Genomic DNA, 288,358 nt, shown 5'->3' with positions numbered 1-288,358 from the left:
CCAAGGGCTGGTGCAGACTCGACGGGCCGAATGGCCTCCTTCTGCACTGTAAATTCTATGTCTTTCGGGACTTGTGGGAGGAAACGAGAGCACCCGGAGGAAAGCCACACAGACATGGGGAGAACGTGCAGACTTCGCACAGACAGTGACCCAAGCCGGGAATCGAACCTGGGACCCTGGAGCCGTGAAGCAACAATGCTAACCACTGTGCTACCGTGCATCAAAACAGCTTTGCCGAGGTGGAATAGCTTTGCTCTATCCTGGGCGGGTCGGGTTCAGCCTTTTCAAATGAGTGCTCCCGAGGTTTTCATTCTTATTCCAGTACTCCCCAATTCCTTTATTACTGAGGTCAATAAATTGATATCCTCTTTTATTTGGGCGGGTAAGAATCTTAGACTCCACTGTGTTCTGCTACACTGGGACAGACAGTCAGAGGTCCTGGCCCTCCCCAATTGTTCTATTACTGGGCTGCTGATGTTCAAAAAAAATACTGTTATGGATCAGTAACCACAAATCTATTTGGCGACAGATGGAGGCTCGTTCCTGCTCTACTTCTACTCTTCTTGCCATCGTCACTGCCTTTTATTTCCTCCAGATTTTCCTCAAACCCAGTGGTTCTGCCTGTCTCTGGATTTGGATCTGGATCAGGCAGCATTTGAAGTCCCTTCCCCTTTCTTCACTCGGCCCGATTTGCAACAATCACCTTTTCCTGCCGTCTGGGTTGGACCCAACATTTAAATCTTGGGAAGTGAAGGGCTTGGAGTGGTTTGGGGACTTGTCCGCGGAGGGGCGGTTCATCAGTTTCAGCGAGTTAGCCAATAAATTCCAGTTGCCCAACTCCAGCCTGTTCCGATACTTATCAAGTTTGCAATTTTTCACCCAAGGGCTCTTCCTTCCAACCCTCTGGCGCCACCTTGTTTTCAAAAAATGTTATGACTTTTTTCAGTTCACAAAATAGAAAAATAGACACAACACAAGCTGAGAACAAGCCATATAACAAGAAAAAAGAAACCCTCAGCCAATCAACAAGCCCCTACCCACTGTAGGAGATGACCCCCCCTTTACCCCCCTACCACCCTCCCCTCCCCCACCCAGCAGCTAACAGTGACCAACTTCTTGAAATAGACCATAAATGGTCGTCACCTCCAGTGGAAACCTTCAATTGTCCCCCTCACGGGTGTAGAAACTCCATTCAGTCACCTAGTCAAGCCGAGGCACTGAGCGGAGTTGCCAACCTCCACCCCAGCAGGACTCGCCTCCGAGCGATCAGCGAGGCGAAGGCAAGAACGACCTCACCCGTCCGCAGGTCCGGCAAGCCCGATACCCTGAATATGGCAATGAAAATCGCTTATTGTCACGAGTAGGCTTCAATGAAGTTACTGTGAAAAAGCCCCTAGTCGCCACATTCCGGCGCCTGTCCGGGGAGGCTGGTACGGGAATCAAACCGTGCTGCTGGCCTGCTTGGTCTGCTTTAAAAGCCAGCGATTTAGCCAAGTGAGCTAAACCAGCCCCAAACCCTGAATATGGCAATGGAGGGACTGTGTTCAATCTCGATGTTCAGAATCACCGACATGGTGCTGAAAAAGGAGACCCAAAAGCGTAGCAGTTTGGGGCATGTACGTATGGTTAGCCATTGAACAGCACTCGCACCTGTTGGCGCCACCTTCTTCCTCGATGAGGAAGATTCTGTCCCGAGCTTGGCCTGGCGAGGGTGTATTTTGGACCATGTGGCCATATCCTTTGATCGGATTCTGCTCCATTAGGCGGTGTGAGAGCAAAATGGGAAAGTGAATTAAGCCCCATTCTTACCGATGAGGTTTGGAGCGAGGCCCTTCACAAGATCAAATCTACGTCATCACGTGCCCCGCTAAGCCTGATTCAGTTTAAGGTCCGACCTAGCGTGCATTTGACTAGGGCAAAGATGAGAGGATTTTGTCCAAATGTAGAGGATAGGTGTAATCGTGGTTCTCTGGCCAGTCAAATGCATGTGTTCTGGTCCTACTCCAGACTTGTAAGCTCCTTGGTTTCATTCTTTAACATCATGTCGGAGACATTCTATGTGGATTTAGACCCATGTCTGTTGGTGGCCATATTATTTACTGGCCATAAGGGGCTGGTTTGGCACAGTGGGCTAAACAGCTGGCTTGTAAAGCAGAACAATTCCAGCAGCGCAGGTTCAATTCCCAAACAGGCACCGGAATGTGGTGACTAGGGGCTTTTCACAGTAACTTCATTGAAACCTACTTGTGACAATAAGTGATTATTATTATTGTTGTGCCAGAATTGCCAGTGATTCAGTCTGGGGTAGAGGCGGATGTTGTCGCCTTTACCTTGCTGAGAGAACCCAGAGACGAATATTGCTTGGTTGGAGGTCTCCCACTCCGCCCAATGCCTCTGCTTGGTTGGGTGACTGGATGTCATTCCTGCATTTGGAGAAGATCAAATTCACCATCAGGAGAGGTTCTATCTTACATGACAGCCATTCATTTCCTTTTTTTAAGGAGTTAGTCACCGTCAGCCGTTCAGGGGTATATCTTAGGTTCAGTACTTAAGTTAATTATGGGTTGTGTATTTTTGTGTTAACTTTATATTTGATTGTGATTTTTTTTCTTTTGTTCTAGTTTGTAACGATTATTATGAAATAAATTAATAGACATATTTTAAGAAAAAATAAAGGTGACATCAAACTTTAACAGCCATGTTGTGGGCCAACAGTCAGGATTATCCAGAGGATTGGGATAAAGGAATTCCATTTGCACTATTTGCAATTAGAAATGCACTTAATGAATCAACTAAATTCAATCCATTCAAATTACTTTTTGGTCATGGGGAAGGAGGACCACTTAAATTGATCAAAGAGAAGTTGGTGATCAGTGTTCGGAGACTATATTGTTGGACTATGTGTCAAACTTTACGAAGAGATTACCTAGGGCTGATGAGTTGGCTAGAAAACATTTAAAATTGTCACAGCATGTGATGAAAAAAAGAGGCTGGTACGAAATTAAAAATTTGTAGTTTTGATAGCGGTGAGAAAATATTAGTATTGTTACCAGTGGTGGGGAACTATTAAAAGCAAGATTTAATCGGTCTGATCAAATTGAAAGAAAATTGAGTGAGGTGAATTATTTGATAAGAACGCCAGATAGAGGGAAAACTCACACAGTGTGTTATAATTGTGGGCGCCACCGTACCACCCACAATGGTAACATTCTTTTTTTAAATAAATCTAGAGTGCCCAATTATTTTTTCCTATTAAGGGGCAATTTAGAGTGGCCAATCTACCTACCCTGCACATCTTTGGGTTGTGGGGGTGAAACCCACGCAGACACGGGGAGAATGTGCAAACTCCACATGGACAGTGACCCAGGGCCGGGATTTGAACCCGGGTCCTCAGCGCCATAGGCAGCAATGCTAACCACTGTGCCACCGTGCTGCCCTAATGATAACATTCTTAAGCATGCTTTCAATCTCCTTTTGTACCTGTGCCAACTTTAATGGATTGAGTATATAGGGATGTTGCTTAATTGGAGTAGCATTTCCTACATCTGCATCGTGTATAATTACTTTTGTACTTCCTAATTTGTTCACACATATGGCTTTATATGACTGTAATAACTCAGGTCACTTCAATTTCTCCCCGGAAGGTAACTTGGTCATTTATCCCAATTTCACTCATTGTCCAATCTAACTTGAGGAATGTCAAATTCTTGATCATCTGGATTTATCTTTTGTCCCTGAGCTACAATGACGAATGCCTCCTCCTTCTTTCCTTCTCGATCAAAATACCTTTTGAGCATGTTACTGCCCTCCATTGTATAATGGCAGTATTATCTGCACTGTCTTGTTCCAGACAAGCAATGCCTTGATTTTAAAATTCTCATTCTTGTTTTCAAATCTCTTCATGGCCTCGCCCCTCCCAACTCTTTAATTCCCTCCAGTCCCAAAACCATCTGCGATACCTGTGCTTATCTCATTATTGCCTCTCATGTGCCCATGATATTAATTGCTCCACCATTAGGGTCCCGGACTTGAAATTTGAAAATTTGAAAATCGCTTATTGTCACAAGTAGGCTTCAAATGAAGTTACTGTGAAAAGCCCCTAGTCGCCACATTCCGGCTCCTGTTCGGGAAGGCTGGTACGGGAATTGAACCCGCGCTGCTGGTCTGCTTTAAAAGCCAGCTCTTTAGCCCTGTGCTAAACTTCAGCTGCTCAGGCCCTGAGTTATGTCATTCCCTCCCTACATCCCTCCTAGTCTCTTTTCTCCTTTAAGAAGCTCCTTCAAACCGAGCTCTTTGACAAAGCTTTATGTCGCTTACCCAACGTCTCCTTGTGTGGCTTGGTGTGACATTTTGATCTTTATGTGTTTAATGGCCAGGAAGCCAGCAGTAGGAAACACAAAGGATCTATTTAACGTAACATAAAGTCTGCCCATGACAGTAACTATTTACACTGTACACTCCCTGTTGAGACAACCCACATGTCAGTCCCTGCTCAGGCCGGCTTTTAAGCTCAATCTTACGAGCCCCAGCCCACTACTGGCGGAGCACGTATTCCACCAGCCCCACAGGGAGATCAATTACGGTTTCCCCCTGGGCCTCGTGGGGGTTATTACAATGTGCTCCTGTGAATTAGCTTGAATGTAATTGTATTGCAGTCAAGGTGCTATATAAATGCAAATGTTGTCAATCTGCAGAAGTAATTTGAAAGAAGGAACACTCTTAAATTAAGCTCCGATTTGAACAACCCCCCGCAGATTAACACAGGCAATGGGTTAGGTGTGATGGTGAAACTGAATCCACTTTTTCATTCTCTCCCCGTAACGATCGACCAGGAAGTTTCCGATCAATAGCTCCAGCACGCTGTTCAAGCCCAAGTGTTTTACCGAGGTTCACGCAGTCCAACATGGACAGAGCAAGAAGAGAGTGCTTGGTTCCTGTCAGCGACACAGAGAAAAGAAGGTCTATCTTTCACAAAGCAAGAACAACCAGCCTTCCTGCGATGGACAAAGCAACAAGAGAGGTAAAAGCTGCCACAGCTCGATCAGGAGAATGGTACAGTTGGGCCCCTCGGGGTTTTTTGTGCGTTCTAATTTTTGCTAATAATCACGTTAGGGTGAACTCAGCAGGTTATTTTATTTTTAACAGGTTAGTTATGAATTTTTACTTTTGTGTCTCTGACATTTTCTCATGTCCCAAACCGTAGGTTCCTCCCAGGTTGGAGTTAAACCCATCCCTGGCTGCCAAGAGGTTTGGAAATGCTGCCTTGGGACAAAATTCTCTCGCATTATCCGAGTGCGGCAGATACTGTTAGACTCATACTGTGCGACAGCAGGCCATTAGGCCCATTCTGTCTGTGCTAGCTCTTTGAAAAAGAAACTCAATTAGTCCCATTCCACTACCCAAACTCTGCAAAAGTTTATTTTTCAAGTATAGGGAGAGGGGGTCAGTTCAAACACCACTGTTCTCCTCTTGCCCTCTGTCTGTGAACAGAAGGTATGATGAACTAGCTGTTTTCTTTAAGAATAAAGGGATCATATTCTTTTTAAAAAAATATAATTTTAGAGTACCCAATTATTTTTTTCTAATTAAGGGGCAATTTAGTGTGGCCAATCCACCTAGACTGCACACCTTTGGGTTGTGGGGGTGAAACCCACGCAAACACGCGGGAGCATACTCTTTCCCAACCCCTCGGGTTTTTTTGTGCGATCTAATTTTTACTAATAACCACGCGGAAATCTCAAGTTAGGATGAACTCAGCAGGTTAGTTTATTTTTACAAATTCAAAACCCATGAAAAGGAGTATTCATAACTCCCCACCCCACATTCACACAGCAAAATAGGGATAGAGGAAAGAAGGTTTACACTACAAGGGCCACAGAAAAACGGAATATTTGTTCATGTGGGTTCCAGAGTCCCAAAATTAGACTCTAACGAGGAATTATTTCACGTAGGCATTTCACGTTCGTCTGATTTGTTGAATAAAGGAAATGGTTATATATCATATTTTAAATTTTGTTATCGTATTGTTATTAAAATAACGTGGCGCGGTGGCGCAGTGGTTAGCACTGCTGCCTCACAGCGCTGAGTATCCGGATTCGATCCTGGCCCTGGGTCACTGTCCATGTAGAGTTTGCACAGTCTTCCCATGTCTGCGTGGGTCTCACCCCCACAACCCAAAAGATGTGCAGGGTAGGTGGGTTGGCCACGCTAAGTTGCCCCATTAATTGGGAAAAAAATAATTGGATACTCTAAATAATTTTTTTTTAGAAGTTATGTTATTAAAAAGCCTGGGTTCAAATAAATACAGACAGTAGTCTGATTAAGCTGTAATTAAGGGGTAGTAAAAGGTGAGGTAATCATTGATTTTAACCATTTACTTCTTTACAGAGTGATAGCTAATTAAAGATTGTTTTGATTGCTGGAAGTTCCCTGGTTGGAGATAATTTGAGGGATTGTGTTTAGTCCTAGCTAAGCAAGTCATGGGACATCTTAGTGGGATGCAGATGATGCAATTAATGGGAGGAGCCAAGTCTGACTGTCGCTGTTGGCAGTTTGCTATAAGTTTTGAGTCTGACAAGACAGAAGGATTTTCAGATTGTTCCTGAAAGGGTGCCCCGTGCCGGTCCGCCGGTTCACCGGAGAGCAGAATTGGTGCCAGTACGGCACCGGTCGGGGGCCACTCTATGCGGCCACCCCTCGGCAATTTTCCACCTGGGATGGGCCAAGCGGCCACGCAAAAAATCCAGTGCAGCTGAGACTAATTCCTTAACTCCCATAAGATGCCATTCACACCTGGTCTTACCCGGCGGGACCTTGGCGTGCATGCATCTGGGGGCGGCCTGGTGGGGGGGGGTCCTCCGACCCCAGTGGGGGGCTACGCTGTGGCCTGGCCCTCGATCGGGGCTTACCGATCGGCGGGCTGGCCTCTCGGGCTGGGGGCTGCTTTTGTTCCGCGCCGGCCCCTGTAGCCCGACGCCATGTTGCGTCGGGGCAGGCACGGAGAAGGGAGCCACTGCGCGTGCGCGGACCTGCGCCGCCCATCTGACGCCGGGATCGGCAGCTGGAGCGGCGTCAACATTTAGCCTCAGGATCAGAGAATCCCGCCCGTGGCGACTAAGGGCTTTTCACAGTAACTTCATTGCAGTGTTAAGCCTACTTGTGACAATAATTAAGATTATTATTATTAGAAGGTCCCCTCTCATTCTTGTAAACTCCAATGAGTACAGGCTCAACCTCCCCTCGTAAGAAACCCGGGATGAACCTCGTTAATTAAACTCCAATATTCTTTCACAGCTTGGAGCAGAGAAAGGAAGAACCTCCTTGGGGAACATTTTAAGAGAGGCGCATCTTCCCTCCTTCACCTTCGGTGGGATTCTTGCTGCTAGGAGACTGACAAAGAATTTGAAGGTGACACGAAGATGCACATTTGATGTTAAAGAATTCCAAATTCGCTGCCAAAGCCCGAAACTAACCTTTATTGGTGTTTTTACATTGACAGGAAAGAACAGCTTTGAAGCTAGCTGCGAAGGCCCCAACAGCCACCAAAATTATAAATGAACAGGTCTGTAATATTCTCTCTCTCGATAATGTCACAACAATCTGCTTCGGTGTGCAGTCAATTCCAGACCCACTTGACCCAGAGTCACAACACAAGTTTTAAAAAAAAATGTTTTTATTCATTCATGGGATGTGGGCGCTGACAGGGTCATCATTTATTGCCCACCCCGAGGCAATTTAAGCGTCAACCACATCGCTGTGGATCTGGAGTCGCATGTAGGCCAGACCAGGTTAAGGACGGCAGATTTCCTTCCCTAAAGGGCATTGGAGATAGAGAAATACAGCACAGAACAGGCCCTTCGGCCCACGATGTTGTGCCGAAATTTTGTCCTAGGTTAATCATAGAATTTTGGACACTAAGGGCAATTTTTCATGGCCAATCCACCCAACCTGCACATCTTTGGACTGTGGGAGGAAACCGGAGTACCCGGAGGAAACCCACGCACACACGGGGAGGATGCATTATAATCTTTATTGTCACAAGTAGGCTTACATTAACCAGATGGGTTTTTACATCAATGGACAATGGTTTCATGGTCACCGTTAGACTTTAAATTCCAGATTTTAATTTGATTTTACTTAAAATACCTGCGGTCCGTGGTTGAACCCTATAAATTACAGTCACTAGGTTTGTAATTTTAACACAAGGAGCCTTTTATTATGTACAGTATTATAATTAAACTGACAGAAAATGCAACTGACTATCTAACACCTCTTTCCCAATACTGTCTTTCCAACTACCTCTGTTCTCTATACACACACACACACACACACACACACAGCCAAACAATACAGAAGGGGAAAAGGTGGTTGAAAGGTAAGGAAAATATTAATAAAATGAAAGGATGCACTGGGGTGACTTCCAGCCAGTGTCTGAAATCTGCCATGCTTACACCTACATGTGACTCCAGATCCACAACAATTGTGTTGACTTTTTAAAAAAAACAATTTTAATGAGGTATTTTTGGCATTGCAAACACCACCAGATAAAATCAATGTACACAGAGCAACAAACATAGTGCAATCACCGACTCCCATCCCTCCAAGACCCGCCTATTTGACCCCCTATTCTATGGTACCCTAACCCCCCCACCCCGCTGACGATTAATTCTCCGCGAAGAAGTCAATGAATGGTTGCTACCTCCGGGCGAACCCTAACAACGACCCTCTCAAGGCAAACTTAATCTTCCCTAGGCCAAGAAAGCTCGCCATGTCCGATAGCCAGGTCTCCGACTTTGGGGGCTTCGAGTCCCTCCAAGCTAGCAATATCCGTCTCCGGGCTACCAGGGAAGCAAAGGCCAGAACATCTGCCTCCTCCTGGATTCCCAGGTCTTCCGACACCCCAAAAATTGCCACCTCTGGACTCAGCGCCACCCCTGGTTTTCAATACTCTGGTAATGGGGTTGACTCTTAACTGTTCTCGCAAACCACTCAGTTCAAAGGGCATTTGGGGTTCTTCTGGGGCACTTAGCAACAAATGCTGGTCTTGTCAGTGATGCCAACAGAAAGACGCAGGCCCTGGGTGGTGATGGCGGACCCTTGATCACCTTCCCGTCTCTGGGAGAGGTTGAAATGAAATGAAATGAAAATCGCTTATTGTCAGACTCGAATGGCAGAATGGCCTCCTTCTGCTCCGAAGTCTTATGGGAGTTAAGGAATCAGTATCAGCTGCACAGGACCTGAGATTAAAGGAGGAATGATTCAGGCTAACGGTGACATTTCTGACTACACCCTTTCAAGAGTAGAGTGGGGGTGTAGTGTGACAGTCTCTCATTAGTCCCTTCTCAATGGATGTGTTTGAATCTTTCGAGAGACCTATTGTAAAGTCAAACAGTTCCCATGATGAAAGGTTATGGTAGACTAAACAAGGCAAAATCCTTTCCAGTGGAGAGAGATTTAAGTTCATTGGCAAAAGGCGATTCAATTGTAACTTTCAATATATTGTTGGGTTCGTCTAGCATGGAGCATAAACCCAACTCTGTCCATATTTCTTATTTTTAAAATGGACTTTTCTGCTGAAATGAAATGAAAATTACTTATTGTCACGAGTAGGCTTCAATTAAGTTACTGTGAAAAGCCCCTAGTCGGCACATTCCGGCGCCTGTTCGGGGAGGCTGGTACGGGAATTGAACCGTGCTGCTGGCCTGCCTTGGTCTGCTTTCAAAGCCAGCGATTTAGCCCAGTGTGCTAAACCAGCCCCAGTGAGGGAGGGAGGTTCCCCCAGGGAGGTTCCAAGCCTCCATATGACAACAGCAAAGCAGGCACCACATTCGATTCTCATGCTGAGCAGCATGGGTGTGAATTCATTCCTGTTGCTCTTTGAAAAGAGAGAAAGCAGGGGATTTACACAGCGCCTTTCATGACCCCAAACAAACATATGAATCAGGAACAGGAGTCGGCCATTCAGCCCCTTGAGTCTGCTCCACCATTCAATCTGATCTGATCTGATTGTGGCCTTAACCCCACATTCCCCCGATGACCTTTGACTCCCCTGTTAGGAATAAAATATTTGTATTGTCAACTGGTGTTTTAAATATTCATTGGCCACCTCCACCGCTCTCTGGGGACGAATTTCAAAGGTACACAGCCCTCGGAGAGAAAAATAATTCTCTTCAGCCCCATTTTAAATATAGACCCCTGAATTTAAAAATGTGTCCTTTAGTTCTAGTCTCTCCCACAAGGCGAAACATCCTCTAAGCACCCACCCTGTCAAGCCCTCTCAGGCTCTTATATGTTTCAATGAGATCACGTCTCAATCTTCTCAACTCCAATGGATGTAGGCCCAGCCTGTTCTCGGAAGATAGCGTCACCCCCACCCCCACCCAGGTATCAGTCAAATGAACCTTCTCTGTCCTGTTCTACTGCATTTATTTCTTGTCTTAAATAAGGACACCAAACAGTACACAATACTCCACGTATGGTCTCACCAACACCCTATACAACTACAGCAAAACATCCTTATCTTTATATTCCATTCCCCATGCATTACACAACAACATCTCATTTGCCTTCCGAATCACTTGCTGCATCTGCGTACTAACTTTTCCTGATTCATGTACCAAGACACCCAGACCCCTCTGCACCTCAGAGTTCCACAGTCTCTCTCTCTTTATTTCAGTAATTTTCTGCTTTTCTATTATTCATGCCAAAGAAGACATGTTGACATTTTCCCACATTATCCTCCATCTGTCGCATCTTTGACCCCTTCCCTAAACCTATCTATATCCCTTTGAAGAACCCTTATGGTATTTTCAAAACTTACTTTCCCACTACTAAATTTAGCAACCATACATTTGGCCCCTTAAAATCCCATAGAATTCCTACAGTGCAGAAGGAGGCCATTCGGCCCATCGGGTCTGCACCGACACTCCGAAAGGACACCCTACACTCCCTTGCCCTATCCCCGTAACCCCACCACACCTGCACATCTTTGGACACTACGGGAAAATTTAGCGCGGCCAAACCACCTAACCTGCAAATCTTTGGACCATGGGAGAAAACCGGAGCACCCGGAGGAAACTCATGCACACAACAGGGAGAATGTGCAAACTCCACACAGTCACCCAAGGCCAGAATCGAGCCTGAGACCCTGGCACTGTGAGGCAGTATTGCTAACCACCGTGCCAACATGCTGCCCTTACAACGATGGTGTCATGGTCATCATTAGACTTTTAATTCCAGATTTTTATTGAATTCAAATTTCACCATCTGCAATGGTTGGATTTGAGCCTGCGTTCTCAAAGCATTGTTCTCCAGATTACTAAAGTAAAGTAAAGTCGCCATAGTCCCAGATGATCATAGACTGCTTTCCCCTTTGAGTGGGAGAGCTGACTGGTGGTGATTTAAAAACAATAAGTTTGGCGTACCCAATTCTTTTTTTTCCAATTAAGGGGCAATTTAGCGTGGCCAATTAATCTACCCTGCACATCTTTGGGGTGACACCCACGGGGGCACGGGAAGAATGTGCAAAATCCACACGGACAGTGACCAGGGGCCGGGATCGAAGCCGGGTCCTCGGCACCGTGAGGCAGCAGTGCTAACCACTGCGCCACTGTGCTGCCCTTGACAGGTGGTGATTTAACCTAACGATCACCACACCTCAGGCCAGGGGCGAGGTTGAGAAGGCAGGGCCTTCATGAATATCCTCAGCCAGTACGGGAATTGAACCCACGCTGTTGGCCTCGCTCTGCATCGCGCACCAGTTGTCCAGCCAACTGAGCTAAACCGGCCCCTTACCTACTCGGGAGTACTAGTCCAGTAACAGTACCACGATGCCACCACCTCCCCTGCATTCAAATCATTGATGTAATTGTAAATAATTCAGGCCAAAGCACCAATCGCTGTGGAAATCCACAGGGTAAAGACTTCTTCATGGACAGAGCAAAGATCAAGGATAAAGCAGGATCGGCGAGCATTCTTCAGGATTTCTCAAGGATTCCAACAATCGAAGCACAATATACCATTACTGCCACCATTCCATCTCACCAGAGCCCAGGCAGTCCCCAACCTGGGATCCAACATGGAGAGATGGCTCGACCAATTCGGCCAACCCTAACCCCTCATGATTAGCATCAGGAACAGGACCAGAAGGTCAAACCCTCACGGATCTCGAAGACAGAATTAGATGTGCTCCTTCGAATCCAAACGCCCAGCCCCCATATCAAGGTTCCCCGAAACATGTCACCCAATTCTCGAACGCAATCAGGAACTCCTCCACCATCTCACCTTGAGGACCAGGCTCAATGGTAGGCCTATCGCGGATCCCCCCCTCTCTCCCGAATCTGTCAGGATGAATGACAAGCCATGCAGCAGGATCTCAACATTAGAGAGGAGGGTTCCGCCAAGGGGCACAAACTAATGCACAAACCTCCTCACGGGCCTCCATAAAAACATCCCGCGACCCTTAGAATTGAGCCTTGACATCCTGCATCGTAAAGCCGAGATTTTCAGCCGGAACAACATCTTCGTTGGCCGCCATCGTCTTTTGATGCCCCCAGCACTGTCAGGGTGGGGGCCCGCTCAATGGCATCTGTGCCACTGAAAGCGGGTACCCCTCCCAATCCACTCCTGCCACCAGAAATAAACAAGGATTTAAACATTCCACCTCAACTCATTCACGCAGATACACCAGTCAAACACTTCTCGAACATAGCACAAGCCAAGCAAACCAGGAAAAGAAATGTGCACCGGGATGAAAAGATGGGTAAAAGATGAGGAGAGCCAGAGGTCGCGAAAACGCAGCCGCTCCCCGTGTTGTTACTAATGATGTGGCAGATTGTCAATTACGCTCCGGAAATCTACGATTTCCCTTTAAGGTTGCTTGTTAATTCTTCAAAGAACTACACTGAATTAGTCCAACGTGATTTCCTTTCCAAAAAACCGTGTTGACTCTGCTCGATCGCATCAAGATTTTCCAAGTGCCCCGCTATGACCTCCTTAATAATAGATTCCAGCAATTTCCCTACGGCAGATGTTAAGCCTGTAGTTTCCTGTTTCCGGTATCCTTCCTTCCTTGAATTGGGGAGTGGCTTTCGCTATTTTCCAATATGATACGACCTTTCCGGAATCTAGGGATTTTTGGAAATTTAAACCAATGCAAGTTCTATTTCAACAGCCACTTTGTTTAAGCTCCCAGGATGAAGCCCATCAGGACCTGGTACTTGTCAGCTTTCAGTTCTAATAGTTTTCTCAGTATTCTTTCATCCTACAGCGTGGTTACTATTCGGGGGCCAATAAACCACTCCCACAACTGATTTCTTACCTGTATTATTTCTTATCTCCGCCCAGACTGATCCAACATCTTGATTCTCCAGAACTAAGGTCATCTTTCCATTGTGCCAAAGCGATCCTTAATTAACGGAGCAACCACCCCCCCACCCACCCACCCACCTTTTCTGAGCTTCCTGTCCATCTACATGTCTTGTGCCCTTGAATGTTCAGGTCCCAGTCTTTGTCAACCTGTAGCTATGTATGTGTAATGTCTATCAGATCATACATACCTATTTCTAATGTGTTGTCAGTTCATCTATTTTGTTGTGAATGTATTCAGATATGGAACCTTCAGTTCCACTGTTTTGTGCAACTTCCAGCCGTATCTGCTGCCCCACTCTTGGGTTTGTGTACTCTGCCCCTCCCTCTGATTGCAATTTAACGTGGCCAATCCACCTACCCTGCACATCTTCGGGTTGTGGGGGCGAAATCCACGCAGACACGGGGAGAATGTGCAAACTCCACACGGACAGTGTCCCAGAGCCGGGATTCGAACCCGGGTCCTCAGCGCCGCAGTCTCAGTGCTAACCACTGCGCCGCATGCCGCCCTAAATTCAAATTAAAATTGAATCCAATTCATGGGCCCCACAGGAGAGACGGCCTGGATCCAAGCTGCCAGGGTCAGGCATTACACCTGATCTCGAGCTCAATCTTAGCCAAAAGGATGATGTTGTAGTCCAAGGTGCTTTAACATAACCCGCTCTTCTAAGTAGTAGTCACTTCCTCTGGCTCCTCTTTTCACCCACCTTTTTCCTCAATACCCGATTTTCAGCTTTAGCTCAATGGGTGGCACACCTACCTCTGATTTACTAGATTTTGGGTTCAAATCCCACACATGAACGTGAGCGCAAAATTCAAGGCTGATGCTCCCCTGCAGGACTGAAGGAGTGCGACACTTCTGGATTCATAGAATTTACAATGCAAAAGGAGGCTATTCGGCCCTTCAAATCTGCACCGGCCCTTGGAAAGGGCACCCTACTTAAGCCCATGCCTCCACCCTAACCCAGTAACCCTATCTAACCTTTTGGACAATTTATCACGGCCAGTCCAGCTAACCTGCACATCTTTGGACTGTGGTAGGAAACCGTTCGCCCAGAGGAAATCCACGCAGACGCGGGGAGAACGTGCGAACTCCAGACAGTCACCCAAGGGCAGAATTGAACTCGGGTCCCTGGAGGCTGTGCGGCAGCAGCGCTAACCACTGTGCCACTGCGGCGCCCGCTAAAGATGCCGTCTGTCAGATGACATGTTAAACCATTACATTCACCCCCCCCCCCCCCCCCCCCCCCCCACCATCTGGCCTGGGCTTGCAGAATCCTACCAACTGTCCTGGCTTGAGACAATTCACACCTCTTTAACCTGGGGTTAAGGCTCTGTAAAGATTTAATTACCTACAAATGCTCGCATTCAAAGTATCATCTTACATCTTTGACCTTGTCTATATAAATGTTTCTGGAATCTACCTCTTCATTCACCTGAGGAAGGAGCTGCGCTCCGAAAGCTAGCGATTTGAAACAAACCTGTTGGACTTTAACCTGGTGCTGTAAGACTTCTTACTGTGCTCACCCCAGTCCAATGCCAGCATCTCCACATCATGCTACCTCATATTAAGTTTTTTTTTAAAATTTAGATTACCCAATTATTTTTTCCAATTAAGGGGCAATTTAGCGTGTCCAATCCACCTACTCTGCACATTTCTGGGTTGTGGGGGCGAAACCCACGCAAACACGGGGAGAATGTGCAAACTCCACACGGACAGTGACCCAGAGCCGGGATCGAACCTGGGACCTCAGCGCCGTGAGGCGGTTGTGCTAACCACTAGGCCACCGTGCTGCCCTTACCTCATATTAAGTTGATCTTTTCTCTACACCCTAGCTATGACTGTAACATTACATTCTGCAGTCTCTCCTTCCTTCCCTATGTACGGTAGGCATTGTCTGTACAGCATGCAAGAAACAATACTTTTCACTGTATACTAATACATGTGACAATAATAAATCAAATCAAAATCAAATATTAATGTGACAGATTGTGGAATTGTCTCCGTGCGACAGGATGTAATCAGTTGGCCTTGCTTCCCCACTTCCAGGTCCCAGCATTTTCCTCGAAGCCCCCTCAGAAGTTCCTCACCCTGCACGCCCAGGGATTCCTGGAGAAATATTTGCCTGACAAACTGCGAGCTCTCAGTTACAACCCGGCCTTCGCCAGCCGGCTCTCGAAAGAGATGAGCGACGAAATTAAGGAGTTTGTGAAGGGGACGCTGCCGGCCAGGTACAAGCTGGTGTGCATTGTGACAGTGGGCCAGGCGAACAACGCGAATGCTCTGCTGGCCAGCCGCGCCCTCTGGGACTCCCACGCAGACACCTTTGTTTCACACTCTTACGAGAGCGGTGCCATGTTCTGTGTGGCCAGCATCTTTGCTGTGTACTGCGAATGAGCAGCTCTCGGGCTTATAGGGTTAAATCACCAGAGGACCATAGACTTCCAACAGTGCAGAAGGAAGCCATTCAGCCCATCGACTCTGCACCAAACCCTCTGAAAGAGCCTACCCTTCCCCACCCTATCCCCATAACCCCATGACCCCACCTAACCTACACATCTTTGGACTGTGAGGGGAAACCGGAGCACCCGGAGGAAACCCACGCAGACACGGGGAGAACGTGCAAACTCACAACTCGACTAGTAATCCAGGGAAATGCTCAGGGACCAGGATTTCCAATCCCATCACGGCAGATGGCAAAATTTGAATTCAATAAAATGAAACCATTGTCAATCGTTGTCGAACTATCCACCTTTCGGGAAGAATAAAATCTGCCATCTTCGCCTAAATGTGACTCCAGAGCCACAGGAACGTGGTTGACTCTTCAATGCCGAGAAACTGAAGGAGAATAAACGCTGGCCCAGCCAGAGATGCCCACATCCCGTGAATGGATTGAGGAAAAGCAGGGGGAGGCCATTTAGGCCCAGACCACCACAACCACCACACTCCCACCCTCCCTGAGCCTATTCCGCCGATCAATGAGATTGTGGCTCATCTGTGATCGACCTCTAAACTTTACCCAGTATCCCTGAATAAAATCCTCTCAAACTCAGTTTTAAGAGTAACCATGGGGACAGCAGGGTGGCACAGTGGTTAGCATTGCTGCCTACGGCGCTGAGGACCCGGGTTCGAATCCCGGCCCCGGGTCACTGTCCGTGTGGAGTTTGCACATTCTCCCCTGTGTGTCTGCGTGGGTTTCACCCCCACAACCCAAAGATGTGCAGGGTAGGTAGATTGGCCACGCTAAATTGCCCCTTAATTGGAAAAAATAATTGGGTACTCTAAAATTTAAAAAGAAAACCATGGCTTGAGTTTCAAATTTCTACCACTCTGTGAAAAAATATTTCCTAATTTCACTCCTGGCTCTAACTTTTATACAGTGCCCCTGAATCCTAGACTCCCAATGGAAAGAGTTCCTCTGTCGACCCTCCCTGTTCCCTATAAGACCGTGAGAACCTCAAACAAATCGCCCCTCAACCAACCAAATGGCAGGGAACGTAACCCTATTTTGTGTCATCTCTCCTTATAATTCAGCGTTCAGGCATCATTCTCGTAAATCCACACAGTATGTCCTCAACGGTCAACATATCCTTTCTGAGGTAGGGTGCCCAGAACTGCTCTCAGGATTCCAGGTATGGTTTAACCAGGGCATTGTGTAGCTGAAGCTGCATCTCCGTTCCCCCTTGTATTCTCTTCCTCAAGAAATAAAGACCAGCATTCCATTAGCCTTGTCAAATTGTTTTCTGTTACCTGTTCATGGCATTTTAATGATCTGCGATGCTGGACCCCCAGGTGTCTTTGGATCTCCATTGACTTTCACCATTTTACCCTGTTCGTTCATACTTAGGTCCAAAGTGGATGTCCTCGTGTTTGCTTGCATTGCAATTCCATTTCATAGAATTTACAGTGCAGAAGGCCATTCGGCCCATCGAATCTGTACTGGTCCCTGGAAAGAGAACCCTACTTAGGCCCATACCTCCACCCTATCCCCAGTAACCCCACACAGCCTTTTTGGACACTAAGGGCAATTTACCATGGCCAATCCACCCAACTTGACCATCTGTGGACTGTGGGAGGAAACCGGAGCTCCCGGAGGAAACCCACGCAGACATGGGGAGGAAGTTCAAACTCCACACAGACAGTGACCCAACCCAGCATCGAACCCAGGTCCCTGGCGCTGTGAAGCAACAGTGCTAATCACTGTGCTGGCGTGCCGCCCTGAGTTAATTTATTGTCTTGGGACCCCCAGGAATGAGAATTAACCTGAGCAACCTGGGGAGTAAAATCAGAGGGAGCGCACTCAAAACGAAGAAACTGTATTTGTTTCATTTTCTTTGAACACGTTCATTAACCATCGGAGATGGGGAAATAATATCCTATTGGACTGGGCCAACAGGTTGGAGGTAGATGGTCAAGGGTGAAATGTCCAGGGAGATGTCCAACAGGAAGTGGCAACGCTAACGGAGGCCGATCACATTGACTAATGGATGATGTAACACAGACAGACGGAAGGCAGGACGCGAGGTTCCTGTGGCAAACTGTAGGTCGTCTAGACAAAATATACTTGATGAATTTGATGTCATTTTCTTCCTGCACACTTTGCCCAGTTGTTGCTGCCTTGAGTTTGCTCCCCAATTTATTTTTCGATGGGTAAATGGTTTGAAAATAGAATCAGTTTTGGCTATTCCAGATTCATTCTTTATCCTCGGGTTGGAATTCTCTCATTTTGAGACCGTGCCGTGGCGGGAGGCTGTGGTGGAACCTTTGCCGCTGGCTACAGCGGCAGGGTCCTGCGCCAGATTCTGTGCTTGGAAGCTCATTCATCAAGCACAGGCGCATTCCCCTCCCAGTCACTTGGTGGGTCAGCAGCTGATTCATCCACCCACTGCCAACTGGCGGGTTCGAAGGTCTCGATGCCAAAATGGAATACCAGCCCTGCACCCTCTCCAGGCCGGCAGCAGCATGCCAGCAGCCCAGAGGGAAAAGGCGATCAGCCTCGTGAAGAAATCTGATCGTTGATTCAACAACCCCCCCCCCCCCCCCCCCCCCCTCTCGAGCCCATCACCTGCGAGGTGCCCATGCCCCATTTGGACCTCAATCCAACGCCTCTGGCGCCTTCACCCATCCCGTTCCATCCGTGGCTTCCATTTGACCCCCTTGTCTGTGAGCTTTTCATGCGCCTGATCAAGGTCCAGCTTCCCTGCCCTCAGTCTTCCCCCTCCTTCCATTGTTCATCTTCTTCATCCTTCACCCTTGCCATTCTGTGCGCCATCGTGAGCACCCACCCTACCCCTCCCCCTCCTTGTACAGCCCTCCTTCCATATTGTCCTCCCCCTTGTCTTTGTCAGGCCACCACCAGAATCGCCCCACTCCCCCCACCCCCATCCCCACCCTGCCCCCCCCCCTCCCCTCCCATCTCCCTCCTCACCTTGTACTCCACCTCCGGTCGAAATTGAGACGTTGTTGCGGTGCTGGCCTGTGTCCCGCCCGCGACACAATGCTGTCCCCGTCAACACTGGTGCGTGGCACCAGGGAACCCCAGGTGCAGTACTGCATGGAGACAGTGACACAGGAGGGTGCTTGAGTCCAGCAGCCCGGTGCTGACTATCAAGACCGGCTGGGCACGGAGACGGAGAGCAGGAACCGGCATGGTGAACAGTCGGGAGCAGCGCAGCATTCTGGCAGAAAGATTTTGTTACACTCCACCTCAAAGCCTCTGGTGAACTGAGGACCGCCTGGTGCACGGCCCTCTTCAGCAATTGGGTTTGACGCTGACACGATTCCCTGTTGGCGTGACGCAAAATTGGAAGGCTGCCGGGACACTGGCACGTTTAGTCAGCATTCATAAGGTGTAAATGAAGGCAAATGGCTTTTGTGCCATGCGCCAGCGGGGTGACCAACCCACCATTGGGAGAATTGCAACATAATTTTACGTAGGTGAGTTTCCCACCATTTAGTTCCCACTGGATTCTCCGCTCCCGCCCACCATCAAGCCCACCACAGGCGGGTTGCAGAATTCCGCCCGGGTGTTTGTGAAATTACAGGATGTGTTGCGTGACTGTCTGACCAAGCAAACTCTGCCCTGAGCCCAGCCACATACAGGTGGGTGGGATTCTCCAATCCCCCCGCCCGCGTGTTTCTCTGCAGCGCGCCATTCGCTGGCGGCGGGGCTCTCTACTCCCGCCGCTTGTCAATGGGATTTCGTATTGAAGTGGCTCCAGGCCGCCGGGAAACCCACGGGCCGGGATGCAAAGAATCCCAATGTCCAGGGAATTCCGGACATGACGCAGTTAGCAAAACACTGAGTCAGACAGAGCAGGAAATTCCTCCGTTCAATCAGGTGTTTGCGATGTTCCTGGGAGTTGTCCTTGGATTCGGATGGGGTAAAGTCATCCTGGGGGGGGGTTCTGCTCCCGGGCTCCAGGGCTCCAGGGCGTTAATACCCCCCCCCCCCCCCCCCCCCCTCACCACCCGAGTGAGAAGCACAAGTCTAACTGTTAAATGAGAACAGAATTGAGTTTGATGCATTGTGGAAGAACTGTCCGCCTTAGATAGGGAATTGAAGGGAAGTGGGATAACGAGGAGTCAGGGTGGACATTAGGACAATTGCTTGCATGGAGGTAAAACCCATAGGATTGCAACAGTGCAGAAGGTGGCCGTTCGCCCCCATCAAGTCTGCACCGGCCCTCTGAAAGGATACCCCAACCGAGGCCCACTCCCTCTGCCCTATCCCTGTAGCCCCACCTAACCTGTCCATTTTTGGACACTCAGGGGGAATCCACCTAAACTGCAATCTTTGAAATATCTGTGGGAGAAAACTGGAGCACCAGGAGGAAGCCCACACAGACAAGGAGAGAAAGTGCAAACTCCACACAGACAGTCACCCAATGTTGGAATCGAACCCAGGTCCCTGGCACTGTGAGGCAGCAGTGCTAACTACAGTGCCTCCATGCTGCCCCTAAACACCTGCACGAACCACCTGTTTTTGTGCTTTCTTGATTCTCATTTTACGACCATCGTATTAAATTTGATTTTTAAAGAAACACCAATTAAGGGGTAACTTAGAGTGGCCAATACACAGACGCACACAGACACAGGAAGAATGTGCAAACTCCACACAGACAAGTGACTCGGAGCCGGGATCGAACCCGGGACCTCGGCGCCGTAAGGGAGCAGTGCCAACCACTGTGCCGCCCCATATTACAATTGATAATGATCTGGGGATGAGAGACTTGAAAAATGAATGAAGGAGTTAGTGCCTTCAGGAAATGAGGGGAGGAAATATGGTTGTTTGATGGGAAGAAAAATGACAGTACGTGGCTGTGAGATGCATTGAGACAATCGGCACCGGGTTGATGGCGCCGTTATCTGCCCATTCACTACAACACCTATTCGAACCAACTCGCTCTGGACAGAGGCCCACGTAAGATACCACAAGCACTTAATTCCAACTTCTCACACCACTCCGAGACACGGCTTTGAACACAGTTGCTATATGCATGGGATGGTTTGTTGTGAGTGGCTCTCAGGTCCCGTATGACTTCAGTACAGTACGCGGTTCCCAAACACTAGCCTCAATGAATAGGCTGCATGGCTACAAGCCCAGACATGCTGGGAAGTGTTGTATGCAGCCGTGTCTCTCCATTGGCTAAGGCAGAACAGTGTCAGGCCACATTATGTAGACTGTTCTCACGGCAACAGGTCGCACTGTGGTTATTTGCAACCAATCAAATACGCCTGAAAGCAAACAGCTTTTAGTTAAGGTGCCAACAACCATTGAACACTATAGTTCCTCGTCGAGGAAATTAAGCCCTTCACATCATAATGAGACCATCAATTCACTAGACACGTGCTTTGAGATATGAACAGTGGTTGCAAGAGCTACCTCTGAGGCGTCGCTCTCAACCTGAAAGGGGGTGGATTCATCCACCGCCCGCATGGCTGCTTTGGCGATGTCCTCCTTGATGCAGTTGAAGGCCTGGCGTGCCTCGGCTGACAGGGGAAATAGTGTGGCCTTAAAGAGTGGGCGGGCTTTGTCCGCATATTGAGTGACCCACTGGGTGTAATACAAAAAGAATCTTAAGCACCGTTTGAGGGCCTTGGGACAATGAGGGAGAGGGAGTTCTCCCGCATACGGTCCGGGTCGGGACCCAGGACTCCGTTTTCCACGACATAGCCGAGGATGGCTAGTCTGGTCGTGCGGAAAACGCATTTCTCCTTGTTATATGTGAGGTTTAGTTTCTGAGCCGTCTGGAGAAAACGGTAGAGGTTGGCGTCGTGGTCCTGCTGATCATAGCCGCAGATGGTGACGTTATCCAAGTACGGAAACGTGGCCCGCAGCCTGTACTGGTCCACCATTCGGTCCATTGCTCGTTGGAACACCGAAACCCCGTTAGTGACGCTGAAGGGAACCCGGAGGAAATGGAAGAGGCGGCCATCGGCCTCGAATGCCGTGTAGTGGCGGTCCTCCAGGCGGATTGGGAGCTGGTGGTATGCAGACTTCAGATCCACCATGGAAAAGAGCCGATACTGGGCGATCTGATTCACCATGTCTGCAATCCTGGGGAGGGGGTACGCATCGAGGAGCTTAAAACTTTTAATGGTCTGACTATAGTCTACGACCATGCAGAATTTCCCCCCGGTCTTGACGACCACCACCTGAGCTCTCCAGGGGCTGTTGCTGGCCTCTATGATCCCCTCACTGAGAAGCCTTCGGACCTCTGATCTGATGAACACCCTATCCTGCAGGCTGTACCGCCTGCTGCGAGTGGCTATGGGTTTACAGTCCTGGGTGAGATTGGCAAAGAGAGGGGGGGGGGGGGGGGGGGGGGATTCGCAGCGTAGCGAGGCTGCAGATAGTGAGTGGGGGTAGGGGCCCTAATGACTGTTTCTTAAGTAGATTGTTGTAATGAAGGAAACACAGTAGCCAATTTACATACAACAAACACCCACAAGGCCAGCTAATCCATTTTGAATGATAAATATTAGCCTGGGTTTAGCTCAGTTGGCTGGGCAGTTGGTTTGTGAGCAAGGCCCAACAGCGCAGGTTCAATCCCTATACCAGGTGCTCCTCCCACAGTTGAACGATATGAAGATGCCGACGTTGGACTGGGGTTGAACTTTTTGTTAAAGTCCAACAGGTTTGTTTGGAATCACTTTCAGGTGAGTGAAGAGGTGGGTTCCATAAACACACATATAGACAATGTCAATAATGAAGATGATACTTTGAATGCGAGATATGAAGGTTAGATGAGGCTATGGGGTTACAGGGGTAGGAGGAGTGGGACCCAGGGCAGTGCCGACTCAGTAGGCCGAATGGCCTCCTTCAGTACTGTAGGGATTCTCTGAAGGTCCTGGCTTTTCAACCTTGTCCCTCTCCTGAGGTGTGGTGATCCTCAGGTTAAATAAACCAGTCAGTTCTTCCCCTCAAAGAGTCATCAGGGCCTATGGTGACTTCACTTTAGTAGCCTGGACAACAGGGATAGGCTCTTCTGCTTTCCTTCCAATTGTGCTGTGGGATCCTTTTACTTAATTCCATTTGAGAGGGGCTGCAGGTACCTCAGAAAGCTCATTATTCCCTCAGTGCAGACTTTGTGCTCAAGCCCCTGGGAGCGTGGACATGAGTCTGTAACCTTCCGACGCAGAGGTGCGAGTGTGATCAACCGGGCCACTGCTGCCTGCTGTTGAGAATAAGCAGTCATTTTCAGTGGAACGGAAGGGCTGCTGTCATTATCAATGGGAAGGGGCTATCACTGAAATTAGATCAACTAGAAGCAAATCAGTTAGGACAGCAGGTCCGTGCATCGAACCTGGAATAGAAGGAGAAATCATCGACAGTCCAGCCAGACTGAATCTGAAAATGCCAACAAAAGAACAGGAGCCTACCTGGGAACAAACAGCCAAGACTTGAATTACCAGTTTATTTAATCACTGACAAATATTGACTGTACAGTTGTGAAGGATGCAAATGGATGGTTTGAATAAAAGCTTAATTTCCCTATGCCAGGTGTTCCTGTCTTTCTCTCCTGCTATCCCAGAACAGGACAGGACAGCAACAGGTGGACAAGAGGTCCACTTCTCACCACGCTCAGGCTGAAATGGTCACCCCATATTAAAGGTACCCGGATCTGCATCTTGCTGCAACCTGCAAGGTATGGGCCAGGTGGTGGAAAATGGGATTAGGTTCATCGAATACCTACAGTGCAGAAGGAGGTCATTCGGCCCTTCGAGCCTGCACTGACCCTCCGAAGGAGCACCTTACCCACCGTGCCCCCGCCCTATCCCTGTAACCCCACTGAACGTTTTGGACACTAAGAGGCAATTATCGAAGCGCATCTTTGGGACTGCGGGAGGAAACCGGAGCACCCGGAGGAAACACACGCAGACACGGGGAGAACGTGCAGACTCCACACAGTTCAGGGATTCCTTATTCTCCTTTTGGCCGGTGCAGACACGATGGGCTGATCGGCCTCTTTCTGCACCTATGGTTCTATCTGTCGGTGCTGGTTTGATTGGCCCCCGGGGCCCTCCCTTGCGCTCAGGGACCGGGACTGGGAACAGTGGAAGCAGGGTTGCGAATCCGTCCGGCTATTCGTAGCTTTGAGCCTTGATGCCCCAATGTGTTGTGACAATGGGTGAATTCCATCCAATGAGGGTGAATGCATAGCGATAAGGCACATCTGCGATTGCCATGCAAGCTCTGTATGAGTGATAAGGCCGTAGAAAGGGATATAATCCATTTTACCACCCACCAGCTGGACCCTGGTGGACAGTGGTGGAGCGAAGAATGTGAGCGGAGCTGTTGAGTCTCAAGATACGGATGATGAGCCTTTTGTTCAACTTTCTTTGGCGATCTGCAAAATAATTTAAATAGAAGGGAGTTCAGAATGAGCGTGGCTCATGGCTTTCATCCAACAGGATGGCCTTGACCATCTCTCTGGGCCCCAATGCCCCTTCGTGGACCAATATATCCATCATCTGTCCCAACCCCACATCCATCTCTTCCCTGCTTAATTCCACCCATTCCTGTCACAGAATTCCCTGTTTATACTGATGGTCTCGCACCTGCTTACTTCATTTTTAGCTTCAAGCACCATTCTTCATCCCTGGTTCCACAGAAACGCCCTCCCACCCACCGCCTCCCCTCTTTGTTATTTTAATCTCACTGGTATCTCCTCCATTAATCTGTATGTTGCTGGGAATGGGTTTAACCAGACTGGTTCCTGGAATGGCTGGATTGACGTATGAGGTAAGGTTGAATCGGTTAGGATCGTATTCGCTGGAGATCAAACGAGTGAGGGGAATCGCATAGAAACCTGTAAAATTCTAACAGGGTAGATGCAGGAAGGATGTTCCCGATGGTGGGTGTGTCCAGAACCAGGGGTCACAGTCTGAGGATACGCGGTAGACCATTTCGGACAGACGTGAGGAGACATTTCTTCACCCAGGGGGTGGTGACCCTGTGGAATTTGTTACCACAGGAAGTAATTGAGGCCAAAACATCGTGGGCGGGATTCTCCAACCCCCCCCCCCCCCGGGCTGAGTCGGAGAATCGTCGGGGGGGGTGGCGTGAATCCCGCCCCGACGCCGGCTGTCGAATTCTCCGGCGCCGGGGTTTTGGCGGGGGCAGGAAGCACGCCTCTCCGGCGATTCTCCGGCTCGTGATGGGCCGAGCGGCCGCCCGTTTTCGGCTGGTCCTGCCGGCGTAAATCAAGCCAGGTCCTTACCAGCGGGACCTGGCTCTATGGGCAGCCTGCAGAGTCCTTGGGGGAGAGGAGGGGGGATCTGTCCCCGGGGGGTGCCCCCACGGTGGCCTGGCCCGCGATCGGGGCCCACCGATCCGCGGGCGGGCCTGTGCCGTGGGGGCACTCTTTCCCTCCGCATTGGCTGCTGTCAACCTCCGTCATGGCCGCTGCAGAGAAGAACCCCAATGCGTGAGCGCTGGCATGACCCCAGCACACGCTGGTGCTCCCGCGCATGCACCAACTCGCGCCGGCCGGCGGAGGCCGTTCGGCGCCGCGCCAAGCCCTTCCGCGCTGGTTGGGCGGCGCCAACCCCGCTGGTGCCAGCCTAGCCCCTGAAGGTGCGGAGGATTCCACACCTTCCGGGCTGCCCGACGCCGGAGTGGTTGACGCCACTCCTCGGTACCGGTACGCCCCGCCCCGCCAGGTAGGGGAGAATCCCGACCCGCATGTTTTTAAGAAGCAGTTAGATACAGCACTTAGGGCGAAGGGGATCAAGGATTCCTTGAGAATGTGATGAGACACATTGATGAAGGTCGGGCAGTGGATGTGGTGTATATGGATTTCAGTAAGGCATTTGATAAGGTTCCCCATGATAGGCTCATTCAGGAAGTTAAGGGGGATGGGATACAGGGAAATCTGGCTGTCTGGATACAGAATTGGCTGGCCGAAAGAAGACAGCTAGTGGTAGTGGATGGAAAGTATTCCGCCTGGAGGTCGGTAACCGGTGGTGTCCCGCAGGAATTTGTTCTGGGACCTCTGCTCTTTGTGATTTTTAGAAATGACTTGGATGAGGAAGTGGAAGGGTGGGTTAGTAAGTTTGCCAATGTCACAAAGGTTGGTGGAGTTGTAGAGGGCGCGTTTAGCTCAGGAGGGCTAGTTTAGCTCAGTGGGCTAGACAGCTGGTTTGTAATGCAGAACGAGGCCAGCAGCGCGGGTTCAATTCCCGTACCAGCTTACCCGAGCAGGCACCAGAATGTGGTGGCTAGGGGCTTTTCACAGTAACTTCATACTTGTGACAATAAAAGATTATTATTGTTATTAGATAGTATCGAGGGCTGCTGCAGGTTACAATAGGACATTGACAGGATGCAGAGCTGGGCTGAGAAGTGGCAGATGGAGTTCAACCTTGATAAATGTGAAGTGATTCATTTTGGAAGGTCAAATTTGAATGCTGAATACAGGGTTAAAGGCAGGATTCTTGGAAGTGTTGAGGAATAGAGGGATCGTGGGGTCCACATACATAGATCCCTCAAAGTTGCCACTCAGGTTGATAGGGTTGTTAAGAAAGCGTATGGTGTGTTGGCTTTCATTAACGGGGGGATTGAGTTTAAGAGCCGTGAGGTTTTGCTGCAGCTTTATAAAACTTTAGTTAGACCACACTTGGAATATTGTATCCAGTTCTGGTCGCCTCATTATAGGAAGGATGTGGATGCTTTGGAGAGGGTGCAGAGGAGATTTACCAGGATGCTGCCTGGACTGGAGGGCATGTCTTATGAAGAAAGGTTGAGGGAGCTAGGGCTTTTCTCACTAGAGCTAAGAAGGCAGAGAGGTGACTTGATAGAGGTGTACAAGGTGATGAGAGGCATGGATAGAGTGGATAGCCAGAGACTTTTCCCCAGGGCGGAAATGGCTGTCACGAGGAGACGTAATTTTAAGGTGATTGGAGCACGGTATAGGGGAGATGTCAGAGGTAGGTTCTTTACACAGAGAGTGGTGGGTGTGTGGAATGCGTTGCCAGCAGAGGTGGTGGAGTCAGATTCATTAGGGACATTTAAGCGACTCTTGGACAGGCACATGGACAACAGTAAATTGAAGGGGTGTAGGTTAGGTTGATCTTAGATGAGGATAAATGATCGGCACAACATTGTGGGTCGAAGGGCCTGTACTGTGCTGGATTATTCTATGTTCTATGATATGGGGGGAAAGCAGGATTAGGCTATTGAGCTGGATGATCAGCCATGATCTTTTTTTTAATTAAGGGGCAATTTAGCGTGGCCAATCCACCTACCCTACACATCTTTGGGTTGTGGGGGTGAGACCCACACAGACACGGGGGGAGAATGTGCAAACTCCACAGGGACAGTGACCCGGCTCCTCGGCGCCACGAGTCAGCCATGATCATAGTGGATGGCGGAGCAGGCTTGAAGGCCGAATGGCTTCCTCCTGCTCCTATTTTCTATGTTTTTATTAGCCTTTTCCCAGCTATCCATCATACAGGATCCTTCGTGGCCCTCACAAAAGCGGTAAAATCCGACTTGGCAGGGAGGCATTGTCATAACTTCTGACCATTATCGGCAGGTCCAATATTCGGGAGGATTGTTTTTTTTTGACAGAGCTGAACAGCCTCACCCCCTTATCTATAAGACCAGATAAATTCCTCATGTTGGGCGAAATTTACCTCAGAGCGTGAGGAGAGAGAAGCTTGCGACTTGAGTCATTGACATCCGTTTATGAGGGAGTGGAACACTGGAATAGTATGAGAGGATTGGAAGAAAAAAAAGCAGTGTCTATATTCGGCACCAGTTCAGAGTGGTGATAATGTACCTTGTCACGTTTTCCCCATCCCTCATACTGAAAAACATTTACTGCACTGAAGGAGGCCATTCAGCCCATTCTGCTTGTCAAAAAAAGAGCTATACAGCCAACTCCACTATTAAACATTTGGTCCATAACCTTGCAAGTTAGGCACATCCAAGTATTTTTTTACATGTGATGAAGATTTCTGCCCCTACTACCCTTTCCTCCCACAGGTGAAAAATAAATCTCCTCAACCCACCTAACATTCTTCTGCCAGTCACTTAAAATCTATGCCTCCCCCACCCCACCCCCATTAGTAGGGGGGGGGAGGTGAATAACCAAGGGGTATCGATCTGAGGTAAGGGGGCAGGAGATTTCGAGGGGATTTGAGGAAAAGCCTTTCCATCCAGAGGGTGATGGGAATCTGGAACTCGCTGCCTGAAAGGGTGGAAGAGGTGGGAAACCTCACAGCGTTTAAGAAGCATTCAGATGAGCAATTGAAACACCAGCGCGTACATGGCTACGGACTGAGTGCTGGAAAATGGGATAGGTGCTTGATGGCCGGCGCAAACACGATGGGCTGAAGGGCCTCTGTCTGTGCTGTAAAACTCTATGCTACATCTCTATTCCACAGCGGGAAGGTCTGTCTGTTTTTTTAATTAAGCAACTGGCTGCTCATATTAAAGACTTCAAGGTCGAGAGGTGGTTCTTCAACAACATGTTGCTTTTATCTCCTGCTGTGCATCTTCCCTTGGCTTACCTTGGTAATGCCTCCCCTTGGCTTACCTTGGTAATGCCTCCCCTTGGCTTACCTTGGTAATGCCTCCTCTTGGCTTACCTTGGTAATGCCTCCCATGGCTTACCTTGGTAATGCCTCCCCTTGGCTTACCTTGGTAATGCCACCCCTTGGCTTACCTTGGTAATTCCTCCCATGGCTTACCTTGGTAATGCCTCCCTTGGCTTACCTTGGTAATGCCTCCCATGGCTTACCTTGGTAATGCCTCCCCTTGGCTTACCTTGGTAATGCCTCCCATGGCTTACCTTGGTAATGCCTCCCCTTGGCTTACCTTGGTAATGCCTCCCCTTGGCTTACCTTGGTAATGCCTCCCCTTGGCTTACCTTGGTAATGCCTCCCATGGCTTACCTTGGTAATGCCTCCCGTGGCTTACCTTGGTAATGCCTCCCCTTGGCTTACCTTGGTAATGCCTCCCCTTGGCTTACCTTGGTAATACCTCCCCATGGCTTACCTTGGTAATGCCTCTCTTGGCTTACCTTGGTAATACCTCCCCTTGGCTTACCTTGGTAATACCTCCCCATGGCTTACCTTGGTAATGCCTCCCCATGGCTTACCTTGGTAATGCCTCCCCTTGGCTTACCTTCGTAATACCTCCCCATGGCTTACCTTGGTAATGCCTCCCCATGGCTTACCTTGGTAATGCCTCTCTTGGCTTACCTTGGTAATACCTCCCCTTGGCTTACCTTGGTAATGCCTCCCCTTGGCTTACCTTGGTAATGCCTCCCGTGGCTTACCTTGGTAATGCCACCCCTTGGCTTACCTTGGTAATGCCTCCCCTTGGCTTACCTTGGTAATGCCTCCCATGGCTTACCTTGGTAATGCCTCCCCTTGGCTTACCTTGGTAATGCCTCCCATGGCTTACCTTGGTAATGCCTCCCCTTGGCTTACCTTGGTAATGCCTCCCCTTGGCTTACCTTGGTAATGCCTCCCCATGGCTTACCTTGGTAATACCTCCCCATGGCTTACCTTGGTAATGCCTCCCCATGGCTTACCTTGGTAATGCCTCCCCTTGGCTTACCTTGGTAATGCCTCCCCATGGCTTACCTTGGTAATGCCTCCCCATGGCTTACCTTGGTAATACCTCCCCATGGCTTACCTTGGTAATGCCTCCCCATGGCTTACCTTGGTAATGCCTCTCTTGGCTTACCTTGGTAATGCCTCCCCTTGGCTTACCTTGGTAATGCCTCCCCTTGGCTTACCTTGGTAATGCCTCCCGTGGCTTACCTTGGTAATGCCACCCCTTGGCTTACCTTGGTAATGCCTCCCCTTGGCTTACCTTGGTAATGCCACCCCTTGGCTTACCTTGGTAATGCCTCCCCATGACTTACCTTGGTAATGCCTCCCCTTGGCTTACCTTGGTAATGCCTCCTCTTGGCTTACCTTGGTAATGCCTCCCGTGGCACTACATTAAAGCTTCCCGATTTGCTCAGTGTTTGCATAAATGGCATCATGCACCTTAAAACAAAATAAAAAGCAGAGGTCACTGAGATGATCGTGCCCACAGTCTTGCCAGTTCAGTGTTTCACAATCCCCTTTTAGTCTCTGGATCAGATGGAAGATGAGGAGCTTCCCCAAGCAGCAAGATTCCAGGAAAATGTACTGTGCAGAATCCAACCCTCCCTACCTCATCATCGTTCAGACATCCATCTGCAAAAACTGTACCCAATCCAGCCCCGCGCGCTGAATAATAATAATCTTTATTATTGGCACACATAGGCTTACATTTGTTGGGTTATGTACTCTGAGATAACACAGGCTGCAACTGGATGCAGCTTTGACCAAAAGATGCTCCAGATCTTGAAGTTAGTTCAATCTGATTTATTGAACCAGTAGCGCAGTTAGCACAGTTCTCTGTGAGTTCGACTCTCTGCTGACCTAAGTGTGGTTACTCTGTCTGACTGAACCAGACTAGCTCTTAGCCACGTGCTGGAGGTGTGATACTGTACATACACCCTGACTCACTCTGTAGATGTTCATCAGTGGAAAGAGGCGGAGTGTGAGTGCCTCGTGCCTTTTATAGTGAGATACCACCCCTGAGTGTCCTGCCTGCTCATTGGCCATGTCCTGTTCTCTGCGTTCATTAGCTGCCTGTCTGTATATCATTATCTGCATATCATATGCAGATTAACACTGCAATGAAATTACTGTGAAAAGCCCCTAGTCGCCACACTCCGGCGCCTGTTCGGGTACACAGAGGGAGAATTCAGAATGTCCAATGCACATAACAAGCACGAATTTCGGGACTTGTGGGAGGAAACTGGAGCGCCCGGAGGAAACCCAGGCAGACACAGGGAGAACATGCAGACTCCGTACAGACAGTGACCCAAACCGGGAATCGATCCTGGGACCCTGGCACTGTGCTTGTTAAGTAATGGGTTAAGAGACATTCCAATGAGTTGTCTCATTTATGTTAAGTATCCAATAATTGACACTGATTATGTAAAGGGGCTTCAGGTGGCCTTTGTGCCAGGTGATGTGATGTTTTGTGCAGAGTCTGTTGAAGTAAATTAAAGGTGTTTCTGGAAAAGGAGCAGAACCTTTGACTCTTTATACAACAGCAGCTAAATGTATAACAGTGCTAACCACCGTGCCGCCCCGTACCGTTAGAACCAACACTTTGAAACATGATCCACTTTCTCCCCCACCCCCAACCAGAATAATGCACCCAAACTATGCCCTGTTAAATACCTTTCCACCCCAATGTCCTCGTACTTTGCTCTCCCATGACAGGTGAGCGGCTCTGCTCAAAGCTGTCTCAAACTGCTCAGAGGACGGAATAGCCTGGACTCACACCCTGGCACCCACCAGCAACACCTCCCCGTGCCCGCACCCATCAGCTCCTGTCCGCTCTTAGTTACCTTTTGGGTGCTGGGCTTCTGGGAATCAGCCACATTCAGAGTCTCGTAGACGTCAGCAGTTGGTTGTGACGGCGCCTTAAAGGAAGAAAGACATAACCATTTGGAATTATGGCCTTGTCATAGCTACGTCGGACGGAAGTGTTAACCCCATCTCGTTTCCCCTTGTCCCCCTATCATGTCCCCTTCAAAATATGCACCACTTCCTGTTCAGTGGCAGGAAGGCTTATCGGTAATGGGCTTAATCCCATAGTGTCTCATTTATGTTAAGTATCCAATAATTGACACTGATTATGTAAAGTCTCCCCTGACGATGCATGGCCAACAGATCTGAGACTCAGCTCTCATCCAAAAACAGGAAGGAAACTTGTACCAAGGCAATAACCTCAAGGCCACCTGAGGGGGTAAAAGGTCATCCCTAATATTAACAACGGAAAACCGTATTGGGCATGGAACCAGATTTATCCAGACACTGGCTGGACATTGCCTGATTCCAAGATCAGATTTGATGGTGAACCCCTCCCTCCTCTCAACTCCCCCACCCGACCTGGCATTTAAAAAACAACTGGGCAAGTGAGTGTGCAACCTGGGCCAGTGAGTGTGCAAGCTGGGCCAGTGAGTGTGCAACTTGGGCCAGTGAGTGTGCAACCTGGGCCAGTGAGTGTGCAACCTGGGCCAGTGAGTGTGCGAGCTGGGCCAGTGAGTGTGCAACTTGGGCCAGTGAGTGTGCAACCTGGGCCAGTGAGTGGGCCGCAGGAGTGACCCTCCTCCATCTCAGTGGGCCGCAAGGTTGAAATCGGGGCTCGTTCACTAACCGTGACCCCATGGATAAGATTAAATACATTTAATACAGGGTAAATATTTCCTAACGAGTTATAGAAAAAGCTTAATCATTTATATATTAACAGAACTGTCATCAACTTCAAATGGCAAAAATATAATAAATATTGACGTTTTGATTGGCGCTCACGGCTCTCACAGTCGATGTTGTGAGCAAACAGCACACACCTCACTTCATTCACCTTCGTTTTACGTGTGAACTGCTTCAGTCAGAGTGGTAGGAAAAATCTACATAGATGGGAATCAGCAGAATGTGGCGACCCTGCGCCTGGGCAACGGTCAACAAAATGTCCTGTGGGCCGCATTCAGAATCAAGATGGGAACCATATGGCTTCCACAGACATAACACCTTTGACCTAGTGAACCATCCCAAGGTGTGTCACGTTATCATAGAACATTTGACACTTAAAGCACTCAGACAGATATTCGAGGCGATTAAAAACTTGGTCAAAGTGGTGGATTTGAAAGAATGTCCTCGAATGGGAGAGATAGAGAGAGGTTAAGTCAGAAGTTCCGGCGCTTGGGGCTCGTGACAGCTAATGGCCACCAGCGGTATGTTTAAAATCTGAGGATACGCAAGATGCAAGAATTGGGGGAACACCGAGATCTCAGAGGGTTGCGGGAGCTACAGGAGATTACACAGATAGCGAGGAGGGCCAAGGCCATGGAGGGGTTTGAAAACATTATGGGAATTTTAAAAAATTGACGCACTTCCAGACTAAGGTCAAACAACCCGTTTTTTTTACCAGGATGTTGCCTGGTATGGAGGGAAGATCTTATGAGGAAAGGCTGAGGGACTTGAGGCTGTTTTCGTTCGAGAGAAGATGGTTAAGAGGTGACTTAATTGAGGCATACAAGATGATCAGAGGATTAGATAGGGTGGACAGTGAGAGCCTTATTCCTCGGATGGTGGTGTCCAGCACGAGGGGACATAGCTTTAAATTGATGGAAGATAGATATAGGACAGATGTCAGAGGTAGGTTCTTTACTCAGAGAGTAGTAAGGGCGTGGAATGCCCTGCCTGCAATAGTAGTGGACTCGCCAACACTAAACGCATTCAAATGGTCATTGGATAGACATATGGACGATAAGGGACTAGTGTAGATGGGCTTGAGAGGGGTTTCACAGGACGGCACAACATTGAGGGCCGAAGGGCCTGTACTGCGCTGTAATGTTCTATGTTCTATGTTCTAACATGCACTCTCTTGGTTATCACATGAAGTGCGGCCAATTGGTTGAGGTACCAGGGCAACCAGCTGTGCAACTGCACCTCAGCAACCATCGACGGGTTTGAGAGGGAGTAAACGGAGGATAAAACCCAGCAAAATTGGGAATGCGTGAGAGGCCAGAATTAGAGGTGCACAATTGTCTTGGAGGGTTATGGGGCTGGAGGAGATCAAGGAGGGGGGGGGGGGGGGGAAGGGCGAGAGTAGGAAGGGATTTGAAAACCAAAATGCAAATCTTTAAACCAGGAGTCAGAATAGAATCATCGAATCCCTACAATGGAGAAGGAGGTAATTTGGCCCATCGAGTCTGCACCGCCTCTTCGAAAGATCACCCTACGTTGGCCAAATCCCCCGCCCTATTCCTGCAACACAACTTAAGGGGCAATTCAGCGTGGCCAATCCACCTAACCCGCATATCCTTGGACTGTGGGAGGAAACTGGAGCACTCAGAGGAAAGCCCCACGCAGACACGGGGAGAACGTGCAGGCTCCACACTGACATTCGCCCGAGGCCAGAATCGAACCCGGGTCTCCGCGCCGTGATGCAGCAGTGCTAACCACTGTGCCACCCCATGGTTCTGCGAGCTCAGGGGTGACAGGGGAACGGGATTTGCAGCGTGGTAAGACACCGGCAGCAGAGGTTTGGGTGATCTCCAGTTTACAGAGGTTAGAATGTGGGAGACCAGCCAAGAGTGGGTTGGAATAATCGAGCCCAACAGAGGCAGCAGCCGAGCAGGCGATGAGGCTAGGCGTCCATCATGGGGTTGAACGCGACACCAAGGTTGCAAACGGATTGGCTGAATCCGGGGAGAAGGACAGGGTCTGGAAAACAAACCAACAAGGACTCAGTGAAGTCTTTCACTTGGAGCGGGTCATCGCCATGTTGGTCCCAGGATTACAGCACGGACAGTCAAAGGGGCGATTAACAGAATGTCTCTGATTGCAAGTCATGTCTGGAGGTCCCAGATGAGCTTTGCGTTCCCTCATTCACACTCACCACGTATACTGGTTCTTCCGCCTGCCGCCCTGCCAGTCTACGCTTTCTTACGAACTGAAAAAAAATGAAATAGGGTCAACCGCGATTGACAGATCTGGCCGACCTCATTGTAAACAGATGCTCAGGAGTCAGGCCTGCAGAGCAACAAGATGTCAGCCGGCCAAGGTTTCAGGCCGCGGGACAATAGTCTGAGGGCCTTAAGCGTCAAGCGCCTGATTCTGTTCCTGCGCAGCTGCTGCCTGACCTGCTTAAGGCCCAGTCGGAAACAGTTCAAACCCAATATTCTTATGACCCAGTTTTTACTGACGTTCCTTTTTAAGGAATACGGAACCAGTTGAGACTCGCATTCTAAGACCAGTGTTCCACTTTGAGGTGCATGCGGCCAGTTCAGACCAGTATTCTAACCTCCTGCTCTTTACTGGTGTTCCATCTTGTGAGGTATACAAGACCAGTTCAGACCAGTATTCTTCCCCCCCCTCCCCCATTTTTACCGTTTTCTCCGCAGCGCCTGCCCGAATATTGTTGCCGTCCGCTGCTTGTGGGACTTGCCGAGAAAGGTGAAGTCACTTCAGAAGCAAGTTGACGCCACACACCGGGCGGGGGCTGATGGTGGTCAGAAAGGTACTTACAGCGTACGCGGCAACGGATGTCACAATGATTAGGAGGAGCACCACACCGATGCTGATACCAGCGGCGAGCCACGTTTGTTCATCAGTCGCACCTGCAGCACAAACAGGAATTCAGGAGGAACCTCTGCACTTGGAGAGTGGTTAGAATGTGGAACTTGCTACCAGGGGAAGTGGGTGAGACGTGAAGCACCAACGCGCTTAAGGGGGAACTGGATAAACTCACGAGGAAGAAGGGATCAGGATATTTTGATAGCGGTGGGGTGAAGTGGGGTGGAACGAGACTCATTAAACACTAGCATTGGCCATGTAACAACTGCAGTGCAGGCCTTTCCATGAATAAAGCCACAGCTTACAACCGTGGAACCATAGAATCCCTACAGTATAGAAGGAGGCCATTCAGCCCTTCGAGTCTGCTCACCCTCTGAAAGAGCACCCTACCTAGACCTTTGCCCACTCCCCCACTCTACCCCCGTAACCCCACCTAACCTACAGATCAATTTTATTGTGACCAATCCACCTAACCTGCGCATCTTTGGACTGTGGGAGGAAACCGGAGCACCCGGAGCAAACCCACGCAGACACGGGGAGAATGTATAAACTCCACGTAGACAGTCACCCAAGGCCGGAATCGAACCCGGGTCCCTGGCGCAGTGAGGCAGCGATGCTAAGCACTGTGCCACCGTGTTGTCCTGGGACAATGCTCTTGCCCCAGCCCCGGACCATTGGGAACTGCCAGTCCGAGTCTGGGTCACAGTGCTTAATTTCCCGCTAGTGAGCCCCTGTTGGACCGGCTTGCTCCTGCTCAATCTGAGCACTCGTCCTGCACGAGCCCCATCAGGAGATCAATCGACGGATCCCCTGTGGGCTTTGTGAGGGTTATCACAGACCAGCTGGGCCGAATGGCCTGCTTCTTCACTGCATAGTTTGAAATGAAATGAAAAGAAAATCACTTACTGCCACAAGTAGGCTTCAGTGAAGTTACTGTGAAAAGCCCCTAGTCGCCACATTCCGGCGCCTGTTCGGGGAGGCTGGTACCGGGGTGTAGCGCAATCAAGAATGAAAAAATCTTGCGGTGGAGAATCGAGCTCTCCGCCTATAATTACGAGATCTTGTATCGCCCCGGCAAGCTCAACGAGCCCCCAGACGCCCTCTCCCGAGGTACATGTGCCAGTGCACAAGTGAACCAGCTCCGTGCCTTGCACGAGAGCCTTTGCCATCCGGGGGTCACTCGCTTGTACCATCTGGTCAAAGCCCGCAATCTGCCCTACTCCGTCGAGGAAGTAATGACAGTCACCAGAGACTGCCAGGTCTGTGCGGAGTGCAAGCCGCACTTCTACCGGCCAGATCGCGCGCGCCTGGTGAAAGCATCCCGCCCCTACCACAGGGGGTTTGTCATTCAACCCTGTCAGCGAAAGCTCCGTTTCACTTCTGGGTCACAAGGTTGAAGGTTCAAGACTCACTCCAGGATCTTGAGCAGCAAAAGGAAACGATGTGGACACCCCCGTGCGGGGCAGGCGGAAACGCTGCACTGTGGGAGATGTCGTCTGATTGAATGACATGTTAAACCGAGGCTCCGTTTGCTCCCTCAGGGAGGACATAAAAGATCTCACGGCAAGACTTTGAGGAAGAGCTGGGGATGATTCCCTGACGTCTTGGCCTTTGCATCCCTGCTAAGCCGGAGACGGATCTTATTAATGTGGAGGGACTCGAAGCCCCGAGTGTGGAGACCTGGGTTAGTGACATGGCTGGGTTCCTCAGCCTCGAGAAAATAAAGTTTGCCTCAAGAGGGTCAATGGTCGGGTTCTCCCGGAGGTGACAGCCGTTCGTCAGCTTCCTCGGGAAAAATTAAAATGTCAGCAGATCCAGTATTCCGGGGGTGGGAGGGGGGATTGTTGTTGTACGGTTGAGGTGCGTGAAGATTGGGCTGGGGGGGGGAATATTTATTTTACCATGTTGATGTTATTGTTTATGTTACTGTTATAAAACATTTCAAATACCTTAATAAAATATTATTATTAAACACATTCCACACCTATGACAGGGATATGAGTGGGATAGCTCGATCTTGGTTTCGGACAAAGCTCGGCACAACATCGAGGGCTGAAGGGCCTGTTCTGTGCTGTACTGTTCTATGTTCTATGTTCTATGTCCTCGCAAATGTTTACCCCTCAGTCAACATCACCAAAACAGGGCATCTGGGTCATTTATCACATTGCTGTCAGTGAGAACTGCTGTGCGCAAATTGGCTCCTGCGTTCTCCACTTTACAACACTATTGTTCGACCTTGAAGTGCTTTAGGTAGTGAGAGATCCGACATGAAAGCAACTCCTTTGTCCTTTCTTTTCTATTCCACGTATTACAAATTAATTACAGGCGTTTACGTGTCGCACAAGCCTCGCTCCAGCTCCCTTCGTCTAACGCTTTCAACATGCAGACTTATCAAGTCACTTCTGAAACCAATTTGTTTCTCTTTTCTCCTGGAAGCACTGATAAGACCTGAATTCCATTATTCTAATAATTTATATTATTGGCACAAGTAGGCCTACATTAACACAGCAATGAAGTAACTGTGAAAATCCCCGAGTTGCCACACTCCAGCGCCTGTTCGGGTACGTTGAGGGAGAATACAGAATGTCCAATTCACCTAACAGCACGTCTATCGGGACTTGTGGGAGGAAGCCGGAGCACCCGTTTTTTTGTTTTTTTTCGAGGAGGTCACAAAGATGATTGATGCAGGTAGGGCAGTGGATGTTGTCTATATGGACTTCAGTAAGGCCTTTAACAAGGTCCCTCATGGCAGACTGATACAAAGGGTGAAGTCAAACAGGATCAGGGGTGAGTTGGCAAGATGGATACAGAACTGGCTAGGTCATAGAAGGCAGAGAGTAGCAATGGAAGGTGCTTTTCTAATTGGAGGGCTGTGACTAGTGGTGTTCCGCAGGGATCAGTGCTGGGACCTTTGCTGTTCGTAGTATATATAAATGATTTGGAGGAGCATGTAACTGGTCTGATTAGTAAGTTTGCAGATGACACAAAGGTTGGTGGAATTGTGGATAGCGATGAGGACTGTCAGAGGATACAGCAGGAATTAGATTGTTTGGAGTCTTGGGCAGAGAGATGGCAGATGAAGTTTAATCCGGACAAATGTGAGGTAATACATTTTGGAAGGTCTAATGCAGGTAGGGAATATACAGTAAATGGTAGAACCCTCAAGAGTATTGACAGTCAGAGAGATCTAGGTGTACAGGTCCACAGGTCACTGAAAGGGGCAACACAGGTGGAGAAGGAGATGTACGAGGCAAGTTTTTTACACAGAGGGTAGTGGGTGCCTGGAACTCGCTGCCGGAGGAGGTAGTGGAAGCAGGGACAATAGTGACATTTAAGGGGCATCTTGACAAATACATGAATAGGACGGGAATAGAGGGATACAGACACCGGAAGTGTAGAAGATTGTAGCTTAGTCGGGTAGCATGGTTGGCACAGGCTTGGAGGGCCGTTGGGCCTGTTCCTGTGCTGTACTTTTCTTTGTTCTTTGTTCACCCGGAGGAAACCCACGGGGGGGGGGGGGGGGGGGGGGGGGGGGGACGTGCAGGGTCCGCACAGTCAGTGACCCAAGCCGGAATCAAACTCAGGTACCTGGTGCTGTGAAGCAACAATGCTAACCACTGTGCTACCACTACCGCCCGACTGAGGTGCCAGAGGGTGTCCAGCACTGTTACCTGTTAAATAAATCTCGCTTCTGGGAGGAGGCAATCGAAAAGAAATATAAATGGGAAAAAATAAAATTGTGTCCGATTCTGGGCGTTGGGAGAAGTGAATGGGAGGAAACTAATTGGTAGCTCTTTCAGGGAGGCAGTGCAACGACATGAGGCCAAATAGCCTCTTTCCGTATTGTAGGGTTATATGATAAACCTGAGATGTCTTCGGTGCAAAGCCAATAGATACAAACCGGGTTGCAGGCCAATCACGTTGACCGCCACCGATGAAGTTCTTGTTCCCAGACTGTTCTCCGCAGAACAGCTGTAATTCCCTTGGTCACTGAGTGAAACGTTCACCACTCTGATCCTCAAATGAGTTGTTGTCTTGGCCAGCAAAACTTTTCCATTGAGGATCCAAGACATTTTAGCAACAGGGTTGCTTTTGGATATACATCGCAGCTCGAGCAGGTCACCTTCCATCTTCGCAAAGTCCTCCTGCGGTTGCACCGTGAGAGGTAGAGGAGCGTCTGTCAGGAAACAGCATTGGAAGAAAAGGTTGAGGAAATGAAATGAAAATGAAATGAAAATCGCTTATTGTCACGAGTAGGCTTCAATGAAGTTGCTGTGAAAAGCCCCTAGTCGCCACATTCCGGCGCCTGTCCAGGGAGACTGGAAGGGCCCACCTCCTGATTAAAGCAGTGGCTATCAGTAACTTTTCTCTAGTCTGGTGGCAGAATCATTCCTCAGCCTGGTAACGAGCCAAACGGACCAAAAGGACCTTGTCCGCCTGATGTCAACTCGGTGCTGAGTGAGGCAATCCTAGCGAGGGCAGCATGAATGGTGCTGGAGTTGGCCTCAGTGCCGCTTAGCTAGGAAAGGGAAGAATCAGCCGAGGTCCTAGGTCATTATCCAGGAATCCCAGCTTCCAAAGTAGGATTGGACTTGGCGATGTTATTCCCCCCTCCCCACTGTTGGATAGCTCACTGTCCTCAGGTAAAGATTGGCCACTCGGGGAAGGTCACGGATCAGTACAAGAGGCTATTCGGGCCATCACGCATAGGATGGCTCTTTGGCAGAGCCATCCAATCGGTTTCACTCCCCCTTCACCTTCTCTTCCCCCAGAAAATTCTTTTCAAAATATTTTTTTAATGGGAAGTGGGCATCACTGCCAAAGCCAAAGTTTATCGCCCATCCTTAATTGCCCTTAGAAAAGTGGCAATGAGAGATGGAGATGCAATCCAGGTGCTTGTTGGTTCTCCCACAGGGCTGGTAGTTTTCAAGTCCATAACTTTTTTTTAAATTTAGAGTACCCAATTAATTTTTTCCAATTAAGGGACAATTTAGCTTGGCCAATCCACCCAGCCTGCACATCTTTGGGTTGTGGGGGCGAAACCCACGCAGGCACGGGGAGAATGTGCAAACTCCACACGGACAGTGACCCAGAGCCGGGATCGAACCTGGGACCTCGGCGCCGTGAGGCAGCAGTGCTAACCCACTGCGCCACCGTGCTGCCCTTTCAAGTCCATAACTAACTCCCTCCTGAAAGATAGGATTGAATCTGCTTCCATCGCCCCTTCAGGTGACGCATTCCAGATCGCAAGAACTCACGACATGATAAAGACTCAAGAAAATATTTGGTGCGTGCCAGGGCTAATTGGTGGCATGATGGCACAGTGGTTAGCACTGCTGCCTCACAGCACCAGGGACCCAGGTTCAATTCCGGCTTTGGGTCACTGTGCGGAGTTTGCACTTTCTCCCCATGTCTGCGTGGGTTTCTTCCGGGTGCTCCGGTTTCCTCCCACCGTCCAAAGATGTGAGGGTTTGGCGGATTGGCCGTGATAAATTTGCCTTAGTGTGCAGGGATGTGCAGGTTAGGTTCCGGGATAGGAATTTGAGTTGCCCGCTGGGAATGGGTTCCGGTATTTACAGGTGAGGGATTTTGTAAGTAAGCAGGTGCCGTCCTTGCCCCACCTGCCACCCCAGAGGCTACAGGACAAGATGGTGTCAATAACCGGAGAAGCTGAGGGTAAAATGTCGGAAATATATAAGGAATTGATGGACTGGGAGGGAGCCCCGATAGAGGTAGTGAGGCGTACGTGGGAGGAAGAGTTGGGGAGGGAGGTGGAGGCTGGGCTGTGGGAGGAGGTTTTTAAAAAATTTTTTAGAGCACCCAATTAATTTTTCCAATGAAGGGGCAATTTAGCGTGGCCAATCCACCTAGCCTGCACAACTTTGGGTTGTGGGGGTGAAACCCACGCAGACACGGGGAGAATGTGCAAACTCCACACGGACAGTGACCCAGAGCCGGGATCGAACCTGGGACCTCGGCGCCGTGAGGCAGCAGTGCTAACCACTGCGCCACCGTGCTGCCCATTGGAAGAGGTTTTGACGAGGGTGAAGGCATCCTCATTGTGTGCTAGGCTCAGCCGTATTCAGTTAAAGGCGGTGCACGTGACTGTGGGCCGGGTGAGCAGGTTTTTTGAAGGGGTGGAGGATAGGTGTCGTCGGTGCTCTGGTGGGCCCGCGAATCATGTCCATATGTTTTGGGCGTGTCCAAAGGTTGGGGCATTCTGGCAGGGCTTTGCCGACGTTATGTCGGAGGTCTTGAAGGTGAAGGTGGTCCCGAGTCCCGAAATGGCGATCTTTGGAGCGTCAGAAGACCCGGGAGTCCAGGGGTCGAGGGAGGCCGGTGGTCTTGGCCTTTGCCTCCCCGGTAGCCCGGAGACGGATCTTATTGGAATGGCGGGACTCGGGGCCTCCAAAACCAGGAGTTTGGGTGAGCGACCGGGCAGAGTTCCTCAGGCTGGAAAAGATAAAGTTTGCCTTGAGAGGGTCTGTGAAGGGGTTTGACCGGAGATGGCGGCCGCTCATCGACTTCTTTGAAAACTTTTAAGATGTCCGCAGTGGGTAGGGGGATTAAAAATGAGGTAGAGGAGCTGCAGTGTGGGAGACAGGATAGTGGGGTGTTAGGTATTTTAGTGGTTTTGATTATTTGCAGCCCTGTTTGTCTTGTTTTATGGTTGTGTTTGATGTGTATACATATAAATGACTCAATAAAATAGTTTTTTAAAAAAAGGTTCGGTTATGGGATAGGGCGGAGTGGAAGCCGGAGCGGACCTAGGTAGGGTGCTCTTTCAGAGACTCGATGGGCCGAATGGCCTCCTTCGGCACTCTAGGGATTCTATGATCCTATGTATCGAGCAAAGAGTCAGCTCCAAGAAGGGAGAATTGGTTGTTCTATCTGTGCAGCACTTACATAAAACCTGGAGCCTTAGAGTCATCGATACCTTTGCAGATTCATGAGTGATGTGGCAAGTAACTGTTTTATCGTGATCGTCTGCTTGTGGTACAAATGCAATCATAGACGTAGCGTTGAAGGTTCCATCACAATGAGGGTTAGCCAATAACACAGGGTTGCCTTGCAGCTGTTTCTTAGCCAGCTGCCAATCCACCTCAATCTTATTTGGATAAAATCCGATCACATTCAAGAGCAGAATCGTCGGCTTGTTCGCCTCCATCGGGGATGTTAGGAACCAAGTCTCAGAAATTGAGACAGCTTAAACAACAGAAGAGAAAAGTATTAAAATACTTTGATGGACTTGTGCAGTAGAGTCATTGAGTCATAAATTCATACAGCACAAAAGAGGTCCTTCAGCCCATCAAGTCTTCACCGACGAACACTTCCTAGCAAATAGTCTTAAAGGTTAGAACATTTCAAGTCATCCATGTACTTTTTAACGGGTGTGAGGTTTCCTGCCTCTACTCCCCTCCCAGACAGGGGGCAGTACGTCCCAGACTCCCGCACCCCTCTGGGTGGAAACATCTTTCCTCAAATCCCCTCGAACCTCCTGACCCTCACTTTAAAATTATGCCCCCTTGTTATTGACCCTTCAACTAGCATGGTGGTTAGCATAAATGCTTCACAGCTCCAGGGTCCCAGGTTCGATTCCCGGCTGGGTCACTGTCTGTGTGGAGTCTGCACGTCCTCCCCCTGTGTGCGTGGGTTTCCTCCGGGTGCTCCGGTTTCCTCCCACAGTCCAAAGATGTGAGGGTTAGGTGGATTGGCCAGGCTAAATTGCCCGTAGTGTCCTAATAAAAGTAAGGTTAAGGGGGGGGTTGTTGGGTTACGGGTATAGGGTGGATACGTGGGTTTGAGTAGGGTGATCATTGCTCGGCACAACATCGAGGGCCGAAGGGCCTGTTCTGTGCTGTACTGTTCTATGTTCTATGTAAGAGGATCAGCTGCTTTCTATCCCACGCTATCCATACCCCTCATAATCTTACACAACTCAATAAATTCCCCCATCGGTCTTCTCTGCTCTAAAGAAAACAGCCCCAGCTTAACCAGTCTCTCTTCATCGCTCAAATGTTCCATCCCAGGCAACATCCTGATAAATCCCCTCTGCACCCCCTCCAGTGCAATCACATCCTTCCTAAAGCGAGGTGACCAGAACTGAACAATACTCCAGCTGTGGTCTAACCAAGATCCTGTACAGCTCCAACATAACGTCCCTGCTCTATGCCATGACTGATAAAGGCAAGTGTCCCGTCTGCTTTCTTAACTACGCTATTAATCTGTCCTGCCGCCTTCAGGGATCTGTGGACAAGCACCCCAAGATCCCGCTGTTCCTCTGAACTTCCTAGTGTCCTGCCATTCATCGAGTACTCCCTTGTCAGGGTGGCACACTGGCGCAGTGGTTAGCACCGCTGCCTCACGGCGCTGAGGACCCAAGTTCGATCCCGGCCCTGGGTCACTGCCTGTGTGGAATTTGCACATTCTCCCCGTGTCTCCCTGGGTTCCCTCCGGGTGCTCCGGTTTCTTCCCAAAGTCCAAAGGTGTGCGGGTTAGATGGAATGGCTGCCCCTTAGTGTCCAAAAGGTTAACTGGGGGTGGTGGGTTACGCGGATAGGGTGGACGCGTGGGCTTAAACAGAGTGCTCTTTCCAAGGCTGGTGCAGACTCAATGGGCCGAATGGCCTACTTGTGCACTGTAGGGATTCTATGGACCTATAATATACATACCATTAAATTAGAGGCCATCCAGCTTCACTTTACTCCCTTGGAACTCAACAGGGCTGAACTCCCTCTGTCTTGGTTCCTTTACTGTAGTGTACTGTGTCCTTTTTGGGCAGCACAGTAGTATTGTGGATAGTACAATTGCTTCACAGCTCCAGGGTCCCAGGTTCGATTCCGGCTTGGGTCACTGTCTGTGCGGCGTCTGCACGTTCTCCCCGTGTGTGTGTGGGTTTCCTCCGGGTGCTCTGGTTTCCTCCCGCAGCCCAAAGATGTGCAGGTTAGGTGGATTGGCCATGATAAATTGCCCTTAGTGTCCAAAATTGCCCTTGGGTAGGGTTACTGGGTTATGGGGATAGGGTGGAGGTGTTGACTTTGGGTAGGGTGCTCTTTTCAAGAGCCGGTGCAGACTCGATGGGCCGAATGGCCACCTTCTGCACTGTAAATTCTATGATAATCTATGATAATGCCCGTGTCTCCTCCCCTGCCAAACTAGTTTGAACTCCACCAAACAGCACCAGCAAACCCAAGGATGTTGGTCCCATTCTGGGTCAGGTGCAGACCGTCCCGCTTGTACATCTCCCATCTTCCCCAGAAACAATCGCAGTAATCGGGCAGCACGGTAGCATGGTGGTTAGCATCAATGCTTCACAGCTCCAGGGTCCCAGGTTCGGTTCCCGGCTGGGTCACTGTCTGTGCGGAGTCTGCACGTCCTCCCCGTGTGTGCGTGGGTTTCCTCCGGGTGCTCCGGTTTCCTCCCACAGTCCAAAGATGTGCGGGTTAGGTGGATTGGCCATGCTAAATTGCCCGTAGTGTCCTAAAAGTAAGGTTAAGGGTGGGGGGGGGATTGTTGGGTTACGGGTATAGGGTGGATACGTGGGTTTGAGTAGGGTGATCATTGCTCGGCACAATATCGAGGGCCGAAGGGCCTGTTCTGTGCTGTACTGTTCTATTTCTATTTAATCGCAGCTCCAGGGTCCCAGGTTCGATTCCGGCTTGGGTCACTGTCTGTGTGGAGTCTGCACATCCTCCCCGTGTGTGCGTGGGTTTCCTCCGGGTGCTCCGGTTTCCTCCCACAGTCCAAAGATGTGCGGGTTAGGTGGATTGGCCATGCTAAATTGCCCGTAGTGTCCTAAAATGTAAGGTTAAGGGGGGGTTGTTGGGTTACGGGTATAGGGTGGATACGTGGGTTTGAGTAGGGTGATCATGGCTCGGCACAACATTGAGGGCCGGAGGGCCTGTTCTGTGCTGTACTGTTCTATGTTCTATGATCCAGGAATCGATAAATCTTCCTCCTGCACCAACTCTTGAGCAATGCATTTATCTGCCCCTCTTCCGCTATTTCTGTGCTCGCCAGCATGTGGCACTGGGAGTAATCCAGAGAGAACAAACTTTGAGGTCCTGCTTTTTAATCAGCTGCCTTGCGTTCTGAGTCCATTCTACCTATCGCGTTGGCACCAACGTGTACCACGACCTCTGACCTATCGCCCTCCACCTTTTTTCCATGAGCTATGAGGAGGGATTGGTTCGGCTTGAGGCTGTTTCTCTTGGAGCAGCGAAGATTGAGAGGGGGCCTGATACTGACATCCGATCAGCGACATCCCTGACCCTGGCCCCAGGGAGGAAACACACCATCCTGTAGCCGCAGAAACGCTTGTCTGTTCCCCTCACTAATGAATCCTCTCTCACTATCACTCTTCCTTCCCTCTTCCACCCATCCTGTACAATTAGGGGACTTGTGGAGCCGGAAGCTTGGCTCCGACTGTGGCCCCGGCTATAAGCTCATATATTAGTAACTAATTAGGCGGCACGGTGGCACAGTGGTTAGCACTACTGTCTCACGCCGCTGAGCACCCGGGTTCGATCCCGGCCCTGGATTATTGCCCGTGTGGAGTTTGCACATTCTCCCCGTGTCTGCGTGGGTCTCACCCCCACAACCCAAAGATGTGCAGGGTAGGTGGATTGGCCACGCTAAATTGCCCCTTAATTGGAAAAAAAAAGAGGAATTGGTTACTCTAAAATATATTTTTTAAAAACATTCGTAACTAATTAGGTACATGATTTGCATTTAACAACATTCATACCATACAAAAGTTGAGAACGGTTATTTGCTCTTGTGTCGCATCAGTTCTCGTCTCTCATAGATTAATAAATGCAGAGAAGGAGACTATTTGGCCCATTGTGTCCATGCTGGTCAACAAATACCTGACTACATTCATCCCATTTTCCAGCACTGTAGACCTGGAGGTTACGGCAGCACAAGTGAAGATCTTTTAAAAAAAATTTAGAGTACCCAATTCATTTTTTCCAATTAAGGGGCAATTTAGCATATTCAATCCACCTAGCCTGCACATCTTTGGGTTGTGGGGGTGAAACCCACGCAGACACGGGGAGAATGTGCAAACTCCACACGGACAGTGACCCAGAGCCGGGATCGAACCTGGGACCTCGGCGCCGTGAGGCAGCAGTGCTAACCCACTGCACCACCGTGCTGCCCACAAGTGAAGATCTAAGTACTTTTAAAATTTTACCAGTTTTCTGACTCAATCATCCTTTCAGGCAGCGAGTTCCAAACTCTCACCACCCTCTGGATGAAAACATTTCTCCTCAACTACCCTCTTAGCCTTCTATCTCTTACCTTAATTCTATGCCCCCTGGTTATTGACCCTTCCAATGCCACTCACAAGCTTATACATTCTATCAGACCCCCCCCCCTCTCAATCTTCACTGCTCCAAGAAAACAGCCTCAAGCATAACCAATCTCTCCTCATAGCTCAGAGCCTCCAGTCCAGGCAACATCCTGGCGAATCTCCTCTACACCCTCCCCAGTGCAGTCAATTCCTTCCTCTAATGTGGTGACCAGAACTGCACGCAGTATTCCAGTGATGGCCTAACCAGCTCTAATCCCAGCCTGCGCTAAAGGTACTGGGTCACGCCAGGCGATTGTACCCATCTGCACCCTCACCCAAACAGCCTGATGGATGCTTGCAGACATTGAGTTGCTCCATGCCTTCGACGACAACCACGTTGAATGTGTCCTCACACGGACGGACCTGCACAGATTGATGGGCAGCTACTGACAACAGCAACCTACATTTATAAAATGCACTTTTTATATCGTTAAGCATCCCAAGGTGTATCATGGGTGCGTCGGGCTGGTTTAGCACACTGGGCTAAATCGCTGGCTTTTAAAGCAGACCAAGGCAGGTCAGCAGCACGGTTCAATTCCCGTACCAGCCTCCCTGAACAGGCGTCGGAATGTGGCGACTAGGGGCTTTTCACAGTCACTTCATTTGAAGCCTACTCGTGACAAAAAGCGATTTTCATTTTAATTTAATTTCCAACTTTGATACAGGCCCACAATGAGATATAGGGAGGGGTGGCCAAAAGATTGGTTGAAGAAAGAGGTTTTAAGGAGTGCCTTTAAAGAAAAAAATGGTATAAGATGGCGGTTAGGTTAAGGGAGAGATCTCCAAATCGTAGGCCCGAGGCAGCTGAGGGCACGGCCACAACAATGGGACATGGAAGCACAGGAGGTCAGAATTGGAGGAGCATTGAAGTTGAGGGGGATGGAGGCGATTACAGAGATAGGGAGGATAACCAGGAACCATCCACCATTTTCCCCTTCCAAGTCAGGGATTCCAAGGTCCCATTTTCCAACAGTTGACAGCTAACTCAGTACAGGCTAGGGATCAAATAGGAGGACTTTCCTCGTCTCTATCTGTCAGCTGGCTACTCTGTAAGTAAGCTGAGCTACCCCCACCCTGCATCCGTCCTACATTGTTCCCCGAGCTGAAAGAGGAGCAAGCTGATTTCCCGCTCGTACAACGTCCCAAAAAAGAAAAACACGAGAGAGGCAATCTTGCCCACTTTTTTGAAATGGCAACAAATCATTCCCAATTCCTGTATGTTAAGCGCCTCATTCAGCGAGCAACTGAGAACAAAGAACAATACAGCCCAGGCCCTCCAAACCTGTACCGGGTTTGACACCAACCTTTGCCGAAACCCCCAACCCTTCCTTGTGCTGTATCCCTCAGGAAATTCCTGAGAAATGCAGGTGAAGAAGGCGTTTGGGTTTATTACCTGGTCTGCCCACAGGGTTAATGCATCTTGGCTGCATCTTGTCCAGGGAGTGTCGCAATCGGCGATGGGAGGACAATGAATTGGATTAAACTGGATCAGGAAGGGGCAAGACAATATCGCCACTTGTGACTGCCTTTGGCTGAGGCTTGCTAGAAAAAATGTGTGGACTTTGGGTGGAAAATGGATTGAGCTCAACTGTTCACTGTCAAACAGGCCTTCTTGGGCTGACATGGGTCTCTTCAAGGATTCAGTACAGCAACAGATGATCCATTTTCTTACTGACAGATTGGATGGGAGGCCCAGGCTGTTTCCACTCGCGTGCTGAGGACTGAAAGCTCAGTTCCTGGGACTAATGGACATCAGACAACACCTGAGGCTGTCCGCCAATATCCAATCATCCCTGGGCATGCCAAGCGCTGGGGGAGTTTTGGAAGAAGGGGGTAGCAAGGACGGTGTCGAGGGTGGTGGGATCCAGGGTCAAGCCAGGCTGGGGACTCGCAATTTTTGGAGTTGCAGTGGAGCCGGGAGTGCAGGAGGCGATAGAGGCCGGTGTTCTGGCCTTTGCGTCCCTAGTAGCCCGGCGGAGGATCTTGCTTCAATGGAAGGATGCGAGGCCCCCAAGCGTGGAGGCCTGGATCAATGATATGGCGGGGTTCATCAAATTGGAGGTGAAATTTGCCCTGAGGGGATCAGTACAGTAGGCGGTGGCAGCCTTTCCTGTTCTTCCTGGTGGAACGGTAGGGAAATAGGCCGGCAGCAGCAGCAACCTGGGGGGGAGGAGTGGGGGATTTGGTTGGGTGGGAGGGAGAATTGTGTACATGGGTTTGTTGGATGTGGCGGGTGTTATCTCTTTCCTTTTTGTTGTTTGCTTTTTTTTTGTTTTAGTAGTTGCTTATGTAGTTGGGTGGTTGTTGTTCTTGGGTTTTTACCATGGTTGTTTTGTTAATATTGTTTTGTTGTTTATATTTTGTGAAAACCTTAATAAAAATTTTTTTTTTTAAATCCAATCATCCCGGGATACGTTATTTCCAAAAAAATAAAAGAAACGCACTGCAGACTTTGGAAATCTGAAATAATACAGAAAGATGCCGGGAACACCCTGCAAGTCAGTGGGGACTTGCATCGTGGGGAGAGAAACAGAGTTACCGTTTGGAGACCGTGTGACTCTTAAAGTTTTCCCTCTCCACAGATACTGCCGGACCAGTCGTGGCGTTCCAGGCATCTTTCTGTTTTCGGCGGAGTTAGTCCCGACTTTGCAAGTCCCTCTTCAATCCAAATTGGGAACGTGATGCTCGCACACTCGCCATGGGGGACCGGACTTCAACGGACCTGCACTCACCTTTGATAACCAGCTGCGATGCATCAGGCTCTCTTTGAAGCTTGCTGTTAACTGTGACGCAGAAATAGAATCCAGCATCTGACACGAGTAATCCTCTGATGTGGAGTTGGGCAGTGTGAAGGGAGCCCATCGAATTTGAATAACGTGAAGGGGTAGGACATCGGTGTACGATACTGGTGTCGATTATGACCTGGGCATCTTTATGGTCATGTTTATAATGTAACCATTGCAGATTATGTTGCTCAGCCAACCTCACAATGGAGATTTCTCTGGTCGCTTTGGGTGGCAATGTCGTTGCCTGGATGGACTCTGCATACTTACAGGTGATTGTCACATCTCCCTTCAGCACACCAGAAACTTTCTTTGTAAGTTGAGCATTGCAACCAATTTTCCCTGGAATATAAATGCAAATTAATAAGGGCATGGGATGGGTATTTCTAAATCATAATCACAGCGTACGACACCTCACTACAAAAGCAAAATAATATCGAGAGACTTGACAAAATTCTGAAAATCTACAACATAATTTTTTTTTTAAATTTAGAGTGGCCAATTCTTTTTTTTCCAATTAAGGGGCAATTTAGCATGGCCAATCCACCTGCCCCGCAGATCTTTTGGGTTGTGGGGGTGAGACCCACGCAGACATGGGGAGAATGTGCAAACTCCACACGGACAGTAAGCCAGAGCCGGGATCGAACCCGGGTCCTCAGCGCCGTGAGGCAGCAATGCTAACCACTGTGCCACCGTGCCGCCCTAAATCTACAACATCAATGGCAAATGCTGGAAATTCTCAGCAGGTCTGACAGCATCTGTGGAGAGAGAAGCAAGGGCGGGATTTTCCACTAACCAGCGGGGCGGGCTGTATCGGCGCGAAGGAGTGGCGTCAACGACTCCGGCGTGGGGCCGCCCGGAAGGTGCGGAATCCTCTGCCCCTCCGGGGGCTAGGCCACACTGGAGGGGTTGGCGCCACGCCAACCGGCGGCGAAGGGCCTCCGCCAGCCGGTGCGATTTGGCGCATGCGCAGGGGGTTTCCTCTCCGCGACGGCCATCGCGGAGCTTCACAGTGGCCGGTGCAGAAGAAAGGAGTGCCCCCACAGCCCAGGCTGGCCCGCAGATCGGTGGGCCCCGATCGCGGGCCAGGCCAACATGGGGCCTCCCCGGGGCCTGATCCCCCTGCCCTCCCCAGAGGACTCCGCAGGCCGCCCGGAGAGCCAGGTACCGCCGGTAAGGACTTGGTCTAATCCACGCCGGCGGGACTGGCCGAAAACGGGTGGCCGCTCGGCCCATCGCGGGGTGGAGTATTGCCGGGGGGGGGGGGGGCGCTGCCAACGGCCCCCAACTGGCGCGGCGCAATCCCCGACCCCGCAAAAAAACCGGCGCCAGAGAATTCGGCCGCCGGCGGTGGGGCTGCGGGACGGGATTCACACCGGTCCCGGCGATTCTCCGACCCGGCCGGTGGAGGGGGGGGGGGGGGGGGGGTCGGAGAATCTCACCCCAGGTCTCTGACGTTTCACCAGAATCTTTCATTGGCCAATTTGCTAAGATAAGGGATGGCTTTAGTCAGCACCTTCAGGACAACATATATTCATTTTTTTTTCTTTTTATAAATTTAGAGTACCCAATTATTTTTTCCAATTAAGGGGCAATTTAGCGTGGCCAATTCACCTAACCTGCACATCTTTTGGGTTGTGGGGGCGAAACCCACGCAGACACGGGGAGAATGTGCAAACTCCACACGAACAGTGACCCAGGGCCGGGATTTGAACCCGGGTCCTCAGCGCCGTAGGCAGCAATGCTAACCACTGTGCCACCGTGCTGCCCGACAACATGTATTCATGAAAATCGAACTAAATCAATCTCAGGTGATCCTCAATAGCACAGAGGACACACAACAATCTCTCTGTGTAGGGTGCTGCCTCAGGGGTGTGTTCCCTGATGACTGCACAGTTTCCCGAACCGTTCACAACCCCATATCTACTAAATTGTAGCGTGGGTAACATTGATGACACACAGATGCCAAGCAGTCCCCATCCACAACAGGAAGAAATGTAATAATCTCTCATTGACATTCAATGGCATTACCATCACCCACCAGAAATTAACTGGAGCAGTCACATATAAAAGTATGTAATATATATACTTTATATGTACATATAGATAAAGGGCAGGAGATATAAAAGTCTGAGAACACGCATGAACAGATTCAAAAACAGCTTCTTCCCCGCTGTTACCAGACTCCTAAATGACCTGATTAACACTACACCCCTGTATGTTTCACCCAATGCCGGTGTCTATGTATTTACATTGTGTACATTACGTTGCCCTATTATGTATTTTATTTTCTTTTTTTTAAATTAAAAAAAAAAAATAATAAATTTAGGTTACCCAATTATTTTTTCTAATTAAGGGGCAATTTAGCGTGGCCAATCCACCTACCCTGCACATCTTTGGGTTGTGGGGGCGAAACCCACGCAGACACAGGGAGAATGTGCAAACTCCACACGGACAGTGACCCAGAGCCAGGATCGAACCTGGGACCTCAGCGATGTATTTTATTTTCATGTACTAAATGATCTGTTTGAGCTGATCGCAGAAAAATACTTTTCGCTGTGCTTCGGCACACGTGACAATAAACAAATCCAATCCACTAAATACTGAGGCTACCGGAGCAATTCAGAGTGTGGGAATTCTGCAGCAAGTAACTCACCTCCTGGCTTGCTCTAACCTGTCCACCGTTCACCCCCAGGGGTGCGATGGAACGCCCTCAGCTCTCCACTCGCCTGGTTGAGTGTGGCTCCAGCAACTTCTCAAGAAACTTGACAAAACCCAGGGCAAAGCAGCCTGTTCCATCGGCACATCCATCCACCACATTAAACATGCGCTTCCTCCACCACCGGCGCACAGTGGCGGCAGTGTGCGTACCGTTAACAAGATGCACGGCAGCATCTCACCAAGGAACCTGAGACAGCAACTTCCAAACCCGCAACCTTGACCACCAAGCAGGGCCAGGGCGAAGGATACAAGGGAACACCACCAGTTGGAGGTTTGGCTCCAAGTCATTCACTATCCTGACATGGTAATATATCGCCATTCCCGCACACACTGCAGTACGACGTCTTGTCAGCTTTCGCACAAATTATGTCAATACATAGAAATATAAAGTACTGAAGTGAAACGAAGAGAATACCATTTAAAACAGGTGCAATCAAACCTGAGAGACTAAATGGAACCTAGTGTGACAGCTGAATAAACCCACCACCTTCAGGTCTTATTCCCAGAGTATCCCACTCCGCAAAACACAATAAAACGATCACTCCTCCAACTAGACACAATTCATTTAAGAACACGTCAACATCCACTCAATCCCGGGCGTAAATCCAAAAGCCGTGCTTTCCCATTCCCAAACTCAACTGAGTCGTTGATGTAGAGTTAAAGAGACAAATGAAAGTCAGAATGTCAAACTCGTACCTGTAGAATAAAGGCTGGTGACGGACATGTGCCAAAACAACAGGGAGCGGGCTAGACTATTCATGCTGCTCTCCTTCCTTCTGCAAAGCAACTGTGATGCACCTCAGCGGGAAGAGGAACCCCAGCGATGGTGCAATTATTTGTTTTCCAGTTCTTGTTCCCTTGTGCAATGGAGTATGATTCAATTATAACCATAAGATCCTGTTTTGACTAGCCTTTGAGATGTAATTAGTGAGAAGCACCAAGCCCTGAGCTCTCACGTCTTCCTTAAGACCATATGACAGAGGAGCAGAATTAGGCCACTCGGCCCATCGAGTCTGCTCTGCCATTCAATCATGGCTGATATTTTTCTTATCCCCATTTTCCTGCCTTCTCCCCATAACCCCTGACCCCCTTATTAATCAAGAACCTATCTATCTCTGTCTTAAAGACACTCAGTGATTTGGCCTCCGCAGCCTTCTGCAGCAAAGAGTTCCACAGATTCACCACCCTCTGGCTGAAGAAATTCCTCCTCATCTCTGTTTTAAAGGATCGTCCCTTTAGTCTGAGATTGTGTCCTCTGCTTCTAGTTTTTCCTACAAGTGGAAACATCCTCTCCACGCCCACTCTATCCAGGCCTCACAGTATCCTGTAAGTTTCAATAAGACCCCCCCTCATCCTTCTAAACTCTGAGTACAGACTCAGAGTCCTCAACCGCTCCTCATATGACAAGCTCTTCATTCCAGGGATCATTCTTGTGAACCTCTTCTGGACCCTTTCCAAGGCCAGCACGTCCTTCCTTAGATACGGGGCCCAGTTAACGATGGTGGAGCAATGGAGGCCCGGGGTACCTTCGCAAACAGCAACACTGTCATGACAGGTGGATCTGACCATTGTGGTCACAGTAGACATTGAACAATTGGGTTAGATTCCAGCTCGAACCATTGACAGATGCCATATTTCCCATTCATCGCTAAATAACAACTGCAACGTTTATTTACCCACAACTACAATGCAGAGATTTGGAGCATTAAACACACGCAATCAGTCCATCATGAATTGAGTCTTTTAGGTAGTTTGCGATTACTAGTGGGTGGTGTAACTCCTCTATCGGCGGTGCCTCCACTGGGGAGCTTCATACAGAAACCAACCCGGCATCTCCTCAGGTACAGGTAACCCAGCTTCATCCGTTTCCATGGGGACGATGGACTTGCCTGTCATGGGCTGGCTCGGTACTTCACCAGCTGGATAGTCAACACCGTTTCCTGCTGGCAACATGGTTTCAGGTGGCCATACTGGCTGCTGGGACATTTCTCTTCCCCGTAAATGGTCCACATGCTTCCGGATGATTCTTCCTTAGACATTCGCTTCATAAAGCAAAGGTCTTGTTTTTGATGCAACAATTCCTGGGGCCCAACTCGAGCTGCTTCCAAAGTTTCTCCCACACACACACGGTTTCCTCCACTGACAACCACCTTGTTAATTTGCCTCAATCATGATTGTTCTTCCGGCTGCACCATCTGATCACTACCCTCCCCGGCACATTCGGAAACACCAGACGTCGCCTGTCCAAAGACACCGGCCAATCAACACCTCCTGTTGTAAAGTGCGGAGTGGTTCTATAGCCCAGAGGAACTGTGAGAGTCTGGTCTCCAGGGTCACCCCTGACTGCTTCTTAATGCCGGCCTTGAAGGTTTGGACTGCTCGTGCAGCCAAACCATTGGATGCTGAGTGGGAAGGTGCAGCCCTGATACCATTTAAGGAGGTGGAATTTTGAAATTCAGCATTCCTTTTTTAAAAATAAATTTAGAGTGCCCGATTCATTTTGTTCCAATGAAGGGGCAATTTAGCGTGGCCAATCCGCCTAACCAGCACATCTTTGGGTTCTGGGGGTGAAACCCACACAGACACGGGGAGAATGTGCAAATTCAGGCGGACAGTGACCCAAGGGTGGGAGCCGAACCCGGGTCCTCAGCGCCATAGACAGCAGTGCTAACCACTGTGCCGCGTGCCGCCCGATCAATGTGAGACCTCCGTGGTTTGAAGAGTAACATTTTCCCTCCTCCAGCCTCATGAAATATCTTTGGCACCTCCTCTAAGTTAGCTAGGTGCTCAACCTCTAATGATCCAGTTATCAAAAAATCATCCGGGGACGGCACGGTGGCACAGTGGTTAGCACTGTTGCATCACAGTGGTGATGGACCCGGATTTGGACCCGGCCCCGGGTCACTGTCCGTGTGGAGTTTATGTATTCCCCCCATGTCTGCGTGGGTCTCACCAGGTAGGTGGATTGGCCACATTAAATTGCCGCTTAATTGGAAAAAGAAGAATTGGGCACTTAAAATTTTAAAAAATCAAAACATCATCCAGGTACACTATGACTCATGGCAGAGAGTGACTTTCCATTGTTCTCTGTAAAATAGCACATGCCGACAACACACCAAAGGGTAGGCGCGTATACTGAAACAAACTGTTGTGCGTGTTTATCATAACGTAACCTCGGGAAGCCTTGTCTAACTCAGGTTGCTAATATGCACGGCTCATATCTAGCTTTGTATAGAAGACTGATTTCCAGCCAGCTATGTTTACAAGTCTTCAATCTTGGGGATTGAATACTTATCTAACTTGGAAGCCTGATTAACTGTGAATTTGCAGTCTTCATAGGTGCAGACGGTATTGTCAGGCTTTATCACGGGTACTATGGGTGCTGCCCACCCGGCAAATTGAACTGGCTGGATGATACCCAGTTTTTCCAATTTCTTCAATTCCATGTCCCATCTTTCTCACGAGGTGTATGGCACTGGTGTCGTTCTAAAAAAATGAGGGATTGCCTCTGGATCGACAAAGATCTTTACCTGGAGGCCCTTTATTTTACCTAACTTATCACAAAAAACATTCTCAAACTTGTTCACTAACTCAGGCCTCAAACCCAAATTCTTCCCTTACTTGGAGGATCTTCATCCAGTTTAACTTGATTTCTGTGAGACAATCATGGCCCAGAAGACTTGGCCCTTGGCCTGACAATATTATTATTGGGTGGTGGAGTGGTCTCCTGCTGAGAGCTTGCAGCTACTGTGCTGGTACCCTTCATCCTGATGGCTTCTCCTGTGTAAGTTGTTGGTTTTACCCCTCAAGCGTGAATGGCTGGCCTCCTTGTAAATATCGAAACGTATGTTCTCCTATCACCATGGCAGAGGCTCCTGTGCCAACATCTATCAATAAGGGCCAACCAATGACCAAAAGAATCACAGTGATTAGGGCTACTTTGGCCCCTTTCATATTGAACAATGACTGAAACCGGAGTACTGGACTCTTCTATATTATACACTTGCGATGTATTATTAACTCTGTTACTGGGTAGACTTGACTTACATTTACATCGATGCCTTAAGTGACCTTTTCTGTGGCAGAAGAAACATTCAGCCTCTTTCTACCGGCAGGCTTTAGGGAAATGATTACCCCCGCATCGGTAACACTCCACCTACGTGTCCACCTAACACTCCAGCACGGTAGCATGGTGGTTAGCTTCAATGCGTCACAGCTCCAGGGTCCCAGGTTCAGTTCCCGGCTGGGTCACTGTCTGTGCGGAGTCTGCACGTCCTCCCCGCGTGTGCGTAGGTTTCCACCGGGTGCTCCGGTTTCCTCCCACAGTCCAAAGATGTGCGGGTTAGGTGGATTGACCGTGCTGAATTGCCCTTAGTGTCCTAAATAATAAGGTTAATGGGGGGGGGGTTACTGGTATAGGGTGGATACGTTGGCTTGAGTAGGGTGATCATTGCTCGGCACAACATTAAGGGCCGAAGGGCCTGTTCTGTGCTGTACTGTTCTATGTTCTAAATCTTCTCGCTCTACTGTATTTGCTTCCCATTTTAAAATTACATCTTCATTTTTGACGCCACTACTGACTGCAGCTTCCCGAGCTAACAGGTGGACTGTGCTATTTTGTGGGCTCTGAAGCTCCTGTGTGCCCTTCCCGCAGCTCTCCATTATCATTATCTCCAGATAACCTCTCAAAATTTATATCTGCCTGTTAATAGCTTCCTTTGGATGGCCTCATTATTAACCCCACAGACTAAGTGGTCCCGCAGCATGTCATCGAGAGTGGCTCCGAAGTCGCGGTGCTCTGCGATCTGTGTTAACTTGCTAAAGAAAATTGCCCCAGGGGGCTCTCCCGGTTGAGTTAAACTTAAATCGCTCCAATATTACCGATGGCTTCGGGTGGCCATGTCTATTCACTAATTCAACTATCTCAGCAAATGGCTTGGAGTAGGACACACTTGGGGATGTGAGGCTGCGTATTCAAATGTAAGCCTGGGTCCCACACGCACTCAGAAGGATTGCCTTTCTCTTGCCTTCCTCCTCTGTTCCATTGGCCGGAAAAATGTAGCCCAAACGTTCAGGGTATTGTGCCCGATCCTCCACAGAGGCATCAAATGGATCTATCTGTCCGAATAAGGGCCGATCTGCAAACATTGTTTCTCAACTCAAACTGAACTTCATTGTGACTTAATACTCTCGATTTTGGGACCACTTTTTTGTCTTTTATCCTCATCGCCAATATAATATTTCCCATTCACCAGTTGGGTAAATAACAGCGGCAACGTTTATTTCCCAATAACTACAATGCAGAGGCTTGCAGCCTCGTGGCTACGAGTCAGATTCTAGGATCGAACCGATACAGAAACCCACTCTTCTACTGTGATCCCCCAGTCGGGTCCCTGATTGTTTATCCAGGTTACATGACCCTCTCGGAAGATCGTCCCATAAAAAGGTCAAACACCTCATCAGGCAAGTGCCAAATCAACCGGAGGGAGCTCGGAGATTCATACTCGTTCTCCTCCCAGCTCCAAAGTGACTGTGTGAGTTATATCTCAGTGATGGTGCAATTATTTGTTTTACAGTTCTCGATCCCCTGCGCAACGGGGCGTGATTCAATTATACCATAAGATCCTGTTTAGATTGTGTTTTTGTTTTGAATACTCGAGTTACAGTGTATTCTGCGAGGAATTTAAAACCCAAAACTCTTCAAAAACATTTCAATCACGTTTCCTAGACTTCATCCCACAATATTGGCTCCCAGTCCATTTGGAACTGTCTGTAGAAAACAAGTCACGTCCAATACTGATCTGATTACAGTCCTCGTTCTATAAAGGGTATATTGTACCTCATTCTTTATCCTCGAGGGGGGTCTGGTTACAGACACACACTAAATCCAAATCATTGCAGTGTCTTGTGGCAGACTTTGGGAATGACCTCATCTGGATCTGAAGCGTGCACATTGAACAGGAACTCGTAAGGATTCCAATTGCAGCCGCTGCCACAGAGGTATGAGGAATGACTAATCTGAGGCTGTGTAAGAATGTGGTGTTCGCTTCAGGAAGTGCTGGAAGATCTGATGCAAGCATTTACCATCAATTTCTCGAAAAGGGGACGAAGGTGTTCCAAGCTGGTAGTGAGCTATTCATTGGCAGGACAGGTCCTGTAATTCCTGCTCACTCAGGCACAGTTCAACTGAGGAATTGACTGAAAAACCATATCCCAGCAGTCACTGCACTGTTAATGAAGCAACACTTGTAGCCCACTTTAAATTTCTGCACCCAAGTGCAAGATTAATATTGATGCACGCCAAAAATGTCAGCGACGCATCGCCCCAATGGAACCTATTATCTGGACGTTGACCTCATCTCCTCAGAGCCCTGGGATAACTCATTGCTAACCTCCATGGAGAATTAAGCTATGATAGATCAGCCATAATCTCATTGAATGGCAGAGCAGACTTGATGGGTCGAATGGCCTATTTCTGCTCCTACGTCTTATGGAATATTTATATACAGGGCACGATATCAAACGGCCTCGACTCGGTGACGTGACAAGGCTGTTAAATGTTGCGAGAGGCCTCTTGCGAGATTAGCGACGTTCAGAACGCCATGCGAGTTCTAACGAGATCTCACGAGACGTTGCGATCTGGATCTCGCCCGACGAGTAGAGACCTTTACATGGCGCCGTTTAGCACTGGTCCAGACAAATGTGGACCAGGGCACCTTGTGGGGTGGGGGCAGCGGGGGTGGGGGTGTCTCCCGGGCCATCAGAGGCCCCCGGGTGGTCAGTTTGTGGGTAGGCTGGCACCTAGGCATTCCCATGGCCCTTAGGCACCTTGGCACTGCTAGCCTGGAACCCTGGCACTGTTAGGGTGCCCGGTTGGTACTGCAGGGGTGCCAAGCTGGCAGTGCGAAGGTGCCAGGTTGTCCATGCCAGGGATCAGGCCCTGCGTGCGCTGCCTTTAAGAGGTAGGGTGAGGGAGGGGGGGGGGGTGTTGGTACCCGAGGATGTCCTAAGAGATGAGTCTGCTTTCAAAGCCAGCGATTTAGCCCTGTGCTAAACCAGCCCCTTTATCTCGAGGGAGCTGGATCCTGGAGGTCCATGCTGCTCCTTGTGCGTTTCCTGGATTTGTCACGTGCTAAAGATCATGTCCATTGAGCCTCTTTTTTTTTTTATAAATTTAGATTACCCAATTATTTTTTCCAATTAAGGGGCAATTTAGCATGGCCAATCCACCTACTCTGCACATTTTTGGGTTGTGGGGGCGGAACCCACGCAGACACGGGGAGAATGGGCAAACTCCACGCGGACAGTGACCCAGAGCCGGGATCGAACCTGGGACCTCAGCGCCGTGAGGCGGTTGTGCTAACCACTAGGCCACCGTGCTGCCCTACCATTGAGCCTCTTGATAGGCGGAAGCTGCACTGAGGCTCAGGAAGGAGCTCTTCAGCCGTTAAGAGGAGGAAGTTGAGGAGGATTCTCATCATGACCGTTCCTGTGGCAGAGTCGGGAAATCCCTCTGTAATGTCTGCAGTTGGGCCTGTGTCCTTTCTCCTTTTGGGAACTGGTTTAGCTCAGTCGACTGGACGGCTGGTTCGCGACGCAGAGCGAGGCCAACAGCGCGGGTTCAATTCCCGTACAGGCTGAGGTTATTCATGAAGGCCCCGCTCTCTCAATCTCACCCCTAGCCTGAGGTGTGGTGACCCTCAGGTTAAATCACCACCAGTCAGCTCTAGGGGAAAAGCAGCTTATGGCCACCTGGGACTTGACTCTCATTACACATTCCAACAGAAGCCACCATGGAGTTACAGGTGGAACTTCAGCTGATTCCTCTTTCCTATTCCACCCTATCACTTCCCTCGCTGGAGCACATGTTAAAGGGCTTCTCTCAGGAGCATGGCCAACAGACAGACCTCCAATCAGATCTGGGGCCTTCTTACTTTATTTGACTTACTGCTGCTCTGGACAAGAGTCACAGTCCTATTGGATACACTCATCCCAGGTGTCCTTGAGCCAGGACATTTCAGGGCAATTTTAGGCCTTAAATGGAGCTCAGAACTCACCCAACGAGGACTGGTTCCAATCAAATGTAATTTCTTAAAATGTGAAAGAAAATAGAGAGCAGACATGGCTGAATTCGATTGGGTTGCATGTTTCAGCATCTCAGGGGCTGGTTTAGCCCACTGGGCTAAATCGCTGGCTTTGAAAGCAGACCAAGGCAGGCCAGCAGCACGGTTCGATTCCCGTACCAGCCTCCCCGAATGTGGTGACTAGGGGCTTTTCACAGTAACTTCATTTGAAGCCTACTTGTGACAATCAGCGATTTTCATTTCATTTCATCTCAAACTGCTCCATTTACAAATTGCTCGAGCTAATTTTACCATCTATCTTTACGTATTCTTCCCCAATGTATTTTCCTCATGAAAGAGCCTTTCTGAATATTTTAGTTTACCTTCACTAAGTCACTCAAGTGTCAACCTTCATACCGTCGGTAACCTAGACAACCAGCAAAGGCCAGGACGTCTGCCCCCTTCCGGAGTTCCGACACATCCGTAACCCCCCAAATCCCCACCCGGGGGCAAGGCTCCAAGCTATTGCCCAGTATCCAAAATGGACCTCCAGAAGTCCGCCAGCTATGTGTACGACAGGAACATGTGCCCCCCTCGAACACCGATCACATCGATCATCCACCCTATCAAAAAAATGGCTCATTCTAGCCTTCGTGAGCTGTGCTCGAAACACATACTTTTAGCCGAATGAGACTGAGCCTCGCACAGGACCAGGTCGCGTCCACCCTCACTGCATCAAGAGAATTGTGATCTGCGGAACCCGGTCCTCCCCCAGCACGGTAGCACAGTGGTTAGCACAGTTGCTTCACAGCTCCAGGGTCTCAGGTTCAATTCCCGGCTGGGTCAGTGTCTGCGCGGAGTCTGTCCATTCTCCCCGTGTCTGCGTGGGTTCCCTCCGGGTGTTCCGGTTTCCTCCCACAAGTCCAAAGCTGTGCAGGCGAGGTGGATTGGTAAAGCTAAATTGCTTTTAGTGTTCAAAAAAGGTTAGGTGGGGTGACAGGGATAGGGTGGAGGTGTGGGGATAGGGTGGAGGTGTGGAGATAGGGTGGAGGTGTGGGGATAGGGTGGAGGTGTGGGCTTAGGTAGGGTGCTCTTTACAAGGGCCAGTGCAGATTCGATGGGCCGAATGCAGTGTAAATTCTAAGATTCTATGGTTCTATAAGCACCAAGTTCAACAGCTGTCTCATGTCTGCTGTCAACACCCGTCCCTTTACAAACCCTATTTGGTCTTTCCCCACCACAAGCCGGGGGGGACAAGGCTCCAGTCATAACGCCAACAACTTAGCTCGAAGCTTCGCATCCACATTTAACAGGGAGATCGGACGATATAACCCGCACTCTGCGGGGTCTTTGTCCTTCTTGAGGAGCAGGGAAATCGATGCTTGCCCAGCGACTGTGGTAGACCATCTCTCTCCAAGGAGTCCCTCAACATCCCCGACAATACTCAGGTTCCGGTGCCAACTCCAAGGGAGTGTCTAGTTCAGGGGTGGGCAAACTATGGCCCACGGGCCGCATGCGGCCCGCCAAAGGTCTTTATGCGGCCCACCAAGATCAAGTAATTAAAAAAAAAAAAAAATTTTTTATTTTTTTTTATTTTTATTTTTATTTTTTAAATTTTAAGGTTAATGGAGGGGGGGGGGGCTGTTGGGTTACTGGTATAGGGTGGATACATTGACTTGAGTAGGGTGATCATTGCTCGGCACAACATGTGTTTCATGTGAAGTTTCTACTTTAAAATATTAATTAATAAAAATTAATTGCTTTTTTTCTTTAAAAACCTTTTATTTTGGCTATTTTAAATATTAATTCTTTTACTCAATATACTATGCGGCCCTTTAAAATTGTGAATTTCTGAATGTGGCCCTTGCACGGAAAAGTCTGCCCACCCCTGGTGTAGTTCCTCCTATAACTCCTCCCCCACCTTGGGTAACTCCTTGGGAAACTGCTTCATGAACATTGCATCGTCCCAATTCGGGGCATGTACGTTCACCAACAACACCGTTTTCCCTTCTAATATCCCCGTGACTATAACATACAGCTTGCCCGTGTCTACCATCACCCCTGAACAAAACCGGACCCTTTTATTTACGAGAATCGCTATCTCTCGGCCCTGCTGTCAAGTGTGTACGTTGTAAACATCAGGAATATTGCAATTGTAACGAGGCATCAGAGTGGATCATACTGACTGAAGAAAAGTCACGTTCTATCGCAGGTTGTGTTTCAGAGCTGTCGGGATGTTTTTGCAATAATATACTTTATTCATGAAATATCTGAAAGAAACATTGCAAAACGTTTCAATTTGTCATAACCGGGAAGTGCAACGAAATTCACATTTTCCACAGAGATCAAGATGTACTCTGAGATGCTTCAACGCAGTGATGATAACATTAGAAACATTTCTATATTTTAATTACAGAGAGCACAATTCTGTCCAAAACATCATGTTGCACTCTGCAGTGCTTCAATACAGTTACATACGGGTTAGGATTAAGCACACAGTTTGAGGGGTTTTACACGGTTACTGGCCCCTCGGTGTGCATTGGCTGAAAGGCCTTGCACAGTGGCCTTTCCCGATTGCACTTTGGCGGCAGGTTTGAGTTCCCTCAGCACGTAATCGTGGACCTCGGAATGTGCCAGTCTGCAACACTCGGTCATGGACAACTCTTTGCGCTGGAAGATCAACAGGTTTTGGGCAGACAAAAGAGCGTCTTTCACCGAGTTGATGATCCTCCAGCAACAGCCAATATTTGTCTTGGTGTGCGTCCCTGGGAACAGCCCGTAGAGCAGAGTCCTGCGTCACAGAACTGCTTGGGATGAACCTCGACATAAACCACCTCATCTCTCTCCAGACCTTCTTTGCAAAGGGACGTCCCACAAGGGGATGGACAACGGTCTCTTCCCCATCACAGTCACCTCGAGGGGAACGTGTTAATGGGGTTGTGGTGGTATGATTTGCATAGCTGTCTGCCATTGGTGCAGAACACCGGCTTACCATTGGCCCTGGTCGGTCATGTGCCTCTCAACCGATTGGTTGAGACCAGTCATGTAACGGCTCTCCGATTGGTCGAGAGGCTTAGTTAACCCCGCCTCCAGGGCGGGGTATAAATAGTCAGAACGCCTGGCGGTCGTCCATTTATTATAGTCGACCGCAGGGCTAAGTTCTAGCTTATTAAAGCCTAACTTTTGTACAGCAACTCGTCTCACGTGCAATTGATGGCCCATCAGGGGTGAGACTCCAGGGGCGGGATTCTCCGTGAACCGGCAAGGCGGGCAACACCGGCGCTGAGGAGTGGCGTGAACATCTCCGGCGTCGGGCCACCCCGAAGGTGCGGAATCCTCCGCACCTTCAGGAGCTAGGCCGGCGCCAGTGTGTGCTGACGTCATCCCAGCGCATGCACAGGGGGGTTCATCTCTGCGTCGGCCATCGTGAAGGCTGACAGCAGCCGACGCAAAAGAATTGAGTGCCCCCACGGCTCAGGCCCGCCCGCGGATCGGTGGGACCCGATCGCGGGCCAGGCCACCGTGGGGGCATCCCCCGGGGCCAGATCGCCCTGCGCTCCCCCCCCCCCCGAGGACCCGGAGGCTGCCTGCGGAGCCAGGTCCCCCCAGTAAGTACCTACTCTAATTTACGCTGGCAGGACTGGCCGTAAAGGGGCGGCCACCCGGCCCATCGCGGGCCGGAGAATCGCCAGGGGGAGGCCGCTGCCAGTGGCCACCGACCGGCGCGGCGTGATTCCCGCCCCCGCCAAATCCCCGGCGGCGGAGAATTCGGCAGCCAGCAGGGACGGGATTCACGGCGCCCCCCCGGCGATTCTCCAACCCGGCGGGGGTGTCGGAGAATCCCGCCCCTGGTGTATATGAAGGATTTGACAGGGTAGGGCCTTTCTCACCACCAGCCAAGCTCGGTCTCGGTGCTTGTTTGAAAGTTCTGGTGATGAGGCGTTCTGCCAAATGGCCTTGACAGTCTGCTCAGGGAACCATCCGACAGGATCCACCATCTCCTTTTCCCAAAGGGCCTCTGGGACGTTACGGGCAGACCACTGACTGATGGACTTGTGGCTGAAGGTGTTTCTCTGCATTAGTGTTTCCACGAGGGACAGGCGGTACGGCATGGTCCAACTACTTGGAGCGCTGTGCGGCCTTGTGGCCAGACCCATCCTTCACAACACTGGGGAGTGGTATAACCTCAGCGCATAGTGACACTTGGTGTGGGTGTGTCCGGGGATCTATACACAGCTTGATGCAGACACACACAAAGATGGCCGTCAGGATGAGGGTGATGTTGGATACCTTTCTCCCTCCCCAGCGACCATTACTAATCCAAGGCAGCGGACATGGACATACTAATTCAGTTCTTGTGTGCTGTTCGACTGCCACTCAGATGCAGTTTTAACCACTCCAGCAGGAACAGCACAATAAAGTAAACCATATCAAAGTTCACTAACCTTCTTTAACAGCAGTGGATTAGCATTGCTGCCTCACGGCGCTGAGGTCCCAGGTTCGATCCCGGCTCTGGGTCACTGTCCGTGTGGAGTTTGCACATTCTCCCCGTGTTTGCGTGGGTTTCGCCCCCACAACCCAAAGATTTGCAGGGTAGGTGGATTGGCCACGCTAAATTGCCCCTTAATTGGAAAAAATGAATTGGGTAATCTAAATTTATTATAAAAAGAAATAAAAAAGAAAAACTAAAGGGGGATTTAATTCTCCTCACCCCCTCCTCCGCTCCTGAAGGCTTTGACCCTTTGCGGGATGATAGATTACATACAAAAGGGTCCTTAGAGAAATGAAGCTGTTAATATTTATATTTTGACTGCGAAAGGCAAGGAGACAAGTTACTGCTTCTGTAGGCCTGCAGAGGGCGCTCGAGTCGTCATTGACCATCTAATCCTTTTGAGAACTAACAAATCAGGGTTTGCTGGTGAGAGCCTATGAGATCATTGAGATAGTGAAACAGGATCTGTGAAAGTGGATAATGAACACGTGAGCCGAGCCAGGACTCTGACATACCGAACTGTAATCAAGAGGACAATAAACAGAGCCAGCCACAAAACACACCCATGAACACAGTACACTTGCAGTTAAACCGATGACAACTCTCTCCGCAGTGTTTCCCTTTCTACCAGAGCTTATTTGGAATATTGTGGATAGGAGGGTTCCGAGGTTGAGGAGGCTACAAAGGCAGAGGCAGGGAGGAGGGGGGTTGGCGTTCCTGAATCTGATGCACTACTATTGGGCAGCGAATGTGGAGGTGAGGCATGTTGGCGGGTTGGAGGGGGGGGGGGGGGGGGGGGGGGAATGGGTCAGATTGGAGGAGGTTGATATGTTGGGTATGCTGGGTCTGTGAGGACTGCGTTTACCAGAGCAGTGAGAGAGACAGGCTACCAACACTTGTAGAAGTACAACTCTATTTTATTGAACTATGAGCTGTTAAACATGCTTGCACTGTGGGTTGACACTATGTTGAGTTGACTGGAGACCTGAGGCTAGCCTGACCAGACTATCCTGCCGGCCCATGGTAGATGTTCGTGTTGCTGATCACGGGCTCTGGCTGTCTCAGAGGCTGCATCCCGAGAGAGCGGGAAAACTAGTGCCCTCTGGCTTTATAGTGGCCGTGTCCTGTCTGGTGATTGGCTGCTGTGTTCTGTGTGTTGATTGGTCATTCAATGTGTCAGTCAGTGTCTGTCTATGCACCATCTTGTGTGTATATTATGACAGAGGTGTCCTGTAGGGGCTTGAGTTTGAGGGCTCTGGTGATGGCCCCATTGCCGCTGGGACTTTGCGCGTAAGGGGCGACTGACGTTCCCCCAACTACCGGAGCGCACACTGCTGGAGAGGCTGCTGCTCCCAGATGAGGTGGGGGGAGGGCAGGATCGGGGACACATACGGATGGTTGGGGAGGGGGGGGGGGGGCAGGGTCTGGCACTGGTGGAAAGGATTAAGCGGAAGTAGGATGGGGAGTTGGAGAGGGGGATAGGATGGGGCTCTGGTGTGAGGTGATGCGGCGAGTGACCTCAACTTCCTCCTGTGCTGGGACGAGCTTGATTCAGTTTAAAGTGGTGCACAGGGTACACACGACTCAGGGTCGGATGAGGGGTTCTTCCCTGGGGTGACGGATGGCTGTGAGACGTGTGGGCGGGCGGGCGGTCGGTGAATCATGTTCACATGTTTTGGGGTTGCAGGAAGTTGGAAAGGTTCGGGGAGGCGGTGTTTGGAACCTTACGTGGTGAATGTATAAGTACTATTAATTCACCAGTATACTGTGTTGCGTTATACCATGCTATTAACCCTGTGGGCTCCATCTATGGGCCACTGTGTGGCTTCACCCACAGGGGTGATGTGGAGCATGTACGGGCTCCGCCCATGGCTCCGCCCTTTAGAGGAAGTATAAGAGCAGCTGACCTGCGGGACCGCCTTCAGTATTGTACTGGTCGCAGGCAGGCAAAGTTGTAAGCTGATTAAAACCACTGTTTACTTCGACTCGAGTCTTCGAGTGAATTGATGGTCGCATCACCTTATTGAGGATAGTGGGAGCTGAGGTGAAGCTGGACCCCATGGTGCCAATCTTTGGGTAGTAGGAGGTGCCGGAGATACAGATATTGCGGCTTTGCCTCTCTGATCGTCCAGCGATGGATTCTTTTGAACTGGAGGTTGGATACGCCGCTTTGCTGGGAGACCTGTATGGGTTTCTCCAGTTGGAAAAGGTTACGTTTGCCTTGAGGGGGTTGGAAGAGGACTTTGAGGTACGATGGAGGCCGTTCTTGACAATATTTGAGGAGCTGTTCATCATGGGGGGGAGCGGATTCAAAGGGAAAAAATGTACAAACTGTTAACTCTGTTTTGTTGGAATGTGTTGTTATTGCTTACGTTTGGAATAAAATATATATTTTTAAAAAAGCATCTAACCTGCACATCTTTGGGCATTAAGGGGCAATTTACCATGAAGAATCTACCTAAACTATATATCTTTGGACTGTGGGAGAAAACTGGAGCACTGGGAGGAAACCCAGGGAGACACAGGGAGAAAGTGCAGATTCCGCACAGACAGTCACTGTCTGAGTCACCAAGGCTGGAATCGAACCCAGGTCCCAGGTGCTGTGAAGCAGTAGTGCTAACCACTGTCCACTGTGTCACCTTCCTTGATCAAATCAACCTTCAATCCAGCAAACGTAAGCTATGTTTATGCCCTCCTAAATTGATCCCTGATCCCTTGTAACGTTCCAGTGAATCTGATGGGGTCTGAGTGACACTCGATGCAATTGAAGCACATGCCTCCCATGCTTTGTAAACCAGCTCCCTCGAGATAAAGGGGCTGGTTTAGCACAGGGCTAAATAGCTGGCTTTGAAAGCAGACCAGCAGCACGGTTCAATTCCCGTAACAGCCTCCCCGAACAGGCACCGGAATGTGGCGACTAGGGGCTTTTCACAGTAACTTCATTTGAAGCCTACTTGTGACAATAAGCGACTTTCATTTCATTAAAGGCCCACATTCCATTACTGGTTTGATTGTTTGTTTTCGTACCTGTCAACTGGCTTTCAATGATTTTGAAATAAAACAAATGAGGATGTGCTGGGACATCAGCAAATTAGTCATTGACACTGCACAAGTTCGTTGTGGCGGTTTTGAGTTTTCAGTCTCCATCCTTGGCCATTTTGCTTCATGGGGGGCAGAGTGAAAACAGGGAATTATGGGCCAGTCAACATGACATCGGCAACAGGGACATTGCAAAATAATTAGTACCCGAGCACTTGGAAAACAGTGGCAGGATCGGGCAGAGTTAACATGGATTTATGAAGGGGGAAATCATGCTTGACAAACCTACTGGAATTCTTTGGGGCCTCACGGTAGCATGGTGGTTAGCATCAATGCTTCACAGCTCCAGGTTCCCAGGTTCGATTCCCGGCTGGGTCACTGTCTGTGTGGAGTCTGCACGTCCTCCCCGTGTGCGCGTGGGTTTCCTCCGGGTGCTCCGGTTTCCTCCCACAGTCAAAAGATGTGCGGGTTAGGTGGATTGGCCATGCTAAATTGCCCGTAGTGTAAGGTTAATGGGGGGATTGTTGGGTTACGGGTATACGGGTTATGTGGGGTTATGTGGGTTTAAGTGGGGTGATCATTGTTCGGCACAACATTGAGGGCCGAAGGGCCTGTTCTGTGCTGTACTGTTCTATGTTCTATGTTCTATGTTCTTTGAGGATGTAACCAGTAGGGTTCATGAAGGAGAGCCAGTTGATATGGTTTTTTTGGGGACTTTCAGAAGGATAAACGAAGATAGCAAGAGCTTTTTTCAATAGAAAAGGGTAAGAGGGAGGCAAGAGTAGACATTGGACCACTGGAAAATGAGGCTTGAGAAGTAGTATAGGAAACAAAGAAATGGCAGAGGAACTGAACAGTTACTTTGCATCAGTCTTCATGGTGGAAGACAGCAGTGGGATGCCAGAGCTCCAGGAGAATCAGGGGGACAGGGGTGAGTGTCATGGCCAACACTAAAGAGAGTGTTCTGGGGAAACTGAAAGTTCTGAAGGTGGATAAATCACCTGGACCGGATGGACTACACCCCAGGGATCTAAAGGAGATAGCTGAGGAAATTGTGGAGGCATTCATTGACGGTGATCTTTCAGGAATCACTGGAGTCTGGAAGGGTCCCAGAGGACTGGCAAGTGGCTAATGTAACACCACTGTTTAAGAAGGGAGGGAGGCAGAAGGCAGGAAATTATAGGCCGGTTAGCCTGACTTCGGTCATTGGTAAGATTTTCGAGGCCATTATTAAAGATGAGATCGCGGAGTACTTAGAACAGTACAGCACAGAACAGGCCCTTCGGCCCTCGATGTTGTGCCGAGCCATGATCACCCTACTCAAACCCACGTATTCACCCTATACCCGTAACCCAACAATCCCCACCCCCTTAACCTTACTTTTTAGGACACTACGGGCAATTTAGCATAGCCAATCCACCTAACCCGCACATCTTTGGACTGTGGGAGGAAACCGGAGCACCCGGAGGAAACCCACGCACACACGGGGAGGACGTGCAGACTCCGCACAGACAGTGACCCAGCCGGGAATCGAACCTGGGACCCTGGAGCTGCGAAGCATTTATGCTAACCACCATGCTACCATGCTGCCCACTTGGAAGTGCATGGTAAAATAGGACTGAGTCAGCAAGGCTTTGTCAAAGGGAGGTCGTGTCTGATAAATCTGTTAGAGTTCTTTAAGGAGGTAACAAGGAGGTTAGACAAAGGAGAACCAGTGAACGCAATTTATTTAGATTGGACATGGAGAGGATGTTTCCACTTGTAGCAAAAACTATACAAATATAAAACTAGAACCCGAGAGCACAGCCTCAGACTGAAAGGATAATCCTTTAAAACAGAGATGAGGAGGAATTCCTTCAGCCAGAGGGTGATGAATCTGTGGAACTCTTTGCCGCAGAAGGCTGTGCAGGCCAAATCACTGAGTGTCTTTAAGACAGAGATAGAAAGGTTCTTGATTAATAAGTTTTGGTCTCCTTATCCGAGGAAGTATGTTCTTGCTCTAGAGGGAGTGCAGCGAAGGTTTACCAACAGATTTCTGAGATGGCGGGACTGACGTATGAGGAGAGGTTGAATTGGTTAGGATTGTATTTTATGGAGTTTAAAAGAATGAGGGGGTTCTCATAAAAATCTATAACACTTTAACAGTAGACAGGGTTGATGCAGGAAGGATGTTCCCGATGGCAGGGGAGTCCAGAATCAGGTCACAGTCTCAGGATATGGGGCAAACCATTTAGGAGAGAGATGAGGAGAAATTTCTTCACCCAGAGAGTGGTGAGCCTGTGGAATTCGCTACCACTGAAAGCAGTTGACGGCAAAATATCATCTACGGAATTCTCCATCATCGGGATTCTCCGCCCCACCGGCAGCGCATCCACACCCATGGATTTCCCAATGGTGTGGGGTGGCCAACAATAAGAACTAGGAGCAGGAGTAGGCCATCTGGCCCTTCGAGCCTGCTCCGCCATTCAACGAGATCATGGCTGATCTTTTGTGGACTCAGCTCCACTTTCCCGCCCGAACACCCTTAATCCCTTTATTCTTCAAAAAACTATCTATCTTTACCTTAAAAACATTTAATGAAGGAGCCTCAACTGCTTCACTGGGCAAGGAATTCCATAGATGCACAACCCTTTGGGTGAAGAAGTTCCTCCTGAACTCAGTTTCCTCCTAAACCCCATTGGCTGGCTGTGGGAGTGGAGAATCTCACCCGCCAGCTGGCGGGACAGAAAATCCTACTCCATATGCATTCAAGAACAAGCAAGATATGACTCTTGTAGGGCGGCAAGGTGGCGGAGTGGTTAGCACTGCTGCCTCACGTTGCCGAGGTCCCAGGTTCAATCCCGGCTCTGGGTCACTCTCCCTGTGGAGTTTGCACATTCTCCCCGTGTCTGCGTGGGTTTCGCCCCCACAACCCAAAGATGTGCAGGTTAGGTGGATTGGCCACGCTAAATTGCCCCTTAATTGAAAAAATAAATAATTGGGTACTCTAAATTATTTTTTAAAAAGATTTAAGGAATTAAAGGATTGGGGAGGGCGAGAAGCGGGGACTGGGTATTGAGTTGGGTGATCATCCATGATCAGAATGGATAAAGCGGGGTTTAGAGGGGAATAAAGCTGGTGTGTGGGATCAAAATTGGGACATCTCTTGCGAAAGAGGGGCCAATGGCCTCATTCCCAGCTGAAAAGAAAACTTGCATTTATCATAGAAATCACTGCAGTGCAGAAGGAGGCCACTTATCTGAGCGCCAGTCACATCGGACCGCCCCAAAACAGCCAATTAAATGCTTTGTTATCAGAGACCTGGGAGCCAACATTTACAGATGCACCATAGAAAGCATCCTATCTGGCTGCATCACAGCCTGGTATGGCAACTGCTCTGCCCAGGACCACAAGAAACTTCAGGGAGTCGTGAACACAGCCCAGTCCATCACACAAACCTGCCTCCCATCCATTGATTCCATCTACACCTCCCGCTGCCTTGGGGAAAGCGGGCAGCATAATCAAAGACCCCTCCCACCCGACCTACTCACTCTTCCAACTTCTTCCATCGGGCAGGAAATACAGAAGTCTGAGAACACGCACGGACAGACTCAAAAACAGCTTCTTCCCCGCTGTCACCAGACTCCTAAACGACCCTCTTATGGACTGACCTCATTAACACTACACCCATGTCTGCTTCATCCGATGCTGGTGTTATGTAGTTACATTGTGTACCTTGTGTTGTCCAATTATGTATTTTCTTTTATTTCCTAAATAATCTGTTGAGCTGCTGGTAGAAAAATATTTTTCACTGTATCTCAGTACACGTGACAAGAAACAAAATCCAATTTGCGCACAGCAAGATCCCACAAACAGCCACGTGATGATGACTGGATCCTGTGGGGCTGGTTACATTCTAGGCATTGTGAGTTAACATTGCAGATTCCACGTCGATGGGCTCACTCTTGATGTATTGTTGCCTCGGGAGGGAAAGTGGGTCAATTCATTGAAAGGATTACAAAGGGGGTGGGGTGGGAGGGACAATGACAGCACACTCCTGACTCTGAATCAGGGAGGCAGAATGCAAAGAGAGAGAGAGAGGGAAAATAAAGAGAGAAAGGCTAAAGGGGGCTAGTCAATGGGATGGTTCCCTCTAGGTGGTGCTGTGTGTGAAGGCAACCCTTTCACCTGGAGAGCAATGACGAAGCGGCCAGAGTCCAACCTCCAGCTCCCAGTGTGAGTCAGCGCAGTTTACCTGGGATACTAGGAGGAAGGCAGCAGCAAAGGGAGGAGGAGGGGTAAAAGAAGAAGGGATTTGCAATGAGAGCTCTTTAACCCAGGCATGGTCCGCAACGCCAGCTCTCAGCCCAGACAAGCCAGTCTCGCCCTGGATCACCCCAACACAGCGGATGGCCGCGCTCCTCTCCTGCTATGGTAGATGTGGGTGAAATGAGCAAGACTTTCCTCGTCCCGGAGATAAAGCCTTTGGACCAGTACGATTTTTCCCGAGCCAAGATTGCAGGGAGCCTCTGCTGGCTGGTGGCCAAATCCTATGGATCAGGTACAGATGTGGGGATGTCCTCTTGGTGTGTGTGTGTGTGTGTGGGGGTGTGGGTGGGGGGTTAGAGAGATGTATCTCCTTTTTCTCCCTGCTATGAGAGGTTGTTATAATGCGCAACCGGAAGATGGTCTGGTTGTAACAAAAAAAAACCCCAGCGACATTGAACCTGCCCCGCAATCCCTGAACTCCCAGCTGGGAATACAATAATAATGTATTATTGTCACAAGTAGGCTTACATTAACACTGCTACAAAATAAGGAGGGGGGGTAGTATTCCCCCACCCCCCCTCTCTTTCCCCCAAAAACATTGCTGTGTTTCATTATAAGGCCACTTTTTAATCAGTCATTTCTGTTTTGGATTCAAAATGAATTAAACATTGGGAGCTTAAATCCCCCCCCTTCTGCTGGAGTCGAACTGCCCGTTGATTTATGGGCCATTGTGCGCTGTGAATCTTTATTCCAGATCGTTTATTTGGGCGAATTGAAAGCAAAAACAACTCATTGTGAGATTGTGCTTCAAACCGTGCGTTGCCATTGAGCTAATGGGTCGGGGTGGGGGCTGAACGATTAATTAAACTGGTTTTAAAAGGATTAAGAAGCAAATGTTGAACTGGGATTGTGTACATGTCTCTTTCTCTATCCCTTCCCTTTCCTCGGGCTGGCTGCCCAGGTTGTGTTAAATGAAATGGCCGTGTTGTGTGTTTTTGAGCGAAGGAGGAAAAAAAAAAGGGATTTATTTCAATTCCCTGCCAACAGCGCCATTGAAGGGCAATTTGCCTGCCTGGTTTAAAGGGACAGGTTGAAATTGTCATGTGTCGTTTTTCATCAGTGGCGAAATTGACCAGCAGCCGGTCAGAGGCGAGCGGGGTGGGAGTAGCCACCCCCACTCTCACTCCCCACTCCCCCTCCACACTCCCCCTCCACAATCCTGTAACAATGGCATTTCAGATCCTCCTGCATTTACTGTATTTAATCCCTTTTTTTTTTGACGGTTCCGGGTCCAACCCTTGGCTCTATCCCTTGATAGCGTGTTATGCAAAAAAAAAATATATATACTTAAATCTAAAGGAGACATTTGCAAAACATTTCAAATTGTCACCACAGAAGTGCAATGGATATTCACATTTTTTGCACAGGCCAAGATGCACTCGATTCAATAATGCAGACATTACAAACACTTGAATGTTTTGATTAGAGTACAGTTGTGTTCAAACGCTGCACATTGGTCATGTTGCCCTCTGCCCTTACGGTTAGATTACGCACACAGTCCGAGGGGGGGGGGGGGGGGGTTTACACGGTTACCGGCCCCTTGGTGTACATTGGCTGCAAGGCCGTACACAGTGGCCTTTCCCCATCTTGGCGAGAGCTGCCCCAGGTTTGAGTGCATCCCTCAGCACGCTGTCCTGGATCTTGGAATGTGCCAGTCTGCAACACTCGGACGAGGACAGTCCTTCGCGCTGGAAGATCAACAGGCAGACCAATGCGAGCCTTTAACCGAATTGGTCATCCTCCAGCAACAGCTAATGTTGGTCCCGGTGTGCATCCCTGGGAACAGCCCATAGAGCACAGAGTCCTGCGTCACGGAGCTGCTCGGGATGAACCTCGACTTTGAGGGCCGAGATTTCGGGCGTGTGGAGGGTAGCCCTTCTCGCCACCAGCCAAGCGAGGTCTTGGTGCTTGTTTGAAGGTTCTGGTGATGCGGCCTTCTGCCAAATGACAATCTGCTCATGGAACCATCTGCCAGGATCTACCATCTCCTTTCCCCGTAAGGCCTCTAGGATGTTGCTTGCAGAATACTGCCCGATGGACTTCTGGTCAAAGGTACTTCTCTAAACTTTTTGGTGAGTGACGGGTGGTACAGCACTGTCCAGCTACTTGGAATATTCTGTGGCAGTGAAGCCAGACCCATCCTTCACAACACTGGAGACAGGAGAACCTCAGCACCTAGTAACATTTGGTGTTTGCGTAATGGGGGTCCACACACCTGGATGCAGCTGCACACTCCTCTTGTGCCTGAATTCATCCTGATAGACTCTGCAAGAGGTTCTATACAACACACAAACGGAACCGAGGGGAGAAAGAAAGAAAGAGAGAGAGAGAGGGCAGCCCTGCCTGACTCAAGATTTGATCAGAAAGCTTTCTGATTCCTGTCCATTGATCACCCGTAAAGTTGTACTTTGATCATGACTCAAGCCAATTGTATAACCGGTTTGGGAGGTCAGTATGCCCTAATGTTGCTTGTTGAAAAGGCCTGGGCGGCTCTAACAATTCTTCATGTTCAGGTCTCCCTGATTGTGGCATAAAAACATGCTGATGGCAGCACGGCGGTGCAGTGGTTAGCATTGCTGCCTCACGGCGCTGAGGTCCCAGGTTCGATCCCGGCTCTGGGTCACTGTCCGTGTGGAGTTTGCACATTCTCCCCGTGTCTGCGTGGGTTTCACCCCCATGACCCAAAGATGTGCCGAGTATGTGGATTGGCCACGCTAAATTGCCCCTTAATTAGAAAAGAATGAATTGGGTACGCTAAATTTATTTTTTAAAACATGCTGAGGAGAGGGGCGTGTTTAGATGACCTGTACAGCTAGTGAGATTGGGGTAAAGTTTTATAATTGACCGTGGGCCATCTGAACCAGATAGTGACGATCATCCCCTGCTTTCAGTCTTCAATCTAAAATATCTCTTGCTGTTTAAATTGGAGAGGGTCCACCTTTAGCTGACACTGAATGGGCAGCACCCGGGGGGGGGGGGGGGGGGGGGGGGGGAATATATGACGATATTTGCACTGTTACAGCAGGTTTGTGGACAGAATTGCTGATCATTCATGTTCAAAATTGCAGAACAGCAAGCTAGATACTCGCTCCTTTTCCTCACAGACTGTGTGTGTTTGTCTCTCTCTCTCTCTCTCTCTCTTTCTCTCTCCTGAACATAGAACATAGAACAGTACAGCACAGAACAGGCCCTTCGGCCCTCGATGTTGTGCCGAGCAATGATCACCCTACTACCTAAACCCACGTAACCCGTATACCCGTAACCCAGCAATCCCTCCATTAACCTTACACTACGGGCAATTTATCATGGCCAATCCACCTAACCTGCACATCTTTGGACTGTGGGAGGAAACCGGAGCACCCGGAGGAAACCCACGCACACACTGGGAGGACGTGCAGACTCCGCACAGACAGTGACCCAGCCGGGAATCGAACCTGGGACCCTGGAGCTGTGAAGCATTGATGCTAACCACCATGCTACCCTGCTACAATGGCTATAGTCAACAAATGATGGCTTGTTTGTATGATCCAAGATATTTGCATTTCTCTTGCACATTACAAGAGCCATCTTCTGTGTAAAAGGAGACCGGTGAGAGATGGATCTTGTCAAATGTTGTGTCCTCTCCGAAGGTTCATGAGGTCTTCTTGAGGTGACGAGCCGTATATGGCATGTCCTGGTCAAGATTCTGCAGGATCTCTCATTTAACAAAATGTCAGGCCTTCAGGAAAAATGGATCTCAAAGAAAGAAATAACTCTGACCGTTCCTCTGTGAGCTGGCACTCTTGACAATTTAATCCATGCTCCACTGCAGCTATATATATATTTTTTATGTATACCTCCCCGAGTATAGACTTGTATTGAGGAGGAAATGGGACTTGCCGTGGGCTTGCTTAGATCTCTCAATTGCGCACAAGCAGGACCATTGAGGTGATTATCAATATTTTACGGTTTTAGTTTTGCCCAATCTTGTGCCATATTTTTTAAAAAAAAATTTCCAGTACCCAATTTAGCCCGGCCAATCCACTTACCCTGCACATCTTTGGGCTGTGGGGGTGAAACCCACGCAGACACGGGGAGAATGCGTAAACTCCACACGGACAGTGACCCAGGGCCGGGATTCGAACCCGGGTCCTCAGCGCCGTAGGCAGCAATGCTAACCACTGTGCTGCCCAGCTTGTGCCATGTTGAAATGTTGAGGGAGGATTTTATTTTCTGAGCCCAGCCTTGCCTTGCGATCGATTTTGATTTTCAGGCGATCCGAGTGTCCCGAGAGCATTTTATGCTTGAAAGTTCCTTGAGGCTTTTAGCAGTCCGTGTAATCTCCAAGCTGATGTGATGTTCAACCTAATCGGCTGCAACTGCTTACCAGGAAGTGTGACAGGCCAAGGAACTGGGCCCATGGTTAGAACCACTCAGTGGAGCGGTAGGAAGCATGTGGTTAAATGGACTGACTGGTTTACAAACAGATGACCCTGTGCTTGGGTTCAGGACCGTGACCTGATTTTATTTTTCATGCTTAATTTCATAGTTTTGAATTTGGCCATAATATATGTGTGTAGTAACCATTTGGTCTGTCTAGCCTTCAATCTATTGAAATTTAAGTTGCATACTCTCACTGATATTTACTTATTTAATTTTTTATTAAATTTAGAGTACCCAATTATTATTTTTTTCTGAGCCGCCTTCTGCAGCTAGTGACATTTTTTTGAGGGTTATAAATTTAAAGTAACCAACTCAATTTTTTCCAATTAAGGGGCAATTTAGCGTGGCCAATCCACCAAACTGCACATCTTTGGGTTGTGGGGGTGAAAACCACGCAGACACGGGGAGAATGTGCAAACTCCACACGGACGGTGACCCAGGGCCGGGATTCGAACCCGGGTCCTCAGCACCCTAGTCCCAGTGCTAGCCACTGCACCACATGCCGCCTCCGTGGCAGACTCTGATAAACATGTATTCCCTTTGTCTGCATTGACTTGTAGTTGGATACAAAGTGCAAAGAAATTGGTGCCACAAAAACTGTTTGGAATTCCTCTCCATGGACAATAGGTCTCAAACGTTCACAATGTGGCCCCACCCTTGAGCATCCCCGGTGTTTTCTGATCGCCTCTGTACCCTCTGCTCTCAAAATGAAAAGTGTGACTTTATGCTTTGCCCTTGTCACGCTGACCTCCCTTCGTTCCTGCCTCGCTTCGGTATTCCTTTCTAATCTTGGCCAGAGGTGGTTCCTATTGTCCTGGGAGAGCTGGGTCAGGTTCCACACCTCCAATGTTGGGAGAACGTCTCCTGTGATGAGATTACAATGAGGTCTTAGTGTCTTTTGTCTCTCTCTCTTGCCTGCTGAGTAAACAGGATCAGGCGAGAACAAGTGATATTGTTGTAGTATCTGAGAAGGCAGTTGATCTGTTTGTACACACTTTATTTCCAGAGAGCCAAGTGGAAGCTTTGTACAAGTGGTCTTGACAGCCCGTACAAGATGTTTTGTCTCTGCTTTTTCCCAACTGTTTTGGGAAGGAAGGATGCGTGTATTTAATTAGGCTTTGGGTAGACATGGATATTTGTGGATGCATTTAAATGAGGTCTTGTTCACCGAGGGCAGCATGGTAGCATAGTGGTTCGCACAGTTGCTTCACAACTCCAGGGTCCCAGGTTCGATTCCCGGCTTGGGTCACAGTCTGTGTGGAGTCTGCACGTTCTCTCCGTGTCTGTGTGGGTTCCCTCTGGGTGCTCCGGTTTCCTCCCACAGTCCAAAGATGTGCAGATTAGGTGGAATGGCCATGATAAATTGCCCTTGGTGTCCAAAAAGGTTAAGTTGGAGTTACTGGGTTAGGGGTTAAGGTAGTTACGTGGGCTTGAGTAGGGTGCTCTTTGTAAGGGTCAGTGCAGACTTGATGGGCTGAATGGCCTCCTTCCACATTAAATTCTAGGATCTATGACCTCAAGTCCAAGTTGAACTCTGGGACCGACTATTCGTAAATCAAGTTACAATTTGTCGATGTTGGTCCCCAATTGTTCTACAGATCATGTGCGCAATAAGTAGTAGAAGAGGGAGGGATTGAGGAGTCTTGTGATAAAACTTGGGGTTGATGCATCAAAGAATGCACCTGACCACTTTCTGGTGTTTGGGTAGTGCTGGCAAAGGCCACATTTATTGTCTAACCCTTGTTGTCCTGTGAAGGTGGTGCTGTGCTTTCTTAATACGTTCTGGTTGCATAGAGTCTCCTAAATCATGCCCAAGTCTCATCACTTTTTATGTTTGTTCCGGGTCAAGGAATGTCTTGATTTAAAAATTCCCATCCTTGTTTTCAAATCCTGCCTTGGCCTCCGCCCTCCCTATCTCGAAACACCAGACCCACAACCCTCCCCAAGATTCCTGGACTCTTTCAACCCTATCCTGTCGTGCATCCCTGATTTTAATCGATCCACCTATGCAGGCAGTGCAGAATTAATTTGTCTAATTCTCTCGTATACCTCCTACCTGGCTTTCCTGTTCATTTTACTGAACTGCTTAACCCTAGCCCCCTCAGTTAATATATCCTATGTAGCTGTGTCAATTTTAGTGCTTTATAATACTCGTCTTGCTGTATAACTGAATGAATCGTTAAACTTCAAATTACATTGCGAATCAACTTGGTACATGAGGCTTGGGAGAGGAGGGGTCCTGTAGCTGAACCAGAGTTTTGACAACAATGCCGTAACCTACGTGGTAATTTTTCTCGGCCTGCCCACATATATTACTGAATTCATGGGGCAGCACGGTGGCGCAGTGGGTTAGCCCTGCTGCCTCACGGCGCCGAGGTCCCAGGTTCGATCCTGGCTCTGGGTCACTGTCCGTGTGGAGTTTGCACATTCTCCCCGTGTTTGCGTGGGTTTCGCCCCCACAACACGGTCGGTGGATTGGCCACGCTAAATTGATCCTTAATTTTACAAAAAATGAATTGGGTACTCTAAATTTTTTTTTTTTTTAATTACTGAATTCATTTTCTTCAGTTCGTCAACCTCTTGTGCTCATTCAGTACCATATTCGCTATACCTATGAACACTGTGGGAATAATGGTCTTTTAATTCGCCCTCATTTTTAGTTCGGCCAGTATAGCTCAGTGGGCACTACAGCTGAATCGTGAAGCAGAGTGAGGCCAATTGTGCGGGTTCAATCCGCACACCGGCTGAGGTTGCTCATGAAGGTTCCACCTTCTCAACCTGAGGTGTGGTGACCCTCAGTTAAACAACCACCACCACCAATCGGCTCTCTCCACAACCCCCCCCCCCCCCCCCACACCACCTCGTCCTCAAAGGGGAAAGCAGCCTATGGTCATCTGGGACTATGGCGACTTCACTTGTGGTTTGTAAGAAATTGTTGCCTTGCTAATAAACTTTCCTCAGATCATGTTTTCAGTTGCTGCTTTTGACTTGTCGCTGGCGGTTTTAGAGACTGGTTTAGCACACTGGGCTAAATCGCTGACTTTGAAAGCAGTCCGAGGCAGGCCAGCAGCACGGTTCAATTCCCGTACCAGCCTCCCCGAACAGGTGCCGGAATGTGGCGACTAGGGGCTTTTCACAGGAACTTCATTGAAGCCTACTTGTGACAGTAAGCGATTTTCATAATTGATGGACCATCAGTGATAGACAAAGCGAGTTATGGAATTAAATTGTGCCTTCAATACACTGAGATGTGTGCCTGACTGCTGCTGATCCCTCACTGGGGGGGCAGGGCCACAGATCAGCCAACTATATACAAAGCCTGAGGGGCGGAGCCAACAGAAGCAGCAACAACAACAGTAAGTAACAATGGAACAAACAATAACAGTGAATATATATATGCAGCAGTGAGTAACAGTGCAGCGTGGTTCACCACAGTAGTAGTATTGTGCAGGATGGTGGATAGCATCGAATGATTGTCGATAAGCACTGCCTTTTAGGTGAATACATGTTGTGCCAGAATGATTGTTCTTGGAGCAGGGAAGGTAATACCACTGTGTGTGTGTGTGTGTGTGTGTGTGTGTGTGTATATATATATATATATGTGTGTGCCTCTATTAGGGGATGTACAATAGTACCTGCTATTACAGATTTGTCGGTAAGCCCCTGCCGGCTAGCTCCGCCCACAGGGAGCAGTGTAAATATCCATGAGGTCTCCTGAGCTGCCATTTTTACAGCTCCACTTGAGGGAATAACATCTCACAGTAATAAAGCCTCTTTTGTACCGTTTCGTGTTTCTGTGTGCAATTGTTAACGCATCAGGCAAATTTAAAATGGTGCTCAAAGTCATGAATGTGTTTTTGAGAGATTAACTGAAGAGAAATGCTTTGTGGTCCAGGAAGGTTAGTCACCAGAAGTCACTGCTAAATTGGCATAAGCGCTGGGGGAGATTAGATTTTCTGTGCGATGGGTTAAGATCTGGCATACGCTACCTGAAAGGCCGACAGGAGCAGGTTCAGTAGTAACTATTCATGGAGGAAGGGAAACATTTGCAGGTCTGTCTGGACTGGAGCTAAATAAACATCTTCATAAGAGCTTGGGAAAGGCATGGCGACCTGAATGGCCTATCTCCCTCTGATTCTATGATAATTCTATGGTTGGAGACATGGTGTTACCGCCAATCGCTACATGTGCTGTACCCGATCATTTTGTGTTAATTCTTGACTGGTGGCTTCAGAATCTGATTGTGAGAATGAATTATGATTTGGTCAGGTTCACTTCCATCATCACATTTCCCAAGGACGTTCTCCTCTTGGTGGAGAAAAATGCATCTTTTTGACGTCTTTAGTGTGGTTAGCCAGTGGATTTGTTCTTCCCTATAGCTTAAGGAACTCAAAACTATCCCAAGAGGTGAAGTGTGTGTGAAAATTGCTTTTATGGATTGGATACGTGTACCAAGGTACAGTGAAAAGTATTTTTCTGCGAGCAGCTCAACAGATCATTGGACATTAAAAGAAAATACATAATAGGGCAACACAAGGTACACAATGTAATTTACATAAGCATTGGCATCGGGTGAAGCATACAGGGGTGTAGTCATAATTAGGTCAGTCCATAAGAGGGTCGTTTAGGAGTCTGGTGACAGTGGGGAAGAAGCTGTTTTTGAGTCTGTCCATGCATGTTCTCAGATTTCTGTATCTCCTGCCTGGTGGAAGAAGTTGGAAGAGTGAGTAAGCCGGGTGGGAGGGGTCTTTGATTATGCTGCCTGCTTTCCGCCAGGCAGCGGGAGGTGTAGATGGAGTCAATGGATGGGAGGCAGGTTCGTGTGATGGACTGGGCTGTGTTCACGACTCTCTGAAGTTTCTTGCGGTCTTGGGCCGAGCAGTTGCCATCCCAGGCTGTGATGCAATATGTGGGCTGGCAGAGAAAAATATTTTGTGATGAGCAATGAGGGCCAGGTGTAGTGAGGACACAATCGTGACCTTCCTTCGGTTGTCTTTCACACTCCAGTCTGTTCTCGTTAGCTACTACAACAACCCATTGTATCTCTATAGCATCCTAAATGTAGTAAAATGACCTGCGGAGGTTCATGTGATTATCAAAAAGAAATTTGACCCTGAGCCATCTTGTTTTCCCCAGAGCTCATTTCAACACTGAAATAGACTCTCTTCTGTTTATAAGAGTGTGTACTACATCCATTATAGGTCCAGCCTGTGCTCTTAGTAGATTTCTGACCATTTCTGAATAGTCCTGCTTGCTTCTACTTGCATCAGCTGGTTTATTGAGCCCTGCCCTCTGCGGACCATTGTAATACAGAATGAAGCCAATTTGTTCTAACTGGCTCTCTGAAGAGCTGTTCACTTTCACCGTTCAAATTTTAATTTTTCATGTAGCTTTTGAAAAGGAAGAGGGGTAGCACAAGAGGTTAACACTGCTGCCTCACGGGCAACACGGTGGCCTAGTGGTTAGCACAACCGCCTCACGGCGCTGAGGTCCCAGGTTCGATCCTGGCTCTGGGTCACTGTCCGTGTGGAGTTTGCACATTCTCCCCGTGTCTGCGTGGGTTTCGCCCCCACAACCCAAAGATGTGCAGGGTAGGTGGATTGGCCATGCTAAATTGCCCCTTAATTGGAAAAAATAATTGGGTAATCTAAAATTAAAAAAAAAACACTGCTGCCTCACATCGCCAGGGACCCAGGTTCGCTTCCGGCCTTGGGTGACTGTGTAGCGTTTGCATGTTCTCCCCGTGTCTGCGTGGGATGTGCAGGTTAGGTGGATTGGCTGTTGTGGGGTTACGGGGATAGGGTGGGGTGTGGACATTGGTGCTCCTTCAAAGGGTCGGTAGAGACTCGATGGGCCGAATTGCCTCCTCCTACACTGTGGGGATACAAAGACCTCCACTTCCGCCATTACTCCTGAAACCTACTTCAAAACTTACCTCGTCAAATCCTTCATAATACCAAATTTTTTTTATTCTCCCAGTTTCAAACAGTTTTTGAATTCCAATTCCTCCATCAGGACGTTGTGTGATTGATATGTACGGCCATTTGAAACATCATTGCAACACTCTGTGAAAACCGCTTCCACCTCTGTGCTTTCTCCAGCACTCCACCATTCTACCCTAGTTCAGATGTGTTTCTATGTAAATGCTTTGCTCCTTTAGGTTGATTTTTCACTCTAGTCACACGCCTGAGTCTAATTACTGCCTGTGGGTAAAGGAGCTGATGAATTGTGGGAAGGGATTAACCAGCAAAAGAAAGTCATCGGTTTGGTTAATCAAATTAAGCCAATAATCGTGACCTGGTAAATTGAACGAACCAGAACACACTCTGGAGATGATTGAACCGGACTTGCTGCTTGATTTCACAAGCAGTGTGTATTTGTTACAAATTCCAATGTTCAGAACTCTTCATGTTTCTCAAATTGGGATCTGAATGCTGGAGGTCAGTGAAGACACAAGAGGCCAACGGCTTTCATAACTGTAGCCCATGTGCGATCTTAAGACATCTACTGGCCAACTGTGAGGTCCTGGACAGGAAGACTGGCTGCTACAGGTCGGATCACCCTGAAGAAATGCTAAATAAGATGGGTCGGATCCATGCAATCGATGTTGCAAGAGTGAATACTGACGGTCACTCTTGGGTGAGGAAGTTTAATTTGTATCGTTCGAGGCAGACCGTAACTAAAACAGAAATTGAACTGAATGCCAGGGGTGGCACTGCTGCCTCTCAGCTCCAGGGTCCCAGGTTCGATTCCCGGGCTTGGGTCACTATCTGTGTGGAGTTTGCATGTTCTCCCCGTGTCTGCGTGGGTTTCCTCCGGGTGCTCCAGTTTCCTCCCACAGTCAAAAGATGTGCAGGTTATAGGACGGGGGAGTAGGCCCTCTTTTTCAAAGGGGAAGGCAGACCTGATGGACTCCTGCACAGGGGTTCTATGAAAAAGGGAAACGGAACAAAACTAACCCTCCCAGTTTCTAAGGGAATAATAAGGTTTGGTCCTAGAACCACCAAAACCTCTGTCAAACTGAGCATAAGAAATAAAAGCGTCAGTCCACAGTCAATACTGTGGCTACAAGGCTGATAATTCTTCAGCGAATAACTCTCCTCCTGACTCGAGCCTGTCCGCATCCACAAAGCACAGGACCAAGGTCATCCACTTGCCTGATTTGAGTGCAGCTCCAACAGCGCAAACTCCATCCCTTCCGCTGGATTGGCACCCCATCCACCACTGACTAACGCTATGCACCATCTGCAGGATGCAAGGCTGCAACTCGCCCAGGCTCCTTTGACAGCACCTACCCCCTGGAAGGGAAAGGGCGGTAGGTGCATGGGTGTCATAGAATCCCTCCAGTGCAGGAGGAGGCCACTTGGACCATCAAGCCTGCACATTTTTGGACTGTGGGAGGAAACTGGAGCACCCGGAGGAAACGCACATGGACACAGGGAGAACGTGCAAACTCCACACAGGCACCCAAGGCTGGAATTGAACCAGTATCCCTGGTAGCAGTGCTAAGTGGGTTACCTGCATGCCATCTTCCTAACTCCGGTCATAGAATTTACAGTGCAGAAGGAGGCCATCGAAAGAGCACCCTACCCAAGGTCCATCGAAAGAGCACCCTACCCAAGGTCCACACCTCCACCCTATCCCCATAACCCAGTAACCCCACCCAACACTAAGGGCAATTTTGGACACTAAGGGCAATATATTACGGCCAATCCACCTAACCTGCACATCTTTGGACTGTGGGAGGAAACCGGAGCACCCGGAGGAAACCCACGCACACACGGGGAGAACGTGCAGACTCCGCACAGACAGTGACCCAAGCCGGGAATTGAACCTGTGACCCTGGAGCTGTGAAGCAATTGTGCTATCCACAATGCTACCGTGCTGCCCAGTCTAACCATGGCAAGCAGGTGATAAACTAAAAGTTTCCTAATCTGAACTAAAATTTAAAGAATGACACAAAAACTGCTTAATTTGTGTAAACAAATTTGAATATTCAGCTTTGGCTCGAGCTGTTAATACTGATCTGCGAAGAACATTTTAATAAGGCCTCTCGATGTCCCGAAGCTTTGTCAACTAAGCACTTTTTTTGTCTATTCCTACACGGTGAGCTTGGCCAGAATTTATCGTCCAGCCCTAATCGAGCCCTAATGGATTTACTTGCCCATGTTGGAGGGCAGTCGATCAACAACACTATCTGAGGACCCAGGTTAGATCCCGGCCCCGGGTCACTGTCTGTGTGGAGTTTGCACATTCTCCCCATGTCTGTGTGGGTCTCGCCCCCCACAACCCAAAAAGATGTTCGGGGTAGGTGGATTGACCACGCTAAATTACCCTTAATTGGGGGAGGGGGAGAAAAGAATGGATAAATTTTATTTCAAAAAAATAGGGGAACAAAATCAACCACATTATGACTGGTTATGGAGCCGTATGGGCCAGATCAAGTAAAGATGGTAGATTTCTCCCCCCATCCCCCTCTTAAACACAGTAGTGAATCAGATGGGGGTTTGGGGGCAATCTGATCATTTTGCAGAGTTGTGATCCCTGTCACACTCGGGGCCGTTTAGCACACTGGGCTAAATCGCTGGCTTTGAAAGCAGACCAAGCAGGCGAGCAGCACGGTTCGATTCCCGTAACAGCCTCCCCGAACAGGCGCCGGAATGTGGCGACTAGGGGCTTTTCACAGTAACTTCATTGAAGCCTACTTGTGACAATAAGCGATTTTCATTTTCAATGGTAGCCAATTTACGCATGCAAGCTTGTGATGACTGACCAGACCATCTCTTTTAGCTGAGGGATACATTTTGGTCTTGATCTGAAGTGAGCCATCCCGGTCACATTGACTGACGTCGCTGCAATGATTGAAATCAGCGAGGAATGTGTTACAAGACAAACTTGTCACGGACCAAGCAACATTGTTCTGTATGAAGTTGACGTCTTCCTCTTTTTTTAAAAAAGAAAAAAGTGTTGGATATCGCCATCAAGGATACCAGGTTAGATCAGTTACAGTCTCAATCTTCCCCTCTGCCCGTCAGTACTGAACCAAGTTTAGCAATAGGGGAATTAAATGGTTAAAAGGCCTCCAGTGTTGGAGGGAAAATAAGACCTCCTCCTCTACCCCCGAGCAATGTAATCTGATTCCATGAATTTGAAAATGATTTTGCAAGCAACTCTGCAGTTCTGCTGCTTAAACTATCGATACCTCAGTTGCTAGCTGTTGTGTATACCAAGACCACACTCCCATCAGACAGTGCATCGAAGGGAGTGGACTAAACTTGTGAACAGGGGAGAATTTTTCTTCTATATCATAAGTCCTACAGTCTTTGAGGGCGGCATGTGGCGCAGTGGTTAGCACTGGGACTGCGGCACTGAGGACCCGGGTTCGAATCCCGGCTCTGGGTTTGTACATTTCTCCCCGTGTCTGCGTGGGTCTCACCCCCACGACCCAAAGATGTGCAGGTTAGGTGGCTTGGCCACGCTAAATTGCCCCTTGATTGGAAAACAAAAAAATAATTGGGTACTCTAAATTTATCCCAAAAAAATAAGTCCTACGGTCTTCGAACAACCGGAACTTTCTAGAAAGTCCACTGATTCTCACGTGTGTTCGTGACAAACCTGGAACTGGGTTTACAACTGTCCTATTGTGCGTTCAATTTGAATACAAGATTATACAATATACAAAATATTTCTCCCTCTTTCACATTGGCTTTCCTGTTGCAAAGTGCTTTACTTCCAATGAATTACTTCAACAATGTTTTTTTTTAAAAACGTGGGAGATATAGCAACCAGTATGTGCACAGCAAGCATTGTGGTAATGACCTGAATCATAGCCTCCCTACTGTGCAGATGGAGGTCATTCGGCCCATCAAGTCTGCACTGACCCTCTGAACAGCGCCACCTAACCTGCACATCTTCGGACTATGGGGCAGAAACCCGCACAGACACTGTGAGAATGTGCAAACTCAGTCACCAAAGGCCGGAATTGAACCTGGGTCCCTGGTGCAGTGAGGCAGCAGTGCTAACCCGCTGTGCTGCCTCATGCTGCTTTAGGGACTTTGGGAAGAAGTTGTCTGCTTTCATTTGCAATATGTGTGGGGGGGGTTCTTGGCATCCACCAGAGGATGAAAATGGCGCCTTGGTTTATCGTTTCGCCTCTTCCTGTCCAAGACTGTCTCCGTACTACACTGTTAGTGTCAGCCTAGACGAAGGGTTTGAAGTCTCGAATGGGAACGCTCAGGTTCTTGTCAATCAGGTGATAATGCCGCCAGCTAAAAGATCTTGTGACTCTTTCTTTTATTTATATTTTGCAAAAGAGCCGGGGACTTCTTTCTGCTGTCCCTCAGCCAGATGCACTTGATGCATTATCTGACCATTGCTTGTGGGATCTTGCTTTGCCTCAAAATCAACTTCCTCGTTTCCTACATTACACACTTCACAAAGAGTTACGTCATTAGCCTTCAGGGCAGCACGGTAGCATTGTGGATAGCACAATGGCTTCACAGCTCCAGGGTCCCAGGTTCGATTCCGGCTTGGGTCACTGCCTGTGCGGAGTCTGCACATCCTCCCCGTGTCTGCGTGGGTTTCCTCCGGGTGCTCCGGTTTCCTCCCACAGTCCAAAGATGTGCAGGTTAGGTGGATTGGCCATGATAAATTGCCCTTATTGTCCAAAATTGCCCTTAGTGTTGGGTGGGGTTACTGGGATAGGGGGAGGTGTTGACCTTGGGTAGGGATGCTCTTTCCAAGAGCCGGTGCAGACTCGATGGGCCGAATGGCCTCCTTCTTCACTGTAAATTCTATAATAATTCTATGAGGCACCCTGAGGTTGCGCGGAGCACTAGATAAACACATGTCCTTTTTTTTAGTATATGGAGGGAACCACTTTGTTAACTATGGCCTTGATTGGGATTGTTGGGAGAGGGTATATAGTAGCTCAGTGAGGAATGTCTTTGTTTGTAATCACTTCAATGCTGTCTACAGAACAAAGTGGTCTTGCATCTCCTAACTGTGCGGTACATGATATACATTTGGAGCACATTCCTGGTCCTACTGTTGAACTGCTCTTTTATAGTCATCCTTCAGATCGAGAGCTGCTTCAGAGTTTGTCCATTTACGGCTGCCCATTTCTATCTACTCGGTGTTTTGGTGCTGGAATGGGGATTTCGATGAGTCGTACATGCAGCCTTCCTGCATCCCCATTCTCATGCCTCCTCTCTTCCTACAACCCTGCCAGAACTCGGGCAGTCCAGCAACTGTGGCCTGTTGGCCAGCTCGTTGCTGGATAGAACCTTCAATCTCGAATAGGTGTCTGGAGCCACGTGCAGCTCTTTCACCTCTTCATTTGCCGCCTTGCTGGTCCTAACTTTTTTCCACATGGATCACGTTAGCATGGAACAGGTTGTATTTTTTTTGTTATTGCGCAGCACTTCAAACAATTGTAACGAAAGAGTCGGGTGGAATTTTCCCGTATCTTTCTTTTTTTGCATCAGGCTCTGACTGAGAACTGGCTGTGTAGCTCTCCAGCTGGTCTTCACAGCCCCTTCTGGTAAAACAAAATCGGGCGTGGTTTAGACAGTCACTGCTGCGGGGCCTGATGGTGCCAGCAATGTTGGCTCCGCAGAGATTATGGTGCCCTGGTCTAGGAATTGCAGGCCCAGTTAGAAAAGTGATGGCGGGGCCCCTACTCTTTTACAAAAGTAAAAATTTATGTATGTTTATATTTCGTGTAGTATGCTCGTCTTTAACCAAAAAAAAACATTAAATGCTTGATATACTAAAATTTTGAAAGTTTTATTTTTTTAACCAGTTTTAGTTTTGAAAAACACCTGATGCGACTGTTAGAATACAGAAAAGGCTTCAAACGGTAACTCTGGCGCGGGGCCCCTTAAGGTGCGGGGCCCAATTTGATAAAATTGGTCAAATAGGCTTAAAACCGGCCCTGCCCTGGTCGTAGAAAGCACTCCCACCACAGCATTGGGACCCGGGGGGAATCCCCTCGACTGATTCGCAATTTTTAAAAAATGGCTTTCGTAAACCTCGCCGGTGTGACGTCACGTTGGCAAGATTTGGCTATTCCATGATGGGGCCACCACTTGGCAGGAGCCTCACGAATTAAATTGAAATTAACGTAAAAGCGTTGCAATGAGGTGCACGCCCTTGTTTGGGTGTGAACCTCACTAGACCTGCGGCGAGGCGTGCGGGATAATCAGGAAACCAAATCTTGCTGCTTCCCCGATTTCTCTCGATTGTAAACCTCCCCGCCCCCGCCTTCTTGTGCTCAAATAAGCTTGTATCGATATGATAGCTACATTGTGATAAGGAGCCTCATGACTGTAACCATTGTTGCTTCTGATAGAACAGCGATGATTAATTATTCTGTGCTATTCAAAGCTATATTTACCTCACAAAAACCATAGGAAAAGATATTCTCATTCTATGCATCTTAAATTAAAAGGTGATTTTACTAACACCTGTATAAAAGTAAAAATGTCAGATTTTGATCCATTTATTAATGTTTGTTCTGCACTCTGGGCACTCAGTAATTTGTTTTCGAAGCCCCATTATCGTCTTGCGGTTGTTTTTATTGTCGGCATCTTCTTGAGGCTCTTCAAGAAAAAAATGTTGTTGATCCCTAACCTAGGCCTCGTGCTCTGGGGTGCCCCTGCACCTCTTAAAACTGACCACTCTTATCGCTTTTCGGCCTTTTGGCTAAGGTCGAGCGTGAGGTCAGCTGTAATGCCTGAATCTGGTATGTCTGTCTTGTGGGGACCTTTTAATTGGAGTTGTGTTTTGGAGCAGGCAAGGAGCTGGATTAGAGGTTTGCCCCTGACCCACCCTCTTGAGCTCTGGCTTTGTAACTCTGATAAAGTAATAAATAAAAAAATGATCAGTTTTCTTTAATAGAATACACGTTGTGGACATATTGGATTGTTTGGAAACGGTATACCAAACAGGAATAGGTGAATAATGGCTACAATTGCTTGCTGCAGTGAGGAATCTGAGGGCTGTGAAATAGGTTTGCTCCAATTCTTCAATCTAATTGGAGCCACGTTCAATTTGCTGCCCTTGTTTCTTTTGCAAGAAAATCTTACAAAGTAATTTTGAAAAATATTTTGCATTTGACAGCGTTCGCCAAAAGAGAAATGATTATTTCTTTAATCTGTTTCTTTGTTGCCATTTTAAAATCTGAAAACAGCAGCACTGTGGCGCAGTGGTTAGCACTGCTGCCTCACGGCGCCGAGGTCCCAGGTTCGATCCCGGCTCTGGGTCACTGTCCGTGTGGAGTTTGCACATTCTCCCCGTGTCTGCGTGGGTCTCACCCCCACGACCCAAAGATGTGCAGGGTAGGTGGGTTGACCATGCTAAATTGCCCCTTAATTCGAAAAAAATGAATTGGGTACTCTAAATTTATTTTTAAAAAAAGAAAAAAAATCTGAAAATATTGTTCTTCTGCCTAAAGGATTAGGCTTATTCCTCTCTAGTTCCTTCTTCCTCTTGCTCACTCCCCGCCCCCTCCTCTTGTACTCTACTAAATTTTGAAATCATATTAAACATGAAGTGACCAGGGCAGCACGGTGGCCTAGTGGTTAGCACAACCGCCTCACGGCGCTGAGGTCCCAGGTTCGATCCCGGCTCTGGGTCACTGTCCGTGTGGAGTTTGCACATTCTCCCCGTGTCTGCGTGGGTTTCGCCCCCACAACCCAAAAATGTGCAGAGTAGGTGGATTGGCCACGCTAAAAAGCCCCTTCATTGGAAAAAATAATTGGGTAATCTAAATTTATTTAAAAAAAAACATGAAGTGACCTTTTGGCAGGGTTTAGGAACAATAGGTAGGATCATCTCCAGTTTCCTTGCACAAGACCCGAAAGACGTGCTTGTTAGGTGAATTGGACATTCTGAAAATGAAATGAAAATCGCTTATTGTCACAAGTAGGCTTCAAATGAAGTTACTGTGAAAATCCCCAAGTCGCCACATTCCGGCGCCTGTCCGGGGAGGCTGGTACGGGATTTGAACCGTGCTGCTGGCCTGCCCTGGTCTGCTTTCAAAGCCAGCGATTTAGCCCAGTGTGCTAAACCAGCCCCGAAAACCCACGCAGACACGGGGAGAATGTGCAAACTCCACACAGACAGTGACCCAGAGCCGGGATCGAACTTGGGACCTCGGCGCCGTGAGGCAGCAGTGCTAACCCACTGCGCCACCGCGCTGCCCTCAGTGTAACCGAACAGGCGCCGGAGTGTGGCGACCAGGGGCTTTTCACAGTAACTTCGTTGCAGTGTTAACGTAAGCCTACTTGTGACACGAAAAAAGATTCATTTTTTGTGGTGAATGTATTCACCTCAGTATGAACTGTCTGTATAGTGCTGTGACCTATGACCTTGTACTGGAACCCCGGTGGGCTCTGGCTCCGCCCTCCCTGGGGCGATATATAGACCGGCCACCTGTGGGTGGTATTCATTTGTACAGTAGACACTGGCAGGCGAGATCCTGGATAATAAAGCCTTATATTCACTCGTTCTCACAGTGAATTGACGGGAGAACATTACTATTCAAGCAGGAATCTCTAGTTCAGTTACAATTGGGCAACATTTGAGCCTGTACTTCACCTTTCAGATTGGTGCAGTCATTCTGACAGTATCAATGGCTGTGGTTTAGGTGGCTGTTACTGTTGTCAATTTTCTGATGCTCTGACGATGGTGTGCGTTTGGCACGCTAAGGTTTTCCCAGCAATGTTGGGCTCCGAGTAGCTGTTCAGGCTTGGCTCGGCCAGCATTTAATGCCCATCCCTAGCTGCCCTTGAGAAGGTGGTGGTGAGTTGCCACCTTGAACCGCTGCAGTTCATGTGGTGTAGGTACACCCACAGTGCTGTTAGGGATGGGGTTCCAGGATTTTGACCCAGTCACCGTGAAGTAACGGCCGATTATATTTCCAAGTCAGGACACCGAGTGTCTTGGAGGGGTGGTGGGGCTCCCAGGGATCTGCTGCCTTTGTCCTTCTAGATGGTGATGGTCGTGGGTTTGGAAGGTGCTGCCTAAGGAGCCTTGGTGAGTTCCTTCTGTGCATCTTGTAGATGGGACATACGGCCGCTACTGTGTATCGGTTGTGGAGGGATGAATGTTTGTTGGCGGGGATGCCAATCAAGCGGGGCTGCTTTGCCCTGGAGGGTGGCTTGGGAGTGTTGTTGAAGCTGAACTCACCCAGGCAAGTGGAGAGTATTCCATCACATTCCTGCCTTGTGCCTTTTGTAGGTCGTGGGCAGGCTTTGGGGAGGCAGCGATTGAGTTACTCACCGTAGGATTCCTCGCCTCTGTGACCTGTAGCCAGTGTTTAGATGGCTCGCCCAGTTCAGTTTCTGACCAATGGTAACCCCTCCTGATGCTAGTGGGGGATTCGGTGATGGCAATGCCATTGAATATCAAGCGGCAATGGGCATCTGCAGACCTTGTGACACTTTTGGGTCTGGCTGCTTGGTGTAGGAAAGGGGGTGTCAAGAAAGCTGGCATGATGGAAAGCCAGTGGGAGTAGGAGGGCAGGGTGCATGGAAGCAGGAGGGCACATGATGCATCCCGCAATATGTTCAACCCAAGTTGGCAACCCATCAACCCGAGATTGTGAAACCCAACTTGTGGAATAGGGGGCCTTGGATTTAAGTGATGGTGTGTGTAGGAACTTTGTATTCTCTTCAGATGCCTACTTCTCTCACAGCTTCCAGCTCGTCCTACAGTTTGGTTATTTTCCTCTGAATCTTCACCCAGGCTTAACCAATCGAACACAGTGAGCGTCAAAAATAAATAGATTCTCCGTAATCAAGCACCGAACAATTTAACTTGCTGAATCACGACCGTGCCGAAGGAGGCCATTCAGCCCATCCTACTTGGGCCCACTCCCTGAAACCGAGTGGAGGTGTTGACCTTGGGTAGGGTGCGCTTTCCAAGAGCCGGTGCAGACTCGATGGGCCGAATGGCCTCCTGCAACGACAGTGCAGAAGGAGGCCATTCAGCCCATCCTACTTGGGCCCACTCCCTGAAACCGAGTGGAGGTGTTGACCTTGGGTAGGGTGCTCTTTCCAAGAGCCGGTGCAGACTCGATGGGCCGAATGGCCTCCTGCACTGTAAATTCTATGATAATCTATAATCTAGGAGAAAGGTTCAGCACAACATCGTGGGCCGAAGGGCCTGTTCTGTGCTGTATTTTCCTATGCTTTCCATGTTCTAAGTAACCCCATGTAAATTTAAAAAAAATAAATTTAGAGGACCCAATTATTTTATTTTCCAAATAAGGGACCATTTAACGTGGCCAATCCACCCACCCACCTTGCACGTCTTTGGGTTGTGGGGGCGAAACCACGCAGTCATGGGGGAGGATGTGCAAACTCCACACGGACAGTGACCCGGGGCCGGGATCGAACCCGGGTAACCCCATCGAACTAAGGAAATCTAACCCAGCTACCTGGCTCCATGCGATACAGGGGGGGGGGGGTGGGGGGAGGGTGCTGTGAATTTAACCAATAATATTTGGAATTTGAATTGATCTTGCATCCTTACTCCCTCACTTCCAGTCCCTGACAGATGCTGGAACTTTGGGCGGATGTACATCGTGTGTTTTAACACAACAGAACCTGCAGGTGCACTTGTGTGTAAAACTTATAAATTATTGATGTTGAAAGCTTCAGCTTGTTTGTTGTCATTTTTAAAGAGGGAACAGAGCGGATTCCATAATGACCCAAACGTCCAGGATGCCCAGTGATGCAGCGTGTGACGAAGTGTTCTGGGACCCCTGCCTCTTATCTCCATTTTGGCTACAAATCTGTCCGGCCCCCTCCTAACTTCACAATTGGAATGATTCTGAATGTGTCACCAAGACACTGTGTGACCTCCCAAGGGTTACTGCAACTTTGATTCATTTGCAGTGTCATACCCTATACTTTTTATCTCTGCGTTTTCTCTCTTTCTATCTGGCAATCCAGTAGCTGGCCTTGGAAAGGTGATGTAGCCATGGTAACGTCAACATTGATATGATTTGGTCTTGCAAGCTTTGCAACTAAATCTATTTTTCGTTCCTCCCTCCACTCTCCCCACTTGGGATTCATTTGAGCAAATCCAGCTGCTAAGTGGCCCTGATTGGCAGCTCCAGGAGGAGGTACATCACTCGCCCATGCACGTGCCTACTTTTCCACCTTGGAGATCGGGGAACCTGCCTGAAGTTGCAACTTCCCTTCGTCTGGAGGTGCAATGGACAGTTGGCGACCCCAGAGTTGCTCTGGTTTGGTGGTGACCAGCTCCATCTGGATCTGAGATCAATTGGGAGCTGGCCGCTCTGCGTATATCGTGGCTGAGGGTTTGCCGGCATTCATTTATTGACCCTCCCCCCTCCCCTAGTATAGCAGAACCTGTTGCACAAGGAGTAGCACAGAGGTTAGCACTGCTGCCTCACCGCGCCAGGGTCTCTGGTTTAATTCCGGCCTTGGGTGACTGTGTGGAGTTTACGCGTTCTTCCCAAGTCTGCGTGGGTTTCCTCCCACAGTCCAAAGGTATGCAGGTTATGTTTTTGAGGGGAAGGTGAGGGTCAGTGCAAGCTTGATGGGCCGAATGGCTTCTTGCACTGTCTATGCTTCTAAGGGGTGCAAGGTTCCAAAAATTAAATTGGCTCTAGTTCAGCCCCTCTGAACTAACCCCCGATGAACGAACTCCTGTAATTTCTGAATGGGACTGCCAATTGCTGACCTAACTTCCTTTTCTACTTGACCTGGTTCAAAGGGACTTGACTTTTGTGGCATGCTTTGACAGCCGTGCCGTGTAGATTTGTGTTAATCTGCTCAGTGTTAACTTTGCACATTGTTTTCCTTGACTAATATCTCTTGGGAGAAGTTTCCTATGACTGGGATTCCTCGTGACAGTGGGATGTACATGTACACTGGCGATCGTGCTGTACTTGAGCACTCCATCTTTTTAACAATGATCTTTGCTGTACAGAGGAGGCAGTTGTTCAAGTCCCTTGTTGGGTGGATGTAAAAGATTTTGGCACCATTTGGAAGAAGAGCAGGGGTTTCTCGCCAGTATTCTGGTTGGGATTTATTCCTGGGCTAACATTTTTTTAAATAATAATAATTTGGTCGTTGCCTCATTGCTGTTGTGAGAGTTTTCACTGTGCAGATTGGCTGCCATGTTTCCTACTTTATAACGATCGTCCATACATCATTCTACGACATCCTGAGGTGACGAAAGGTGTTTTATAAATGGAAGCTGTTGTTTACATTTTGGGAGAGGAGAAAATTCATGAATAGAATTCCTACGGTGCAGAAGGAGGCCGTTCTGTCCAAGAACACCCCAGCTAGGCCCACTCACCTACCCTATCCCTGTAACCCCTCCTAACCTTTGGACAGGACCCAAGTTATCATGGCCAAGCCACCCAACCTGCACATCTTTGGACTGTGGGAGGAAACCGGAGCACCCGGAGGAAACCCGCACAGACATGGGGAGAAGGTGCAAACCCCACACACAGTCACCCGAGGACGGAATCGAACCCGGGTCCCTGGCGCTGAGAGGCAGCGATGCTAACCACTGTACCACCGTGCTGCCCCTGTATGATTTCCTCTGAGAGTGGCTGCTGGGATACAGGCCAAAGATTGAGGGCAAAATTGAAGCAGATCCCAGTTTGAGCTCCCGTCAGTCCATAAATACTTTGATTGCCTCACTTTTTTCCTTTTTTTTGTTGGCGGTTTTGCACGTCTTGATTGTAACATTCTGTCCTTGTTTTTTAAAAAATTTAGAGTAGCCAATTAATATTTGTTTGTCCCAATTAAGGGGCAATTTAGCGTGGCCAATCCACCTACTCTGCACATCTTTGGGTTGTGGGGGTGAGACCCACGCAGACACGGGGAGAATGTGCAAACTCCACACGGACAGTGACCTGTAGTGATATGCATCACTGTAAATACACAAGGGGTTAATGTAAGTACACGTAGACTAGATAGACACTAGAGGGAGCACCAGAGACATGACACACAGACATTCAACCAATAGGTCAGTAAGATAGGACACGACCAATTGGCATTCACGATACATTCAGAGGGGCATTACACCAACCCATATATATTTTTTAAACTTTTCTTTTTTTAAATATAAATTTGGATTACCCAATTATTTTTTTCCAATTAAGGGACAATTTAGTGTGGCCAATCCACCTACTCTGCACATTTTTGGGTTGTGGGGGCGAAACCCACGCAGACACGGGGAGCACCAACCCATATATAAAGGACACAGCACACATGATCTTCATCTTTCCAGTGGAGACACTCAATGAGTACAGACACGGGGTTGATTTAACACCACACCCACCACGTGGATTGTAGCAGGCTGGTTTGTCAGCCTGAGTAGCTATAGAAGGATTAACAGAAGAGTCGAATCCGAGTAGCAGAATTGTTAATAGTTTAATAAACGTGTTGAAGTTATCTCCACGTCTGAACCTACCTTTGTCAGAGTCCACATCAAGGAAGCAGCTTGTGCTATGTCGAGAGCATAACAAGAAACCACGCAAACATGAATGTGCAAACTCCACATGGACAGTGACCCAGAGCCGGGATCGAACCTGGGACCTCGGTGCTGTGAAGCAGCAATGCTAACCACTGCGCCACCATGCTGCCCACATTGTGTCCTTGTTGACTGCACAGTTATCACAACTGTTAATCTGAGTGACACCTTTACTTCTGCCTGTTGGAGTTTTGCAACTTTGATTTATTCTTAAAAGTGAACCACTCCCGGAAGGATCAAGAAACGGATCAAATTCAAGCTCAACTGAAGACGAGATTAAATCCAACGACTGGTCTGGTTTCCATCCACTTTCTTCCTTCGCCTCCTAACAAATGTGACACGAATTCAGGAGAAACTTGTTACACAGCAGCAGCTGGTGGAATATGATTTAAAAAATCTGGAATTGCAAGGTGGTCTCTGTAATGGACCCTGTGAATGATAGTTACAGTATTTGGTTGTTGTGTTAACCCATCTGGTTCACGAGGGACAGAAGTCTGCCGTCCTCCTCCAGTCTGGCCTGCAGTCCCACAGCAATGTGGTTGACTCTTAATTACCCTCTGAAATGGCCAATGTTCAAGGGAGTTTGGGAGTGGGCGAGGAAGACTGGCCTTGCCAGCGACGCCCACATCCCATTAAAGAAATAAAACAATGGTAGAACATAGAACAGCACAGAACAGGCCCTTCGGCCCTCGATGTTGTGCTGAGCATTGTCTGAAACCAAGATCAAGCTATCCTACTCCCGGTCATTCTGGTGTGCTCCATGTGCCTATCCAATAACCGCTTGAAAGTTCCTAAAGTGTCCGACTCCACTATCACAGCAGGCAGTCCATTCCACACCCTAACCACTCTCTGACTAAAGAACCTACCTCGGACATACCTCCTATATCTCCCACCCTGAACCTTATAGTTATGTTCATGTTTTTAGTATTTAATGAACTTGCTCTATCTTAACTCAGGAAAGCCTTGGTTCAAGCAAAGCCACGATGGGCTAAATGGCCTCCCTGTGTTGTAACATTCTATAAGAAGTATAAGTAATTGACCTGAATTTGAGATTGGGCAACTCGTGGCGGCTGCAATTGAAGGGTGCGCAATTAAATCATTAACCGGGTCATTATGCAAGCGACCTGGAGGCTTGTTCCAGTCCAAGGTTGCTTCTGTACAGTGGAGAGAAAATAGCTGATGGTAGTTGCAGCCAATATTTATGTTGCAATATTTATTCAATGCACTAAAGGGGTAATGTAGCGGCTAAATGGAGCCTCCAGGATCTGGGCCCAATGCCAAGCCGGGGTCAGAGGGCTTCTTTACTCGTAAAGGTCATGAATTGAGTGGAAGGTGCAAGTGGGATATTGAAACAAATGTTGGAAAAAATCAAGTTACACGTCTACAATTGTGTGTTCATTGTTCAGTGTGCAGGTCTTATTTAAAAGCAAAGGTTTTGAAGAAAATCGCAGTGGTTTTAAAACATTTTCCACTGCCTTATCATTGACATCACCTTGACCCAAGAGCCTGTCGGGAAGAGATTATGGGATGTAAACGCCAGGCTTTGGGCTCAAGCTACTGAAGGGGCAGACATCCATTGTAGAACTCGATGCACGTTGGAATCTCGGCAGGAGAGACGACCTTCTCATTACTGCAAAAGAAGTCTTGTCCTGGTTGTCTGTACCTTGTTGAAGAGATGGGGAGCAGATGTTACCCAACTGCTTTAGACTGACGGGAAAGAAATAGAACATAGAACAGTACAGCACAGAACAGGCCCTTCGGCCCTCAATGTTGTGCCGAGCAATGATCACCCTACTCAAACCCACGTATCCACCCTATACCCGTATACCCTATACCCGTATACCAACAAACCCCCCCCCCAACCTTACTTTTTACACTACGGGCAATTTAGCATGGCCAATCCACCTAACCCGCACATCTTTGGACTGTGGCAGGAAACCGGAGCACCCGGAGGAAACCCACGCACACACGGGGAGGACGTGCAGACTCCACACAGACAGTGACCCAGCCGGGAATCGAACCTGGGACCCTGGAGCTGTGAAGCATTTATGCTAACTACCGTGCTGCCAAGACTCCAACTGTGTGAAACACCCTTTTATTAAATCAAACTGGGAAGCCTTGGATGAATTCTCTGGGAATTAATTTCCCTAATCATTCTGCCAATGAAACGCCATCCCATTTTAATGCTCCTCGTGAATCTGTGGCTTATCACCAGGGGGTAAATGTTTATGGTGACTGACGATAGATTTTTGTATGGTCTTGTGTAAGATTCTTGCAATTGTCCGTATAATGTTTGGACACATTAACAGAATGACACTTTTTTTTTTGTGAATTGCAAGTTGAGGCAAGGATCTGTTCTCCATCTCTGGCCGGCAGGAGATTTAAATTCTGCTGTGTTTTTGGTCGCGTTCCCGACGATGGTGACTCCTTGTCTTAAATTCTGAAGGACGCGCCAACTCTACGCCTAACCACAGGCCAATCAAGTCATACTGGGGTCGTGACTGAAATTTCTGTTGGTACCTCCTCCTGCATCTCTGCACCCTGACCTGTTCCCGGGCTGTGGGCAAGGCTGGGGTGGGGTGAGATGGTTGCATGTTTGATTGATCCTTGGTGCTGTAGACCGTTTTAAAAACAAGGAGTGACCAGGCCTCCTTGTGAATTTAAATGTTCGTTTCCCCAAATCTCAACAAACACCCACTTCACATTCCTCGCAGGATGCACACGAGGACAGGTGATTTCTAAAGATGTATTTGTTCAATCCTTGGATTTATTCGGGTTCCTGAAAATCGTTCTTACTCCAGTGCTTCAAAATGATTTCAGAAAATGGTCTGACTAAAGGGAAAAATTGAGGCTGGCGATGGAATCAGAATGGCTGAATCCTGGCAGGTTTCTGGATTTTTCCTGCCAAAGTTTGTTGAGGTTCTTTTGGTGAGAAATATGATCAGCAGGGAAAATGGATTGACCCTGCTTGCTTGTGCGGGATTTTCCAGGCAGTGTCTGTCGTTTAGCTGGGTGTGTTGGCTTTCCTCTGATTTTCATAACCCGAAAATGACTCTGGGCTGCTGTTGTGGACATAAATGAGTCCGTTTCAGTCATGTCACAACCATACCAATGTTTACATTCACCACGCAATGGGGTGATGGCTAAATAATTTTTTTTGAGGGAGGGGTGAATAGCCTCTGAAATGTCCTCTGTTGTAATAACGTTGTCATGGGCTGGCAAGTCAAATAAGCAATCTCAGTTGAAAGGTGAGGGTGTCATCAACCCCTGGGTAAGTGGTTTCCCCAGAGATATGCTCTGAGGAGGTGGCACAGTGGTTAGCACTGCTGCCTCGCGGCACCAAGGTCCCAGGTTCGATCCCGGCTCTGGGTCACTGTCCACGTGGAGTTTGCACATTCTCCCCATGTCTGCGTGGGTCTCGCCCCGACAGCCCAAAGTTGTGCAGGGTAGGTGGATTAAGGCACAGCACCGTGGTTAGCACTGTTGCTTCACAGCTCCAGGGTCCCGGGTTCGATTTCCGGCCTTGGGTCACTGTCTGTGTGGAGTCTGCACGTTCTCCCCGTGGGGTTCCTCCGGGTCCTCCGGTTTCCTCCCACAAGTCCAAAGATGTGCAGGTGAGGTGGATTGGCCATTCTAAATTGCCCTTAGTGTCCCAAAAAAAACGTTGGGTGGGGTTACTAGGTTACGGGGATAGCATGGTGTGCTCTTTCCAAGGGCTGATGCAGACTCGATGGGCCGAATGGCCTCCTTCTGCAAAATCTATGATAAATGGCCCCTTGGTTGGAAAGAAAAATAATTGGGTATTCCTAAATTTATTTTAAAAAGAGATATATGCTCAGAAATGCCCGTCACCCCAGACTCCACCTTGGATCAGGGCATTGTCTATAATTCATACCGCCCGAATGTCCCATCTTCCACATCCACTCACAAGGGCCCAGTTCAGCCGGAGTTCCTGTCACCGGTTGCTCGCTGAGCCTCTGCTGGGCGATGTGGTAAAACGAGGTGGTGTGATGAGGGTGCAGGTGTTGTCTTGACTTGTGTTCGCCCAGGAGCTTGGCAGCCAACACTGATTCCTCGTATCCCATGTGGGGTTGGGGGTCGGCGGGGCGGTGATGTGGATCATTACATCCAATCCCAGTTGGCGACCCCACCATTCTGTCCTTTTCAGCCTAGATCCTGACCATGCACACTAATTCTGAAGGAGGCTATTTATTATTAATGAAACAAATCTAGTGTCCCTGATCCCTCCCTCCCTCCCCCTCCCTCAACTCTCCACACCTGCTGCAGCATGGCAATGAATAAAGCTTCTGGTGCTTTTTGTGCATCCTGGTTAAGACAGCAGAGCCTGCAGGCGCAGTGTATAATGTCATAAATTATTACTGCCAATAATTTAAAAGCGGGAATGAAGTATAATGTTCTGCAAAGCATGAGAACGCCAGGAAGAGGAACAACCAGAGTTGGGAATTGGCGTGTCATTTGATTGCAGTAATGTGGGAACGCCAGTGAATCCCATGACTTTGCCAATTTTCTTTTGCTGTCGCTTTTTGCCTGCCATTGCGTTTTGGTTTATAGTCCAGGAAGAAGCCCTTAAACCAAATGGGAACCCTGGTCTCTGAATTCATCTAAATTTTCTATTACTTTTAGATCGATCTGGGTCCAATAATTCCCTCCCATTGTTGAAGAAACTCTATGTTGCTCTTGGATTGTAAATGTAAATCGCTTATTGTCACAAGTTGGCTTCAAATGAAGTTACTGGGGAAAGCCCCTAGTCGCCACATTCCGGCGCCTGTTCGGGGAGGCTGTTACGGGAATTGAACTGTGCTTCTGGCCTGCCTTGGTCTGCTTTGAAAGCCAGCGATTTAGCCCAGTGTGCTAAACCAGTCTTGTGGCATGATGGCCTTGTGCCATATGTGTGGGTCAGTGGTCACAAAGCTATTCATCCATGGAAAGCATCACAGCAGAGACTGTTCCTGTCCTTCCCTCTGGAGGACGATGGTGGTGTAGTGGTAGTGTTGCCGGACTAGGAATCCAGAGGCCCAGGCTAATGCTCTGGAGACACCGGTTCAAATCCCATCACTGCAGCGTGGTGGAAATTTTAAATCCTGGAATTGAAAGCTCATCTCCCTAATAATGACCATCGTTGCTGAAACTTCTCTGGTTCGCTTATGTCCTCGTTAGGGAAGGAAATCTGCCGTCCTTACCCAGTCTGGCCCACAGCAATGAGGGTGGCTCTTAACTGCCCTCTTAAATGGCATCGCAAGCCACTCCGTTAAGGGGCATTTGGGGATGGGCAAAAATGGTGGGCCTTGCAAGTGATGCCCACATCTCTGGCACTTGTCATATCATGTTTGGCTTCTTGGGAACACATGGACTACGATGGATAGCGGGATACCCTCTGGTCCTCCGGCCTACATAAACCTGTGGAGCCCAATATCGGAATGTTTTACGGAATCGCTCCCATGGGCATCGTGACTAAACGGATTAAGCTCCACCTCTCTCAGTGCAGCAATTCAATTGGTCCAACTCCACCCCCAGAAGCGCACGCACATTTATTTCCCTCAAGTGCCCATCCAATTTTGTTTTGAAGTAATTCACAAGTGCTGCCTCCATCAGAAACCAATCTATTTGCCGTACCACCGTGCCAGCTCCTTAAATCAGCAACATTGCCTCTTTAAGGCTGGTCCAACTACATGGTGGGGCCCACTATTCTGATTCCTGTGCGGGGAATGTGCTGACTCCATTGTAACTGGAAACCACTCTACAATGACTCCCCAGTTTGGATCTTCTCTGCCAGCGATTACAGGACTGTTAACCCCACTCTGTCGTCACCTGCCCCCTTTTTTTTAACCCTTCCTTTTGGAGCTTGCTGCTTTCCAATTGTTCTTTGTTCTCGTGTTGTTCTTTGCCAAAACACTCAGAAAAATAAGTTGGTATCATGACTGGTACAGGCTTGGAGGGCCGAAGGGCCTGTTCCAGTGCTGTATTGTTCTTTGACCCTCATAGGAAGGATGAGGTGGGAGTCACCAGTTCCTTAGGCTCTTGGGAGCCAGAGTCACTTGGGGGGTCACTGAATTTCCCGGTCAAATATCTTACCGAGACCTCTTCAAGGGCCAGCGCCTTTTAGATGAGCATGTGAGCAAGCACTTGATGGGTGGATTTTGCACGTTCTCCCCGTGTCTGCGGGGGTTTCCACTTGGATGCTCTGGTTTCCTCCCATGGTCCAAAGATGTGCAGGTTAGGTGGGATTGATAGGGGGCTGGAGTGGGCCTAGGTAGGGTTCTCTCACAGTGGGTTGGTGCGGACTCGATGGGGCGAATGGCCTCCTTGTATGGCGAGCTGAGTTTTTTGAAAAACTGGGTGATCGAAGCCTAGTTCCTTCGTAGAATCTTGTGGTTTTGTTTTGAAACCACTGGCTTCTTAATCACTTCCCTGTTTGACTTAACTGCATGCTCCTGCATGTTGAATCTTCTCCTTGGTTTATCGTGTGAGGTAAGTTTGAAAGTCAGCTGTGGGTTAGTGGGTAAAGCTCTATCTTCAGAGTCAGCAGGTTGTGGGTTCAAGCGGCACTCCAGCTAACCGAGCTGTGGTGAACTTTAACAAGTTGGCCATAAAAACATAAGGGGAGGTCTAGGGCCGAGATGCTGATTTTGTTTTGTTTGGATTTATGTGAGATACGTGCTGGGATCAGGAGTCTCGCTCCAGAGACTTGACCACGTAACCAAGGCTGACATTCTATTCTAGTACTGGGGGAATGCTGCACTGTCTGAGGCGCCTACGTTGGGGTGAGATCTTCAATCCAGGCTGCAATGAGGGCAGCACGGTGGCGCAATGGTTAGTGTTTTGTTATGCTCTTGACGTAGCATAAGCTGCTTCCTTGATGTGGACTCTGACAAAGGAAGGTTCAGACTTGGAGATAGCTTTAACACGTTTATTAAGCTATTAACAATTCTCCTACTTGGATTCGACTCAACTGTTAATCCTGCTATAGCTACTCAGACTGACGAACCAGTCTGCTACAATCCACGTGGTGGGTGTGATGTTCAATCAACCCTGTGTCTGTACTCACTAAGTGTCTCCACTGGAAAGAAGATCGTGTCTGCTGTGTCCTTATAAATGGGTTGGTGTAATGCCCCTCTGTGGTATTCGTGTGCGCGTCGTGAATGCCCATTGGTCCTGTCCTATCTCACTGTGAGAGATCGCCTCCTTACTGCCTTGACCCAAATTTCATCAGGAAATATCCTTGGAGATTATCTAATCCTTATATTGCTGTATGAGGGAGCATCCTGTGCGCAAATTGGCTGCTGCGTTTCCTGCAACAGTGATTCCACTTCAGTGGGCACCCTGAGACAGCACTCTGTGGGCACCCTGAGGCCGCGCTCTGTGGGCACCCTGAGACCGCACTCTGTGGGCACCCTGAGACCCCACTCTGTGGGCACCCTGAGACCCCACTCTGTGGGCACCCTGAGACCCCACTCTGTGGGCACCCTGAGACCCCACTCTGTGGGCACCCTGAGACCCCACTCTGTGGGCACCCTGAGACCCCACTCTGTGGGCACCCTGAGACCCCACTCTGTGGGCACCCTGAGACCCCACTCTGTGGGCACCCTGAGACCCCACTCTGTGGGCACCCTGAGACCCCACTCTGTGGGCACCCTGAGACCCCACTCTGTGGGCACCCTGAGACCCCACTCTGTGGGCACCCTGAGACCCCACTCTGTGGGCACCCTGAGACCCCACTCTGTGGGCACCCTGAGACCCCGCTCTGTGGGCACCCTGAGACCCCGCTCTGTGGGCACCCTGAGACCCCGCTCTGTGGGCACCCTGAGACCCCGCTCTGTGGGCACCCTGAGACCGCGCTCTGTGGGCACCCTGAGACCGCGCTCTGTGGGCACCCTGAGACCCCACTCTGTGGGCACCCTGAGACCCCACTGTGGGCACCCTGAGACCCCGCTCTGTGGGCACCCTGAGACCCCGCTCTGTGGGCACCCTGAGAACCCGCTCTGTGGGCACCCTGAGACCCCGCTCTGTGGGCACCCTGAGACCCCGCTCTGTGGGCACCCTGAGACCCCGCTCTGTGGGCACCCTGAGACCCCGCTCTGTGGGCACCCTGAGACCCCGCTCTGTGGGCACCCTGAGACCCCGCTCTGTGGGCACCCTGAGACCCCGCTCTGTGGGCACCCTGAGACCCCGCTCTGTGGGCACCCTGAGACCCCGCTCTGTGTTGGACTTCCGCCGAGTTCCCTGTTCGGCTGTTGGTGGCCATCGACAGTGGATGTTTGATCATCAAGGCCATTCCGAGACTTGGGTGTTTCTGTGTGGATTTCTGTTTTTCCCCCACCCCAAGCCCACATTTTCCCGCTGCCGTTGTGATTCTCCTGGTGCCAGGTTTTTTCCCTGCTCGGGTGACCCGATTTTCATGTGAATGAGCTGCTCGACTGCAGTGGGAATCTCTGGCTGGGGCAAAATTCATTCTTGACCGGGAAGGAGAGGCCAGAGGTGAGTAGTTGACTGGAGTTCTTAGTCCCTTGTCCATGTCTCCATGTCCCCATCTCTGGCGTCCCGAGTGGGGTAGTGACGAGGAGAGAAATCTGCACAGCCCCCACAACTACATTTTTAACAATAAGCCTGCCCGTGGCACCTGCCTCGTGGTGGTTTATCCTGTCCATGCTCCCTGACCAAGCTTGGGAATGAAGTAGTGTTTACAGAGGTGGCTTGCCGCTGTGACCTTGGATGGCTTCCTCGTGAACAGGATCTCCTCGACCAAGGTCGGGTGTTACCCAGTGGCCTGGCCTGTCACTAAAAACGTAAGCCGAGTAGTTGATAAAACTCCCAGCAGCTTTCTCCTCCTCTCGAGCCTTCAACTTAACATCTGAGAGTTATGTTTGTTTGTAAAGGGAGGCATAAACCTGTCATGTCGTAACTGAACATGATATCGGCACCGAGGGACTATTTGTGTCTGGGCTGTGGCAGTAGCTTAGCTTTCTGGCTGTGTGGTTGTTGAAATGAGAAGGCCTAAATGTGTCGCTAGGCTTCAATAAGGTCTAGGCCCGAAAGACACTATTGATTGTTGCAGCCTTAGCGAAGTGCCTTGGGATGCTTTTCTGAAGGAAGACTTTCATTTATATCGCGTCTTTCACAACCTCTGGAGGTCCCGGAGCACTTTACAGCCAGTGGAGTGACCTGGCAGACTATTTGTGCACAGCAAGATCCCACTAATGGGAATACAATAATCAGATCAGTTTTTTTTGTTGCAATTACTTGTTGAGGGGGGGGGAAAGCCTTCCCGGGCAATGGGACGAGTTGTATAGCGACACTGTGCGTATTTGTAGTGGCTGAAATATCATAACATAAGAAATGGTGGGACTAGGCCATTTAGTCCTATGAACCACTCCTCCATTCAATGAGATCAGTCATAGACGATCTTCTACGTCAACACCATTCTCATGCACTATCCCCTGTTGAAATTTATCGATCTCTGTCTTAAACATACTCAACGACTGGGCCTCCAGACTCCCTTCCGGGGTACAGAATTTGGAAGATTCACCCAGCACTGAGTGAAGAAATTCCTCCCCGTCTCAGTCCGAGATTCCCTGCCGCTAGACTCTTGTCTTGATGATAGACCCCCCTCAGCCAGGGAACTATCCTTCCTGATCTACCCTGTTGAGTCCTGTAAGAAGTGTATATGTTTGAATGAGATATCTTCTCTATTCTTCTAAACTGCAGAGAATAAAAGCTCAGTCTATTTGATCTTTCCTTAGCTGACAATCCCTCTATCCCAGGAACCAACCTGGTTAACCTTTGCACTCCCTCTGTGGCAAATACCTAACTTTAGGAATGGAGACCAAAGCCCTAAACCACTGTTCTTCAATTTTTTTTTCCGGGGACCCATTTTTACCTACCGGCCAACCTTCGGGACCCAACCCGGCCGACCTGTGCGACCCGCCATTTTCTCTTGCCTTGTTTGCTGCTGACAAAGAATGGAGGAAATGGTTTTGGGTCCCTTTGGCCCTCGTACACGCTCCTCCAATGGAACCTGTTGGATGAAGGTGAAGCCTTCCGGTGTCGGAAAGTATGGAGTCTCCATCTGTCCAAAGTTCTGCATTTTTTTTCTGTAAACTTTTATCAAATAAACCCCCCCCCCCCCGGACTTGGATTGGATTTGTTTATTGTCACGTGTACCGAGGTACAGTGAAAAGTATTTTTCTGCGAGCATGGGAACATGGGAAGAAAAGGGAATAAAAGAAAATACATAATAGGGCAACACAAGGTACACAATGTAACTACATAAGCATTGGCATCGGATGAAGCATACAGGGTGTAGTGTTAATGAGATCTGTCAATAAGAGGGTCATTTTAGGAGTCTGATGACAGTGGGGAAGAAGCTGTTTTTGAGTCTGTTTGTTTGTGTTCTCAGACTTCTGCATCTCTTGGAAGAAGTTGGAAGAGTGAATAAGCCGGGTGGGAGGGATCTTTGATTATGCTGCCCGCTTTCCCCAGGCAGCGGGAGGTGTAGATGGAGTCAATGGATGGGAGGCAGGTTCGTGTGATGGACTGGGCGGTATTCACGACTCTCTGAAGTTCCTTGCGGTCCTGGGCCGAGCAGTTGCCATACCAGGCTGTGATGCAGCCCGATAGGATGCTTTCTATGGTGCATCTGTAAAAGTTGGTAAGGGTTAATGTAGACATGCTGAATTTCCTTAGTTTCCTGAGGAAGTATAGGCGCTGTTGTGCTTTCTTGGTGGTAGCGTCGACGTGGGTGGATCAGGACAGATTTTTGGAGATATGTGCCCCTAGGAATTTGAAACTGCTAACCATCTCCACCTCGGCCCCGTTGATGCTGACAGGGGTGTGTCCAGTACTTTGCTTCCTTGAAGTCAATGACCAGCAGAAAAAATAAAAAATAAAAATAAAATGAATAAAACACCCCCAAACTTGTAAAACAAAAAGCTGCGACCATTTAAAAAAAAAAGGAAAAGCGGCCGCACTGCGCATGCGTGCCCGATCATCGGCGCATGTGCATAGTTTTGCGCATGCACGGCGATGATCTGGCACGCATGCGCAGTGCGGTCACATTTTTAAAATACATGTTCGTGGCCATTTTGAAGGCCGCTTGCAGCCGGCGTAATTAACAGCCGGTTGCTGCGGCTGTTGCGCAATCGGGAGCGCACGACGGATGGCTCCGTGACCTTCCCGACACCCACCTGCGACCCACCGGCGGGTCTCGCCCCCGAGTTTGACAAGGTCTGCTCTACACTGTACTGTAGGTGTACCCTCACCAAGACTCTATATAATTGCACCATTACTCTTGTAATGAAGGCCAACACACCGTTGCTGCCGTAATTGCTTTCTGTACCTGCACATTACCTTTCACTGACTCATGAACAAGGTCACACCAGTTCCCTCTCAAATACTCCTGTAGCAGGTAATAAGGACGACAAATAGAATTGTGGCCGTTTATAGCTAAAGGACTCTATATAACAGTAAGAAAGTGTTGCTGCAACTGTACAAGACATTAGTGAGACCACACCTGGAGTATTGTACACAGTTTTGGTCCCCTTAATTGTGAAGGGATGTAGTTGCACAGTGGAAAAGGCCCAAGTGACTGAATTGCCCAGTTCTGTTTTTTTTAACGTAGTCTGGGTTTTTTTTTCCTAGTGGGTCTCCTCATTTTTCCACGTTGTATTCCATCTGCCCAAGTTAAATCCCTTGGAAACATCTCCTCCTCCTCACAATCTCATTCCTTCTAGTTTTATGTTGTCTGCAAACTTGGAAATATTCCATTTGGTCCCCATATCCAAATCGTTGATGTAGATTGTGAACAACTGGGACCCAAGCACTGATTCTTGCCCCACTCGCCAACCTGACTCTCTCTCATTTTATTCCTACTCCATTTTCTGTCCATCAACCCGTTCTCCATCCACGTCAGTGCGTTAACTCTAATCCCATGTGCTCTAACCCCTGTTGTGTGTGACCTTATCGAAAGCTTGCTTAAAAAATCCAAGCATGCCACACCCACTGGTTTCCCCCCTTCTCTATAATGCTAGTTACACCCTCAAAAAAACCTCCCCAAAAGGTTTGTTAAATACTATACCTCCCTTTCAAAAATCTAATTTTTTTTTCTCTCTTTTTTTTTCTCTCTCCTTTAATAGTGGGATTACCTTTTCCACCTTCCAACTTGCACCGTCACAAAATCTGTACTATTTTGAAAGATTGGCACTATTGTGTCTACTTTCTGCAGTTGTCTCTTCAACACTCTGGAATGGATATCATCAGGTCCGGGGGATGTATCTACTTTTAAGTCCCAATAATACTATTTTGTTTGCTAATATCTTGCAGTTCCTCGTTTACACTGGTCCCTCTAGATTTTAACCTGTGTGGGGGGTGGGGGTAAGTGGTGTGACTCTTGAAATGAAAATCGCTTATTGTCACGAGTAGGCTTCAAATGAAGTTACTGTGAAAAGCCCCTAGTCGCCACATTCCGGCGCCTGTCCGGGGAGGCTGGTACGGGAATCGAACCGTGCTGCTGGCCTGCTTTGTCTTGAGCTCCAGCCAAAGGGAGGATTTGATCAGTGCTCTGTTACGCATTAGCGATGACCAAAGAATGTCCTGCATTACTGGCTGCGTGGTGGGAATGGCCAGGGCCCTGCCCCAGATTGCTTGCCAGTAGTATTGGAAGAATGAACTTGTGCTGTTCCCTGGGGTGGGTGCAGAAGCTGGCTTGGCAGTGAAGCCACTTGTGGTTGACCAGCCATCTAGGCTGGCAACGTGACGGAAAACCATTCCAATTCCATATTTATCAAAAGGGCAGAGGCACTGGAGAATGTGCAAAAAAAAAAAAGATTCCGGAGGATAATACCAGTTGAGACGACATTCTGGGATTTGTCCTTTCCCGAGAAGTGATTTTGAAAATGAAGAGGTATGCAGCTCGCTGGTGCAGTGGTTAGCACTGCTGCCTCATGGCACCGAGGTCCCAGGTTCGATCCCGGCTCTGGGTCACTGTCCGTGTGGAGTTTGCACATTCCCCCCGTGTTTACGTGGGTTTCACCGCCACAACCCACAGATGTGCAGGCTAGGTGGATTGGCCGTGCTAAATTGCCCCTTAATTGGTAAAATGAATTGGGTACTCTAAATTTTTATTTTATTTTAAATGAAGAGATATGGATGTAGATGAGAGATTTCCAGCTGTGGGAGACACCAAATCGGGGTGGGGGACTGCCTGCCGTTGAAGCAGTCAACCCAAAATAGGAGGCCATTCGGCCCTTCAAGCCTGCTCCACCATTCATAGACTGTGATCCTGGTTCTGGACCCCCCCCCCCCCCCCCCCCCCCCCCCGGCCATCAGAAACATCCTTCCTACATCTCCTCTGCCTGGCCCTGTTAGAAACGACTAAATTCCGCGATTTTTCTCTCCCAGCTAATAGAATCCTAACTGGCGCCATCTCCCCTCCTGCGTCAGTGGCTCCATCCCAGGAACCTGCCCGGTAGTCTGGTTGAGCAGGCGTTCGTCTTGGTGGGACATACTTTAATGGTCGCCAATAAATTCAACCGGGAATTTGGGGGGAGAGGTTTTTAAGGGGTTAATGCCCCAAATGTAGGTTGGTGTTTTTATTTCATTCATTCCTTAGGACAAAAGGGATGGTGACGGGGTGAGTTGGCAAGGGGCGGGAGGATGTTCATCTGGAGCATGAACGCCAACATGACCAAATACATTGAAGGAGCTGTCTCGGGAGTGAAAATCCGGTGTATTCGAGAGGATTGCTGATTGTTTTATCACAAAGTTCCTTACCATCAGCACTAGGCAGAGAGATGTTGCCTGGAATGGAGAGTAGGTCTTACGAGGAAAGGTTGAGGGTGCTAGGCCTTTTCTCATTAGAACGGAGAAGGATGAGGGGCGACTTGATAGAGGTTTATAAGATGATCAGGGGAATAGATAAGAGTAGACAGTCAGAGACTTTTCCCCGGGTGGAACAAACCATTAGAAGGGGACATAAATTTAAGGTGAATGGTGGAAGATGTAGGGGGGATGTCAGAGGTAGGTTCTTTACCCAGAGAGTAGTGGGGGCATGGAATGCACTGCCTGTGGAAGTGGTTGAGTCGGAAACGTTAGGGACCTTCAAGCGGCTACTGGATAGGTACATGGATTAGGGTAGAATAATGGAGTGCAGATTAATTTGCTCTTAAGGGCAGCACGGTAGCATTGTGGATAGCACAATGGCTTCACAGCTCCAGGGTCCCAGGTTCGATTCCGGGCTTGGGTCACTGTCTGTGTGGAGTCTGCACGTCCTCCCCGTGTGTGCGTGGGTTTCCTCCGGGTGCTCCGGTTTCCTCCCACAGTCCAAAGATGTGCAGGTTGGGTGGATTGGCCATGATAAATTGTCCAAAATTGCCCTAGAAATTGTCTGAAATTCTATGATAATCTATGATCAACCTGGGACAAAAGTTCAGCACAACACCGTGGGCCGAAGGGCCTGTTCTGTGCTGTATTTCTCTATGCTCTATGTTTTATGCGGAGGAAAAGATGTCCTGTGACTGATCAGATTTTCTTTCAAACTCACTTTGAAATAAATTGGCTGTGGGTGACAACTGTACTGCAAATGGCATGGGGGATTTTAAACTATTCCAGTCACCGAGGCGTCCTATAAATGCGAGTTTTTAACTTTGGGGGGTGGGGGGGACTCATTTCTTTTGAATATCCATGAGAAACATTTAGGTGACTTTTCTGCCATTGCAAGGTGCAAGGTTTGGCCTCCTGTCGTAAGGAGGAGGTGAAAAGGAATATGATGCACGTTTACATTCTGAGTTGAATGCCGAGAAGTGGCAAGTGATGAAATCTAATCTAAAGGACGTTGTGCGAGGGGTATGGGGGTGAAGGCAGGAGAATGGCATTAAAACATCTCGAGAGCCGTTGCAGCTTTGGGCCAAATGGCCTTCTCCTGCACCGTAATTGTTCTTGTGCAGGACGAGGGGGGCACGGGATATATGTAAACATACCATAGCATCCCTACAGCGCAGAACGATGCCATTCAACCCATCGAGTCTGCACCGACCCTCTGAAAGAGCACCCTACCTAAGCCCACTCCCCCGCCCTATCCCCGTAACCCCACCGAACCGGCACATCTTTGGAAACAAAAGGGCAATTTTAGCTTGGCCAATAGCCCTACACCTGACCAATATAGGTCAAGAGGTCAAAGGAAGGGGCTGTTTGGCCCGTCATGTCTGTGATGACTCTCTGCAAGGCCCATTCAACTCCTTTTGCCCAGAGCCCTATGATTTTCCTCACTTCCCTTTTGAAAGCCACAATTGAATCTGCCTCCGTCACACACTCAGGCAGTGCAATCCCGATCCCAACACTCGCTGCAGGAAAATATTATTATCAATGTTTGTTTTTTTGTTCCTTTTGCCAAACACCTTAAATGATTGACCTCTGCTTCCATCAGTAGGTTTGGTTGCTCTGTTTTGTCCAGAGTCCTTTGTGATCCTGAACACCTTTCATCAAACCATCTCCATCGCCAAGGGGAACAGCCCCAGCTTCTCAGATCTTCCGACATGGTACAGTGGTTAGCACTGCTGCTTCACAGCGCCAGGGACCCGGGTTCAATTCCGGCCTTGGGTCATAAGACCATAAGACATGGGAGCAGAATTAGGCCACTCGGCCCATCGAGTCTGCTCCGCCATTCAATCATGGCTGATATTTTTCTTATCCCTATTTTCCTGCCTTCTCCCCATAACCCCTGACCCCCTTATTAATCAAGAACCTATCTATCTCTGTCTTAAAGACACTCAGTGATTTGGCCTTCTGTGGCAATGAGTTCCACAGATTCACCAGCTTCTGGCTGAAGAAATTCCTCCTCATCCCAGTTTTAAATGATCGTCCCTTCAGTCTGAGATTGTGTCCTCTGGTTCTAGTTTTTCTTACGAGTGGAAACATCCTCTCCACGTCCACTCTATCCAGGCCTCGCAGTATCCTGGAAGTTTCAATAAGATCCCCCCCCCCCCCCCCCTCTCATCCTTCTAAACTCCCGAGTACAGACCCAGAGTCCTCAACCACTCCTCGTATGACGAGCTCTTCATTCCAGGGATCATTCTTGTGAACCTCCTCTGGACCCTTTCTGAGGCCCAGCACATCCTTCCTTTGAAGGGTCGCAGTGTGTGGAGTTTGTATGTCCTCGCCCTGTCTGTATGGGTTTCCTCCGGGGTTCTATGGATATGAAGTTATTGGAGGGGAGAACTGCTTCCTGCTCTTTATCTGGGGGGGGGGGGGGGGGTGCTGTGGAGGAGGGGGGGGGGTGCTGTGGAGGAGGGGGGGGGGTGCTGTGGAGGAGTAGGGGGGGGGTGCTGTGGAGGAGTAGGGGGGGGTGCTGTGGAGGAGTAGGGGGGGGGGTGCTGTGGAGGAGTAGGGGGGGGTGCTGTGGAGGAGTAGGGGGGGTGCTGTGGAGAGTGGGGGGGTGCTGTGGAGGAGTGGGGGGGGTGCTGTGGAGGAGTAGGGGGGGGTGCTGTGGAGGAGTAGGGGGGTGCTGTGGAGGAGTAGGGGGGGTGCTGTGGAGTAGGGGGGGGGTGTGGAGTGGGGGGGGTGCTGTGGAGTAGGGGGGGGGGTGCTGTGGAGTAGGGGGGGGGGTGCTGTGAGAGGGGGGGGGGTGCTGTGGAGTAGGGGGGGTGCTGTGGAGTAGGGGGGGTGCTGTGAGGAGTGGGGGGGGGTGCTGTGGAGGGTGGGGGGGGTGCTGTGGAGGAGTAGGGGGGGGTGCTGTGGAGGAGTAGGGGGGGGTGCTGTGGAGGAGTAGGGGGGGGTGCTGTGGAGGAGGGGGGGGTGCTGTGGAGGAGTGGGGGGGGGGGGGTGCTGTGGAGTAGGGGGGGTGCTGTGGAGGGTAGGGGGGGGGTGCTGTGGAGGAGTGGGGGGGGTGCTGTGGAGGAGGGGGGGGGTGCTGTGGAGGGGGGGGGGGGTGCTGTGGAGGAGTAGGGGGGGTGCTGTGGAGGAGTAGGGGGGGTGCTGTGGAGTAGGGGGGTGCTGTGGAGTAGGGGGGGGTGCTGTGGAGGGGGGGGGTGCTGTGGAGTAGGGGGGGGTGCTGTGGAGTAGGGGGGGGGCTGTGGAGTAGGGGGGGTGCTGTGGAGTAGGGGGGGTGTGTGGTAGGGGGGGTGCTGTGGAGTAGGGGGGGGGTGCTGTGGAGTAGGGGGGGGGTGCTGTGGAGTGAGGGGGGGGTGCTGTGGAGAGGGGGGGGTGCTGTGGAGTGAGGGGGGGGTGCTGTGGAGTAGGGGGGGGGGGGTGGGAGTAGGGGGGGTGCTGTGGAGTGGGGGGGTGCTGTGGAGTAGGGGGGGGTGCTGTGGAGGGGGGGGGGTGCTGTGGGTGGGGGGGGGGTGCTGTGGGTGGAGTGGGGGGGGGGGGTGCTGTGGAGGGGGGGGGTGTGGGTAGGGGGGGTGTGTGGAGTAGGGGGGGTGCTGTGGAGTAGGGGGGGGTGCTGTGGAGGGGGGGGGGTGCTGTGGAGTGGGGGGGGGGTGTGTGGAGTGGAGGGGGGGGGGGGGGGGGGGTGCTGTGGAGTCCCGGGCAGACAAGACAAAGTTTTAGTTTAATCCGCATTCCCGTTGTGAGCTCAGCCTTTTCTCAATCCCAGGCTGGGATTGACGCCTGGATTGTGTTTGGAATTTGGGAACATTTGCGTGGAAGGTGAGAGGGTGCTACCCGCCAGCCAAGCAGAGGCTGACGAATAAAGACGATATAAATTAGCTGTAACCGAGCCGGAGGAAGGCAAGAATTGGACTGAATTGCTTTTATTAAACTAAAAAAAAATTATTAAGGCACTTACACAAACAACAAATAAGAGCAGAAACAAAATTGTCCAAATAATAAATAACTACCCCCACACACCCCTTCCCCTGTTGCTTTTTTTAAAAAACAAGTGAATATATTTTTGGCTGTTTCTACCTCGTGCTGCTGAAGATGAAGAAAACAGCTGGGATTGCAATGGGCCTTTAGCGCAGAGGGTGCAGAATGAACGTGATGTCTAGCTCGAATCTTTAAACTAAATCTCTTGGTGCTTCCCGTGGCTCCTGTTCTGCCTTCTGTCCTCTGAAGGGGGGGAGGGGGCGGATTTTCTCATTTTTGAGGGGTGCGTGGGATTTGTTCGCCCATGGCAGTTTGCCAGTCTGTTAAAGGACCTCGGCAAGCTGCATGCGAGGAAATAAGTGTAAACACATGAGGCTGGAGGAGAGGAACCACTTAAAGACATCTGGATTAAAGATGGAATGTCTGATTTTTTTTTCCCATTGTGGAGTTGAACTTTGCTCTTTTAAAGAGACATGGATTTGATGACTCCTTCTAACTGTAGACCTTGTTTGCCACCCGTTCTCTCTCTAGATATGATATGGAGATGCCGGCGTTGGACTGGGGTGAGCACAGTAAGAGTCTTACAACACCAGGTTAAAGTCCAACAGGTTTGTTTCAAACACTAGCTTTCGGAGCACTGCTCCTTCACCTGAGGATTCACCTGAGGAAGGAGCAGTGCTCCGAAAGCTAGTGTTTGAAACGAACATGTTGGACTTTAACCTGGTGTTGTAAGACTTCTTACTGTGCTCTCTAGATGTGTTACTGGAAAGCGAATGAGCTACTTGCTGAAGGAGTCAATCGACTTTTCAATCTGACAGACATGCTGGAAAGATTGGTGACTACTTCTGGGAAATAGCTTTGGATAGAATGGCTGACTACCTTTTTTTCCACGAGTTCATAGATGTTTACAGCACGGCAGGCGGCCATTTGGCCCATTGCGTCCTTGCTGGTCAACAAAAGATCTTGCCGCACTAATCCCATTTTCCAGCATTTGGCCCGTAGCCCTGGCAGCGCAAGTGAAGATCTAAATACTCCTGAAATGTTCCATGAGTTCCTAACCCCATCACCCTTTCAGGCACTGAGTGCCAACTCCCATCGCCCCTCCCGGTTGTTGCACTAACAATTGCACACACAAACACGAAACGGTACAAAAGAGGCTTTATTACCATCAGATATTATTACTTCAATTGGAGCTGTAAAATGGCAGCTCAGGAGACCTCATGGATATTTATACTGCTCCTGTGGGCGGAGCTAGCCGGCAGGGGCTTACCAACAAACTATGCAGGGGCTTACCGACAAACCTGTAATAGCCGGTACTATTGTACATCCCCTAATAGAGGCGCACACATATATATACAGTGGTATTACCACACCGGTGAAAATGTTTTTCCTCGACTCTCCCTGATTGAGAGGCAGCAGGGTGGCGCAGTGGTTAGCACTGCAGTCTCAGGGCACCGAGGTCCCAGGTTTGATCCCGGCGCCGAGTCACTGTCCGTGTGGAGTTTGCACATTCTCCCCGTGTTTGTGTGGATTTCGCCCCCACAACCCAAAGATGTGTAGGTTAGGTGGATTGGCCATGCTAAATTGCCCCTTAATTGGCAAAAATTAATTCAACTTCTATAAAAACAAAAACACCTCTCTCTGTTTGGCCTTCTACCTCTTGCCCCCCTGGTTATTGACCCTTCCACTAATGGGGGAAAAGTGCCTTTCTGTCTACTCTATCCGTGCCCCTCTTAATCTTATACATTCTATCAGGACCCTCCTCCGAACTTCACTGCTCCAAGGAAAACCGCCTCAAGCCTATCTAATCTCTCCTCATAGTTCAGAGCCTCCAGCCCAGGCAGCATCCTGGTAAATCTCCTCTGCAACCCCCTCCAGTTCAGTCACATTGTTCCTCTAATGCGGTGACCCGAACTGCAGACAGCATTCCAATTGTGGCCTAATCCTGAGGTAGCCCATTACTGTGGGAGCCCTGCATATTAGCATGTCCAGCTTTTATATCGTGGCGTGCTTTTGTTTAAATTGATAAAACACCTAGAATTCGGCTGTGAATTAGATGTCCCTGTGATGTGTTCATTTTGCTAGCTCGTCCCTTTTTTTTTTTAAGGGGCAAAGATATAAACAGGTTTTTTTTTTTTATCGACAGCATTTAGTCCCACAGTAATCTGTCTCTGCCTCTCTCAAAATCCCAAGGACAAAAAAAGGTACATTCTCCCGATGCATTGTTCCGATGTGTGCTATTATTCCTCTGCTTGCAGTGCCTGGAATCAGCTAGCAGCAGAAAGGCGAGGGCAGTTCTCGGAGATGGCCGTCGAGCAGAATTTGCATTTTTAAAAATGTTTTTTCTTAAGGTGTGACTTTCCCGTCACCTCAAATCGATTTAATGCTGATTTTAATCCCTGGATTTAGGCGCAAGTGATAGATCTGGTCTTGCAGCTGCGCTGGGAGCTGTCTAGGGATTTCCAAATCCATCCTCCCTTCTCATCTTCCCCTGCAGCCTGCCTCTGTTGCCATGGCAGCAGCATGTGGTACGAAGAAAGGTGCGAGCCAGCTCATAATCACTTTCTGTCACGCTCACACGTCTGTGTGTGTGTGTGTACATACATGTGGTGTAGCTTGAGAGATGCATGCAAAATTAAAAATAAATGGCCTTCATGTGAGTCGATATGTACTGCGATCAAAATAAGAGGTCGCTGCATTTGTACACGTGTGTGTGCTCTTTTACTGATTAAGCTCTTTTCCCCATTCTCGCACCCCACTACTCAATCCTGATGGCCCAAGGCTATCTCCTCTCTCTCCCTCTCTCTCTCTCGGCTATTTAATTCCATACTGTTGTGTTAATGCCAGATGGGACATGCTGTAGTGTAGTTACTATTGCGAACTGCCAGCAGAGGAGGGCTTGCTGGTGGGCGTTTTGAGGCGGGGAGGGGAAATACTCGAGGGGGGGGATTGGGACTATCCCTCGAGGAAAAACTCTTTGTTCTTCGTGGCTTATATTTGTAGCATCTTCATGGATTTTATTGAGGGTGTTTTAGTCGCGGCACAAATTACGGGTTCGTTGTCCACTCGTGTGACTGGGAGATGGAAAGGGAGGCTCGTCCCCCGTTCGTGAGCGATGCCATTTTCTCCACCATTGGGGCACGTTCTGCAGCCTGTGTGGCAACTTGCCACGGTCACTGTGCCAGCACCCTGCCGTCCACCCTCAAAAACGCAGATGGGCACGGCAATGCCATCAGAAAGTTGTGGCCTCCTGGTCTTGGACGTTTATCATCCTTCCTCCATGTGGTAGTCGGTATTAGAGGTATTACAGTACCTCTGAATAATGCTGTAAGACCATTGGTGTGGGAGGTACCCTGAGACTGTTGTTTCATTGGTGAAGCCTGCCTGCTGGTTCCGCCCAGTAAGGCGGAGTATAAGAGCCCGTGTCTCCCCAGCAGCTGCATTCTGTAACTGTGCTGCTGGGGGAAACATCGAGTGCTATAAAGCCTTCAATTGTCATCCAATCTCGCTTCTGGAGTTATTGATCGTGCATCACTCCATTGTTGGGCCAATATTCTGGAAATCCCGACCCAGTGGCCAGCTTCACAGAATCAGAATTATTACAGGCACCGAAGGAGGCCATTTGGCCCATTTGTGTCTGCACTGGCTCTCAAATGAGCATGAGTTGGTGCGATTTCCCTGCGCATTGTTTCTATTCAAATAATCATCCAATATATCTCTTTCCCCCCCCACCCCACTTTGGCCGAACGCCTCAATTGAACCTGCCTCCACCAAACTTCCAGACAGTACATTCTGGATTCCAACCACTCGTTGGTGCGTATCGGGCAGACCAGGAAATGTCCATTCTTCCACCTGCCATAAGATATATTTTAAAGATTTATGGGCTGTTTGGTGGTGGCACGGTAGCACAGTGGTTAGCTTCACCGCTCCAGGGTCCCAGGTTCGATTCCCGGCTTGGGTCACTGTCTGTGCGGAGTGTGCGTGTTTTTCCCGTTTCTATGTGGGTTTCCTCCGGGTGCTCTGGTTCCCTCCCACAGTCCAAAGATGTGCAGGCTGGGTGGATTGGCCATGCTAAATTGCCCCTTGGTGTCCAAAAAGGTTAGGTGGGGTTACTGGGTGGATAGGGTGGAGGTGTGGGCTTAAGTCGGGTGCTCTTTCCAAGGGCCGGTGCAGACACGATGGGCTGAATGGCCTCCTTCTGCACTGTAGATTCTGAGTGATCTATGGTCATGTATGCAACCTCCGTGGCCATCCAGGTCCTAGAGTGGGACTTAACCCTGGAGCGCCTGGCATAGAGGTAGGAACACTATCCACTGCACCACAGGACCACCTTGAGAGCACCCTATTGCTCAAGGTAAAGACCCATCACCTTTTTCACAGAAACCAGGCAGTAAGTGAGGCATTGCCCACATGCCAAGAGCAACCCATCTTAGATTTGAGAGAAGCGACTGATTTGAACTGGTGGAAGTTGAAGACTAGAGGATTCCAAAAGGGACTGTCTGTTGGAACACCTCAGGGGGACGGAATCCGTTAGATGTTCCCAGCTTGTGTGGAAGCTCTAAAGGCAAGGGAAATTTGGAAATGGTCTCCGATTCCCTCTGGGTGTATGCTGCTGCGTAGGGTGGACGGTTCTGTCCTCTGGTGGGATGCAGCTCCCTCGGCCTCTCTCTGAGTCAGATGGGCTCCTTGCTCCTCTGGATAGAATTCCACAGGGTGGCAAGGCCTTCTCTGTATCCCTTCGCCGGCGCCTGCTCCTCCCGCCAAACTGGTGATCTCATCCCCTGTGATGTGGGGCCCTGCTGGGTAGAAAGGACATCATTGTGCCTGGAGACTTGCTCCCTGAAGTATTGAGAGCTACAGGAATGCTCACCTCTTGGGCACAGCCTCGTGGCTCTCTTTTTCTACTCTCTCTCCCTCTCTCTTTCCCTCGCTCCTTCTCCCCCCTCTTGCGTGGAAGGCTGCACAGATGATATTCCAACAAGAGCAAGTGCATTGCTTGTCCGCCAATGCAATGCCACTCTTGTGCATCTGTGGGCCGATAATTCCTGCACTGGCTGAAGTCCTTCAGACAGAAGGTGGGAGTTACATACACCATCCTGAGCTGACCGTCTCTGACTTGTGCCCTTGTCTAGTGGGGCTACAATTAGCCAAAAGGTATTTGGGGGGGGTGTCATAATATACATCCAGGTATATGATGGAGGGCAGACCGGCAGTGATTGACACACAGGATGACCAGTGAGCACATAGAACACAGCAGCCAGACAGGACACGACCACTATCAAGCCAGAGGGCACCAGTTTTCCCTCTCTCTCGGGATCCAGCCTCTGAGACAGTCAGAGCCCGTGAGCAGCAGCCAGGGCAAACACCATGTGGTAGTCAGTTAGTCTGGTCAGGTTAGCCTCAAGTCTCCAGTCAAGTCAGCATAGTGTCAACCCACAGTTAAGCATGTACTATAGTTAGATGTTAAACAAAATCGTGTTGCATCTCATCAAGTGTTGGAAGTCTGTCTCTCGCTACACTGCATCAAACGCAGTCCACATAGACCCAGCTTACCCAACACATCAGAGGGGGAGGGGGGTGGGGGGAATCGGTCAGGTTTGCTGTTCCTAGCTCAAAAGAGGTCTGTGATGGTCCATGTGTATGGGACAGGGGGAAGGTTCATGTGCGCTCAATGGTCCCGTGGCCCACTGAAGGGTCACCATCTTTTTTTCGGTTGCGTGTTCCTAGCTCAAAAGAGGTCTGTGATGGTCCATGTGTATGGGACAGGGGGAAGGTTCGATGTGCGCTCAATGGTCCCGGTGCCCACTGAAGGGTCACCATCTTTTTTTTTAAAAACTAAATTTAGAGTGCCCAATTCATTTTATCCAACAAAGGGGCAATTTAGCGTGGCCAATCCACCTAGCCTGCACATCTTTGGGCAAAACCTATGCAAACACTGGGGAGAATGTGCAAACTCCACATGGTCAGTGGCCCAGAGCTGGGATCGAACCTGGGACCTCGGCGCTGTGAGGCCACAGTGCTAACCCACTGCACCACCGTGCCGCCCAAGGTTCACCATCCTGGTAATGCATGAGCTAAATGGCCTGGTTATTAGTGAGGGGGAAGGCCTGTGGAATGGTACTGCAGTGCACATCGCCACCACTGTTTGGGGCTAGTGAGGCGGAGCATGGAGGAACCCTGTCTTTTGGTTGAACGATGTTGTGGCGTGGGTGTGATGGCAGCCATGGATGAGTTGGACACCGATGGATGGGGCGTGAGGCTATTTTATTATTGGCACCGGATGTGACGATTACTCTGTCCAATTCTGGGCACTGGAAGCATGAGTACACTTTTTAGAGAGGGCTCAGAAAAGATTTGAGACTGGCTCCAGAGATGAGGAACTTCAGTTTGAGGATCGACTGGAGAAGCTGGTGTTGTTCTCCTTGCTGAAGAGAAGGGCAGCACAGTGGTTAGCACTGTGGCTTTACAGCTCCAGGGTCCCAGGTTCGATTCCCGGCTTGGGTCACTGTCTGTGCGGAGTCTGCACGTTCTCCCCGTGTCTGCGTGGGTTTCCTCCGGGTGCTCCGGTTTCCTCCCACAGTCCAAAAGATGTGCGGGTTAGGTGGATTGGCCATGCTAAATTGCCCTTAGTGTCCAAAAAATGTGAAGTGGGGGTTACGGGAATAAAGTAGATACGTGGGTTTCAGTAGGGTGCTCTTTGTAAGGGCCGGTGCAGACTCGATGGGCTGAATAGCCTCCTTCTGCACTGTAAATTCTACGATTCTATAAGGTGGGGAGGACACTTGATAGCGCTGCTCAAAAATCATGAGGGATCTGCAGAGTGGATGGAGAGGAACTGTCCCAATTGTCAGAAGAATCGAGAAGCTCAAGAACACTGATTTAAGGTGATTCGCAAAAGCAGTGGTGACGTGAGGCACACAACGCATGCTTGGCATCTTCCTCTTCTGTAATCACACCATGACGAATAACAAATTGTCAGCCGATACCTAATCTGTGGATTGGGGTCTCCGTGGATAGATCTATGTTAATCCTTTTTCTACTCTCTAATATGTCTAGTTTTCTTTCTCATTATTTTTTTACCCCCCCCCCCCCCCCCCCCCCCCCCCCCCACTCGCTCCCTCCCTTTCTGTTCCTGATTGGTTCAAGGCCGTCAGTACAGGTCTTTCAGTGAGTGTGTGTCAGGTGCCTCGTTCAAATGGCATATCGGACCTGTATTTCTCTAGACTGTTACATCTTTAGTTCAAAATTTTAAATAATTCAACACCTTGGATGATGTATTAACCCATGCCTTTGTTTAGGCACAGACACGATGTGCAGAATGGCCTCTTTCTGTGCTCTACGGGTCTGTGGTAACTTGTTAACATGGGGTCATTGCCCCTTCCTTAACCCCTGACCCCATGTTAACATCTGAACTCGTGGTCCTTTGATCTGTCTAGAGTTTGTGGTAATGGATCTTTCATTTAAACTCCGGAGACATGTATGTTTTGAATAATTAATTAAGGTTTTTAAAAAAATTATTTTTGGTATATAAATTCAAGGGCTTTAGCTCCAAACAAAAAGCCAGGGAACCTCGGGGAACGCTAGCTTTTAATCAAGATGTGGTTTCTCTTGCCCTCGCCCTTCTATTCCCCCTTGCCCCTCTATCACCCCTTGCCCCTGTGGTAGTATGACTAGAGGTACTACGGTAGCTGGGAGTGCTGAGCCACCATTGGTGGAGAAGGCTCGCTGCTCATTGGCCCAATGGCTTGAATTTCATTGGTCAGAGTGTAAGGTAGCTCCGCCCAGTGAGGCAGAGTACAAGAGCCCGTGTTTCCCAGCAGCCTGCCTTTTCTGTCCTCGAGCTGCTGGGGAAACATCTTGTCGATTTTAAAGCCTTCAATTCGGACTACATCCTCGTTTCAGTAGTTATTGATCGCGCATCAGCCCCATTCATGCAAACAGTGGTGCAGATGCTAACTGTGGTGTGCTTGCTGTTTTCCAAGTTGACATCTGATCACTTCGTCGAGGCCAGTGCGCAGACATAAAATTTCCAAGTCGACAACCGGAATTTTCAGGATCCATTTTTAAAAAAAATTAATCTTTTCCAATTAAGGGCCAATCCACCTAACCAGCACATCTGTGTGGGGGTGCGACCCAGGCAAACACGGGGAGAATGTTCCAACTCCACAAGGACAGTGACCCAGGGCCGGGAAGGAACCCGGGTCCTCGGCGCCGTGGGCAGCAGTGCTAACCACTGCATCACCTTGCCACCCTCGGCAGACATTTTAAAAGCAATTGTTCACATGTTGGTGTAAGGTGCTAATGGCTTTGGATTGTTTTGATTTGATCTTTTGATTTGATGGTTGCAGCCAAAGCCCGCATTGATTACCACAACCTTAATTGGGGTTTTATTTGAAAACACGGCAGTGTTGTGGTGTAGGCGTGTGCACGGTGATTTTTGGATACGACTGAGGCGCTTGCTGGGCCACTTCAGAGGGACAGCTGTGGGTCTGGAGTCGCGAGTAGGCCAGACCAGACCAGGTGAGGATGGATTTTCATTCCCGAAAGATCGTTCGTGAACCAGCTGAGTTTTTAATGATCTGATACACTCATTATTAACGAGCCTTGTTCTTTATTTCTGATTTATTGATTAATTGAATTTAAACGACTCTAGCTGCCGTGGCACTCGGGTCTTCGAAGCATTGGGCGTTTGAAATGCCAGTCTGGTGACTTTACCACACAGCAGCCATCCCAGTTGAGAGAGAAGTACGTGAATTGCAAGTGTCGGAACAGATTATTTCAAACATCGAAACGTAGATGGAAAATCATAGAATTTACAGTGCGGAAGGAGGCCATTCGGCCCATCGAGTCTGCACCGTCTCATGGAAAGAGCACCCTACCCAAGGTCAACACCTCCACCGTATCCCCATAACCCAGTAACCCCACCCAACACGAAGGGCATTTTTGTTGGACTGTGGGAGGAAAACGGAGCACCCGGAGGAAACCCACGCAGACACGGGGCGAACGTGCAGACTCCGCGCAGACAGTGACCCAAGCCGGAATCGAACCTGGGACCCTGCAGCTGTGAAGCAATTGTGCTATCCACAATGCTACCATGCTGCCCGGTAAAATAGAGGCAGGAGGAGGCCATTCAGCCCCTCGGGCCTGCTGCACCCTTCATTATGATCATGGCTGAGCATCAAGTTCAATACCCTGATCTCGTCTCTTTTCCCCCGCCCCAAATATCTCTTGATCCTTTTTAGCCCCAGGAGCTCTCTCTAATTCCTTCCTGAAATCGCACGTTTCCACAACTTCACCACTCTCTGGGTGAAGAAATCTCTCCTCCCCTCACTCTTAAAAGGTTTTCCCCTTGTGACCGCTGGTTCTGGATTACCCCCCCCCCCCCCCCCCCCCCCCCCCACCAGCGGATCTTCCCTGCACAATCCTGTTGGGATTTTATAATTTAAAAAAAAATTTGGGGTACCTAATTATTATTTTTGTTCCCAATTAAGGGGCAATTTAGCATGTTCAATCCACCTAACCTGCACATCTTTTGGGTTGTGGGGGTGAGACCCACGCAGGCACTGGGAGAATGTGCAAACACCACACAGACAGCGACCCGGGGCTGAGATGGAACCTGGGACCTGAAGCACTGAGGCAGCAGTGCTAACCACTGCGTCACCGTGCTCCCATTGTGGGTTTTAGAAGTTGCTCAGGAACACCCCCCCCCCCCCCCCCCCCCCTCTTCTAAGCTCCAGTGAATATAATACTAACCAACAGTCTCTCCTCACATGACAGTCCCTTGTCTGGATATCTGTACTTGTGTACTCTCATCACCAATATGCTTCAATCTGCGGATTGAGTAGTTCAAGTGTCCGCAACATAAGTAACTCTTGTATCCTTTGGCAGCTGAATCAGCTCCTTTCAGCATTTTCTTCTTGATCATCTTCTAGTTTCTATTTTCCAGATGTCAGGCAGTGGGTGATTCATGTAGGCCCCTGTCGTTTGCTTTGGCCTTGATCTGTGTACTTTGGGCCAACAAACAGAGTTATTGTACTTTGGCTGCGGCTGCAGTATCTGGGAAGGGATGTGTTGAATGGGAGGTTTGTTTCCCAGCGAGCCACGTCAATGTTTAGATCCAGTCCTCGCGTACGCGGGGCAGCATTTCTCAGGAATGCTTTCGCAAGGGTTGAATCTCCGACTATCTGGAACAAGTGGAGTTCCTAATGCGTCATGTGCAATGGAAAATGTGGGGGGGGGGGGGAAATGTGCCTCGAGTTGACAGACTGGTTACCGGGTGGTAGGCATTAGAGTTTCGAAAGGAAGATGGTGCCCAAGAAACTGATGTCACCGCAGTTTATAACTGGGCAGCACGGTGGCATTGTGGATAGCACAATCGCTTCACAGCTCAAGGGTCCCAGGTTCGATTCCGGCTTGGGTTACTGTCTGTGCGGAGTCTGCACATCCTCCCCGTGTCTGCGTGGGTTTCCTCCGGGTGCTCCGGTTTCCTCCCACCGTCCAAAGATGTGCAGGTTAGGTGGATTGGCCATGATAAATTGCCCTTGGTGTCCAAAATTGCCCTTAGTGTTGGGTGGGGTTACTGGGTTATTGGGATAGGGGGAGGTGTTGACCTTGGGTAGGGTGCTCTTTCCAAGAGCCGGTGCAGACTCGATGGGCCAAATGGCCTCCTTCTGCACTGTAAATTCTATGATGATAACTCCGCAGGATGCTGCCTGTGGTTTGGTGGATAAATACACAGCCCAATGTCCTCGTGGCTCAACAAGTGCAGTTTAGTTTACACGTCAAGATTATGGGTTCAAGGCCCATGAGCTACATCTAGATGCTTCATTGCAGTATTGTTGGACATACCGGGTGGGGATCCTCCGAAATGTAGGCAGAGTGGCTGCGCCGTTGCGAACGCCATTGCGTTTCATGACGGCGCGAAACAGGCGTGGGCAGTACCGATTCTGGCCCCCACAAGGGCTCCAGCCTACATTCCCGGCGGCAAATGGGTGCTGTGCCACCCCGCGCATGCGCAGTGGCGCTGTGCCATCCCGCGCTTGCCGGCGTCGGGGCTTGGAGAATCTCGCCCACCATCTTTCATATGAGGCATTAAACCTGGGTCCTGCCCACCCCCTGGGTTGCATGGGATGTTCTATTTGGAAGATGAGGAGGGGATGTTTCCTCTGTTTCCTGGCCAATAGTTATCCCTTTAGCATCACTAAAAAGCAGATAATCCCGTCATCATTTCATTGCTATTGAGGGAGCTTGCTGTGCACCAGTTAGTTTTCATGTTTCCTACATTAGAAAGTACCTCATTGGTTGGGAAGTGGCACGTAACACCGCAAGGCACTATAGCAATGCAAATGTTGTCTCTTTTTTTCAATGTGTTGTCCCCCGGCGTGGGTTAGCGGGGTTTTTGGTGTGTTGTCCCCCGGCGTGGGTTAGCGGGGTTTTTGGTGTGTTGTCCCCCGGCGTGGGTTAGCGGGGTTTTTGGTGTGTTGTCCCCCGGCGTGGGTTAGCGGGGTTTTGGTGTGTTGTCCCCCTGCGTGGGTTAGCGGGGTTTTTGGTGTGTTGCCCCCCTGCGTGGGTTAGCGGGGTTTTTGGTGTGTTGTCCCCCTGCGTGGGTTAGTGGGGTTTTTGGTGTGTTGTCCCCCGGCGTGGGTTAGCGGGGTTTTTGGTGTGTTGTCCCCTGCGTGGGTTAGCGGGGTTTTTGGTGTGTTGTCCAGCTGCGTGGGTTGGCAAGGTTTACTGTTTTGTTCCCTCTTTGTGGTTGGGTCAGCTGCTTTCAGCCAGGGAACAACCATCACCCATGGGTGGGGGCTTGGGGACGCTGCAGGATACTGGAACATGAGAACTGTGCGTGCGTCAGCCTCTGTTGATTTGGAGAGTTGGGAGGGGAGGAGGAGAGGTTATTTGGTTTGGGTGAGGGGGTGTGATGCATCCTGTTGCAGTAGGCCTCATTCTTAATTGAGTGGGTGGGGGTTGGTGACCTATCTTCAACAGCCCCTCTCGAACACATGACTCTCCGGCTATAACAGGGGACCGTACCTGGAAGCTCTCCTCTGTCACCTGCCCCCCTGATGTGGATACATATCGCTGCTATTCCTTCACTCTTGCTCAGAATCCTGGAGCTCCCTCCCTAACTGCGTCCTGAGGGCAACTAGGGGACGGCCAATAAGTGCAGGCCTCTCTGATGGCAATACCCACATCTCCCAAGAGAGAGAATTAAAAAGAAAGGCTTTACAATCATATTTATTGTGAGCAGCACTTTATGCATCAAACTTTAATGCAAGATTTCGTGCTCCGATTTGGTTGTGGGCAGGTTCCTTGCTGATTTAAACGTATTTGGCCTCCAGGGGTAGGCAGGGGCCTGCTCCCTGTGCTCAAGACTTGAGCCGCCTCAATAACCCCGATGCTTGGAGAGTGGCTTGGCCGAGGTGTTGCCATGGAGAGAAAAAAAAATTAGCAATCAACAGCCTTTCCTCCTTTAGCATAAATTGTCGTGATTGTTTTGTGTTTGTCCTTCACATTGAGTGCAAGACTTTGGCGGCGTCTCTCTCTCTCTCTCTCTTTCTCTCTCTCTCTCTCTCTCTCTCTCTCTCTCTCTCTTCAGCAACATTCGTGTGGTGCCTGCCTTTTGATCATTTTATAAATTCCCCAATTATCCTGTTGGCTTGTGTTCCTGCACCCCTTCTGAAATTTGTTCGTACGGGCGTCATGTCATGACTCCGATTATCCGGGATGTTTTGCCCAGACTGAAACATTGGGCGGTAAGAAAACCACGGCCAAGAAAGTCTCATCGCTAAATGAAAGCTGGAGATGTTCCCGATCGCCCCAGTGATGGGCACCTGTGCTCCCCTCTCCTTCGCTCCGGCCTTCACTCCTTGGGATCGCCGGCCCTCGCCAGTCACCATTAATGGGCAGGCGAAGATCTTCAAGCCCATCGCTTTGTGTCGGCTGGAAGCTCGATTTAATCTCGCTCCGAACGATTCCTTTTCTCCAGGGATCCCAGATGAACATAAATTATACTATTTTCCTCACTCTGAACTCTGGGCAATTCATTTGCCAAGCTTCCCGCATGGATCTGAATGATTTAAACTGAGTGAACTGTGCCTTTCCCGTGTTTCATCTCGGAGAGAGCAGTTGGGGCCATGTGGAAACTTTTTTCAAAAACATGAAGGAAATGCCAGACAGTCCTGGTAGTAAAAGAGGTGTTATTCTTGAAGAATTGGATGGTTCAAAGTGCCTTAGTTGCTTCGCTATTGTAACCCATGGTCCACTGAGGGTTAGCATTGATCTCCATTCTGTCCTCTCTCTCAGGTTAGCATTGGCCTATCACCAATGCTTTGGAGAGCAAGGAATTTTTTAGTAGCCTTGACTAGGGTTGGTTTCTACCCCACTCTAATACATATCCGAGCTCTCTCTGTTTCTGTTTTCCCTCAAAGTACTGCCCCTCATCTGAGGTGTGGTGATCCTCAGGGTTAAATCACCACCAGTCATCTCTCGCTCTCGCTCTCTCTCTCTCTCCCCTCTCTTCTCCCCCCCCCCGCTCTCTCTCTCTCTCTCCCCCCCCCCGCTCTCTCTCTCTCTCCCCCCCCGCTCTCTCTCTCTCTCCCCCCCGCTCTCTCTCTCTCTCCCCCCCCCGCTCTCTCTCTCCCCCCCCCGCTCTCTCTCTCTCCCCCCCCGCTCTCTCTCTCTCTCTCCCCCCCGCTCTCTCTCTTCTCCCCCCCCGCTCTCTCTCTTCTCCCCCCCCGCTCTCTCTCTCTCTCCCCCCCCGCTCTCCTCTCTTCTCCCCCCCCGCTCTCTCTCTTCTCCCCCCCCGCTCTCTCTCTTCTCCCCCCCGCTCTCTCGCTTCTCCCCCCCCCCGCTCTCTCTCTTCTCCCCCCCGCTCTCTCTCTCTCCCCCCCCGCTCTCTCTCTTCTCCCCCCCCGCTCTCTCTCTTCTCCCCCCCCGCTCTCTCTCTTCTCCCCCCCCGCTCTCTCTCTTCTCCCCCCCGCTCTCTCTCTTCTCCCCCCCCGCTCTCTCTTCTCTTCTCCCCACCCCCCCCGCTCTCTCTCTTCATCTTCTTCCCCCCGCTCTCCTCTCTCCTTCTCCGTCTCCCCCCCCCCGCTCTCTCTTCGCCTTCTCCCCCCCTGCTCTCCCTCTTCCTCTCCCCCCCCCCCGCTCTCTCTCTTCTCTCCCCCCCTCCCGCTCTCTCTTTTCTCTTCCCCCACCCCTCCCGCTCTCCCTCTTCTCTCCCCCCCCCGCTCTCTCTCTTCTCTCTCCCCCCCTCGCTCTCTCTCTTCTCTCTCCCCCCCTCGCTCTCTCTCTCTCTCTCTCCCCCCCCCCCTCTCCCCCCATCTCCCCCCCCCATCGATCTCTCTTTTCTCTCCCCCCCCCCTTCGATCTCTCTCTTCTCTCTTCCCCCCCCCCCCCCCCTCGCTCTCTCTTCTCTCCCCCCCCCCTCGCTCTCCTCTCTTCTCTCCCCCCCCTCCGCTCTCTCTCTTCTCTCATTCTCTCCCCCCCCCTCGCTCTCTTCTCCCCCCCCCTCGCTCTCTCTCTTCTCTCCCCCCCTCGCTCTCTCTCTTCTCTCTCCTCCCCGCTCTCTCTCTTCTCTCTCCCCCCCCCCCTCACTCTCTTCTCTCCCCCCCCCCGCTCTCTCTCTTCTCTCTCCCCCCCTCGCTCTCTCTCTTCTCTCTCCCCCCCCTCGCCTCTCTTCTCTTCTCTCTCCCCCCCCTCGCTCTCTCTCTCTCTCCCCCCCCTCTGCTCTCTCTCTTCTCTCTCCCCCCCCTCGCTCTCTCTCTTCTCCCCCCCGCTCTCTCTCTTCTCCCCCCCCGCTCTCTCTCTTCTCTCCCCCCCCCCTCTCTCTCTTCTTCCCCCCCCTCCTCTCTTCTCTCTTCCCCCCCCCGCTCTCTCCTCCTCTTCCCCCCCCCGCTCTCTCTTCTCTTCCCCCCCGCTCTCTCTCTTCTCTTTCCCCCCCCCGCTCTCTCTCTTCTCTTCCCCCCCCCCCCCCCGCTCTCTCTCCTTCTCTTCCCCCCCCGCTCTCTCTCTTCTCTTCTCCCCCCCCCTCGCTCTCTCTTCTCTCTCTCTCCCCCCCGTCGCTCTCCTCTCTCCTCTCTCCCCCCCCCTCGCTCTCTCTCTTCTCTCTCCCCCCCCCTCGCTCTCTCTCTTCTCTCTCTCCCCCCCCCCTCGCTCTCTCTCTTCTCTCTCCCCCCCCCTCGCTCTCTCTCTTCTCTCTCCCCCCCTCGCTCTCTCTCTCTCTCCCCCCCCTCGCTCTCTCTCTTCTCTCTCCTCCCCCCCCCTCACTCTCTCTCTTCTCTCTTCCCCCCCCCCCCCTCGCTCTCTCTCTTCTCTCTCCCCCCTCGCGCTCTCTCTTCCCCTCCCCTCCCCCCCCTTCCTCCCCTTTGCCAGTTGTTACAAGAATCTTGCCATGGAGGGCCTTTGCAGCAGATTATTTTTGTTTGTCTTTTCTGTACTGAGTGGTTCACCAAGGCCGCCCTTTTGTCTGCTCCCTCGCGAGGTTCTTCTTGTAAGAGGTCGCTTGTCTGTCGCCATGGGCTTCTAGTTTGAGGGCACCACACGCGTCAAGCATGGCTGGCCAGGACTCTCTCCTGCTCTTACCACCACCCATGGGTGCATGGGAAGGATTTACAGGTTGACCCGCTCGACCTGTTTGGCTGGAAGCACTTTCCTTGCCCATCGAGTCCTGGGGTCAGACCCAAACCCAGATCTTCTGGCTCGGAGACAGGATTCTAACCGCTGTAGGCCACAAGATCTTGGGTTCTGAGTGATGACCACTGTAATGATGTATACAACGCCTAGTTGTTTATCTAGCAAGATGATTTATGAACAAACACGTGGGAAGATAACCAGCGAACTAAGATGCAGACGATGGCTACGAAATGTCGGTCAATTTCCGACTATCTTGTACGACTTACTACCAACTGGCGGGTGTCTGGAATCACGTGACAGATCTCTATCGCCACCAGCTGGTTGGAGGTCGCACTGCTAACTATATACAGAACTGTGCATAGGTATATCACCACAGATCTCCCACATTTTGGTGATGTGGTACAATTACTGGCTACAACACCGAGCAATCACGCCCATTCTGTTCTTCGCAATGTGTCCTGGGATAATTGTATGTTGAAAACTGAGACTCCGTTTTCAGTCGAGAAATGAAAAGACATCTCTGTTTAACGGATGTCCTTTCTGGATTCTGGCTAAATTTGAGGTAACGTGCATGCAGGAGAGTAGTGGGGGCCTCTTTACTACTTGTAGCCTTGTGTTTAACCTTCTGCCCTTTGTTGAGTTCTCCCTATTGCAGGGGATGGAAGTCTTTGCAAGTGCTGAAGTAAATGAGCAAAATTCTCTTGTCACAACCCTGAATCTGTCCTTTTTTTTTCTTCTTGAAGGTTAGGGTTGTGTGTGTTTGATTTTGGAAACAATAGTGAGGTTGAATGCTGGCACCTGCAGAAATGTGATGGGTTTGTGTTTTGTAATCAGACTATGTGCCACCACCCCGAGCTGTGCAAATTGTCCTTGTTTTAACCCCATCTTCTCCCGGGTTATGCTGCAGGTTGTGAAATAGGTTTTGGTGGGAGCTCGGGGCTGGTTAGAGTTCAGAGCTAAGAGTATTGTTCATTTGAGCACCAGCTTCTTTCACTTAACCCAGAAAACCATTGGATTCATTTAGGTTGTCCGTTTCACAGAGTTTCTCCAGCTTGAACAAGCATGGGGGGGGGCCTCTGGGTACCTGATGATAATCTTTATCTGTGTCAGAAGTGGGCTTACATTAACACTGCAATGAAGTTACTGTGAAAAGCCCCCAGTCGCCACATTCCGGCGCCTGTTCGGGTACACCGAGGGAGAATTCCGAATAACAAGCACGTCTTTAGATTGTGGGAGGAAACCGGAACGCCCGGAGGAAACCCACGCAGACACGGGCAGAACGTGCAGACTCCGCACAGACAGTGACCCAAGCTGGGAATCGAACCTGGGACCCTGGAGCTGTGAAGCAATTGTGCTAACCACAATGCTACTGTGCTTCCCAAAGTGGAGGGAGTGAATGTTTGGGGAAAGGGTCCCAATAAAGCGGGGCTGTTTGTCATGGATGGTATTGAGTTCCTTGAGTGTTGGTGGAGCTGCACCCATCCAGGAAAGTGGAGAGTATTCCGTGACACTCCTGACTTGTGCCTTGTAGACGGTGGACAGGCTTTGGGGAGCCAGGAGGTGAATTACTCGCTGCAGGATTCCTTGCTTCTGCTCTTGTAGCCTCAGTATTTACATGCCTGGGTCCAGTTCAGTTTCTGATCAATTGTAACCCCCAGGATGTTGATAGTGGGGGATTCAGTGATGGTAATGTCATTGAATGTCAAGGGATGATGGTTAGATTCTCTTGTTGGAGATGGTCATTGCTTGGCACCTATGTGGTGTAGACCAAAGATGTGCAAGTTAGGTGGATTGGATATGCTAAATTATCCCTCGGCCTGGTTACGGGGATAGGAAGGAGGATTGGGACTAGGTAGGGTGCTCTTTCAGAGGATCGGTGCAGACTCGATGGGCCGAATGGCCTCCTTCTGCACTGTCGGGTTTCCATGATTCTGTGATGAATGTTACTTGCCACTTGTCAGACCACAGCCTGAATATTATCCAGATCTTGCTGCATTTGAACCTGGACCGTTTCAGTGTCTGAGGAGTTGCGCATGGTGCTGAACATTGTGCAAAATCCCCACTTCTGACTTTCGAAGTCATTGATGAAGCTGAAGATGGCTGGGCCGAGGACATGGATACGGGTTAACACACAGGCAGCAGAATTTTGGATGACCTCCAGTTTTGTGGAGGGTAGAAAGTGGGGGACCAGTTAGGAGTGCATTTGTTTGGTCTAGTCTAGATGTAATGAAGCCATCAATTGGCCCTGGGTGGTCAAGGTTGTTCTAAGGTTGTGCACCCTTGTTATGGACTCATCTGTGTTCTCTCTGGGCTGCCCCAGGGGTGCATGTAGATCATTAACCCGGCAAAAGTGACACTTTGCCCAACCTGTTGGTCTTCCAATGCAAAGTGTTGCCTACAACTGGAGTGTTGCAGATTGGCACGTTCCAAAGGCCAAGACTATGTACGTAGAACATAAAGTGCCGAAGGAGGCCATTCGGCCCATCGAGTCTGCACCGACCCACTTAAGCCCTCACTTCCACCCTATCCCCGTAACCCAATAACCCCTCCTTACCTTTTTGGTCGCTAAGGGCAATTTATCATGGCCAATCCACCTAACTTGCACGCCGTTGGACTGTGGGAAGAAACCGGAGTGCCCGGAGGAAACCCACGCAGACACGGGGAGAACGTGCAGACTCCCCACAGTGAGCCAGCAGGGAATCAAACCTGTGACCCTGGCGCTGTGAAGCCACAGTGCTAACCACTGTGCTACCATGCTGCCCCAAGGGAAGGAATAAAGATTGAGGGCACAATGGGGGAAATGTTTGAAGAACATTTAAAAAAGCTTTCATGGTTGTCACTGGCAAAGGGGAGCATTTGTTCCCATCCCTAATTGGTCATATTGGCCATTTCAGGGCAGCACGGTGGCCAAGTGGTTAGCATAACCGCCTCACGGCGCTGAGGTCCCAGGTTCGATCCCGGCTCTGGGTCACTGTCCGTGTGGAGTTTGCACATTCTCCCCGTGTTTGCGTGGGTTTCGCCCCCACAACCCAAAAATGTGCAGAGTAGGTGGATTGGCCACGCTAAATTGCCCCTTAATTGGAAAAAATAATTGGGTAATCTAAATTTATAAAGAAGAAAAAAAAAAAAAAAAAAAAAATATTGGCCATTTCAGAGGGCACATTGCTGGGTCTGGAGTCACGTGTAAGCCCAAGAGATTTCCTGCCCTATAGGACGTAGGTGAACCAGAGGTAGGACAATTGATGATCGTTGTCATGGTCACCATTATGGAGACTAGCTGTTAATTCCAGATTTAATTGGATTTAAATTCCACCAGCTGCCGTAGTGGGATTTGAACCCGTGTCCCCCAGAGCAATTAGCCTGGGCCTCTGGGTTGCTAGTCCTGTGACACTACCACTGCGCCGCCACCTTCCCTTGCAGCCATGGTCCATTTGAGGGGCTGGAAACTTGGCCTGTGCGCTTGCCACGTAAGGCTGCAAATTGACTAATTGTAAATGTAATGAGCAACACAGTATTGGGAGAAACTTGAATTCATTCACGGGATGTGGGCGTCGCTGGCTCGGCCGGCATTTGTTCTCTATCCCCAATTGCCCTTGAGAAGGTGGTGGTGAGCGGCCTTCTTGAACCGCTGCAGTCCCCGTGATGTAGGTACACCTGCCGTGCGGATCGAGTTCGTCCCTTTTGTAATGTCAACCTTTTATAAAGCCCTTTAGTAAATTTTCTGAGTGAAGTAATATTTTTGAGGGAAAAAATGGACAGTGGGTTTTGACAACAACGATGCCAAGTGTTGGCATCTAGAATTAAGGAAAATTGTACAGGACCTCCTTTCCGTGTCCCCCCCCCCCCCCCCCCCCCCCCCCCCCCCTTCAAATTGACAAATTAAGCTGGCGGAAGCACATTGAACGTGTAAAACATTGAACCTGTTGGATTTGCTGTGTTTTGTATTCGGGGAGGGTTTGATGAGCCTAGTGCGGAAAGACCTGTTTGGGAGGTCTGTGAAAACCTGTCACCCCAGAAATCAGCACCAAGCCTGTGTTTACTTATTAACAGAGGTGAAACATGTTTCCATTAAGTAACACCGACTCCTCAAATAATGGCCTGACTGCTAATCTCTCTTTTATGATATCTGTGAAACCTGTTTCCGTTTTACCTTCTCTTCAAAGAGAGTAATCATTAACTCCTTTTGAGAACGCAGCCTCCATTTCAGTGTGGCGGCCGTGGCCCTTATTGTGTTGACTGACTGTAAGCGAGGTCAGGGATCTCCAGTTTCTGCCTCAAACTGATCTGGCTTCAGGTTGGATCAAATGGACGTTCCACGTTGTACGTCTGATTTTCAGCACAGAAGGAGGATAGTCAAAGCTGAATATTGAGGTTACGTCCCACCCGAGCCTTTTCTCTCTCCCTTTGCACCGAAACATGTTCTATTTACGGCACCGATGGAGACCATTCGGCCAGTGGTGTCTGTGCTAGCCCCTTTGGTCTGTAGCCCTATTGGCTGCGGCACTTCATGTGCGTACCCAGGTGTTTTAAGCACTTTGAGGGTTTCTGCCTCCACCACCCTTTTTGAGACCGAGTTCGAGACCCCCCATAGCCCTCTGGGTGAAAATATTTATCTTTATAAAATTAATTCATGGCATGGTGGGTATCACTTGTGTGATGAATGTACGAATTTCATATATATGTTTCTCCTGCAATAGTGTTTTTTTTTAAAGCCCTGAAAGACAGACACTGACTCCAGAAAGTGCAATTAAGATGTTGTAAAAGTAAGAACACAGTTATTTCAAACCAAGCTTATTATTGGGGAGTAGAGACAATGGGCTAGATTCTAGGGGCTGGTTTAGCTCACTCGGCTAAATTGCTGGCTTTTAAAGCAGACCAAGCAAGCCAGCAGCACGGTTCGATTCCCGTACCAGCCTCCCCGGAAAGGCGCCGGAATGTGGCGACTAGGGGCTTTTCACAGTAACTTCATTGAAGCCTACTCGTGACAATAAGCGATTTTCATTTTCATTCATACAGTCGCCCGGCCATGTATTTCTTGGCAGTGTGTTGTTTCCAGGCAGCAGGGTTCTGTGTTCCTCCCCCCCCCCCCCCCCCCCCCCACCCCCCCACCCACTGGTCATTGGGATTTCCCATTGAGACACCCCCACGCTGCCAGGAAACCCTCGGGTGGGGTGCGCTGCCAGTGGGAAGAGAGAATCCCAACGGCTGCACAACTTTGACCTCTGTGTTTAAACCTTCGTAATTAGGTCAAAGGTTTTGAGTGCGATGTTGATGGTGTTTGTATTGGAGGGGCCAGGTCTGTGGCAGTCAGTTTGGAGTCAACATCTCTGGATGTTGAGCTGAACAACAGTTTTTGCAGAAGGCTGTCCGATTCAGCATTTAACTGTCAGGATCTCTCTCTATCCTTATTTCCAAAGATAGGCAAGTAATACTGTGTTTGCATGCTTTACTTAAAAGTGGGTTTTGACCAGTAATGGGCTTGCTTGATTGGAGATAAAGACGGTAACAGTTAGAAGTTGGTGTTCCATTTCATTGAGCATTGTTTAACTGGTCATTTATGAGCGATATAAAAATGAAATGAAAACCGCTTATTGCCACAAGTAGGCTTCAAATGAAGTTACTGTGAAAAACCCCGAGTCGCCACATTCCGGCGCCTGTTCGGGGAGGCTGGTACGGGAATTGAACCGTGCTGCTGGCCTGCCTTGGTCTGTTTTCAAAGCTAGCGATTTAGCCCAGTGTGCTAAACCAGCCCCTATATCTCTGCTGTTAAAGGTAGTTTAGTTTGTTTTAATATATCGTGGGAGTGTGCGTGTGGAGTCACTCCTAGAGCAAAGTATCCTTTCCTACCAAAGAGAAAATGCTGGAAAATCTCAGCAGGTCTGGCAGCATCTGTAGGGAGAGAAAAGAACTAACATTTCGAGTCCAGATGACCCTTTGTCAAAGATGTCAAAGACCCTTGTATCCTTTACTACGTTTTAGAAATGTAAAAAAAAATTGGGGTTCCTGACCAGTATCTTAGAAAATGTTGGACGTTCCCAATTCAATTAAAGGTGAATTTAGTGTGGCCAATTCACATACCCAGCACATCTTTTTGGGTTGTGGGGGTGAGACACTCACAGACACGGGAAGAATTTGCCAACTCCACACCGGCAGTGATCGAACCCAGATCCTCGGCGCTGTCAGGCAGGAGTGCTAACCACTGCGCCACAGTGCCGCCTCAAAATGCAGTAAACCTGCTTTGGTCTACCTGGGTTCGATCCCAGCCCCGGGTCACTGTCTGTGTGGAGTTTGCACATTCGCCCCGTGACTGCGTGGGTCTCGACCCCCCACAGCCCAAAAAAGATGTGCGGGGTAGGTGAATTGGCCACGCTAAATTGCCCCTTAATTGGGGAAAAAAAATAATTGGTTACTCTAAATTTATTAAAAATAAATAAATGTTGCTTTGTTCTACTGTCGGTGCCTTCAGTTTCTGACTCATTTGAAATATTTCTGTAGTTCACGTCCTGAAGCCTTGTGCAGCGGGGGTGAAATTAGGAAACACTTCTCAAAAAACAGAAGTTTGAAACTCTCTTCCACAAAAGGCAATTAATGCCAGATCAGTTGTTAATTTTGAAGAGGAGGTGGGTGGGGGGTGTATAAACGAATGTGGTCACGTGGCCCCTTCAGGGGCAAGCCGTTGCGGTGTCTCGGTCTCGAGGTCTCTTAAACGGTGGCGTGCAAATCAGGGGCTGGTTTAGCTCACTGGGCTAAATCGCTGGCTTTTCAAGCAGGCCAGCAGCACGGTTCGATTCCCATACCAGCCTCCCCGGACAGGCGCCGGAATGTGGCGACTAGGGGCTTTTCACAGTAACGTCATTGAAGCCTACTCGTGACAATAAGCGATTTTCATTTTCATTTTCAAATCCCTGCCAGCGGGAGGGTGGGGGAGGGAACATGGTGCCCTGGGAGCAGGACCTTGGGTAGAATAGATCCTCAAGACGGATGGTGAACACCTGTTTAGTGACTCTGTGCCCGTGTACTTCTTATTAATAAGCTATTGTTCAATTATACTGGAAATCTCTCTCCTATCGCCTCGAGCCACCACAGAATCCATCAAAGTTATTGAAGTATATGAGGCCATGTTGGCTGCATGGTGTTGGGTTTCAGATCAGCCAATGGCGGAACAGGCTCGGGCAAGTGGCTCCTTTTTCTGCTTCTGTATTCCTGACTTGGCTTCTTTATCCCAACAATTTTCGGAGTCAGAAGGAGAAACGGAGTTTGCATTTATATGGCCCCTTTCCTCACAGCCAGTGCAGTCAGTTTGAAGAGTAAGACGCCCATGTAAAGTTCCCTATATTGCGCACAGCAAACTTGCACAGACCAAGAGGACACCGGCCACATTTTTCATGTGTTTTTTTTTTGAGGGATAAATAAGTGGCCACAACACTCTGGCAATCCCCTGTGATATAAACTGGGACTTTTCTGGTGCGCTCCTCACTACTTGGTGAACCTTTGTGTTCCCCTCCCCCCCTCCCCCTTTTACCTGTTTGCCTATTGGACACCATTGTTTAAGTCTGGAATGCTAAATGATCTGTAATGGGAGGGAACCCACTTCTTGGAGTCTTTTTTTTGTTTATTTGCATTGCATCAATATATATTTATGTAAATGGTAATATAATATATACGCGCACACACACCTGGGTGTTGTTTTCAGATGTATAAAATGCTTTTGCATTGGTTCTTGGGATTGTTGAAGCTCACCTTTAAGAGGTGCAATGCTCGCTGGTAAGTGCCTCTTAGAGCAGCAGCTGATCAAGCGGCTTCACTTTGCCTTTTGCTGGATTGCGTTAACTCACTATCGTCCTGGAATGTCTCGTGGCAGCTAACAGCCGATAGTGGACTCCCCATGTTGCACCCCGCTCAGATAAACTCTGAAATAATGGCTCATTGATGATGAAAGGGGCTTGGGAATCCCTACAGTGCAGAAGGAGGCCGCCCTATCCCTGTGACCCCACCTAACCTTTGGACACCATAAGGGACAATTCATCACGGCCAGCCCACCTAACCTCCCCGCCTTTTGGGCCGCGGGAGGAAACCAGAGCTCCTGGAAGAAACTGGGAGAGCGGGCAAACTCCACGCAGTCACCCGAGGTCAGAATCGGACCCGGGTCCCTGGCGCTGTGAGGCAGCGGTGCTAAACTGTGCTGCCCGTTGTGGCACATCTCACAGCTGGAAACCACAACCTCCTGTCTGGCTGGCTCTGTGTTTTATCAACAAGAGTCGTTCAGGCGCTCACTGGTTTAAACATAAAATGATGCAGGATGGACAGAGGCTCCCATTATGACTATGCCAACTTGACTCTTCCGAATTCAGCCCGCTCAGATTTTTAGCCTCGCTATGGTTGCTCTGTCCATATTTTGCTTCCCAAGTTTCTTTTTAAGCAATTCCCTTTCTGAAAGTTACTATCGAATTGGCTTCCCTTTCCGGCAGCGCATTCCAGAATGTAACAACTCACTATTTTTTGTCATGCTCTCTCTTGGTGCCTCCCAGTGTTGCTGAGTAACCAACTGAAAGAATAATGTCAAACATAGCTCACCGCCCTTCCTTTACTCCCCTTCCCTTTTCCGTGGCCTGCCTGCCTTTTGCTTGAGGAATTCCAGCATGATACTTCAGCTGAGCTGTTGTCGTTTTGACCAGCCTTCCTTCTCTCGCTCTCTCACAATCTGCGCTGCGCTAACCGAATGGCAACTCTTTTTTTTTTTTTTGCTCGCAGCGGGAACATTCATTGCCATAGCGCCTGTCTTGGGCAGGCACGGGAGCACAGTGGTTAGCACTGTGGCTTCACAACGCCAGACTCCCAGGTTCGATTCCCGGCTTGGGTCGCTGTCTGTGCGGAATCTGCACGTTCTCCCAGTATCTGCGTAGGTTTCCTCCGGGTGCTCCGGTTTCCTCCCACAAGTCCCGGAAGACGTGCTTGTTAGGTGAATTGGGCATTCTGGATTCCCCCTCTGTGTACCCGAACAGGTGCCGGAATGGGGCGCTTGGGGGATTGTCACAGTAACTTTATTGCAGTGTTAATATAAGCCCACTTGTGACAATAAACATTATTATTATTATTATTATTATTGTTGTTCTCCTTACGTTCCAAAGTGTTTCGCCGTCGCCCTCTTTCACTTGGGGAAACGAGAGCGGCCGGTTTGACCACAGCAAGCCCCCATGTGCATAGAGGGGGAAAGTAGAGCATTTGAGGCCAAGGGTCAGCTGTGATTTTATGAAGTGGTTGGACAGCCATAAGATGTAGGAGCAGAAGTAGGCCATTTGGCCCATCGAGTCTGCTCTGCCATTCAATGAGATTATGACTGATCTGATGTGATGATCCTCAACTCTACTTTCCCGCCTTTATCCCCATAACCGTTGATTCTCTTACTGATTAAAAATCTGTCTTGGCCTTGAACATACTTAACGACCCGGCCTCTACAGCTCTCTGCGGTAAAGAATTCCACAGATTCACTCCCCTCTGAGAGGAGAAATTCCTCCTCATCTGTTTTAAATGGGCGACGCCCTTACTTTGAGATTCTGCCCTCTGGTCCCAGACTCTCCCACAAGGGGAAACAACCTCTCAGCGTCGACCCTGTCAAACCCCCTGACAATCCGATACGTCTCAATAAGGTCACCTCTCATTCTTCTAAACTCCTTGAGGAGCTGAATGGCCTACCTCCCACTCCAGTTTTTGATGTGAATGACCAGATAGTCAATTGTGAACTGTTGGTTATGGGATAAATATTGGCCAGGATTAATTCTCTCTCTTAAGGTGTGCAATTGCACAACAATTTGAAAATTATTGCGCACACCCACCAATCTCTTGGAGACCTGAGTGGCCACATTGAAAGGATTGTGTCGTACGACAAATAAGCCATGCACAAAATAGGGGGGAACGTTGGCCAGGATACAGGGAAGGGCTTCCCAGCTGCTCTTCAAATTAGTGGCAAGAAATTGATCCCACCATGTGAATGACCTCTGCTTTTTGACCTCTCAACTGAAAAGGCGGCACCTCCCCGCCGTGCAGCTCTCCCTCGCTACTGCATGGGAGTGGTGGCCTAGATTCTGTGACCAAGTTACTAGTGGGACTTGAACCCACAACCTTCTGATTTCGAGGAGTGTGCGCTACCCACTAACCGCAGCTGATGCAACGTTTACCACAAAATAAATTGTCATGGGGGGGGGGGGGGAATGTTTCTATCTTCAAATCAAACGTGTTTGTGGACAGGAAGAAAATTGGCAATTGCAGTACTGTGCTTATTTATGTTTTTGTCTTGCTTTTTCCAGAGAATGTGCCGGATGAGCTGAAGGAGCCGTTTTACACCGACCAATATGACCAGGAACACATTAAGCCGCCAGTCATCCGTCTGCTGCTTTCCTCGGACATCTACTGCCGGGTCTGTGGCCAGACCCTGCCGCACGATGAGTTCGGCCTGCCTCAGGATAACATGGCCGTCCTCCAGGCTCTGTCGCGGAAAGGACTCCAGGTGAAGGACCAGGAGGCAGTGGTAACCGACACCGACCTCCGGAAGAAGCCCATCAACATGGTAAGGTTTGAAATGTGTGAATATAAGAACATAAGAACTAGGAGTAGGCCCTCTGGCCCCTCGAGCCTGCTCCGCCATTCAATGAGATCATGGCTGATCTTTTGTGGACTCCGCTCCACTTTCCGGCCCGAACACCATAACCCTTAATCCCTTTATTCTTCAAAAAACTATCTATCTTTACCTTAAATCATTTAATGAAGGAGCCTCAACTGCTTCACTGGGCAAGGAACTCAATAGATTCACAACCCTTTGGGTGAAGAAGTTCCTCCTAAACTCAGTCCTAAATCTACTTCCCCTTATTTTGAGGCTATGCCTGCTAGTTCTGCTTTCACCCACCAGTGGAAACAACCCGCCCGCACCTATCCTATCTATTCCCTTTGTAATTTTATATATTTCTATAAGATCCCCCCCCCCCCTCATCCTTCTAAATTCCTACGAGTACAGTCCCAGTCTACTCAACCTCTCCTCGTAATCCAACCCCTTCAGCTCTGGGATTAACCTAGTGAATCTCCTCTGCACACCCTCCAGCGCCAGTACGTCCTTTCTCAGGTAAGGAGACCAAAACTGAACACAATACTCCAGGTGTGGCCGTACTAACACCTTATACAATTGCAGTATAACCTCCCTGGTCTTAAACTACATCCCAACATTGATATGAGCTGCCAGGTCCATTGGGTTGGAACAGGGAGCTGGGTTTGTCTTCCTGTGACACTTTTGTTGTCCCTGGTTGTATTTTATTTGAGGTTCTTCAGCCTGCTGTATAGAAGTGCCATATCTGTTGTTCACTGACCCCTTTATATTTCATGGAGCTTTGTAAACATAGGAAAAGGAGTATGCCATTCGGCCCATCGGGCATGCTGTACAATGCATTACGGTCATGGCTGATCGAACACTATGCGGGGCAGCACGGTAGCGTAGTGGTTAGCACAGTTGCTTCACCGCGCCGGGGTCCCAGGTTGGATTCCCGGCTTGGGTCACTGTCTGTGCAGAGTCTGCACGTCCTCCCCGTGTCTGTGTGAGTTCCGGGTGCTCCGGTTTCCTCCCCCAGTCCAAAGATGTGCAGGTTAGGTGGATTGGCCATGCCAAATGTCCCTGCTTAGTGTCCAAAAAAAAGGTTTGGTGGGGTTACTGGGATGGGGTGGAGGCGGGGGCTTAGGTAGGGTGCTCTTTCCAAGGGCCGGTGCAGACTCAGTGGGCTGAATGGCCTCCTTCTGCACTGTAAATTCTGTGATTCACTTCAATGCTTTTTACACTCACTAACCAGTTACATTATTGTTCAGAACGCAATCCAGCGGGCGTCAAGGTGATGCAGTGGTTAGCGCGGGGGGGGGGGGGGATTATGCTAATTGAGATGGACAGCATACACACTCCCTCCAAGCCGCGTTCTCCCTGTGCCCCCTGAACTGTGCCAATAATCAGAGCAAAACGCCATCACTGTGCAGCGTCTTGTGACTTCCCCCGTCTGATCCTTTTCACAAGGCACACAACTTCCAGTTCCTCTTGGGGGGGACGGTAGAACGTGTGACAGTGAGTAGCAGCTGTGTGCTCCATGGTTGGCGGCAGGTGCCTGATGGGATGGTTAATTGTCTGGGGTGATGTGTGTATTATTTATTTATTTGTCTGGAATGCTTTTTTTCATAACATTTTTAGATCCTGTCGAGCTCTGGGCTTTGCAGAAGGCCGCAGATGCACTCCCCGTTTTAGAGCTTTTAATTTATGTTAACGAATTTTGTTTCTCGGGGGAGCGGCATGTTGTCTTTGTGTGTGTGTGTGTGTGCTTTATCAGGGGGAAGGGAGGGGGCAGCTGCTGTGGTGTGGGCAGGCTAACGGGATCCATGTGGAGGACCAGGCCAATGGAGAGGATAAAGATGCCAGATATATCTCCCCATGTTTACCCTGGTTGGATCATCAGGCTTTGATCTGGTCGCAGATTCCTGTTGCTTAGCTTGCAATGCCATACACTGAAAAATGAAATGAAAATCGCTTATTGTCACGAGTAGGCTTCAAATGAAGTTACTGTGAAAAGCCCCTAGTCGCCACATTCCGGCGTCTGTTCGGGGAGGCTGTTCCGGGAATCGAACCGTGCTGCTGGCCTGCTTTCAAAGCCAGCGATTTAGCCCTGTGCTAAACAGCCCTATCTGTAATGGGGGCAGCCTCAAAGCCACAGTGTACAGTGCAGTTGGAGTGTAAACATTCCTATTAACAGATTCAACCATTGATCCTGTACAGGGAGAGCTGTAAGAATGTTCGAATGGGCAAAAAAAGGTTTGATTTAAATCTTAACGTTTCTTGACAGTTTGTGTTGATTTGCGAGGATTGGTGACGTTACCATGGTACTAGGGCAGCATGGTAGCATAGTGGTTAGCATCAATGCTTCACAGCTCCAGGGTCCCAGGTTCGATTCCCGGCTGGGTCACTGTCTGTGCGGAGTCTGCACGTCCTCCCCGTGTGTGCGTGGGTTTCCTCCGGGTGCTCCGGTTTCGTCCCACAGTCCAAAGATGTGCGGGGTTAGGTGGATTGGCCATGCTAAATTGCCCGTAGTGTCCTAAAAAGTAAGGTTAAGGGGGAGTTGTTGAGTTACGGGTATAGGGTGGATACGTGAGTTTGAGTAGGGTGATCATTGCTCGGCACAACATAGAGGGCTGAAGGGCCTGTTCTGTGCTGTACTGTTCTAAATTATAAATTCTAAAGTGTTATTAATTGTGCGACTTTTGATACTAGGCTGTAATGTTTTTTGATTGGGTTGATGTGAACAAAGAACATTAGACTTTGTTTGGTAAACCAAGCTATTTATTACTAACGCTACATTCACGAATAACTAAGATGAAAAATGAAATGAAAATCGCTTATTGCCACAAGTAGGCTTCAAATGAAATTACTGTGAGAAGCCCCTAGTCGCCACATTCCGGTGCCTGTTTGAAGGTAGGAAATGCAGGAATGAATTTGCACACAGCAAGCCCTCACAGTTATCTGGTGACGACCAGATTATCTGTGAATGTGGGATAAATACCGGCCAGAATATCCGTGAGTGCTGCGTTTTCTGCAAAGTGCCGATGGAGCTTTGGGTGCAGCTGAGGGGCCAGACGGGGTCGGGATTAATGTCTCCTCTGGAAGATGGCATCTCCCAACAGTGAAGCAGCCCCTCAGTACTGCATTGGCCATGAGTGGCACAGTGGTTGGCACTGCTGCCTCACAGCACCAGGGACCCGGGTTCAATTCTGGCCTTGGATGACTGGATTTTGTACAGTCTCCCCGTGTCCGCGTGGGTTTCCTCCGGGTTCCCCCCGCAGTCCAAATATGTGTAGGTTGTGTGGGGTTATGGGATAAGGTGGGGGAAGAGGTAAGTTTGCTCTTTCAGATGGTCGGTGCAGACTCGATGGGCCGAATGACCACCTCTGTGCTGTAGGAATTCTATGGTTCTGTCGACATTCTGTAGTGCCCAGGATGAGCCAGGTATAATCATCACTCCCATTATCGGGAAGCTGTCTTTCAGTTAAGACAGCAAACCAGGGTTCTGTCTACCTTCCAATATGGGGCAGCACGGTGGCGCAGTGGCTAGCACTGCCGCCTCACGGCGCCGAGGTCCCAGGTTCGATCCCGGGTCACTGTCCGTGTGGGAGTTTGCACATTCTCCCCGTGCCTGCGTGGGTCTCGCCCCCACAACCCAGAAAAAATGTGCAGGGTGGGTGGATTGGCCACGCTAAATTGCCACCCAAAGAATTGAGCTTTAAACTCTGAAATTCAGAGCTGTTTTTCTCTTGGGAGCATTTACGGCCAAGAGGTGCTCCACCAAATGGCGAGATCCCTCGCCAAACAAATGTACAGTAAACGTTTGTGTTACATGGCTGTCGACGGGCTGGAATTTCTGACGTTCCCTAAGACTAATCTTAACCGGAAGCTATTATGAAGTTATCTGGATCTTATATCTGTACATTGTATTATTTTTTTTACTTTTTCGAAAGATATATGAAGAGAATACTGTTCTTTTATCATCCTGAGTATATCATTTCATGCTGCAGGTATTTGGCTGTGCTCCATCGTAAGTGGAGCTCCCCTTTCACCGGCATTTTTTTTTTGATTAAACCGACTCCACCCATTCCCCGCTCCCGCCGGATAATAAAGATTTTGCTGGAGATTTATTTTGGTTTCCAATGGAGAAACTCGGTCTTGAGGGGAAACGGGTTATTTGAATGTCAGGAAGTGGGAGGTTGTGTTATTCTTGGCGTTGGGCTACCGGGGGCGCAGCTAGGAACTGTTCTGCTGGGATCGGCCGTAAAGGCAGCGGTGGGGACCTGTAGTGATGTGGCACATGGTGGGCAGTGTTTGCTCAACTGACCTCCCCTAACCCCCCCCCACAAACAAAATCAGTAAAGTCAGAATCAATGTAACCCCTTTCTCACTCCTTAATGTGGCTAGGTTTAAAAAAAGGAAGAGGTGGACAGCAGAAGAAATATTTGCATTTGTATGGCGCCTTTCTGTGATCTCCACCGTGCCCCAAGTTTGTCACTGTATGATGCAGGAAATGTGACCGCCATATTTGTGCACAGTAAGATGTCGATTGAAGATGTTGGCCTCCTCCCAGAACTCTGTTATTTTTTCTCTTCAAAATGGTGTTGTGGGCTCTTGTGCACTTCCGCAGGTCGATGGGGCCTCGGATTGATGTCTCTGCTGAAATGGAGGTCCAGTACTCTTTCCCTCCCCCACGGCACTGGGAGCGCCGGCCTAGATTTTGTGCCGCAGCCTGGTTTATTGCAGTTGGGCAGCTTGAGATTCCAAACTCATTCCCCCCTCCTGTAGTTAGCCTCCCCTTTTGTCCTCCCCTTCTCCGACGTGGCCACTATTCGAGAGCTGTGAAAACTCGATTTGCTATCACATCCCCGGTAGAGTCCGGTCGAGGGACTGACTCTTTCTGTTTCTTACCTGGTTGTTAGGGGCTGACAGGCTTCACTATTGAGGTGGGTCCAGTGGCCTCTGTGAAAATGTCCAGTGTGGTTTAATAATTGTGAGGTGAATTGGACATTCTGAATTCTCCCTCAGTGTAATGTGGCGACTAGGGGATTTTCACAGTAACTTAATTGCAGTGTTAGTAAGCCTACTTGTGACAAAGATTATTATTATTATTATTATTATTATTGTAAATAAAGTTCCATATACTTGCAGACCTCTCTCTCTCTCTCTCTCTCTCTCTCTCCCCCCTCCTACCTCCTCCCCTCTCTCCCTCTCCATTTCTCCCTTTCCCCTCCTCTCTGCAAGAAGGGGGAATCCACACCAAAGAATGAAATAGAAATGGTTTATTTCAAGAACCCTGAATACTTGGTGCTACCCACCCGAGTGAGTGGTTGGCTGACTTTATATCGGACGTACTTAACTCGTCCCATCCCCTTGACAGGGAAGCAGGTGTTCCCCCCAAGGATTCTGGGAATGGGTACAGGTATATGACACTCCTCTTCCTTCCCCCTGTCCCCTTCCTCGCCCTTCAGGGAGACACTTTGAAATTAAATCCTCAGAAGGGTTGTGGTGTTGATGAGCTCCTGCTCCCCCCCCTCCCCCCCCCCTGATGTGTTGGGTACTCTGGATCTGTGGAGACTGCGTTTACCTTAGCAGTAACATAGACAGGCTACCAACACTTGTAATAGTACAACACTATTCTATTAAGCTAGGAACTGTTGAACATACTTGCACTGTGGGTCGACACTATGTTAGATTAACTAAAGACCTATGCCTATCCTGACCAGTCTAAACTGTTAGCACATGGTGGATGTTTGTGCTACTGACTGCGGGCTCTGTCCTTCTCCGAGGCTGCATCCCGAATGAGCGGGAAACCTAGTGCCCTCTGGCTTTATTGTGAGTGTGCGCTCTAACTGGTGATTGGCTGCTGTGTTGTGTGTGCTGATTGGTCTTGCAGTGTGTCAGTCAGTGTGTGTGTCTCTGCACCATTATATACTGATGTGTATATTATGACACTCCAGATTCCTCCTTGGGAGATGTTCCGTCAAGCTCAGATACAGCTGTTTCTCTTTCCACCCCCCCCCCCCCCCCCCACCCCCCCCCGCCCTTGGTGGCCCCTTGTAGAATTGAGCGGGACTGGAGGTTGATGTGTGAGGCCATGTTTCCTGCCTGCTGTGTGGACAGGGGAGGTATGAGGGCTGACCTCAGATTCTACACTCCTTCACTGCTGGTCTTTTTTTTTATAAATTTAGATTAGCCAATTATTTTTTCTAATTACGGGGCAATTTAGTGTGGCCAATCCACCTACTCTGCACATTTTTGGGTTGTGGGGGTGAAACCCACGCAGACACGGGGAGAATGTGCAAACTCCACACGGACAGTGACCCAGAGCCGGGATCGAACCTGGGACCTCAGCGCCGTGAGGCGGTTGTGCTAACCACTAGGCCACCGTGCTGCCCTCACTGCTGGTCTTTTAAACATCCCCACCAATGGTATGCCTTCAGCTGGCCCCATGTCCCGGGAAGGGAGTTTCTGTATGAAAAATATGTGCTCAAGATTATGGCTAAAATCTAGCTGCTCCCTGCTCCTGAAATAAATTCTGCCTGTGTCAGCCATTGTCCTTCTTCCCAGAATGTATGAGAGAAGTATATTCTTCGGTAATCTAAATTGATGAGATGGTTACAGGCACTGTGTTGATGTCATCTGGTCTCTCTGGAGTTCACTCATAGAATGTCCATAGAATCATTGCAGTGCAGAGAGAGAGAGAAAGGCCATTCAGCCCATTGAACCTCCTGAAAGAGCATCCTACCTCGGCCCAGTCGGCAGCCCTACCTGTAACCTCACGGAACCTGCACATTCGGCTGCGGGAGGAAACCCACGCAGACACTGGGAGAACGTGTAGACTCCACGCAGACAGTGAACCAAAGCTGGAATTGAACCCGGGTCACTGGCGCTGTGAAGCAGCAGCAGCGCCGGCCCTAGGGTTGCTGGCGCCCCGGGCAAGCTGAACTTCGGCGCCCTTGTGGGGGGGGGGGGCCGAGGGGGGGAGCGGACCGAGCGGGGGGGCGGACCGGGGGGCCGCCCTGGGGGAGGGCGGCCACCGCGCATGCACTGGTTGGCACCGGCCCAACTGCGCATGCGCGGGACCCGAGTCTCTGGCGCCCCCTAGCACATGGCGCCCCGGGCGACTGCCCGAGTTGCCGGTGCCTTGAGCTGGCCCTGAGCAGCAGTGCTAAACACTGCCGCCTTATAGTGACTAATGTTCCTCTTCTGGAATGTTGATGATCTGAAACACTGGACATAAATGATCTAAATAAAACAAACAATGGCCTGCGTTTGTATTGCTCATTCGTGACCCTCGCCTTTTAGCCAATGAAGTACTTGTAATAGCATTTTTATTAGTGTCAAGGCTTGGGTTTGCATTGCAATGAAGTTACTGTGAAAACTTCCTAGTCGTCGCACTGTGGTGCCCGTTCGTGTACACTGAGGGAGAATTCAGAATGTCCAATTCACATAACGAGCACGTCTTTTCGGGACTTGTGGGGGGAAACCGGAGCACCCGGAGGAAACCCACGCAGACACGGGGAGAACGTGCAGATCCGCACAGACAGTCACCCAAGCCGGGAATCGAACCCGGGTCCTTGGCGCTGTGAAGCAACAGTGCTAACCACTGTGCTGCCGTCTCGAGTGTAGTCACTGTTACAATGTGGGGAGCGCGGCAGCCAAATTGACCCACCGATGTGGTCTTGACCTGACCAGATCTGTCCGTGTGATGCTGATAAATATTGGCCAGGACACATGGGAAAGAATCCCATGTTCTTCATTAATATAGCGCCATGGGATTTGTGACATCCACCTGACAGGGCCCCGGGTTTGATAACTCCTCGGGAAGATAATACCAGAGTGTGGCACTGCTGATAGTGCGGCACTCCCAAGTGTCGGCCTTGATTCGAGAGTGACTCGAGTCAACAACCTAAGGTCTGTATTGATTAACATTAGTTGCAGCAGCCCATTGGGATTGGTGACTAATGCCTTGTCTTACACGATTGAAAATGTTTGTTGGTGGGGAGGGGTGGAGGAGTGTTTGGGTTGCATCAGGCACCAGGAATGTACCCTTTTATGATTCAAATGATTTATTCATCGGTGTGTTGACACGTGCAGTCCAGGACAGATGAGCTTGTCTGACAGCTGTTCAAAAGCCTGTCTGATGACAGGACTGCCCGCTCCTGTTTGGAGTGTCACAGACGAAAGGCTGGTTTTTGTACAGCATCTTCCCATGTGGCTTAGCAGCCGGTGAATAATTGTACTCGCTTGCGATGGGTCAGTAAGATTCTGCGAGCAGCAATGCGATGATGTACAGTTAATCTGTTGCACGAATCGAAGGCTAAATATACGGGCATTGGGCGAACTCCCCTGTCGATGTCAGATTCTTGCCTTTTGGAATCCTACACTTCTGACCAGGAAAATGGGCTTTAATCTGAAAAGATGGCACGTTTATTTTTTAAATTTAAGAGTACCCAATTCTCTTTTCTTTCCCAAGGGGCAATTTAGCGTGGCCAATCCACCAGCCTTTGCGTTGTGGGGGTGAAACCCACGCAGACACGGGGAGAATGTGCGAACTCCATACGGACCCGGGGTCGGGATTGAGCCTGGGCCCTCAGCAGTGCTAGCCACTGCGCCACCGCGAGGTGGCACGTTTTTGAGGTGGCGTCGTGGTATTGTCACGGGGTTCGGGAATCCAGCCACCCAGGGTAATCCTCTGGGAACCGGCTTCGAATCCCACCAGGGTGGATGGTGAAATTTGAATTCAACAAATAAATCTGGAATTAAAAGCCTCTCGTGAGGCCATGAAACCATCGTCATAAGACAATAAGATATAGGAGCAGAACCCGGCCGATCGGCCCATGAAATGAAATGAAAATCGCTTATTGTCACGAGTAGGCTTCAAATGAAGTTACTGTGAAAAGCCCCTAGTCGCCACCTTCCGGCACCTGTTCGGGGAGGCTGTAACGGGAATCGAACCGTGCTGCTGGCCTGCTTTCAAAGCCAGCTATTTAGCCCTGTGCTAAACAGCCCCATTGAGTCTGCTCCGCCATTTGATCATGGCTGATGTGCTCCTCAGCCCCATTCTCTTGCCTTTTTCCCGTAACCCATGATCCCCTTTATTAATCGAGGACACCAGATTTGTGCTCGAGATGCTGTTACCTACAGGGCTACAGACCGAGAGCTGGAAGGCGGAATTGGACAGAACAGTGCTTTCCTGGAACACAAGAACCAAAAGCAGGCCCCTCGAGCCTGCTCCACTGTGCAGTACCATCATGGCTGATCTCACCATGGCTTCAACTCCACCGCCCTGCCCGTTCTCCATAAACCCTTCAACGCATTACTAATTAAAAATGTCTAACCCCTCAAATTTACTCGCCGTCCGAGCGTCCACCGCTGGGGTAGCGAATTCACGACCATTTGGGAGGAGTAGTTTCTCCTCGGATCTATTTTAAATTATGCTGCCCCTAATCCTGAGACTGTGACCTCTCATCTAAAACCTCATCTGGTTCACTTTTTTTTAGGGAAGGAAATCTGCCGTCCTTACCCGGTCGGGCCTACATGCGACTCCAGATCCATAGCCTGCAGTGTGCTCTGAAAGAGGGGTGGGCAATAAACGCTGGCACGGCCGGTCCGACCCATGTCCTATGAATGAAGTCTAGAATAACCTTCCAATAATGGGGCATTCTCTCAGTGCTACACCGAAAGGTTGAGCTCTGGGTTAGGCATGACTGAAGATTTGAGGCCTCAGCGTGCCGAATCCCGAATCTGAAAGCTTTGAGCTGTGTGGCTGTTGAGAGCTGATGAGAATTTCAAGAGGCCAGACCCTCCCAAAATAAACTGAATTATCCACGTGACGTCCCACCAACATTTCCCCCTGCAGAAGGCCATTGTGACTTGTTTTTTGTGTGTATTTTTGCTCCTGGCTAGTTCCAGCTCGAAGTGGAACAAAGGAGGATGTTCAAACAGGAGTGTTTGAAGTGAGGGCCATTCCCTCGTAGCGACGTACAAGCTACTTGGCAAAAATCCCTCTTCCCTGGCTCTCTAGTTGTCACGGGGCCAGGTAGCATTCCTTCAGTGATTCAGAGCCACAGGGAATGTTGTGCATGCAGAGAGGAGCAATTGGAATACTTCCCACCGCTGCCTATTGGGTTTGAGCCTTTGTCCTGATTGGCAGCTGACTCGAGAGGGGGCGGGAATCGGGAGGTCACGGCAGCGACCCGAGAGACAGAGTAACTTTGCCAAGGAATGTTGGCGATTTGTTGAATTGTATTTAAGTTGGGATTTATAGGATGTGGAAGTTGGGATAGCTCAGTTGGCGATATTGACCCCCTGGCCCACCTAAATCAACAGCTTGTTCTTCACCAGAAGCGAATCATGCATTTTGTGGACAAATAGAACATAGAACATAGAACAGTACAGCACAGAACAGGCCCTTCGGCCCTCAATGTTGTGCCGAGCCATGATCACCCTACTCAAACCCACGTATCCACCCTATACCCGTAACCCAACAACCCCCCCCTAACCTTACTTTTTATTAGGACACTACGGGCAATTTAGCATGGCCAATCCACCTAACCCGCACATCTTTGGACTGTGGGAGGAAACCGGAGCACCCGGAGGAAACCCACGCACACAGGGGGAGGACGTGCAGACTCCGCACAGACAGTGACCCAGCCGGGAATCGAACCTGGGACCCTGGAGCTGTGAAGCATTTATGCTAACCACCATGCTACCCTGCTGCCCGCAATGATGAGGCATTGGAACAGATGATCGCGGAACATGATGGTAGCCAATTACTTGTGGATTGAGCATTGCGGCTGATTTGAGAGGATGAGCTGAGACTGAAGTATTGAGGAAAGACTTGCGTTTATGTGGCGCCTTTCGCGACCACTGGAACTCCCAAGACACCTTGCAGTCAAAAGGGCCCTTGCTGCTGCAACATGGAAAATGCGGCAGCCGGTTTGTGCACAGCAAGCTCCCATAAACAGCAATACGATGACCACCAGATGATCTCTTTGGTGCTGATGGAGATATAAATATTGGGCCAGGCCACTGGGAGACCACACACACCCCCTCCCCACCCAACACACACTTCTTTCCAATAGCGCTCTAGGATCTTCTGCGTTCACCAGGGCAGACAGAATGGGGCCTTTTAGTTTCATGTCTTCTTCGAAAGATGCCACCTCCAACAGGACGGCACTCCCCCGAGGACTGCGTTGGAATATCTGTGGAGCCCTGGAGTGGAAATTGAATCCGTAAACTTCCCTCCTCACACACTACTTTACCGATTTCAGCTGCAGCAACATCATGTGAGGTCGGCCTCGGCCACCTTGGGAGACGAGGGAGGGGCTTTCCTCTGCCTTCTCCAGACGCCGCAGTGCCAAATTAGTCATTGCCAACAACTTGAGGTGTATAAAATTGAGGGGAAGAAATAGAGTGGACACAAAATTGTTTTCCTTATATAAATGACTTAAAATACTCTTTTATTTAAAAAAAACCGATGCAATTGTTTCCTTTGGCAGAGAATTCTGGAACAAGGGGATATATATTCAAGATAGGTGGTAGAAGTCCGCAGAACGTTAAGATGAAGATTTTGCTACAGTTCCTATTTTTTTTTCCAGTACCTGCCGGTCGTTTTGCCGTGTTTTTTCTTAGGGGGGTGGCCAGGTTGGTTTTGTACTTTGACTGTACTGATATTGGGTGACGAATGCAGAAGAGGTGTGGGGCTGGAGTAGGGAGGCGGAGGCTGAGGATGGAGGCGGGTTCTTGGAGGGGGTCGGGGTTGCGAACGCTGGTGATGGCAGCTGTTCCGTTTGCCCTCGGGGAAATATTCAGCAAGTCCTGTGGTGGTCGCCACGTTGAGGATTTGGGTTGGGAGGGGGAGTCGAGGCTGATGCTGATCCGGGGGCATCATGGATTTGAGCCGAGGAGGGTGGATGCGCGATTTCAGGAATGGGAAGCGAGAGGAATGAAGGCGATAAAGGATTTGCTTTTGGAGGGATGGTTCGCAAGCTTGGAAGAGTTGAGGGGGAAGTTTGGATTTCCGCATGAGGAAAGTTTTCAATAATGCAGGTGCAAAACTTGCTAGTCCTGAAAGACGTGCTGTTAGGTGAATAGGACATTCTGAATTCTCCCTCTGTGTACCCGAACAGGCACCGGAGTGAAGCAACTAGGGGATTTTCACAGTAACTTCATTGCAGTGTTAATGTAAGCCTATTTGTCACAATAATAAAGATCATTGTTATGCTAAGATTTTCCGACCTTTCCAATAGGGCCCGCTTCCTTGTTGTTGGAGGAAGTTCTGTCGATAATGAATTGTTGTTGGAGGAAGTTCTGTCGATAATGGAATTGGAGGGTGGGGTCGTCTCAGCGATTCATGGGAGGATTTTGGTGTCTATGGAGGGGGTTAAGGCCAAGTGGGTGGAGGGGTTGGCGATGGAGGAAGGGCTGTGTTGCGAGGTGGTGCGGAGGGTGAATGACTCCACCTCCTGCGCGAGGTTGGGGTTGATACAGTTGAAGGTGGTGCACAGGGTGCATTTGACAAAGTCGAGAATGAGCAGGCTGCTTCAGGGGGTGGAGGACACTGGCGAAAGGTCTGGGCGGGGTCCCGGCTAATCCGGTGCACATGTTCCCGTCCTGCTCAAAGTTGGAGAATATTTGGGGGTTGGTTTTCAGCAACAGGTCGGCGATCCTCCATGTGGTTTTGGAGCCCAGTCGCCTGGGGACAATATTCGGGGTGTCGGACCTGCCGAAGTTACAGATGGGTGTGGGGCCAGATGTTATAGCCTTCGCCTCATTAATCGCCCGCAGATGGGTTCCGTTGGGGTGGAGGTCAGCTTTGCCACCCTGTGCCTTGGCGTGGCTGGGGGATCTAATGGAGTTCTTACATCTTGAAGGTGATATTTGCCCTAAGGTTTGGGGGGGGGGAAAGGAGGGCTTCCACAAGAGCTGTGGTTTGTTTATTTTGCGTTTCGGCGAGCTAGTTACCATCAACGGTTGGTGGTGCAGGGTTTATTGTATTGGGGGGTGTTTTCTTCTGTAAAATGTTGAATGCTTTTTGTATAAAAGTGGCAGACGGTGTGGTGTGGACATGAAGAACATTATTACGCCAAGGGCAGTGGGTGTCTGGAATTGGTTGCCCAGTTGGCTCATATGAGTAACACGTTCTCATCTCCTTGAGGCAGGGGTTTGTGGGTTCAAATCTCATTCCAGACACGAGCAGGTAACGTAGGAAGCCGCTCTCTGTGCAGTATTGTCCGAGGTACCAATTTTCAGGTAACTTGTTAAATCAATGCTTTGTAGGCCCCTGTGGATTTGAATGATTCCCTGGCACTGCGTCAAGGTGATTCTCTGTATCCTGGCCAATGTGTATTTCACAGCCGACATCACCAGGGCAAATTACCTGGTCGTGTTCCTGATTGTGGGAGCCAGGGCAGCACGGTGGCCTAGTGGTTAGCACAACTGCCTCACGGCGCTGAGGTCCCAGGTTCGATCCCGGCTCTGGGTCACTGTCTGTGTGGAGTTTGCACATTCTCCCCGTGTCTGCGTGGGTTTCGCCCCCACAACCCAAAAATGTGCAGAGTAGGTGGATTGGCCACGCTAAATTGCCTGTTAATTGGAAAAAATAATTGGGTAATCTAAATTTAAAAAAAAAAAAAAAAAAAATTTTACACAGCAGGGACCCTGCTGTGTAAAAATCGGCCACTCTTCTGTCCCACGTTATAATAACAACTACATTTCACAAGGGCTTCATTGGCTTCAAAGTGCTTCCAAACCCACGACCACTGCCATCTAGAAGGACAAGGGCAGCAGACACCTGGGAACTCCACCACTGGGAGGTTCCCGTCTGAGCCACTCGCCACCCTGACTTGGCAATATGTTGGCCGTTCCTTCACTGTCGCTGGGCCAAAATCGGAAACTCCCTCCCTAACAGCACATGGTGTACCTACACTACATGGACTGCAGCGGTTCAAGAAGGCAGCTCACCACCACCTTCCCAAGGGCAACTCGGGATGGACAATCAATGCCAGTAAAGCCCACATCCTGTAAAAATGGATTTTAAAAAGAGAGAGATAGGAATGTAGGAAAGAGGAGCAGGCCATTCGGCCCCTCGAGCCTGCTGTGCTAATCACTCATCTCGCAGCTGATCATCCGCCTCCACACACTTCTCCCACACTGAGAGTTTTACCCACTATTTTCCCCCATATCCCTTGATGATGTCTTTAATATCTAGAAATCTGTTTTGAACGTAGCTCAATGATTGACCTTCCAAAGATTCGCCACCCTCTGTGGGGGGGAAAAAATTCCTTCCCGTCTCAGCCCTAAATGGCTTGCCGACCAGCCCAGATTGTAAAAGATGCTAGAGGAACACACCATCTTATTTCTTCCTTATCAAAGTTGTGTAGTTATATCGTGCCTCATCGTGTCTGAATGTTTCCATGGCGCTTCGCAAAGTTCATTCCATTTTAGTAGGCCGAGAATGCAACATGGCTGCTGTACAATGCTGCTCCTGCCGTCGGTCACGTGATGGATGACCGATTTACAATCGAAGGCGAGGAGTAGAATTCCAGATTGATATTTTGAACTGCTCATGGCTTTGATCTAAAAAGGGGAGCCAGCGAAACTCGAAATAAAGTGATTCCTTTTTTTTTAGATTGAAGGTTCTCCTGCCTGGTCTGCTAGCTTCGGCTTATTGTCAACTCACCATCTGCTCCCACCATCTGCGCCGTTCCCTAAAGCAGCAGCTCACCAGCAGCGTTTAACAAAACCAGCTGGTGAGCAGAAGAAGCGGGGCAAAACCACTGCCCATCTTCAAATGGCAACGTTGTGGGTATCGGGGCTTCCTCCTGATGGGTGGATTGACTTGACTTTGACCAGCGCAGCCTGTTTAGCCTGGCGTGGGTGTGGCAACAGCAGGTCTGGCACAGAAGGACCTCTTGGAAGTGGGGGTCCAGGGAGAGTTGATGTGGATTTCTGCTGATGAGGGGGGGAATGAATGAAGCCAGCTGCCTGTCAGTGAAGTTATAACTCGAATTCCAGTATTCGGTCCTGTTTATAAAAACTCTTTGGAAAAACCTAAATAATATACTCTTAACACAAAGCTAAAAAGGAATTGAGCACTTCTTGTCCGCTTGGCCTGTCAGAAACCACAAGGGTTGCAGCTCCAGTCACCAGTTTGAGCTGATGCCTATTTTGCACTAAACAGCTACAGATTACATTTATATAGTGCCTTTTAAGGTATTAAAGTCCCAGCTTCCTTCACAGGAGCATTGATGAAACAGAATTTGGTGCCGACACATGGAGATAGGTGACGGAATGGTTGGAGAGGGAGGGAGAGATGGTGGTTGGGGAGGGAGGGAGAGATGGTGGTTGGCGAGGGAGGGAGAGATGGTGGTTGGGGAGGGAGGGAGAGATGGTGGTTGGGGAGGGAGGGAGAGATGGTGGTTGGGGAGGGAGGGAGAGATGGTGGTTGGGGAGGGAGGGAGAGATGGTGGTTGGCGAGGGAGGGAGAGATGGTGGTTGGCGAGGGAGGGAGAGATGGTGGTTGGCGAGGGAGGGAGAGATGGTGGTTGGCGAGGGAGGGAGAGATGGTGGTTGGCGAGGGAGGGAGAGATGGTGGTTGGCGAGGGAGGGAGAGATGGTGGTTGGCGAGGGAGGGAGGGAGAGATGGTGGTTGGCGAGGGAGGGAGGGAGAGATGGTGGTTGGCGAGGGAGGGAGGGAGAGATGGTGGTTGGGGAGGGGGGGGAGAGATGGTGGTTGGGGAGGGAGGGAGGGAGAGATGGTGGTTGGGGAGGGGGGGAGGGAGAGATGGTGGTTGGGGAGGGGGGGAGGGAGAGATGGTGGTTGGGGAGGGGGGGAGGGAGAGATGGTGGTTGGGGAGGGGGGGAGGGAGAGATGGTGGTTGGGGAGGGGGGGGAGGGAGAGATGGTGGTGGGGAGGGAGGGAGGGAGAGATGGTGGTTGGGGAGGGAGGGAGGGAGAGATGGTGGTTGGGGAGGGAGGGAGGGAGAGATGGTGGTTGGGGAGGGGGGGAGAGATGGTGGTTGGGGAGGGGGGGAGAGATGGTGGTTGGGGAGGGGGGGAGAGATGGTGGTTGGGGAGGGGGGGAGAGATGGTGGTTGGGGAGGGGGGGAGAGATGGTGGTTGGGGAGGGGGGGAGAGATGGTGGTTGGGGAGGGGGGGGAGAGATGGTGGTTGGGGAGGGGGGGAGAGATGGTGGTTGGGGAGGGGGGGGGAGAGATGGTGGTTGGGGAGGGGGGGAGGGAGAGATGGTGGTTGGGGAGGGGGGGGAGGGAGAGATGGTGGTTGGGGAGGGGGGGGGAGAGATGGTGGTTGGGGAGGGAGGGAGAGATGGTGGTTGGGGAGGGAGGGAGAGATGGTGGTTGGGGAGGGAGGGAGAGATGGTGGTTGGGGAGGGAGAGAGATGGTGGTTGGGGAGGGAGGGAGAGATGGTGGTGAGGGAGGGAGGGAGGGAGAGATGGTGGTTGGGGAGGGAGGGAGGGAGAGATGGTGGTTGGGGAGGGAGGGAGGGAGAGATGGTGGTTGGGGAGGGAGGGAGGGAGAGAGAGATGGTGGTTGGGGAGGGAGGGAGGGAGAGATGGTGGTGAGGGAGGGAGGGAGGGAGAGATGGTGGTTGGGGAGGGAGGGAGGGAGAGATGGTGGTTGGGGAGGGAGGGAGGGAGAGATGGTGGTTGGGGAGGGAGGGAGGGAGAGATGGTGGTTGGGGAGGGAGGGAGGGAGAGATGGTGGTTGGGGAGGGAGGGAGGGAGAGATGGTGGTTGGGGAGGGAGGGAGGGAGAGATGGTGGTTGGGGAGGGAGGGAGAAATGGAGCTTTATACTATGGCTATTCGAGCAGGTCAGAGGCTGGGAATCTGGCGGCGAGAAACTCACCTCCTGACTCCCCAAAGCTTGTACACCATCTACAGAGCACAAATCAGGAGTGTGATGGAATATTCCCCACTTGGCCTGGATGAGTGCAGCTCCAACAACACAAGGTTGAGACTATCCAGGATGAAGCAGTCTGCTCCTTTTGTACCCCACCCACAAATAATCATTCCCTCCACCGCAGTAGCAGCCGTGTGTACCATCCCCAAGATGCACTGCAGCAACTCACCAAGACTCCTTGGGCAGTAACTTCCAAACCCACGACCGCTACCATCTAGAAGGACAAGGGCAGAAGATACCTGGGAACCCCACCCCCTGGAGGTTCTCCTCCAAGTCGCTCACCACCCTGACTTGGAAATATATCGGTCGTCTCTTCACTGTCACTGGGTCCAAATCCTTGAACTCCATCCCTAGCAGCACGATGGGTGTACTTACACCCACATGGACTGCAGTTCAAGAAGGCGGCTCACGGCCACCTTCTCATGGGCCGAAATGCTGGCCCTTGCCAGCGATACCCACATCCCATGAACGAATAACAAAAGAAGCTGGGACCAGCGCTTAGGGCCCAGGCAGTTGAAGACACTGCCGTTAATGGAGTTGTGAAGGGAGTGGCAACAGGAGATTCGAAATACAATCGAGGAGTAGGCCATTCGGCCCCTAGAGCCTGTGCTTGTCATTTAATAAGATCGTGGCTGATTTGCTAGTAACCTGAAATCTGCATCCTGCTTACCTCAGCCAAGAACGTATCCACTTTTACTTTAATTTTAAAAATAAATTTACAGTACCCCAATTCATTTTCTCCAATTAAGGGGCAATTTAGCGTGGCCAATCCACCTCGCCTGCACGTATTTGGGTTGTGAGGGCGAAACCCACGCAGTCACGGGGGAGAATGTGCAAACTCCACACGGACAGTGACCCAGGGCCGGGATCGAACCTGGGACCTCGGCGCGCAACCCCTTATTTTTAAACAGTGACCGTCCTAGTTCTAGATTCTCCCACAAGAGGAGACATCCTGTCATGTCCACCCTGTAATGTCCACCCTGTCAATACCCCTCGGCACCTTGTGTTTCAATCAAGTCGCCTCTTGCCCTTCTGAACTGCAGCGGACGCAAGCCTCGCCTGGTGGAGGTCTTGTGGTGAAGTGGGCGGTAACCCTGCCTCTGATCCAGCAGCTCTGGGTTTGAGTCCCGCCCCAGGACTTGACGGCTGAGGAAGGTGCGTTTGAAACGCGGCTAAAACAGGTTGAGTTTCAACCTGATCCAAGCCTAGCCTCAAAAGAGGACCAGCACATTGCAGGCATTAGCCTGGCCAACCCTTGAGGTTTTCACTTGGGAAGAGTTGGAGCAGTATCTGCACATCATATCTCCCATGGGCTAAGGGATTAGGGGTGCTATTAAGGGTGGGGGTGGGAAAGACCCATTTTGGATATGTGTGTTTCCTGGCGCTTGCATCGTCGACAATGAGCCCGCTATTTTTTTTTTTTTTTTTTTTTTTTTTTTTTTTTTAAATTTAGAATGCCCAATTCATTTTTCCAATTAAGGGGCAATTTAGTGCGGCCAATCCACCTACTCTGCACATCTTTGGGTTGTGGGGGCGAAACCCACGCAAACACGGGGAGAATGTGCAAACTCCACACAGACAGTGACCCAGAGCCGGGATCCGAACCTGGGACCTCGGCGCCATGAGGCAACAGGGCTAACCCACTGCGCCACCGTGCTGCCCCCTGAGCCCGCTATTAATTGAGACTCTGCTTTTTGGGCCTCGATGAGGCTGCACTTAAAAACTCTTCCTGCACTAGTGAGCATTAAGGTGCCATGTTTAAATGGTGCCCTGATCTCTTGTTTTCTTCTCTTCCCCGGCAGCCTCTGGGGGCCCCAAACTTACTAATCAAGGGGTCCTCAAAGGGCGGATCCACCACCCGCACGGGCAACTAACACACAGGAACCCTGGCACTGCCAAGGTGCTTGGGTGGTATCAGGAGTGCCGGAGTACCGCCCTGCCCAGAGCCTCGGATCGCCTGGGAGATCTCGTTAGATATTGTGAGGTGTAACGAGCGTCGTAAATCTCGAGATTTAACCTGGGGCGCGATCTGCCGGCCTCGTCGTGTCATGGGTCGGTCGGGACGAGGCCGGAAGATCGCGCCCCAGGTTTCAGCGGTAAGGACCTGCATAGCTGACGCGAGCATTGGCAGCTTTCTGTGGCCCGAGCTGTCTGTGGGAGCAGTCAGTCACTGTGGGAGTAATTGGAACGCTCATGCCTGCTGTACTCTTCGGTATCTCTCACTGCCTTCTGGCCACAGAGACAGAAACTGTCGGCTGAGATCAGCCGCACTGTGAGGAACCTGCCAAGAACCGGCTGCAGGGGTGACCCGAGTAGAAGCTGAAGTGTTGGGAGCAATGGAGAGTAAAAGGAAACTCTGCTGTTTTGTGGCAGCTAATTCTTGTTGATGCGGCTGTTTGATACTGAAGAGACGTTTGATAATAATGTTGATCTTTATTGTCACAAGTAGGCTTACATTAACAATGCAATGAAGTTACCGTGAGAAGCCCCTAGTCGCCACACTCCGGCGCCTGTTCGGGTACACCGAGGGAGAATCCAGAATGTCCAATTCACCTAACAGCGTGTCTTTCGGGACTTGTGGGAGGAAACCGGAGCGCCCGGAGGAAACCCACGCAGACACGGGGAGAACATGCAGACTCCACACAGACAGTAACCCAAGCCGGGAATCGAACCTGGGTCCCTGGCGCTGTGAAGCAACAGTGCTAACCACTGTGCTACCTGTCATGTTATTGACCCTGGGGTAACACGGACTACAACTGGATGCAGTTGGACAGTAAAGCAGACACCAAACTTCGACATTAGTTCAATACGATTTTCGATAAGATCTTCTCTTATTATTCCGCTCCCGTGAAAAATCGTGAAGGCCTTCGTGAACTCGGCCGAGTTTCACGACGGCCTCGGAGGCCGCTCCTCTCACCGAATTCACCCCCACCCGGGGGGCTAGGAGCGGCGCTCCGTTATTCTCGGCTGGCGGGCCTTAACACTTGTGTCGCAAGACGTGGCGGCTTGATCTTGTGGGGCGGCGGAGGGGAAATAGTGCGTCCCGTTGAGACGCCGGCCCGACGATCGGTGGGCACCGATCGCGGGCCTGTCCCCTCCCGAGCACAGTCGTGGTGCTCATTCCTCACTAGGCCCCCTACAAGCCCCAAACGGGCATCTCACGGCGTTTTCACGACGGCAGCGACCAGGTGTGGTTGCCGCCGTCGTGAAACGGTCGCGAACGGCCGGCCACTCGGCCCATCGGGGTCGGTGAATCGTCGGTCGCCGTGAAGAGCGGCGATTCTTCCGAGAGGGGGGTGGAAGAATCGTGGGGGTGGGGGGGGGCAGGGGGTCGTGAAATTAGTCGGGGGGCCCTCCCGTGATTCTCCCACCTGGCGTGGGGAGCGGAGAATCGCGCCCCAGAGACTGTACTGCTCAATCTCTCCTCATAATTCAAACTCCCACATTTTCCAATCTCGTGAACCTCCTCTTTGTCCAAGCTTTTGGATGTCCGACCTCGTATCATCTTTTGTGGCTTTGCGTCATATTTTTAAAAATAATGCTCCTGTAAAGCGCCTCTTGCGTGTGGATGTTTCATTAGTTCAAGATGCTATGTAAACGTAAATGCTTATAGTTGGAAGGTCTAATGCAGGTAGGGAATATACAGTGAATGGTAGAACCCTCAAGTGTATTGACAGTCAGAGAGATCTAGGTGTACAGGTCCACAGGTCACTGAAAGGGGCAACACGGGTGAAGAAGGTAGTCAAGAAGGCATACGGCATGCTTGCCTTCATTGGCCAGGGCATTGAGTATCAGAATTGGCAAGTCATGTTGCAGCTGTATAGAACCTTAGTTAGGCCACACTTGGAGTATAGTGTTCAATTCTGGTCGCCATACTACCAGAAGGATGTGGAGGATTTAGAGAGGGTGCAGAAGAGATTTACCAGGATGTTGCCTGGTATGGAGGGCATTAGCTATGAGGAGCGGTTAAATAAACTTGTTTTGTTCTCACTGGAACGAGAGAGGTTGAGGGACGACCTGATAGAGCTCTACAAAATTATGAGGGGCATAGACAGAGTGGATCGTCGTAGGCTTTTCCCCAGGGTAGAGGGGTCAATTACTAGGGGGCATAGGTTCAAGGTGCGAGGGGCAAGTTTTGGAGTAGATGTACGAGGCAAGTTTTTTTTTTTTTACACAGAGTAGTGGGTGCCTGGAACTTGCTGCTGGAGGAGGTGGTGGAAGCAGGGACGATAGTGACGTTTAAGGGGCATCTTGATAAATGCATGAATAGGATGGGAATAGGGGGATACGGACCCTGGAAGTGTAGAAGATTGTAGTTTAGTCGGGCAGCATGGTCGGCGCAGGCTTGGAGGGCCGAAGGGCCTGTTCCTGTGCTGTACTTTTCTTTGTTCTTTTGGTAAATGCCTGCAAAGTGTGACCAATCCTCACAGCGTCACCACATTCAAACGGCGGTCTAAGCCACGTTTGGAAGGTGTGGAGGAGAGTGAAGGAGGGAAAACAAATCCTCCCGTTGAGAAAGAGATTGAAGAGGGAGTTTCCACACACTGACCCCTGCCGAACCACTTTGGAAGCTCGTCAGGAATGTTGACAAAATGGTGTGAGCAGCTGCTTCCTTCATGTTGTATATTTCATATCTCCCATCTTTATTGTTGTACATTGGCCGCCTCATGCTTCAGCTGTGGATTCTCACTCGTTCCACAGTTTGTTTACTTTTCCCAGAGTCCACACCCACCCAGGCTTAACCGATCAAACATCATGAGTGCCAATAGTAAACAAGACCCTTGTCATCAAACACAGAACTTTTGAACACGGCACTGCCGTGCTGTGATGAAGATTGCGGCACCTCAAGGGACTTGACGCTATGTCATCAATGGCTAGAAGTGCCAACCCTGGCTGGACATATCGTGTGTTAACATGGCCTTTCAGCTCCATCCTTGAACACTGGAACAGACCATCTTTTCAATGCACATGACAAAAATAGTTTCAATTCCTGGGGATATCGGGGGAGTGGGGCGCAATCCCTAGAGCATTGGAAACCTGGTCAATTACTCACCTGCTAATGAGCTGTACAGGTGAATATCCCAGTTAGGGATCTTGTATGTGTTTAGTTAGCCGATCCCTGATGGGCGAGGTGGCAGGTGGAATTTCTAGATTCTTCCACTTCAGCCAGCAACTAAAACAGATGATCTGATTGCACAGTACTTGGTTTCTGGGATCTTGCTGTTCGCACATTAGCTGGCACTTCTCCTACATTACAGTAGAGACTACACCTTGAAAGCTCAAGGCACTACATAAATGCAAACTTGTATCACTCCGTGGACTTGACCACAATTTCACCCCGGTTAGCTTATGATTCTGCACTTGCACCGCTCACATGAATGGACTAGGGCACGAAATGGCGGCAGTGTTTGGCACTGCTGCCTTGCAACGCCAGGGATCCGGGTTCAATTCCAGCCTGGAGTTACTGTCTGTGTAGAGTTTGCACCTTCTCCCCGTGTCTGCGTGAGTTTCCTCTGGGTGCTCCGGTTTCCTCCCACAGTCCAAAGGTGTCCAGGTTAGGTGGATTTTTTTATTTTTTTAGAATTTACAGTGCAGAAGGAGGCCATTCGGCCCATCGAGTCTGCTTTGGCTCTTGGAAAGAGCACCCCACCCAAGGTCAACACCTCCTCCCCATAACCCAGCAGACCAACCCAACACTAAGGGCAATTTTGGACACTAAGGGCAATTTATCATGGCCAATCCACCTAACCTGTACGACTTTGGACTGTGGGAGGAAACCGGAGTACCCGGAGGAAACCCACGCTCACATGGGGAGGATGTGCAGACTCCGCACAGACAGTGACCAAAGCCGGAATCGAACCTGGGACCCTGGAGCTGTGAAGCAATTGTGCTATCCGCAATGCTACCCTGCTAAATTGCTCCTTGAGTGTTTAAAGGGGTAGGTGAGGTTATTGGATTACGGGGATAGGGTTGGGTGTTCAGAGGGTTGATGAATGGGCCGAATGGCCTCCTTTTGCAATGTAGGGACTCTATGACTAGGATGGACTGTTAATCCTTTGCTACATCAGTTGTGTGATGGTATGATGTCTGCCTCTGTTCAAATGATTCTATTCTCGCTAAGGTTAACAGTCAAATGTATTTGCAAGTAAAATAATGACATAGATTCTCAGCACTTTTAAGGATGGAATAAATATTTTGAGAAACCTCACCAGTCAATGTGGAGTTAAATATCTTTTTAGAAAGCATTTCCTACACACTCCAGTAATCTCCAACTTTTGAAGGAAACAGTCTTTGTAGTTTTCCTGATCTGATGTATGTTTGTGGTTGAAATTCTCTTCTGCAGGGTGCGACAGAGCTGAATTTGAATTAAATGGCTGTGGGAGTGGTTTTTAATATCAAAAGAAGTCTTTCATGTTGCTTATACCAACGTCTCCATGTCTTGTATTTATAGTGCTTTTCATTACCTCGGGTCATTTCAAATTGAATCACAGCCAATGGTGTATATTTGAACTATGCTGTGGATGTACAAAGCACTTTTTTCCCTCTCTGGGTCACTACAGGTAACTTTACCTTCTGTGCATCTCTGAACTCTTGGTCTGCCTCCTGCACTATAGCCTCCTGAGATCTGTAATGTTCTTGTTGGATAGTCAGATTTATATTACAAGAACACTTGCATCTAAAGCTTTGAACAATTTTATTAATATTCATTATGCATTCAGAACAACAGATGAATGTCCGTATGGTCATGCACAGGGCAGCACGGTGGCCTAGTGGTTAGCACAACCGCCTCACGGCGCTGAGGTCCCAGGTTCGATCCCGGCTCTGGGTCACTGTCCGTGTGGAGTTTGCACGTTCTCCCCGTGTCTGCGTGGGTTTCGCCCCCACAACCCAAAAATGTGCAGAGTAGGTGGATTGGCCACGCTAAATTGCCCCTTAATTGGAAAAAAATAATTGGCTAATCTAAATTTATTTTAAAAAAGTATGGTCATGCACAAGCAACCCCTCTCTTCCAGCTCACCAGTCGGTCTGAGAGGCCAGCAGACTCCAACATTCACTCATCTACAAATGAGACTCCTAGTGGTCAGTCGCTGCATTACAACACGACCACGATATCACCACAAGGTCCATCATCCCTAAGCTCAAATGATGTGGACAGGCTCCTGGTTAAGCAGCGTCTTGCTTTCAAAATTCCCATCCTTGTTCTCCAATCACTTTGCGGCATAACCCCTCTCTCTATCTCTGTGACCTTCTCCAATACCTATGCTCATCTAATCCTTCGTCCCGAGCCTCCCTGATTTAATTACTCCCCATTGGTGTCTGTGCCTTAAGCTGCGGAAAGGAGTTGCCACCCTATATCTCTTCGCCTCGCTCCCTCTCACCTTTTCAAGGTGCTCCTTGGGCAGCACGGTAGCATGGTGGTTAGCATAAATGCTTCACAGCTCCAGGGTCCCAGGTTCGATTCCCGGCTGGGTCACTGTCTGTGCGGAGTCTGCACATCCTCCCCGTGTGTGCGTGGGTTTCCTCCGGGTACTCCGGTTTCCTCCCACAGTCCAAAGATGTGCGGTTTAGGTGGATTGGCCATGCTAAATTGCCCGTAGTGTCCTAAAAAAGTAAGGTTAAGGGGGGGGGGGGGGGTTGTTGGGTTACGGGTATAGGGTAGATACGTGGGTTTGAGTAGGGTGATCATTGCTCGGCACAACATCGAGGGCCGAAGGGCCTGTTCTGTGCTGTACTATTCTATGTTCTATGTTCCTCCGCACCTACATCTAGCCCTCTTATTGCATAAATCACAAGGGATAGAATGCCGGTCAAGTAATTAGGAAAACGAATAGAATATTACTATTTACTGCGACTGGAATGGAATAGGGAGGTTAAGCTTCACTTGTACAGGGAGCTAGTGAGGGGCCACATTTGGAGTGATGTACAATGTTGGTCACCTGATTTAAGGAAGGACGTAGATGTGGTGGAAACAGTTCGGAGAAGGTCTACGACCAGGAATAAGCGGGTTGTTGGGGCAGAATGGCCTACTCCTCATTTGTATGTCCATCACCAACCAGGCGTTTGGTGATCTGAGCTGTGGCTTAGCGTGACCTAGTTTTGTAATGTGCGGGTGAAGCATTTTGGGGGTGTTTTCGGCACTAATGTAAATGCAAATTGTTGTTAAGACAACAGATTGACATTGGAAGGTTTCGAATTCACAATTCTAATAGGCGTTTCAATAATTTTCCATCTCTAGCTTCAATTTTTAGGATGGGGATTCTGTTGGCCTTCTCAGTGAGGCTTCTGGACAAGGCATTTAGCGCAGGCCGTAAGGGTCATGTGTTGACATCAAATGTTGATATACGATGGAGGAATAATACAGCAGCTTGTCTCTTACCTTCAGCAAGTTTATTCTTCAGCCAACTCCGCAGAGAGACAAACTCCTTTATGATTTCCCACACAAGCTGTTCCATGTGTGCCCTTTTAGACCCCGTGGTTCACCTAGATTACGCAATAGATTCAGCAAGGAGGTGTTTCTCCTGAATTCTCTATTGGACTATTGGTGCCTCCTATTTATTATCCCCAGTTCTGGAACCATCTCTACCTGAGACTGAAGAGCGACCTTGTTGAAACATGTAGTCTTCTGAGGCGGGACTTGACAGGGTAGATGCTGAGAGAATGGTTGAGAGTCTTTTTTGACTTCTCGGTGCCAGAGAGCAGTGGAGACTGGCTCATTGAAAATATTCAAGGCCAAGTTGAGCAGAGTTTTGATTGACGGGGTGTCCAGGGTTATGGGGGGAGGGAAGATGAAGAAGAGTGGCAATGAGGCTACATCAGATCAGCCATAATCTAGGGTTGCAACTACTGTACAAGGCATTAGTGAGACCTCACCTGGACTATTGTGTACAGTTTTGGTCCCCTCCGTTTGAGGAGGGATGCAATTGCATCAAGAGGCAATTCAGAGGAGGTTCACTAGACTGATTCCAGAGATATGAGGGGTTTAGAGATTGAGCAGCTTTGACCTATATTCTCGAGTTTCGAAGAGTGCAAGGAGATCTAATTGAGGTATTGGGGGTGATGAAAGGTACTGATGCTTTCTCTCGTGGGGAAATCTAGAACGAGAGATCATAGTTTGTGGATAAGGGGCAAGAGATGAGGAGAAATGAACTCTCTCAAAGGGTGGTGAACTTGTTGAATTCACTACCCCAGAGTGCGCGGGAAATTTGAGGAGATAGATCTTTTAATTAGTAATGGGTTGAAGAGTTTTGGAGACGGACAGGAAAGTGGAGTTGAGGCCGAGAGATCGGCCATGGTCCTATTGAATGGCGGAGTGGGCCTGCAGGGGCTGAATGTTTCTATGTGGCTGTTGCTATCAAATGCTTTCACAATCCTTCAGCTCCCCCTCTTTGTTTTGACTTTTCTCGAAGCAATTGAACGTGGGAGAATAAGTTGAATTGTTTCACAATGTGCCATGAGTGATTGAAAGTAAGGAGGTAAAGGGAAGCACTGGCTGGTTTTAATATCATCCTATTGTGATGTGCGCCCAGTCCTGACCGTGTGCCAAGATGGAGACCACGATGGCAAGTTTATGGGGAGATGGTGGCACCACGGTAATGTCACTGGACCAGGCTAATGCTCGGGGGACAGGGGTTCAAATCCCACCTTTTGGCTGCTGGGGGAATTTCTCCGTGAATAAAATCTGGAGTTGAAAACTAGTATGGTGACCATGAAACTGTCCGCCAATTTATTGCAAGAACCCATCTGGTTCACGAATTCCCTCTTTTTATTAGAGAAAGAAATCTGCCATCCTTACCTGGTTTGGCCTACTTGTCCAGGCCCACAGCAAATCTGGTTGACGCCTAACTAAGTCCAAGGACGATCTGGGATGGACAACAAATGGCTGCCTTGCCAATGAAACCTACATCCCATGAAAGAATACAATCTCTAAATGAACCCGGGGCAGAATTGGCACAAAGACGTTGCGCACACTTTAAATTAAAAAAAAAAAAATCATAATCCTGATCTTGTGATGGTGCTCAACATGTCTGAAACCTTGTTATTACTGTTAAAATGCTCCGGAAGAGCTTGCAAGCAGCGATCGCCCTCGACTTGATTTAATCTTTGTAATTAGTGCAACTGAAGAGCATTATATAACATCTTTAATCCATTAGTTGGAAAGGTTCAGAAGGGGGTTAAGTTAAATCCTTTGTGAGATGTTTCTTTCATCACATTCCTACTGCGATGCTGTGGAGTTGGAGAGAAGCATGTGAATGAGGGCAATCGGATTATTTTGTATGTCCACTGAACACACATTTCCGATAATGAGCTTAAAACTGCGCCTCTAGGTTGCCCAAGCAAGTGTCGAACTATATCCCAGGTACCTTCCATTTGCAATCCTGTGGTACGCACGTCTGTCATTTCTCATCGTTGATTGGGACTCAAAAGGGGCTCGGCCTACACAACGTCTGGGTCTCAAATCTGCCTCTTTGCCTCATCTGTCTGTCTGTCTGTCTGTCTGCCTCTGCACCCAAACCCCTGCCGTCACTGAATCTGCTTTGCTTCAGGCTGCTGGTCGTTCGATTTTAAACCTCTCCACTCCACACAGAGAAATATTGCTGAGTTCACACGTCGATTTGGATAATCTGAAGCTCGTGGTGACCTTCAAAAGCTGCAAGCTTAATAAAAAATATATAATTTTGCTTCCTGGTTTTGTTACCGTGCTCACATTATGTATGTGTTTGTGTGTGTCTCTCATTTTGTGTGTGTGTGTCTCTCATTTTGTGTGTGTGTGTCTCTCTCATTTTGTGTGTGTGTGTCTCTCTCATTTTGTGTGTGTGTGTCTCTCTCATTTTGTGTGTGTGTGTGTCTCTCATTTTGTGTGGGTTCTCTTTTGTGTGTGTGTGTGTCTCTCATTTTGTGTGTGTGTGTCTCTCTCATTGTGTGTGTCTCTCTCATTGTGTGTGTCTCTCTCATTTTGTGTGTCTCTCTCATTTTGTGTGTCTCTCTCATTTTGTGTGTCTCTCTCATTTTGTGTGTGTGTCTCTCATTTGTGTGTGTGTGTGTGTGTCTCTCATTTTGTGTGTGTGTGTGTCTCTCATTTTGTGTGTGTGTGTGTGTCTCTCATTTTGTGTGTGTGTGTGTGTCTCTCATTTGTGTGTGTGTGTGTGTGTCTCTCATTTTGTGTGTGTGTGTGTGTCTCTCATTTTGTGTGTGTGTGTGTGTGTCTCTCATTTGTGTGTGTGTGTGTGTCTCTCATTTTGTGTGTGTGTGTGTGTGTCTCTCATTTTGTGTGTGTGTGTGTGTGTCTCTCATTTTGTGTGTGTGTGTGTGTGTCTCTCATTTTGTGTGTGTGGTGTGTTCTCATTTTGTGTGTGTGTCTCTTTTTGTGTGTGTGTGTGTGTCTCTCATTTTGTGTGTGTGTGTGTGTCTCATTTTGTGTGTGTGTGTGTGTCTCTCATTTTGTGTGTGTGTGTGTGTGTCTCTCATTTGTGTGTGTGTGTGTGTGTGTCTCTCATTTTGTGTGTGTGTGTGTGTGTGTGTGTCTCATTTGTGTGTGTGTGTGTGTGTCTCTCATTGTGTGTGTGTGTGTGTGTCTCTCATTTTGTGTGTGTGTGTGTGTCTCTCATTTTGTGTGTGTGTGTGTGTGTCTCTCATTTTGTGTGTGTGTGTGTGTCTCTCATTTTGTGTGTGTGTCTCTCATTTGTGTGTGTGTGTGTGTGTGTGTCTCATTTTGTGTGTGTGTGTGTGTGTGTGTCTCATTTTGTGTGTGTGTGTGTGTGTGTGTGTCTCATTTTGTTTGTGTGTGTGTGTCTCATTTTGTGTGTGTGTCTCATTTTGTGTGTGTGTGTCATGAAACGAAATGAAAACTGCTTATGGTCACAAGTAGGCTTCAAATGAAGTTACTGTGAAAAGCCCCTAGTCGCCACATTCCGGCCCCTGTTCGGGGAGGCTGGTACGGGAATTGAACCGTGCTGCTGGCCTGCCTTGGTCTGCTTTCAAAGCCAGCGATTTAGCCCAGTGCTTAAGCAGCCCCTAGTGTGTCTCTCATTCTGTCTCTCACACACACACACACACACACACACACACACAGAATGTGAGAGACAGAATGAGACACACACACAGAATGAGAGACACACACACACACAACACACACACACACACACACACACAGAATGAGAGACACACACACACACACACACACACACACACAGAATGAGAGAGACACACACACACACACGTGTGTGTGTGTCTCTCATTCTGTGTGTGTGTGTCTCTCATTCTGTGTGTGTGTGTCTCTCATTCTGTGTGTGTGTGTCTCTCATTCTGTGTGTGTGTGTGTGTGTGTGTGTGTGTGTCTTGTATCTGATCTACCTGCTTGGACTAAAGCCATGATTTGCTGGAAGTACGTTGCCGGCCCTGTTGCCTCTCGGGGACCCAGGTTCAGTTCCAGCCTTGAGTTACTGTCTGGAGTCTGCATGTTCTCCTCGTGTCTATGTGGGTTTCCTCGGGGAACTCCGGTTTTCTCCCACAGTCCAAAGCTGTGCAGGTCAGATGGATTGATAGAATCCCTACAGCGCAGAAGGAGGCCATTCAGTCCATCAGGTTTGCACAGACAGTCTAGAAGCCCCCTAACCCGGGCCCGCTTCCCTCACCATATCCCCATAACCCCACCTAACCCTTGAAAGGGGCAATTTTGGCACGGCCAATCCTTCGCTATGTTTAGTCTCCTCCCACAAACAGTTCCTCGGCCGCCTCCTCTCTCTCGATCCTTTCATTGAGGACGTCCGGCTTGACGTCAGCCATTTTGATTTTTCTCCCTCTCTCTCTCTGAGCTTGTTGCACTCTTGGTTCTCTCGGCTCCAACCCTAACTTTGCCGTCCAACCTGCTGACACGGGTGTCGCGCTGCTGTAGCTTGACGCACCGATCCCTTCCCTAACCGCGGCTGAATGCCAACTGACATTTTCTCCCACCTCCCCCGGACCATGACCCCCGCCGCCGGATTGTTTCCAGGGCTGGATTCTCCGGTCCTCCAGCCGGGAATTTCTCGGTGGCAATGGGATTCTCTACTCCTGCCGTTTGTCGATAGGATTTTCCTTTGAAGCCACCGGGAAACCCGCGGGTGAGGGCGTGCTGGTGTCAGGAATCGGAAAGCCCAACGGCCAGAGAATTCCGGCCCTCATCCCCTCTGGAGACATTGCCTCCGTGGCCTTCAACCCCATAAATAATGACTGGAGGAATGGGCTAAAACAATGAACATGTCCTGACCCCTCCCACCTTCCCTAATGCAGTGTCGGTTTTCCAGTTCCGATTATAATGGTCACTGACCTGAACCGTTAACAGAATCTCAATCTTTACAGCGCAGAAGGATGCCGTTCGGCCCGTCGTGTCTATACTGGCCCTCAGAAAGAACATTCTACCTCCTCCCACTCCCCGTCACCTTGCACGTTCCCTTTCGAGCTCCTCGATCGATCGAACCTGCCCCCACCAACCTCTCCGCAAATGCGTTCCTGACTCCAGCCACCCTCTGGGTGAAGGAGAGTTCCCCATACCAGCTCTGTAACTCCATTCCTCCCTCCACAGATGCTGCCAGGCCTGCTGAGTATTTTCAGCATTTACTAATCGTTGTTTCAAACCAATTCCTCCCAGACACGGTGGTGCCAAACCCCTGAGCCTTTGCCCTGCCATCTTTTTGTCATCTTTAATCACTGTTTTTGAGGTGTTACCCCTCCCAGTTTTAATTTACATTGAGATAAAGGTTCTCTTTATGGGTATGTAGCTGGAAAGCAATTTGCATTCCTGGATAGATAAATCCAACAGGAAATGTTTTTCAAAAACTCAAATGACAAAATTGCCTTTCATCTTCACTCCTGTTGCTGCTCGTCTAGCTTTCCTCCCGTTTAAAAATAATTAAATTTGATAGCACTGTACCTGTGGTGAATTGTTGCTTAACCTTTGATCTCTGAGGCGGACAGGAAGCACCTGCTCCTGACAAGCTGGAGCTGCTGCGCCGTCCGCCATCTTGGTGTCGCCATGGAAATGGGTGCCTGGGGCCTGAAACGGGGGCAGGCACCTTTTTGCCTGTGTGGGCTTGAAGCCCCCTTGTGTTTGCTGGAAGCCCTTGGGTACCATCTCGAGTACAAGTGTTTCTGTAAAAGGGTTTCTGTCGCGTGGTAATGCTGTGAATTCCTCCTCGCTATGGGCTGTCCTTTAAGATCCTGTCTGAAGCTGATGTGCTCCTTGGCAAATTAGTTGAATGCTTAACGGGTAGTAAATTATTCCTTAATTGGTACCCTTGGCTGTTGAACCACTAATATTGTGATTCTAGCTCCAGTGATCTGTCAACTAAAAATGTATAATTACAACAGATGCCTGGGATTGTTTTCCGACGTGCAGTAGCAAAAAGAGGTCTTTAAGTGTTCACTGCATCCAAACCTCGCGCATGTTTTCTGTGGGATGATTGTCTCCCCAGAATCGGTTTGTTCAATTGTCTGTATCTCCTCTTGGAGGTGTTACTGCTTGCCTGGGATATATTACCACCCCTTCAGTACCAAACTTCGGCAAAATAGATGGTCTTCCTGTGAACTTGCATTTTCATTAGCACGTTCGTAATATTCCGAAATGCCTGGAGGACCCTCCCAGAAGTGCCCCCCTCAAGACAAAAGAATTGCCCATGATGGAGATTTGAGGCCGAAAGCTTTTAAAAATTCAGTCACGGGATGTGGTTAGGCCGGCATTTGTTTCCCATCCCTAATTGCCCTGGAGACAGTGGTGGTGGGCTGCCCTCCTTGAGCCGCTGCAGTCCATGTGGAGCAGGTACTCCCACAGTGCTGTTAGGGAAGGGGGGGGGGTGCCAGGAGTTTGACCCAGTCGCGGTGAAGGAACGGCGGAACTTGCAGGCGGCGGTGTTCCCATGCCTCACAGCGCCAGGGACCCGGGTTCGATTCCAGCCTCTGGTGACTCGCCGTGTGAAGTTTGCACATTTTCCCTGTGTCTGTGTGGGTTTCCTCCCACTGTCCAAAGATGTGCAGGTTGTTTCAATCCCTTTTCAATAAAGGAAGGTTTCAATGAATGGGCTAACCATTCATTTGAAGGGGGAAAATTAGAGACTTGCCATTTACCTAGGGTTCCACATGACTCCCAGATGTCTCAATGCTCTGTCACTGGTTTAATGAAGGCAGCTTGGCAGCCAATTTGTGCACATTTAAGCTCCCAGAGACATCCATGTGATCATGGCCAGATAATAGCATGATAAATGAGGGCTAAATATTGGTCAGGGTTAGGAACATAGAATCCCTACAGTGCAGACGGCGGCCTTTCAGCCCATCGAGACTGCACCAATCCTTGGAAAGAGCACCTTACCCAGGCCCACCTCCCATCCCTTACCCCAATACCCAGTAATCTCACCTCACCATTTGGATTGTAAGGGGCAATTTAGCGTGTCGGATCCACCTAATCTGCACGTGCGTGTGTGTGCGTGCACGTGCGGGACTCAGCCTGACAACAAAACTTCACTTTCCTGCCTGTTTGCTTTAACCCTCGACTCCTTGTCAATCAAAAATCTGTCTGACCTGCCCTGAATTCAGTGGCCCAGCTTCCACTGCTTGCTGGAACAGAGGACTCTGAAAACTAATGGCCCTCCGAGAGAAGAAATTCCTCCTCCGTCTTAAATGGAAAACACTTCATTTTTTAAAATACGCCCCCTAGTTCTAGGTTCAGTCACGAGAGTAAACACAATTTCAGCATCCACCCTGTCAAGTCCCCTCAGAATCTCGCACGTTTCAAAGGACCGAAATATCTCGTTCTTCCAAATTCCATCGAGTATGGGCCCAGCCTGCCCAACCTTTCTTCGAGAGCCATCCTTGGAATCCAACTCTGTGAAACGGGAAGCCCGTTCGAAGCTGGGAATTAAGCTGGACCGTTTAGTAATTCTGTGGAGAGCCCGATGTAAAGTGTAAATGCGACATGGGATTTTCAGGTGTGTTAAATTGCCTTGTCTGCTGAATGTTTAGTTGCTGTTGATTCTGATTTGTTTGTTACAGTTAACGTCTTAAAACTTGAAACCTTGTGCAATTCCATTCAGGTGGTGACTAGGAATTGAAACGGGACTGTCACATTTTCTGTTGGTTTATACTAGGTTGAGGGGTTTTGGAGCAAGGATGACCAGTTGTCAGTGGTGGTGTAACTGCACCAGAGTAAGCATTTTAATACTGATTTGTTCTCTTTGCGGCTCTGACATGTGCTGGGAAGCAGTATTGCTGAGAAGAGATGTTAGCAAAACCTCTGCTCTTGCACCCTTACAGGACAAATGCATGAATACCACATTTCAAAACCATCTCATTGAGGCGTTGGTAAAATCTGGAAAGTTAGTCTCCGTAAAGCTGACCATGACAGTTATCAACAATAACCCCATCTGGTTCACTAATGTCCTTCAGGGAAGGAAATCTGCCGTCCTTACCCGGTCTGGCCGACATGTGACTCCAGACCCACGCAGCGATGTGGTTGACTCTTAACGGCGCTCTAAAAAGGGGTCCTACAAGTCGCTCCGTTCAAAGGGGACATTAAGCTTGGTGTCACCCTTGCTGGTGACACACTCGCCCCATGAGAATAAAACAAATGAATAAAAGCTTCACGGTCGTCATGGAGCAAGGGAAAGGTGGTAGCCGAATCTACTGTGCCACAGTCTGCCCTGGGCCTAATTGTGAACAGCAATACAAGGGCAGCGCAGTGGTTAGCACTGCTGCCCCACAGCGCCAGGGACCCAGGTTCAGTTCCGACCTGGGGTGACATTCTCCCCGTGTATGTGTGGGTTTCCTCCCACAGTCCAAAGATGTGCAGGTTGTGGGTTTGCAGTGATAGGGTGGGGGAGTAGGTTTAGTTCGATGCTCTTTCGGAGGGTCGGTGCAGACCTGGTGGGCCATATGGCCTCTTTCTGCGCTGTAGGGGTTCTGTGGTTCTAAGTGTACCTTTTTAATTTTCCACCTCTAACCCAGGACAGTGATGAGATTCACTGCGAACAGTAGCAAGATTTGTGAAGGCTTTGTTGTGCCTGGCCGATGTTTAATATTTGGTATGTTGTAAACTGGTGTGTGCCTTCCGTTTTGTGTGAGGTACTGCCAGGGCGAGCGTACACTGAGCCATTGTAATGAAGGAGAAATAACAGATACAGATCGAATGACTGTGGGAAGTTGGTTTGATCGAAAGAATGAGGTTAACTCACCGCCTTCTGTTTGCATTCTGAGCATGATGCAGATGCCAGGGTTTGAGTTACGAGGTTGCGCAGAGGAGGAGGTGGAGCTGCACCATGAGACTGGGGGATTAATTGAAGCTTATTTGTTGTACGAGGCTAGAACTGTAACAAATGTTGTGGGGTTTCCGAGCTGTCAATGCTGAGCCAATGCCAGAGGTTTCCCCCTTGGGATCCATGGCTTTACAGCATGGGCTGCTACATGCAAAGGGGTGGCAGCGGCTAAGTTGCATCTGTCTGACCGGTGGCCTAGTGGTTAACACTGCTGCCTCATGACGCCGAGGACTCTGGTTCGATTCCGGCCCTGGGTCGCTCTCTTTTTAATAATAATATTTATTAGCATCACAAGTAGTTTACGTTAACGGTGCAATGAACTAACTGTGAAAATTACCTCATCGCCACATTCCGGTGCCTGTTCGGGTACGCAGAGGGAGAATTCAGAATGTCCAACTCGCCTAACAAGCTCGTCTTTCGGGACTTGTGGGAGGAAACCGGAGCATCCGGAGGAAACCCACGCAGACACGGGGAGAACGTGCAAACTCCGCACAGACAGTGATCCAAGCTGGGAATCGAACCTGGGACCCTCTGCTGTAAAACAATAGTGCTAACCACTGTGCTGCCCACACGTGTGGCGTTTGCCCCGTGTCTGCGTGGGTTTCACCCCCACAATCCAAAGGGGTACAGGGTAGGCGCATTGGCCCCGCTAAATTGCACCTTAATTGGAAAAAGAAAGAATTGGACTTTTTAAGTTTATCAAAAAAGGTTGCATCTGTCCTTGGGTTGTGAAGGATGCCCAAGTGGAGATGTTGTATTTGTTTAGCTTTGCCGTTCACTACCCCAAGGTATCCTGCAGAGCTTCACAGCCAATGAATTGTTTCTGAACTAATTTTGTTTAGTTGAGCACAGCAGCCAATTTGCACACAGCAAGATCCCACCCACATACAGCAGTGGGATGAATGACCCGTTGATCTGTTTTGACTGCGTTGGCTCGCGTTGATGGAAGGGAGGATGGTGGCGGAGGTGGGAGATTTCACCTATACCCAGAATACTGGTTGGAGATTTACATGCCCAAGTGGCATTTGAACCCACAACCTGCCGACCTGAAGTGGTGGAAATGCGCCTTGGATCTCTCTGACGCCATGCACTGAAAGGGCATTGATGGCGATGGATTGGTTCACATGCAGTGGTCCATGCTTTATAGAGACATGGAAAATGAGAGCAGGAGTAGGCCATTCGTCCCTTCGAGCCTGCTCTGCCCCTTCGAGCCTGCTCTGCCATTCAAGATCATTGCTGATCTAAACTGTTCTACCCCCATCCCCCCCTCCTCTTGGTCCCTTTAGTCCCAAGATCTATACCGAACTCCTACAATGTTTTGGCAAAGTGTTGTGGTGTTGCTGGTTTCTTCTGAAGATGGCCACGGTCTCCCACGCTTACTCCCTCCCATAGGATTGCCAGGTTGACGAGCGGCTTGGCCTTCCTCTGACTGCGCCTTCTGTAGCCACCAGGTCTTGGGGTGAGCCCGGAACGTCTGTCTCCGAGCTAGGGACACGACGCGCGGAGCCACGAGGCCTCGCTCGAATAAAATGTTGCATTGTTCACATCAAAATAATCTCCGTTCTCCTGACCCTTGTGCGTCTTTTCTTTTAACCTTCCCTCTTTCGAAGAGCCAATTGGGTGCTGGAGTTGCATTTTCTGTTTTTTATTCCAAACACGGTCAAATACAGACAAGAAGTTTCACCTCAGAATAAACATGTCACGCACGGTTTGTCAATTTTCCCTCTTATTCACCCCCAACCCAACCCAGCGCAAACTTAAAAAAATTTTTTTTAGAAGTAGCCAATTCTTTTTTTCTGATTTAAGGGGCAATTTAGTGTGGCCAACCCACCTACCTAATGAGACCCAGGGAGAATGTGCCAACTGCACACTGACAGTGACCGGTGGCTGGGATCGAACCCGGGTCCTCGGTGCCGTGAGGCAGCAGTGCTAAGCACTGCGCCACCCGGGCACTGCCCCAGGTCCGTGTTATCGCACTATGCAGCTCTTCCTCTTAATCCAGGGGTGGGCAAACTTTTCCGTGCAAGGGCCACATTCAGAAATTCACAATTTTAAAGGGCCGCATAGTATATTAATTAATAGTCCCGGTTGTAACCAATTAGCATGCGGCATATACCTCAGCGCTTCCCCCGGCGGCATCCTGCCTTTAGCCCTCTTTTTCTCTACTTTTCAAAAATGGCGCTTCACCCGGTTATGATTCTGGGCGCCTCATATAGAACATAGAACATTACAGCACAGAACAGGCCCTTCGGCCCTCGATGTTGTGCCGTGCAATGATCACCCTACTCAAGTCAACGTATCCACCCTATACCAGTAACCCAACAGCCCCCCCCCCCCCCCCCCATTAACCTTATTTAAAAAAAAAAAAAAATTTTAAAAATATTTTTTATGACTTGATCTTGGTGGGCCGCATAAAGACCTTTGGCGGGCCGCATGCGGCCCGCGGGCCGTAGTTTGCCCACCCCTGTCTTAATCCCTTCCCCTCCCCACCAAACTCCTCCAGAGCCAACAGCTTTTCTGACAACATGTACTCCGGTAACCGAGGATGCATTTTCGCATCTATTGCAGAATTTAAGTTGCAGTGAAAGCCTCTTCCTCCCTCTCTCTCTCTCTCTCTCTCTCCTCTCTCTCTCCCCCTCTCCTCTCTCCCTCTCTCTCTCCCTCTCCCTCTCCTCTCCCTCTCCCTCTCCCTCTCCCTCTCCCTCTCCCCCCTCTCTCTCTCTCTCTCTCTCTCTCCCTCTCTTTGCTGGGGTTTACTGGTGCAGCAGTTACTGCAAACAATACAAATTCCAAATCGTAACCAGTGCCTTCGCGTCAGATTAGAATTTGGGTCACTTCTTCATGGGCTGGAGCACAAGACTGTTCTTTGGCAAGTATGTGTACAGCCAGGACAGTGCTGGATACAGGAGCCAAATCGAGACTGGGGCTGGAATGCTGGAGTTTAGCAAATCTAATTAGTCACTCAGTAACCTGAAATGGGGAGCAGTACTGGAATTTGAGCAATTGTTGGGAGGTCTTGGGTTCTCCTGAGATTCAGTGATCAAAAGAGGAAGGAAACTATCTTGTTATGCACCAAGTGTGGCATAAGCTGCTTCCTTGTGGTGCACTTGACAAAGGAAGGTTCAGACATGGAGATGACTTCAACACGTTTATTCAACTATATACACTCCTATAACTTGGGTTCGACACTACCATTAATCCTACTATAGCTACCCAGACTGACTAACCAGTCTGCTACAATCCACGTGGTGGGAATGATATCAAATCAACCCTGTGTCTCGACTCACTGACTGTCTCCACTGGAAAGAGGCAGATCAGGTGTGTGGTGTCCTTTATATATGTGTTGGTGTAATGCCCTCCTGTGGTCGTGTCACCTCTGTGTGTATCGTGAATGCCCATTGGTCGTGTCCTATCTAACTGATCTATTGGTTGAGTGTGTGTGTGATGTCTCTGGTGCTCCCTCTAGTGTCTAGCTAGTCTACATGTATTTACATTAACCCCTTGTGTATTTACAGTGATGCACATCACCACAGAAACCACATTGAGCGCTTTTTGCAATAATCGCGGAAGTTACCCAACGAAGGCACGGTTACCAATTTACACACAGCAAACGCGCACAAAGAGCGATGTGCCGACCAGATCTGTTTTAGCGTGGACTATCGAGGATAAATATTGACCGGGACAATGGGGAGGAACTGTGCGGGCCCCCCTCCCGGAGTTGTGCAGTGCAGAAAAGGCCCTTTGGCCCATCGAGTCTGCACCAACAATATACCCCATATCTCGCGCTGATCCTACTTACCAGTCCCATATGCTTGAAAGTGGCGGTGTTTCAATTGTTTTTTTATAAAGATTGCTCCACTTCCTTCCCTGATAGTGCATTCCAGATTCTCACCATCATCTGAGAGACACTTGTTTTCTCAAATCCCCTCTGAATCTCCTGCCCCCCCCCCCCCCTAAATCTGTGTACCCTTGTGATTGACTCTTCAAACAAGGGGACCAGTTACTTCCTATTTACCCTGTCAAAATCCCTCAATCTTGTACACCTCAATCATGGGGCAGCACGGTAGCATGGTGGTTAGCATAAATGTTTCACAGCTCCAGGGTCCCAGGTTCGATTCCCGGCTGGGTCACTGTCTGTGCGGAGTCTGCACGTCCTCCCCGTGTGTGCGTGGGTTTCCTCCGGGTGCTCCGGTTTCCTCCCACAGTCCAAAGATGTGCGGGTTAGGTGGATTGGCCATGCTAAATTGCCTGTAGTGTCCTAAAAAGTAAGGTTCGGGGGGGGGGGGGGGGTTGTTGGGTTACGGGTATAGGGTGGATACGTGGGTTTGAGTAGGGTGATCATTGCTCGGCACAACATCGAGGGCCGAAGGGCCTGTTCTGTGCTGTACTGTTCTATGTTCTATATCCCCCCTCAGTCAGCCTTGTCTGCTCTTTTTAAAAAAAAACCTATCCAACCCTATCCAGTCTCTCCTTATTGCTCGAATGCTCCATCCCAGGCAACAAACTGGTCAATCTCCTCTGTACCCCCTCCAGGGCAATCACCTCCTTCCGATAGTGAAGTGACCAGAACTGCGCGCACAGTACTCCAGCTGTGGCCTAACCAACGTTCTGTACTGATCCAACATCAACGTTCTGTACTGCTCCAACATAACCTCCTTGTTCTTATATTCTAAGCCACGACTGATAAATACAATCTTCAGAATAGCAAATTAATGTTGCAGGAGCTAGCTATGGAAGAGTTGTTGTCTCCCCCTTCTCACTTGGTTCCTGTCACCAATTGGATGTTGTTTATCTGCCAGCTTGGGCCCGAAAGCCTGGGGCTAAATTTTACCTGAACCTACCTTCCAGGAACTGATGGGATGGGGTTGGCTGCCTGTTTTACACCCAGCCCAGATTTAATATTCTGTTCCAGGTCGATGTATAGTAAAACCCAGCAGCTTATTGGATGCCATCAGTCTTGTGCAAAGGTTGGGAATGTTTTTTTTTTTTTAATTTAGTGTACCCAATCATTTTTCCAATTAAGGGGCAATTTAGCGTGGCCAATCCACCTAGCTTGCACGTTTTTGTGTTGTGGGGGTGAAACCCACGCAGACACGGGGAGAATGTGCAAACTCCACACGGACAGTGACCCAGAGCCGGGATCGAACCTGGGACCTCAGCGCCGTGAGGCGGTTGTGCTAACCACTAGGCCACCGTGCTGCCCAAGGTTGGGAATGTTAATATTATCCTCTTTTCTCTTTTCTTTCTTCCCCCACCAAGCGAGATTAAGTTTAACATCTTAAAAGTGCCCAGGAGGAGTGGCTTTGTTATACACCATGGACCCTGAGCGTCTCCTCCAGTGAATTAGAATTGAATTTAAAATCTCTGCAGTGCAGAAGGAGGCCATTCGGCCCATCGAGTCTGCACCGACCCTCCGAAAGAGCACCCTACGTCGGTACACTCTGCTGCCCTCTGCCTGTAACCTCATAACCCCACCTACCTGTCACATATTTGGAAATTTAGGGACAATTTAGCACTGCCAATCCACCTAACGTGCACATCTTTGGACTGTGGAAGGAAACCGGAGCACAGGGAGGAAACCCACGCAGACACGAGGGGAACATGTAAACTCCACACAATCACCAAAGGCTGGAATCAACCCTGGGTCCCTGGCGCTGTGGGGCGGCAGTGCTGGGCGCTGTGGGGCGGCAGTGCTGGGCGCTGTGGGGCGGCAGTGCTGGGCGCTGTGGGGCGGCAGTGCCAACCACTGTGCCGTTGTGCTGCCCTCTTGACTGAATAATCAACCACTCGGGATCTCTTGGCCTATTCCAGCCCACCCCCAGTGCAGAAAGCCAAAGCCTATTATAATTCTGTAGTGAGTGCCTACGCTAACGAAGAATTTCAATTGACCTTGGGTCTGTGTGCACAACTTACCGTTTGTGCCCGCTAAGCCATTGGCCAATCATAACCTGTTGAATGTATAGTGTCTAAAACATTGTAAGCCTTCTATATATTTTTTTGACGCAATTTTATTTTATTTTTGCCAGTCCCCCCTCGCAGTGTCGAACCAGGGGCTGGTTTAGCTCACTGAGCTAAATCACTGGCTTTTAAAGCAGGCCAGCAGCACGGTTCGATTCCCGTACCAGCCTCCCCGGACAGGCGCCGGAATGTGGCGACTAGGGGCTTTTGACAGTAACTTCATTGAAGCCGACTCGTGACAATAAGCGATTTTCATTTCAATGTGAGGCAGTCTTGGAGTTACTTGGGCTCAGGTTGGTTGGTCAGCAGCGTGCAGTTATGTCTGTTCTTCCTCCCGCTCTCTCTCTCTGAACGGCTACTGGCGTGAGTCATGCTTGCATATCCCCCAAGAACAAGTGCAGTAATAGGACATTTAATAACACAAAATGTAAAGTGCTCTCCCGGGAACACTTTTGACTGCATGCGGTTTGAGCCCTAGATTCAACTCCATGGGTATTGACCAGTTCAGCCCAAGGGGCCATACTATATGCCCTGTGGGGGTTGGTAGTGTTTTTCTTTGTGTCCAAAGCTGTTTAGCCTGAGTGGCTTTGTGTTTATTTCTGCAGCGTTGGCTTGGCAAATCGGTGTCCATTTCTGGACCTTGTACTCTGCACAGGAAGGTGTGGGGTTAATCATTAGCACGGGGCTCTGCAGCTACGACCTTGCTTAAAGGGGACGCATGTTTAACTAAACCAACACTGAAGGGAGAATCCCTATTTCTCCATCTCGGTCATCTCCTCCTGGTTACTCTCCCACGTTGTACCCTCCCAATATCCGGGGGGGGGGTCATCCAAATCTTAGCTGTCATGTCTTTTTCTTTAAATTTAAAGTACTCAATTCTTTTCCTCTTCAATTAAGAGGAAATTTAGCGCGGCCAATCCACCTACCCGGCACGTCTTTGGGTCATTGGGGGGGGAGAGACCCACGCAGACACGGGGAGAATGTGCCAACTCCACACGGACAGTGACCCGGGGCCAGGGTTGAACCCTGGACCTCAGCGCCGTGAGGCAGCAGTGCTAACCACTACGCAACCGTGCCGCCCCTCCGCGTCTTAACTCTTAGCGAATCTCGCTTCCCCCCGCCCCCGGGTCCTTACTGACTCGCACAGGCAGGTGGGGGTGAGGTCCACGCAGACATTGGGAGAAAGACTACAGGGTCTTGCGGAACTCTGACGCTTAAGCCCAAATATTTAAGCAAACCCGCTCAGAAAAATGGAGATGAAAACAGTTGCCCGAGGATTTTAGTGAATGGAGATTGGTGTTTGATGCAGCGTGAGGCGGCCTATTTATGTTACGAATGTTATTCAGCCGCCGCTTTGATTTGTCCCATCTGCTTTGAAAGAACTCTCTGCAAAGGTTATTCCTCACTTAGCTGGCTTTGAGTTTGGGCCCCTTGAGGATTTCCTTGCTTTGCCTTTAAGGGCAGCCAGTTCCACTTGCCAGGCCCAAGTGCAAGAAAAAACAATTATGCTCCTGGAATTCCACCCGTTCCATGGAATTGGCCGAGGAATGAATGGGAGAAAACAGTGAAAGAGGAAAAAAAAATAAACTCCAACTGTGCAGGCGGTTTGTGTTTCCAGTTACACGGGTTAACATCAGTTGCGTTTCCTTAACCCAAAGATTGCAGGCCACACTGATTTGATTGATTCTGCGTCGATCTGTATTTTGACCTGGAAATGTCAGGATTAATTGACGCGAGGGGACACTTTGCTGGAGGCCTGCTCTCGGGTTTCGGAGTGGCTTTGAGGCCCCTCTTGGGCCCCTCTAGGGGCTGTTTAGCTCACAGGGCTAATCACTGGCTTTGAAAGCAGACCAAGGCAGGCCAGCAGCACGGTTCGATTCCCGTAACAGCCTCCCCGAACAGGCGCCGGGATGTGGCGACTAGGGGCTTTTCACAGTAACTTCATTTGAAGCCTACTCGTGACAGTAAGCGATTTTCATTTTCATAAAGCTGCAAACGTTGTGTTTTGAGGATTGTTCGTAACTGATCTCGGCAGACGGAATCATTTTGGGGAGGGCGAAGGTGGTTGGCATTTAATGTGATTGGGTGGCACGGTAAGACAGTAGTTACCACTGATGCTTCACAGCGTCAGGGAACCAAGTTCGATTGCCTGCTTGGGTCACTGACTGTGCGCAGTCTCCCCGTGCCTACATGGGTTTCTTCCGGGCGCTCCGGTTTCCTCCCACGAGTCCCGAAAGACGTGCTTGTTAGGTGAATTGGGCATTCTGAATTATCCCCTCCGCGTACCCGAACAGGGGCCGGAGTGTGGCGACTAGATTTTCCACAGTAACTTCATTGCAGTGTAAATGTAAGCCTACTTGTGACAAAAAAGATTATTTATTATTATTAATAGGGAATTCCAGTCTTTGGCTGGAATTTTCCCACCCGAGGCCCCTTTTCCGTCGACACGCCAGTGGTGCTTGGGAAGCTGATTCGTACACCTGGTCTTGCTGTGTCCATTAACTAACCCTTGACCCTTCCCGTGTTCCGGTCCACTTGGCGACACGCACGTGTCCGGTGATTGCTGGGGCATCCGGGGCTCGGTGGGTAGTTGTCCCCCCCCCCCCCCCCCAGTCAGGTTACGGATTCAAGTCTCACTCTAGGCGTCTGTATGCTCTCTGCTGATGCTTGGCGCGGAGCTGCGAGGGCGTGGCGCTGTCGGAGGTGTCTTTCGAATGTGACGTTTTAAGCTGCGGTCCCACCTGCCTCGGTGTGAAAGAGCCCGTGTGTCGCTTTTTCCGGAGAAGAGCCGGACGAGCTTCCCCCAGTGCCCTCGGCCAATAACGCTTAAAAACCGTCCGGCTGGCTGTTCCCACGTTGCTGGGAGCTTGCTGTGCACGTTTTGGCTGTCAAATGACTTTGGGATGTGACAGGTGCTATATAAATGCAGATTTTGCCTGGGGGGGGGGGGGAGGGAGCTATTTGGTACAAGTAGCCTCCTCGTGAGATTGTGAAACTCTCCGACCAAGACTTGGGGCTGGATTTTCTGACCCCTCACCCCTGCTGCCTGGGCGTGTATTCGGCTGCCTGGCAGCTCGTCTGTGCCCGTTGGCGAGCTCTGGGGCTGGGAGGACTGCTGGAGCTGCCGGTCAATCAGATGGGCTGGCAATGTGGGTTCGGATGTACCACCGCAACACGTCCTCACTGCGGGTGAGGCCTTTTCCTTCTGCTCGGGACTGACTTTCGTTCCGGGAAGGTGAGCAAATGCTTCACCACACACTCCTCTCCAGCCCATAATTACAGGGGTAGTTTGTGCACTAATTTTCAAAGGACTTGGAAATGAAAAGGGGAGATGTGCATTTAGCTAGCACCCTCTCCCGGAGGAGCTACATTACAGCCGGTTAGGCACTTTTGAAGTGCGGCTACTGTTGGCATGTGGGTAGATAGGGCAGCCACTTGGTACACAGTAAGATCCCACGTACTGTGAAATAATTAACAGATGATCAGTCCTTGCACCCACCTTGAGCTGTCTTTTATGTCCACCAGAGCCAGCAAATGGCAACTGGGGTTTGTGTCTCATCTGAAATGTGGCTGGTCTGTCAATGCAGCACTCCCTCAGTTCCCCACTGGTGTGGGCCCAGCTTGCGGGCTCTGCTTCCAGAGTGCGGCTTCAATTGCCTGCCGCCCAAACCTGACACTGTCCGCTCCAGACAGTGACTACTTTGTGCCCACTTTCCTTCTGTGTTTAGCTTGTTAAACCTGCTTCACTTAACATAGCGAGAGGACCACCGTCCATGTTATTCTCATGCTTCTTGTGCTCAAGGCTAACTGGTGTGGGGGTGGGTGTGGGGGTGGGTGGGGGTGGGGTGTGGGGGGTGTGGGTGGGGGGTGTGTCCAGCACACAGGTGCCACCCTCTGTCCCCAAAGGAAAGACGTACTAAATGTTTAAAATGCCCCAGTTTAATGGTGCCATCAGGAAATAGGAATTTGCGACAAATCTCGTTGGGTTCCCCTCCAAGTCACTCACGACCCTGACTTGGAGATGTATGTCGCTGGGGCAACATCCTGGAACTCCCTCCCTAACAGCACAGTGGGTGTACCTACACCTCAATGACTGCAGCGGTTCAAAAAGGCAACTCACCACCACCTTCTGAAGGGAAACTAGGGATGGGCAATAAACGCTGGCGTAGCCAGTGGCGTCCACATCCTGTGCATGAATTTTTTTAAAAATGAAGCTACCAACTTGTAAATCTGTTCATTGTTCGTAATTTGTAATGTGCAAATTGTAAAAATCTTGCTGTTGTGCAACATGCAGGGTCAGCTCTGCTGTGAGGTGGCATTATAGATATGTATAATATAATGCAGTAGGTGATATGAAAAAAAGTATTTAAAAATATTTTTATTGGTTTTGCATTTATTTGTAACACATTGGCAGGAAAAAAACGTTAAAAAGGGAAAAGGTGAACAGGTATGAATGCATAAGAAACATATATGTTTGGGCGGCACGATAGCATAGTGGTTAGCACAATTGCTTCACAGCTCCAGGGTCCCAGGTTCGATTCCCGGCTGGGTCACTGACTGTGCGGAGTCTGCACGTTCTCCCCGTGTCTGCGTGGGTTTCCTCCGGGTGCTCCGGTTTCCTCCCACAGTCCAAGATGTGCTGGTTAGGTGGATTGGCCATGCTAAATTGACCTTGGTGTCCTTAAAAAAAAAAGGTTAAGTGGGGGTTACTGGGTTATGGATATAGGGTAGATATGTGGGCTTGAGTAGGGTGATCTTTGCTCGGCACAACATCGAGGGCCGAAGGGCCTGTTCTGTGCTGTACTGTTCTATGTTCTATGTTTGTTTGAAGGATGAAGGAGAGAGATGGAAAATTGGGCCCATTTCAGTCTGTCAGTGTGCCTTCACTGTGTAATGTTGTGGCTAGATTTTCTTTATATAATCCTGTGATCTTTTTGTTAATTGCTTTTTATAGCTTCCCTCAACCCCTGAAGTATTCATTGACTGGTAGTTTTTTTTTTCTCCATTCTTTCCCAGGATGTGGGTGTTGCTGGCTAAGCCAGCATGTGTTATCTATCCTGAATTGCTCTCGAAGGTGGCGTCAGCCCCTGCAGTTTTTACGTGGTGTAGGTACACCTGTGGTGCTGTTGGGGATGTCAGGATTTAGATGCAGTGATCGCTTGGAAATGGCGAAGTATTTCCCAGTCAGGATGGTTACATGGTTTGGAGGTGTACCTACAGATGGTGATTAAATGTAGCTGTGTCTTTCTAGGTGGTTGGGACCACTGGTTTTGGAGGTGCTGTTGACAGAGGCTAGGTGCGATGTTGCTGCAGTGCATCTTGTAGATGGTACGCGCTGCTGCCACTGTGCTTTGATGGTGGAAGATGTGACCGCCTCCAGTAGGCCTTGGTGGAAGATGTGACCGCCTCCAGTAGGCCTTGGTGGAAGATGTGACCGCCTCCAGTAGGCCTTGAGCCCTCCTTATTGTCGTGGTTTTGTTGACCGTGATCTTTTCCAGGCAGTTTCTGGAGGGGCAAAATGCTCACCCTTCCTTATCTGCAAATGCCTGATGGGAGGAAGAGGTTATTTTACTGCCGCTATTTTATTTCTGAGGCCTTTCTTTTTAGGCTTCTGCATGAATTTCGATACCAGTTAGGGAGGCATTGGCATAGTGGTATCGTCGCTGGGTTAGTTATCCAGAGACCCAAAGCCATGTTCTGGGGACCTGGTTTCGAATCCCGCCATGGCAGTTCGTGAAATTTGAATTAAGTTTCATGGGCGGGATGGTAGCACAGTGGTTAGCACTGTTGCTTCACAGCACCTGGGTCCCAGGTTCGATTCTTGTCTTGGGTGACTGTTTGTGCGGAGGCTGCACGTTCTCCCCCGTGTCTGCGTGGGTTTCCTCCGGGTGCTCAGATTTCTTCCCACAAGTCCCGAAAGACGGGCTTGTTTGGCGAATTGGACATTCTGAATTCTCCCTCAGTGTACCTGAACAGACATGTCACCTGGGAAAGGCAAAACCTGAAGCATGGGCAGTCGGGGGCAGGGGTTGAATGGAGTAACCCTATGGAAAATGCCTCTCCTGACCTCCTCAGCTGTTAGAAGCCACTATCACGAGACAACCCAAGTAAGCTGTTAAATCACCTTTTTCTAAAATGGGTTGACAATGTCGTGGGGAAGAATAATTCATGTCTGACATGAGGGAACTCTTCATAGAATTGCAATGGGGTCTTCACAGTGGCGATGGTGATGATGGCAGCTAGTAAAACAAAGACCCAGGACAATGCTCTGGGATATGGATTCAAATCCCACCATGGCAGCTGGTGGAATTTAAATTCAATGGATATAATCTGGCATTAAAAGCTAGTCTCAATAATGTTGGCCACGGAAATCTGCCATCCTTACCCGGTCTGGCCTACATGTAACTCCAGACTCGCAAACCAAGTAGTTAACTCTTAACTGCCCTTGGAAATGGAAATAGACTTGGAGGTTAGTCCAGATGAATGCGTGGCTGGAGAGACGGTGCAGAAGGGGGGGGGGGGGGGGGGGGGGGGGTTAGGTTTCTGGGACATTGGGACCTGTTTTGGGGGCAGTGGAACCTGTACGGGGCGGACAGGTTGCACCTGAACTGAAATGGGACCAGCATCCTTGCAGAGAGGGTTGCTAGTTCTGTTGTGGAGGGTTTAAACTACTAGGCTGGGTAGGGGTGTGGTGGGGGAGGGATGCACAGCCAAGATTAGAATGAACAGCAAGTGAGTCAGGAAGACAGATGTTCTCGACCAGTTAAGTCACAAGGGAGTCTGGCAAAACTGGATGGTATTTATTTTGAAAATGAAAATGGTTTATTGTCACAAGTAGACTTCAAATGAAGTTACTGTGGAAAGCCCCTAGTCGCCACATTCCGGCGCCTGTTCGGGGAGGCTGGTACGGGAATTGAACCGTGCTGCTGGCCTGCTTTCAAAGCCAGCTATTTAGCCCTGTGCTAAACCAGCCCCAATTTTCATGCAAGAAGTCTGATAAACAGGCCCTTGGTGAGGCCACACCTAGAATATTTTGGTCTCCTTATCTGAGGAGGGATGTTCTTGCTCTCGAGGGAGTGCGGCAGAGGTTTATGGGATGGCGGGACTGGCATATGACGAGAGATTGATTAAGTTAGGATTGTTCTTGCTGGAGTTCAGAAGAATGAGGAGGGGGGGGAATCTCGTAGAAACGTATAAAATTCTAACAGGACTAGACGGGGTAGATGCATGGAAGACGTTCCCAATGGTGGATCTGTGCAGAACCAGGGGTCACAGCCTGAGGATTCACGGTAAACCATTTAGGACAGAAATGAGGAGACATTTCTTCACTCAAAGACTGGTGAGCCTGTGAAATTCATTACCACAGGAAGTAGTTGATGCTAAGCGGCTGGATATAGCACTGGGGCGAATGGGATTAAAGGTTATAGGGAGAAATCAGCATTGGGCTATTGAGTGGGATGATCAACCATGATCGTGATGACTGGCGCAGCAGGCTCGAAGGGCCAAAAGGCCTCCTCCTGCTCCTATCTTCAATGTATCTATGTAAACAAGGCAGGTGAGTTGAGGGCACGAATTTAAACATAGGGGTATGATGTCATTGCTGTCACTGAGACATGGTTGAGAGAGGGGCTGGATTGGTGGCTCAGTATTCCAGGATGTAGGACCTTCAGGCGAGACGGAGGAGGAGGTAAGACGAGGGGTGTCGCAATTTTGATCAGGGAATGAATTACAGCAGGAGGGGAGGGTGGGGGGGGGTGGGGGGGGGGGGGGGGGGGGGGAGACATCTTAGGATCTTCAAATGAAGCCTTATGGATCGAACCTCCAGAGGAGCATTTGTATTGCTGGGCATGTCCTACAGGCTGTCTAAAAGTCCAAGAGAAATAAAGCATTTTTTAAAAAAGAGTTAGCATTGTGGTTAGCACTGCCTCACAGTGCCAGGGCCTGGGTTCAAATTCCGACCTTGAGTGACGGTCTGTGACAAGTTGGTACATTCTCCCCGCGTCTGCGTGGGTTTCCTCCGGGTGCTCCGGTTTCCTCCCACAGTCCAAAGATGTGCGGGTTAGGTGGATTGGCCAGGCTAAATTGCCCTTGGTGTCCAAAAAGGGTAAGTGGGGGTTATAGGGTAGATACGTGGGCTTGAGTCGGGTGCTCTTTGTAAGGGCCGGTGCAGATGTGATGGGCCAAATGGCCTCCTTCTGCACTGTAGATTCTATGATTCTATGATTATGATGATTTTCCAAGCCACTGAGTTAAAGGGCAATTAGGGATGGGAAACAAATGCTGGCATTGCCAGCAACGGCCGCATCCTGTGAAAGAAGAAATTAAAAACAAAAACAAATGACAAGGCTGTTCGGGTGTCGCCTCTCTGTGAAAGTGTGATCAAAGTGTGTTCCACCTCGCATAATTGAGGCAAACCCTTGGGAAGAATCTTTGTAAAGAATTGGAATTGACAATGGATGGGACTTGAGGAATTTCTCTGAATTCTGAGTTGGGCCTCGCCATTAATTATTTTAAGCTGTTTTGAGTTCACCCTTTTTTTTTTTTCGGGCACGTTCTCAACCAGCCTGCCCAACCAGTGTACTGCTGTCCAGTACAGCGAGTCCCGTTTTGGACACATCCACACCGCAAGGTTTATCTGCAATTAAACATGCTTTTTTTAATGCAATGTGCCAAAATGGAACATAAACCACATCATCTGGTTTCTGTGATTCCGCTGCCAAGGGCCGGTGTGACCTTTGATCCTAGTTGCCATGGGAAAGAGGCTTCCATTTGAGGCCTGACCAAGTGCAACGCCATGATTTAAAAATAAAAGTTTATTTTCTTATTGGCTAATTAAACCAAGTTAGTCATTTTTAAAAAAAAAACCACATGGGAGTGATTTCACGAACAACTTTTTAAAAAATAAAGATGGAGGATTTTCATCCTTTGGCAAACCGCAGTATCGAGGCTTGGCAGTATCGCTGCATTCTTGGCTACAAAATCTATCTGGAAAATTCCGCCTTGGAAAACTTGGACGGGTTAGAATTGGCTGGATGGAACTTTTGGATCTGTGTGCTTTTTGTCCGTCCCCCGTCCCTCCGGTCCGATCACAACCAACCATCACCAATTCAGTTTTTATTTCCGGGAGGGGAGTTGTGTTTATTGAACTTGTATACAGTAGTGCCTTTCATGACCACCAGATGTCTCTAGTACTTTACAACCAATGAAGTGCAGTTACTCTTGTAATGAAGTAACTGCAGCGGCTGATAGGCGTGCAGGAAATACAGCGGCCAGTGGGGGCGCTGCAAGCTCCCATGGTGGCCAATATGATCATAGAATCATAGAGTCGTAGAATTTACACTGCAGAAGGAGGCCGTTCGGTCCATCTGTTGTGACTTGGTTGGACATCGGGGATAACACGCCCTGCTTCTTTTCAAAATAATACCATGGGATCTTCAGGACGGCTCGTGGCACAGTGCTTAGCACTGCTGCCTCAGGGTGCCGAGGTCCCAGGTTCGATCGTGGCCCCGGGTCACTGTCCGTGTGGAGTTTGCACATTCTCCCCGTGTCTGCGTGGGCTTCGCACCCACATCCCAAAGATGCGCAGGTTCGGTGGATTGGCCACGCTAAATTGTCCCTTAATTAGAAAAAAAAATAATTGGGCACTCGAAATTTTAAAAATAATACCATGGGATCTTCTACATCCACCCGAGCAGTCAGCTAGGCCCCGTGTTTATCGTCTCCACTGAAAGACATCCTCTCCGGCAGTGCAGCGCTCCATCTGTATTGCACTGGAATAAATATTGATGGTTGATTTTGCTCAAGCACTGGGGTGGGGCGTGAACCTGGAACCTTGCAATCCAGAACCGACTGCGCTACCGGCTAAGCTTCGGTGGTCCAATCCATGGTGTCTTCCACCTCAAATGATGCACAGGTTAATGCCTTGATGCTGGTTTTGGGCACCTTGGTAGCTGTTTCTGACTGAGATCCAGGAGTGCTCCAGCTATTGAACTGCCTCTTTTTTTATTCCGTGACTCCGCATGCCATCCCATCCCATCCCCAGCGACTGACTCGCAGACTGGTGGTGGTGATTCTCAGTTTGAGTGAAATTTTGAGGCTGCTTTTTATTCAGAAGGTACTGTGGGACTGCCAAGACCTTTGAGAGATTGCACCGGTCTTGGGTGTCGAACCAGACTTCCCAATGACTTCGCTTGTAAACGTGACCTAAATACCGATCGTTGATGTACAAGATTTCTTTGCTGTTCCAACGTTGGTAAATCTCTCGTCCCCAATTTTTATGCCCCGGTCATGGCTTCAGCTGTTGGAGAAGGGGTGGAGTAGTTGCATTATCACTGGACTAGTGATCCCGGGGGGCCTGGGTTCGATTCCCACCGCTGCAGATGGTGGAATAAAAATTCAACAAAAATCTGGAATTAGAAGTTGAATGATGACCATTGTCAATTGTCGTAAAAACTCACCTGGTTCACTCCTGTTCTTTTTAGTGAAGGGAATCTAGAATGGGCTACATGTGACTCCAGACCCATAGCAATGTGGTTGACTCTGAAATGGCCGGGCCAGACACTCTGTTCAAGGGCAATTTAAGGATGGGCAGCAAATGCTGGCCCAGCCCAGCGACGGCCACATTCCTGAATAAATGTTTACAAAAGCCTAAACTCTGGGAATTCCCTTTCCAAACCTCTCCAGTCCCACCCCCACCTCTCGTCTGTCCCCATAGCCCCTTAAGCAGCTCGGAACCCCACTTTCTTGATGCTCCTGTGAAGTGAGTTGGGATGCTGCACTACGTTAAAGGGGATATACGAATGCGAGTGGTTTTTCCAAATATCCCTAGGAATATACTGCGTTGATGCTGATTCTTAAAGGGACACTCCTGGTTCACTCTCGCATTCTGTGTTTATTGTTCTCTCAACAATAAAGTCTGGGTTTGAGCCCCATTCACCTTTTCAAGCCCTCTTTGGAATTGTTACATCTTTCAGAGATACCGCCGAATATTCCATAATGTGTTGTGGAAAGTGCTATAGGGCGGGATTCTCTGATCCTGAGGATCCCGTCGCATTTCCCAACGGCGTCAACACGGCCTCAGGGTCAGCAATTCTGGCCCCTACAGGGGGCCAGCACGGCACTGGAGCGGCCCACGCCATTCCAGCTGCTGATCCCGGCATCAACTGGGTGCCGCGGGGTCCGCACATGTACAGTGGCACCGGTGCCAATGCGCACATACGCAGTGGCTCCCTTCTCCGCGCCAGCCCCGACACAGCATGGCGTAGGGTTACAGGGGTCGGCGCAGAAGAAAGGAGGCCCCCAGCCCGAGAGGCCGGCCCGCCGATTGGTGGGCCCCGATTGCGGGCCCGGCCACAACGGATTTTGCGTTTTCAAACTTTAAAAAAAAATAAAATTTGAGAATACCCAATTACCGGTCATTTTTTTTCCAATTAAGGGGCAATTTAACGTGCCTATTCCACCTACCCTGCACATCTTTGGGTTGTGGGAGCGAAACCCACGCAAACACAGGGAGAATGTGCAAACTCCACACGGACAGTAACATAAGAACATAAGAACTAGGAGCAGGAGTAGGCCATCTGGCCCCTCGAGCCTGCTCCGCCATTCAATGAGATCATGGCTGATCTTTTTCGGACTCGGCTCCACTTTCCGGCCCGAACACCATAACCCTTAAATCCCTTTATTCTTCAAAAAACTGTCTGTCTTTTATCTTGAAAACATTTAATGAAGGAGCCTCAACTGCTTCACTGGGCAAGGAATTCCATAGATTCACAAGCCTTACACCCGGGGCCGGCGTCGAACCTGGGACCTCGGGCGCCGTGATGCAGCAGTGCTAACCGCTGCGCCACCGTGCTACCCGCGTTTTCAAACTTGAGCCAGGTTTGAAGGGAGGACGTCTGAGGTGTCACCTGCACAGGCTTGTCATCTGTAGTGGCAAATTTAAAAATGGCGGGCTGGATTGTTAGTGTGTGGTGGATTTAGTGTGACTTCATCCTTTAGTCTCTTGGGGTTATTTTACACGATCTGGAAGTTATTTCAAATCGAGGGTTGACCGATTCGCCAATGCCCGTGGTGAGGGTGGCGAAGAGGATTGCTCATTGAATGTAGTCCAATAAATAACGCAAGCTCTGCTTTTGCCAACCAGGGTGCCCACTTGGCCCTTATCGATGCCCTGATGACCGCCTACATGATGGAGACCTTGCGTGGCAGGAAGGTGGCAGCAGACACCGAGGAGATCGCAAGCCTCAGTCCATCGAAGCAAGTCCCGGCCAGCATGGAATACAACTTGCTGTTCTGGGTTGACGAGGTAACAATCTTGTATTTATATATTTTTTAAAATTATAATTTTGAGGGCCTGACACGCGTTCTTTATCTCCAGAATAGACTTATCGTAGATGTGGCATGCTCTGTCATCCAGTGGTGATGATTTTGGACCAGATGGTGATTGGCTCTAATCCGGGGTGAAGTTTAAATCTCTGGCAGAGGGAAGATGCTGATTAAGTGTAGGCCAGCTGTCTGACTCCAGTTCTGTTCGGCTTTCACAAATGGTTGCAGCAGGCACCACCCACGAGAGACGTTGAATGAAAGGTTTCCTTCATCTAGTTGTGCCTTGTGTACAAATATAAAAGCAAATTACTGTGGATGCTGGAATTTGAAACCGAAAAAAAAATGCTGGAAAATCTCAGCAGGTCTGGCAGCATCTGGAGGGAGAGGATGGAGCTGACGCTTCGAGTCCAGATGACCCTTTGTCGAAGCCAAAGACGGAGAAAGTGGGAAATATTTATGCTGCGGAGTGAGAATGACAGATGAGTCAAAGCCACGGAAACCCAGGGAAACCGGGTGTGAATGAAATGAAATGAAAATCGCTTATTGTCACGAGTAGGCTTCAATGAAGTTACTGTGAAAAGCCCCTAGTCACCACATTCCGGTGCCTGTTTGGGAATCTGGTACGGGAATTGAACCGTGCTGCTGGCCTGCCTTGGTCTGCTTTAAAAGCCAGCAATTTAGCCCAGTGTGCTAAACCAGCCCCCTAATGGCCACAGAAACCAAGAGGAAAGAGTACAATGGCAGTCCCCAGAGAGAACAAAAGATGTGAAAGGCCATACTGCAGAGAAACTAACATCAGAGGTTAAACTGTGACAGATGTAGATGGGGATGGGGAGGGGGGGGGGGGGGGTAGGGAGAAGCAACATGTAACGAAAGGTGGATAAGATGCGGGGGGGGGGGGAAGGATGTGAATATCTATAAAGAAAGACATGAGAGAAATAAATGTTTTTTTTAAAAAACCGTTAAAATGAAATGGGATGAAAACAAATGGGTTGAGGTGGGGTAGAGCTGTTCGTCTGAAGTTGCTGAATTCAATGTTGAATTTGACTTGAAGGCTGTACATGCCTTGTGTACATTGAGTTGTATTCACCTTCAGGAGGTGAACTTGAGCATTTGACACGGTCTGAGGTCTGATTTCTTCATGATAAACTTTTTTTTTTTATTCCTCAGATAAACCAGAAATTAAAAGATATCTCTGAACGGTTGCACCAACTGAGACACCAGCCTGGCTTAGACAATTCAAGAAACCAAGGGGTAGGTATCTAACTGACGGACATTTAAGCTTGTATTGCTGCTGTGCTACCTTAGGTAATCTTCCTCCACACTGCTTCCTGCCATGTCTAAGTTTACTGACTGTATTTCCAAACCCTGCCTTTGTTTTTTGTCTCTGCTGTTCTAAGTACTTCAATAATTTTCAACTTTGAATCCCCCCAATTTGGTGAGTTTGGAATCGGATGACCAGATATCCCGGGGTCAGTGGTGTGTGTGTGATCATATTGAGCCTTGATCTTAAAAAGTGCCGGCTACAGGATTGGGGGCAATGGAGCGAACAGGAAGCGACTGGGGCAACTGGATACCAGGGGTGGAATTCTCCGACCCCCCGCAGGGTCGGGGAATCGCCCGGGGCCAGCGTAAATCCCGCCCCCGCCGTGGCCGGAATTCTCCGCCACCCGGGAATCGTCAGGAGTGGGAATCGTGTTCCGCCAATCGGCGGGCCCCCCGCGGCGATTCTCCGGCCCGTGATGGGCTTTGGCGAGGTCCTGGGGGGGGGGGGGCGGGGCGTGGGCGATCGGACCCCGGTGGGTGCCCCCACAGTGGCCTGGCCCGCGATCGGGGCCCACCGATCGGCGGGCGGGAGGGACTGTGCCGTGCGGGCACTCTTTTTCTTCCGCTGCCGCCACGGCCTCCACCATGGCGGAGGCGGAAGAGACCCCCTCCATCGAGCATGCGCGGTGGTGACGTCAGCGGCCGCTGACGCTCTGGCGGCATGCGCGGACTCCCGATGACCGGCAAAGACCTTTCGGCCAGCCCCGATGCCGATCGGCGTGGCACCAAAGCCCGTTCGCGCCGGCCGGCGGAGTGGGTGCCACTCCGGCGCGGGCCTAGGCCCTAAAGGTGCAGAGATTTCCGCACCTTTGGGGAGGTCCGACGCTGGAGTGGTTGGCGCTACGCCGGGACCCCCTGCCCCGCCGGGTAGGGGAGAATTTCCCCCCAGATTTTCACTTAAAGTTTTGATGTGCGAGAGATTCAAGATTGCAAGATCATAACCTAAATCTTTACTGTACATTACTATCAACAAATCACTTAACTTAGGGTGATAATACATCGGGACATGGCATTTTTGAGTGGTTCTGCTCATTTGAGAAGTGGTGCCTCCACACGTTGCCATCCAATATGTAGGTTATTATTCCAGTTGCACAACATAGAAGTGACCCCGGGTCTGGACATCTGAACAAAGTTGACTTTTATTCATGTCACTTTGCAATGCATGAATGTACTGACTGTGACCAATACTGGAGGGTTTTTCATTAATGTCCTTCATGGAAAGCGAGTTCTGGAGTACCTACAGGAGACAGGAAGGTGGAAATAAAAATGCTGAGGGCGAGGACAGGGACCGAAAACACAGTTGCAGGGAGATCGATTTCTTTTTTTTTTTGCAAGGTGAGAGTTTAGCAAGGCCAAATGTTTCTGGTAAAGCTCCAACTAGTGAGGGGATGGTTATAATAGAGAAGATTTATCGAGATTGAACGTTTTGTTTGTATAGGCTGGACTCGGGCAGCTTCTTGTTGAAGTGATAGAAGCCCTGATGTACCCTGTGGATGAGGATTTTTTGTGGCCCACTGTGAGATGTGTGTTGACCTCTTCATCTCAGCTACGTTGTGATTGGTTGGTGATGCAGGTTGAGGAGGGTGAAGGGAACAAAATAAATTCTCCAGTGTCTTCAAGAGGCTTGTGCCAAATTAGCATTGACAGAGGCACAAGGGCAGGTTATAGTTCAACCTGGGGAGAAATGAGGGAAGACTTTGACCCACTTTGCAGTAAGGACTGTAGGAGAAGGTTTTCTGGTTGTAGCCGGTTATTCCTGAAGCAATATCCCAAGACCGCACCCCACCGCCAGCCCCCAACCACTCCAGCTCCAGCCGTTTTGGGTCAAACGGAATTATTGTTTCCCTTTGGCTGTCAATTCTCTCGTGAGCAAGTACAATCCTGTCGTCTGGAGGTATCCATCTCCCTGTGCAATGGCTGGGCGAAGAAAGTGTTCACACCATTCTGACTGGTACAGTCAGCAACTGGCAGAGATTTTCCCTTTTCCGACAGTACTTAACCCTATTCTGGGATCATGGAGCTCCCAAACAGGCGTGCTTTTGCCTATTGTGGTCCTTTAGGAAGGAGATGGCACAAGAGAGATTTGTGATCTCCGATGTGTCAGATGGGGTAGTTGGAGTAGCACATGATTGGGTGGGGGGAGGGGGGGTCTCTCTCTGTTCTTCCTTCCCTGGGCGAGAAGGAAAGGTGTCCATTATCCCTCCATGTTAAGTGGGGGGGGCTCTTTCCAAGAGCCGGTGCAGACTCGATGGGCCGAATGGCACTGTACATGCGATGACATTTACACCCATTCAAATAATCTGCCTCCTATTTTTGCTACCAAAGTGGATACCCTTCCATTTATCCACATACAGCCTGCGCAACTAATTCAACCATTTTTTATTTTGACTGCTCGGCGCGTTATGGTGCAAGCCTCGAGGCGAGTCCTTTTGAATGTTCCTTGTCCCATCCCTACTTTTGTTACAGTGTCAAAGAACAGTACAGCACAGGAACAGGCCCTTCGGCCCTCCACACCTGCACCGATCATGATGCCTGTCTAAATCAAAACCGTCTGCACTTCCGGGGTCCGTATCTCTCCATTCTCTTCCTATTTATGTATTTGTCAAGATGCCTGTTAAACGTCGCTATGGTAGCTGCTTCCACCACCTCCTCCGCAGCGAGTTTCAGGCACTCACCAGCCTCTGTGTATTATTGAAAAAAATAAAAAATTGCCTCGCACATCTCTCCTAAACTTTTCCCCTGGGAATTGACTCTTCCACCCTGGGAAAAAGCTTCTGAGTATCCACTCTGTCCATGCCACTCCTAATTTTGTAAACTTCTGCCAGGTCGCCTTTACATTATATGATGCCCAGGTGTAAACCCCACAAGTAACCCCCCCCCCCGGACATCAGTCCTGGTCCTGCCAAGGCCTGTCTAGTTTGCACTGGTCCCACCTTCTCCCAGAAGCGGTCCCAATGCCCCAGGAATCTGAAACCCTCCCCCTTACCATCTTTCCAGCCACATATTCTGCTAATTCTAAACCAGTGGCACAGGTAGTACTCCTGCGATCACTACCTTTTTGAGGTCCGACTTCTTCACTTTCTTCTAACTCCCGACATTCCCATGTCGTTGGTGCCGATGTGCACCGACGACCACTGGCTCCTCTCCCTCCCCCTCTAGAATGTCCTGTATTTGTCCGTGATGTGGAGATGCCGGCGTTGGACTGGGGTGAGCACAGAAACAATTCTGCTTACCACCCTAAATGTGTTTGGGACAAGGGGGTTGGCAGCGATGGGTGTGATTAAAGTTGAGGGTGAGTGAGTTCTGATTTATTCCATGTCGACTAGCCATCCAGTAGACATTCCCTTGTGGTTTGTATGATTGACTTTGTCCAAATGTTGTGTTCAGTTAACTGGTCATTCGTCATGTTCAGGGCTGTCACTGTGCTCTCTATAGCTTTGTCTTTTTAAAAATAAATTTAGAGTACCCAATTAATCTTTTCCAATTAAGGGGTATTTTAGCGTGGCCAATCTACCTACCCTGCACATCTTTGGGTTGTGGGGGCAAAACCCACGCAAACACGGGGAGAATGTGCAAACTCCACACGGACGGTTACCCGGGGCCGGGATCGAACCTGGGACCTCAGGCGCCAGGGAGAATGTCACTGGCGGGTACAGTACAGGCGGTTAAAATGAATGTGTTGCCGCGATTTCTGTTTATTTTTCAATCCCTGCCGATTTTCCTGCCAAAGGCTTTTCTCAGAGAGATTGAGGGAAGGATTACTTCGTTCATATGGGGAGGGAAGGTGGCCAGAGTTAGAAAGGTGCTGCTACAGAGGGGAAGGCAGGCAGGGGGTTTGGGTCTCCCGAACCTGATATATTACTACTGGGCGGGGAATGTGGAGAAGGTGCGGAGCTGGGTCAGAGGGGTTGATTCCCAGTGGGTCAGAATGGAGGAGAGTTTGTGCAGGGGGTCGGGATTGAAAGCACTAGCAACAGCGCCGCTCCCGATAGCCCCGGGGAAACACTCAGGGAGTCCGGTAATAATAGCTTCATTGAGAATTTGGAGGCAGTTTCACCAACACTTCGGGTTGGGGGCAGGGTCAAGGGAAATGCCGATTCAGGGGAACCACAGATTTGAGCCAGGGAGGTGGGATGGAAATTTTCGGAAATGGGAGGAAAAGGTGATTAAGACACGAAAAGATTTGTTTCTTAGGGGTCGATTTGCAGGATTGAAGGAGCTGGAAGTGAAGTATTGGCTGGAGCAGGGGGAAATGTTTAGATACATGCAGGTTCGAGATTTTGCCAGAAAGGAGACACAGAACTTCCCGGAGGAACCGGCTTCCACATTGCTGGAGGAGGCGCTGACGACAGGTGGGCTGGAGAAGGGGGTTGTGTCGGCGGTTTGCGGAGCTATTTTGGATGAGGAGAAGGCACCACTGGAAGGGATCAAAGCAAAGTGGGAGGAAGAGTTGGGAGAGGATATGGAGGAGGGGTTCTGGTGTGAGGTGCTCCGGAGAGTGAATGCCTCCACCTAGTGCGCGAGATTCGGGCTGATACAGCTGAAGGTGGTATACAGAGCACGCCTCACGAGAGCGAGGATGAGCCGATTCTTTAAAGGAGTGGAAGACGTGTGTGAACGTTGCGGGGGGGGGGGGGGGGGGGGGGGGGGGGGAGAGCTAGTTACGTTCATGTGTTTTGGTCCTGTCCAAAGCTAGAGGATTACTGGAAGGAGGTTTTTTTTGGGTAATTTCTAAAGTGGTGCACGTGAAACTGGACCCGGGTCCCCGGGAGCCATATTCGGGGTGTCGGACCATCCGGGGTTGGAAACAGATGTTGTAGCCTTCGCCTTGTTGATCGCCCGAAGGCGGATCCTGATGGGTTGGAGAGCAACCTCCCCACCCTGTGCCCTGGCACGGGGGGACCTGTTGGAATTCTTGACTCTGAGAAGGTTAAGTTTGAACTGAGGGGAAGGATTCATGGGCATTATTCATTATGCACTTTCAAGAACTGGTAACATCGAACATTAGTTGGACGAGGGGGTGGGGGGGGTTGGGGGGAGGGGCTTGTGTGTTAATGGTGACTATGGGTGATCCCCAATTCCTTTTGGTCATTTGTTTGTGTGAACATGCGGGCGAATGTTTGGGGGTTTGGTGGGAGGATGGGATCGTTGTTATTGATATGGGGATTGACATATTTGTTACTGATTATCATTTATTGTTGGTGGGTGTAAATTTGGGAGAAAATGTGAAAAAGGAGCAGAATAAAAAATATTTAAAAAAAAAAACACTGGGAGAATGTCCTCACAGACAGTGACCCAGAGCTGGGATTGAACCTGGGATCTACGTGCCGTGAGGCAGCAGTGCGAACCACTGCGCCACCGTACTGCCCCTTAGTAGCTTTATCTATGGTGAACAAATATTATTATTTTTTTAAACTGAAGGAGTTATTTGTGCCTGCTGGTGTTTAGATTCCTAGCACGTTAAGTGCGGCACTTGTTCATAGGGGGCAGAACGCAAGTGATATTTTTTAAAAATGTCTATTTTAAAAAATAAATTTAGAGTACCCAATTATTTTTTTTTCCCAATTAAGGGGCAATTTAGTGTGACCAATCCACCTACCCTGCACATCTTTGGGTTGTGGGGGTGAGACCCACGCAGACATGGGGAGAATGTGCAAACTCCACATGGACAGTGACCCAGAGCCGGGATTTGAACCCAGGTCCTCAGCGGCGCAGTCCCAGTGCTAACCACTGCACCGCATGCCACCCTTCTGCTGTCTGTATTTAAGTCCCGTCCTGCCCTCCAACTGATGTTCCTCCAGTTCCAGGCCCTTTACACGCCAGACTGCTTCAATTTGTGACGATGTCGTGTAATAATCTTTGTCGAGCCTCGGTGGGGGTCTCAACCTTGTCCCGTGTGACGTTGCTCTTCGAGGAGCCAGGTTGGCGAGGGGGTAGGAACTGTGAAAGGACTTCCCTCGAGGGAGATTTTTCAGATCTGGGTCTGCACCATCTGTGTGCACGGAGCTCAAATCTGGGGGATGAGGAAGGGGGGAGCAATAAACGCCGGCCTTTTTCAACAACACCCACATCCTGATCCCCCTGGAAGAAGGAAACAATGGATCCGAGAATATAAGGGGGAAGGGATTACTTGCTGCACCTCCACTCAACGAATCATGATTGGAGGATTTTTGTGCAACGCCAAAATGCTTAAAGATAGTTGCAATTCTCTCACGCCTGCAATAAAAATGGTTGCCCCAAACTATTAATGCACCGATCGTTAAGTGTAACGACACAAAGATTACAAAAAAAGTGATGGGGGAGTTTCCTTTCTGTATTTTTGACTGTGCTTAGTGAAGCCTGAATCTGCATATCTTCTTGCCTTGTTGAGCTTTGAATCTTTTTTATATTTAAATGTGTATTTGATATTTCTCGTATTGCCTTGCTTGAAGTCTGAACCGCTTCTGATTTTATGAAATTCAATGCTTTTCCTCTTTTCCCTTTCTCTCTCTCTCTCTCCCGCTGCCCCTTTGACCTCTCTGCCTATGTGACACACTGTGTCCCTCAACAGTGTCCCACCAAATGGTATTGGAAGCTAGTTCCTGTAAGTCCACCTCTCAACTTTTACTGCATCTCACCCCTGACCCCGACCTTTGCCCCCTTTTTTAAAATCTTTTTTTTTTCCAAAAAGAGTAGCCTTGTTTTATTGAGACGATATTTAAAACTGTTAAGAGTTGCACAGTGCGTGTTTTTAAAAAAAAATAATAATAATCCCGTGACCCTTGTGGTGGTGAGGTGGAGGGAGGTGAGGGAAGGCTGCATGATGTGACCCTCGAGAAGCAAAGGATGCTGGGATTGTTTATTGTGCAGGATTTTATCGCACCAAAAAAAATTTAAATGGTGTGGCGCCTTATAGCATCAAAATATCACATCACACTGATTTTAACACAATTAATTATTTTTGGTGGGCACTCGGATGTTTGTTTACCCAATTACAAAGCAAAATCTCCTCTTTTGGGGTATTCATAAGTGTGCGATGGTCGTTATTTGGGCACCTTTTCAGTGATTTTCTGATTGCGATCCATGCAACGGGTCATCGGTTTCCTGCCCAATTGTTTGACAAATATTGTTCCTTCAAAGTATTGGAGCAAACGTCAATTTATTGTGACGGTTTGAAACCACCTTATTGAATTGGTCAGGAATATCTTCGATGGTTTAGAAGGCTTGCCCAGTTGGTGGAAGGATGGCAACGTTGAGCACATCTGTGAAGTGGCATCTGCCTGTTGGTCAACCTGGCCGCCCTTTGGGTGGTCCAGGTGGTGCTCCAAGCCTTTGGGTTGGCTCACACTTGCCTGTCCTCGTTTGGGTGGGGGTGGGGGGGGGGGGGGGTTTGTTCCCCCAGTTGGCTGCTCTTGTGATTTGGTGGATGTTGGTGGTGTGGGTGTATGAGAGGTTTGATGGGTGTGGGTGTATGATGGGTTAAGACGAGGAATGCCAAGCGAGGGGTCCTCGACATTTTGCTAGCTGGCTGAAGGCTAAAATCAAGATATTGATTGTGCTGACCACCTTGATTTTTTTTTTTTAAATTTTAGATTAGCCAATTATTTTTTCCAATTAAGGGGCAATTTAGCGTGGCCAATCCACCTACTCTGCACATTTTTAGGTTGTGGGGGCGAAACCCACGCAGACACGGGGAGAACGTGCAAACTCCACACGGACAGTGACCCAGAGCCGGGATCGAACCTGGGACCTCAGCGCTGTGAGGCGGTTGTGCTAACCACTAGGCCACCGTGCTGCCCTCTGACCACCTTGATTGTTGGGTACCTGAGAAGAAGGATTAAAAACTGATTATGAAGCTCCAATGATACTTGTTATGTAAATTTGTGCCGAGGGAAGGACTAAAATGTGCCTGAAAAAGCCAAATTTAGTTTCCCCACCCAGTTATTGTTAATGATGGCACCCCCTTTCCATTTGGGTGGTTGCTTCATATTTGTGCTCAGTAACAGGACGTCATTCTTTCTCCACAAGAGGCCCTGCTGGTGAGCTACTTCTGATTTTGTTATACAAAGAACAATACAGCTCAGGAACAGGCCCTTTGGCCCTCCAAGCCTGTGCGATCACGTGTCCTATCTAGACCAAACGCCTGTATCCTTCTATACCCCATCTGTTCATGTGTCTAAACAGATAAGTCTTAAAGGTCGCTAACATATCTGCCTCAACCACCTGACTTGGCAGTGCATTCCAGGCCACCACCACTCTCTGTGTTTTAAAAAAAAACCTTCCCCCCGCACATCTCCTCTGAACCTACCCCCCTCACCTTGAACTTGTGCCCCCTTGTAATTGTCAGTTCCACCCTGGGAAAAAGCCTCCAACTGTTCACCTGATCTATACCCCGAATAATTTTTAAAACTTCTAACACCCATCAGCCTCCATCTCTCCAGGGAGAACAATCCCAGTTTATTCAATCGGCACCGATTTATTTTGGACACCTGGTCTCCTTGCAACCTTTCATCTCCGCATATAAATTGCCTCATTATATGCGAAGGCATTGGATCCAGAAATAACTACTGGCCGAGCGACTACTCTTTTTAAATAAAAATTAAAAATTAAAAAAAATTTAGAGTACCCAATTATTTATTTATTATTTTTACCACCATTAAGGGGCAATTTAGCACGGCCAATCCACCTACCCTGCACATCTTTGGGATGTGGGGGTGAAACCCACGCAGACACAGGGAGTACGTGCAAACTCCACACGGACAGTGACCCAGGGCCGGGATACGATCGAGGACAATGGGAGCCATTTCCCTAAACCTAGAATCAGGAGCTGCCGGACTACTCTTGAGGATTAAGTGCTGATGCTCGTTGTTCTTGTGAGGACGTGTGACTGTGATGGATTTGGCACTCCTACGCCAAATCTAGACGAGGGAAGTTAGAACTAAATTTAGCTCTGGCCGTTTCTTGTGCGCTGACGGCTGATTCTAGGTTTAGTGAAAGGACTCCCATTGTCCTCTATCATATCAATGTTGGTCTTAATCCCAAAACTGCAGGCTCACCTTCCTGCTCTCTCTCCCTGTTCTCTTGTTTGCTCCCTCCGTCTTAAACATATGTGACTAAATCGGCTTTCGCAACTCCTTCAAACCGATTTTCAGGTAATGTTTGCCCTTGCTTCCCTCTTTGTGTCACCTGCTCACAATACTTTGTTTACATCTCCTTGCCGAGGAAAAAGTATATATTTTTTTTTGTTCTTTCCTGTTTCCTGAAGGCACTGATGTACATCAGGGCTGTGGAGTCTGCAGCGACTCCACTCATATTGTCATCTTCCTCATACAAGACATGTGGTTGGTCCAAGACTGGAGGGGGGGGAGGTCAAAGTTCAGACCACTCTTGATGGCCTTTTTTTTTTTTCAGTTTCATCTGGCATGGAGCATAATCCGCTTGTGTTTATAGAAAAGTTTAAAACCCGGAACGTAAGATTATTCCGTTGGAGTTTGTTATTTCAACAGTTCAATGTTAAATCTTTACACTACCTCAGAAAGGATAATATGATGGTAGATGCTTTATCACTGGTAACTAATCAGCTCTTAAACCAATGTAGAGACTGGGAAGCGAACTTTACATAGTGGGGATGGATGAATGGATGTGTTGTGATTTATGTCTTGCATACCCCAATGAAACATCCATGCCCTTATATTCCATTCCTATAGGGGGACATTTATTCTATGGTGACGGGAAGCAGAACCCCTGATTTACACGCCTTGCTCTCCACCTCTGCAGTTACTGGAAGTCAAGGTGCATATCTCTCCATATTGCCACAGCTGACATGGCTAATCCAGCACCTCCCTGCTGCATTCCTCCACCACACTTGCCTGCACACCCCTTCACTGCTGATTAACCCGATCTTGTGGAGCCTGAACTCCCGTCGTGGCATGATTTTTAAAATTTAACCTGTTTGTCCAAGGCTATTAATTCGTCCTGAGACAAATTCAGCGAAGATGCACGATTTGTCCTGCCCCAAACCCCCCCCCCCCCCCCCCCCCCAGCTTCGGGGGCTTCGAGTCCCTCCACTCCAACAAAATCTGTCCCTGGGCTACCAGGGAGGCAAAGGCCAAAGCGGCGACCTCTCTCTCTGTCCCTGGACTCCAGGATCTTCCAACACTATCGACTATTGCCACTTCTGGACTCGGGCAAACTTCACCTTCGGCACCCCGGACATTACGTCTGCGAACCCCTTAAGCTTCAGGCATGCCCAAAACATGTGAACATGATTCGTGCCCCCCCCCCCCCCCCCCCCCTGTCCTCCACCCCTCAAAAAACATGCTCGTTCTGGCCCTAGGAACGACTCCTCCGCCCACTTCCACTTCTCCTCTCGGGGCACCCCCCCTTCAGTCCATTAACTCCTAATAAATCCCCAACACCCTACCCTCGCCAATTCCTGTTTCCAATACCACCTTGACCTGCATTCTGGGGAGCGGTAGGTCGGGCAAGGATGGCACCTGCTTCCCAACATAATCCTGTACCTGTAATTACCGGCACTCATTCCGGCTGGGCAGCTCACACCAATTCCTCTAGACACGGGGGAAACTGCCCCCCCACAAATAGGCCCCCAAAATATTCGATCCCTGCTCCACTGCCAGCCGTAATCTCAGTCTGGGGCCTTCACGAATCCGTCCTCTCCTTATTTTGTGTGCCTTTCCGAAGAGTTAATCTGACCATTGATGTTTGCAGTTGATCTGAACTGGGCTCTTCGCTGGAATGGTATTGTGGGTTGATGTGGCGAAGTGAGCGGTACCGCAGGATCCCGGGCCTAGCGCTGGCTGAGTGTTCCAGCGAAAGAGATAATGGAGGCTACGGGGTTAAATGTAACCGGTCGAGCAGATGAAACATTACCACCGTATTGGTGGGATGAGTTCAGTAAATACTGGGTTACTTGTTTGCAAAGTCTATCAAATAGGGCAGCACGGTAGCATTGTGGATAGCACAATTGCTTCACAGCTCCAGGGTCCCAGGTTCGATTCCGGCTTGGGTCACTGTCTATGCGGAGTCTGCACATCCTCCCCGTGTGTGCGTGGGTTTCCTCCGGGTGCTCCGCTTTCCTCCCACAGTCCAAAGATGTGCAGGTTAGGTGGATTGGCCATGGTAAATTGCCCTTAGTGTCCAAAATTGCCCTTAGTGTTGGGTGGAGTTGCTGGGTTATGGGAATGTTGACCTTGGGTAGGGTGCTCTTTCCAAGAGCCGGTGCAGACTCGATGGGCCGAATGGCGGCCTCCTGCACTGTAGATTCTATGAAATACATAATCTACCGTGGCTCATCATTCTTTTTGTAGGGAAGTGCGTGAGTGGTATATGCCTCCAAATCTCAACAAATTCATGTTGTTCTTTACTTTTGTGGGTGTTGTTGCCCAGCCCTCACTGCCCCTCGAATGGAGTGTCTTGAGAGACCATTTCAGAGGGGCATTTACGATTTCCACCACTTTGCCATGGGTCTGGAGTTGCATGTAGGCCGTACCGGGTAAGGAGGTAAACAGTGGTCTGTCAGGATGGTGGGCGATGGGGGGGGAAGAGAGTGAAAATAAACTAAGTTGTGATTCTCCACCCACCGGCCTCCCACACTCTCTCAAAGTCTAATTGTAGCTTGTCGACAAGTGGCTCTGGCTGAGATCTGTTAACTGGGTGCAGACTAGGAGATGGCGCAGGCATCCTGCGTTCAAAACACACTGGGTCGTTCATGGTGGCAGGGGTGGAAGAGAAAGAGTGACGCAATTTATTTTTCTTTTAAACACTAATTCAATCCCCGTACCGACCCAAAATCTGCAAAAGTAAAGGAAAAGCCTAGAGTAGAGGATGATCAAAGAGAACGTGGGAGTGTTCACAAAGCAAATCACAATCCCCAACCCACAGGATAAAGAACAAAACTGCCTGAGAACTGGAGACGAAACAAAGTGGATTAAAAAGAGGGAAATGGAGGTTGAGGTGTCCGTGAGGGAAAGGACATTTTCTGGAGTTGGGGGCTGTTATGGGAGCGGCGTTTTCAGAACCCCAAAATGTATCGTGGAGTTCAACCAGCCTCTCCCCTTAATGGATTGTTGCTTTTGAAGCACACGGCTTGGTCTCCAGGTGTGGTATTACAATCACGGACTCGTGGGTTTTTAAACACAAAAGAATGTTTATTCCATGAATTCAACTTAACCTTTTTAAATAAACATTGGATCATTTAACACCCCTTACTCCAAAGGTAACCCTAAAAATAATACAACACTAAATAATCCCTCAAAATGTTCCTTTAAACCTCCAAAAGACTTAACACCTTTAAACAGAAACACATCAGGTTAAAGACATTACTATTATGAGTGTAAATCACCCCAATGACTCGGATAGTCTTTCCTGGCAGAGATCACAGCAGATCCAGCTCACTGCAAACACAGCCACACCCAAGCTCTTCCTCAAAACTGAAACCAAAAACAGCTCACAGCAAGCCAGCCAAGCACTTTTCAGCTGCTCTCTCTCAAACTGAAAACAAAAGCAGAAGTGAGGACAGCTCCCCCACCCTCTTGACATCACTTCAGTAATATCAGCGGCTCCATTTCTTAAAGGTACATTGCTTAAACATTCATTTCTTAAAGGTACTCTCACATGAGAGGGGGCACCAGTTTTTATAAGCCGAGCTGTGAATCAAACTGCTCCCAGACAGCTAGCCGATTATGAAATTCATCAGAGCACAGGAAACAGGAGCAGAAGTGGGTTATCTTGCTCCTCGAGCCTGCTCCGCCATTCAATAACCTCACGCCTGATCTGATAGTGGCTTTGATTCCCACTACCCTGCCTGGCGCCCGTAAAGTCTTGACTCCCGAGTCCATCAAAGAAAATCTGCCTACCATCTTCTAAATCTTCAACTGTCACTAATTCCAGGACGGTTGGTTGATGTGTATGTATGTGTGTGTGTGTGCGCCCAAGAACTTTGCGTTCCATCGCTTTCGAGCATTCAAAAGAAAGCTGGTGGTATTGGAGGGAGGTGTGTTAGTTTTTTTTTAAACCCACGGTAATTCTGGCGAATGCATCAGGCGAGTAAGGGTTCCAGTCAAGGGGCCGCAGGACTGAAGTGGGGGAATTACGTGGGGCGGGAGTCCCGCCCCGAGGTTGATGGATCTTTCACTGGTCCGTCATGTTATCCGGTCCGCCCGCGATGCTTCCTGTGGCGGGCGGGTAGATCCTTAATGGTGTTTCTCATTCACTGCATCAGTCCTTGTTGCTTTTGTCTTCAAGTTAATGCAACATGATGTGCGGCAAAAGGAATTTTGACTGTTTGGTCAGGAACAAAGACTTCCTAAATGATAGATTTTAGAAAACAGTCCTGTCACATTTTCTGCTTTCTCTGTGATTCATTGCGACTGGGCCCCGTTTTAAACTGGCCATCTTGTGAGCGTTGAGCTAAGGTTGTTGGCGATCCCAGAATCCTTTGCTTTGAGAGTGAATGTTAATACTATACCTCCATTGTTGAGATTCGAACACTTTTTTAAATTGTGTGGCGTGTCTCTTAGATCATTCCGGTGGATGTTCTCACCCGGGTCTCTGCTCCCCTGTGTTTGGGTTCGAGGGCTTGCAGCGGCCTTGTCCAAGAAAAAGGGGGTGTTAGATTCCGAGCTGTTTCCCAGTGGGGTGGTGAGGTACGATCTCCCCCCTGCCAATTGGGGATTGGAATGGTTCGCGAGGCGAGTCTTCAGATCGCTCCCCGGTTTGCCGTCCGAGGAGGGGAAAGAAATCTTCCAAATGAAAACGCGCAGCAGAGATTGGCGCCACACCCCCTCGCACGGGTGCCGTGATTCTGTAAACAAGATGGAGCCGATGCTTTGAAATGCTCTTTTATGGACAGGAAGGCCAAGAGACCTGGAACTGGGTCGAGCGGTGGAGTAATTGTGGCACCGGGATAGCAACCCAGAGGTTGGAGGTTCAAATCCCACCAAGGCATGCCAGATTGAGTTTCAAAACAAAATCTGATTTTTATGACAGAAATGTCCAGATTGAGTTTGGGAGAGGTGAGAAACAGAGAATTGGATGCCTGACCTAGGTGTGACCCCAGTCTATGTGGTTGAGATTTGATGCCCTTCGAGCACCTGGACATGGGTGTTAACTGAATCCTTCCCAGTGTCACCGATATCCCAACATTTGGAGCCATGTTTGCTGGGAGGGTAGTAGGAAAGGAAGCTACCAAATGCCGAGGGGTAGGATTGAAAATTCTCCAGTCCAATTTTTTTTTAAACTAGTGCAATGAGGGGGAGAATATTTGTTTTGTTTTTTTAGTATGTTGATTTTTCTCCATCAATGGCTAGCCAAGAAACCACCACCTCAAACCCATGCATTCTTTTAAGAACATAATATAGGAACTAAGAGTAGGCCATTCAACACTTCGAGCCTGCTTCTCCATTCAATACATCATGGTTTAATCTCTACCCCCATTGAACCGTCACACATTATCTTCCATCTCTGTTAATGTCCAAACATCATCTTTGTGTCTCCTCCCAATCTGAAATGGCAACCCCTTATTTTCAGACTGTGGCCGCTATTTCTAACCAGGGGGGGAAGCATCATTACAAGCCTGAATTTGGCTGGCTCCTGGTAACAGAACAGGCTCGAGGGGCTGAATGGTCTCCGCCTGTTCCTACGTTCCGGTCGGTAGAGATGCAAATGTTGGGCTCCAAGCCATTGGGTTGCAGGGCGGGCAAATCATCCCATGGTTTGCAGTCTTGATTGTCATCCTGTGGGTCCTTGGGGAATGAGTGTAAACAAACAACGTTGGGATCAGGCATGACTCCGTCCCCCCCCCCCTCCCCCACCCCCCGAGTTAAATCAGTGGCTAACGCTTAACAGTGTAGACTCGTGTAAGGAAGAGCTGAATTGGGAGAGATCGCAGTGGGAATATATGCGATCCTACCTCCCGCGTGAGTCGATGACTTCAGAGGGGATACATTTATTTTGGGGTAGCGGTAGGCGCACAGTTAGACATTTAGGTGAACAAATGATTAATTGGATATTATAATTTGGCGAAAAGGGAAGGGGGGGGGGTCAAGGGAGTGGGGAAAACGTAAGCAAATTGTGCAGAGACCCACAAATGTCAATGCAACCAATGGAATGAACTAAGAGACACCAGTCCGTTTATCCACCCTGTTTTAGCCTGATGTAGGCTGCATGCTGATCACCTGACAGCTCTCGGCTGTCTTTTTTTAAAAAAGAAGTGGCTGAGTTTAGTACACTTCGTTTATGCTTCTTCCTTTTTTTGCCATTGCATTCAGCATGCCATCGCTTTTTGTTTGAAGGAGTCTGAGAATAAGCCTCCGATGGTAATGTATTCCATTAGTTCAATCAATGTGTCTTTTAATTTTGTGATGGGGGGGGGGTCTTGTGGGTGCTGTTGAAGGAGGACAGGTCGAGGAGAGGACTGCTTTATTCCTTTTTGAACACCAGGCCCACGTTGGCTTCATATTCCTTCGAGACGTTCCGAGAGTTTCTGTTGCAGTTTCTTTTAACCAAAATAGTTGAGATCTTTTGGTGTTGAACTCCAGGCTTTTTGAGCAAAGGATGTTGTCCAACCTTGATCTTTCAAAGGAAGGCCCTTTTTTTTTTATGTTACCTGTCACGGTGAATATGGGGAAATATGTTCATGGGTGGTGGAATACCTGAGGGAAAGAAAAAGATCTTATTGACCAGATGTCCACTTTCTGTTTAGTTGGTAGTTCCCTACCAACTTCCTCACTCACTCCACAAGTTAACCTCTTGGTTGGATAACAGCCATGAGTTTGTCGCCTGACCTTCTGGCAAAATTGTGTTCGGAGGACCATGCCTCATTGCTTCCCCATGTTCTTCAGAGTAAATGTCACCCGACATGAGCCAATTCGGGTCCAGAGGCAGCTCTGTTTTTGATTTTATTTTTGAATTCTGAGAAGCAAAGTCGTGCGAAGCCATCGTATATAAAATGTGTCTTTGTACAGTGCTTCAAGGCTGCCAACACTGCACAATGATTTACTCTGGAGTGGAGCAACTGTTGCTATGCAAGCACATGCCAAGGCCCTGCAGCAGCCATGAGGTGGGCCAGTAGAACTGAGAGGCCCATTGTTGGCCAGGTCACGTGGGACAACTCCCCTCAGCAGACATATGTTCATGGGTGACGGAATGAGCGTAACCTGAGTTTCAAATAGTCAACCCAAACTTGCATTCCGTCCCAGGGATTTCCCTCGCTCCGAATGCTTTGGACGAGAAGTTGATGGTCCGTTCAAAATGTATAAATCTCTCGGCTCTTCCAAAGGAATTTAAACTTTATCCAGTTCGCACCCGGAGGAAACCCACGCAGACACAGGGAGGATGTGCAGAGTCCGCGCAGACAGTGACCCAAGCCGGCAATCGAACCTGGGACCCTGGCGCTGTGAAGCCATTGTGCTAACCACTGTGCTACCGTGCTGCCCTGTTCAAAGTCTCTGACAGTGACCATTAATATTAATCTTTTTATCATCCAGGAGCAGTTTACATGGGCTGTTGTCCAATTTTCAAACCCCCCCCCCCCCCCCCCCTTGCCCCCAAGTTGTACCTTTTCCGGAAGGGTGGGTGACGAGGACCCATTGTTCCGTCAGCTGCCTCCCTCCCATCTTAAAAGCCTTGGTGGGAGGGCAGAATGTGGGGGAGGGGGAAGGAGTGGCTCGCTTGAGCCATCCAATTCTGGCTGGGCCTGGGCATATTCTGCACATTGTCCCATCCATTTAATGTTATGCGGAAAAGTCTTGCCGTGGTCAATCATCCCCGATTTCTCGGAAGAACTATGAAGTTGAGAGAGATGGGGTGGTCTGGAAAGGAAAGGATTTGGATCCATTTATCAAAATTACAGTTGATTTTTGTTCTTCCCCCCCCCCCCCCCCCCCCCCCCAATTTCTTTCCACATATCAGGTCAAACCCGTGATAGTTGGCCCCTTGAGTCCCTCAGTGATGCAACTGTTGAGGGTAATGGGAAAATGTGTCCAAAACTTGGTCATAAGATAGGTCAGGGCAGTCGAAATATCGGGATACCTACCATAGCTTGTTGACTGAAATCCCCCCCCCCCCCCCCCAAAGTTTTCTCTCCTGAGGCTTCATTCAAAAGGAATTAGGGAGGGAGGGGTGCGTGCATAGGAGTTCTTTGAAATCTTCAAATTTCACTTGTAAATTTTGATTATATCTGAAGTAATATTTCACATGGCTCGATGGTGAATTGCATTAGGATGCAAACCTTTCTCCACTGGGGTCAATCTCTTCCCTCGGTGATTGTGGTTTCTAGGTGCAAATTAAAGTGTAGCAGCCTCAAATCTATTCTGATTGGGCATTAGTCCATGGCCCAAAATTGCTCACAAATCCACAGCCATGCGTGGGGTGGCACAGTGGTTAGCACTGCTGTCTCAGCGCCAGGGACCGGGTTCAACTCTGGCCTTGGGTGACTGTGTGGGGAGTTTGCATGTTCTCCCCGTGTCTGCGTGGGTTTCCTCCGGGTGCTCCGGTTTCCTCCCACAGTCCAAAGATGTGCAGGTTAGGTGGATTGGCCACGATAAATTGCCCTTGGTGTCCGAAAGGTGGAGTAGGGTTATGGGAATAGGGTGGAGGTGTGTGCTTGGGTAGGGTGCTCTTCCCAAGGCCGGTATAGACTCGATGGGCCGAATGGCCTCTTCTGCACTGTAAATTCTATGAAACAAGCTAGTGCAATTTTTAAAAATGAGCAGGGGATATCCATGGCACCCTGGCCAATATTTACCATTCCACCAACCTCACGCAATCAGATTGTGGTCATTATCACATTGCTGTTTGTGTGGGCTCCCTGTGTGCATATCGGCTGCCACCTTTTCTACATTGCAACAGTGATTACACTTCCATTGGCTAGAAGGCACTTTGTGATGTCCCCAAGATCGTGCAAAACAAATGCGAAGTCGATCCATGTAGTATCTACGCTGGAAGCGTTCAATTCAGCAGCACGCAAGGGAAATCCGCTGAGGTATAGGAGACGCAGGCTGCTATCTTCACCCCCCCCCCCCCCCCCCCCCCAAAACATCTAAACAGACTTGACAAGGTGGAAGGCGCCAGCGATCCCAAATACATTGACATGGCAGCTAATGTCAGTGATGTCAATTGGACGTCGTCAAACATAGGGAACCGAGTGATCTGGCGCAAAGCAAAAAAAATTCAGAAGTTCTTTTGGAGCCAAATTCTAAATTCCTAATGTCGAGCTCGGGTGCGGGGATCTTTTCGAATGTACGTTTAAAAAGGAATAAGGCAGTCGAACATGGAATGACATATTTTTTTTTCCCCCCGCTGTCACATAAGATTCCTCCTTGGTTTTGTATTCCCGTGCACTGTGCAGTTATTCCACAGGCTAGACGAATGAACACGATTGTCTTTCTCCATTCCGATTGCATGCACCATTCAGTCCAGGAGTTAGAATGAGATATGATGATTTTTTTTTTTTTAAATCATCTTTTGGAATGTTGTGACTTCTGTCTTGTAGTTCTGTTGCTTGACGTTTTGTCTGCACCCCACCCTGCCCCTTTTTTGCGAAAGGTCGACTAACCCTCTTAAAATGAACTCTAACCTATTAATGATTCCATGTGTGTGCAATGTTGATCTGTGCAAGGTTTGAAACAGCCAAGCAACTGGTATTGTATTTGGCAGGGGAATCTCTTCCCTGTTTCCGATACGGCTGAAGGAATTTTGGCCATGAAAGTTTATTTCCTCTGTCTGAATCGATGTAAGCCTATTCAGTTAAGAGCGGTCGGCCGATTTTTAATTTTGGAAATTTCTTTGAATTTGTTTTTTTTTCTTCGTTAAAAGTTGAGTTTTTCGGCATGATAGTTTGATCATAATTGAATATACGTGTGCTCTGCTCCTGTGCCATGCCTTCCTCGTAAACAGATCGTTAAAAGGTAGAGGTACGTTGTTCAGCCCAACCGAGCTCTTTCGTTCGAAAGGACTTACATTTACTGCATCACACGTTACTTCCCATCCCGTTAATTGTGTAGTCCAGGCTTAATTGGGGTCTTTATTACTATATATTTTTTTAAGATCCTTTCTCAAATCCCTCACCCAATGTGTCACCTCGTAAATCTAGTTTTGCGATTTTGAGTCCCAAAGTTGGTCGTCTCACTTGACCCTCTCGAGCAAACAAAAACTTAGGACGTAAATGTAAACATATCTTTGAATCCCCTATCATTATTTATTTTTCTTTCAGTGGCCCTGCAAGTGTGACTGGTTCTTGAAGGGCATCCGAAAGCTAACTTTCTACTGAGCATTAATCCACGAATGGTTATCGCACAGAAGGTGGCCATTCAGCCTATCATGCCTGTGCTAGCACTTTGTTTCTCCCCACGCACACAATCATGTTTTCATGTGACTGGTTGTCCGCTTTTCCATATGGGTGACCTTGCTGTGCCTGTCTTTGGGTGGCTAAGGCTGGCCGGCTTGAAGCCTGTTTGATTGTTGTTGTGTTGAGATTGTCGAAAGAAACATTGAACATCCAATCCTTTTCCTAAATGTATAGGATGCAGGTGACTTATTTAGAAAACTGAGCAGCGGAATTATTAGACGTAGCTAGCCCAGTGTGTAACATAAATGTGGGTTTGCCAAGCCTTGAACTACAGGCACCCTGGCGTGGATCTGATCCTGTGCTGTCATGGAGTGGGACATTCATATCACACAGCGAGGCTGCTGTGATGTTTGAAGTGCCGTGATCTTTAGTATTATCATTCATATTTTCAAATCTCTCCCATCGCCTCCACTATCCTCTGTGTGCTCTCCGGCCTCTTGCATATCCCTGACTTCCTCTGGGATGCCGTCACAAACCTCTTTCCCCCGCGCCCCCTCTCTAACTTTCTCCTTTTTAACATGCTCAAAACTTGCCACCTGGACTCCGCGTTTAACCGGCTGGGGCCCAGTGGCACATGTTTAAAACTTGCTTCTTGGAGCCTTAAATTGTTGTATTATTGAGTTTTTTTTTTCTTTAAACTCTTCACAACTCCTTTTAAGATTTTTTCTCGCCTGTAGGCCAAGGATTTCATACTGGCCTGCACTCGACAGAACTCCAATAGATTTTAAATTTGATCCGGACGCAGTTATTTTAACCAAACCGTCTATTGCCAAACAACTATGGTCAACAACACTGAGTAACTTTCCTTAGAAGTTGTTCAAGATGGTTTTCTCAAATCTTGTCCCAATCCATTTTACATTTTGCACCCTGCAAATGATCAGTCATAAATGTTGAACGAAACCCTTTTTGTTGAAGTAAACAAACTAGCTTATGAAGATATCCGTAGCAGGTTACGATGACCCGGAATAACATTTGAGCCCAAATTGTCCATGTTGGCCTGATTGCCATTCCCGGGCCATTCAAACCTCTGACATTCCATGTGACCAAACGGATTGGAGGCCTCCGACCGTCCTTGCTCTGGAGTTAACCATTCCCACCAAGGAACACCGAAGAGATCACGCAAAAAGAGCCGCCCAAAATGGCCGCCTAGCCAATTCCCAAGGGTGGACAAAAGAAGACCAGTGGATACCGTCGGCAGATCCCATCATTTTGAGGAACATGCCCAAGAAATATTCCGTGGGGATGTGGCCTTTCGATCCCCTCCGGTAACCCCACAATCCGGATGTTCTGCCTCCTGGACCTGTTTTCCAGGTCATTCAGCTTCATTCGTAAAGATTTTTTGGTTTCAACCACCGAAGTCAGATCGGACTCCAGCTGGGCAATCCGATCACTACGACAATGCCGCCTCCGTGCTCTCAACCATGACTCCATGGACTTTGATGGTCTTGCCAGTTTTTGTTTCAGAACCACACAAATGGGGGCCAAGGCCTCTTCCGTTGACCTATTTTTAAGATCCTCCGGCATGTTTTGTCGGTGTTTCTGGAACAGTTTCGCCGAAATGCTAGCGAGAGCCTCGGCCCTCAGTGGAGTGGACGGAGAGGAAGAAGCCGACGCCGCCATCTTGCCTCCCGGTCAGCCCCGAGAAGCTTCCGACTCTGTCGACGGGTTTGTGCTCAAACATTCCTGGCTTTGTTCCCCCCGGGGTGCCTCTGAAAATCGCTTATTGTCACGAGTAGGCTTCAATGAAGTTACTGTGAAAAGCCCCCTAGTCACCACATTCCGGCACCTGTTCGGGGAGGCTGCTATGGGGAATTGAACCGTGCTGCTGGCCTGCCTTGGTCTGCTTTAAAAGCCAGCAATTTAGCCCAGTGTGCTAAACCAGCCCCTCTGCAAAGCGGCAGAACTCTATCCCGTTACTTTCATCAGTTTCCAAGGAGTAAACGGCACATGAGGCCAAAAAAAAGGGGCAAAAACATCCAACCTCTCACAGGAGCCACACCGCGCACGCCCCTTACATTGCGCCACCGGAACTCCTGACTGTAAATCCTGCGCAGTTATAATTTTTTTTACATCAAATTTCCCAGCTCATAAACAAGCCATTCGGCCCATCTGGTCTGTATTTGTGATTTATGATTAATCCAAGAGCCATCACCTCCTTCACTTCACCTTGCTCGATCCACGCTTCCTCCAATTCCTTCCTTTCTCCCTTAGGCGTCTATCTAGTTTCCCCTTCAATGATTTTGCAAGGAGATTTCTGTAGGAGGTGAATTAGATTTGGTTTCGTGCATTGCGGCAGATCGCAGTGTGGAAGGTACAAGTTCACATTTGAGTCTGTAAGGACTTGAATTTGCAGTTGACTTAAAAAGAAAGGGGCCCCCCCCCCCCCTTGAGACAGCCCAGAGAGGCGCTGCTCGACCGAGGCGTCCTGTGAATGCCTGAATGTAATCAGGAGGACCCCCGCCTGGGCTGCACACCATATGAGCGGCTGAAGTAAAAGGTGTTGGTGCAGTCAGTCAATCCGCTTCTGAACCCTCGACCTTCAGCTTTGACCCCTTCCGAAACGGCCTGACTACAGCAGCCATGAGTGCAGCTGAAACCTTGAGCAGTCTTCGATCAGAAAATTGTCTCCCAATCAGATCGAGGGAGTCATTTTCTGTTTGTGGGGGTTCGGTTGCAAGCACTTGGGTCACTTTATTTTTTAATGTTTAAAATTTCTTGCAAGGTGGGGGGGGGAAACTCCTGAAGTGAGCTGCTGCATATGGAGGCACCAACAGCAATAGATTCTTGAGTTATGCGTTTGGTTTTTGTTTGAGGTGAAGCTCGCCACTGTTACCGTCCGCATCGGGCAAATGTTAAGTGGTTCAGTTTAACTTTTTTTACTCTGGCTGGCACAAATAGGCAGGTATTTAACTGATAGGACTGACTTGGCCATTTGAACAACGTGGCTCGTTGAGCATCCTCATTGTCCCAGACCCGCTCCCAATGTCGTTGAGAGAACGTGACTAAGATGGTGGTCCTGTTCCAGTATCTACGAGGTAAAGCTTCCCGCCTCCCACTCCCCTTTCGCATCCCAGGCCTCCGCCCATCCAATCCCCTCCCAAACAAGTTTAAAAAAAAAAAAATTAAATTGGCAAAGTGTACATGATATGTCCAGGTCGATATGAAGGATAGTGTGGATAAGGTTACTTCTTGGGGATCCCAGGCCCTTAGCTTTGGCCCCAGTCTGCCGTTGCGTTCTTATTTTCATCCATTTGTGTTGCCTACTTCTGAAGTTGAACCGTACTAGTGGCTATTTCAATCCTTGTTTTTCTTTCTGTGGACTTGTACCCCAAGCCCACTCTTCTTCTCGACTGTGCGCTGTTTCCAAATCTAAATTTTTTTTCCCCCTCCCCCCACCCCCCCTACCCCTTGTGACCAGATTCGCTACAGGAAGGACAAAGTGCTGGCCAAACAGACTCCCTGCTTCCCCACGGTAACCCAGCTAAAGGACCTGGCCAATGGATGTGCCGTTGCAGCCCTGATCCACCACTACTGTCCAGATGTACTGCGTTTACAAGGTGAGATGCGAGCTGGGTTTGGTCCTCCTTCGGTTCAGATTTTGGTTAGGCCGAGGGAAGTGGGATGGGGGGGGGTGGGTGGGAGCAGGCCATGCCGTAGGGCCATAAGGGTAAGGTATCTGCTGTTAAATCCATCTAAGACTTTGAGGGGGAACCTCTTCTGCTGGGGAAAGTGGTTGGAATGAAAGAGAGAAAATGCTGCAAACACTGGGTAGGCCCGACAACGCAAACGGCTGATCTTCTCGGGGCAATGACTTTTTGGCAGAGCGATTGGGTTCTAAGCACATGGAGAGGTGAGGAGAAAGATCTTTCCTTTTCGTTCTGGGATAGGGTGCAGGGTTAAATGATGCCAGGGGCGATGGGTGCAAAGCAAAAGGAGATGGTAACGGGCCTAGTAACGGTGTGCCCAGAGAGATGTAAAAAGCAAAGTCAACCACAGCTGCTGCCAAAAATCTGGGAGCAATAGCCGGGTTTGGAAACCGCCAATCTCCGTGCTGAGTCCAGAAGGGTTGTAAAAGTGCCTTATCGTAAAACCGAGGTGCTGTTCCTAGAGCTTCATTGGGGCAGTGCAGGAGCCTCTGGCCTGAGGTGGGGCGAAGAATTAAATTGACAAGTCATAGGAACGTGGCAGCTGCTTGCACCGGAAGTAGTTGAGGTGAAAAGCGTCAATTATATTTAAATGGAAGCTAGGTAAAGACGTGAGATTGATTTAGGTGGGGGGGCGGGGAGGTGAATCGAAGGGTATGCTGACGGGGTGCAACGAAGAGGCTCATAAGAACCATAAACACCCAGTTGGGTAGAAAGTCCTGAGTCCTGTGCTTGTGTAACAGCGGAGTCCTGCAGCATGAATCCACAGGACCTGCTGCGACTATAACGTACTGGCACGGCCCCATTTATTGTCCATTCTTGACTGCTCTTGAAGTGGCACTTTAGAGTCACCGTGAGCTTGCGGTTTGTCCTGGGCCACTTCGGAGGATATAGGGAGCCAGTCGCAAAGTCCGAAGCTGGAATCTGTTGGGCTGGAGCACGGGAGGTGGAATATCCATGATCTAGGTTTCCTTGTTTATTTGGTGGAAGCCCGTGCGTTCCCAGATTCCTTGCATGTCCAGTACAGCACCCACCAGGGACACACAATGATGAATCCCATATCAATCTAGCCTGGTGACTGGTTGTTGAGTATTTATTATAGTGTTGCTGTGGATGGGTGGGATTTAAATAACGAGCAACGAATGGTTAATACATTCAGTAATTCCCCCTCTCTCACTACGTTCTAAGACCTCAGCATTAAGGGTTCACATACCCAAAACAGCACTCGACGCCTAACTTTTTAGTGGGCGGCACACTGGTTAGCACTGCTGCCTCACAGCACCAAGGACCCCGGTTCGATTCTGGCCTTGGGTGACTGGGTTTCCTCCCACAGTCCAGAGGCGTGGAGGTTAGGTGGATTGGCTGCACTAAATTGCCCCAAAAGTAAGGTGGGGTTATGGGGATAGGGTGGGGGAGTGGGCCGAGGTAGGGTGCTCTTTTGGAGGGTCGGTGCAGACTCAATGGGCCGAATGGCCTCCGTCTGCAATCCATGGTTCTGCAGCCAGACAATGTGGACCAGGCCACCACAGGAAGTGATTGAGGGGAGTAGCATAGATGCATTTACTGGGGGAGCTAGACAAACACATGGTGAATGAAGAAAACACGGGTGAGATTAAAGTGGAGTGAGTGGTGTCTCTGGTGGGTCACAATAGCTAGAATGGACCATTTGGGTCAAATGGGCTGTTTGTGTTGTCAATACATAGGAACTCCTGTATAGCACTTCCACTTGTAAACTAAAACGGATGGTGTCTGTAGCTTGTAACTGGAGTGGCCCCATCTGGGAAATTGACTGAGGAGATCAGGAGGTGGGATTTGAGGCTCTTGGGTCATTGGTCTCCCAGATGTCTCTCCACTAATTTACCCAAGTACCTCCTTGAATTTGTTGCAGCAATTACGTTCTTAACTTTTCTTTTAACCCTGCCCAGATGTTTGCTTGAAGGAGACCATGTCTGTGGCCGACAGTCTTTACAACTTGCAACTGATTGTGGAGTTCACCCAGGAGTATCTGGGCAATTGTTGCCACCTCGGCCTAGAGGACATGCTGTACACCCCACCAGTGTTAAAGGTAAGAAGCCTTCGTTCTTCCTCGCTCGTTGGTGCTGCTTTTCACTTGTTTGTTATTTTTCTTCAACTGTTATCGATTATTGCAAAACAAAAAAAACCCCATCTGGTTTAGTAATGTCCTTTTCGGGAAGAAAATCTGCCAGCTTTTACCCGGTCTGGCCTACATGTGGTGGATCAGTGGCGAGCACTGCTGTCTCGTAGCGCCAGAGACCCAGGTTCGATTCCCGGCTTGGGTCACTGTCTGTGCGGAGTCTGCACGTCCTCCCCCTGTCTGTGTGGGTTTCCTCCGGGTGCTCCGGTTTTCTCCCGCAGTCCAATGATTGGATTGGGTTTTGTTGATTGTCACATGTACCGAGGTACAGTGAAAAGTATTTTTCTGTGAGCAGCTCAACAGCTCATTAAGTACATGAAAAGCAAATAAAAGAAAATACATAATAGGGCAACACTAGGTAGACAATGTAACTACATAACACTGGCATTGGGTGAAGCATACAGGGGTGTAAGTTAATGAGGTCAGCCCATAAGAGGGTTGCATCGGAGTCTGGTAACAGCGGGGAAGAAGCTGTTTTTGAGTCTGTCCCTGCGTGTTCTCAGACTTCTGTGTCTCCTGCCCGATGGAAGAAGTTGGAAGAGTGAGTAAGCCGGGTGGGAGGGGTCTTTGATTATGCTGCCCGCTTTCCCTAGGCAGCGGGTGTAGATATGCAGGTTGGGTGGATTGGCCATGCTAAATTGCCCCTTAGTGTCTGAAGATATGCAGATCAGGTGGGGTTACGGGAGTAGGGTAGGGGAGTGGGCCTAGGTCGGGTCATCTTTCAGCGAGTCGGTGCAGACTTAATGGACCAAATGGCCTCCTCCTACACTGTCGGGATCCTGTGGACTCCAGACCTGCAGCAATGTGCTTGACTCTTAACTGCCCTCTGAAATGGCCCCGAAAATTACTCTGCTTGAGGGAAATTAGGGATGGGCAACAAATGCTAGACTTGTCAGTGACGCCCACATGCCATGAAAGAACAAAAATGGGGGAGGGGAGAGCGGTGAATGCCACCAAACAATAAACAAAATACTGCAGCTGCTAGAAATCTGAAATTTTAGTTCCTTTTCAAAGTTCTTCCCTGATCCGGTGCTGAAAACACAAGATCCGGTCCGCACCAGATGACTTAAGGAGGCTTGCTGTTGGCTACGTGCGTATCGAGTGGCCGTTTTGTTGATTTGCTGTAGGGGACACCTACGCAGTGAGGTGAAGGAGGGACAGCGTAAAATTCCTGTTCCTCCTTTTGTCCGGGGAGCCGGTTATTTAACACCCCACCATTTCATTTTGAGGTCGACGTTGACTTTAGACAGCAAGTCATCCCTTTCCTTTCATCTCCTCTCTTTTCATCTCCTCTCTCTCTGACATTCCTCCCCAACCTGCCTCACCTAGATTGCAATCTGCTTAGGTTTGTGGGAATGGCCTGGCTCAAGGGGTGGGCCGGCACCATGATGATTCCCTTAACTTCCTGGATGTCGGTCCGACGATTGGTTGCGAGGTTGTTCCTGCCGCAAACGTTCATCAAATTATTGCCGCGCAATGGGATCCCAAAGAATGGGATTGAGACCGCATTCTCAGCTGCTCCGACATGCTAACGTGCTTTTAGAATCTATAGGTCTCTTTTTTTTTTGTTAAAATTTTGGTTATTAGGTGAATTGTTTATAAGCGTCGAACCTGAGCTTTCGCACTCGTTCACAAATCCTCATCTCTTCAAGCTGCTCTCTCTGTCCTCCTTGAAGATGATCGTTCGATCCTCTTTAACCCAGCATTTGGTGAATGGCTTCATGCCTCCTCCCTTAACCTCACGGTCTGATTTTTTTATTTGTCTGCCCTGACTGTCTTAAAAGACGCTATATAAATGAAAGTTGTTGTCTGGGGTGGTAGCTGCTGCCGCTCACTGCCTGAGCACTTCCCAAGCCGCCAGTCTTGGGTGGTGAGCCCAGTTTTTAAAATATCCGAGATGGATGGACCTCTCGATATTAAAGATATCAATGAGGTAATGCAGGAAAATGGAGTTGGGGGGGAAAGTTGGCCATGATCTAGTTGAATAGCAGAGCAGAACTGAGGGGACCGAATGGCCTGCTCTTGTTCCTGTCAAATCTGCTGGAACAATTCCTGGGTTGCTCTTGGCAAACCAGGGGGCGGAGTAGATTTTCCAGAATCATATGGCAGCTGAAGGGGTTAAATAATGAGGTGTCCGTTTCGCAGACTGGGCTTGTACCCTCAGGAGTGTAAAATAAGAAGGGGGTGATATCATTGAGGTATGGTTAAATGGCCGAGATGGAAATTATTTCCCTGGGGGGGGGGGAGTGGCCCCAATAAGCTGCTCGAGACCCGAGCGGCATCAACAGCGCCAGGGTCCCGGGTTCGATTCCCGGCTTGGGTCACTGTCTGTGCGGAGTCTGCACGTCCTCCCCGTGTGTGCGTGGGTTTCCTCCGGGTGCTCCGGTTTCCTCCCACAGTCCAAAGATGTGCGGGTTAGGTGGATTGGCCATGCTAAATTGCCCTTAGTGTCCTAAAAGTAAGGTTTGGGGGGGGGGTTGTTGGGTAGCGGGTATGGGGTGGATACGTGGGTTTGAGTAGGGTGATCATTGCTCGGCACAACATCGAGGGCCGAAGGGCCTGTTCTGTGCTGTACTGTTCTATGTGTCTGCGTGGGTTTCCTCCGGGTGCTCCGGTTTCCTCCCACAAGTCCCGAAAGACGTGCTGTTGGGTGAATTGGACATTCTCTGTACCCGAACAGGCGCCGGAATGTGGCGACTAAGGGCTGTTCACAGCAACTTCATTGCAGTGTTACTGTAAGCCTTCTTGTCACACTAATAAAGATTATTATAATTGAAAACTTCAAAACTGGGATTGAGGCCTTATCAGGTGTGAGACCTGTCACCAGAACCTCCACCCATGCTGCCTGACCAGAATGCTTAGTTTTTGTGTTTCAGATTTCCGGCATCTGTGGTATTTTGCTTTTGTGTCGATAAGATTTTGGTTTGGCTTAAAAGGCATAAGGGGAGGGCAGCACGGTGGCGCAGTGAGTTAGCCCTGCAGTCTCACAGCGCCGAGGTCCCAGGTTCGATCCTGGCCCTGGCTCACTGTCCGTGTGGAGTTTGCACATTCTCCCTGTGTTTGCGTGTGTTTTCGCCCCCACAACCCAAAGATGTGCGGGGTAGGTGGATTGGCCGCGGCTAAATTGACCTTTAATTGGAAAAAAATAATTGGGTACTCTAAATTTTTTTTTTTTTAAAGGCATTAAGGGGAATGGAACAAAGGTGGAATTAACATGCCAATCAACCATGGTTTAATTGTGTGATGGCACAGACTAGAGGGCCAAATGGCCTCCTGCAGCCCCTATATCTCGGCTGAAAGATCTCGGGAACTAGTGATGCAAACACCCCAGTTATAAAGGAGCCAACATGTTTGGCAGCCATCAGGAGCAGAGTAACTTGCATCTAATGTGAAACAGGCTGTGGCATTGGCTTTTGATTTCTGGGGCAGGGCCTGATTATTATTTAAATGATAGGCTTGTACAGGGAGCCACACAACAGATTATAGCCTCAACTCATACTGTCCGGGTTTTTAATGGGGCCTCCTGTCTGCTGGAGAGACGCAATTTTGTTTTTGAGTTGAGATACTATAATTCGGGCAGCTCGTTGGACGCCTGTTGCAAGGACCTGATTGGCAATTATTCTGTATGGTGCTGCTGGAAGGCTCTGGCCAAATATGCCGAGCTCTCTGTGACCGGAATTAACCCTCAGAGCCTTGATCAGCGATGGATTAGCTGGCCGACTGATATTTAGCTTCATCGCCACTAATGGGAGATGGGGCTGGGGCCTAGTGGCAATGTCACTGGGCTAGCAATAGACCCAGGCTAATGCTCGGGGGACATCGGTTCAAATCCCACCAGGCCTCCAAAGTAGTCCAGCATGCCACTCTATTCAAGGGTTACTAGGCTTGCGTCACCAATGATGCCCACGTCCCATTATGAATAGTTTTAAAATCAAAATCCCACAGTAACCAGGATCCTTGCAGCTGACGGCGAAGAGACGACATGACCTCGTCTGGAGACTGACCCAAGTAAAACAGATTTTCTTCTTCCCGAAGGAGTTGATTCCGTCCATGTTTGAACATCATGCCAAACGGGGAAATTCGGCAAAGACGAGGCCGGATACTAGTGTGTTCGCAGGCCAGTCAAACCGGGCTGTGCGTTCAAGGAACCACAACTGCGCCTTTCCCTGTCCTGCCTCAAGGCTCATGACAGAGGGTGTGTTGGATTGTTGCCGCATTAGATCAGGTACACCCCCAGCAAGTTTCCCGAAGGCTCGAGCCATTGAGGGAGATTATATTATCCCAATCCCGACTTGGGTGACTTGCCACCGAATGCGGATCAAGCCTGGGGGAAGGAACATCAGCTTCCCTATCTTGGCAGGTTGAGACATCCGGGAAGCAAGCATAATGTAGCCAATTGTACCACTGTGACTTTACTGTTGGTCCAGTAAATGTCGACTTGTGCCTCAGACTGTAACCAGAATGTTATTAAGTGACAGCACAGTTTGAAGTTTCAAATCGTATAGCAGATGGTTTTATTTTTAATGGAAACCACATTTAATATTTGAGATTTGGTTTTGAAGGTTTGACTGCAACGTGGTCTGTATTTAAGTAATTAGTTGCCCTGTTTGACAGGAAGTTGAGTCTATTCGAGAGACCATCAAAATGAGCTTGAATCGGGGAAATGTCCCTTCGAGGGCAACACAGCAGAGTCTGGAGTGGGTAAATAACCCCAAAGGGACAAAAATAGACTTTTCCTATCCATGTGTACCTTTTATTTATCTCGACCAATGTCGCTGAAGGACACCAGCAAAAGTTTGTGCATACCGGGATGAAATAAGCAGACAATGAATGTACTCGGCAGATCTGGCAGCGCCTGCGGAGAGATGATCAAGGGGTCGCCGGCCCTTTGTGGGACATTCTGACGAAGGCCATCGGCCTGAAACAGGGGCTAAGATTTTCTGCCCTCGATCACTGCCGGGATTGTCCTGTGCCGCCGCTGAATGCAAATGGGAGTTTTGGCCGGAACGCCAAGCTTTCAGTTTATGCTCGCAACGGATCCCGTCGTTTCGAGACTGGAGAATCCGGAATGTGTCCTGATCCACCGAGGCTGATGGACCATCTCGGTGTTTCCAACATTTCCTGTTCTCGTCTCGTCCCTCTATATTTACATTAAAAAAATAAAAAAATCTATCTGGTTATGATCTCGTGGCTGTTTGAGGAAGGAGCTAGTTGTGTGCAAATCATTTCCCGCATTTCCTAACAGCACGCCACATTGATGTATTTCTGTAATGAGGCACGTTCGGAGATAGCGTCAGTGAACAACCAGGGATTTATTAACCAGTCATGTAGAACATAGAACGATACAGCGCAGTACAGGCCCTTCGGCCCTCGATGTTGCACCGACATGGAAAAAACTAAAGGCCATCTAACCTACACTATGCCCTTATCATCCATATGCTTATCCAATAAACTTTTAAATGCCCTCAATGTTGGCGAGTTCACTACTGTTGCAGGTAGGGCATTCCACGGCCTCACCACTCTTTTTGCGTAAAAAAACCCACCTCTGACCTCTGTCCTATATCTATTACCCCTCAATTTAAGGCTATGTCCCCTCGTGCTAGCCACCTCCATCCGCGGGAGAAGGCTCTCGCTGTCCACCCTATCTAACCCGCTGATCATTTTGTATGCCTCTATTAAGTCACCTCTTAACCTTCTCCTCTCTAACGAAAACAACCTCAAGTCCATCAGCCTTTCCTCATAAGATTTTCCCTCCATACCAGGCAACATCCTGGTAAATCTCCTCTGCACCCGTTCCAAAGCTTCCACGTCCTTCCTATAATGAGGCGACCAGAACTGTACGCAACAGCAGCATGTTTGCAGCTAATTCCAGGTGCCTCTGCCGAGGAGAACCTATACTCTGCTGTGTTGCCCTTGAGGGGACCATCGCCACAATATCCTTGGCTGCAAAGTGTTTTGGAACATACTGAGGTGATGAAAAGCCGTGATAGAAACGCAAATTATTTTTTTGAAGTTCAACTTGCATGTTGGTGTTTTTTTTTAAAAACAAAGATGTACACGATTTTATTTTGTCACGTGCTGCTCTTGAACAGCAATCTCCTGCAATGTTTGCTTCCTGATATCGAGGCCTGCTTGTCTGATCATTTCCACTATTCCCATTAGAGAACTTTCAGAAGGCGAGAGCAGGCTCGATGGGCCTAATGGCCACCGCCTCCTGTGCTCCAGAGATCCTATGAAATGAGGCAACCATCTGATTGGCCTTGGAGCATAGCCCCAATTTTTGTAGGCAGATCTGACTCTTGATTCTCAGAGCTGTGAGGAAGTGGGTGGGGAAGAGATGCTCTTCCAGAGATAGCACCAACCTGACGGGCTGAATGGCCTCCTTCTCTGCAGTTATCCATTCTACGATTACCCAGCCAGGTCTGTTAAACAGGAGTGGGATGAACGAGCAGTTGCTTTTTTCTTAAAATATATTTTTATTCTCCTCCTTTTTCACAATGTTCTCCTGAATTTACAGTCACCAACAGCAAACAATAATCAACAACAAATGTATCAAACACCATAGCGATAACAACGATCCCATCCTCCCACCAACCCCCAAACATCAGCCCGCATCTTAACATAAACAAATGACAAAAAAGGAATCGGGGATTACCCATAGCCATCTTTAATATACACAGCCCCCCCTCTCCCTTTCCGAACTGATGTTCAATGTTATCCAGTTCTTGAAAGTGCATAATAAATAGTGCCCATGACTTGTCGAACCCCTCCGAGCTTCCCCTCAGTTCAAACTTAACTTTCTCAAGGGTCAAGTATTCCAACAGGTCCCCCCGCCCACGTCAGGGCACAGGGTGGAGAGGCTGCTGAACGAGCAGTTGCTTGAGGGATATGTGTTATTCGGGCATGTTTCCCTGGTCACTTTCAAACATGGCCATGGGATCTTTTCACCTCCGCTATCAAAAACCCATGAGGCATCCGTTTAAAGATTCATCCGAAATGTAACAATGCAGCAACTCGCAAGAAATCTAATCTTCAGTTCTTCCGGTTTCTTCCCAGACGTTAGCGGATTGCAAATGACCAGATACCCGATAGGTTTGTGTTTAACGTGGAGCAGCAGCTTTGTCAAGGTCACAAAGGAACACAATGTTTCCTGTCCTGATGGGGCAGCAGTCCGGATTTGAAGAACCAAAGAGCAGGCGTTAAATCACAGTATGGTGGGGATTAATCTGGAGGTTTACACTTGCCTCTTTGAGAGTTGAGGAGTATCTAACTTTCCCTCAGTTAAATGGGTAGATTCTACATGGCCTAAAAGAGGATCAGATTTATCAGATTGGTGAGCCATCTCCCCTTCTGCGCTTCATTTGATGCTATGATGTGCGAGGTTAGAAAGATGTTTCTTTTTATTTGTGAAGGGAATGACCAATCTCTCTTTCTCTCTCTCTCTCTCTCTCTCTCTCTCTCTCTCTCTCTTTCTTTCTCTTTCTCTTTTTCTCTCTCTTTCTCTCTCTCTCTCTCTCTCTCTCTCTCTCTCTCTCTTTCTCTCTTTCTTTCTCCTCTCCCTTTTTTTCTCTCTCTCCCATTCTCCCACACTCGTGCTCTCTCTCTCTCTCTCTCTCTCTCCCACTCTCTCTCCCTCTCCCAATCCCCCCCCCCCTCTCTCTCTCTCTCTCTCTCTCCTCTCTCCCCACACTCTCTCTCTCCCTCTCCCCCCACTCTCTCTCTCTCCCCACTCTCTCTCCCCTCTCCCACTCTCTCTCCCTCTCCCACTAACTCTCTCTCTCTCTCTCCCACTCTCTCTCCCTCTCCCACTCTCTCTCTCCCTCTCTCCCTCTCTCTCTCCCTCCCCAACTCTCTCTCTCCCTCCCCAACTCTCTCTCCCTCCCCAACTCTCTCTCTCTCCCCCACTCTCTCTCCCCCACTCTCTCTCCCCCACACGCGCGCGCTCTCTCTCTCCCACTCTCTCTCTCTCTCTCTCTCTCTCTCTCTCTCTCCCACTCTCTCTCCCTCTCCCTCTCTCTCCCACTCTCTTTCTTTCTCCTCCACAGATTAACATCTTGACGTTTGTTGCTGAGTTGTTCTGGTGGTTCGAAGTCCTGAAGCCAGCGTTTGTTCGGCCGCGGGAGATCCCAGATCTGGAAGGTATGTAATTAGCATCATCGTTGCCCATCAGCTGTTGCCAGGGTAACTAATTCAAATGGTTCATAGGGAAAAGCTACAGAATGTGTAAGAAACGTCCATATGGTATGTCGTGCATGCCTCTACTGCGCCGCTGATGGTTTATTGAAGAAATGTGATGTAATGACGCCCGGTTTGGTGGGTAATGTATATAGTCCATGGTGGGTAACGGTCTGAATTGTGACCTAATTAAAAGAATGACTATTGATACGTATCTTAGCCAACAGTGGAGCACATCGTACATTGATGATAAACATGATCTGTGTGAAGAGTTAATGGTAAGAAGCCAGGGTGGGGCAGTGGTTAGCACTGCTGCCTCACGCGCCGAGGACCCGGGTTCGATCCCGACCCCGGGTCACTGTCCGTGTGGAGTTTGCACATTCTCCCCGTGTCTGCGAGGGTCTCACCCCTAGAACCCAAAGATGTGCAGGGTAGGTGGATTGGCCATGCTAAATTGCCCCTTAATTGGAAAAAATAAAGATTTTTAAAAATATGGTAACGAGCCTTCACTTGTGTAGATGGATAGATTCATCAAAGCTGGGGCTAGATTGGAGTGTTTGGTGTGCCTGACAGGAACTCTCTGTGGTTTCTTTTCAGAAGGTTACAGAATGGGCCCAATCGAAGAAGCCCCTCCAGCCCGTTGTGCCTCCAAACTCCCCCCCAACCGCCTTCTACATTATAGGGTCACTGTCCACTGACCTCCGTTATACTCCCTGGTAACCCATCCCAGCAAGGTACCGGCTCCGTGCTGGGTTAACAGCCTTACCCAAGTTGATCATACTGGACCTTAATATGAAGGCCGGTTGCAAAAGCCTTGACCGTTGAAGTCTGATGGGTGGTCTAATTAAGGGGTTTGAGTTGGTGGTGAGCTGCTTCTTACTTCATGGGAGAACCCAAAACAAAACAAAACTTTCTCTCTTCCCAGTGCTACGTTTCCTGGACTTGAGGAGGAAATAAACCAAATTACCTTTTATAAAGCTACTTTTTATTTATAAATTTAGAGTATCCAATTAATTCTTTCCAATTAAGGGACAATTTAGCGTGGCCAATGCACCTACCACACACATCTTTGGGTTCTGGGGTAAAACCCACGCAGACACGGGGAGAATGTGCAAACTCCACACGGATAATGACCCAGAGCCGGGATCGAACCTGGAACCTCGGTATCGTGAGGCAGCAATGCTAACCACTGCGCCACAGTGCTGCCCATAAAGCTACTTTTTAATAAAGCCATAGTTAAACCAATGTCTTAATAGTTGATGTTTTGAAAGCACAGCTGGCTTAATGCAGAACAAGGCCAGCAGCACAGGTTCAATTCCCCTCCCGGCCTCCCCGAACAGGTGGCAGAATGTGGTGACTAGGGGCCTTTCACAGTAACCTTACTGAAGCCTACTTGTGACAATAAGCGATTATTTTTGTTATTGTTGTTATTGTTATTACTATTATTACTATTATTTTATTACTAGGGGTTCCAGGGTAGGGCAGCATAGTGGAGTTGAGGTAGATTGATCACTTATTGAATGGCAGAGCAGGCTCGAAGGGCCGACTATTGCTTCTCTTGTATTCTTAACTGCACACACCGCAGTGTTCCATGAAACATTGGAGGAACGGCCGTTTGTGCCCCTTGAATGGGGGCGGCTAATCCAGATTGTATTGGATGAGAAAGTGGAGAGAGGCCCATGTGTGTTTCATGGGCCTCTTGAAATATATTGATGCCTTTGTCTTGCGTCAATCAAATTGCTGTGTTGGAAAATCATCCCCCCCCATCTTACTCAAAATTTAGATGATTAGATGACCCTCTCCACCTTACGTGACCCTATGTGACTGTACGATATACCCTCGCAATAACCAACCGAATCAATTTTGTTGCAGATGCTTCTGGAAGCGGATCCAATACTCCCACTGGGACCGAGAGCACCAGGTAAGCCTTCAGTTCTCATTCCACTGGGTTAGATTTTCATATCTTTTGAGGTGCTGATTCCCTGGGAATTCCCAGTGGAGCAGAAGGGACGACTTTGTGTGTTAACCTACATTCATCAATGCAGGGAATTAAGCGCACAACTGGTAGTCTCGGGGCGGTACGGTGGCCCAGTGGTTAGCACTGCTGCCTCACGGCGCCGAGGTCCCAGGTTCGGCCCCGGCCCCGGGTCACTGTCCGTGTGGAGTTTGCACATTCTCCCCGTGTCTGCGTGGGTCTCGCCCCTACAACCCAAAAAGATGTGCAGGGTAGGTGGGTTGGCCATGCTAAATTGCCCCTTTAAAAAACAAAACAAAAAAACAACCACTATAGCCCAGACTTTTTCGTTGGGGTGTCATGCAGCATAGGAGGAAGCCATTCGCCCCCTCGCGGCTGGGAAAGAGCTATCCAATTACTTCTCTCTCCTGTTTCGCCCGTGATTCAGTTTGAGTGATCCAAATATCTTGATTTCAGAATGTTATAATTTGCATTTCTTTCCCCCCTATTTTAAACTTGGGGAGTTTAAAAAAAAAAAGTGTTCGGATTGTAGCCTTGTGTGGAAACGGATAAATTAAAGCTGCCAAATACAGGCTGTGTCATAATAAATGTACAGAACTGTAAGGGTTAATGATGTGTCCAAATTAACCAGTAGGGGGAGCTAGACGTAGAGCTACGTAAGGCATTGATACTGAGCCTTGTGGGTGAGAGGTTGAGGAGAAAGCTAGAAGACAGACTATCGGAAAGATAGTGTGAGTGAGAGCAGATCATAGTTGTTGTATTAGTGTAGAGATTAGTAGTAGATGAATCTACTATGTTTATTATCAATTGTTTATTAGCTAGGAGTGTCAAATCCAGTTAAGTAGTGTGAATAAATCTTTAGCTTTGTTCAATAGAAAAGCTATTTGTGGTCTTTGTGAAGAGTACGTCAACCATCCCAGGATTTAGAATCACAAAGAACACCACACAGGCTTCGATCAACTTGTAACTTTTAAGACAAGGGAACATTTTTTCAATCCGTGTGGCAAAGTGGCCTCATTCGGGACTCGTCGATTAGAACGTTGTGTGGTTTAGATTCCATGTGCACACGTGGGGGTTCTGTAGGGAGGAGCCATCTTCTGGCCTCTGTTGAAGTAAATGGGAGGTGGAATCTCAGCCAGTGTCGGTGCTGCCATAGGTGGTATTTATTTAATCTTGATCCATCAATCACGTTGCCTCAGATCATGAGTTCTAGTCAAATCTGGATGGGCAAGAGATGAAAATGAAAATAAATCAAACCGGTAATGTTTCAGAATCCGGTCTTATTTTTTTTTATGTGTGGGTTTGGTTTGAAGATTTCCAGAGGCCCACTGTTGTAGTTGGAAGTGGCAATGTTCGGCAGTCATGTTTAGTGTATTGAATGTAAACAAAAGAGGGGTTTGGGAGGAGGGGAGACCTGAGCATAGCAGGATTGCTCTGGGCTACATGTCAAAGAAGCGCAATCTCCTCATTAATTTGGGCAGGGGTGGAATGTGGGGGAGGGGTTGCAGTGGTATACGAGGGCCTGAATTTCTACTGACTGTGCTGTTAACTCACCCTGACCTGCTCTTGCTCTGTACTTGTTTCAATGTAAATGTTATTGTAAAAACAGATGTATATCAAGTTACATATTTGCAGTGAGCTGAGTGAAATTATGAAGTGCCTCGATTTTAAGCAGATGCAAATCCATAAGTAGGCCCCGTTCCCTATCCCAGCCCCTCTCGGGCCTGCTTCTCCACTCCTGTCGCTGAGGCCTTCCTGTCACGTTCAGTTCCTCCCGTGACAGAAAGAGTCTCCAAGCCAACACTGGATTGCAATCTGGTGCAACAGGATTGATCAAAACCCACTTTCTTTGCCTGAATAAACTCTGGCATTTTAGTCGTTTTAAATAGTCTTTTGTGTCCAAATCCCGCGAATTGGATCCAACGCGAGCAGGGTTGACGCCTGTCGCTCTGTGGTGGTTGGCGGTGGGCATTCTCAAAATATAGTGCGGCCTTTGTGGCGATGGTTCCCCCAGGGTTTAAAGTGGGTGATTCCAGGACGTGGTGACCTAGAAGGAATGGCACGTACATACTGTATTCACAACACACTCGAGTATTTCAATGCTATCCTGGCTGGTGTTCCGACTTACACCCTCTGTAACACACTGTAGCTCATCTAAAACATCACTGCCCTCCTCTACCTAACCCATCAGCCCCCCCCTTCACCCTCCCCAAGTGTCACAACCCTCGGAGGGGAACAAAATTCCTCATCTGTCTTAAACGGGCAACCGTGGCGGTGCAGTGGTTAGCACTGCTGCCTCATGACACTGCGGACCCGGGTTCAATCCCGGCCCTGGGTCACTGTTCGTGTGGAGTTTGCACATTCTCCCCGTGTCTGCTTGGGTCTCACCCCCACCACCCAAAGATGTGTAGAGTAGGTGGATTGGCCACGCTAAATTTCCCCTTAATTGGGGGGGGGGGGGGGGGGAAAGAATTGGGCACTAAATTTAAAAAATATATAAATGGATAACCCCTTTTTGTGAAACCCTAGTTAACCCCCTAGCTCTAGATTCTGTGACAAGAGGAGACACCCTCTGCCCAACCACCCTCTACCCCCCCCCCCCCCCCCCCCCCCACCGCCCCCTCTGCGCCCCCACCCCCTCAGTGTTTCAGTATAATAAGAACATAAGAGCTGGGACCAGGATACGGCAAATCAGCCCCTCCAGCCCCACTCCACCATTCAATACGATCATGGCTAATCTCCTCCCGGCCTCATCTCCATCTTCCTGCCTGTTCTCCCTAACCCTTCATCCTCTCTACTAATTAAACACCTATCCTACCACCTCCTCAAATTGAAGATGTGTTAGGGAACCCACTGCACTCTGGGTAGAGAATTCCACAAATTCACGATCCTTTGAGTGAAATAGTCCCTCCTCGTTTCTGTTTTCAAACTGCCACCCCTTGGCCTAAAACTACGTCCTCTCGTTCTAGAATGTTCTACAAGTGAAACATCTGCTCTCCGTCTCCCCTGTCAGTCCCCTTTAGTATCTTGTATACCTCCATTAGATCTCCTCTCATTCTTCTAAACTCCAGAGAGTATAGGCCTAAAGGGCTCGATCTCTCTTCATTTAGGGGCAGCAGGGTAGCATGGTGGTTAGCATAAATGCTTCACAGCTCCAGGGTCCCAGGTTCGATTCCTGGCTGGGTCACTGTCTGTGCGGAGTCTGCACGTCCTCCCCCAGTTTGCGTGGGTTTCCTCCGGGTGCTCCGGTTTCCTCCCACAGTCCAAAGATGTGCGGGTTAGGTGGATTGGCCATGCTAAATTGCCCGTAGTGTCCTAATGTTAAGGGGGGGGGGGGAGTTGTTGGGTTACGGGTATAGGGTGGATATGTGGGTTTGAGTAGGCTCGGCACAACATTGAGGGCCGAAGGGCCTGTTCTGTGCTGTACTGTTCTATGTTCTATGTCTATGTCTATGTCTGGAATCAATCACGTGAACCGACTCTAATGCATTCAGGTAGAAGCGCACAGGGCAGCACGGTGGCGCAGTGGTTAACACTGCTGCCTCACTACGCCGAGGTCCCAGGTTTGATCCCGGCTCTGGGTCACTGTCCGTGTGGAGATTGCTCCCTGTGTTCTCCCTGTGTTTGCGTGGGTTTCGCCCCCACAACCCAAAAAAGATGTGCAGGCTAGGTGGATTGGCCATGCTGAATTGCCCCTTGATTGGAAACAAATGAATTGGGTATGCTAAATTTTATTTTTTTTTTTAAATCTAAAAGTGAATTACTGTGGATGATGAAACCTGAAATGAAACGAGAAAATGCTGGAAAGCTGCAGCAGGTCTGACCGCACCTATGGACAGGGAACGGAGCTAACGCTTCGAGTCAGCATAACTCTCTTTGTCAGAGCTGATGGAGTCATCCAGACTCGAAAGGCCAGCTCTACTCTCTCACGCATTTACACCCTTCCTCGAGCCAGGCCTCCGACCTCTGCACTCCGGCAATTCTGGTTACTTGCATATCCTTGATTTTTACTTGCTTGGCTGATCAGGCCTTCCCTAAACCTCCCTGCTTCTTTACCCCTCCCTCCCTTTCAAAACGCTCCTTTAAAAACCTGCAACATCGAGGGAGCTTCTGCCTCTGTATCTCCTTGTGTGGACTGGGCTTGCAAAGCAATAACCAGACTTCTATCGGGTGGTGGTTACGTGTGAAACCTTCGTTGTGGTCGCGGCTAATGGCGTTCACTGATTTTGACATTTGAACTATCTCCTTGTTCCAGCCGATTGCCCGCGTTCCTGCTGAAGCAGCCCTTCCTGCCAGTGATCCAGCAAACGTCACCCCGAAGAAGCAGCTCAGGTAATGGGGCGCCTCCCGCTGATGCTTCCCTGGGATCCGAGGGCCAGAATTGGGGTTGCCAATTCTCCAGGATGGTGCCGGGAGCTTCCAGGAATTGAAGATTAATTTCCCGGGCGCTGCCACACGCAGTAGCCACTTTTGCTAATTTTCCTTAAATTAAATTAGGCTGGAAAAAGAAACTAGGTGAAGCAATTGGTGGTCACGTGATTAAAAAGCTCCAGGAACGGGCCCAGCCAGAGTTGGTAACTCTAGTCCATAAATGGCCCATCAATCAAAACCAAGTATTGAGCCTCCCCTTTCCGTTCAGGCCGCCTGGGAAGGATTAAACAAGTTGAAATATAATAAGAACAGAAGAGCATGTGTGCACGCCTATTATTTATAACGCTGCGGGCCAGAAATAATTTTATTTGTTAATGGGTATTTGCCCCTTGCCGGTCATGAAATGTAGCTTTTTAGTTTTTGCAAATTGACTGTGTCCAGGAAGAGGCTTGCTCATGTTTTTCTGTGAATCATTCTCCTCATTCCCAGTTGAAGGTTAATAGGTTTACATATACCGAGGGCAAGTTATGCACGCGTCAGTTCTTCTGTAAATGCATCTTAGGGTTCCAACACTTCATCTCAGTTTGCGATCTCTTGTATGATTTCAATCTTGAGTTAGGACCTCCTGTGCTGTTGTGTTTAAAAACTACTTAAATGGAGCAACTCGACCAAATTTTTTTTTTTTCAAGCGTATCTCGGTTTTAAATTAATATCTAACCCTGTGTTGTACCTGCCCTGGGAGTGTTTGATGGGGACAGTGTAGAGGGAGCTTTACTCTGTATCTAACCCTGTGTTGTACCTACCCTGGGAGTGTTTGATGGGGACAGTGTAGAGGGAGCTTTACTCTGTATCTAACACCGTGGTGTACCTGTCCTGGGAGTGTTTGATGGGGACAGTGTAGAGGGAGCTTTACTCTGTATCTAACCCCGTGCTGTACCTGTCCTGGGAGTGTTTGATGGAGACAGTGTAGAGGGAGCTTTACTCTGTATCTAACCCCGTGCTGTACCTGTCCTGGGAGTGTTTGATGGAGACAGTGTAGAGGGAGCTTTACTCTGTATCTAACCCCGTGCTGTAACTGTCCTGGGAGTGTTTGATGGGGACAGTGTAGAGGGAGCTTTACTCTTTATCTAACCCCGTGCTGTACCTGTCCTGGGAGTGTTTGATGGGGACAGTGTAGAGGGACCATTATTCTGTATCTAACCCCGTGCTGTGCCCGTCCTGGGAGTGTTTGATGGGGACAGTGTAGAGGGAGCTTTACTCTGTATCTAACCCCGTGCTGTACCTGTCCTGGGAGTGTTTGATGGGGACAGTGTAGAGGGAGCTTTACTCTGTATCTAACCCCGTGCTGTACCTGTCCTGGGAGTGTTTGATGTGGACAGTGTAGAGGGAGCTTTACTCTGTATCTAACCCGTGCTGTACTTATCCTGTATGTGTCTCTTATGTTTTGTTTGGCCGCTTGAGTTTTGATGTAAGACTTTGCTCCTCCTTTCCCTGTAACTGTTCTAGAGTAGAGGAAAGCTTTTCTCCCCATGGAATATAGAAACAGAGGGGGGCCATTCACCCTTTCTTGAGCTTGTTCCACCAGTCTGTTAGGTCATGGCTGGTCTATATCTCAACGCCGTTTATCCGCCTTGGCTCCATGTCTGTTGTATCTATCGATCTCGGTCTTTGAAAGTTTCGTTTGCCCCCTAACATCCACAGCTTTCTGGAGAAGAGAGTCCCAGAGTTCCTCTACCCTCCTGCATAAAGAAGTTCCTCCGATTTTGTCGTGCATTGCAAATTGCAATGTGCTTTTGATCTGCTTGAGGCTACCAAACACGCATGTACCAGCAGAGGGAGTCTTCTCAGAAGGGATGATAAAGGCTTGTGCCATTCTAATTCTAATTTCTCTCTGGGCAGCGAGGTGGTGCAGTGGCTAGCACTGCTGCATCATGGTGCTGAGGACCCGGGTTCAATCCCGGGTCACTGTCCGAGTGGAGTTTGCACATTCTTGCCGAATCTGCGTGGGTTGCTCCTCCACAACTCAAAAAGATGTGCAGGCTAGGTGGATTGGCCACGCTAAATTGCCCCTCAATTGGGAAAGAAGGAATTGGGTGCTCTAATTCTTAAAAAAAATTCTAATCTGGCTGAATATGTAACTGTTTCTGTCCCAAGAATTTCCGTTTGCAATTATTGGTAACTGGGGTTAGTTATGCTGCCATTTTGTTCAAAATCGAGGGAGGAAAATGCACCTTATTAGTCTGATGTTGTAGAATATTCTTTACGTACTCTGCAAGGTTCAATAACTCAAATTGATTTCGCCCAGACCATCACCAGTGTCCCGCCTGTGGTCATCCGTACTTTAGTTGTGAGCCAAGTTGAGAAAGACCAATTCTGTCATTTGTGGTGTTGGTTCCTTGCCATTGGATCAGGAGGTTGAACTATGGCCTCTGAGACAGAAAGGTGAAGGTTCAAGTCCGACTGGAGCGATTGAAGTGCGTAATCTAGGCTGACGCGCCAGTGCTGCGTGGTGTGCAAATTGGCTGCTGCGTTGCCCTACAATAGAGCGACAACCACATTTAAGGCAGTTCATGAGCTGTAAACTGCTTTTGGAATGGTTCGGAGATCAAAAAGGCACTATGTAAATGCCATCCTTCGTTTAAACAGAAATTATCCAGGCGTTCTCCATGCTTGATAACACCTGTTACTGAAATCTGAATAACATCACTTTTAGAGTTGTTTTCCTATTCAGGAACAGTTGTTGAGAATATTCACAGTACAGTTTATTCCACTATCTAACTCTTGGATAAATGTTGGCTGTGTGTATGATGTTTGTGTTGGAAGTGACCACAGTGCCACCTGGATGCTCGTAACTGCACTGTGACGGTTGACATAGCAAAATTGAATGGCAAATGTCGACAACATTTTACCAGGTCTCAACGGTGTGTGTATTTCCAATCTCTGAGGCAGGCACACGGTAGCACAGTGGGTAGCAATGTTGCTTCGAGGCTCCAGGGCCCCAGGTTCGATTCCCGGCTTGATCACTGTCTGTGCAGAGTTTGCACGTCCTCCCCGTGTCTGCGTGGGTTTCCTCCGGGTGCTCCGGTTTCCTCCCACAAGTCCCGAAAGACGTGCTGTTAGGTGAATTGGACATTCTGAATTCTCCCTCCGTGTACCCGAACAGGCGCCGGCCTGTGGCGACTAGGGGCTTTTCACAGTAACTTCACTGCAGTGTTAATGTAAGCCTACTTGGGACAATAAAATAGTGTATCCACCAAGATTATGTGCCCTATTCCCGTGACGGAGCTCGAACCTCCTAACCTTCGGACATGGATGGAAGCTGGTGCTACCAACGAATCCAAGCTGACTCTCTGGGGGATCTGATCACAAACACTGCAGCCCAGAGATGTGCTGCAACAGTCAAAATAGTCTGAATTGCTTCCTCTCCTGCAGCCCGCCACATCTCCCGCCGTCATCTGTACCTTTTGCATTAAGCAAAGAAACTTGATTTTAAACAACTGCTTCAGTGGAAGAAGTAAGGACCTGAAAATGAGTGTAGCGCAGTAATTCCATCTCTCTGTGTTGCCGATTGGAACCTCCTTCATTGTTGCTGCTTGTTATTAGAGCAGTGCAATTGAATTACTTTGTAATTTGCTGTTAAAGCTATCTATTATTCTGTAATTATGACCTACTGATATAGCTCCACACCCACGGAATACAACCCACAATAATTAAACAAACCAAAAAAACACAGTTAAATGACTAATAACCTGACAATGACATCTTTTACTTTTCACCTCTTGAGTTGGGACAGGTCTAGAGTTTGTAATATGATATTATCCATAATGTATTGATGAAATATTCAGCATCTGCACTCTCATCCTGTCCACGTTATTTCCCGTGTAAGTGCCATGTTTTGAATGATAACTGCCTGTATAGAATGTGTCTGGCTGTAACTGCAGTTCGCTGTCTTTTGGTGGCGTTGCAACACTCCCCCGCCTGGTAGGAGGGTGTAATTGCAGTGTGACATGTTTACATAGGCTGTATCTATAATGACTGTTTCGATACGTTCTTTTCAACGTGGGAAATGCACAAATATTTCATTCTAACCATTGGTTCTGTGGGGGCTAAATTATATTTCCGTGAGCTGGTCGACTTATTGCTTCCTGGTATCATCAGCCCACAGTCAGTAGCACAGGAAGCCGAGTAGTACATGTTGAGAGCTACACAATGCGTCTCTAATTCACCCTTCTGAAAGACTTTCGTTGACATAGCATGTGTCACAAAGTGCCATTGAATCCCTTTTTCTTTATAAACGTGGGGTTAATTTAGGAAGCAGCCAATTTGCATGCAGCAAGTTCCTAGAAACAGCAATATGATTAAGAGGCAAATGATCCCTCTGGATTAATGCAGTGGAATTCTCCCACCGAAGCAAGCCTCTTTCCCAATTAACGTCACATCCGTAATGTCAGAAAATGCGATCTCCTTTCTGAGGTATATTTTCAAGCGAAGCTTTGTTTGATGGGACGGTGCAGCACGTGATTACCTAACATTGGTATCTCTTCGTGGGTGTGAGCTAAAGTGAGCTTAACATGAAGCAGTAGTGATTGATTCTCCATTGGAGATTGCAGTCTGTAATCCCGAGATGGAACCCTGTAACTCCCATTAGACGCACATCTATTATGTTGAGCTGGAAGACCCTGACGTGAGCATGCTAGATGCTGATGTCTGAGAACTTTTCTTAATTACTACCCCTCGAAGTATGTTACTTTGAAGAAATTCTTTGAATACACCACAGTCATGAAACCCGAGCTTGTGCATTTTGGCACATTTATAATAATCTCTCTGAACGTTTGGAACTCGCAGCCTATTTTTGATTAAAGCTCGTGGATCTGTGTGTGGTCCTTTTTATTTAAAAAGCAATGGTTTCTGAATGCATGTCAGAGAATGGTTCGATTACAGGAACGGGCCAAATTTAAGGGCTGTTTTAGTTCTTGATCCAATCCACAGCATGCACCAAGTTGCCAGATTGGATTGGACTTGATTGTCAAGAAGAGGGTTAATTACAATAGAATAACTGTAATGCCACTGTACCTAGTGTTGCGATCCCAGACCAGGGGCGGGATTCTCCCATCTGAAGGCAGAGTGTTGACGCCGTCGTAAAAACTGGAGAGTTTAACGCTACCTGTCGCGATCCTCTACCCTACAGGGGTCCAGCACGGCACTGGAGCGACCCACGGCGGCGTGGGTCTGCGCATGCGTCGGGACAGCATCGCGCTCATCGTGCCTGGCCCGGCGATTCTCCGACCCGGTGTGGGCTGAGGGAATCCCGCCCATGATCTCGACAATTGCTGGGATACTGGACCAAAATCCCTTTTATTTAAGGTTATTTTTAAGACTATGCAGGAAGAATGATTCACTCCAGGAGCGATTGCATGAAAAGAATAGGGCTTGGTTATTTTTTAAACAAAACTTTACTGTAACTACAATATTAAACTTTTTAACTTCACACCAGAACAGCTTACACCTTAAACACTGCTACTCAATATCCCATTAATGAACAAGAAAAGAAACATACAGCTCTCGATCCATCTTACTGTGGGAGAATTATGGACTCCGTATCAGGCAGATCAGACTTCAACTCCTCTCTCCAAGGTTTCCCCACTAAATGCCTCTCTGATGCCTTCAAAATGTCTTTCTGTCTTCCATGGCTCCACCCTGCACCCTCCCCCCACCACCACCAAGCTGAAAAACAACTTGTCTCCAGGGATAAACACTACGCATTAGCCCAGACTGAAAAACACTTTCCTTCTTCCATGTCACCTGCTGGCTGCTAAAACGACCCAAGCCCTCAGGATAGAATTCTTTTCAAACAAACACATTAAATTCCAGACCAGCCTTTTGACCCTTAAGTTGCCCACTACATTTGTAATCCAATTTTCCTAACATCTTTCAATCATCATACCTAGCCAAGGGGGTGGAGGGGAGGGGAACAAATAAAAATATTGTCTTTCGACCTGTTCCTCTATTATATCGAAGTGTTAAACCATCTCTGAATATTTCTTCTCAGGTGCGCTGAATCATTCTACCTCAATGTCACAAGTTGATTCCTTTGGAAAGTCATGGACGAAGAAACCGCTAAAGAGGTAATTTTTGGATAGGGGAGCAAGCGGTAGCAATGGTGATGTTCAACATGTCCTGTGATGTAGGCCCCAAGTTGTATTCCACCACTTGAACGTTTCACTCTGGCTGCTATCGGCAAGAAATTGGGCGGCCTGGTGGCACAGAGGTTAGCACTGCTGCCTCACAGCGCCAGGGAACCGGGTTCAATTCCGACCTTGACTGGCTGTGTGGAGTTTACACATTTTCCCTCCCTGTCTGCGTAGGTTTCCTCCGGGTGCTCCGGTTTCCTCCCACAATCCAATGACGTGCATGTGAGCTGGATTGGTCGTGCTAAATTGCCCCTTAAGGTGTCCAAAAGGTTAGTTGGGGCTACAGGAATGGGGCAGGGTCTTGGACCTACGTAGGATGCTCTTTCGGAGGGTCAGTGCAGACTCGATGGGTGGAATGGCCTTCTATTGGGTATTCTGCTGATTCACTGAGACTGCCATTTGAGTATTTCAGCACTTTTGCACCATTTCAACATAGAACATAGAACATTACAGCGCAGTACAGGCCATTCGGCCCTCGATGTTGCCCTGACCTGTGAATCCCCTCTAAAGCCCATCCACGCTATTCCCTTATCGTCCATATGTTTATCCAATGACCATTTAAATGCCCTTAATGTTGGCGAGTCCACTACTGTTGCAGGCAGGGCATTCCACGCCCTTACTACTCTCTGAGTAAAGAACCTACCTCTGACATCTGTCCTATATCTATCTCCCCTCAATTTAAAGCTATGTCCCCTCGTGCTGGACATCACCATCCAAGGAAAAAGGCTCTCACTGTCCTCTCTATCTAATCCCCTGATCATCTTGTATGCATCAATTAAGTCAGCTCTTAACTTTCTTCTCTCTAATGAAAACAGCCTCAAGTCCCTCAGCCTTTCCTCATAAGATCTTCCCTCCATACCAGGCAACATCCTGGTAAATCTCCTCTGCACCCTTTCCAATGCTTCCACATCCCTCCTATAATGCGGCGACCAGAATTACACGCAATACTCCAAATACGGCCGCACCAGAGTTTTGTACAACTGCAACATGGATCCGAAACGCAATCCCTCTACCAATAAAAGCTAACACACCGTACGGCGTCTTAAAAACCCTCTCAACCTGCGTGGCAACTTTCAGGGATCTATGTACATGGACACCGAGATCTCTCTACTCATCCACACTACCGAGAATCTTACCATTAGCCCAGTACTCTGTCTTCCTGTTATTCCTTCCAAAATGAATCACCTCACACTTTTCTGCATTAAACTCCATTTGCCACCTCTCAGCCCAGCTCTGCAGCTTAGCTATGTCCCTCTGTAACCTGCCACATCCTTCCGCACTGTCCACAACTCCACCGACTTTAGTGTCATCTGCAAATTTACTCCCCCATCCTTCTACGCCCTCCTCTAGGTCATTTATAAAAATGACAAACAGCAGTGGCCCCAAAACCGATCCTTGTGGTACATCACTAGTAACTGGACTTCAGGCTGAACATTTCCCATCAACCATCACCCTCTGTCTTCCTACAGCTAGCCAATTTCTGATCCAAACTGCTAAATCACCCTGAATCCCGTGCCTCCGTATTTTCTGCAATAGCCTACCGTGCGGAACCTTATCAAACGCTTTACTGAAATCCATATACACCACATCAACGGCTTTACCCTCGTCCACCTGTTTGGTGACCTTCTCAAAGAACTCAATAAGGTTTTTGAGGCACGACCTACCAGTCAACAAAACCGTGTTGACTATCTCTGATCAAATTGTTCCTTTCCAGATGATTATACATCCTATCTCTTCTAAACCTTTCCAAGACTTTCAAGAACGTATCCTCGTTTCTACTCCCAGTGTGAAGGACCTCCTATTCTGTTTGCTCACTTCCCCCATTTCCAAATCTGAATTTCCAGTGGAGCAAGTGTTTGATACAATGAGTTGGCTTCTAGGGTGGGTGGGGGGGGGTGGGGGAGCGGGTCTGGGTCGGGCCTGTGAATTGTACATCAGTAGTCACTATGGCTATTAATTGATGGGTCGAGGACTGAGCTCAATGGTATTTCAAGGCCCAAAGGAACTGGAGCTGTTGTATGTCTCTGCGCAGGATTGATGTTAGTTCCCCTTTTCCTGCAGAAGTGACCCAACAGTTGTGTTGCAATTTGAGACATTCTGTTGTTAAGATTCAGTCACCCCCGTGAGAAATGGCCTACTTTTGTGTATCAGAAAAAATAGGGCACAGGCCCAGCCATAAATGTTAGCTGCGAGGAGAATGTTTCCAGCTCCCGTTTTCTTTCTAAAAATGACCCAAGTTGAAATCATTCCCGTCAACTACAGGGAGTGAGACTGAACTCTATATCGGGCTCCATGAATTAGCCGGGCCCGGGGTGCTGCTCCCTGTATCAGGCTGGCCCGGGGTCCCGCTGCCTGTATCGGGCTGGCCCGGGGTCCCGCTGCCTGTATCGGGCTGGCCCGGGGGTCCAGCCGCCTGTATACGGGCCCGGGGTCCCGCTGCCTGTATCGGGCTGGCCCGGGGTCCCGCTGCCTGTATCGGGCCGGCCCGGGGTCCCGCTGCCTGTATCGGGCCGGCCCGGGGGTCCCGCCGCCTGTATAAGGGCCCGGGGTCCCGCAACCTGTATACGGGCCCGGGGTCCCGCCGCCTGTATAAGGGCCCGGGGGTCCCGCCACCTGTATAAGGGCCCGGGGTCCCGCCGCCTGTATAAGGGCCCGGGGGTCCCGCCGCCTGTATAAGGGCCCGGGGTCCCGCAACCTGTATAAGGGCCCGGGGGTCCCGTTGCCTGTATACAGGCCCGGGGTCCCGTTGCCTGTATTGGGCTGGCCCGGGGTCCCGCTGCCTGTATCGGGCTGGCCCGGGGTCCCGCTGCCTGTATAAGGGCCCGGGGGTCCCGCCGCCTGTATAAGGGCCCGGGGGTCCCGCAACCTGTATAAGGGCCCGGGGTCCCGCAACCTGTATAAGGGCCCGGGGTCCCGCCGCCTGTATAAGGGCCCGGGGTCCCGCCGCCTGTATAAGGGCCCGGGGTCCCGCAACCTGTATAAGGGCCCGGGGTCCCGCAACCTGTATAAGGGCCCGGGGTCCCGCCGCCTGTATAAGGGCCCGGGGTCCCGCCGCCTGTATAAGGGCTCGGGGGTCCCGCCGCCTGTATAAGGGCCCGGGGTCCCGCAACCTGTATAAGGGCCCGGGGTCCCGCCACCTGTATAAGGGCCCGGGGTCCCGCCGCCTGTATCGGGCCGGCCCCGGGGTCCCGCAGCCTGTATCGGGCCGCCCTGGGGTCCCATTTGCTACTGCAACAGATACGAACTGTAATAGGGAATTGAGGGATATGGTGCAGCAATGTGCAGTTGAAGTAGATTATCTGAGAAATCCTCTTCAATGGCAGGTCGAGGTTGAATGTCCGCATGGGCTGCTCCTGTGTTGTGGCATGTTAGGAATCAGAAGCAGAAGTGGCCAATTCAGCCCTCCGAGCCTGCTCCGCCATTCGATCACATCATGGCTGATGCTGTGCGCACGTTGTCCCATTTCACCCCTTCAGACGTGCATCTATCGGGCACAGGTTTTGGAGAGCTAAGAAAGCCACGAGTTACTGCTGGGGCCATTTCCTGATGTTCGCGGGCTGAGGGTGAGAGCAGACCATAGCGACAGGCCTTTGTGTAACCAAAATCCAACTTGTCTTGCCTTGAAAAGTAACATCCGACCTTTCAACCGACCCAATGTAACGTGGATCTTGATTTATTTCTTTGTGCAGGCCATTGTCACAAGCCGTGTCCTTCAGCATTCCCTTCGGCTTAGACAGCGACGTGGACATCGTCATGGGCAATCCTGTCGGCTTGATGAGGTCGGTGAGTTCGGACAGCCTCGCTTCCAACGCCTACCGATCTCAAAACTGTCTGCCGAGAGCCGTGTGCAATTCTTCGGAGGACCCTGGTTACCTGGGGAAGGAGGAGCTAGCCAATGAGAATGGGCCGGTGGTGTCGCCGGGAACACCTAGCAAGGCATCGCAATTGCCCAATAAGGTGATGGAGAAAGATCTCCACAGGCCTGTTCAAAATGGGGTCATCGATGATCATAATAATTACACGGAGCTGCCAACAATTGAAGAAGCGCTGAAAATAATTCATAATACAGATAAACTTGAACCCAGACTGCGCCCCGAGGGAGCGGCAGATGGCTTCTTCCTCCATCGGCCTGATCTGTCGGAAAGTTTTCTAAAACCCAAGACGAGTCCGTCCAAACTCGAGCTCAACCCTCCGTCCAAGTCCGCGGACGCAACTAAGGAGCCCGGGGTTCTCGCGGCCGGTGGGGAGCAGCTGAGCGGCGGAGCAGCTCTGTCGGAAGACGGTAACCACTCCCGGGACGACGACTCCGTCCTGAGAGACAACAGCCTGGATTCCGACGCGGAGGACTGCTCGCGGCCTGCTCATGAGAAGGACTACGGTAGCAAAGACGAGTGCACCTCGTGCCTCAGCTCGATCAGCTCGCAGGCCGAGAGCGTGGCCTCCTCCGGCTCGGGCGTGAAGATGACCAGCTTTGCCGAGCGGAAGATGAAGAAGATCAACCCGTCCGACTCCAAGTCCAGCAGCTCCCAGAAGACGACGCCCGATAGCTCGGACCTCAACGACCAGCAGATGGCGTCCTGGGCTCAGAGGCCTGAGGAGACCCCCAGCCAGAACCAGGCCCTGGCCACGGAGATGACTCAACTAGGGATTAGGCTGGAGGAGAAACGACGAGCTATTGAGGCTCAGAAGAAGAGGATTGAGGCTATCTTTGCTAAGCACCGGCAGCGGTTAGGGAAGAGCGCATTCCTGCAGTTGAAGAAGAAAGAGGAAGGGGGGGAGCCGGAGAACGGAGCCTCGGAGGATGAAGACAAGAGGAAGTTATCCCTGGAGGAAAGATTGTCAAAAATTGAGGATGACGAAGAGGACGAAAATGAAAGTCCAATGCAGCCTGATTTTAAGGGAAGGGATGGAAGAATGTTGGAAAAAGATCACGAGGAAAGTCCGAGCAAGGACAGTGGAGAAAAAGATGGTAAACAAAGGGTATCCGAATCCCCAAAAGAACCAGAGGTGGACGCGGATATTGGGGAGTATAACAACGCGGTTGCCAAACTCAATTCGGCCTTGTCCTCTCTGCAGATTGACATGCAGCGCTTGGCGCAACAGCAAGAGACGCTGATGGAGAAGAAAACCGTGCAGGCTTGGGTAATCCCTGCCCCCAAACCGTCCTCGCAGCGGCCAACGCGCGATTTCCAGCCGTCCCGATCTGCTGAGCTTTCGTCCCCCTTGCCCTCACCCTCGCGCAAGCCGGTTTCCTCTGGCACCCGCTCGCCCCAGTCTGACCAGAAGAAGACCTATTCGGCCCCTCCAAAGAGCCCGAGGCACTCTCGGCCGGCCGAGCTGAAGATCACGCCTTTAACCCGCGTCCTTACCCCCCCGCAGAATGTCGACTCCTTACCTCACCTCCGCAAGTTCTCCGAATTTCTTCAAACCAAGTCTTCCATTTGCTTCGGCAGCGATGATAAAGAGCTGGACGCTGGTATGCACCCAAAGCAAAGGCCAGTTGGACTAATTGCGAGCCTTGCTGGCCAGTCAAATGAACCTTCAGCGGCGGGGCCTAACGAGCCACACTTGGACCTTGAAAGTGAAGGTAACCTCCGGCCGGTGGGGCCAATAGTACCTCGAAAGACGGGTGGGCAGACGGACGAGCAGCCTAATGGTGGAAAGAAGGTCAGTGCCACCATTGTTAAAAGGACTAGTTTAATCGAGATACCGCTATCTTCCTTAAAAGGCCCTGAGGAAAGTGAAGATGGACCAGAGAGTGAGAGTGAATCCACAAGTGACCAAATGGATATTGAACCGAAGTCTGTTGGCTTCTTCTTCAAGGTTGGTGACTCTATTCTTTGTCCCTTGTCACCTCGCCTCTCTTTTACTAGAAACGCTACTGGGGACTTGATATGATCACAATCTAGTTGCCTATGTAAATGAAAACTACCTATTCTTGTGTCTGGCATGGGATTATTTCTGAATGTATTTTTGAACCATATAATGTCAGCGTGCGTCTCTCTTTAAAAAGCTCCTTAAAGTCTATCCCTTGGACCAAATATTGGGCGTCCATCCTAATATCTCCTTGTGCCTCCATGTCCTTTTCTGTTTGACAACAGCCTTGGGCTATTTACCTCCTTATTAACGGTGGTGTATCAATACAAGTTATTGTTACGGTGCTTGGGAGGTTTTATTTATTTATTTATTTTTAAATAATTTTTATTGAATTTTTCAAAATACAAACATTTTAACCCCCCCTACATTCACATTTAAATTATAACAAAACAAAGTCAAACCCCCCTACTTAACAAGAAAAAGAAAAAAAAGGCCCCCCCCCACCCGCGCGTCCCCCCCCCCCCCCGCCGGCGAAACGACAGTCAGACCAACTTATCATTTCTAGCAGCGTCCTCGGGCAGGCCCTGCCCGTGCCACCACCGCTACCGTACTTCCTTTGTCTTTGTCCCCCCTCCCCTCCCCCCTCCCTCCCGCCCTCCCCTCCCCTCCCGGGTTGCTGCTGTCACGGCCTCAGTTTCTATCTCTGCTCCAAGAGGTCTAGGAAGGGTTGCCATCGCCTGGAAAACCCCTGCACCGACCCTCTCAGGGCGAATTTGATCCTTTCCAATTGGATGAAGTTTGCCATGTCGTTTAACCAGGTGTTAACACTCGGAGGCCTTTCGTCCCTCCACTGAATCAGGATCCTCCTCCGAGCCATCAAGGACGCAAAGGCTAATATTCCAGCGTCCCTCGCCTCCTGTACCCCCGGTTCCACCCCAACCCCGAAGATCGCAAGTCCCCATCCTGGCTTGACCCTGGACCCCACCACTCTCGACACCGTCCCTGCCACCCCCTTCCAGAACTCCTCCAGTGCCGGACATGCCCAAAACATATGTGCATGATTCGCAGGGCTTCCCGAACATCTAATACACCTGTCTTCACCCCCGAAAAACCGACTCATCCTTGTCCCCGTCATGTGGGCTCTATGCAGTACCTTAAATTGAATGAGACTTAGTCTCGCACATGACGACGACGAGTTGACCCTCTCCAGGGCGTCTGCCCATGTCCCGTCCTCTATCTGTTCCCCCAGCTCTAACTCCCACTTATCTTTCAGCTCCACTACTGGTACCTCCTCCACCTCCTGCATAATCTTATAGATGTCCGAGATCTTCCCCTCCCCGACCCAGACCCCTGATAGCACCCTATCACTCACCCCCCTGTCGGGGAGCGCGGGGAACCCCTCTACCTGTCGTCTGGCAAATGCCTTCACTTGGAGGTACCTGAACGTGTTCCCCGGGGGGAGCCCAAATTTCTCCTCCAGCTCTCCCAGGCTCGCAAACCTCCCCTCTATAAACAAGTCCCTCAGTTGTCTAATACCCGCCCTCTGCCAGCTCTGGAATCCCCCTCCTGTGTTTCCCGGCGCAAACCTGTGGTTCCCTCTTAGTGGTGCCCCTATCAGACCTCCCACTTCCCCCCTGTGTCGCCTCCACTGCCCCCAGATCTTGAGGGGCTTGGGAGGTTTTAGATTGCCAGTGTACAGCACTGAAGATTATAGGCTGTCCTTGGGCAGCACTGTGGATAGCACTGTTGCTTCACAGCGCCAAGGACCCAGCTTGGAGTCTGCGCCTTCTACCCGTGTCTGCGTGGGTTTCCTCCGGGTGCTCCGGTTTCCTCCCACATGTCCCGAAAGACTTGTTAGGTGAATTGGACATTCTGAATTTCATAGAATTTACAGTGCAGAAGGAGGCCATTCGGCCCATGTAGTCTGCACCGGCTCTTGGAAAGAGCACCCTACCCAAGGTCAACACCTCCACTCCATCCCCGTAACTCCACCCAACACTAAGGGCAATTTTAGACACTAAGGGCAATTTATCATGTCCAATCCACCTAACCTGCACATCTTTGTGACTGTGGGAGGAAACCGGAGCACCCGGAGGACACCCATGCACACACGGGGAGGATGTGCAAACTCCACACAGACAGTGACCCAAGCCGGAATCGAACCTGGGACCCTGGAGCTGTGAAGCGATTGTGCTACCCACAATGCTACTGTGCTGCCCACTTAAAATGAAAATCACTTATTGTCACGAATGGGCTTCAATGAAGTTACTGTGAAAAGCCCCTAGTCGCCACATTCCGGCGGCGCCTGTCCGGGGAGGCTGGTACGGGAATCGAACCGTGCTGTTGGCCTGCTTGGTCTGCTTTAAAAGCCAGCGATTTAGCTCAGTGAGCTAAACCAGCCCCTTTTCTAACTGTGTACCCGAACATGCGCCGGAATGTGGCGACTAGGGGATTTTTCATGGTAACTTTATTGCAATGAAGCCTACTTGTGACAATAAAGATTACTGTTACTAACACCCGTCCCATCTCCCATTCGCGAGCAAAAAAAATAAATCAGGAGAGCTATGATTTGGACGTACAACGCTCTCTAATCCGATTTGCAGGCAAGGAGATATTCGAACCAGTGGCCCAAAAGCTTGGTCAAGGGGTCGTTTTTGAGGAGCGTCTTGGAGGTGGATGGTGAGGTAGGGAGGGGATTGCAGAGCTTGAACCCAGGCACCTGAAGGCAAGGCGACCAATGGAGGAGCAGTCAAAATTAGGGATGGGCAAGAGGCTAGACAAGTGTAAAAGACAACGACAATACAAACAATCATTTTTTTAAAAAGCTGTGTAGTCAGATTCACCATAATATGAGTGAATGGAGCACGCATTGTCTTGCAAGTCTAGAAATAAGGTGAGTGCGGAATAATGGGTTCAGGGTGGGTATATAAGGGTAGGACTGCTCAGCAGGGTGGTGAACAGGGTAGGTGAATTGGCCACGTTAAATTGCCCCTTAATTGGAATTTTATTTTTAAGTTTCTAAAACAACAAAAAATAGGATGACTAAAAGTGATGTCTTCAGCGCACGCAAAATGTAAGTCCGACTGTTCCTGTAAGATTTAAAAATACCACTGGACGAGATTGCCAGAAACGCCAATCTTATCCGGTCACAACTGAAAACCCAAGTTCCAAATCGCTCACAATCAGGGTTGTAATTAGCGATTAAAGATCTTTTACACTCCATTCTGGTCTTGGGATGATCATTTCTAGGGTGGGGGTTGGACACGCATACAGACCAGCTCCTGTCCTGAGATCGTTGGGCCGTGGGAACAATGTGAGGTGGATCATATTGGTTGGCCTCCAAACCCTCGGGTCTGTTTGCTCTAAGAATGAACCTTCAAGTTGTTGATCATGCCGCAGAACTGCAGTTATTGTTGTAGAGTAATACCACTAGGAGGAGCACGTTTAGTCCAACCTTTTTGAAAGAGCGTTTTTAATGTGCCCCATAACCCTGCAGATTTTTCCAGTTCAAACGTATATTGTTAGGATCGCTCGACTTTGTTTAGCCAGAATCAACACAATACCCCTCATTAATTACTACACCGCCCAAGGGCCCTTCAAAACATGAGCAATTGTCCATTAGCTAGCTATTTGTAAATGAGTAAATGGTTATCAACACTTCACCTGCAAATCCATGATTATCTCACTTTTACGACCACTTAATCACAACTCTAGCAGTCATACTATGTGTATGACTATTTGCAGTTTTAAAACTGTGAGGAAATGTTACTGCTCCACAGGATGATAACACTGACCAATAGGTATCATTTACATTGAAAAAAAACTTTAATTTAAACACCGAATTAACCACAGTAGCAACAAAGAAATAGCTTTACAGTTGGCGGTTACAACAGTTCTTGAGTAAAAGAATAAAATCTCAACCGACTTCCTAAACCTGCCACTATATTCCAATTAAGCAAACCAATGTATTTTAAATACCACTCATGAATAAAGTTAACAGCCAGGGTTGTTCTTGTTTTTCTCTGTGCAGAATTTTTGGAAAGAGTAACTTACAAAACCAAACCAAAACACTTCTGTTAAGATTAGAGTTCCAGAACCTCCGGACTCACCAGACAGACCTGGCTCCTCCCATTAGCTACATCACCTGTACCCAAAGCATAAGGCATTCGTTTGTCTCTTCTTACAAGATGTCTCTTGACTTGTTTAGCCAGGATCTAACCCAATACTCATAAATTAGCTACACCCTAGAGCCGTTCAGACCTAAACCACATTCCATTAGCTAGTTATTTGTAAGCAAGTAAATGGTTCTCGCGACCTATTAACAGATCACTTCACCTGGAAATCAATAATAACCTCACTTTTACAACACCATAATCACTGCTCTAGCAGTCATACTGTCTGTATGCATCTTAAGGGACTGGTTTAGCTCACTGGGCTAAATCACTGGCTTTTAAAGCAGACCACGCAGGCCAGCAGCACGGTTCGATTCCCGTACTAGCCTCCTGGGACAGGCGCCGGAATGTGGCGACTAGGGGCTTTTCACAGTAACTTCATTGAAGCCTACTTGTGACATTAAGCAATTTTACAGGGGCAGGTTTAGCACAGTGGGCTAAACAGATGGCTTGTAATGCCGAACAAGGCAGCAGCGTGGGTTCAATTCCCATACCGGCCTCCCCGAACAGGCGCCGGAATGTGGCGACTAGGGGCTTTTCACAGTAACTTCATTGAAGCCGACTTGTGACAATAAGTGATTATTATAGGGGCTGGTTTAGCTCACCAAGCTAAATCGCGGGCTTTTAAAGCAGACCAAGCAGGCCAGCAGCACGGTTCGATTCCCGTACCAGCCTCCCCGGACAGGCGCCGGAATGTGGCGACTAGGGGCTTTTCACAGTAACTTCATTGAAGTCTACTCGTGACAATAAGCGATTTTCATTTCATTTCATAACCCAGGTTTTAATAACATTACTGTATAAAATATAACAATTTCTAAAATCCTCCACAACCTTTTGTTCCTTTGCCACTTATATTAAAGTGTCATCCTGGGGTTATATTGAGTGTTGCTCTCAATGGAGCTTCTGTTGTATGAGATTTAATTCTTTTAAGTGGTTTATCCTGTAATGCTGAACTAAAAAGTGAATTGAAAATTTGCCGTGGTTAATAGAAAGTAAAAATCAGTGACAAATGAAGGTTTTGTGAAGAATGATGACTAATGGTGCCTCAGCAGGATTTTCACTATTCATAGAGCCGGGATATATCTATTTTTAACAACATTATCATTATGTGTCAGCTTTGGCTCAGTGGGGAGCACTCATATCTCTGAGTCAGAAGGTTATGGGTTCAAATCCCACACTTGAGCACAGTACAGTATAAATGCAGTCCTTCTCACAACCACTCGAGTATTGACTGTCAGAGATCTAGGTGTACAGGTCCACAGCTCACTGAAAGGGGCAACACCGGTGGGAGAAGGTGGTCAAGAAGGCATACATTGGCCGGGGCATTGAGTATAAGAATTGGCAAGTCATGTTGCAGCTGTATAGAACCTTAGTTAGGCCACTCTTGGAGTATAGTGTTCAATTCTGGTCGCCACACTACCAGAAGGATGTGGAGGCTTCAGAGAGGGTGCAGAAGAGATTTACCAGGATGTTGCCTGGTTGGAGGTCATTAGCTAGGAGGAGAGGTTGAATAAACTCGGTTTGTTCTCACTGGAACGACGGAGGTTGAGGGGCGACCTGATAGAGGTCTACAAAATTATGAGGGACATAGACAGAGTGGATCGTCAGAGGCTTTTCCCCAGGGTAGAGGGGTCAATTACTAGGGGACATAGGTTTAAGGTGCGAGGGGCAAGGCTTAGAGGAGATGTACGAGGCAAGTTTTTTTACACAGAGGGTAGTGCCTGGTGCCTGGAACTCGCTGCCAGAGGAGGTGGTGGAAGCAGGGACAATAGTGACATTTAAGGGGCATCTTGACAAATACATGAATAGGATGGGAGTAGAGGGATACGGACCCAGGAAGTGTAGAAGATTTTAGTTTAGACGGGCAGCATGGTCGGCACGGGTTTGAAGGGCCGAAGGGCCTGTTCCTGTGCTGTACTTTTCTTTGCTCTTTGTTCACTGCACTCTTCAAAGCTCTTTACAGAAAATGGAGAAGTGTAGTCATAGCTGTAATGTAGGAAATTTAGCAGCCAATCTGCACGGGGCAAGATCCCACGAACCGCAGGGTGATAAGGCTATAAGACATAGGAGCAGAATTAGGCCATTCGGCCCATCGGGTCTGCTTCGCCGTTCAATCATGGCTGATTTGTTTCCCATCCCCATTCTCCTGCCTTCTCCCCATAACCCCTGATCCCCTTATTCATCAAGAACCTATCTATCTCTGTCTTAAAGACACTCAATGATTTGGTCTCCACAGCCTTCTGTGGCAAAGAGTTCCACAGATTCACCATCTTCCTAATCACTGTTTTATAGGATCGTTCCTTCAGTTTGAGGCTGCCCTTGGGTTCTAGTCTCTCCCACTAGTGGAAACATCCTCTCCACGTCCACCCTATCCAGGCCTCTCTGTATTTTGTAAGTTTCAATAAGATCCTCCCCTCATCCTTCTAAACTCCAACGAGTACAGACCCAGAGTCCTCAACCGTCCCTCATACGACAAGCTCTTCATTCCAGGGATCATTCTTGTAAGCCTCCTCTAGACCCTTTCCAAGACCAGCATGTCTTTCCTTAGATACAGGCCCAAACTGCTCACAATACTCCAAATGGGGTCTGACCAGAGTCTTATCCCACCTCGGAAGTACATCCTTGCTCTTGCTCTCTTGCCATGAATGTTAACATTGCATTTGCCTTCCTACGGAACCTGCACGTTAACCTTAAGCGAATCCTGAATGAGGACTCCCAAGTCCCTTTGTGCTCCTGATTTCCGAAGCCGTTTCCCGTTTAGAAAATAGTCTATGCCTCCATTTCTCCTTCAAAAGTGAATAAACACCCACTTTTCCATATTGTATTCCATCTGCCACTTCTTTGCCCACTCTCCTAACCTGTCCAAGTCCTTCTGCAGCCCCCTTCCTCAATACTACCTGTCCCTCTGCATATCTTTGTATCATCTGCAAATGTAGTAATAGTGCCTTCAGTTCCTTGTTCCAGATTGTTAATGTATATCGTGAATAGCTGTGGTTCCAACACTGATCCCTGTGGAACATCACCAGTCACCCACTGCCATCCTGAAAAAGATCCCTTTATCCCCACTCTCTGCTTTCAGTCAGTCAGCCAATCATCTATCCATGCCAGTATAGGGGCTGGTTTAGCACAGGGCTAAAGAGTTGGCTTTTAAAGCAGACCAAGGCAGGCCAGAAGCACGGTTCAATTCCCATACCAGCCTCCCCGAACAGGCGCCGGAATGTGGCGACTAGGGGCGTTTTCACAGTAACTTCATTTGAAGCCTACTTGTGACAAGTGATTTTCATTTCATTTCATTTTTCATCTTACCCTTAACACCATGGGCTGTTAACTTATTTAACAGCCTCCTATATGGCACTGTCAAAAGGTCTTCTGGAAATCTAAATAGATCACGTCCACTGTTCTTTGTCTAACTTCCTTGTTACCTCCTCAAAGAATTCTAACAGATTTGTCAGACATGACCTCCCCTTGACAAAGCCGTGCTGACTCAGTCCTATTTTATCATGCACTTCCAAGTACTCCACAATCTCATCTTTAATCTACTCTCAAATCTTTGCAATGACTGAAGTCCGGCTAATCGGCCTATAATTTGCCATCTTCTGCCTTCCTTCCTTCTTAAACAGGGGTGTTACATTAACCACTTTCCAGTCCTCTGGGACCCTTCCTGCCTCCAGTGATTCCTGAAATATCACCACCACCAATGCCTCCACAATCTCCTCAGCTATCTCTTTTAGAAACCTGGGGTGTAGTCCATCCGGCCCAGGTGACTTATCCACCTTCAGACCTTTCAGTTTCCCCAGAACCTTCTCCTTAGTGATGACCACTACACTCACCTCTGCCCTCTGATTATCCTGAAGTTCTGGTATCCCACTGGTGTCTTCCATCGTGAAGTAACTATTCAGTTCCCTTCCCATTTCTTTGTTTCCTATTACTATTCTCCAGCCTCATTTTCCAGTGGTCCAATGTCTATTCTTGCCTCTCTTACCTTTTACATATTTGGGGAAAAGAACTCTTGCTATCTTCTTTTATATTGCTAGCTAGCTTGCACTCATTTTATCTTCTCCCCCCTTATTGTCCACTGCTTGTTTTTACAGGCTTCCCAATCCTCTGGCTTCCCACTAAACCTCACCTCCTTCCATTCTTCTTTTGCTTTTATGCTGTCCTTAATTTCCCTCGTCAGTCATGGATGCCTTGTCCTCCCCTTAGCATGTTTCCTCCTCCTTGGGACGAATTTCTGTTTTGCCTCCCGAATAACCCCTTAAAAATTCCTGCCATTGCTGTTCCACTGTCTTCCCTGCTCGGCTCGCCTTCCAATCAACTCTGGCCAGCTCCTCCCTCGTGTCTTTGTCGTTATCTTTGCTGAATTGCAAAACGGTTCCATTTGATTCCAGCTTCTTCCCCTCAGACATCACAAGAATAGATGTACCTGGTCATTGAGGGATAGGTTTAGGCCAGGGCACTGGGGAGAACACCCTGCTGCTCTTCGAAAGGGGGAGGGGGGGGGGGGCAGCACGGTAGCATTGTGGATAGCACAATTTCTTCACAGCTCCAGTGTCTCACGTTCGATTCCCGGCTTGGGTCACTGTCTGTGCTGAGTCTGCACATCCTCCCCGTGTCTGCGTAGGGTTTCCTCCGGGTGCTCCTGTTTCCTCCCACAGTCCAAAGATGTGCAGGTTAGGTGGATTGGCCGTGATAAATTGCCCCTTAGTGTCCAAAATTGCCCTTGGTGTTGGGTGGGATTACTGGGTTATGGGGATAGGGTGGAGGTGTTGACCTCGGGTAGGGTGCTCTTTCCAAGAGCCGGTGCAGACTCGATGGGCCGAATGGCCTCCTCCTGCACTGTAAATTCTAAGAAATAGCGCCGTGGGCTATTTCACATCCTCCTGCGCATGCGGACAGGGCTTGACGCCTCACCTGAACGACAGGACCTCGAGCAGTGCAGTGCACCCTCAGTGCACCAATGGAAGCCGCCAGACATCATTTTATTTTTGAGCTCGAGCCTTGGAGTGGGGGTGGAACCCAGAACCTTGTGACTCTGAGGCAGAGGGGGTGCCACCTACCGAGGCAGACCACCACTGAGGGAAGGCGACTTTCGGAGGTGATGTCTTTCAAATGAAACTTCAAAACCAGGTCCCTCGTGCTGGTGTAACTGATCCCAAGGTGCTATTGTATTGATATCCCTCGTGTCCTGGCCAATTTATATTGTTACGGGCCAGGGCTCAGAAACTCCAAAGTGTATTATGAAGCTCACCTGACCTACAACTTTTCTGTTGAATTTGGCTCGGATGAGCACAAGAGCCTTCGCTTCATGCGTGATTCATCAGACTTCCTCGACACTTTAATCCAAACAAAGGTTTATTGTAAGAATGTAGTTAACATTTATAAAACACTTAGCAAGAGTTTACTATCAATTACAAACAAAGAAAACACAACAGCTACAATAATCTATTTCTATAAATCTTAATGAATCCCCCTTAGTAACTGTTCCAATTCAATAACAAAATCCAATAAACCAAAACCCCTTTCAAGGACGTGGCCCAGCACACTGCAATCTCACTTGAATGGGACTGGTCCTTTCCCTGAGATCCAGCCTCCAACCAGCAGATTCCAAACTCCTTCCGGAAAACAACGCTATCTTTTACAGTTCCCAAGGCAGTTTGCCACACCCAATGTATTTTCAGTTCACTGGAACAATGAAAACCGGGAAACACTGCTTCTCTTCTGCAGTCCCAAAGCAACAAACCGAAACTGAAACCCAAACACTAATCCCCCTCTCACCTGACAGCCACAGCCCAGCTCCACCCACAAGTGACATCACTGAAGCCATGCTACAAGTCATGTGGTAAGACCAAATCTTTCTTAAAGGGGCATTCACATGACCATATTCCTCAAGTAACAGCCTTAACAGCAGATTAACGGTCATGATCACATTGCTGTTTGTGGGAGCTTGCTGTGCATTGTTGTCTAGTTTTCCCTACATCACAGTGGCTATGCTTCAACGGGTGTGGAGCATGTTGGGCCGTCCTGACATTGCACATCAGACAGGGGACCTGGGAGAGGTTTAAACTTGGATTGGTGAAGGAATGGGTGTCGGACCTATGTAATCTAGCAAGCTACACCCAGGACCTAAATCACCGAGGCATTAATAATAGGTTTATTTTTAAGTTTTCTTTGCAGCCAGTTGTTTACCAGTTCTAAGAATATTGAATGCGGAAAAATAAATGTGTGACCAACACTCGAGAAGCAACCAATCAGGAAGGTAGAGGGTTGGAGTTTGTAATCCAGGGCAAGGTGGCATTCCTGTGACATTCCTCAAAATGGTGCATGTTTAGGTTCTCTTGCCCAATACCCCCTCCCCACTAATGTAGTTAACATAGAGAAGTGGTGAGTGAAGTAATGTTTTTTCTCTCCAGGGGTTTTCAGTGGACTTCATAAATATGAAGGACTTAATCGACTGCCGGTAGGGAAATGATTCCAAGCCAAATTACTTTTTTTTTTTTTTTTTTGGGCAAGTTTGATCCTCTCTTATCTAATTGGATTGTGGACGCTGCGTCCAGGGGGTGGGGTTAAAGCCAGGTTTGGGACTTCTGTGCGATTGGTTTTTTCCCCTGTTTGTTTCTGATGTGCTGCAGGATGTGGTGAAGGCGGAGGAAGAGATGGCCTTGAAGCGGGCGGCCTTGATGGAGAAGCAGCAGAAAAGGACTGACGATTTCAGGAGGCGGCGAATGTGGTTGGAGGAGCAGAAGAAGGAGGAGCCCCGGTGAGACGGGGCAAAAATATTTGCCGCGCAAATCCAGCTCTTGGCCGCCTCTACATCTGTTGGAGATAGATTTGCAGTTAAATCGATTCCGTCCTCATCCCATCTCCAGCCCCCCCCCCCCCCCCCCCCCCCCCCCCCCGGAAGCTTCGCAGTAAAGGCGAGGTGGTAATATAATCAGGGCCTAGTTTTAAGGCTGATTAAATTGGATATCCTAAATTAAAGAATTGGGCACTTGAAATTAAAACCACAGTCCGCTCCAGCAAGGCGTTTCACGGTATAGACATCAATTCCGCGCATTGGGATTCTGATTCACTATAAAACGAGCAGTGAGATTTACTTTTTGACACTGGCTACATTCTGATACGGGTATAAACCTTGTGGACCTTGAATGCTTTTACCTTCGATACCTAACTAGTCTTGTTGGAATGGTATGCTAAATCAAACTATGGTTCTGGTATCCAGCACCTTGTTGCATCTGTCCAATTCAGATTCTTCAACCAGCTCCTTAAGCAAAGTTTACCCAGGTGTCTTTGTTGATGGGGAGAACGGTACGGACACAGATATGATGCAACACACTTTATCAAATATAGTTAACCTGTAAATTACCCACGATCCATACAAGAAACACCCAGGATTCGCCTATACTACCCACAAAGGTGGTTTGGTAAGTTGTAGAACTGATCTCCGTGTCCCTCCAGTTCTCTTACATAGAGCATACAGTGCAGAAGGAGGCCATTCGGCCCATCAAGTCTGCACCGACCCATTTATGCCCCATTCTATCCCCGTAACCCAATAACCCCTTTTGATCACTAAGGGGCAATTTATCACGGCCAATCCACCTAAACTGCACATCTTTGGACTGTGGGAGGAAACCGGAGCACCCGGAGGAAACCCACACAGACACGTGGAGAACGTGCAGACTCCGCACAGACAGTGACCCAGCGGGGAATCGAACCTGGGATCCTGGCGCTGTGAAGCCACAGTGCTAAGTTGTAAAGAGTTGTACAAAACTCTGGTGCGGCTGCATTTGGAGTATTGTGTGCAGTTCTGGTCGCCACATTATAGGTAGGATGTGGAAGCATTGGAAAGGGTACAGAGGAGATTTACAAGAATGTTGCCTGGTATGGAGGGAAGATCATATGAGGAAAGGCTGAAGGACTTGAGGCTGTTTTCGTTCGAGAGAAGACGGTTAAGAGGTGACTTAATTGAGGCATACAAGATGATCAGAGGATTAGATAGGGTGGACAGTGAGAGCCTTTTTCCTCGGATGGTGATGTCCAGCACGAGGGGACATAGCTTTAAATTGAGGGGAGATAGATACAGGACAGATGTCAGAGGTAGGTTCTTTACTCAGAGAGTAGTAAGGGCGTGGAATGCCCTGCCTGCAACAGTAGTGGACTCGCCAACACTAAACGCATTCAAATGGTCATTAGATAGGCATATGGACGATAAGGGAATCGTGTAGAGGGACTTTAGAGGGGTTTCACAGGACGGCGCAACATCGTGGGCCGAAGGGCCTGTACTGCGCTGTTATGTTCTATGTTCTTTGCAAAGGTCATTCTCGCTTGCTTGTTTCCTTCCTTCCTTTCTGGTCTGGTCAAGCCCACCTCACACACCGAGTCTTTGCTTCGAGTCTTCGGTTCCTAGATGTCGGGAATGTCTATTTTATCCCCTTGTCGCCGCCTGCTCTTGGCCTTTGGCCAGCGGAGTCTCAGGAGGCAGGGCCCAGCGGCCAATGGTCTGGTTGATGACCTGTTGACAGAACGATGATTGCTCGAGGGGTTATCAGGAACTGTGGCCAATAGGCCAATGCATCTCCAGTAGGAGCGATAATAACTTTATGGGGTTATCAGGGGCTGCCCAAGCCATGCCCGGCAGACTTCTATATATCTTGATTCTGCAGAGGCCTTGCTGGAGCGGACTGTGGTTTTAATTTCAAGTGCCCAATTCTTTAATTTAGGATATCCAATTTAATCAGCCTTCAAACTAGGCCCTGATTATATTACCACCTTGCCTTTACTGTGAAGCTTTCCGGGGGTGTGGGGGGGGGGGGACACATGGGATGAGGACGGAATCGATTTAACATCGCTAACACTGTTGACTCACCAAAAACTATTTTGTGCATCCATAATCAGCATTTTCCAGGAGAGTGTGAACTATTTATTTTAAAATAGTCGGCCTAAATTTAATTTATTTTTTTCGTGCGCTGGTCACATTTTTAAGGCAACAAGTGGAGGAAGATAAAGTGGAGAAGAACTTCATCAAAGAGGAGTACCTCCGGCGGCAACAGCTCAAAATAATGGACGATCTGGACAAGGTTCTGAAAGCAAAGACCTTGACGAGCAGAGGGAAGAAGCCTCGGCCCAAGTCGTCCGTCTTTCGTGATGATTCCGTGCTGACCCGCAGTCCTGTGAAGGGTCTGCTAGGTGGGTGTTGAAATGCCCTCGGAAGGCTTCATTTAATGTCTGTTCCGAAAGGAATGAGGGAAAGAGAGGTCATCCCCGTGGGCAGTCCCTACTCTGTTTATTTGCGGCCGAGTGGAGCCCCTTGTGGAAAATCGTGGCAAAGTCAATTTCCCTCTGATTGTTCTCTCTCTCCCTCCCCCTCTTTTTCCAGCACTCTTCATTTCTTTATTCCAGGTCTCTGTGCAATATTGAGTGTGTGCTTCCAGTGCAGTACTAAATGTAGTGATATTGTAATTCATTGACTGACCATTAGGAGTCTCATTAATATGCAAGTGAATGTTAGAGTCTAGTGACTTCAGACTGACTGGAGAGCCGGAAGAGAGAGGTTGATTGTGCATGATCACACTGTTAGTCATCTGTTGTTTTGTATATAGTTGACCCACAGTTAATTTTAATAAATCGTTGATAGCTTTAGGTATATCAAGTGTTCTTGGTAATTTAAATCAAGCCATCCGACAAGCACATTACACTAAGGGAGTGCTGTAAAATAATTCGTAGATATCATTTCCCAGAATACAATATGACTAAACTGACATCAACAATACTTGACTGGTAGGACTGGGTGTTTGTTTTTACTGTCAAAAATATCATCTTGCTTTCATATCCCAGAGTGCTTTGGGTGAAGTTCTTGTAACAATCCCATCTTTCTAAGCCTCAGTGGAATAATGACTTTTAAAAAAATTTAGAGTACCCATTTTGTTTTTTCAATTAAGGGGAAATTTAGCGTGGCCAATGCACATCTTTGGGTTGTGGGGAATAATGACTGTTAAACCCAGAGGAGACCGCCTTCAGCTACATTGTTAATTTATATGCGTAGAATGCCCTCGCTATTTCTCACCATCATATCCTGTGCGCCAACCATTCAATTCACGACATAAATAAGCAAAGCAAGCACTTTACTGAGCAGTGCATCCTTGCGCGTTTCTTCGTTAGTTGGCATACTGGCATGTCATTTGTGTGTGTAAAGTAATTCGCCGGCTAGAAATATCAGTCCTCTCGGGAAATCTCAAAAGGGTAGCATGGTGGTTAGCATAAATGCTTCACAGCTCCAGGGTCCCAGGTTCGATTCCCGGCTGGGTCACTGTCTGTGTGGAGTCTGCACGTCCTCCCCCTGTGTGCGTGGGTTTCCTCCGGTGCTCCGGTTTCCTCCCACAGTCCAAAGATGTGCGGGTTAGGTGGATTGGACATGCTAAATTGCCCGTAGTGTCCTAATAAAAGTAAGGTTAGGGGGGGTTGTTGGGTTACGGGTATAGGGTGGATACGTGGGTTTGACTGGGGTGATCATGGCTCGGCACAACATTGAGGGCCGAAGGGCCTGTTCTGTGCTGTACTGTTCTATGTTCTATGTTCTAACATCGCTGTTAGCATGATCGGCGGACTTATGGTATTAACTATCATACATGATGGTCCATTTTATCCCTTGGTTCCCGTGAAGAAAGGTTGGACAGGCTAGTCTTGTATCCGCTTTGAGAAGCGTAAGAGGCAACTTGATTGAAACAATTAAGATCCTGAGTGGTCTTGACGGGGTGGATGTGGAGAGGATGTTTCCTCCTGTTGGGGAATGTAGGACTAGACGTCACTGTTTTAAGAGGTCAGGCATTTAAAAATGAGATGATGTTTGGGGGGAGAAGCGGGGGGGGGGGGGGGTGGAATGCAGATTTGAGGCTAAGGTCATATCGGCCATGATCTTATTAAAAGGCGGAACAGGTTCAAGGGGTTGAATGGCCCACTCGCGCACTCTGTTCATATGCTCAAAGACCATATTGTGCTCTCTTAACGATTCCTCAATGACCGACACGCTGCCTCTGACGCCTAATGTAACTAACATGACCTAGTTTAACCCACACTTTCTTTATCCAATTTTCCCCCATCAGGCAGATCGTGTTGCCTTCTGCTAACAATAGGAAGGCATCATATTCCACTCTAATGCTAACTTTACCTAATGCTGTTGGCTAGCCAGTCAGTTCCACACCAGGTTCCATAAGGGAAGGTGACGTCGAGATTTCTTGTGCCCCCTCTCCATCTCGGATAACAAACACGGCTGCAGCTGTATCAATGATGAAAATAAGTTGTGAATCTCTAAATTGAAACGTCTGCTTCCAAATCCCATTGTTTGCTCGTTTTAGGATTTCCAGACTCCCAAACTCGCTTGACCATGACTTGGACATGGAGTTCACCCTGTGAAGGGTCTCACTCCACATCCCCTCATCAAACGTGGAGTCCAACTCCTCCTCCCACCTCGCCTTTACCGCTTCCACTGAAGCCCAATCTTCTGCCAAGATCTATCCATAAATGCCGGATGACCTACCCCCCTTCGACTCCATGAGCGAAAGGGCCCTCTCCATCAGAGATGCTGGCTGTGCTACGAGGAACGTCGGGAAGGTCCGTCGTATAAAATTCCGACTCTGGAGATGTCTGAAGGAGTCCGAGCCCAGATTTCACCGTCAATCCCTCTAGACTGGCAAACTATCTCTCCAGCCCCATCTCTCCCTCCCCACACCTCAAACGTGGCGTCCAATCTCACCGGCCCGCACAGATAGAGGGCGGGCCAACTTCGACACCCACCCCAGTTTAAAATGTTGTCTGAATTGTCTCCATGTTTCTAGAGTGGAAACAGCCACTGGAATTTGGATGCCGAGAACGTGAGCAACGCCATCACCAACGCCCCCAAACCAGGTTCCCTACACAACCTCAACATGCACCCAAGTGGACCCTGGGTCGCCTAACATTGGCTGCCCAATAATTAAAGCAGGAAAGTTGGGCAATGCCAGCCCCCTCCCTCTCCCCCACCCTCTCCCCCTCCGACTGTCTGTCTCTTTGAAGGACTACCCTGCGAATCCTCGCAGTCTTGCCTGCCCAAGATGGTATCTTATTGACCTTCCCAAAGAAGGACTTGGGGAGGAAAATAGGAAGACACTGGAAGAATGTTCATCTCAATCGACTGGATCCCGCCCGCCAAGGACAGGGGAAGGTTATCCCACCTTTGCAGATCGGTCTTGACCTCAGTCACCAGACTAATATAATTCGGCTTATGGAGTCGGGCCCAATCCAAAGCCACCCAAATACCTGAAGCTAGGCCTCGCAAAAGTAAATTAACTGGTTTATTTGGCACGTTGCGGTTTGTGGGATCTTGCCGTGCGCAAATTGGCTGCCGGGCTTCCTACATTACTGCTTCATTGGCTTAAAAGGGCTTTGGGATGTTGTATGATTATGAGGGAGAAAAGGCGCTATATAAATGCAAGTCCTCCTTTCAATGCTGTAGTTTGATGTGAAGCTCCATCTAGTGTCGAAGATGTGCAGTTGCGACAGAGAGAGAGAGAGACAGGTGGCTCCCATTGAGAGGCCCACCTTGCAATGTGATAGAATGGCGATGCCCAAATAAGGGGAGTGTGACGTGCGTGGCCCACTTTAAAACCGAGATGACTGCTTCTCTTTTCATGGCCTTTATTCCCCTTTTTTTTTCAAATCCATAGAATTTTCCATTTAAAAAAAAAAAAAATCTTTAGTGGCAAGAACAAATGCACAGTTCTATATTTACACAATTCCATGAATATGCAATGAGCTTTTGAGCATTAAATAATAGAATGGCAGAGTGTTATATTGTGCTTGCCTGATGTTATCAAATGGGAACAGGGGGAGGCCATTCAGCCCATCGAGCCTGTTCTACCCTTCAATGGGATCATGGCTGAACTCCATATGCCTTATATATTTTAGAATCATAGAATCCCTACAGTGCAGGAGAAGGCCATTCAGCCCATCGAGTCTGCACTGGCCCTCTGAAAGAGTGCTTATTTAGGTGCATGCCCCCACCCTATTCCCATAACACCACCTAACCTGCACAACCCTGGACTGCGGGAGGAAACCGGAGCACCCGGAGGAGACCCACGCAGACACGGGGTTACCCAAGGTTGGAATCGAACCCGGGTCCCCGGCGCTGTGGGGCATCAGCGCTGACCCCTGTGTCACCACGCCACCCTTTGCATAGTTAAGTTTCAGCTCATGTTTTTTGCATACATAGATACATAGAACAGCAGAGAACAGGCCCTTCGGCCCTCGATGTTGTGCCGAGCATTGTCCAGAACCAAGATCAAGCTATCCCACTCCCTGTCATTCTGGTGTGCTCCGTGTGCCCTATCCAATATGTTTTATTTATCATGTGCTTGAGAAATGGACGTCTTCCGGGTATCCCGCGTACTGCCAGGGTGGCACAGTGTTTGGCACTGCTGCCTCAGCTTCAGGGACCCGGGTTCAATTCCGGCCTTGGGTGACTGTGTGTGGAGATTGCACCTTCTCCCCGTGTCTGCTTGCGTTTCCTCCGGGTGCTCCGGTTTCCTCTTTCCCACAGTCCAAAGATGTGCGGGTTAGATGGATTGGCCATGCTAAATTGCCCCTTAGTGTCCAAAAGGTCGGGTTATGGGGATAGGGTGGAGGTGTGGGCTTGAGTAAGATGCTCTTTCCAAGGGCCGGTGCCAGCTCGATGGGTCGAATGGCCTCCTTCTGCACTGTAAATGCAAAATTCTTAAGTAGCCAGAAGTTCCCCCGACCCTATTCCAATAACGGCTCCCAACCGCTGACCACTTTTTTTTTTTATACACCCATCATCCTGCAAGTGTTTCAGTGCCAACTGAGAGCAGAATTTGTTTGGATTTCATAGCCGAGTGTTTGTGAGGCTTTGCTCAAACAAGCTGTCTCGTCTCATTGAGCCTTTGCTTCCTTCGGACCGATCTCGCCAGCTCAAGAAGACTCGAAACATTAACTCTCCTCAGATGCTGCCAGACCTGCTGAGTTTGTCCAGCGTTTTTTTTGTTTGTCTGCGATTGTCGGTGTAGTTTAACTTTGAACAATTTATTAAATACTATTTACAAAGACTTCCGGGTCAGCACATGGTATAATCAGGATGCAGACAATTCTGCGCTACCCTCTCTGGGAGCCTTTTGGTTATGTGGCCACTGATGTCACAGATACATCCACATCATCGTGTCTGGATAACATAGTCATTAACCTATGGAATTAGGACCATGTTTTTTACTGTTTCTACTGACATTTCGTTCAGTACCCTTTACGTCAAGGTGCGTTTCGCCCCCCTTCACCTGGGTTGCATTGAACCCTGACCCCAAAGGTGAAAGGTCGCTGCCAAGCACCAATCCACTTCGTTCCCCTCGCACACTCCAGCACGCGTTTAATACCTTCCTAAACTTGCGCTTTCGTCAGTTCGAGCAAACGTAAATGGAAGAATAGATTTGTATCCAACTTGAGTGCCCCACCGATGTGAATTGGGAGTCATTACAGTACCGGTGGGACCATTCGGCCCATTGCTTCCATGCAGGCTATTAACCCTGTTCGAAACGTTGACCAATGTGGTTGCAACGCTGTCGGTTGTTCTGGTTCCCACACTGTGAGAAAGAACACGGGCAGGCAGCACGGTGGCGCAGCGGGTTAGCCCCGTTGCCTCACGGCGCCAAGGTCGCAGGTTCGATCCCGGCTCTGGGTCACCGTCCGTGTGGAGTTTGCGCATTCTCCCCGTGTTTGCGTGGGTTTCGCCCCCACAACCCAAAAGATGTGCAGGGTAGATGAATTGGCCACGCTAAATTGCTCCGTAATTGGAAAAAATGAATTGGGTACACTAAATATAAAAAAAAAGGAATTGACCTGGAGGCACGGGCGGAGACGGAATCACAACACTGGATCTGCGAGGCGACGCACCTGGAGAGGTTGAACAGGCTGTGGCCACGTCGACGTGGTTTGAGGCCATTGAGGTTATGCGAGGGGCTGATGGGGTAGGAAAGCAATTTCACTTGCGGGAGGGGGTGGGGTGGGAGGAGCTTGGAGTCACGAACATAATATAGTCCCTTGGGAGTAACTCCGTTACCCGGGGATTGCGGAGAATGTGGAGCCTGCTGCCACGTTGGGAGGTGAATACGGTATTGGTGTATCAAATGGGAAGCGGAATAGAGAAAAGAATCCTAGGATGTGGGGATAGAGTGAGATGAAGCAGGAGGTTCTTGTGGAGCATAAGCACTACCATGGATCAGATGGGCTGAATGGCCTGTTTGCGCTGTGTATTCTTTGTAAATGTTGACAATTTCTATACGTTTAAATATAATATTTGCATAGTGTTTTCAGCAGATTCACCAGGCTATGTATAAAGGCTTTTGTGAAAGAGTCTTTCGACCTCGTCTTCTCTTTGTTCTACGAAATCCTGGGGCCTGTTGCTGCGATACTGTGAGGTCTGCCCCCATTTCTGAGACATTCCCTCGGTAACGTTCCTTACCACTCGACTGGCGTGAGCGATGCAGGGTGCCCTGGGGTCGGTTGTTGCCAAATAGCACTTTGAGTAAAAGGTTTTAAGTTAATGAATGGTTGTAGACACGTGACCAGCACCTCCTTTTTGCTTTCAGGCTCCAGGCTTAATAAAGTGTACTCTCGCTCCACGCTTTCGCTGTCCACCATGGTTAATGACTCGGCCAACAGTCTCTCAGTCAAGAAAAGTCCAAGGTAAAAGCAATTGGTATTTATTCGGGAGCGACTGAAGCCTTCAGAGAGGCGGGTTTAACCGGAGACATTGCATCCATCCATCAGCGATCAATGGGTTTACAAGATAGACATGGATGACAAAGACCAATTGGCCCATTTTGGGGGTTATCTCCATGACATTGGACACCCAGTTACCTCCTGGGTGACCCCAGAGTCTGTGCCTCCAGAATTCATCCACTGAAATCTATTCCAAATTTTATTCAGACTTTGTTGCTGGGTTTTCTTAATATTTGGTTCAAATTTGTCCTTCACTGGTGCGGCCTTGTGCCCTTTGTGCAACGTTCCAGGTGCACCAGCGACCACTAACCTTCACCACACCAGTTACTGTTTTGTATGATGTGTTTTTAATTCCCCCCAATTAATGGACATTGGCTGAACCAGAATTTGTTACCCATCCTCAATTAACCTTGCATCTCGCATGGGCAATTTCGGAGGACATTTAAAAGAGTCGCCCACGTTGCTGTGGGTCTGGAGTCACATGTAGGCCAGACCAGGTAAGGACGGCAGATTTCCTTCTCTGAAGGGGTGTTATTGAACTAGATGGGTTTTTACAACAATGGTTTCATTGTCATCCAGATGTCTGTTGAATTCAAATTTCAGCATCTGCGGTGGTGGGATTCGAACCCGGGCCCCCAGAGAATCACCCTGGGTCTCTGGATTGCTAGTCCACTGACAATACCGCGACGCTACACTGCCTTCCCGTTGATGCTTCATCTTTATAGTGCCTTTGCCATTTAATAACCCAAAGGGTGGGTTGAAAACTGATCGGCAAACCAGCTGGAGGGTGAGGTGACCAACTCCCTTGATCAAAAAGATGCTTCGTGGGGGCGGCAGGGTGGCGCAGTGGTTAGCACTGCTGCCTCACGGCGCTGAGGTCCCAGGTTCGATCCCGGCTCTGGGTCACTGTCCGTGTGGAGTTTGCACATTCTCCCCGTGTCTGCCTGGGTTTCGCCCCCACAACCCAAAAGATGTGCAGGGTAGGTGGATTGGCCAGGCTAAATTGCCCCTTAATTGGAAAAAAATGAATTGGGTACTCTAAATTAAAAAACAAAGTTGCTCAGAGAAGAAGAGGTGGGAGGGTTTCAGAGAGCGAGCAGCTGGCTATAGATGACGTCAGCAATGGTTGGATTGAAAGAGGAGGGAGGGATGCAAAGAAGGGGTGGGGAAAGAGGACACCAGAATGCAAGATGTTGCAAAGATAATCTTTATCATTGTCACAAGTCGGCTGACATTAACACTGCAATGAGGTTACTGTGAAAAGCCCCTAGTCGCCACACTCCGACGCCTGTTCGGGTACACTGAGGGAGAATTCAAAATGCCCAATTCACCTAACAGCACGTCTTTTGGGAAATGTGGGAGGAAACTGGAGCACCCGGAGGAAACCAACGCAGGCACGGGGAGGACGTGCAGACTCCGCACAGACAGTGATTCAAGGCGGGAATCGGACCTGGGACCATGGCGCTGTGAAGCAGCAGTGCTAACCACTGTGCTACCGTGCCGTGCGAGATCCACAAGGCAAATGGTTTGTGGTGTTCACCACATGGGGAAAATTAATTGTGGATTGTGGTTCAAAAGTCCCAGAATCCCACATAACGGAAAAAATGAAAATAATTGATGGAGGTCAACAACTGGTTGGCCCCGGATGTCGGATGTCGTGACTGGCTAAGAAGTGGATTGCACTTGGCGATTAGAGGGTGAAGATCGCCATTGTGCACACAGTATTGCACTGAGAGTGATGCGATTATCACTCGTTGCCCCATGGGGTGACCTTTTGAACTAACCGATGGATTTGTGTGTCACACCATGAGGCGATATTGGCGTGTGGGGTGTGGTTTGCCTTTCAAGCCCAACAGACGATTGGGAGTGGGTTTGTTGGAATTAGAAATATATCTATTTTTTTTGGTGACCTTCTCACTTCCATTTTATTGTTTTTCACGGAACTGTGAGGAGGAACAGTGTGTTCAGGGAAGGGGCCAGTGAGGTGGCAGAGTGCCCACTTTTGTCGGACTTTGTAGCTGGTAGCAAAGAGCAGTGACCGAGCCAGGAATCTGCATTCTTCCCTTGTGAATATTTAACGTACTGTGCTGAATCAAGCGTAAGATATTTAATGACTCATATTGTGGAATAGGAGGTATGCCCTGAGCTGCGTGTGGTATAAAGGCTGTTGTGGTTTCGTTTAAGCCATTATTGCATTTCATTATAAAAGCCCGTCTTCTGTAGAATCTCTCTTTCCACCATCACCACCTATTCGATCGTGCCTCCAATGTTTTAATTACAATCCCTGCACTCTGGCGACCTTGTTCTGGGTAGGATGTTGTTACGATCACCGTTAGTGTTATCATTATAATTGGACTGGAAGATCCCAGAATGGAACCCTGGCCCAAACGTTTCTAAATAAAATGCGGAGGAACAGAGTCACTGGACTGCTCATTAGTTTTAGCAGTAAGAAAAACGTTTACTAAACATGAAAAGGATTGTATTACAATACGCTTTTGCACCCCCCCCCTCCCCCCCCCCCCCCCCCCCCCCCCCCCCCCCCTCCCAGATTAACAATTACACACCAGTTTTAGAATACAGGTTATAAAGTAGATCTTAATCTACGATGGTCTCATTAATACACCAATCCTTTCAAGAACACAAGAGGACTGTGGGCAAATACGCTCTGAACCCCATAGAACATACAGTGCAGAAGGAGGCCATTCGGCCCATCGACTCTGCACCGACCCACTTAAGCCCTCACTTCCACCCTATCCCCGTAACCCAATAACCCCTCCTAACCTTTTTGGTCACTAAGGGCAATTTATCATGGCCAATCCACCTAACCTGTACGTCTTTGGACTGTGGGAGGAAACTGGAGCACCCGGAGGAAACCCACGCAGACATGGGGAGAACGTGCAGACTCCGCACAGACAGTGACCCAGCGGGGAATCGAACCTGGGACCCTGGCGCTGTGAAACCACAGTGCTATCCACTTGTGCTACTGTGCTGCCCAAGTGATTGTCTGTGCATGCCTCCTCGGAATGTCCCCAGGTGATTGTCACGTGAGAATTTCCGAGCTCCACTCACGAGAACGCACTTTAAAATCGTCACTCATTACGCTTTCCTTTTGTGATTCGCGTTCTGAAATCCAGTCCAGGTTTTCCAAATGACACGTTTTAAACAAAGCTTCTGCTTCACTTTTTTTAACAGCGAATCCAGTCCAGGATCTTGTACCAATCCCTTCAATCTCTATTGCGTTTGCACAAACTGAGGTTAGGCCACTGGTTTCCACAATGATTTCAAATAATTTATCCCAAGCTGTATTAATTTCTCACAAACATTAGCGCCAGTAGATATCTGCCTCTCAAGATCCAATACCTTTACAATTCTGTGACTTTACTGAATAGTAATCTGTTCTGGTTCTCCGTTTCCAATGTTGCATTAACTTTTTTAAAAAATAATTTTTATTAAAGTTTTCACAAAATATCAACAACAAAATGTAAATGGAACCCAATAGAATTAAATACAAAACAATTCAATGCCCCCCTCCCCCCTGTACATAAGTTATAAATTAACACCCGCCAAAACACAGAGCAAACATAGCAAATATCTACACCCCCTCAGATCTCCCAATATAGAAAAACAAAAATAAAAATAGAACCCAACCCCCCTCCCCACCCCGGGCTGCTGCTGACCATTGTCTACTGTTCTGCCAGGAAGTCTAGGAACGGTTGCCACCGCCTGAAAAACCCTTGCACCTACCCCCTCAAAGCAAGTTTCACCCTTTCCAGTTTAATAAACCCCGCCATCTCATTGATCCAGGCCCCCACGCTTGGGGGCCTCTCATCCTTCCACTGAAGAAGAATCCTCCGCCGGGCTACCAGGGACGCAAAGCTCTGTTGCATTAACTATAGACATCTTGGAAGCTTCTGTTCATTTCTCTAGTTTACTTAACTAACTGGACTTTAGATTTCCGGCATCTGTTTTCTTAACTATTGCTCCATGGTATGGGTTTTCTTCTAGCAAAGCTGAGAACTGCATTCTCCTCCCTCACTAGATTTCTCCAAATGCAATCAAATTAGCTAAATTAGAACTTGGAAGCTTCTCGACTGTACAAATCCCCAGTTGATGAGCAACAACTTATCCTTCTCTAGCCGTTTATTTATTCTTCACACTGCAACCCTCCACAGGCACTAGAGTCACAGTTAGAACTTGACCAACCCCCACACATACAAACTGCATGAATCTAACTATAGTTTTTACCTTTCCTGGCAGAAACATTAAATTAAACCCCCTCAAAATTATATCTTATTTCTAATGTTTACCAATATAAGTCCCGTAAAACTACTTTATTTTCCTAACCTGCTGTAGTTGGGTGTTATCAAGTCCCACTTCAGTAAAGAAGGCAAATGGTATGTTGGCCTACATAGCGAGAGTATTTGAGTATAGGAATAGGGATGTTCTACTGCAATTGTACAGGGCATTGGTGAGGCCACATCTGGACTATTGTGTGCAGTGAAGGACGGAAGGACTATGGAGGGAGTGCAGTGAACATTTACCAGGCTTATTCCTGGGATGGCGGGACTGTCAAATGAAAGAGTCCTGGGGAAAATTGATGTACAGAGAGATCTGGGTGTTCAGGTCCATTGTACCCTGAAGGTGGCAACGCAGGTCGATAGTGGTCAAGAAGGCATACAGCATGCTTGCCTTCATCGGATGTGGTATTGAGTACAAGAGTTGGCAGGTCATGTATAAGACTTTGGTTCGGCCACATTTGGAATACTGCGTACAGTTCTGGTCGCCACATTACCAAAAGGATGTGGATGCTTTGGAGAGGGTGCAGAGGAGGTTCACCAGGATGTTGCCTGGTATGGAGGGCACTAGCTATGAAGAGAGGTCGAGTAGATCCGGATTATTTTCATTAGAAAGACGGAAGTTGAGGGGGGACCTCATTGAGGGCTACAAAATCATGAGAGGTTTTGACAGGGTGGATAGCGAGAAGCTTTTTCCCAGAGTGGGGGACTCGATTACTAGGGGTCACGCGTTCAAGGTGAGAGGGAAAAAGTTTAAGGGAGATATGCGTGGAAAGTTCTTCACGCAGAGGGTGGTGGGTGCCTGGAACGCATTGCCAGCGGAGGTGGTAGAGGCGGGCACGATAGCGTCATTTAAGATGTATCTGGACAGATACATGAATGGGCAGGAAGCAGGGGGGATACAGATCCTTCGAAAATAGGCAACAGTTTTAGATAGAGGATCTGGATCGGCGCAGGCTTGGAGGGCCGAAGGGCCTGTTCCTGTGCTGTAATTTTTCTTTGTTCTTTGTCATATGATGAGAGACGTGAGTTGGTTAGGATTGTATTCATTAGAGTTTAGAAGAATGAGAGTTGGTCTCAGAAACTTCTAAAATTCTAACAGGATTAGACAGGGTAGATTCAGAAAGAATGTTCCCGATGGTGGGGGAGCCCAGAACTAGGGGGTCATAGTTTGAGGATAAGGGGTAAACCTTTTAGGACTGAGTTGAGGAGAAATATCTTCACCCAGAGAATGGGGAATGTGTGGAATTCACTACCACAGAAAGTAGTTGAGGCCAAACGTGTAATTTCAAGAAGAAATTAGATATAGTTCTTGGGACTCGAGGGATCAGGAGCAGAAGGGGCATGGGGCAGCAGGGTAGCATGGTGGTTAGCATAAATGCTTCACAGCTCCAGGGTCCCAGGTTCGATTCCCGGCTGGGTCACTGTCTGTGTGGAGTCTGCACGTCCTCCCCGTGTGTGCATGGGTTTCCTCCGGGTGCTCCGGTTTCCTCCCACAGTCCAAAGATGTGCGGGTTAGGTGGATTGGCCATGCTAAATTGCCCGTAGTGTCCTAAAAAAGTAAGGTTAAAGGGGGGGGTTGTTGGGTTACGGGTATAGGGTGGATACGTGGGTTTGAGTAGGGTGATCATGGCTCGGCACAACATTGAGGGCCGAAGGGCCTGTTCTGTGCTGTACTGTTCTATGTTCTAGAAGGTGGGATCAGGGTATTGAATGTGGATGATATGCAATGAACATAGTGAATGGTGGAGCAGGCTCGAAGGGCTGAATGGCCTCCTGCTGCTCGTATTTTCTATGTATGTTTCTAAGTGCACTATCTAGACCGGTACTCCAATGTGGCATTATACTGAGGGAGTGCTGCCATGCCAGCTGTGACGGAGCCATTATTTCTCCATCAATAAATGTCGCTGAGCATCACCGCATTGCTGTTTATGGGATCTTGCTCTGTGTTAATTGGCTGCCGTATGTCCTGCATTGCAAGAGCAACGGCAGCACTTCATTGGCCGTAAAGTGCTTTGGGGTGTCCTGGTGGGCGCTATACAAATGCGAAACCCCTTCCACGGGAAGCAGAACCCAGATTTCCGGATTGCTGGTGGCACGTTGGTGGAGCCTTCTGGAGGATGGTGTGGAGATGTAGGGTGTGGGATTTGTGCTCTCTCCAAACGGGGGGGGGGGGGGGGGGGGGGCGATCAAAATTTTGGGTTCCGAACCTGTGACCTTGGAGCAAACAGTGAAGCAACCAATGAGAGTGTAGCGAGGTTTCCCAAACAAGGGGAGAGTAGTCGGCGTTTTTCTTCGAAGTTTCCGTTAGTGTTTCTACAAAGGATTACACAGGAAGTAGAGCACAAGAAAGTCCATTTTGCCCATCTAGTCCATTGTTTATGGAGTCTCCTCCCTCAGTCAGTCTACCTGCCTGTTCTTTATCCAGCTTTCTTGCAAATGTATTGTTGCTGTTTGCTACAACTCTTCCCTGCGGCAGCAAGTTCCACTTTCCTAAGTATCTGGCGACAATAGATTTTGTTTGTCTGGAACCAAACCAATTTTCCCCACGACAGTTGAGGCCACCAGAGATTCCTGGCAACTCCGGAAAGATTTAGCGGCAGAACCGTCAACGCGTTGATCTTCTTGTCACCTTCTCCCCCACACAGGGCAGATTCTCCTTCTGGGCTCCCGTCTCCGAACCGACTGGTGGGTAACCATAATGGCGAGAAGGATTGGGAGAATGCTTCAACTGCCTCGTCGCCAGCGTCGATCCCGGAGTACACGGGTGAGTGGGCGCACCGCCCCGTTGCACGGAGGGTCCGCTGGCTCTCCCACCGTGGGGCACCAGAGTCCACGGGCCCGACACCGCTTCAGTGGGGGCGCAGGAAGGAAAGGATCATGGGAATGGCCGCAGGGAAGCGGTCAGTTTGGAGAACCTGGGAAATGTTCTTTGGGGAAGAGCGGGCGGGCCAGTGGTGCTGAAAGGCGAGGTGGTCAGGCCGGAGTAGATGGGGAGAAATCGTTCGTGTTGGTGACAGGATCGAGGAACCAAAGGGGGAACCCCGATTTGAGGTGAACGGTGAAAGAAGCAATGGCTACGTAAATGCAGTGAGTGGTTAGGATATGGAATATGCTGCCCGTGGAGGCAGATTCGATCATTGCTTTCGAAAAGGAATTGGGAATTGGAAAAGAGGTTGCAGTGTTATGAGGGTGGGGGGGTTGCTCAGAGAGTTTGCACCACCCCGATGGGCCGAATGGCCACTACTTGTGTCGTAACGATCTGCGATTCCGGTTGGAAGAATGACTGAGCCAACAGATGCCTTTACCAGGAATGGGTGTTGATGTAACTTCAATAGTTTTCGGTGTGGGCTGTCACTATTGGATTTAATTGTGGGATACCCCAGCTGCATTTGCTTCCCGCAGAAATGTAAAGGGGCAAGTTCTATGATGTGTGAGAAGACTGAGGGGCGGCCTAATCAAGGTGTCCATGATTATGATGGGCGTGGACAGGGTAGATGGGGAGCAGCTTAGTTGGAAGGTGAGTTACAAGGGGACACCAGTTCAAGTTGAGGGGCAGGAGGTTTCGTTGGGGGGGGGGTTTGAGGACAAACGTTTGTACCCAGAGGGTGGTGAGGGTCTGGAACGCGCTGCCTGGGAGGGTGGTAGGGGCGGGTTGCCTCACATCCTGTATAAACTACCTGGATGAGCATTTGGCACGTCACAACATTCAAGGCTGTGGGCCAAGTGCTGGCAAATGGGATTAGGTAGTCCGGTCAGGTGTTTTTCATGCATTGGTGCAGACTCGATGGGCCGAAGGGCCTCTTCCGCACTGTGTGATTCTGTGATGTTGATCGTGCATAGATGCAAATTATCCCAATCCTTAGATAGGGCATTAGAATCTCCAGCGCGAGACTCCAGAGTTCAGCCCCTTGGATGCCAGCAGTCTTGGAGTAGCAAGCAGTCATGTCGGTGAGAGAAGAGAAGCTGGGATTGCTCCCCATAGAGCAATGAAGATCAGGCTTTCAAAATGAGGAGTTGGGCGGGAGTTGTCGGGGAGAAAGTTATTTCTAGAGCAGGCAAGATGGCCTTGTGTGTGTCCCATCATGAACGCTCCTTCATTGTCTGTGAGTAATCCCTTGGCACAGATGGTCATGTCACTAATAGACCAGACTGATTATCCTCTCTGTGATCAGGCCCCCGTTTCCTAGCTCTGCGACACTTGAGGCTAACTTTGTCCCGCCCGTTGCTGTTATCGGGTCACGAGATAATTTGGAGATCAAGCAAAAGGCCGCTTGGCCCCTTTCCATCTCTGAGTTGGCGTAGGCCGTCCATCGAACCTCTGCCCTTCCCCACCTCAGCTCGACGTGTACCGAATTTGACGAAGCAATAAATGGTCTTTCCCTCCGCAGGTCCCAAACTGTACAAGGAACCCAGCGCCAAGTCGAATAAATATATTATACAGAATGCAATCACTCGCTGCTGCCTGGCAGGAAGGGTGAATGAGCCACAGAAGAATAAGATATTGGAGGTAAGGCCGGTCTGGTTTCTGTTCACACCTCCAGGCCGGGGGGGGGGGGGGGGGGGGGGGGGGTTATACAGTTAGTTATGATGGTTCCGAATGTGCTGCCTTTGAAAGGGTGACCAAAGCGGGTTCAACAACAACTAAAGGAATTAGAATTATATACTCGGAAGATAAATTTTCAGACGGAGTGGGGTTAATTGGGTGACTCTTCATTGAAAGCCAGTGAAATCACAACGGATAAGACGGCCTCCTCTTTGTGAACATGGGGGTGGGAAGGAGACCCCTCTCGCTTTCTCTGCCATTTAATCCAATTGCGATCTGCCTCCACTCCGCTTTCTATGAACTATCAGGAAAGGCGGAGGAGCTTTAAGAGCTTTGCTCACTCGAGGCACATTCAGCTGCCTTTGTTCTGGCAGTGAGGGTGATTGGGCTGGACGAGCTGGTGTTTGATTCCCGAGTCCTGTATTTTTTTTAATCATAGAATTACAGTGCAGAAGGAGGCCATTCGGCCCATCGAGTCTGCACCGGCTCTTGGAAAGAGCACCCTACCCAAGGTCAACACCTCCACCCTATCCCCATAACCCAGTAACCCCACCCAACACTAAGGGCAATTTATCATGGCCAATCCACCTAACCTGCACATCTTTGGACTGTGGGAGGAAACCGGAGCACCCGGAGGAAACCCACGCACACACTGGGAGGATGTGCAGACTCCGCACAGACAGTGACCCAAGCCGGAATCTAACCTGGGACCCTGGAGCTGTGAAGCAATTATGTTATCCACAATGCTACCGTGCTGCCCATTTGAGAGAGGAGAGAATAAAACTTTCTGGAGTGTAAACTGGGCAATATTCAGCCGGGCGCAGGATTCTGCGAGTTAACCTGCCTCTCTGATTTTTCACGTGAGAAGCAGTGGCTGAGCCAGGCATATGGAGAACGCAGGCACACACGTCATCCCTGGCATGGGGAATTTTTCATAATCCTCAACATAAAGTAGACAATTGGTCGATGTGTAATATCCATGCAAAGCAATACTTTGCATTTGGGTCTGACCAAGCTTTGTGTACCTGTTTCCTTTCATCTCTGATTTGAACCATCGACTAAAACTACAAAACGCAAATGACTTGAAGTCATGTCGGGGAAAATGTACGGGGATTCGAAATGTATTTACATAATGTTTGAATAGCTGTCCTCTGTGGGGATCCTGCTGGTCCAAAGGCCCAAAATGAGCGCGGACATGCCGTAAGGCCATAATAAGAAGTCTTACAAACACCAGGTTAAAGTCCAACAGGTTTGTTTCAAACACGAGCTTTCGGAGCGCTGCTCCTTCCTCAGGTGAATGGAGCAGTGCTCCGAAAGCTAGTGTTTGAAACAAACCTGTTGGACTTTAACCTGGTGTTGTAAGACTTCTTACTGTGCTCACCCCAGTCCAACGCCGGCATCTCCACATCATGAGACCATAAGACATAGGAGCAGAAGTAGGCCATTCGGCCCATCGAGTCTGCTCCACCATTCAATCATGGCTGATATTTTCTCATCCCCATTCTCCTGCCTTCTCCCCATAACCCCTGATCCCCCTTATTGATCAAGATCCTATCTTGTCTCTGTCTTAAAAACACTCAGTGATTTGGCCTCCACAGCCGTCTGCCATAAAGAGTTCATAAGAACCCATGTTGAAGACCAAAGGGTGAAGACCGCTAGGCAAGCAGCAATAATGGCTGACCATTATGAGCTGATCCTTGTTTCGGTCACCCCCATCATTTTGAAAAGGATAGGATGTCGGGAGAGTGAAAGGAAGGTAGGTGGCCAAGGTGAGGAATGGATAACTGGGAATGCCCCGAGATCCCCTCGTCCGACCAGGAAGGGAAGGTGCTGTGGGTGAAGGTGAGACTCCCGAGGCCTGGGCGTTACCATTGCAATTCAGTGGGACACGTTCATTCAGCATGTTGGAAGTTGCTTGGAAAGCCCATGGGACTTGTTGGGAGTTCATAATGCCGATGCACGTGCGCTGAAGGGGATCCTGTTCTTTTATTGGGGTGCACGTGCCTGTTGAGCAGTGGGGCAGAAGTAACAGAGACTTCCCCGCGCTGTGCTCTGATCTGCCAATTGCCTACATTGTGGTATTTAACCAGCTAGCCAGTATTATGGCAATCCTTGAGTTCTCCAGTGAAGCCCATTATTGACCCCGCTCTCAAATATTAGCCAGCAGAATTACAGCCTTGATGCTGAACCTGTACGATTCTGAGCAATGTTGGGATTTTCCAGCTGCCTTGTTTGTTACTTGGCAATAAGTGTCATTAATCTGTTTATAAATGTGCCAGAAGTTAAATGCTCCTTCATCTATGGTTCCTGCCTAAACTATCTCATTAAAATTTGATTTGGCTCCTTTAGGATCAATCGTCGGCCATTTGGCCCCTTTGGGCTGTTTAGTAAGATCATGGCTAATCTGCATTTTTAATTACATCTATTGACCATGCCTTCCGTATCCTTGTCCAGCAGCCTCCTGTTGGTTGGCTTCTCATCTTCCATCCTTGGTAAACTTTGCACAGTGTAAAATACTTGTAGCTAAAGCTATAAACTATTTATTAACACTAACTGAGGATAAACTATATACAAAACAACAGAGGAATAACAGTATAATCTTGCACAAGCAACCTTCCTCCAGCCAGTCTGAGGTCAGCTGACTCTAATATTTACTCATATACTAGTGAGACCCCCTAGTGGTCAGTTGGTAAATTACAACACAACCATGATATCACTACACCACCTTACTGCATAGCTTTACCCCTCTCTATCTCTAATCTCCTCCAGCCCTTCCAGATATGTGTGTCCCTCTAATTTGGGCATCTTGTACATCCCCAAACTCCTTTGCTCCACGTGTTTTTGGCTACCGCGTTTTCAGCCGTTGAAATGCAGCGTTTTCTTTTTATGGAAAGAGCTAGTCGGCTTCTGCCGCCCTCGCTAACTCGGTCTGTCACAAGGTGGGAGACTTTTAAAACAAGCTTCCCTCCGAACAATAATTATCCATCGTTCTACCTCTGGGTATCCAAACTAACAGTAATTAGAATCTGTAATTGGATAATCATCCAATTCGGTCATCATCCAAGGCGGCTTATGGCCCAGGTACCCCCCCCCAATAAAACCAGGACTGTCTTAAGTGATTCGCTCTCACTCTCTGTACCTCTGGTTGAACATGAGGTCACTTTGACCTCACAAAGGATACATTGCCCTTGAAGAGAAAGCGCAGCGTAGATTTATCAGAATCCTATTAGGCCCCCAAGGTCAAAATTAAAAGAAGATTAAATTAAAATTTAGAACATACAGTGAAGAAGGACGCCATTCGGCCCATCGAGTCTGCACCGACCCACGTAAGCCCTCACTGCCACCCTATCCCCGTAACCCAATAACCCCTCCTAACCTTTTTGGTCACTGAGGGCAATTTAGCACGGCCAATCCACCTAACCTGCACGTCTTTGGACTGTGAGGGGAAACCGGAGCACCCGGGGGAAACCCACGCAGACACGGGGGAGAACGTGCAGACTCCGCACAGCCAGTCACCCAGCGGGGAATCGAACCTGGGACCCTGGCGCTGTGAAGCTACAGACGTTAGGGGGCAGTTTGATCCAAAATGTTCCAGATTTTAAAGAGAGCGGAGAGAGAAGCTGCTTTGATAAGGATTTTAGCTGAAGGTGTTGAGGGATATGGGTCACGGATGAACCTTGACCTCCTTAAATGGCAAACCGGCTGGAGGCCTCCCCAAGTTCCCATACTCGGTATTCAGATTATTTTATGCAACTGAATGTGCCCCAGTTTGATGGGTGTTTCAAAAGGAGTTACCCTCGATTACTATTGTCACTGTCTGTCCACAGGAAGTCGAGAAAAGCAAATCTAATCACTACCTGATCCTGTTTCGTGACGGCAGCTGCCAATTCCGGGCGGTGTACGCCTTTTCCCCAGACTCCGAGGATATGCATCGTGTGGCCGGGGTCGGGCCCAGGGTCATCACTAAGAACATGATCGAGAGCATCTACAAGTACAACTCCGACCGCAAGCAGTTCACCCAGATCCCCAGCAAGACCCTGTCCGCCAGTGTCGACGCGGTCACCATCCAAGGCCACCTGTGGCAGACAAAGAGGCCGAGTACTCCCAAGAAACCAGGACCGTCTAAATGATGGGCTGTGCTGCACTGCCCTTTACCCCTGCCCTGTACAGACGAGCGAGTCCAGAGCTTTGGGCCCTGGTTTCCAAACCTGCCATTTGTGTTATTTTTTTTTTTCTTCCCCTTTCTTTCTCTCTCTCTTTCTCTTCTACCGTTCTTCATGGATGGTTGAGCCACCGCCAGTGTTCTCTCGCCATTTCTGCATGCTGCCATCCTTTGCCCGATACCATTCAAGCAAGGGCGCCACCTGGCTGAGGCCTGTGGCGTTGCGCCGATGGATTTATCAAACAATGGGAGTTAAGAAGCTTTGGGCGGGACGGGGGGGCGGGGAGAAGAGACAGGTTGTCTGAAATTCAAAGCACTAAAGATAAAATGCACTTGGCAAAGACTTTAAGAAGGGTCAGAACTTTTTTTTTTAAATAAAAAATAAACTAGATGTATAAATTCTTTTTGTTGAGGATAAATTCCTGAAGGTTGATACTGATCGAAATGTGTGTGTCTGTATATATTGGAGCTATTTAAATGACCTAGCTGTTTGTATAGATGAAATATTTAAGGTACTCTGTCGCTTATTGGAAAGAATGATTGTTGGAATTGGAGATTACTTTTGCAAATTACTACAGATATTTGGTGTTTGATAAGTGCTATCCGAGTTGAAATTTTATTAACTAGTTAAATCAACGAATCCATTCCTACCCGCCTGCTCCCGTTGAAAGGATGGAATAAGCATCTTCAATCAATAGTTTAATAAGCTGTGTGCTCTCGCACCGAAACTATCTCAGTGGTTAAGGACAATGCTGGAGTGGGATTGGGGTGCAGTTCCGGTTATAGCTGTGTTCGTTACACACCGCCCCTTCGCTACCTTGTGCTTTGGTCCAGTTTTACTTGTTTTTAGACCAGGGTGAACGTTTGGCCCTCCAACTGTTGGGGAAAGTTTGTGCTCGTCTAGATTTGTATCTGGACGGGCATCTTCCGCTCTCGTCTTGGGTTGGTGCCGAGTGGGAAGCTGAATATTGTCAATCCGAGGAGGTTTGGGGTGCCCCCCTCCCCCCCCCCCCCTCCCCCCGGTTTGGTGAATTCCCTCCCCTGACTCCTCCTGACTTTTGGGATCTCGATGCCGACCTATTCAGTTGCTCAGCTTCTTGCTGTTGGAGAGAAGGTGGGGATCTGTGGCAGGCAGAAATGTATTTTGCGATCTTTTGTTATTTTAGTTCCCCCCCCCCCCCCCAATGATTCTCGTCCATCTGTTGGGTTTACAATTTGCAGACTTGCGTCTCAGAAGAACATTGGAGTTACTGCACCATTTCGGAAACTCAGATATGTTTTTGTGTGTTCTGTACGAACCTCAGATTCACATTAAATGACATCCAGTCTGAAATTAAGAAGATTATGGAGCCCATGTCCAGTGCATCTGAATCTGTTTAACAATCTGATCAATTCTATAGCATTCAGGCCCAGATCTGAATTTGAACATGGCTGAATGCAGCATTTGACAGGTCTACTATTTATACCTTAATCTCGTCTCTGAATTCTGTTACTTTACCCCCCCCCCCCCCCCCCCCCCGCCCACTCCAGATTCATTCCTGATCTTCCTGGCCCAGCTGTGGAGCTGGGAGGCAGCCCGTGGCTTCCTTGGCTGATTGAGGCCACCCTCGCAAACTTCTCGAATTGTTTTATGTTTAGAGGTGTGAACTTGTGTGGGATTTCTGTGCACCACTCATCTCTTTCACCCCCCCCCCCCCCCCACACTTCCCTCTTGCCGCACCAAATGAAATTGGGTGCTCTTGCTACTGTGTAGCATTCCGCTGAAACCTTGCCCAAGTGGCCAACGCCACAGATTCTCGTGCCAGAGAAAGCGGAGTTTGGAGTGAGGATTTGAACTCGTGGCCTCCTAGCAGGCGAGGTTCACCACTCCACCTGCGGTCTCTGTCGTCAAGCATGACGCATCTGCGGTGTGGATAAAGACTCCGTAACCTGCCCCCTGACCCCGTCAGCCACTTTTTACTTTCAATCCTATCTGCCAATTGGAATGTTCCTAGCTTTCGTATCTTTCTTTTTAAAAAAAAAAAGGAGCGATGTTGACTCATTAAATGATCTCGTGAACTGGATGCCAATCTCTGGTGGAAGAAACTGGAATGTGTTGGGAGAATGTGAGCGATTGTTGTTTATGCATGTGTGTACATATATGTATATAAAGATAGGTTGGATAATGAAGAGTCCCCAAAGTAATTATGCACATTTTTCTTGATGTTAAATTTTCTGTTTGGAATTATAGTGTAAAAGGTGAACTGGGCTATGTGGGGATCACACTATGAACAGCACGTTGACAATTAGTACTTTTTTTTTTTTTTTTGCTCGGGTTGTTTAGTTAGAAAGTGTTACATCTCCAACCCAGATAACTGGATTTTGGTTCTGCTTGCCATGTTGGATCAAGTAGGACCAGTTTCATTTTGGCTCCCATGTATTTTGCCGAAGCTGATATTCTGCTCGGGAGGAGCAGGTTAATAGAATCACGGACTGATTGAGCTGTTGATGTTGTCTTGCCAACGAGGAGGCAATCTCCACTTGGGCAAGGCATTTGGTGCAGGAGGTGGGTGGGGGGGGGGGGGGGGGGGGGCATTGGCTTGACGAGTCTCACCATGAAGTGGAAGTACCCCGCTACCTAAATATTTGAGATGCCGAGTGAGGAGAATAATTGCGTTGCTGTTAACTGGGAGCTGCGTGGAGTTGACCGCTTGGCTCAAACCCCTGAAGGAATGCAAAAAGCAGCTGAACATTTTGAAGTCGCTAGACGTTTTGGATGGCACTAGATATTGGCGGATGCATCCCCACTTCCCGTTTGGCTTTTTCCCACTGCCATTGCCATCTCCCCATGTGTGGGGGGGCTTCGTTGTCCAATTATCAGGAGAGAGATACGGGAATAGATAGAAATGTCTGCACTGGGATGTTTACCGATCACCCACCATGTTGATCGATACCAGACTTTTCCCAAAGTTGAATTTGATGGGGCCCCGTGAGGGTGTCACTTTCACAGATGATGAAGTGGATTTCACACAGAAATCACTCCTGTAGGGCTGGCTCACTTCGATTTCATTGGAAGCTTTACAAACACTGAACGGCGGAATATCTACAGACTCGATATAAATAACTGGAGGAAAGGTGCCTCCGCATTGCCCAATTGGGGTACACCACTCACCGTGGCAATGTTGACGAGCCCTTTTGGGAACTGTGGGGTCGGAGGGCTGAGCAGTAAATTGACCATAAATAGGGCTGGACTAAAACTCTTGATTCTTTATTTTTAACCCAAAATGTAACATTGTACAGGGTGACGTACTTGAGGTTTGACCTCTGGGTTTAAAATGGACTCTGATGTATGTGTCTACAAATGTGGGACTGGGAATCTGTAATGTAAGGAGGCGAGACATGTGAAAACATTTAATAAAAACAGTTTACCAATTTACGAGGAGCGTTTTTCTTTGCCTGAATTCTGACCCTTCTAAATCGACCTCTGCAAATCGCAGCGGTACTTGACCCATTCGCACAGTCTCCAAGTGCGACATCCAGGGTGGGATTCTGGATAATGTATGGGCATGTTGGCAGAATTGTCAGTACTGGAGAGGCCATTCGGCCCATCATGATTGTGCCAGCCCCCAAAAGAGCAATCCAATCTAATACCACCTTCCAGCTCTTTGTCCGCAGCCCTGTTGGTTATTGTATCACTATTACCGAGATTGATTTTCATTCCCGGTTTTATTAATTTAATTTGAATTCTGTCAGCTAAGGTAGATTTAATTTTTTTTAAAGGAGGCTGTGGTAGAATAATGCTTATCCTACAGGATTAATAACCTAGGGACATGATCTAGGAACAATCTTACTGTGCCAGCCAGTTGGAGAAATGAACCCTCAAAGTATTAGGTTGGCCCTCTAGTCCAGTGGCATTATCAATGCCAACCACCTCCCGTCTGTAATCCATAGACCCTAGAAACCCTACAGTACAGAAGGAGACCATTCGGCCCATTGAGGCTGCACCGAACCTCTGAAAGAGTCACCCAAACCTGGTCCACTCCCCCACCCTAACCCCTCAACCCCACCTAACCTGCACATCAGAGTCGTGAACATCTCACCGAACCTGCACATCACACGAACCTGCTTCCCGTCCATTGGCTACACCTTCTGCTGCCTTGGGAAAGGGGACAGCATAATCAAAGGCCCCTCACATCGGGTTATTGTCTTTTCCAACCTCTTCCATCGGGCAGGAGATACAGAAGTCTGAGAACACGCACGAACAGACTCAAAAACAGCTTCTTCCCCGCTGTTACCAGACTCCTAAACGACCCTCTTATGGACTGACCTGATTAATACTACACTCTTGTATGCTTCATCCATGCCAGTGTCTATGTATTTACATTGCGTGCCTTATGTTGCCCTATTATGTATTTTCTTTTCTTCCCATGTACTAAATGATCTGTTTGAGCTGCTCGCAGAAAAATACTTTTCACTGTATCTTGGTACACGTGACAATAAACAAACAAAACATTTCTGAACACCAAGAGGCAATTTATCATGGCCAATCCATCTAACCTGCACATCTTTGGACTGTGGGAGGGAACTGGAGCACCCGGAGGGAACCCACGCATACACGGGGAGAACGTGCAAACTCCAAGGTCGGAACTTGGAACTGAACCTGGTCCCCTGGTGCTGTGAGGCAGCAGTGCTAATTGTTCCACCCATTACTTCAAATCTATTCTGCCTGGTTATTGACCTCTCTGCTAATGTTAACGGCAATGATTTGGTAAATCAAAGGCTTCAATTGTAAGTGTGTTATTGGCGTGGAAAGACGTTGAGTAGATGGGGAAATGCTCAACAGGTCAGTCAGCATCTAGAAGAGATCTACACAACCCGTCCTGGTTGGAGCTTTTTTTTTTTTTTGAAAAAAAGGCTTGATTATGAATGTTAGACAGGAACCGAACTTCAGCCAACCGGTCCGACACAATGGAAATGCTTTGCGAGCTTCCCACAATGATGTGATCACCCATAAGACGCAGGGAAAGCGGACCTGGATAGAGTGCTCTTTTGGAGGGCCGGTGCAGACTTGATGGGTCGAATGCCCTCCTCCTGTACTGTAGGGATTCTGTGAATTATTTTACTGTGAGTCCAGGATACAGAAGGTTTTGGCTGCCTCCTTCTTATCCTCGCTAAGGTATAATTTATGGATCTTGTGTGCTCACTATCCCGATCCATGAGACTGCCAAAGCCACCAATCAGTAAATCCACTCTTATGGGTAGCACGGTAGCACAATGGTTAGCACTGTTGCTTTACAGCTCCAGGGTCCCAGGTTCGACTCCCGGCTTGGGTCACTGTCTGTGTGGAGTCTGCACGTTCTCCCCATGTCTGTGTGGGTTTCCTCCGGGTGCTCTGGTTTCTTCCCACAAGTCCAAAAAGACGTGCTGTTAGGTGGATTGGACATTCTGAACTCTGTATACCTGAACAGGTGCCGGAATGTGACGACTAGTGGATTTTCACAGTAAATTCATTGCAGTGTTCATGTAAGCCTACTTATTATTTCCAATTGCCCACTTAGCCCCAACAACATCTTGGGGGAAGAGAGAGCCAGAATCACACAACCCTTTGTGTTGCCTGGCATTGCCCTAACGCTCTGGCTCTAATGTCCCTTTGTTCAGCTCAATTAGATCACCCCTTAATTGTCTGTACTCAAGGGCAAAAAAGCCTCCTCTCGGTCCTCATACATTAACCCTTTTACCCCAGTATCATTTTGATGAATCTGCACTGCACCTCCTCAAATGTCCTTCCTAAGGTTCAACGCTCAGAATTACACATAGAACGTTGAGGAGGGGCTAAACAGAGCATTATAGAACTGCAACTGAACCCTAACATCTTTCTCAAGTTCTTTTTCCCTCCCTATGTTGTCGAGTGGAGAAGGGAAAATAGACTTGTTGGCGCCAGGTTAATCTTAAGAACGAGCTTTGTAGAAAGTTGGTTCAACTGGATTGCTGGCTGCAACTTGTGGCTTGTCCAGGGATAGTGTTCTGCCTGGCAACCTGTGGATTGTCCAGGGATAGTGTTCTGTCTGGTAACCTGTGGGTTGTCCAGGGATAGTGTTCTGGTTGACAATAGTCAGTGATTAATGCATCGGAGGTCTTTTATTTTATCATTATGTTCTTCTATCTCCACCACCATTTCCGGTGTGTATGTGTTTGGGGGGGGGGGGGGGGGGGGAGGATTATTATCAGTTACATTTTTCATCAGATTAATTATGCTACTGTTCAATAATAAATTAAATGTATTAAAAATGTTCAAACCCGGTGACTACAGTTTATTGGGCTTAACCAAGGTCCGCGGGTATTTTAAAAATAAAATCTAATTCATTTGGATTGTGTCTCCAAGTCAAGTGGGGCTGGAATTGGCCACGGGGACCAGTCCAGGGGGGTCATGATGGGAGCAACGAGGGGATGGACAGTAAATTCTGGCTTAGCCAGCAATGCCCATATAAAAGAAAGGTGATCTCTTTAACATTCCAGTAAGGCCGTGAGAGCTTTTAACAGCAACTTCAATCATTTGGACACCTTGTTCAAACTTGACTGGTGCAGAAAATGGCAAAATGTCACAATCAGTTGGGGCAAACCTCGAGGAGCCTTTTGAGTCCGAATTGAACTCCTGCTCAACCTTCTTAATTCTGGGTGCACCCTTTAGGACATAGGATTCTTTCAACACTTAACATCCCTTTACTTTGACCAGCACAAAATCTTGTGCGTGTCGGTAGAAATGATTTCTTTGAGCGAAGAAAGCTTCCCAAAATAGCTCATTTAAATAATTCAGCAGTATTCAAATAATGACATAACAGGAAAGCCAAGAGTTTATTGGTCTATATAAAAAAAACTGCTGTAAGGGACTGTCTTTAAATTGCAGTAAATTAGAAACATGCTTTTTTTAAGAAGTAGCTATGCTTGGAATTAAGGGAGTAAGGGAAAATCAGGACCATTATAATAAAATAGCATTATTTCACTTAATGTAAGGGAATTAAAGTTAAGTAACATTGAGGGAAGTAAAGTTATGGGTGGCTTGGTTCAGTGCTATGCATGTCCTGTAATATGTGGGAAGTCATGGATGCTAACCACATGAGCGGGTGGTGCTGCCAGTAACTTGAGCTCCAGGTTTTAGAGCTCGAGTGGTGTCTGCAATCATTGTAGCACATCAGTGAGGCTGAGAGCAATGTGCATCTCACATTCAGAGATGTGATTACACCACACCTCTGGAGGAAGAGAAGGAATGCGTGTCCTGCCAAGCAGGCCAAGAGGACCAGGCAGGCAGCACAGGCGTCCTGCTCATAAATTGATTTTTTTTGTTTTGGAAGCTAATGAGGGTCAGAGTCATGTTTGTGATACAGCTGGAGAGGAAGAGCAATAGTGACAGGCGATTCATAGTTAGAACAGACTGGCATTCTGGTGCCACAGAGTGGCTGCAGAACGTTCTTCTGATGGAGGGTGAAAAGCCAAAGGCCGTAGTCCATGTTGGTACCAATAATTTAGGCAGGAAGGAGAATGGAGTCCTGCAGTCAGAATTTAGGGAGCTAGATAGAAAATGTGCAAACAGGACCTCAAATGTAGTCATCTCTGGATTACATCCAGTGCCGGATGCAAGTGAGCACAGAAATAGGAGGATGTGTGGCTGGAAAGATGGGGCAGGAGGGAGGGAGATTCCTGGGACTGGGTCTGGGGAAGATGACACCTGTACAAGCCGGATGGATTGCACCCAAACAGAGCTGGGAATGAGTTTCTGGCCGGGCGTTTTGCTAGAGCTGTTGGAGGGGTTTTAAACTAACTCGGCGGGGGTATGGGAACTGAGAGAGAATACTAGAGAGGAATATCGAGGTACACATAATACTGAGAGAGACAGATAGTGCCAGGGCAGCACCGTAGCATTGTGGATAGCACAATCGCTTCACAGCTCTAGGGTCCCAGGTTCGATTCCGGCTTGGGTCACTGTCTCTGCGGAGTCTGCACATCCTCCCCGTGTGTGCATGGGTTTCCTCCCACAGTCCAAAGATGTGCAGGTTAGGTGGATTGGCCATGATAAATTGCCCTTAGTGTCCAGAATTGCCCTTAGTGTTGGGTGGGGTTACCGAGTTATGGGGATAGGGTGGAGGTGTTGACCTTGGGTAGGGTGCTCTTTCCAAGAGCCAGTGCAGACTCGATGGGCTGAATGGCCTCCTTCTGCACTGTAAATTCTATGTAATAGAAAGTTCATAGGTGGAGTTGGAGTAAGTGGGAAATTAAAGAAGTCTAAATCGGGGACACTTGTGCGTGGATGTGAATACATGGAGTATAGTAAATAAGATTGGGGAGTTAGAGGCACAGATTGTGTTGTGGAAATATTGATGTTGTGGCGATAACAGACATGGCTCAGTGAAGGGCAGGACTGGGCGTTAAATATTCCTGGGTATAAAGTGTTCGGAAAAGATCGGAAAGGGAGGAGGAGGAGGGGCGGTGTATTGGATAACAACAGCATTGTAGTGCTGGAGAAAAAGGTTAGATGGATCGGCCATGATAAAATTGCCTCTTAGTATTCAAAGATGTGTAGCTTAGGTGGGGTAGCCAGGGTTGGGCCAAGGAAGGCTGCTCTTTCAGAGGGTCAGTGCAGACTCAATGGGCTGAATGGCCTCCTTCTGCACTGAAGGGATTCTATAATTCGATGTAGGGGAACAAATCTGCAGGGAAATTACAGAGAGATGAAAACATTATAGAATAGTTATAACGAGGGACTTTAATTACCCAAATGTAGACTGGGACAATGGTAGTGTAAAGGGCAGAGGGGGGTAAAGGTCACCAAATTGTGTTCAGGATAATTTTCTTCCAATATGTGTCCAGTTCAACAAGAAAGACGGCACTGTTGGACCTGGTTCCTGGAAATGATGTGGGTCAAACAGAGCAAGACTTAGTGGGGAAACATTTAGGAAACAGTGATCATTGTATTGTAATGTTTAGGATGATGGTAGAAAAGGGGCATTGGGCATTCCAGAGTGAGACTAATTAACTTAGAGGGGAGCCGACTTCAACGGGGCAAGAACGGAGCTGGGCTGGAAAGACTGGAACGAAAGATTGGTGGGGGAAAGTAAGCAAACTTCCTGGCTGAAAGAGGAGATGGGAATTAAGGTAAAGAAGAAAAAATGTGCCTATGACAGGTGTCAGCAAGAAAATACAATTGAGAAGCCAGGTGAATACAGAAGGTTCAGAGGGGAGATGTAAAAGCTCATTAGAGAAGCAAAGAGGGAGTATGGGAAAAGACTGGCAGCCAACATAAAGGTAAATCCCAAAGTCTTCCATGGACATATAAATGGTAAAAGGGTGGGGAAAGGAGTAGGACTGATTAGGGACCAAAAAGACTATTTACACATGGAGGCAGGGGACATAGCTCAGGCATATGTAGCATGCGCCTTTACAAAGGAGGTAGGCACGGTGACAGAGGAGGAAAGAGTTCACTAGAAGAGTTCCAAATTGATGAGGAAGGAGTGTTGGACAGGCTATTGGTACTTAAAGTCGACAAGGCATTGGGAAGGGATGAGATGCATCCAAGGCTATTGAAGGAAGTGAGAATGGGAATTGCAAGGGAGGCTGGCCATAATCTTTCAGCCTCCTCCAGACTCGGTGGTAGTGCTAGAGGACTGCGGAATTGAAAACATTACACCCTTGTTCAAAAACATTTGTCAGGAAAAACCCAGAAATTACAGACCAGTCCCTTTTAACATCAGAAGCTTCTAGGAAAAAATATTCGAGATAGATTTACTAGTCACGTGGGAAAACGTGCGTTGATTAGGGAGAGCCACCATGGATTCCTAAAGGGGAAATCTTGTTTAATTTATTGGGACTTTTTTTGAAGAGGTAATAGAGAGGGTCGATGAGGGTGATGCTGTTAATGTGATGTATATGGACATTCAAAAGGCATCCGATACAGTGAGACACAAAGATATGTTTATAGCTCATGGAATAAAAGACAAGGTGGATACAAAACTGACTGAAGAAACAGAGTAATACTGGTCAATGGGTATTTTTCAGGCTAGAGGAAGGTTTGTAGTGGAGTTCCCCAGGAGTCAGTATTGGGACCCTTGCTTTTCCTGATATATATTAATGACCTAGATCTTGCTGTACAGGGGACAATTACAATGTTTGCCAATGATATGAAACTTGGCAGCATTGTAAACTGTGAAAAGGACAGTGCCGAGCTTCA

At 49.0% G+C, this 288,358-nt stretch overlaps 3 protein-coding genes across 7 annotated transcripts in view; 2 read left to right on the top strand and 1 right to left on the bottom strand.

Annotated features, from left to right (window-relative positions):
• LOC119957236 (tctex1 domain-containing protein 1-like) overlaps positions 1 to 15,875 on the top strand; it is a 22,816-nt gene extending 6,941 nt beyond the window's left edge. Inside the window, exons 2-5 of the mRNA XM_038785079.1 lie at positions 4,833 to 5,020; positions 7,294 to 7,407; positions 7,499 to 7,561; positions 15,416 to 15,875. Of these exons, the coding sequence (XP_038641007.1) occupies positions 4,904 to 5,020; positions 7,294 to 7,407; positions 7,499 to 7,561; positions 15,416 to 15,763 (642 nt within the window). The 5' untranslated portion in view covers positions 4,833 to 4,903 and the 3' untranslated portion in view covers positions 15,764 to 15,875. The remainder of the gene's footprint in view (positions 1 to 4,832; positions 5,021 to 7,293; positions 7,408 to 7,498; positions 7,562 to 15,415) is intronic.
• A 7,414-nt stretch (positions 15,876 to 23,289) lies between these two features.
• LOC119957173 (cell adhesion molecule 3-like) lies at positions 23,290 to 52,652 on the bottom strand. The gene is made up of 9 exons (XM_038784966.1): positions 52,571 to 52,652; positions 49,103 to 49,495; positions 41,924 to 42,223; positions 38,919 to 39,194; positions 34,970 to 35,061; positions 34,341 to 34,394; positions 31,282 to 31,356; positions 29,804 to 29,878; positions 23,290 to 24,219 (listed from the first exon to the last, which is right to left on the bottom strand). Exons 1-8 carry the CDS (start codon positions 52,632 to 52,634, stop codon positions 29,831 to 29,833), a joined length of 1,302 nt encoding a protein of 433 aa, XP_038640894.1. The 5' UTR covers positions 52,635 to 52,652; the 3' UTR covers positions 23,290 to 24,219; positions 29,804 to 29,830.
• Positions 52,653 to 71,528: 18,876 nt separating this feature from the next.
• Positions 71,529 to 281,575, top strand: camsap3 (calmodulin regulated spectrin-associated protein family, member 3). Of its 5 annotated transcripts, none has more exons than XM_038785076.1 (19): positions 71,529 to 72,008; positions 139,474 to 139,733; positions 192,052 to 192,213; positions 193,404 to 193,487; positions 200,110 to 200,142; positions 208,826 to 208,873; positions 216,323 to 216,461; positions 218,474 to 218,613; positions 226,749 to 226,842; positions 228,751 to 228,799; positions 233,109 to 233,185; positions 239,274 to 239,349; positions 243,105 to 245,082; positions 256,034 to 256,161; positions 258,385 to 258,587; positions 265,025 to 265,121; positions 272,101 to 272,219; positions 273,844 to 273,962; positions 277,826 to 281,575. In XM_038785076.1, exons 1-19 carry the CDS (start codon positions 71,879 to 71,881, stop codon positions 278,126 to 278,128), a joined length of 4,239 nt encoding a protein of 1,412 aa, XP_038641004.1. In that variant the 5' UTR covers positions 71,529 to 71,878; the 3' UTR covers positions 278,129 to 281,575. The 5 variants fall into 5 exon arrangements, with proteins under 5 accessions (XP_038641004.1, XP_038641001.1, XP_038641002.1 ...); XM_038785073.1 differs by having other exon boundaries at positions 71,530 to 72,008; positions 243,105 to 245,238; XM_038785074.1 differs by lacking the exon at positions 208,826 to 208,873 and having other exon boundaries at positions 71,530 to 72,008; positions 243,105 to 245,238.
• The last annotated feature ends 6,783 nt before the right edge of the window (positions 281,576 to 288,358 follow it).

The sequence above is a fragment of the Scyliorhinus canicula genome, chromosome 25, assembly GCF_902713615.1.
Source record: "Scyliorhinus canicula chromosome 25, sScyCan1.1, whole genome shotgun sequence".
NCBI classification, from domain to species: Eukaryota; Metazoa; Chordata; class Chondrichthyes; order Carcharhiniformes; family Scyliorhinidae; genus Scyliorhinus; species Scyliorhinus canicula.
This window is presented reverse-complemented; position numbering and strand designations above follow the sequence as displayed.

What these genes read in the sequence shown, in the direction of transcription:
- LOC119957173 (XM_038784966.1), bottom strand. Translation starts at nt 52,634, where the DNA reads ATGAATAGTCTAGCCCGCTCCCTGTTGTTTTGGCACATGTCCGTCACC. An exon ending in ATCGCAGCTGGTTATCAAAG is followed by an intron (nt 42,224 to 49,102) that starts GTGAGTGCAGGT and finishes CTGTTGTTTAAG; the next exon opens with CTGTCTCAATTTCTGAGACT. An exon ending in TCTAAGGCTCCAGGTTTTAT is followed by an intron (nt 39,195 to 41,923) that starts GTAAGTGCTGCA and finishes GTTTCCTGACAG; the next exon opens with ACGCTCCTCTACCTCTCACG.
- camsap3 (XM_038785073.1), top strand. Translation starts at nt 71,879, where the DNA reads ATGGTAGATGTGGGTGAAATGAGCAAGACTTTCCTCGTCCCGGAGATA. An exon ending in ACCCCGAAGAAGCAGCTCAG is followed by an intron (nt 233,186 to 239,273) that starts GTAATGGGGCGC and finishes ATTTCTTCTCAG; the next exon opens with GTGCGCTGAATCATTCTACC. An exon ending in GTCGATCCCGGAGTACACGG is followed by an intron (nt 272,220 to 273,843) that starts GTGAGTGGGCGC and finishes TTCCCTCCGCAG; the next exon opens with GTCCCAAACTGTACAAGGAA.